At 42.3% G+C, this 278,891-nt stretch overlaps 21 protein-coding genes and 1 non-coding gene across 36 annotated transcripts in view; 9 read left to right on the forward strand and 13 right to left on the reverse strand.

Moving 5' to 3' along the window:
* Nucleotides 1–686: 686 nt before the first annotated feature.
* On the forward strand, nt 687–4,623 carry actb2 (actin, beta 2). 2 transcript variants are annotated; one of them, XM_055035116.1, is made up of 6 exons: nt 687–820; nt 2,191–2,320; nt 2,440–2,679; nt 3,044–3,482; nt 3,567–3,748; nt 3,838–4,623. In XM_055035116.1, the coding sequence occupies exons 2-6, from the start codon at nt 2,198–2,200 to the stop codon at nt 3,979–3,981; spliced, it is 1,128 nt and encodes a 375-aa protein (XP_054891091.1). In that variant the 5' UTR covers nt 687–820; nt 2,191–2,197; the 3' UTR covers nt 3,982–4,623. The 2 variants fall into 2 exon arrangements, with proteins under 2 accessions (XP_054891091.1, XP_054891092.1); XM_055035117.1 differs by lacking the exons at nt 687–820; nt 2,191–2,320; nt 2,440–2,679 and adding an exon at nt 2,790–2,824.
* An 8,175-nt stretch (nt 4,624–12,798) lies between these two features.
* On the forward strand, nt 12,799–71,503 carry tnrc18 (trinucleotide repeat containing 18). Of its 5 annotated transcripts, none has more exons than XM_055035104.1 (30): nt 12,799–12,847; nt 14,647–15,015; nt 32,061–32,201; nt 35,105–35,209; nt 35,360–37,021; nt 41,555–41,642; nt 42,571–42,800; nt 44,104–44,250; nt 45,231–45,418; nt 45,528–45,924; nt 46,976–47,866; nt 48,764–48,909; nt 48,995–49,128; nt 49,227–49,340; nt 49,420–49,603; nt 49,677–49,983; nt 50,568–50,780; nt 53,967–54,164; nt 54,632–55,080; nt 56,275–56,403; nt 56,913–57,054; nt 57,140–57,257; nt 58,132–58,207; nt 58,340–58,448; nt 58,596–58,712; nt 59,405–59,548; nt 61,580–63,300; nt 63,384–63,620; nt 63,736–63,810; nt 66,395–71,503. In XM_055035104.1, the coding sequence occupies exons 2-30, from the start codon at nt 14,808–14,810 to the stop codon at nt 66,599–66,601; spliced, it is 8,877 nt and encodes a 2,958-aa protein (XP_054891079.1). In that variant the 5' UTR covers nt 12,799–12,847; nt 14,647–14,807; the 3' UTR covers nt 66,602–71,503. The 5 variants fall into 5 exon arrangements, with proteins under 5 accessions (XP_054891079.1, XP_054891081.1, XP_054891082.1 ...); XM_055035106.1 differs by having other exon boundaries at nt 49,423–49,603; XM_055035107.1 differs by having other exon boundaries at nt 45,234–45,418.
* A 5,004-nt stretch (nt 71,504–76,507) lies between these two features.
* On the reverse strand, nt 76,508–109,722 carry slc29a4a (solute carrier family 29 member 4a). Of its 2 annotated transcripts, none has more exons than XM_055035700.1 (11): nt 109,688–109,722; nt 95,264–95,643; nt 90,562–90,693; nt 90,354–90,467; nt 89,184–89,312; nt 87,541–87,615; nt 87,201–87,469; nt 84,694–84,814; nt 84,289–84,476; nt 83,050–83,290; nt 76,508–81,604 (listed from the first exon to the last, which is right to left on the reverse strand). In XM_055035700.1, exons 1-11 carry the CDS (start codon nt 109,696–109,698, stop codon nt 81,468–81,470), a joined length of 1,797 nt encoding a protein of 598 aa, XP_054891675.1. In that variant the 5' UTR covers nt 109,699–109,722; the 3' UTR covers nt 76,508–81,467. The 2 variants fall into 2 exon arrangements, with proteins under 2 accessions (XP_054891675.1, XP_054891676.1); XM_055035701.1 differs by lacking the exon at nt 109,688–109,722 and adding an exon at nt 97,398–97,847.
* atp5mf (ATP synthase membrane subunit f) lies at nt 109,187–111,155 on the forward strand. The gene is made up of 4 exons (XM_055035703.1): nt 109,187–109,265; nt 109,717–109,824; nt 110,799–110,915; nt 111,003–111,155. The coding sequence occupies exons 1-4, from the start codon at nt 109,250–109,252 to the stop codon at nt 111,029–111,031; spliced, it is 270 nt and encodes an 89-aa protein (XP_054891678.1). The 5' UTR covers nt 109,187–109,249; the 3' UTR covers nt 111,032–111,155.
* Nucleotides 111,156–111,205: 50 nt separating this feature from the next.
* Nucleotides 111,206–115,004, reverse strand: cpsf4 (cleavage and polyadenylation specific factor 4). The gene is made up of 8 exons (XM_055035702.1): nt 114,582–115,004; nt 114,405–114,455; nt 113,685–113,837; nt 113,514–113,609; nt 112,983–113,076; nt 112,750–112,822; nt 112,418–112,573; nt 111,206–111,845 (listed from the first exon to the last, which is right to left on the reverse strand). The coding sequence occupies exons 1-8, from the start codon at nt 114,682–114,684 to the stop codon at nt 111,777–111,779; spliced, it is 795 nt and encodes a 264-aa protein (XP_054891677.1). The 5' UTR covers nt 114,685–115,004; the 3' UTR covers nt 111,206–111,776.
* Nucleotides 115,005–115,979: 975 nt separating this feature from the next.
* Nucleotides 115,980–119,732, reverse strand: LOC129363819 (serine hydroxymethyltransferase, cytosolic-like). The gene is made up of 11 exons (XM_055036122.1): nt 119,640–119,732; nt 119,409–119,558; nt 119,204–119,315; nt 118,967–119,127; nt 118,519–118,600; nt 118,128–118,340; nt 117,899–118,012; nt 117,693–117,815; nt 117,116–117,232; nt 116,431–116,541; nt 115,980–116,352 (listed from the first exon to the last, which is right to left on the reverse strand). Exons 1-11 carry the CDS (start codon nt 119,730–119,732, stop codon nt 116,180–116,182), a joined length of 1,449 nt encoding a protein of 482 aa, XP_054892097.1. The 3' UTR covers nt 115,980–116,179.
* Nucleotides 119,733–122,665: 2,933 nt separating this feature from the next.
* LOC129363818 (serine hydroxymethyltransferase, cytosolic-like) lies at nt 122,666–129,400 on the reverse strand. Its single transcript, XM_055036121.1, has 12 exons — nt 129,298–129,400; nt 127,907–128,045; nt 126,876–127,021; nt 126,685–126,800; nt 125,714–125,874; nt 125,197–125,278; nt 124,826–125,038; nt 124,612–124,725; nt 124,267–124,389; nt 124,068–124,184; nt 123,284–123,394; nt 122,666–123,170 (listed from the first exon to the last, which is right to left on the reverse strand). The coding sequence occupies exons 2-12, from the start codon at nt 127,997–127,999 to the stop codon at nt 122,998–123,000; spliced, it is 1,449 nt and encodes a 482-aa protein (XP_054892096.1). The 5' UTR covers nt 128,000–128,045; nt 129,298–129,400; the 3' UTR covers nt 122,666–122,997.
* Nucleotides 129,401–130,739: 1,339 nt separating this feature from the next.
* On the reverse strand, nt 130,740–134,549 carry pdap1b (pdgfa associated protein 1b). Its single transcript, XM_055035787.1, has 6 exons — nt 134,413–134,549; nt 134,026–134,117; nt 133,115–133,219; nt 132,446–132,567; nt 132,035–132,186; nt 130,740–131,164 (listed from the first exon to the last, which is right to left on the reverse strand). The coding sequence occupies exons 1-6, from the start codon at nt 134,423–134,425 to the stop codon at nt 131,109–131,111; spliced, it is 540 nt and encodes a 179-aa protein (XP_054891762.1). The 5' UTR covers nt 134,426–134,549; the 3' UTR covers nt 130,740–131,108.
* Nucleotides 134,550–134,942: 393 nt separating this feature from the next.
* On the forward strand, nt 134,943–137,436 carry bud31 (BUD31 homolog). The gene is made up of 4 exons (XM_055035831.1): nt 134,943–135,142; nt 136,040–136,162; nt 136,668–136,834; nt 136,913–137,436. Exons 1-4 carry the CDS (start codon nt 135,049–135,051, stop codon nt 136,961–136,963), a joined length of 435 nt encoding a protein of 144 aa, XP_054891806.1. The 5' UTR covers nt 134,943–135,048; the 3' UTR covers nt 136,964–137,436.
* A 2,836-nt stretch (nt 137,437–140,272) lies between these two features.
* Nucleotides 140,273–151,073, reverse strand: smcr8a (Smith-Magenis syndrome chromosome region, candidate 8a). Its single transcript, XM_055036180.1, has 3 exons — nt 149,978–151,073; nt 146,228–147,985; nt 140,273–143,711 (listed from the first exon to the last, which is right to left on the reverse strand). Exons 1-3 carry the CDS (start codon nt 150,628–150,630, stop codon nt 143,249–143,251), a joined length of 2,874 nt encoding a protein of 957 aa, XP_054892155.1. The 5' UTR covers nt 150,631–151,073; the 3' UTR covers nt 140,273–143,248.
* Nucleotides 151,074–153,391: 2,318 nt separating this feature from the next.
* top3a (DNA topoisomerase III alpha) lies at nt 153,392–170,092 on the forward strand. Its single transcript, XM_055035780.1, has 19 exons — nt 153,392–153,911; nt 154,078–154,137; nt 154,214–154,287; nt 154,369–154,444; nt 155,384–155,492; nt 155,654–155,797; nt 155,914–156,084; nt 156,175–156,275; nt 160,094–160,168; nt 160,270–160,352; nt 160,519–160,729; nt 161,719–161,904; nt 162,006–162,135; nt 162,953–163,066; nt 163,151–163,316; nt 163,414–163,560; nt 164,095–164,217; nt 166,850–167,538; nt 169,040–170,092. The coding sequence occupies exons 1-19, from the start codon at nt 153,687–153,689 to the stop codon at nt 169,210–169,212; spliced, it is 3,057 nt and encodes a 1,018-aa protein (XP_054891755.1). The 5' UTR covers nt 153,392–153,686; the 3' UTR covers nt 169,213–170,092.
* Nucleotides 170,093–174,619: 4,527 nt separating this feature from the next.
* On the forward strand, nt 174,620–179,448 carry cbx7a (chromobox homolog 7a). Its single transcript, XM_055035781.1, has 6 exons — nt 174,620–174,900; nt 176,495–176,538; nt 176,658–176,723; nt 176,835–176,901; nt 177,408–177,708; nt 177,892–179,448. Exons 1-6 carry the CDS (start codon nt 174,832–174,834, stop codon nt 178,419–178,421), a joined length of 1,077 nt encoding a protein of 358 aa, XP_054891756.1. The 5' UTR covers nt 174,620–174,831; the 3' UTR covers nt 178,422–179,448.
* Nucleotides 179,449–184,068: 4,620 nt separating this feature from the next.
* Nucleotides 184,069–213,176, reverse strand: ep300b (E1A binding protein p300 b). Of its 3 annotated transcripts, none has more exons than XM_055035028.1 (30): nt 211,030–213,176; nt 207,917–208,506; nt 206,864–207,043; nt 204,687–204,984; nt 204,139–204,252; nt 203,764–204,024; nt 203,010–203,112; nt 202,765–202,893; nt 202,534–202,651; nt 202,263–202,428; nt 201,236–201,313; nt 200,979–201,064; nt 200,702–200,854; nt 199,994–200,476; nt 199,662–199,919; nt 199,366–199,567; nt 198,313–198,464; nt 195,420–195,659; nt 194,729–194,817; nt 193,521–193,601; nt 191,776–191,832; nt 191,592–191,669; nt 191,218–191,285; nt 190,941–191,091; nt 190,083–190,343; nt 189,831–189,996; nt 189,053–189,220; nt 188,803–188,964; nt 188,383–188,664; nt 184,069–187,391 (listed from the first exon to the last, which is right to left on the reverse strand). In XM_055035028.1, exons 1-30 carry the CDS (start codon nt 211,121–211,123, stop codon nt 184,245–184,247), a joined length of 8,415 nt encoding a protein of 2,804 aa, XP_054891003.1. In that variant the 5' UTR covers nt 211,124–213,176; the 3' UTR covers nt 184,069–184,244. The 3 variants fall into 3 exon arrangements, with proteins under 3 accessions (XP_054891003.1, XP_054891004.1, XP_054891002.1); XM_055035029.1 differs by having other exon boundaries at nt 198,346–198,464; nt 199,994–200,479; XM_055035027.1 differs by having other exon boundaries at nt 199,994–200,479.
* Nucleotides 213,177–215,945: 2,769 nt separating this feature from the next.
* On the reverse strand, nt 215,946–222,008 carry xpnpep3 (X-prolyl aminopeptidase 3, mitochondrial). The gene is made up of 12 exons (XM_055035030.1): nt 221,871–222,008; nt 221,672–221,789; nt 220,647–220,763; nt 220,350–220,537; nt 220,046–220,265; nt 219,165–219,349; nt 219,006–219,068; nt 218,651–218,764; nt 218,342–218,427; nt 217,926–218,109; nt 217,144–217,264; nt 215,946–216,860 (listed from the first exon to the last, which is right to left on the reverse strand). The coding sequence occupies exons 2-12, from the start codon at nt 221,778–221,780 to the stop codon at nt 216,694–216,696; spliced, it is 1,554 nt and encodes a 517-aa protein (XP_054891005.1). The 5' UTR covers nt 221,781–221,789; nt 221,871–222,008; the 3' UTR covers nt 215,946–216,693.
* Nucleotides 222,009–222,555: 547 nt separating this feature from the next.
* On the forward strand, nt 222,556–229,807 carry st13 (ST13 Hsp70 interacting protein). The gene is made up of 13 exons (XM_055036075.1): nt 222,556–222,704; nt 223,079–223,230; nt 224,350–224,398; nt 224,507–224,597; nt 225,408–225,481; nt 225,577–225,643; nt 225,743–225,827; nt 225,916–226,026; nt 227,685–227,787; nt 228,227–228,343; nt 228,420–228,459; nt 228,589–228,680; nt 229,572–229,807. Exons 2-13 carry the CDS (start codon nt 223,121–223,123, stop codon nt 229,704–229,706), a joined length of 1,074 nt encoding a protein of 357 aa, XP_054892050.1. The 5' UTR covers nt 222,556–222,704; nt 223,079–223,120; the 3' UTR covers nt 229,707–229,807.
* A 1,429-nt stretch (nt 229,808–231,236) lies between these two features.
* Nucleotides 231,237–232,896, reverse strand: rbx1 (ring-box 1, E3 ubiquitin protein ligase). The gene is made up of 5 exons (XM_055036076.1): nt 232,769–232,896; nt 231,902–231,980; nt 231,739–231,809; nt 231,502–231,587; nt 231,237–231,392 (listed from the first exon to the last, which is right to left on the reverse strand). Exons 1-5 carry the CDS (start codon nt 232,844–232,846, stop codon nt 231,380–231,382), a joined length of 327 nt encoding a protein of 108 aa, XP_054892051.1. The 5' UTR covers nt 232,847–232,896; the 3' UTR covers nt 231,237–231,379.
* A 151-nt stretch (nt 232,897–233,047) lies between these two features.
* Nucleotides 233,048–233,119, reverse strand: trnaq-cug (transfer RNA glutamine (anticodon CUG)). The gene has a single exon. It is a non-coding gene; the product is annotated as a tRNA-Gln (tRNA).
* Nucleotides 233,120–233,323: 204 nt separating this feature from the next.
* Nucleotides 233,324–241,400, reverse strand: chadla (chondroadherin-like a). The gene is made up of 11 exons (XM_055036111.1): nt 241,335–241,400; nt 240,680–240,855; nt 239,772–239,966; nt 239,527–239,682; nt 239,297–239,442; nt 238,018–238,256; nt 236,808–237,064; nt 235,604–235,940; nt 235,169–235,521; nt 234,454–234,620; nt 233,324–234,106 (listed from the first exon to the last, which is right to left on the reverse strand). The coding sequence occupies exons 2-11, from the start codon at nt 240,836–240,838 to the stop codon at nt 233,896–233,898; spliced, it is 2,220 nt and encodes a 739-aa protein (XP_054892086.1). The 5' UTR covers nt 240,839–240,855; nt 241,335–241,400; the 3' UTR covers nt 233,324–233,895.
* A 369-nt stretch (nt 241,401–241,769) lies between these two features.
* On the reverse strand, nt 241,770–250,314 carry rangap1a (RAN GTPase activating protein 1a). Of its 5 annotated transcripts, none has more exons than XM_055036107.1 (16): nt 250,192–250,314; nt 249,419–249,540; nt 248,669–248,796; nt 248,079–248,138; nt 247,780–247,959; nt 247,546–247,680; nt 247,204–247,362; nt 246,730–246,843; nt 245,976–246,075; nt 245,787–245,871; nt 245,500–245,647; nt 245,240–245,356; nt 244,072–244,177; nt 243,463–243,551; nt 243,215–243,336; nt 241,770–242,374 (listed from the first exon to the last, which is right to left on the reverse strand). In XM_055036107.1, exons 2-16 carry the CDS (start codon nt 249,528–249,530, stop codon nt 242,296–242,298), a joined length of 1,734 nt encoding a protein of 577 aa, XP_054892082.1. In that variant the 5' UTR covers nt 249,531–249,540; nt 250,192–250,314; the 3' UTR covers nt 241,770–242,295. The 5 variants fall into 5 exon arrangements, with proteins under 5 accessions (XP_054892082.1, XP_054892080.1, XP_054892085.1 ...); XM_055036105.1 differs by having other exon boundaries at nt 241,770–242,377; XM_055036110.1 differs by having other exon boundaries at nt 243,173–243,336.
* Nucleotides 250,315–252,668: 2,354 nt separating this feature from the next.
* zc3h7ba (zinc finger CCCH-type containing 7Ba) lies at nt 252,669–264,199 on the forward strand. 2 transcript variants are annotated; one of them, XM_055036095.1, is made up of 22 exons: nt 252,669–252,919; nt 253,033–253,125; nt 253,253–253,289; nt 255,017–255,214; nt 256,177–256,335; nt 256,418–256,486; nt 257,068–257,125; nt 257,223–257,386; nt 258,151–258,709; nt 258,880–258,941; nt 259,027–259,117; nt 259,208–259,369; nt 259,447–259,661; nt 259,767–259,867; nt 259,955–260,136; nt 260,489–260,574; nt 261,437–261,597; nt 261,916–262,021; nt 262,669–262,777; nt 262,938–263,074; nt 263,161–263,330; nt 263,450–264,199. In XM_055036095.1, exons 2-22 carry the CDS (start codon nt 253,067–253,069, stop codon nt 263,634–263,636), a joined length of 3,072 nt encoding a protein of 1,023 aa, XP_054892070.1. In that variant the 5' UTR covers nt 252,669–252,919; nt 253,033–253,066; the 3' UTR covers nt 263,637–264,199. The 2 variants fall into 2 exon arrangements, with proteins under 2 accessions (XP_054892070.1, XP_054892071.1); XM_055036096.1 differs by having other exon boundaries at nt 259,471–259,661.
* Nucleotides 264,200–265,381: 1,182 nt separating this feature from the next.
* On the forward strand, nt 265,382–275,868 carry tefb (TEF transcription factor, PAR bZIP family member b). Of its 2 annotated transcripts, none has more exons than XM_055035815.1 (4): nt 265,382–265,681; nt 270,028–270,597; nt 271,381–271,592; nt 272,334–275,868. In XM_055035815.1, exons 1-4 carry the CDS (start codon nt 265,576–265,578, stop codon nt 272,547–272,549), a joined length of 1,104 nt encoding a protein of 367 aa, XP_054891790.1. In that variant the 5' UTR covers nt 265,382–265,575; the 3' UTR covers nt 272,550–275,868. The 2 variants fall into 2 exon arrangements, with proteins under 2 accessions (XP_054891790.1, XP_054891789.1); XM_055035814.1 differs by lacking the exon at nt 265,382–265,681 and adding an exon at nt 267,753–268,481.
* A 1,343-nt stretch (nt 275,869–277,211) lies between these two features.
* Nucleotides 277,212–278,891, reverse strand: part of LOC129363829 (protein Tob2) — an 8,214-nt gene continuing 6,534 nt past the window's right edge. Inside the window, exon 2 of the mRNA XM_055036139.1 lies at nt 277,212–278,891. This exon is cut by the window's right edge and continues 3,066 nt beyond it. The gene's annotated coding sequence lies outside the window, so the exon portion shown is untranslated.

Genomic DNA, 278,891 nt, shown 5'->3' on the forward strand with positions numbered 1-278,891 from the left:
GTGGCGTTTGCACAGCAGAGGGATCCTTAAAGTGAACTATCAACCCACTCCAGAAATGATTGATTCGCAAATTTAAAGGGTGTCACCAAAAACAGAGTGGTCATTCCCCATTGAGCCCATCTTACCCTGTGTCTGCAGTGTGACCTGTGTGTTTGACCTAATATTGTATGGTTTGGGACCCACAGAGCACATAAATTATACAGCAGAATCAGCATCAAATCCAGTTAAAGATGTATTTATATGAGATTATTCAATAAATAAAGTGAATTCATTACTTGAAGAGAAATGGGAGTGAGACATGGTTTCAGATGCAAGTCTTAGGCCTTTGCTGCCTTTATGGGGAGGAGCCCTTTCATGCTTTGCTCCATTGTCACTGAAATACTTGTCTGACTGCTACGAACAGGTGCATGAATCACTTATTTGACTTATATCCAGCTCTACACATGCATATAAATGTGTATAGAACATTACAACACGGGATTAGACCTTCTAGGCCTCACCACAGCAATCCCTTCCCTTTTATTTTCTCCAATCCTTTGCTACTATCGCCTCCCTCTCCTCTCAAATCGCGAGCGCAGCCCTCCGCGCACAGGCAAAAGCGCGCACGCGACGTGCCTCAATGCATGACGCTCGGCCAATCAGGAGCGCCATTCCGAAAGTTTACCTTTTATGGCGAGAGCCGGACAGCTGGTGTGGTATAAATAGCGAGCGCCCACAGCTAACGGATTCACTCTCGGCGCCGTCACACTCACAGCTTGTGCGGGATATCATTTGCCTGAAACCGGTTCCCTTAAAGCGAAAAGCCCCCCCACACCCAAAGGTAAGTCGACAGAAGTTGAATTTTGACATTGTTCTAATTTTTAGAAGGCTTTAAAATGTAAACATTGCGGATAATTTTGTGTAATTGAGTGGGATTTGTTAAAAAAATTTTTCGGTAATATGTGATACTGACCACGAGGTTCTTTGTCTAGTCTCTCAAAACTGTCTGCAATTATACAACTAGCAATATATAAACCACTTTTGACTGCCTTTGTTGCTGAACCTCGGACATGGAGGCTTTTATGGCTAGAAAACGAGGAAAATTGGTGCTTCGCGGATGCTTTAATTGTAACCGGCTTATGGCTTCTAATGACTCCTGAGATTGTATTACTGCTTATGGTGGGCTTTGTGTAGGTGGTCATCATGTGCTGTAGTTAATGGCAGCATAAAATGTATTTCTGTGGTGGTTAAACACTTCTGATCTGGGCTTGTCTGGATCAGGGCTGCTCCCTTTGTGCGCCTGATCTAGCGGGGTGTGACCTACTTTAGCATAAGAGCTTAGCCACATCATGCTAACACGCCCTTCAGACTTGAATCATTAACGGCCGCTTCTCGGGCTGCATTAAATACAACTTGATGAATTCTTTTTTTAAAAATTAAATAATTTTACGACTTTCAGTCAATTCTTGAAGGTTTTAAGTCGACACGCTGGTCCAAATTCAAAATGAAAGGTATCAGTTGAGCGACGAGTTAAACCGTTAAAATTGTTGCTTTGACAGTTAAAGATGAAGGGAAGGAAATGGCGAATGACTAATCACTCTGAGCTAGTAAAGGTGTGGCTTTCAGGAAATGGTGCGCTAGCCGTGCCCTTGTGGCGAATTAAGTCAGAAGTTTATTATGCAACCGGTTTTTTTTTCCCAGTCATCATAAAATCCCCTTGCGGCATTTTATTTTATTTTTGTGTTTAAACTTGCTCATGGCTGAGCCAGACCTTGGCTGAATAGTCTGTCCGAACTATGACGCAGTGATATTGAAGCAAATGTTTCTGGACCGGGGTGGGGGGTATTGAGCCATAATGGGTGGGGGGGAAGCGGATTGAAGTGTAACTTTAGTGAATCGGAGGGAGTGGTCTCACTGAGCCGGGTCTCGTAATGTCGACTTTTTTCTTTTTTTTTTTTCTTGCCGTATTCTGGCCGTGTGCCACACTGCCAGTAGCCGCAAAGCGGCTCAAAACCGAACCATGTCCTTATATGGTAACAACAGAATGCAGCAGCACTTCCTTTTGTCTGACTGGTCGGAATGTGGGTGGGGAGCGCCACCTAGTGGTCGCCTTGGCGCACTGCAGTCAGGAACAGGAAGTGAGACTTTGTGACTGCAGACCAACTGGCTCAGAGTGGCTGAATTGACAGTTTGTTTGCTGCTCTTTTACAGTTCAGCCATGGAAGATGAAATTGCCGCACTGGTTGTTGACAACGGATCCGGTATGTGCAAAGCCGGATTCGCCGGAGACGACGCCCCTCGTGCTGTCTTCCCATCCATCGTTGGTCGCCCAAGGCATCAGGTTAGTGATGAACACTGTAGAACATCTAGGTTTCAGTTATCACCAAATATAACGAGTTTAAGAAATTGTATTCTGTAAAGTATACAATTTAATATAAATTTAAAATTGCTGTTTTTCAGGGCGTGATGGTTGGTATGGGCCAGAAGGACAGCTATGTAGGTGATGAAGCCCAGAGCAAGAGAGGTATTCTGACCCTGAAGTACCCCATCGAGCACGGTATTGTGACCAACTGGGACGACATGGAGAAGATCTGGCATCACACCTTCTACAACGAGCTGAGAGTTGCCCCTGAGGAGCACCCTGTCCTGCTCACAGAGGCCCCTCTGAACCCCAAAGCCAACAGGGAGAAGATGACCCAGGTACATGGTTGCTTTCACCCCCCCACCTCCCCCAGTTGAACTTAAAGTTGCCTAATACCTCTTAAGGTTCCTTCTCTATTCTCACTTCCTCCTCCTTCCTCCTCCTCTAGGATCTCTCTCCTATAAGATGATCTATCATCAGCAGGTCTCCTGTGTGCTTTTATTTGCACTTGTGAATAAGATTTAGCAGAGCTGGTGGCTCAGTACTTTAAGTCTGATATGCACAAGTGTGAAGGAATGTATTTTTGGCACTTTTTCTACTAACTTCAATCTGAAGCTCTCTAGTGCATGTAATGAGTGCAGTGTCCACAAAGTCCTGAGGGGTCATGTGAGTGTGCTAACAGGTTTGTTTCTGTCCTTGCAGATCATGTTTGAGACCTTCAACACCCCCGCCATGTACGTTGCCATCCAGGCCGTGCTGTCCCTGTACGCTTCTGGTCGTACCACTGGTATCGTCATGGACTCCGGTGATGGTGTGACCCACACAGTGCCCATCTATGAGGGTTACGCCCTGCCCCATGCCATCTTGCGTCTGGACTTGGCTGGCCGCGACCTCACAGACTACCTCATGAAGATCCTGACAGAGCGTGGCTACTCCTTCACCACCACAGCTGAGAGGGAAATCGTGCGTGACATCAAGGAGAAGCTGTGCTATGTCGCCCTGGACTTCGAGCAGGAGATGGGTACCGCTGCCTCTTCTTCATCCCTGGAGAAGAGCTACGAACTCCCTGACGGACAGGTCATCACCATCGGCAATGAGAGGTTCCGTTGCCCAGAGGCCCTCTTCCAGCCTTCCTTCCTTGGTATGTTTTCCAACTTTAAACCATCTTCTGATTGAAGAGCAAATTTGTTTTGCACCACTTGCTAACTGGCAACTCTGCTCACAGGTATGGAGTCCTGCGGAATCCACGAGACCACCTACAACAGCATCATGAAGTGCGACGTCGACATCCGTAAGGACCTGTACGCAAACACCGTGCTGTCTGGTGGTACCACCATGTACCCTGGCATTGCTGACAGGATGCAGAAGGAGATCACAGCCCTGGCCCCATCCACCATGAAGATCAAGGTGAGTTGTTTCCACAGGTTCTGACTGTCTTCTGCCACAATGCAGTAGGAATTTGGTGTCTTAATACCTGCCACCTTGTGTTCCTGCAGATCATTGCCCCACCAGAGCGTAAATACTCTGTCTGGATCGGAGGCTCCATCCTGGCCTCCCTGTCCACCTTCCAGCAGATGTGGATCAGCAAGCAGGAGTACGATGAGTCTGGCCCCTCCATCGTCCACCGCAAATGCTTCTAAACAGACTGTTCCTCCTCCCCGTTCCCCAAACACCCAACAACTTCAGCTCTGTGCAGAACAACCACATTTCTCATACACACTCAGGCGCAGAGCCTAGACGACAACTCATTGGCATGGCTTCAGTTATTTTTGGCGCTTGACTCAGGATTTAAAAAAAACTGGAACGATGAAGGAGACGGTAATGTTTAGGTTTTTTGGCTAGGTTTGAAGGAAACCCCTAAGGTTCTGCAGTTGTCTCTGGGGAGCTTAAGAAAAAAAATGTACATTTTGTCATTCCAAATGTTTAAATGCGTTGTTCAGACACATGATTCCAAATGTTAACTGCATTGTTCAGACACGTATTTGCCTCTGTGAAGGCTGCCCAGTGGTTGGCGCATATTTAAACATGGTTGTTAGTATCGCTTGTATGTAAATTTATGTCTGGGTTTTTGTACTTTTCAGCCTTAAAATGATTTTGGTCCTGTTTAATTTTTTTTGTTATGCAAAACCCAATTGTGACCTTCTTCCCCATTGGAGGTTTCATCCCTGGGGTGGTGGGGTAAGGGGTCTCAAAGTGACGGTAACATGGGGTGCCAGACCAGTGGGGCCAACCTGTACACTGACTAAACAATCCCAATAAAGTGCACATGTGTTCCAACATAATGTCTGAATGTCTTCTTCTGGGTCTGTAGTTCTGACTTCACCTTTTTACTTTAGTCTCAAGTTGGTCAAATTGACTTGCTAGCATATCTGCCATAATGAAGTTACTGTATCCAGTATGCTAAAGAAATCTCTTCACAGAAGTGCTTCTATCAATCTTGAACTAAATTGGAGGTAAAGTGTATACTGAGGAAAAAGCTGCACTATTGTGCAAAAAATGCCTTGTGAAGCAACTGGAATGTAGCAAATTATTTCCATTGCATAAAAACTTTCAAACTAAAGTGGCTCTTGTGAGGTTTTACTAAAATATAAATTTTTCAGGGCTTAATTTGGTCAGCCATTAAACTGAATATTAGAAAATAAAACTTGAACCAAGCAATCAATGTCTGCACTAAACCTGTGATCAATCAGTTTCATCACCTCATACCTCTGCTCCAAATCCTCCCGACCTAGCTGTAATGAGCAAGTTTGGCCACTAGATGGCAGCAAGTCTAGATTTTTTTATGGAGCTCTGCTTTCTAAGACTTTGTGCGCGAATTAAAGTCCAGTAACTAGATACAAACGCGAACTCGCTGCTCCCATTCACACATCTGAAACACATCCACTTAAAACCGCACAGATGAAAGACTTGCTCTGCGCATACATATCCTGTTTCCGTGGGCGACATCAAATCATGCGCTTCCCCTGTTCGGTTTGTCCCAGTTGGCTGAGTATAGGACACGGAAGTTATTTAAATGCGCACCGTCGTACACAGAAGCGTGGCTAATGTCTAAGATTTATCCCCTCCTCTTCCCTCCGCCCCACCACAGCTCCACTGTTTCTGCTGAGGCTGCTTCCCTCTGATATCCTTTTACTGCAACGCCAGCAAAACACCGACCGCTGCCCCGCAATGCCTGCTGGGGGCTAGGGAGTGCGTGCGCGGGTTGGTGTAAATTAGCCCAGCTTTGCTCCATTTTCCCTCTCTGTTGTCGTGCGCAGGTGCGAGCAGTGCAGGTGTGCTGTGCTTCTCTATTAAAGCGGCCATGTTGGACTAAAAAGCTGCAAAAACAATCTGCGACCCCTTGCATTCCTCTCTTTCCTGACAATCCCAGCATGTAGTTCCGTCGTTTCCCCGACAGATGGCGGTATTGATCCATTTTATCTGCAGGAAAAGTGGGTGAAAGGCACATAGAGGGCTGACAAAAGGAGGCCAAAGGAGAGCAATACATCACACTTAAAATGCCGCAGATCTTGTTTTCTAATCCACATCCAGCAGAGGGTGACACTCAACACTCAGAGTGGGTGACTTCAACTACACCGAGCTGCAAAAGTATTCACACCCACAGAACATTTTCACATTTCCAAGTTTGGGATCCCTCAGGGCGACATTGGGGAACATTAGTCATCAAGACCAGTGCAGATAGCGCAGAGTTCAGCAGTGAAGTTGTGGGGAAGTTTAAAGGAGGGTCTAATAACAAAACAATATTTATCCTTGAAATCTTCCAATTCACATCTGGAAAACGAGAGAGTTTGCGGCAACTGCAAACCTACCAAGACGTGGCTCTCCACCAAAACTGACACAAAATGAGAACTTTAATCAGAGAAACGGATAAGAGGCTAATGGTGACTCTGGAGGAGATCCAGATGGGAGAACCTGTCAAGACGATGACCACCGATTGAACAAATGGCCACAACTCTGGACCACAACTCTGGAACAAAGATCTTAAAGACGGCCATAGAAAGTCCAATTTGAAGATTTTCCGTTCATGTAAATCTTTAAATATTTGAAAGTGCAAGAGAAACAGCATTCAGCTCCTATGCTCCGCAAACCCAGAACAAACCTCCAGAAAACTGCAAAACAGTCGAAACACTGACCTCCTTTAAATCAAGGCCTATTTAGAGCTGTCACTTTTCCATAGCAACCGGAACATTGGCCCACATATTGGATGTGTATTTTGCTTGATGATGGTATTTGACAAAATCTAACATTCATTATTTTAATTCATTATTTACTTACATTGAGATTACACAAAATCCCAGTGACATTAACTGAGCTTTGTGGTATAGTTCAAGGCCTTTAAATACCTTTACAGGTCACTGTCTCATTTTGACGGAGCGGCAGCGGTTCACATTTGCCTTAAAGCCATTAAATGCTGCCCGCGTGTCCGTTTTGTTTTCCCACAGATCCCGGCTGGGACCAGGTTTTTCCAGGGAACGAGCGCCGGGGTCGGCTGCGGCACATCCATAAAAAATCCTCTTGCGGGGTTTCATGGCTCCGACTCGTCCCAGCTGAACTGTTACCCAGCAGGATGCCTCCGTTGCATCACCGCTCCTGTCTGCTTGTGTTGAGTCTCGACGGCTTTTCTCGGGAAAAAGAAACAGGCTGCATGAGTCAGGAGCAACACACACACACAAAAAAAAAATAGAAAAGAAAAGAAAAGAAAGAAGCACATCCTGTGCACTGCAAGGTCTGTCGAACCCGCACCAGTCAACAGCACCTCCCCTCCACCTGCCCACACACCAACTAAGGATGTGTTTTTTTTTTCATGACATAGAGAGCTGCATGGCAAAACTTGCGTCAGCTTTTGTAAACGCATCTTCAGCCGGCGGTGCTGGAGGCCTGCAGGCGGTGACTAATTTATTGGCATCGCTGGGAAAGGTCAAAATAAATTTGACTTTTATGGCGGTGGCGTGATCACAGAAAAATGTAGGAAGCTCTCTGAACATTTAATTTGGGAGCATTTATTCATTTGTAAATATAGTAATGTATTTACTGGTAACCGCTGAGCAGGGGAATATCCAAAGAGGTTATGTGACAACATCTCTGGAGAGTAGCTTCCCTTCCTTTTGAGCTTTTTGTCCTTGTTTGTCACTGTTCCAGATGTTTTGAATTATTGCTCTAATTATACTCTGCGTGCAGTCTTTGCTGCAATTTTCTTACTTATGGAGGCCAACACGCGCCTAACTCACTTGAGCTGTAAGTTCTCTTGTCTGTATGATTTTTGAGGAGTGGCAAAGAGAAATTTGCCGCTTTTAAGGTCAGATCAGCTCTATTAAAAAGTGAAATAGTTGTTTACAGAAAGATGGAGGGGGGGGGGAATAATTCTGCAAACTGGGGGATAATTCTTACTACTGTATGTCAAAAATGCATTTAAAACTTTTCACACCTTTTAACCAGGCATGCATGAGCATTTCTCAGTTGTTTTTTTTTTTTCTTTTCTCTTTTTAGCTAATAACCGATAGAACCTACAAGTCTGAAACCACAAGTGACAACATGCTGTGGTCAGAGTTTGGGGGGAGTGAAGAGAAGATTTTCTCAGCAGTCTTGTCATCTGAATGCTCTGCGTGCGGTTGCATGCCTATCTGACGCCAGCTGCTTGTCCTCCAGCAGAAAGCTTCCCCCCCTCTTCTCACAAGCGGTCCATCATGAAAACACTGTCTGATGATTGGCAGGTATGCCGTGTCTCTATGTGTGTGTGTGTGCGTGCGTGAGTGTGTGTGCGTCTGTGTGTGTGTGTGCGTGTGTGTGTGTACATTGGGGGAAGGGTTGGTGAGTCACATGGTATCGGCTGCAATGCTCAGGGGTTTTTTAAATGCGTATTTGCTTTCTTTAGGCATTTGAAAACATGACAGTGTAGTTGTTTGTTGTTGTTTTTTTTAGCACAAATATGCATTGATGTTGGTGCAGCTGCATGAGATGTGGCTTGGCGAATAATTTCTCCCTGAGGGCAGGCAGGCGCTCTGCACTCATACTTTGAATCTCAAAAACGCCCTGGAGAGGATGCGTGATTTTGGTCAGGTGAATGTTTTCATTTCGCTCTTATTTTACTAGATTCAATTAATCGGGAATTAGATCCGGGCTGTCCTACGAAGATTTCTCTGACTTTTGCGCAGCCGCAGTTTACAGAGAAATGAAGGGTGGAAAAGTGCTTATTGCCCAAAGGTATTAGTCAGGGGAAGGATGCGAAACAATTTGATATTGTTATACAAGTATTCAAAGCACGTGGAAACCAACGCGACAGCTGGAAATTTCTCCAAGACTGATGGAAAGTTTGGACGGGAAAGGCGTTCAGCACCCATGGAACTGTTTTCTACAGCTGACAATAATCTCCCGTATCCTCTAAAAAGTTTAGACTAATGGGATTCTGACTGCCAAAACCAAATCACATCCCCAGTTCTCCAGGTGTTGGGACAAAATTCACCCAAACAGTGGCCTGTTGTTCTGATGGGTGTTCACCTAAAGGAATGTATAATTCAGCAGCTTTCAGGCGCTAACTGGTTTGTTTTAGTATCTGATCACGGAGTTAAACTGTTAACTACATAAAAAAAAACATTTGGTTGGATATAAACCATGATGTCACTGAGTTTATCCTGCACTTTTATTGTATGAGTATTGAGTGATAAAACGCAGCTTTTGTACTTTGCACCCTAAGCAACATGGTGAAATTACACTTCAAAAGCTCAAATGAAATGACTTTATAGGCAATGATTTCTGCAGACCTGTGTGTTCCGATGGGCTGATAAGCAGTTTTTTTTTTGCAATTATTATGAGATCATCTTACTGACAGATGCAAATCAAATCAGTTTATTGTCATCCAAATAGCATAAACAGAACAAGGGAGCGCTTTGCTGGAATATTTCACGTATCAGTGGAGAGAATTATTATTAAAAAGATAAGCAAAAAGACAACAGAGGCTTAAAACAACTAACGTTTAAATTCTCTGAATGCCTTTTCTGAAAAAAAAAACTTCAATAATTATGAGACTCTAAGAATTTAAAGCAAATACGTATATAAATATTTCTGAACACAATAAATGTGTAGGCTATCTAACAGACGTATCTCAATAAAACAGAACATTAAAAATCATAACATTAAAAACATGAAACTCAAACAAAGATTTATATTATACACAGTGACATGTTTGCATGTATTCTTGGGATTTATTTAGGTAGTTTACAGCTAATGTAAACCCGAATTTCAATTTATTAGAAGATGACAATAATAATAATAACAATAACTACACTTTAATACGGAAATACAGCCTATTGAATAGCTTTGTTTCAGAATCCTCCCAAGATTCCACAAGTTCTGCGCCAGAGTTTTTCCATCCACTCAACTTTCCCTCAACATTTCTTCAGCTTCAGCAGTCTGCTGACCGTCACGTGCACAATATGACAATTTCTGCAATAAAACAATTTCTTTGATCACACCTATGTATTTTGATGAAAACCCGAATTTGAAAAGCTGAAGTGTAATTTAAATATTCCACCTCGCGCCTAATAGCTGAAAGTTCGCCTTTCCTCGCTGTCCTCTGTCGAGGTTTTCCTGCTGCAGCTCTTCGCTGAGTTGTGAATGAGAAGTTTACCAAAAGTGTTGCAAAGGCCGCTGGTTTAAATCTACAGCCACCCACCTCAAAGTCAAAGTGGACGCCGCCATATTTCACATGAAAAAAAGAAAACAACAACAGAAAGAGGATGAAACCCGCCTCCCTCTCTCGCGTGGGGTGAAAAGAGAGCAACAATGGGGCGCTAATTTGAAGGCATTGTTTGAATTCCCAGTCGGAGCGACTCGGAGAACAAAGGCCGGCCCGCACCGCCCCTCCGGCCGGACCGGGACGTCGCTCTGATCTCGGCCTGGTGATTCCCTCCCCGGGTCCCGGCCGGGGCGACGGGGGAAGGGTCAGCGGGGCGAGCGGCGACGGTTGTCGGTGCTCCTCTGCCGCGAGAAAGCGGCTGTGAAGGCTGCGTCCTGCGCGGCGTCTCCGTCCGGCGACTCTCTCTGCTGCGCGCCGGAGCCGCCTCCCGGCGGGTCGCCTTGAAACCGGCCGCGCTGGAGGACGAGGAGTAGGAGGAGGAAGAGGGGCGGGCAGAAGAGAGGTACGGGCAACTTGAAACCGCTTCATTTTTTCTCTCTCTCTCTCTCTCAACCTCATCAACATTTTGTAAGAAAGTAACGCAGCGTGGTTAAGCTCAAAGGAAACTCATGGATAACAAAATCTTCCCTGGCCGCGCGCTCAACAGTGAGGTCATGTTGGGGGGAATTTTAGCAGCGCGAGCCCGACACCCACGGCTACCTGCCCCCCTCTCCCTCCACCCAACCCCTTTCTGCCCCACCAAGAATTTTAATATAACACTACTAAATGAGAAGCACTTTTACTCCCCTTCTTATGCAAATGTCCGTGTGTTTGTTCCCGCTCGAGCCTTGTGTCACCTCCACCCTGCGGGGCTTTTCGCATTTACATACCCCAAAAGTGGGGCTTTCTTCCACGACTTCATATCACCATGATTCCCACAATAAGTCGTCTCGTTGACTTCTTTTCTGATTATTATTATTATTATTTTTTGGGTATAAGGTTAAAGACCGAGCATCACAGTAAACAACTTCGAAAGAAAGGGTAAAACAGTAGTTTCTGCTAATTCACCCCATGCAGCCACCTCTGTTCTCGCCACCAAACCACAACTGTGGTTTCATTGGAGATCTGTCAACATGGGATCACTTCCGGGTTTTTTTATATCTGTAAACAAACTATTTTTATGCATGTTAAATGTAAAAAAAGAAAAGAAAAGGAAAAGATAATTGAGAAAATAGTAAGAAACTAACCCAACATGCTAACCTGTCAAGTATTATTCATTTGGTTGCCCTGATGTTTGGTTCTGGGTTCGAATCCTGGCTGTTGGTCTCTGCGTGAGCACTTTGCTTGTTTTCCACTTACACAATCCAAAACCATCACTGTGAGGTTGATGACTCTCTTTAAAGCACCTTTGAGTATGAATATATGCGTGCACAGTTGTTTGTCCTCTATGGTTACCCAGTGACCACTTCAGATAGTCAAGTATAGACAAGGTCTGGATGGTTGTTTCACTGTGTTTTGGTTCTGTTCCCATTTTAGACCCATCTCATAAAATACAGCAGAAACAGAACAATGGTGAGTGCCAATTGTCTGTAATGTCCCAGATGACTATATTTTGTACCGTCCATCCATGCATCCATTTTCTGTTCCCCCTTGTCCCTAATGGGGTCAGGAGGTTCTGGTGCCCATCTCCGGGTGAGATGGGCACCAGAACCCGACTTACCGACCTCAAAGGTTGGTAAGTCGGGAAACCCAATGATGTAGAACATCAAATAAAGGTACAAAATGAAGGAGTGGAATAAAAAGCGACCTCTTATACCATGAAATAAAAAAACTTGGATGAAAAATAAATGGTATGAATTTTACAATTGTCTAAATTGTGTGTGAGCAGATTGCCCTGTTGTCAAAAATGCTACGTTTGAAAGGATTTCAGAGTTTAATTTAAACAAACGGTTCTGCTTTTGGTCTGGACCAACTCTGTAATGCAGGTAATCAATGATTTCAAATTCCTTGATTGCAGCGAAATAGCTGTTTAGATTAGCACTGAACTTTAGCATCACACACCTATGAACTGTGCACACTCCATTTTTCTTTCTTCTTCTTCTTTTTTTTTTTTTTTTTTACAGAAAGATCACTTTGTTTGTTTTGGAGCCTTGGTGCCACCCCACGAAGCAAGGGCACCCTGGGTGAAGAGCCCCACATCCTGTATCATAAACCATCACTGTTGGTAGATGGGGGCAGGACTTTTTTTCTTTTCTTTTTTTTTTGTATAGGTGTGGTCATCAGTATTGAATGTTAAAAGTGTTTACGAGAAAACGCTGGAAAGGCTAAAGATAAACCTCCATGTCCGATTCCCTCCTCAAAGGAAATGGAAAAAGCAAAGAAAGTCGTTCATTACTCGGGTTAATCATTAATTATTCACTATCTCCTCCTGATGAGAACTGAGGTCCACTGTAAGGCCTCCATAGCCAAACACACCTCCCTCCCCTCGGAAAACTAGACCCTCTCCTTGTTTTGATCGCTCAGTCTTGAAGGGAGCGGGGACCTTGAAACTGCTCTGCCTCCTTGCTCCATAATTGGTTTTGTAGTGCTGGCGAGCGGCCAGAGTGCATTTTTTCTGTGTGTTTTTTTTTCTGTCAATGCACCAGGGACATTGGTTGACAGGCCGCTCGGCCAATCAGAGAGCGGCTTATTGAAACGTACACGGTCTGCGTGGTGGTGAAGGAGGTGGGCGGGGCTTGTCAAACAATGCTGCGTTTCATTGCGGAGGACGACGCGTCAGGGGCTTTCTCTCTCTCTCTCTCTCTCCTCCCGAGTGATCCCCCCAGTTTACCTTCGGACCAGCCTGTAATGGACTACTCCAGTTTTTCCAGCAGCCTGGATGAATTTTGAGAAAGGTTTGCATTTTACTAAGCTTCTCTTCCGCGACATTTCTCTCCGCAGAAGTAAGCGCTGGGAGTGTTGTTATTTTTTTATTATTATAATTTTTTCGGCTTTTCTTTTTCCAGCGGAAAAAAAAAATAACCCAAACAAACCCAACAACACAAACAAACCCAAAAAACAAAACCGGGTGTCGGTGTTTTAACACCGAATTGAGCTCGTTGAGAAAAAGAGGCGAGCAAAAGGGCGCGGAGGTTTTCGCGTTTCTTTCTGCGCGCGACACGTTTGCGTTCCTCCGTCGCTTTCAAGACGTTTCCTCCGAGAAAAAGTTTCTCCGCGTCTTTAATGGGAGCGAGAAAAGTTTGAAACGTGGCTGAAACGCCGAGGTTCCTCCGCCCGCCCGCCGCCGCCGCCGCGGCCACCGCCGCCGTCGTGCCGCAGGGGCTCAAACCCCCCAAGTTGGAAACACTGTAACTCATTTTCAGAGGCATTAAAGGCAACACTTGTTTAGTGTGTTTTCATAAGGACCAAAAAAAAGGGGCTATTGTTGTCTTTTTTCTTTCTTTTTCTCCTTCCGAGCGAGGCTCGCTTCTGATCCCGCCCGCCTGGATATCACGAGTCGCTGGTGTAACGCGTTTCCCTGCAGCCCTGGACGGTGAATTTAGGTTTGTTTTGACATAGATTTTTAATTCTAACTCTTCCAGTTAGTTTCTTTTTTTCTTCTTCTCCCCCCTCCTCCTGCTCACGTTAGTGATTAAAACGACGACACCATTCTAGCACACAGTTTGGATTGACGTCGCAGCTTCTTGCGAACTAACTTTTTTTTATATATAGAATCAAGACATTAAAAAAATACTATTATTATAGACTAACGCAAATTTTCGGAAATATTGTCCAATCATAATTCTGTTTTATTTATATGATTAAAAAAAAACATTCCACTCATTCTCATGCCTCATCAGCGCCTCCAGACTGTAAATAAATCAACAAAGTGCTACTAATGTGAAGATTCGGTCACATTTCAGGTGGCAGATGTTCAGTTCGGTTCGGTTTCCGTCCAGCGCCCAGGACCGCCGGTACTAAATTTACATGCGTGGGCAACAAAACACCGCTAACCCCCTTGCTGTTTAATGATGCATGCGCTTTTTTTCTTCCCCCCCAACCTTATTTATTTTTAAACCGTTTGAAATTTATATTTGATGCGCCCTTTAGTATTTATGGACAGACTATTGGTTTACATCCCCCCACCGCCACCACCACCTCCCAGCCCCTCTGCAAGACAGCCGTGAAGGCGGCCGGACAGTCGGATGCATGTGAACTAGATCATTTGTTTCAAAAAACTAAAATAAGAGAGGGGAGCGTTTTGCGTTTCCGTAGCGGGATCCGGTGGCGTTGGTCGCGGCGAGCGCGGAGCAGCTGGCCGCTCCTGCAGCGCTTCCAGGGGCGGCTCGCATGGCTCGGCGTGCGGCGGGGGTTGGAGGAGCCGGAGGAGGAGGAGGAGGTGATGTTCAGGCATTGAAACATTAAATTATACACGTTAAGTTTGACTCCCGTCTTAATCCGCGGCTCGTCCACAACCGCGGGCAGCTCGCTCGGTCCGCGCTCGAGCGCGGCTTTTGTCGCGAAGGTAGTTTTTGGAGTGTTTTTCGAAACTGCGTCATTGCTGGGTATGGGCCGCCTTGTCGCTGGAAAAGAGAGAAATCCCGAAACTAAAGCACAGGGGTTTTTTTGGTCTGCTGTGGGATTCTGCATCGAGTGATGTTTATCTTGTCGTGTTTTTTTTTTGTTTTTGTTTTTTTTTATTTTATGTATGTAGGTCAGCAGTATGGCTGAGAAGGAGTCCGAATCGCCTGGGAAACTAAAGACACTATTATAGCCAGAATTGGCTTTTATTATTATTATTTTTTTTAATTTTCCGGGACCTATCCGAACGGACGCCTTTTTGTTTTTCCGCAACAACTTTCCTCTCTGTGGATAATGGATGGCAGAGATTTCGGTCCTCCTCGATCCGTCCACGTCCCCCCGCCGCTGTTGGCGGGGCTCGCCATGGAGCCTCACCGACTCGGAGCAGCCGCGGCGGCCGGGAGGATCCCTCCCTCGCCCGGCCACCTGGGCGCGAGCCACCCGCCGCCTCTCCACTCCGGGAAATTTCTCCCATCGGCCATTAACCTGCATTCACACCACAGTAAGTGCTCAGTTTTTGTTTTGTTTTGGGGTTTTTTCTCCACACGGAGAAGATCGACTTGCAGACTGCGCAACAACAAGCAGAAAATCTGCACAGTTTTTGCGGCGAGAGCATAAATGTGGATTTCGATGCACCGAGGCAAGTTTTAGATGTAAACATGTGAAGGATCGTCAGCCTCTGCCAGCGGGAAATTACTTGGCAGTTTTCAGCACGAGCAAAAGGCGTCCGTCATTCTTTCGGGCACAGATAGGTGTGTGTGTGTGTGTGTGTGTGTGTGTGTGTGTGTGTGTGTGTGTGTGTGTGTGTGTGTGTGTGTGTGTGTGTGTGTTTGTGTTTTGTGTGTGTGTGTGTGTGTGTGTGTGTGTGTGTGTGTGTGTGTGTGTGTGTGTGTGTGTTTTTATTTATTTGCTCGGGTTGTTGCAGCGCCGTGCGGGTTCAGGTGCCGATGGGCCGCTGGTTGCATGCGGATCATTCCGCTGTTGGTGCCGGGAGAGCAAGCGCAGCCTGCGCCCGCTGTGATCCGTGGAGAGTGGGAATGGTGGAAGTTGTGTGACCTTATAGAGAGGGATGACAGAGCGCTGTTTACCCTGGGGACTGAAATGGCTTGAGTGTTTGTGTGAGGGAAGAACGACGGTGGTTCCGTATTTGGAGTAAAAAGCCTCCGGTGATGGACCGTTTGTCACATGGCTACTGTTTCTTGTTTCTGTGCATCATTTTTTCCTCCCCTGTTGGACATCTCTCTCTCCTTTTCTCTCTCTCTCTGCTGCTCTAAACTCCCAGGGGGATATGTGAGCAAAAATAGAGAAGCAGAGATCCAGGGACTGCCATCATGCAGGTGTATGTGTGTACATCAAATACAGTTGATGTATAGCTGGTGATTTTCCTCTTATTTTCGTCGCTGTATTCGTCTCACAAGCTTTAAAAAAGAAAAAAGGCATGGAAAGGCAGTGCATGTTTGCACACAGTATTGTGTTGCATAGTGGAAGTGAGCTGGCTGTCCTGTAACTGTATACATGTTGGGCAAATGGAAAGGACATTCAATGGAAAATGAAAATCCTGACTCAGTTACTTGCAGCTGGGTTTTTTTTTTTACTGCAGAGATCAGGCCAAAGTTTCACCTGCCAGGATTTTTAAGCCATGGCAGCTGATCGACGTCAACATGAGCTTTGATTTTGTGAAGTAACAGGGAGGAATTAGCTTTTTTCTTTTTCTTTTTTTTTTCTTTATTACTTTAATGTGTCATAGCTTTTAAGAAAACAAACATTTCCCCCAAATCTGAATTGGCCAGTCAGGCTTTAAACAAAGCCAGAGTTTCGGTTTGATTCCTGCTTCTCTTGTTTCCACAGCTTAAATATCGTTTAATGGGGTCCCAGAGGAACCGCTAGCATAGCGCTTTGTGCTGTGCACTGCTGGTCAACTGGCTGAAAGACAGATTTAGCTGTTTGGAAATATTTCAAACACATTCATCTATCTAGGAATGAAGATGGGTACAATGTTTGTGGATAACCTGGTTTTGTTAATAGTCAAATTGTTTTAGCAGCAGTAGGAGAAATTATAGCTTTTCTACTTTTAAATAGCAACAAGTACTTCGGTGTGCAACCTGGGCTTAAAGTTCATCATGATGTTTTGTGGTACTAATGAAAAAAATGATAACTATTTTTATGTTTAGTTGCAGGGTTTTTTTTTTTGGCAAACATCGCCCCACAAACAAACGCTTTGGAAACATTCCCATTTGTAATACGGTATTAAGTGTGATTTGTGTCTCTAAGCTGCACACGGTAACTGCATTTAATCATATTTTCAAATTTGCTGATATTCATCGATATTCTCATTTAACGAACAGTGGAGAAAAATAGTAAAACAAAGAGTCTGGACAGGTACCGACAGAATTCATCCTGAAAGACGACGAATTTGAGATTTATCGCGATAAATGATGCAGAATTAGACCTCCATATTGTGGTATTTTTACTCAAGGTTATACCCTGAGAATCCAACACCAACCCATCCCCTTCTGTCCCCTTGACGTTCTGTAGCTTCTGCAGAACGTTATAGCAGTTTCTCTTTTCTAATGCAATGAAACGACCCCAAACTAAAACCAGCCTGGAATCACATGGTGACGTCAGTGGGTGCAAAACCACATGCTTTTCTCACAAGTCCTGATATATTTATTAGTGGTCTTAAAGTTCAAGAGTTTTGAATGTATGACAAGTCGTTTGCGCTATTCAACGACAGACATCGTGAACCCCGACCTCGGATGTTTCCTTCCAGATATGGACGACTTTGGAGCGAGAGTCAAGAGGGTCGGGGGGTGTTCTGGTAAAGTCAGGGCTCGAATGGCACGGCTCTGATGAAGCATTAATTTGACATGCCGACAAAGCCCACACGCTCTATACGCACACACACACACACACACACACACACACACACACACACACGCAAACAAGAAAAGGTGTCAGAGATGAAATCAGCTCTCAGTGAGGGGTGTTGCGATGATTGATGGACGCATTGTTGCAGGGAGAAGTACCAGAGCGGGGGTTTTCTTGCAAGCTTTAGATGAGTGGGATTTTTTTCCCTTTTTTGCTGCCCTTGAAGCCAACATGTGCCTGAACGACACAAAGCGGCGTGTCTAGTTAAAAACTCTTTCGGTTCGGATGACGCGACGTTCTCCTTTTTCCTCTCCTGTGGCTCCGAAACGAGCTGAAAACTGCTTGTGGTGTGTGTGCAGACTGTGCTTTTGCAGAACGAGCTCGATGCGCAGCCCAGGGCGGTGCACGGGCGGGGGCGGACCGGGGGGGACCGGGGGCGGACCGGGGGGGTCTGATTGATGGAATTGATCCAGCCCGGATTGGTAGTGGAAGCACTTGTTTTTAACTGGGATATATTTTTGTTCTGTCCACACGGTGACCTTCTCACTCGCCCCCCACAAGCAGACCGCTGTACGACACGGGTCATTTAGCTTTATAGCGCTGCTCTCTGTCAAATCCCCACACATTATAATAACTAAAAAAAGAGATAGAAATCTCTTTTTGGTTTGCAATCACACTATGCAGGCTTATTACATAATAATTAGCCAGTAAAAGCAAAATGAGCTGCTGTTCCTCAGATCCTCTGCAATGGGAGCAGTCGAGGGATTTCTCTTGCTGTTCTCGTTTACACGCCTTTCACAGAAGTCAGTGTGACTCTTTTTTTCTCTCTCTTTTCCAAATTTAGAGCCCAGATCGCGATGAGAGTGTTTACATCTTCCATTTCATCCCGCTCCCGAGAAGTTTCTCGTTTAACCAAAAGCGAGAATGTTTTCTACGTTTTCTCTGATGACATAATTGATCCCAGCTACACATTGAAACGCTTGGCTCAGCTGAATGTTAGTTTTCAGCGAATCCTACTCATGATGTCATTCATAAATCATTTTGGAGGAAAACTGGGGGGAAAAAACAAACTCTGAACATGTAAGAAAACAACAGATCAACTTGTACCAATAAGAACACAATCTAGTTATTGATCTGGCCTATTTTTCTTTAAACTATTTAAATAAGGGGACAAAAACATCATTGCAGTTAAAGTTTTGTTCACTGCTAATGTGATCAACACAAACAGGTTACTGTGTAAAACCAGAAACTCATTTTGAGTGGCTTGTTTCTGTTTTAGGTCGGACTGATTTGGTTTTGTGCAACACAAACAGATGGAGGAGATGAAAATGAGACCATCACTCAAACCACATCAATAATAATAAACTGTAATCTTTTGTCGTTATGGAAACCAGAGGTGGCAAAACGGAGTAATAAAATATCTGATCTGCTGGATTAGAAACTCATGGATTTTACTTTTAAGATTTTGCTACGTTCACACCCGAGTTCATCTTTTCTGCGCACGTGTGACCCGGATCAGTTCTTTAAAATGGGTTTTTCTCATTTTTGTGCATTTGCACAGGTCAGACCCTGGCCAGATCCACACGTTGTCCTGAATGGGATTCATATCTGAGTCTTTCTCATGCAACCTCCGTCTGACTGGTCGTCGAACTCTTGGCTCATTTCTGTGACAGACTCGCGGTTCTGCAAAAGAGGAGGCGGAAAGCGCCGAGATCAATAGCAAAAATGGATGAAAGAAGCGCGGCAGCAGTCTGCTCTGAGTGCCCAACCACTTGTTAATCGATCCGTATGTGTTGACAAAATGGAGCGTCCATATTTAATCCTGCAATCACATGTAGCTTCATGTCAGCTTTTGCTTGTGCTACTTCTCTGCAAAAAGTTTATTCCTCCTGCTCTGAGCAGTCTTAATAATTATTTGTGTGAAGAGAAGCATCACTTCATTTCATGTGACGGAAGTTATTACTTAACAAGGTTTTACAAATATCTCCGACAAAATCATTTAGGCAACTAACCACTGATCAATTGCACAACAGTTCACACAGAGCTCTGTCGAAATGGTTCGACCAGGACCTGGCCATCGAATGAAGTGTGTCGTATCCTCAATGTATCCCCTGTCAAATCGAACCTTTTTTAAATCTAAAATTTTTATGAGGGAATGAAGTTGAGAGCTGAAACGAATCAGACCTTGCAGTGACAAATCCAGCCTTCCTGGTTTCTGCTGGAAGTCTTGCTCTCTCTCGCTCTTATTCAGCCTGAATGAACCACATTCAGACGTCAAAAATGTAACAAGTCAAGCCTTGCTTGGGCTAAAACCCCAGTTACTGTTCTGAGTCAAAGAAGGGGGACTTATGAAGACTTTTGAACAAATTCCTGTTTTTGCACAGCCGATTCCGTTTTTTGTACTGAACTTGATCAAGAGAAGCTTGTGTTTACGAACATGAAATGACTTTAATTGGTCCTTCTTCTACCAGCGTTTCTGTCTCCAGATTGAGGCCATCTGTCCTGTTCCTCTTGTTATCGTCCCTCTAGAGACATTAAGACACGACAAAATGTAAATGTGAGGAGAGGAGCCTGGAGATGGTTTTATTTCTCTGACCAGTGAAGCAGCGCAGCAGAGTGCTTCACAGCAGCAGGAATTTATCCTCCTGGGTGTTCAGATTAAATATTTAGGTTAAAACTTTTTCACCGGTTATGTGAGTGTGAGAACATTTCTTTTCAGATCTCTTCAGTCTGAAGCAGTGCTACTTCACTATTTCTTGTCTGTAGCTTCAAGAGAAACTTGGGGTGCATTCACACCAGCTCTGTTTAGTCCACTTTACTTGAAATCTAGTTTCAACTAGTTGTCGAAGAAAGTTTTTTTTTTGGGAGGTGTGAATGCGCAATAGAAAACTCTTACGCTGCCCTAAAGATGCGAACTTGGGTCCGACTAAAAATCTAGGTCTTGGTTTGGTTGAAATGAACTCTGCTGTAGTTTAAGTGCATATAAAATGCCAAGAGGACTAGAGACCACACCAAAACCAGGAAGTGTACTATATCGCAGGGCATTCTGGGTAAATACAACCTAAACCAGCGGGGGAAACGGTATAAATGGAAATCCTACTACTACTAATAAAATCTGACGCTACTCCATTTCCGTTTACTCTTTCTGAAGAAGGATGTTGTGCTCATGTCTTCTTCAGATGTTTTTTACGTTGCTTCCTGCTGTGGTTCCTAGTGGAGCGCCTCCACAGGCGAGGCGGGGAACAGGGCTTCAAAGGGTTTGTGTCGTTGGACACAGAAAACACCGTTAGTGATTGTTGGGCAGAAATCATGTGGCTCACCTCCAGATGTTCAGTTTGGTCTCTGCAGAGTCCCTTTCAGTGGGTGTGTTTTCAGAGAGAGAGACAGAGAGTGGGTCTAAGACGCATGTGGCTGCGGTGCTGCTTTCACAGGGGAATGAAAGCAGCTGGAGATTAATGTGGAAGGGGAATTAAATGGGCACAGTGTCTAAGGTGGAAGTCTGTGTTTTCATCTTCTTCGAAGGTTACGAGCTGAGCTTGCTGCTTGTGTGTCCGTGAGTGTAAAGTGTGTGTGCGTGTGCGTGTGTGTGTGTGTGTGTGCGTCTGTGTGTGTAGGGACATGTGATTCTGCTTAGTGCGGTTACGGCCGGGGGGGGGGTTTCCCCTGGGACTCTAGAAAGAAAGCAGGAGATTTATCTTGGCCGCAAAGCATTCATACAGTTAGGTAAATGTGGTAACCCTTCTGCTGGTCTCTCAATCTATTTCCCTACGACTCCCCCCACCACACACACTCACACTCACTCACTCACACACACACAGAAAGAGGGAGAGAAAGGGCACATGCCTGTTGTAATTCATGGAGTTCACGGGGCAGACGACTGATTTCTGTACCAGTTTGTCTTCCCCAGTGCTCGCTTAGTGTTTCTGTTTGAATTAATGTGATGACCGTGTTTGCTTATATGTATTCAAAGCACAGACCTCTTGAGTGTGTGTGTGTGTCGGAGGATGTGGCTCGGACACAGCTTCGCTCAGATTAATTGAATCCTTCAGGAGAAAAACCAGCCTCCTTAAGAGAAAGCACAAGGCAGTGCTGCCCCGCTACAATAAACCTGTCACACACGGACAAACTACACTCTTTTCTCTGTCTCACACACACACACACACTGTCAAACACACACCTGTCAAACATAAGAGTGATTGGATGGTGTGTGTGTGAGAGAGAAAACAAGCAAGCCATGGCATGTTGAAATACCCAAAGCATTAGCTAAGTCATTCACTGGGCCAGACCCCTCCCTTTTAAAGCAAACAACAGCCTCAAACACACAAAGGTCACACACAGCGCTGTCTGTCTGTTTGGCTACATGACTCCACTTCATAAGCCAAATAAAGCTCGGGTAAATGCGTGGTGACTTTAAAGAAACACCCAGTCGCTGCTGAACGCACGTTCCACAGCCGAGCCGATGAAATGGACCGGAGCTTTAGGAGACGGAGGAAAGTTTGGCAACACGACAAAACAGATCAAATTCATACCGATGCTTTAGTTTAAGTGTCATGTTTACTTTGAGGTTTTGTTATTGTGCGTGTTGTTGTTTTTTTTGCTGACGCTAGGAACAAATCAGTTACTGATATTAAGGTACTCAAAGTTGTCTTGTGATACTTTTGTGGTATCATTATGATAACGATAAAAGTGACGATTAGAACCGTTTATTACTTTTTGTTTAGGTTTGACGGTGACTGCATGACACAACAAATACAGCCCCACTAACAGATACTGCTCTTGAAAAACATTCCCATTTGTAATGGTCTTCTTTAAGACACCATTACACTTGAACTGCATTTAATCACATTTTAAAATTTATTTAGATTTTGAAGAAGTAGCAAAAACAAAGAGGTAAAACTGTACAATCTTGGCAACACAGACTGTTTTTATTTTTTCCTTAAACATCGTTAGTTGAAATTATCGTGACGATAAATCAGAATTCTTATATTTATCGCAATAAACGGTAAACAATGCAATAAATACCCGGCCATAGGTTGAAGTCGGGTTTTAAAAAGTTGTGTCAACTTGATCTTAAAGAGATCTGATCTCTGTTTTTGCAAACCAGCTCGTTCTGATTTTACATAATTTCAGTTTCTCTTTAGAGACCACAGCACCGGAACTGACCTAAAAATCACAATATTTGTTGAAGCACAAAATGCACTTCTGTGAAAATATCACTGCATATCATAAAGTCCTATAAACACAAAAGCTGCTCTAAAAATACAGTTTCTTCCACACACCCATTAGGTTAAGTATTGCTATAATTTGTCTAAGCTTATAATTGTGCTTAATAATACGTAGGTTTTTCATTTTTATTTTTTATTTTTCTCTCATAGAATAAAAGTAGGGAAAGTAGTTCAAACAGCGAAAGTAACATTTTCAACCATAATAGTTTTGTTGCTGCGACAATAAATTGCAGTATTTGTCGCAGTAAAACTTTTTCCAGATCATAATAAACCAATAATAGTCTGTCCAAATGATGATGTTAAAAGATGTTAAGTATGTATTCAAAGTATCTTCGTGTCATGAGCGTTCATTATTTACATTGTCGTATGTAAAACAGCTGACATTTTAAACCGTCTTGAAGTTATTAGCATCATCCTTGGTGTATATTCGTTAGCGATGGAGGTGGAGATTTCCAACATTTTTCCAAACCATCATGTCTGTTACTGACCGGGACCAAAAGCTCAGATCGAAACAAAACCAAACAAAAAATCCTTCTTCTTACCTGCTGCACGACTTGCTCTCTCTCACTTTGTGGCAGCCTGAATGAACTGTAGATATTTTGAATGAAACTATCAAGATGTTACTGTTACAGAAAGGACATCTTCAAAAAATCTAAAATGATATTTTATCGTACACGTCTGTGTGAAATTGTCGTATTTTGACTCAGGAAAGGCAGATGCCTGGTTTTTACAAATTCTTTGAAGTTTACTGACACGTCGCTTTTTGCCTCGAAGCATCAGCCCGTCCCGAGAACATCGGCGGGGAACCGTACGTCGGCGTTCTGTCCGGCTGGATTTTGGGCGGTTCAGTCCCATTTCCCCGGTTGCGCTGCATCGCTGTCACACACTCGTGCCTCGCTGAGCCAGTGATAATGTTATTAGTAACACCCATGCTTTTTCCTCCATTTCCCATTCATCGCCTTCCTGTAATTGATTATTTCCAGAGCAGAGCTTGAAGCGCTGCAGAGTATCTGTGCCTGTGGTCCTGTGAAATGTAAACATGTTTTATTGCTAAAATAAAATGGGGCTGAAACAATTTATCGCGATTAATTGATTAGTGAAATAATTGTCAACTAACTTAGTAATCGATTAAAAGTTATCTGGCGTATACAGGCTCAAAAAATGGCGGTTTTGCTGAAAGACCAACGAACTCAGAGACGTAATTATGTCAAAACTGTGCAAAAAAAAATATATATATACAGATTTTAGATTTAATTTAAAAAGCCTTCTTGGTCTGTGAATATGTTCAACAAAATAATTAGCTGTAGCCCTGAATTAAAAGAACAATCTTCGCAGACGAGCTATTGCTTTTTTATGGCCAAAAATATCTTCCTCTTTCCTCCTGTGCTGCTACACACTTTCGTAAACCTTCCACTTGTATCTACCTTCTCCTTCATGCTTTCACACATACAGCACTCCTTTTGTAATCTGCGTTTTTTTTTTTTAAGTATATGTTGCAACACATAACAGTTAGTATTTGGTAGGCAATGTGTGGTGTGGCATAATTCCTGGAAATGCTATTTTTATCACATAACAACAACATGGACACTTGGAAAATGCAAATGAATGCCTTGTGTGTTAGCACAATAAGGTTTATGTTTTGAACATATGAAGCTCTGAAGTGAGTCAGAGGGGAAGGGTGGAGGGAGTTATGAAGCGTGTTTTCCAGAGAGTAGCAGCAGTAGCAGAAAGTCCATTCTTTTAGTATTTATGCTGCTCTGACTCCCTGTTTTCACTTCATCTCTTTAAATCTCGTGAAATGTCCCGTTTTCACCTCTTCCATCCAGAAGGATTTGTTCCATTTCCACAAGCCTTTGGCCTTTCGCTGTGGATAAATCCTCCTGGGTTGTGCTCTGAGTTGCCACAGATGTTACAGTTGAACCGAGTAATATTTATATTTTATAACAGAAACATTCAGAAGCATTAGATTTCATAACTTGTTGAATCCCAGCTTACCCGCTCTTCTTCTCTGCCCAATATCAAGAACACATGCTACTACACTCTTGATTTAAATTGCGACTAATTGCTTCTCCAGTGACTCCTTTTCTTTTCTTCCCTTTTTGTCATTTCCACGACACAACAGCGTTGCGGTTTCAAGCTTGATGCGAGTTCCGGCTGCATTTAAATGCATCCGAGTTACTGATTGAATTATTTGAACGTCGCCAGCTGCGTCCCCACGAGGAGAGGAGACGGAAAACAAGAAGAGAGGAAACCGTTTCCAGTGTGGGTGTTTGGCTGAGGGATGTAGCCTGCAGCTCAGGTGTCCAGGCTTCAGAGTCGTTTTGGTTTCATCTAGACGAGCATCGAAATGTTGTTGCAGTGAGCCTGACTGGATGATCCGGTTGACCTTTGTTGTAGGTCAGTGGTGTTAAACGGTGACTCATTGGTTTTGGCTCCAGGTTTTGGTCTGAAGTGTTACCTCCACCACTAACAGTGCAGCTGAATCATTCCTTGCATATCGAGTCGGAATATATTGAAATGAAATATCCTTCTAGATTTGGACAATGCTGCTTAAAAATAAAACCAGGGATGCACCGATCCACTTTTTTCACTTCCGATACCCGAAGTTTAGCATCTGCTGTTACAAAGCTGTTATAGAAAAGACTGGCAATGTTTCTTTTTTTTTTTATAAACAGACATGAATGTACTGAATTGCACATTAATTTGATAAATCTGCACCAGTTCAGCTCACTTAAATACACTAATAGTTTAGTCAAGCATGTAAAAACAATAACTTTAATTTGTTCAGTGCAGTTAGGAGTGAAACGGCTAATGTGAAATAAATAATAACAAAACAACAGGCTGACTGTCTTGGTCAAATGTACAAATAAACTGCAACAAACTTTCTATCAAATAGTTTAGAAATTAGTGCAATTAGGAATTCTAAATATAGTGTGAAATGAATAATAAATTATGTCTCAGAGCACAAAGCACAGAATTGGATTGACTAGATCTGCCCTTATGGATCGGGCACATCGTCATCGATACCTAAGATAGAATTTGTTCGATATCGATACAGATATTGATAATGGATCGTGCGTCTCTACTCCTCATATACAGAGTCGGAGTGTTTTAAAATAAACGACTGGTATTCATGGAGGTTTGGACCACAAAAACTACAAATAGCTGAAATCCCTGAATATGTGAAACTTCCTCTAAATTAATTACTGAATTAATATGCATTAATACGCGCAATGGAAAGTACAGTCGTCCTTTGCTCCTCTTTTGCAACCAATCAACGCCAAGAAAGATGAATGGCTCTCCTGGATTGGCTACTTTGCAAACGCCAAAGTGTAAAGTAGCATTGTTCCTATATTCCAGCTTCCCAAGCTTTCAAATGTTTGACTTACTCGCTACAAAAAAAATCTGCAACTATGCCGGTTTTTCGTGACTAATTTGGAGTCGCGTTCCTCTGAAAAGTCCCCAGACGGGTGAGTCTGCAGAAACCAAACCGTGGGGAGACTCTCAAACTGGCTCGGACCAAACCTCTCCCGTCAGTCTGAGCCCCGAGAGATTTCCGAGAGAATAAAGAGTCTCTGGGTGTGCAAGGCCGGTCGAGACGTGAGTCATAAAACTTCCAGATGTAACATCCAAAAAAAAAAAAAAAAGCTTCTGCAAGGTTTCTGAATCAGGAGTGCTAACGCTACATTTTTCCCAATCTTGTATTTCTAAAACAGTTTTCCTCCAGTTTGAAACTATATACACTGGCTTTGTTATTTGTAGGCCTACTGCATTAAAAACTCCCACTCAATCCAATGACGTTTGCGGTTGCAGCACGACCAAATGAAGGAAAGCTCCATCTTGCCGTTTTGTTTTAAGAGGAAATATCTAAAATAATTAGCCTTCATCCTGAACTTCTAACCACAGGAACGAAAACAGATTTTTGGCCGAAACTCAAAACACAAATAGGGGGGGGGAAATCCTACCAGTTTACCCAGTGTGTCCCTGGCGGTCGTGATGAACGGCTATCGGTTTCCTGGTTAGTTGCACCAGAGATGGATAGAACAGCAGACTTTTTACGGTTGTTTGCCGGGAATAAAACCCAGAGATCAATAGAGATCCCCTCTCAGCTAACCCCGCTCCAAATACCACTGATGGATAACAGATGGGTTCACAGAGTGTGTGTAGGTGTTTGTGGTGTGTGTGTGTGTGTGTGTGTGTGTGTGTGTGTGTGTGTGTGTGTGTGTGTGTGGTAGACTTTCATCCCAGAGCTTTTTCTCTCACATTTTGTTTGCTTCTGGACGTTTCCCAGCGTTGTCGTTTCTTTTTTGGATCGCGTTTCGGTACATCTCGTATTGATTTGGTGATCGAGGATCTCTGCTTTGGGGCTTTTTTTTCCGGATCTTTACATTCTTTCCTCCATGTGGGCGTGCTCGCTAGGGCTTCGTATCCGTCTCAATCAGATTTGTCTTCCATCCTTTCCTCTGATGCTGACATGTTCTTTCTTTATTTCTTCCTTATTTGCTTTCAACGAGGATCTGAAAATGGACTCTGGAGTCAGAGAGCGCATCCCTTGGCAACTCGCTTGTCCCGGTGTGGTAAACTAGCTGTCGTTTGAACCGAGAGCCAAATGCACTGTGAGTGTGTGTGGCGAGGCAGTGGGAGGGGAAGGAAGGAAAAGGGAGAGAGAAGAGAAATGAAAGAGTCATTCCAAAACATTTCCCTCTCAGCTTACATTTGGATGTTGTTCCTGGAACAAGCAGGGTAAATGTTTGCCTCGTTCCGCCCCTTCCCTCCTTTTCCCTCCCTCACACTGTTCAGTAAGGGAAAAATGGAGATTTTTGAAAATGTTTCCCTGTAGGAAGTTGTGTATGTGCCTGCGTGCGGCGCTCATATCGGAGGAGAAAACAGCCTCCAGGTAGCTGAGATTGATCCACGCTCTGGTGAGGCATCTGCTCCTCCAACGTGTTTTGTTGAAGAGAAAGCTGCCGACATTAATGCAACTTTTAACATGTGGAGGTTGTAAATTAATTCTGTTCAGCTTCCTCGGAGGGATGTTTATGAGTACAACTCCCTAAACATACCAGGTAGCAATTAGAAAGTGAGAATAATTAGAATAACATCAATTTCACTCGATGCCAGCCCCATGTGGAAGGAGAGCGTTTCTGATATTACTAACACAGACCTTGATGTATTTGATTTGGATTTTATGTGATGAATTAAATAAGAATTATATATATATATATATATATATATATATATATATATATATATATATATATATATATATTTTTTTTTTTTTTTTCTTTTGACACCCTTCAATGAAATATTGGGCAACTTTTAGGCTTCAGTACCCAAATAAACCAGGTATTTGTGAAAAGAAAATGATGAGTTTGCAATATTTTTTTCTTTCCTGAAGCATATTCGAGGAACCAAGTTTATTTTTTTATTTTTATGGAAAAATAAAGACAAGGTTTCCCCCAGAAAACTTAAGCCCGGTTGTTGGGTGCTAAGGCAGTCGCTCATCCAAAGGCCTGTCGTGTTTTTGAGTTAAAAACCTGGTGGGGGCTCTAGTAAAGCCTGGTGGCCCGCCAGGCTTATACAACACTGGATGAAACGCTGAAAGATATTGGTTATCCAGGAGATAAATGTAAAAAATAAAAATAAAAAATCGACCTATGTGCAGAAATTCTGTCTAAAAGATCTAAAAAAAAAAAAAACTGTATCCTAAACACCATTTAATTTAATATCTATTATTCCTAAAATCAATCAAATCGGATCCTGATTTTTTAACTTTTTTTTAAATTATAGATCTGTTTGGTTTGAGTTACTGTGAGAAAAAACTCGCAGATTAACACTCTTTATAAAACCTAAAAGGTTCGTTTCGCCTCTTTTCGTAGTTCAGAGTTGGAAACCGGGTCTGATTTAGTCGGTACAGTAAAAGCTCCTCTTCATGTTGGACCATCTACAAACAGAATAAAGGTAGATAAAACTCCCTCTAAAGATATAATCCAGGCCTGACTAATTTTAGTGTCAGTTTCGTCAGAAGAGCAGATGCAACTCGCAGAAAAATGACCTGGTGCCCCCTGCCTGCTTGTTCAGATCTTAGCATCATCCTGGTACTTTATTTTACAGAAACTTACAGATGATTAAACACAACTAGATACTAGTACCTAGAAAATCTATTAGGAATTGAATGTTTAAAATACAAGGCGTGTGAACCCTGAATTATGCACACATTTGTGTTGTTCTATCAAAATAATAGAAATAAATCAACATAATTTCTGGTTGGAGTGTTTGGATGAAACTCAAAAATCCTTGATTTCTGCCAAAGCAAATATGAAATGTTATCATATTTGTCAGATGTTGACGCTGTTGTCAGCCCTGCAATGAATCTGAAGTTGCCTTATGACAGCCTCATGACAGTCTGATGACTGCCATGACTGCCATGCTAACAGCACAATTTTCAGGCACCAGAGTCAATATTTTACAGCAACAACACCTTCATTTGTTCGCAGGCACTGATAATCCACCTCGTTTGTTTTTGCCTCTCCTCTTTAATTGTCTGTCTGGCTGAATGGTCAGAAAACCTTTGGTTCTCTCTGCACTGTTTATCAGGTTTGCTTTTCTGGGATTTGGGGTCAGAGTTCAGGTGTTGACTGAGCTTTGGGGATGTCAAATAACTTGTTAAAAAGAAAGAAAGGAAAGAAAATCAATGCCTCTACCAAAAAAAAGGAACAAATTAAGTGGAGTGCGGCTAATCATACAAGATTCCTCTACAAAGCATTGATTTATGACTTTAATAATTCTTGGCATATTTAAAAAACTCAGCTTCCTCGTTGTGTTGCCAGCATGTTGTGAGCCGGGCTGAATGGCGAGCAACGAGTCACGCTGGCATTCAGAACACGAATGTCTTGTAATCACCTCTTTGTCGCGGCTCTTGATGTTTCCGGCAGAACCTGCTTCCCCGGCTTTAGATTGAAATTACCTTAAACAAAATTAGCTCCACAGAGAGAACAGTGGGCTGATAACATCGCCGGGCGCTGACTGTTCCGTTAAATTCAACCTCAGCTGCTGCCGGTGACCTGATTGTCAAATTTATGAACCGCTTGAGTCACTCTGAATGGATCTGTTGTGTTGTTGGATTCAGTCAGATTTATAATGTTGTAGTATTAGGAGAATGGGAAAGTAATTCTATGAGAACTTCAAAATGTACAATGAAAATTAAAATGAGTAATTAGTAGCAGGGCATTGAAACAATCGATCAACTGACCAACTCTGTTTCCAAAAATCAAGGAATAAGGTGCTCACATCTGATCTTGATAACTTTTTCCTCATAAAAACAACTTTAATCCTCAAAACTTTGAGTTGTTCCTCTGGTAAAATTTTATTCTGCTGATATTGTTGCTTCATTCTTGTAATTAAACAATTAAAAGTAAATTGTAGTCTGGCTCTAATAAACCATTGTACAATCCACAGAAGGGATTTTTGAAAAAATAGCCACTTTTTGACAATATTTTCTGTCATCTGTAAATTCTTTAGAAATGAAAGCAAGGAAGTCTGGTATGAAAAAATACTGTATATATATTTTATTTTCAGGCCTTTATATCCTGTAGTTTTCATTCGTAAAATAATTTTTCTTTGGAGGATAAGGGCACCAAAACTCGTTCCAGCCCAGGGGCCCGCATCCTTGTAAATACGCCCCTGTACGTTCACATAACTGGACTCGAAGGGCCACCGATCCACACACACACACACACACACACACACACACACACACACACACACACACACACACACATACACATGGTGAGAGAGCGCTGTTTGCACATGTGGGATCATTCACCAAGCCACTGCAACCACAAAACACAATGTTGCCCTTAAACACATGGAGCACAAACCCACGCACACACACACATACACACACACACACACACACACACACACACACACACACACACACACACACATTCATGCAAACACGGTGAGACCTTAATAAATCTCTATGTAATAAGCCAGGTGTGGAAGGTTCCACCTACGCAGTGTGTTCAGAGCAGAGAATAAAGGCTGAGTGCATTACTGCTGTATATATGTGTGTGTGTGCGTGTGTGTGTGTGTGTATACAGCTCTGTGATTAATTGGAAAGCTGCATTTGGTATTGATTTGAAATACAAAGTGTGTGTGTGTGAGAGAGAGAGAGAGTGCACAGGCGCTGACAGACTGCACCTTTAATGTACTGATTTAGATGCAGGGGGAACTCGGCATGTCTCTGAGATTCCCACCGGAGTCATACAGACACACACACACACACACACACACACACACACACACACACACACACACACACACACACACACACACACACACACACACACACACACACACACACACATTCGGTCCCTTTCCCCGCCACCCCCTACACACATGGTTAGGTTTATCAGAGTAATGGCAGTGCAGTAATGGGCGAGGACGAGGAGGATGATGGTCATGCTGGTGGTGATGGTGGGGGTTGGCTAAACCATGAAACTCCTCAGAGGACCAAAGCAGGCAGTAATGCTTCAGAGGTTGTGTGTTCTAGGTGAGATTGCAAACACAGAAAGGGCAGAGTCAAATAAAAACAATCGATAGCCCTATCATGTTCAGATATGGGATTTGATGACGTGGCGTACTTTGATCAGACCGCACGTGATTTCTAGAGCCTTTAATGGCCGCTGCAGCTCCAACCGTCTCTGATTAGGACCGGGCGGTGTTGCCTTTCCTCTGCTCACATGTCCCAGAATGCTGTGCGGTTCTGGATCGGAGTTCAGTGAATTTATTGAACACTATCGAACAAGGTATCTGTTGATAATACGGCGGCTTATTCTGGCCATTGTAGACAGAAAAAGAAGAGGAGGAATGAACCTCCTGCAATAAAATCTGAGACGATTTCCATCTGGAAAGCAAGGACATTTCTGAATTTGAAAAAATAAAAAAATCTTGACTTTGAAATTCTCAAAAATTTTAGACGTCTCAAAACTTTTTTGCCGGAAATGTTCTTCTCCTTTCTACAGTAGTCCTAATACGCCTCCGTATGATATTGATCATGTATCTATAGCTATGTACATTATTGCCGATTTATTGATCAGCCCAATCGCTGAGTGATTTCCATCCATCTTTCCATGAGGAAGAAAAGCATCCAACTGGCATGACGCAGCCAGGTGGATGTCGTGGTTTTCAGCCTGCAGCCATGCGAACCGTCCCCGTCTTCCTCGGCCAGCCTGTCTGTGGTCTGTGTTGTTGAGATGGAGCGAATGGTGGTTTAGTAATAATGTGATTACAGCATAGAAACATCGGCGCGTATTGATTGAGCTCCATAAACCCGGACATAAAAGCACAAGAGTTAAAATCCATTCATGTGTTTTTTTGTTGTTTTTTTTTTTAACTTGGGTTCTGATGGTTTTTCTGGGTGACTGAGAGTCTCTGTGCTTTCTCGCAGGTGAGGCCTTCCGGACAGCCTCCAGTCCCTTCCTGTCAGGTTACTCAGGTCCCTCCTCGTTGACCTCTGACCCCGCGTACAGGTCGGCCAATCCCAGCAGTCTGCAGATGGCTCAGCTCTGGGCGTCGCACGCTCACGAAGGTAAATAACCCGACGAAACTCCGGCTTTTCTGTCCACTCGCTGCCCACAATTCAAAGACACGAGCGTTGCCACAGTTTCAGGACATTTTTTTTTTTTTTTGCTGGAGCTCAATCCCCAGAAGGCCCGTTCTTCTTCTGCTCCCACCAGCAGGGTCCCGTTCCATTTCTGTGTCACGGCCGGCGGCTCCACTCTCAGCTCCGTCCTAAATGCGTCTCTCTCCCCCTGTCCTCCACCAGTCCTTCGCTTTCTTTTGCCCGTCCTCTGTTACTGTAATCTATCTTTTCTCCCTCGTCCTGCTCGGCGCGTCTCAGTCCGCCTCTCTCCAGCGCTGCTGCCCCACTTTTCCGTGACATCTTTCTCCATGCTCTCTTTCTTCCCAAGTGCCTTTGTCCAGGACCGCTCGGCGAGTGATTAAATCTTGCGTCTCTCTCCGTTCCCTTGTGTGTTTTTGTGACTCCTTATCGCGTCGCATCTGGGTAGAAGGTCAGATAGGAGGAAAGGCATCTGACACCGCATGCTGCTGGCGAAGAGCGAGAAGGACAAACGGATTCCAGTTAAGATTTCCTTTAAAACTGATTGCATCACCTCAGAGGCACAAAAAGCCATTCAGCGATTCAGATTGGAACCTATGCGATTAGATTTTTTTTTTATAGACTTTTTTTTTTTTTTCTTGAGCTATTTTCTCTAATCCAAGGACTTGCCAAGGGTAGATGAACAGGCTAGAGATTACATCGGTGATTGTAACTCACTAGTCGACCTTAAGCTTCCTGCAGTAACAGTAATAACTCTGACCTCCATAAAGGAAGCTTGTATTTTTATGGGGTTTTTTAATGTCCTGCCCTGCTACACCTTTTACGACAAAAACAAACAGTCACAGATCGAGGTGTGAGATGCATAAATGAATTGGTACCATGCCAGGATATTTCATAACTACATTTTTAAAAAAACAAAAACAAAGTTTGTTTATGTTACAGTGCAAAAACTTTTTGTCATGATGCAAGAACCAGTTATGAATTGAGCATCACATGTCGCATTTTGCCAAATCCCATCTTCAAAATCACCAAGCAAATATACATCAAATAAGTTGATCCACTTACTGCTGATCAAATCCAACTCGGTATCTTGAAGTTTGTTCCAGATTTGATTCTCCAAACCAGGTTTGGTTTTAAAACTCTTCTTCCACAGGATGGTGAACGCTGCAACCGAGAGGCTGTTTGACTTTATATTCTGACAAAGGAGGAGGAGATATCACATGAATGCCTGGACTTGGACACTTGATCTAAGCTTATCTCTAATTGATGCTTTGGTATCTGCAGCTGAAGGAACTCGGTTCTGCCCACAGGCTACAAAGCTCACTTCCTTTGATATGAAAGACATCCGTCTCAGGTTGAGAGAGATTCCTAATACCTGATGTCTGACTGTAAGAACAGCTAATGTTTTTAAAAGCTGCAGACATTTCCAGCTAGGGATGCTACGCCGGAGCTGCAAGTCTTAGCTGCTGGAGTTCGTGTGCAGCTGTTATCTGAGGTGAAGGGAAGCTTTACGAGAAACTCCTCCTGCATACCATCGCTCTTAAACCACCGGGCCTTTTTCAGCCCCTTTCTTCTGTCCCATAACAATCCCAGCTCTCTTCTCCATTGAGTTTTCCATGTAGGAGGACAGGTTTGTTTCGTTTTTATTTCCAGTGCTTTGTGCGAGAGTATTAACAGTTTATAAACGGAGAACGCCACACCCTTATGTCTTATTTTTCTTTCACGTTTGTGTCACGTTAACGAAGCATTCTCGCTGTTATTTCGCTGACCCATTTTTAACATTAACTTTGATCTTTTATTAGTTCCTTCCCTTTGTATTGTTAGTCATTGTTTTTGATTTATATATATGCCATGGGGGAGGGTTTGGAAGTTTCCAAGGCGGGGATCTAAATTAAGATCTGGTCTCTGAGAGCAGCAGCTGCCCAGTGGGCAGACTTTGGCTCAACACCCTGAAGTGACCCAGGACCAGATGACCACACCACCAGCTGTCTTAGAATATTAAACCAGATTATTTGGAAAATTCATTTCATATCTCTGTCATGTCCAAATTCCTAATTTTTCTCCAGTCCGAATTCCTCACTTTATTATACAAAATAAGGTGTTTTATTTTGTATAACAATCCCGGAGACTGGGCTTTGCACCATTATAGATCTGTTTTGCTTTTTCCTAAAAATATTTTCATTGAAATCTTTTTATGATTATTATTTTAACAATAATAATAATGCTACAATTCTAAAAAAAATCACTCTCTACTGAGCTGGATTTCTCTTGGAGGTTGGAAACCAATAGTAATAGATCATCAGCATAACGTTTGACATTTCAGAATGTTGTGAAATTTTACACAACTTCTAATGGATATCAGGATGAGAGTGATAAATATGGCTAATGACATCGAACTGAAGGAAGCCATCCTTTCCTATGTTTAAGATTTAAGGTTTGAGATTATTAGTTTTAAGGGGAGAAGAAATAAGAGCATTTGGTAGAGTCCTCTCTGGTTTCTAACAGCTCCCACACTTTAACACTTAAGTAATTTGAAAGTGAACCTGCAAATTTCATCATTGTGTTTATTACTCGGTCATGAAATTATTCTTCACTCCGTTTGGCTCTTAAAATGTGAATCTGGGGAGACAAAACGATGAAATTACCTAAAATGCACACCTGATTATTTCCTTCTATCAAGCATTAGAGAAAGTGAGGCAGAAATCTTCAAAAAAAAATTTGTCACAAATTGCCAAAATTTCAGAAAAACAAGATTTTACATCTTAACTCTTTTTTTTTTGTACTTGAGAAAAGCCAAAATAATCACATTTTGAAGCAGTTACTGGTGATGTTTGTATAATATGCAGCGTTTCTCTTTTTGTTCCCGCCAGGCTACCCTCCGCTCCCAAGCAGCCTTTACTCCAGTCCCTACTTGTCTCTGGGTCGCCTGGAGACGTCCTCGCTCTCCCAACATCCTCTCTATGATCCTCACAAAGGTCAGTAACCCCTAACCACCGCAATCATGGAGACAATCACACCCAAAATTGTTTGTCTTCATGATGTGATTACTTTTGCCGTCCTCTGTTGGCGTTTTTCCTGCAGTGCTCAATCTCTGAAATAACTTGTGCTAACAAAACTTTGTCCAGATGGATACTTCCTGACGTCCTCACTGAGCCAATCACCTCTGCACCCTACATCTGTGTCCTCGGCCGCCCCTTCCAGCTCCACGCCTCCCCAGAGGACGTCCCGGGACGGGGTTAGGGACAGGACGTATCGGACAGAGAGGGACAAGGAGAGGGAGCGACAGCGCGAAGAGCTGCGTCTGCACAGCGTGGTGGATCTGACGCAGGAGACGCGAGGCGAGGACGATAGCAAGGCGAGCAGAGATCGGGACCGAGACAAGGACCATGAGACGGACAGAGAGAGGGACGGTTGGTCCTTCCATCCTCACCAGCAAAAGTTACACTCCTCCCACCCTTTGGCGGTGGAGACCCGATCCAGACTGTCGCCTCCACAGCCCTCTTTCCCTCTCAGTGAGGGCCGGTTCCTCGGTTCGGAGAAAGACCGAAGGGGTCGGGAAGAGGAGGGCACTTCTCGACCCCACCACAGCCAGAACTCCAACTCCAACAACTCCACCTCTCCTTCCGAGCGGCAGCGGAGGAACGAGTCCGTGGCCACGGCGGCCGGGACCCTGCACGTCTCCTACGTCCTCCCCCCTCCGTTACAGCACCCCGGCGCCGGTCTTCCCCACCTCCCCTCATCCAGAGATCAGAAAGTCAGCGCGCCCACGTATGTGCCTTCTGTGGAGGTTTATGACGAGCGGGTAGGGCCCATCCAGATCGCCTCTCAGGCCCGGGACAAACACAGAGACAGGGACCGGGACAGGGACCGGGACAGAGACAGGGACAGAGAAAGAGACAGGGACTGGGAGAGCTACAGGTTTCATGAGAAAAGCCTCATGGAGCATCCTCGGCTCTCCCAGTCAAGCGAAACAAACAATCAAAGAGAGGAAGGTTCTGTCATTTGCTCCAACGGTTCAATCAGTAAACGAAGCCAGGACGCATCTTTCTCCTCAGGGCGATCCCGCTTCAGTCCAGAAACCAGGGACCTATCCAAACACTCGCTCAGAGTCGGCATCGGGTCGGAGTCTAAGTGGAACGCCATGACCCCGTCGCCCAACTACGCCACCAATCACATGGCTGCTTTGGCGGCCCAGCACGGACATAATCTCTCGTCTCCCTACAGCCAGCCGTCGCAGACGCAGAAGTCCAGTTCCCCTCACTCGTCGCATCGACCCAACAGCTCGCAGTCCGCCCACAGTCACTCGCCACAAACGCACGGACATGGGCGTGCGGCTGAGGACGCCAGCCAGAGGCGCTACCTGGACCAGTCGGGGCTTTTTCGGCCCGCGGCATCCGCCAGCGGAGAACACCCGGACTCGGCGGAGGTTTCGGCCATGCAGAGTTTGATTAAATACAGCGGGAACTTTGCCGCCGAGGGGCCCACATCTTCCAGGCACATCATTGACGGGAGGGGGCCTTTCGGCGGTCTGGGGAACATCGGGACGGTACCCGAGAGGGAGAAGGATCGGGACAAGGAACGAGCGCTGAGGGTCCCTCAACTGAAGAGGGAACAGGAGCGGCCGGACAGCGCCCGCTCCTTCGGCAGAGAGGGGGAAGGCGAAGTGCGACACCCTCCTGTCGGGATCGCCGTTGCTGTGGCACGGCAGAGAGACAGCGGGAGCTCCAGCAAGCAAACCAGCGCAGGCTCCGACACACAGAGACCCCTGCTGCAAACAGCTATCAAAGGTAACGCCTTTCATTCAGCTGGAACCAGTTAGATGTTGGTGCTTTAAACTCTCTGCTGCTTCCTTTATTTATTGCAGGCTGGTCACAAAAGTAGTCCTAGAGTCCTAGAGTGAAATCGAAGTCTTCGCTGGCTTCTGCTTTCCACTCCTGTGTGGTTCGCGTCAGAATCTTGCTCTGCATGGTGTAGATCCCCATCGCTACCTGAACCGGGTTCAGATGATTCCTCACTTCACTTTTGGAGAATAATGGAAGATTCATTTCCTTATTGTAGAAAAGTCATGTTTCCTTTGCAGCTGTTTGATTTTTTTATTTTTTATTTAGGCATTCAGGTGTTGCACTGTGACCTATGTTGAAACCAAATGGAGATGAATCGATCTCAGTCATGTGACCTGCTTTGACTGTCCTGTTCATACACATTTTACCTGATTCTGCTTTCTCTAACATATCAACATCAATCGATGTACCTGAAGAGCTTTAATATAAGAACAGAACTCAGTATTGCTTCTTGTTTCCTTCCAGTTTCTTATATTCAGGACTCGAGGCGATGTCACACCAGGTGTGTCCGGGAGCAGTTGTTGTTAAACAGGGTTTCACTATTTTAAGGCAAAAACTAAATAATGTCATGGACATTTTAAGCTTTACTCTTTAGTTTCTAGACTTTTCTTTAGTTAGGGATGCACAGTATATCAACACTTATATCAGTATCAGCTGATATTTTTTTTACATATCTGTATTAGTCCAATAAATAAAACTGGGCCATTATTAATAAGTGATGCTTGTTTCCAGCTTGTTGCTGGAGGGGAAAGGGACAAGAATTGTCTTGTGGTATTTATTTGGACATGTGGAAGTGATGCAAAGGATTGTGGGTAGCTTACCTGAAGCAGAGAAGCAATGTCATCGATGTGATCTTAAGATGTCAATCTTGGCCCAAATGATCACATCTGTGCCTTCCCAGCTGCAATGCATTCAGTCTTCCTGTTATCTTTAGGAAGCAGGAAGTGCAGCTCTCTCTCGCTCTCCCGCAGCCTAAATGAACAGCTTCTTAAACCTTTGATTACCTTTTATTGCGACAGGTTGTGTGTGGAGATGTTTTTGGGAGTTTCTGAATCAGCTGGTGTCCCTGAAAATCGCCCCGGTTCTGGTCACTCGTTCATTTCTCTGCTCGTCTCCTCAGCCGCTTGTGAGTCTGTCGGCCCTCCTGCTGTAAAACAAGCTATTCTTGGACTCCAAGGTCACTCGGCTATAAGGTTCCTGCTCTGTGTCTTGTCTTTGTCCTGGTTTCGGCCTCCGCTCAGAGTGCCATTGAGCTCCTTCTGTCCTCCTGCTATTCAGCGCCTCTCCCTCTGTCTTCTGCTCTTTTCTTTCGGCTTGCGTCTCCACCCTTCCCTCCCTTCCAAAGAGGCTTTTGTAGAGGTGCTCACTCCTCTTCCCACCTCAGGCCCCCTTCACGTTCTCCGCTGTTTTCTTTGGCTTCCTCTCTTCCCCCCTCGGCATTAAACCTGTCACTCCTGTGTGCAGTGGAAAGCTACAAGCAGGCTCTGAATTACAATAAGACCCTGGTTGTGTTGCTAAGCAATGGATCAATCTTAAGTAACTGAGTGTGTGAGTAACTATAAATGTTTGCTGGTATTTATTGTCATGCTCGGCTTCCTGTTGAGGAAAACATCATAGGCTCTCTGGTGGGGAAAGAAAAAGTACAAATTGTGATTTTTTTTGGTTCCAGCAGAACAATTTGTTCTGCATAAAATTATGGATTTCATCAGTGTGTTAGCATCTCTGCCTACTCATTCATGCAGGAAAACTAGTCTATATTATACATATTATATCCTAGCAAATGTTACATCCAGTCAATATTACAGTGATATTACTTTTTTTTATTTAACCATGCTGAGAGTTATGTGACAATTTGTGCAGCTTTAATGTTAAGTAGTAAATTCAGTGATGACCAAGATATTTATGATGATATTTATCCAATAATCTGATGGTGATGTTTTCCTGATGGCAGAAGTCTAGTTCTGTACTGTAGTGTTTAGTTTTCCTCCAGTTTCCATTGCAAATATCTCACATACTTTTGAAATAAGACAAATAACATAAAAAGTACATTTTTAGCTAAACCCAAGAGCTTGTTTACAGTCAATAATTCATAAATATTGATAAAAATAAAATGTGCTAGTTCCACCGGCAGATTATTTTGATCACAAGACATTTTTCCCATGTTACAAGTTAAATAATCTGCCAGTGGAACCAGAACATTTTTATCAATATTTATGACTTATTGACTTTAAACAAGCTCCTGATTCTTGCTGAAAAGTTACTTGTAAGCTTGTTTTGCTATATGATGCGTTTTTGCTGTGCAGGTTCTTGCATTTAAGTGAGCTGTAGATGCAAAAGACAAGTAAAAGAATCAATGGAGGTGAGGATGGAGAAAAATGAATTAAAAGGTTTGAAGATCAGGATCTAACATCACAGATGGCCGAAATTCCCAGCGTTTCCTCCATCCCTGCAGCCGGGCCTTATCTGGACTCTTGGGAAATGTGTCGCTAAATCCCTATACATAAACATCAGGGTGCATCATCAAAATGCCCGTATGTCATGCATGCAGTCATCAGGCCAGCAGCAGGTGTTGCATGTGTTGTTTTAAAATCCCTGTTAAAGATTAAATCATGCTGCGTAATTCACTCGACTTCAAATGTTTCACTTTTGAGATTTTGTCGACACATTTCCAGGTTCTGAATGGAATCTGTTTGGTAACACAAACCCTAAGTTAAGAAAACTCTGGTATATATCAGAACCAATCAGGTTCTGATTTGCTATCAGATTTCTGACTAGATTTAGTAGTATTTTAAATCTTTCTCTCAGGAATAAAACAGGTTTTTTTTCTGTTTTATGTGAAAAGTAGTCGTGCTGCTGATTAGACTCACAAACCTGTAATCATTTATCCACCGATATGCAGGTTGGTTGATCACCTGGGGTTAAGTGCCTTGCTCAGGGGCGACACGTTGAAGGTGAAATTGACAACTTTAGGATTTTAATACTACAACTTCATGCACTGATCCACATCTGGACCTGATTATATAAAGTGACTCTAAACTTGTTCTTCCATCTTTAAGTTCACTTTTAATTCCTTCTTTTCTTCCTTTGCAATTTCTCTCATTCTTCACTGTGTCCTTCGCTCTTCATCCCTTGTGTCTTTTATTCCTTCCTTCCTTTGGTCCTTTCTTTTCCTACTTCTGTCTTCCACTCTTCATTCCTTCCCCCATTGATCCTTCACGTCAAATGTGTTTAATTTGATCCTGTCTCTCTTCTTTCCTTCATTCTTTGTACTTCATCTTCTCTCCTTTATTTTCTTTCCTCCCATGACTCCATCCGTTAATTTATTTTCTTTTTTATCACTTCTATCTTTGCTAAATGTTTTCTTTTTTCCTTGTGTCCTCACTACTTTTCTTCCTTCGTAATTCCTCTTTCCATTGTTTCTTTTCTTTTTTTATGGTGTTTTCCCTTTCTTCCTTAATCCCTCTGGTCATTTATTCCTTTCTTACTTATCTCCTTTTTCTTTACTGGAATCCTGTTCTTTTTTTACTTTCTTTCCTTCATTTTCTCTTCCATTCCTTTCATCCTTCTTTGTGTCCTTTCTCTCCTTCCTTGCAATGCTGTTTCCTTTCCTTTCTTACATCCATCTAATCTTTTTTTCCTTCCTTCCAGTTTTTTTTTTTTTTTTGACAGCTGATATTTAAAGTCTTGGCATCATCGACATTCTGTAAATTTATGATGTTTTTTTTTTTTTTTAAATTATATTTATTTATTGGGCTCCTAGATGGAAGGAGCATCACTCAATCCTGTCCAGCATGTGGGACATGCTGGCTCGCTGTAGCCTTGGTAACCGAAGCCTTTCCTCCAGAGCATATAGGAGGTTGTTAAAGTAGTCTGTCCCTTTGGAGGCTTCACACACACACACACACACACACGGAGCAGAGCTGAAGGGTCCAGCAGCACATGTATTAAGCCCCTCTGCTGCCCGGGGACCTCCAGTCTGATGAGATGGAGGGGCTTCAGGAGGCTTCAGGGGGGGATTCGGCTTGGAGAGCCTCATGTTTATTTTGCACAGCCTGGTTGAGCTGCTGTCAGTTTTTCCCCCTTCTGACAGTCAGAGGCTTTTGGGCCCCTCAGAGTGTTAATGCAGTAATGAGGCAGTGGTGGCATGCTCACACTTCTCCTGTGGCTGTTCGTTCACTATCAATCGATGAGAGCGCACCGGAGGAGCCGAAACTGTCACTCCGGACTTTTTTTGTTGCTGTTGTCGTGTGCGTGCGTCTTCTCAGCGCTCACGCGCCCGGTGACGCGTTTTCAGCTCCTCGTCTTGTTTTGACAGGCGGTGTCGCGCACCCTATTATCTAGCTGGTGTTACCTTGTCCTCGCCACCGCTCCCTTCTCTGCCTCTCCCTCTCTCTGTCACACGCGTTTCCATATCCGCTTTTTTTCTTGTCGTGATTTAATTGTACGCACGTTGTGGTAAAACGAGGCTTCTGTGTGCAGACGAGGATCGAGGGGAAGAGCGCTCTCGCCACCACGATGACCGACTGCTGGCCGGCCGGCTGGAGCGAGAGCAAGAGAAAGTCATCAGGTGAGGGAGCGCAGCTCTTGGTTTTTGTTATTCACTCCAACACAAATTCTGCTGTGTTTACAGTCCGTTTTAGGACTGTAAACACAGTCCTAAAACATCTTAAATAAAGATTTAAGATGTGAAGAGTTCTTCCCTGAGCGTCTGTATTGCAGTCCAGTTACAGCTGCAGATTTTTGAGAATTTTTTCTTTTATTCTTTGCGACTGCAAAAATGTGTGAATCTTAATTTTCTGAGTTTTACTGAAGTTTTTCAGTTGGATTTGGGTTTGTACTTTGACTAGACCAACTCACAATAAGCCACTTTCAGCCTCCCATAATGGCTCTTAGTCACTGTGGCTGAAAGTGCAAAAGAACCAGGTGTTGTTTCTAAGTTTAGTTAGCTACATACAGTAACAAATTTTGATGACAAATAATAGCTAAGAAATTGTAGCTATTATATTCTCAATTTGAGACCATTTTATTTATTGATAGTGACATAACAATATATGTTCATCCGGTCCCATTAAACTTTAATTTTGTAAAGAAAAAAAAAACCCAGGACGACGAACAGGACGACGTTTTGAATGTCCAGAATAAAACAGAGATAAAAACCTCACACAATCAAAATGGATGATGAAGACTCTGTAAGCAAGATTACTCTTTATAAATCCCCAGACTGGGGATGCGATTCATCAGTTAATAGTGATTTATTGATGCTGCCACCACCGTGCTTCATCATGGAGTGTTTGTTAATTTTTGCCACCAATTGCATTTTGCATCTACAACATGTCCGGGTTAGGTCTGTATTCTGCTGCAAACCTCTTTGTGTTGCCGTCACAGGAAGAAAAGTGGTTATATTGTTCCACAATATGCAGACTATAAAGCAGCTTCAGCTCTTTGCTGCAGCCACTAACGAGCGTCCCGCATCTTGTCCTTGATCCTCCACTCAGAGAGTCCAAGAATCACCCTGAGTTCCCTCAGATGGGCCCTGGCCCGCTGTCTGGCGGCCTGACACCTAGCATGATGACGCCCAGCCTCATGACCCCCAACCTCATGGTCACAGGAGGGGCTGCTCTCGCAGGGGCAGGGCGGTGGCCTCCCGACCCCTCGACCCTGACCTCTCACCCCTGGATGCCCCGGCCTGGAGCCCCTCCAGTCTGGCTCTCCGGCTCTCCATACGGTATGTGGTGCAATTTGCTAACTGTTGCAACATTTTCCAAACCTTCAGAAGTCTTGTGGCTCCTTTGCATGAAATCAAAATGTGCGTTGAGCTTTAATCCGATTTTGATTTAATGTAGATGTCATGTGGGTCGTTATGCAGCCTTGAAAAGTATGAAAACATGTTGAATTTTCATCCCCATCATTCATGTTAAAGTGAGATGTTTTCCAGATTTTGGAAAAGCTGCACAGTTTGGTGGCAAAGTTGAATTAAAGGACTAAATTCGGATAAAACCGCACATTTTCATACATCTTATAAAATGACACATTTATTTTTTTCACTGTCTGAAGTTAAATCATTCTAAGCTTTTTCTGTTTCAGGCCAGTTAAAATGTGCAAAATCATTTGTTTGCTAAATTCTGAAAAACGCAGCAAGAACATTTTTTAGAGATTTTATGTTCAACTTTTGTTGCATATTGTGTTTAAGCAGGTAGGTCATTAACTCGACATGGTTTGTTTGGATTGTTTCAAGGTAGTGGATGTTTATTATTCCGAATGGCTTAATCTTTTTAATTGAAATAAAGGTTGAGTTGTATTATGTTAAACGACTTTATAAAATTTTTTTCTCTCTGTTAAATGAATAGATGTTTTGTTCTCAAACCAATCAGGTGTATAAAGTGTGTGAGACATTTCAAAACCTAAACATTTGTCATATTTCAATTAACATTATTAATAATAAATGACGTCACATAACGGTGAATTAAAACTTTAAGTTCGCTTGCGTTGTTTTCCTCCCCAAATTTTGAAAATGTGCCTTAAAAATGCTTGAAAAGTGTTTTTTAAATCTTCCTGTGGGAGAAACCTGCGAACCCCAAGCGTGTCATCACGGTCCAAAACATGCTCTCCATGCTCACAACATGGCTGCCTCTGATTGGTCCAGGGGAAGAGGGGGGGGCATCGTCCTGCGGTCAGGCGGTCTGTCCATCAGCAGGCGCTGTGGGTGTGTTTTTGGGGGGGTTTGTTGCCTCAGACATTCCTGATCTTTTCTGGACATTCCAGACTCGATGCTCCTCCGCTCGTCATCCTGAAATAACAGCACCAGGACGCACAGCCACTTACTTATGTAAGCGTTCGTACACCATCTGATAACACTAAACAGAGAGACACATGCTCGCCCAGAGCTCCCTCATGGGGGGTTTCTGTCTAGACGCAGAGGGCTAAAAACAACAAGATGTGTCTCGGTGTGGAGAAGGAAAAAAAATAAATACACGGTCAGTTCTTTAAATTCAGATGGTTTTGTTTCTTCTTCTTCTTCTGTCATTCAGGCCTGGGTCCCTCCCCGCTCCACCAGACCCTCCCCCCAGGCTACCCGCCCGCTCTGCCGGGCTCCATGCCTCCTCCTTACCAGTTTGCCAGGGACCCGCAGTCTGGCCAGCTAATCGTCATCCCTACTGAACACCTGCCGCATTACGGTACGAAAGCTGCCGGCCGAATCCGAGAGCGTTCCGACATGCGAGGTCGGAGGAAAGCGCAGGATTGCACAACATGCTGGCAGCTTCTCACATGACAGGAGAGCGCCGAGACGCGCAGGAAACAAGAAGGTTTTTCCTCCTGGAGCAAAACAAAACGAATTTCCCATAAAAGACTGTTAGATTTCCCACATGTTCATACTTCTACCATGCAAATGTGTAAACATTGAACTCGTTCTGGAAATGTTTGGCTTCACATATTGATCAGTTTTACACTTTTGACGAAGTTAAGATTTTTCTGAAAAAGTTCAAATCGTTCAAACATCTTGTGGTCTTTTCAAGGAGAACTTGTAGTTCTGGTAAAGAACGCGGGCTTGATTTTAGGATTTCCAAGGGCTTCGTATGGATAGGAAAAACATTTATTTCCAGGCTTTATTTAATATTCCGTCATCTAAATGTTATTTTCTCCTCTCTTCTTTATGGAGAAGTTCATTCCTCCGTGTATTTATTATCCCTTTACCCTCCTTTCTCTCTTGTGGCCAAACTGCCTCCTATCCTTGCTCTTCTTTCCATTTCATGTCCATCTTTCCTTACTCTCCTTCTGCCTTCCTTTTATCTTTCTGTTTTTGCTACAACGTATTCCTCCACAGGTTTATCACTCTTAAACCAGTCTTTTCCAACAAAAAATGGGCAAATTTATCTTCTTTATCTATTTAGTTTTTTGAATGTGTCTTGATTTGAGCTGAACAAAAAAACTCGACATGGTTCTCTCTAGAGAGAGAATTCAAATCAGAGCAGGTTCTCCAGGAAGTACCAAGTAGATCACTGCATTTTCTTAATTTCTACTCTTATTCAACAAACACTTCAGTTGAGCTCCGCCATCAGATTGTCTTTCCCACTTAGCTTGCAGCACTCATGCAAATGTCTCAAAAGTTGACAGAAAACGGGTTTCTCAAAGTCTGCCGTGTTCCTCCGTGGCACAGCAGGAGGCGACGTGCTGGAGCGCGGAGCCCCGGTGTGGTCGAGCGTGTACGGGCCGAGCAGTTCGCTGCAGCACGCGGCGCAGCTGCAGCTGCTCTCCCAGCAGCAGATGCTGCGGCAGCAGGAGCTGTTCATGATCCAGCAGCACACGGCGCAGGTTCTGGAGCTGCAGAGGAACGCGCAGATCGTCGTAAGTGCAGCGTGTGTCTGCTTGCGGGACTTCACTTTGCACGCCAAAGTGAAGTCCGTGACGCCACATGCACACACACGTCAGAAGTATCTCCTCTGCTCCGTCACAGGAGCGCCTGAAGGCCAGTGAGCATCGGCCGGAGATCGAAGACAAAGTCGACAAGCGGAACACCGACCCGAAAACCCGAGCCTCCTCCATATCCTCACCGTCGCCCTCACCTGTGCTGCATCCTCGCAAGCCCCCTCCTCCCTCACGATCTCCGACGCCGTCCACGTCCTCCCTCACCCCTCTGCCTCCCACCCCCACCCCGGTGACCACCCTGAAGTCAGAGGGAGGACACAGAGTCCTGTCTCACGCACCGAAGCTCCTGCCTCACCCGACGTCTCCACGCTCGGCCTCTCCGCCCCCGTCCTCGCCGCGGCGGCCCAAACAGGAGGAGGGGGAGGCGGGAGCGAGGGGGCAGAGGAAAAAGTCGGCCTCTACACCCTTTGAAGGCATCTACTCTGGTAAGCACCTGCACCGCTGAAAAATGGCTGCCAAATATTAGGGATGACGTTGTTGGATGACGTTGACTCTTGAGGGACAATTTAGAGAAAAAGAGAAATCTTCTTGTGAAACTAGCTCCTGTTTTTATTTTTATTATATAATTTAAGGCAAATTTCTTGATTGCTTTTTTTGTAGTTTTGCTCAGTTTACCAAAACAGGTCTCTCTAGTAAATTAGATTTTGGATCTCAGTGAGAAAACTTGTACAAAGATCACGTAAATGCAATGAAAGTGTAAATGCCACAGTTTAAGATTTAACTAGTTTGGGTCAAACAGTTGAAACCCGGACACACCTCAGTGAATAACATCTAAACTCTGGTTAATTATTGCTCTGAATATGTTGTTTTTTCAGCAAATAGCCTTTTGAGTCTGTGTACTCCAGTTAACGATTAATCGATTGCTAAATTAGTTGGCAATTATTCAATAAGTGATTTGTCATGATTAATCCGATTAATCATGTCAGCCATAACCCAAACTGTTGACAGAACAGGCTAAAATGAAAGATCTGACATATTGATGTTAGGAGGATTTATTTAGTTGAAGAGACAAACTTTGACACAAATAATCAAAGATACGCTAAAGGAATGCTACGTTGTCTAATTTCAGACAATAAAATGTTTATTTTCTTATCCAACAAAGGAATTGAATTGTTTGCTTGAATCATTTTATGAAATTCTAAAATTATATATAGAAAAAGTTGAAATCGTTAATTGTAAAAATTAATTAATCGCCAAAAATAATCAATTAATTGTCAAAACAAATGATTGAAATGATTAGCTTCAGTCCTAATCTGAGCCTGCGTGTATAATTTTGACAATAAAGGGGATTTGAAATAATCTACAATAAATGTCAAGAACGGGCTCGTTCATCTGCTTTTTTCTAAAACTCTATAGAAAAATGAATTCAGAAAAATATGTACTGTATCTTTAAATCCTTCGGACCAGAACCAAAATGTGAAGAGTTCTCAGGTCTGTTTACGCTGATGATTCGACTGTGTTTTGCCTCTGTTACAGATCTGCCTCCAGCTTATGCTTACCAATCCATCACTGCGCCGTTCGGATCCTTCCCGCCTTATCACGTCCCGGCATCGGTAGCCGAAAACCCGGAGGCACATCGATCCTGCTCTCCCGCCGCCGCTGATCCTTTAGCTTCGTCTCACCACCATTCCAGGCTTTTGGATGCGGAGATCAAGCCCCAGCCCCCGAAGGCGGGGTCTTTCCTCAAACGGGAGCCCTGCGAGGAGCCGGATGTGAGCCGCACCGCCGACCGGGCCGCCGAGGATGACGAGGTGGACAGGAAAGCCCCAAACACTCCCAGTCCTCCGATTCCGCCGGGTGAAAACCAGCGAGAAGTGGGAAAGGAAGGGAAGAACGACGGCGAGGTGAAAACGGAAACGTCGTCCAACGCCTGTCAGGCGGTGAAGGCCCTGCCCTCCCCTCCTGCAGCAGACGAGCCCAAACCAGAACTTATCCACGAAGCAGAGCTGACACCATACCACCAGTCCAACTCAGCAGAGTCAGACAATCAAGAAGCTCCTCAGATGTGTGTGTCGTCAGACCAGACGGCCGTGTGTGAACAGGTTCCACCCGACGACACGTCCGACTCCCTCCCTCCCTGCCTGGAGGTAAGTACCTGTGAGCCTCCCGTCCTCGGCTCCCCGCTCCCGCTGCTCATCAGCTCAGAGGACCCCATGGGGGGCATGCTGGCCCTGCTGACGGCCAGCGAGTTGGCTCAAGCCCGGCCCAGAACCCCACCCACCCTGACGCTCGAAGGCCAGGTGGAGGACCCCACTTTTGCTTCGGCCTTCAGCAGCGCCGCCGCTCTGGAGATGGTGGCTCTGGAAGGCATGGCCCTCCTCAGCCAGATAGCTCAAAACGAAGCGGAGCTTGTTTTCCACACACAAGGTAAGCGGTCGCTATCGACACACCAATCATTTCACTAGAAATCAGATGATTTCACTTTATTGGCTGCTCAAATATTTAAAAAACTGCTTTGTTTTTGCAATGAGACCGAATGAACTTACTGTTGTTGAAATTGGAAGCTGTAGTTTTATTTTAAATATGTTATTTCACTAATAAAACAGATTAACAGACAAATTTAAACCATTTGAGCCCACAATTTATTAAACTTGCTGGAAAGACTAACATAAAGTCAAAATATTTACAGGGTGTCTTTAAACGCTTTAAATTCATGTATAAAAATAAGGCCTTGAAATGCATTAAATTCATTAGAATACATGTAAATTGGCCTTAAATACATTTAAGAGCCTTAAATACATTTATTTAAGGTCACAAGTCTTAAGTTTTTATGTGGCTCAACATTTTAATCTCATTTATTCTCTGTAGCTTATTTTTTGTTAGACTTTCCTCAGGCAAAATCTCGAGTAACATGCAGGCGTCTTCGTTACATTCTGGGACTCGATGCGTTTGTTGCTGCTAACATAAACTTGCGAGCTAGCTAGCTTCTTTGAGTTTATAATTTGTAAGTGTGAAGTTTCACACTTACAAAACTTTCATGCCCAGTTTATCATTCTGGGCATGAAAGTTTGGCAATGTTGTTTAAAAAATGCAATTTTCTTTTGTACATTTTGTCATGATTCAGGTCTTAAATTTCATCCATAATGGATTTCAAAAGTTTTACATTTTGTTTGGTGAAACCCGTGGATTCTGGTTTAAATTTTGTATTCGGACATGTTGTAAATCGTGCAGGAAGAAACCTGATTGGTGCATCTCAACGTCATTCAGTTAAAGTTCTTCTTCTCTTCCTCTAATATTCCAACGTTGTGTGTTTTTCCCTCCCAGATCTCACATTAGACAGTCTGGACTGTCTTCTTGAAGCGAGCAGACACGTTTTACTGGAGGCAATAGAAAAGCAGTCCCACATCGATCTGCCAAGAACTCTGGACCCCGACAAGAAGTACAGCTGGAGGCAGAGGAAGGAAGAGCCGGTGAGACGAAGGATCAGGAATGCATGTCGGTCAACGAAGCCTCGGCGGCGGGACCCTCATGTTTGCCTCTTGTGTTTCGGTGCAGCTGTACAGCAAGATGGCGGTGGACATGTTGGACGCCGTGGAGGTGGAATACCGCGTCCGCCTGGCCGAGTTGCAGAAGACGTACAAGGAGAAGCAAAGGGAGATGAGCAAACTACAGCGGCGCAGGGACAAGAGGTCAGCGCTCACACTAAGAGAACCTCAAGATGAATTAATCACGGTGCTTGACACCCTGCGCTGTAACTTGGATCTAACTTTCTTCTGCTCAACGTCAGAGAGAGGCAGCAGCAGGAGGACGAGAGGAGGAGTCTGACCAGGCGCGGCAGAGGAAGACCCAGGAAAAGGAAACATCTGCCCACACCTACCAAACAGGACAGCAGGCCTGGAAAGTGAGGCCATTCGCTTTTTTTAGTTTTCACTCAGTTAAATCATTTTTCCTGCGTGCCTGAAAGTGTATCTGTCTGCCAGCAGGGTGGGTCGAACAGTGCAATACTCTGAGGACTCTGAAGCCGGGGAAGGACAGAGAAAGAGGTTCCGGCTGTCCAGAGACGACGAGGACACAGAAACCGGAACTGGAGGAGAGAAGAGGAAGAAGAAAAAGAAGAAGAAGAGCTGGAACGACCAGGAGCCGTCCAGTGCTCACGTTCTAGAGGTAGGTCACCCGAGATTCAGCAGAGTCTGCGGAGCGTTGCTCTGGTTAGTGACCGGTCTGGTGGCGTTTGTAGGCCATGAAAGCGAAGCGTGGTCACCTGTGTGAGCAGGAGCAGCTGGCCTCAGACCTCGACAGGGCGCTGTCGCTCTCGCAGCTCGGCTCCCTCGGCGGCCCTCGCAAGCTCACCTCCAGGTCGGACAAGTCAAAGGACCGATGCTCCGAAAGCGGCCTGAAGGAGCGAGGCGCTCACTCCTCCGTCAAAGCCGGGACGCTCAAGATGGCCGCCAAAGCTTCGGCTGCCGAGACCGTCCGAAAGGTGAAAGGTCAGAAGAAGTCCATGTTTTCTCCGGTGAGATCGGAGATCAGCAGCTGCTCCAACAGTGAGTATCCAGAGAGGAAGCGTAATCGGTTGATTGACAAAATGTCTTCTCCAGAGAGGCCTGCGTCTCATACCGCTTGAATGGGATTACAAGGGCAGAAGAAAGAAAACTGTTTTACAAATATTTCACCTTATATTAAAGTCATGGGCTCATTTTGGATGTTATTTAATTTTTTTATGAATATTTATCAATTGAAAATACACTCATATTTGAAAATTATCTTTTTGGAACCAAATATAGACATTGTAAGCTGACCGTCCATCAAAAAATGTGTAATCCTACCTATTAATGTTTTGAAATGTTTAATTTTTTTTCCAGAGTAGGGCACCAGACTGGCTCCAGCTCAGAGGCCCTTATTATTCTAGATCCAACCCTGTCAACACAGAATGTAAAAAACAATCAAAAAAATTTAGACTTGATGAGGTTAATATCTAATTTCAATCAACTCTTACTGAGCGTTTTGTAAGTCAGTCCCTGTAAAGTCCAAGCGATGTGTTTTGGATCCAGCAGCGTTTACGTGTGACTTTATTTATTTTGCACCTTCTCGTCCTCACGGATCAGTAACCTCACTCTCTCTGCACCAGATTCAGACTCGGAGGAGCTTGTCTCTTTTCGAGGGGGCTGGCTTCCCCACTCGGGGACGCGTCCCCACAACGGCTCGTCCAGAAAGAGGCGCTCGGCGGCGTCGCCGACCTCCCTGCTGCCCAGCCAGAAATCGTCGAGGAAGAAACACAAGCACTTATCCCTGCTGCTGGAGGAGGCGGGCCTCAGCTCCTCCGACGACTCCTTTGACCAAGGTTACTGACCAAATCTTACAGCTTCACTGCCCAGTCAGGCAGTTGTGTGTCTGTGAGGCTGAGCTAGCTCCTGTCAGACTGTGTTAGCTTCACCATCCCTACCTCTCTTACTGCTGGCTTTTTTTCTGCAAAAGTCAGCTTTTTTTTCTGTTCTTAGTTTTGTTTTTTTCTGAAGAGTTTACCTATTTCTATGGAGATTTTTTATTGCCTTAAGTGTTTTCTTTTGTAGCATTTGTACAAATCATGTGAATTGTGAGATCCTTCCCCACCTCCTTCCTACAAAACTTGTATCGCAAGTTTGGTATTTCTAAGCTTCATTAAAGGTGTTGATTTGATTGGTACAGATTGCAAAGTGCTGTGGTCCTTGTGTCCGCTTCATCTTGTTGTGTCTGTTTCTGTCAGCCTGTCCAGCTGCCACTGCACCTCACACATCCGTTAGAAGGCTCCGATTGTCAAATATCCCTTCGCTTCTCCCAGATACATTTGGAGAACATGTCAGGAAGTTGAGCGTAGCGCTAGCTTAAGTCCTGGGTTTATTTTTTATCACCAAATGACAGGCAGACTAGTGATACTTTCTGCTAAATGTTTCCAGCTGATGTTGAGATTTGAGGGATATTTGGACAATCGAGCTCCTCCTGTGTGTCTACTAAACCTTCAAATAACCCTTTTCCCTGCTCTCTCTCAGACACCTTGCTCTGTCCTCTTACTGCCCCCTCTCATCCTTGACCCTCCCCCACTTTATTTCCCTTCCCATGATGCTTTGAGTGTCTCTCAGCCTGTTCCATGTGCTTGTGCTGCCGCCGCTGCGACTTTACAGAGGCTTGGCCAGGACTAGCGCGGCCTTGAGCCGACACTACCTCGCTACGGCGACCCTACGCTGTGGCTAAGGGTTTGCTTTCAAAGCTAGTCTACTAAGGCTAGGCCGCGCTCCCGTCGCTGCCCCGCCCTGCCTGAGGCCACACCCCTGTCGCCTGCTCTGTAAGTAGGAAGTGCCCCTCCCTCCATTTTGTTTTTCATTTAATTTTATTTATTGAACACTAACATGAAACGTGAGGAAATTGAGCTACATTCACAGAACATTAACTTTTATCTTGTTTTTTTTTTTTTTTTGTTGATTTATTTGAAGCTCTCCAAAGCTAGCCATGGTTACTTACCCACACTTCCCCAACGCTGATTCTTGTTGGTTTAAAGGAAGGGGCGTTTCGGGGACGGAGGACGGTAACCATGGTGACTCCAATCACAAAGGAGCATATTGCCAAAGGGGCCTCACAGGGCTGTCCTCTCAGTGCCTGCTTGTTGCGAACGCCTGTCTGCTGCCGTTAACACACCGTGGATTCACAGCACAGCAAAATTAGGCTATTTCCTTGAAAATAATGTGGTTACAAAAAAAAAAAAAAAAAACTTAAATTCATACTGCTTGACTTTTTATTTACATTTTGTCCTGTTTTTTGTCCTGTTGCAACCACAAAATTCAACTTATTGATATGTAAATTTATAGAGCAATACAAAGTAGCTCCTAATGGACTGAAGTTTAATTTCAACACACAAAAAAAGTGAGTGTCTGAAAACCAACACTACAAATCAATCTGATCAATCAGTGATGCATGGTGGGGGAAGCATCATGCAGTGGGAAACTTTCTTAGCGAAGCTAAGAAAGATGTAAAAAATTGTAATAAGACTTTTTATTCTCAAAATATTTCCTTTATTCTCATATTAGTACAACTTTCTTCTCATAATACTATTTTATTCTGGTGATACTATCACTATGTTCTCATCATATTTTATCAGTGTAACTTTATTTTACGTTTTTGTACCATGGCCCTAATATGTTGCAATGCAAAATGGAAACTTTTTCTCTCATTTAAAAATCAGAATCTAAAAATTGCTTACAATTTAACTCCCACTTTTGGGTCTTTTATGTTGTAAAGCTACAATTCACTGCAGCTACCAGAGTCTGACATTTGTACCCCTTTTTCTTTGCGTAATCGCTCAGCCCCTCAGTCAAATTGGATGGATCTGTGTTTAACTCTTGAACTACATTTTCAATTACACTCAGGTCTGGACTTTGACTGCTCCAATCCTAACATGCTTTGATCTTGATTTTTCCAGTATGACTCTGGTTCTATGTTTATGGTTATTGTCCTGCTTGATAGCGTAACCTTGCATCTTCCCACCAATACTAACTAGTCCCTGCTGAGTAAAGCATCCCCACTGCATGATACTATCACCACCATGCCTCACCAAGGCGTTGATGTGCGCTGTTGCACAAAATCTTACATGTAGGCCAAAATGTTCTGTTTTGGTTTTATGTGACCAGATAAATTAGCACATGACAAACTAAATTCATTCAACAATGGTTTCATTATGACTATGATTTGACAGTCCATATCTAACAAATACTGCACATATTTAGATTGAGATTTTTAAAGCTTGGGACACAATGTCACTTAAAATCTCAATAAAGTAATTTGATGTTGTAACGGGGGGAAAAAGGTGCATTCAGGGAGTAAGAGTAGATTTCAAATCTTGTTCAGTTTTCCCAGCCTACTGTGTGATAATAATGTAACATTAAGCCTTCATGTACTGTGCATCCACCCTCACTGTTAACACTAACCCCTGAGGAGAAGCTCCTCCTGCTCATCTGCTGCTCTGGACCTAACCGCTAACTTCCAGCAACACACAGCCTAACCAGCAGAATGCCACAGTGTGTGTCCGTCTCTGCCTCTCTCTGTGCTCTGCCGGGTCTGTCGGACTTTAGAAACGAAGGGTTTTTATTTTTCCTCCTTCACCCTCTCGCTTCATTAATACAAAATCTCCAAGGCCCGGCTTTCAACTCACCTCCCAGTCTCTGCAGATGTGTGTCTGGTTGTGTTGCTCACACCTCATGCATGGTTTCTCAAAGCTCTGCTGCTCCGTGTTTCTGTGCAGCTTTGCAGCGTGAAGGGAGGCTGCAGTGGGTTTGGACCTTGTATCTTCACCTCCAGGAGTGTGTGTGTGTGTGTGTACGGGTGTGTGTGTGACTGCATAGATGCACTGTTTTTGAGATCCCACTTAGTTTAGTTTTGTATTTTTATGTTCTCTGCGTTTCGTAGTGTTTAGAAACAACACAAAGTGAGAGATGAATCCCAGACGGATGCTGCCAGCCGTCTCCATGCCTGCGCTCACGGCTTTCTCTCTCCCACACAGAGACCTCAGAGGATGAAGAAGAGGATGAGTCCAATTCGGACGATGATGACGGCGACGAGGATGATGATGATGGTGGCTGTGAGGAGAGCGGACTGGGTCTGCTGGCCAGGTTTGCGGCCAGCGCCCTCCCTGTCAGCCCGCCGCCGTTGAGCCTCCTCCATGACGGGAAACACTGCAGCAGCAGGCAGAGCACGCTGGGTAAACCCAAACACACGCAAACCATCTGCGTTCTGACTCGGATAAGTTCTAGATCATCGTTTCTAATTGGATGATTTCTTTCAAACTTTTTGTGCCGTTAAAAATTTAAAACTTCTATGCATTTTGGAGGGGATTTTATGTAGCAGACCGATGGCTCCTAAAACCTTTGACCTAAAAAAATAAAAAAATATTATAGCTTAAGTAGTTTTACAAGACTTTTTTTTTAATGCAGTACATGCACAAATAATGGAATAAGGTTTTTACTTCCAAACTGTGTCCTTTATTGAGATAATTTTTTATTAAAAATGTTATGTTAAAGTGAAGAAAATATATTCAATCCCTATATGTAAGAGTAGGGATGCACCAATATGAACATTTGGGCCAATCTTGATATCCGATATTAATATCGCCGTTAAGGCAGGTAACCAATATTTACTGATTTCTTTGCATCACATTTTCTCTGTCAGGTTCACCCGAGTGCGAGTGGTCCGACTCCGGCTCGGACCTGAGGCAGAGGAAGTTCCCCTCCCTCCTGCACGGGCGGCGCTCCGCCCCCGAGCTCCCACTCCTGCCGCCGGCGACCCGCCGAGGCGACCAGCCCAGCCCCACCAAGCGAGACGAAGCGCTGCCGGTGAAGCGAAACCCTCTGACGAAAGCCCGCCCCTCACCTCGATCTCCACGGAGATTCAGCTTCGACCTCTCCGCCGGCGTCGGGGGCTTCAGCGAGGACGAGGGCTGGAACCGGCGGCGCAGCGAGCGGATCTTCCTCCACGACGCCAGTCAGATGTCCATGTCGACGTCTTCCTCCACTAGTCAGAGCTCCTCGTCCTCCGCCTCCGCTCCGCCTCTCACCCCGAAGCCGTCCTCCAAACCGAAAACCCCTCCAGCGGTCCGAGAGGGAAAAGACGTGATAAAAGTACGTCAATTGTTTCTCAACAACTATAAATTGGTGCAGAAAAGCTACTATGGCTGTTTTTAGTCCAGGGGAATCAGTTCAATTTGGGAACAAAATGTAATTTCCAGCTGGTGCAATTCATCTTTACAAAGCCCTGTGTCAAACTATTAGAAAATCCTCTTCTGTGCCTCTGGTGGCGCTGCACCCAGAACAACTGAAGTAAGCGGCACAAAAACCTCTGAAGAAGAGCGCAGCTTCCTTTTTAGCAAAATGTAAACAACACAATGGAGTAGCGTCAGATTTTAGAGGTTGAAGGATTTCTCTTTTGTCTTTGGTAAAAGATCACAAGCTGTTTCTCCTGCTTGGGCTAGACTCCATCATTCTTTTTTTACCCAGAATGCTCTGCATTATAGTCACCATCCACATATTCATTCGAACCGCAGGAGAGTTTGCTTCAACTGAGATCCAGGTGTTTAGGCAGACCAGAGGTCACTTTTTTGACACACATCAGGGTTGGAATGCATGGCATTCTGGGTAAATACAACCCAGCGTGTGTCCAGCACCGGTGCGAGAAATGTACTCTTTTCTCGACGTCAAAAGTGAAGTCCTACCACCGCTAAAATCTGACGCTACTCCAATTTTGTTTACATTTTGTGAAGAAGGAAGTTACGCTTGTGTCTTCTTCAGAGGGTTTCATGTTGTTTCCTTTAGTGGTTCTGGCTGCAGCGCCGCCACAGGCGAGGAGGGAAACAGGTTTTTAAAGCGTTTGGATCGTTTGACCCGGTGCAGTGAGAAAGCAAACGGCAGCAGCTGAAAACTTAGCAAACGTTGCAACTTTGTTCCCCAATCGAAGCGAGTCAACCCGACTGTCGGTTGTGAAAACACCTCGCTGAATAAAACAAGTCCTCTTCTCCTTCATCTTCCTCGTCTTTTTCCGATGCTCCTTCCCTCCAGCCTCGAACTCTGCATCCTTTTCTTCTCTCTTGACATTTTTCTGAGTGAGTGTGTCGGAGTGCCAGCAGGGTTTCTCTGTGCTTCAGCTCTCTCCTGCTGTCTGTGTCGTGTTGTTGACGAGAGAGAGGACAACTGCAGGCAGCCGGGGAACTTTGCACCCTCAGTCTATGTGTTAAGATGGAAATCTGTCCAAAAGACACCGGCGGCTGTTTTTCATTCATGCACTTTCCACATTTCTTTACGTTTCCTCTCTTCAAACAGAAAAAGAAGCAGAAGGATCCTTCTGTGGCGGTCAGCCCGTCCACTTTGTGCAGTCCGGTCTCGGATGGGCCAGCACCTCTAAGCCCTGCACATAAAAGCCAATCTAAAGTCAAAACCAAAGCAAGAGAGGTCAGTAAGGGGGGGAATTTGTTGCTACACTGCAAAAAAATAAATCTTGCCAAGTTTAGTTTCTACTGCAAATATCTTGGTACACTTGAAAAACTAACTTAGCAGAAACGTTTCAGCAAGATGTAGATTTTTTTTAAGTCAATACTTTTGTAATATTGGTGAAAAACTGCTGGCCACTCGTAGTTTATTTCACTTATAGCTAGTAGTTTGTTTTTTTTATCAATCAAGAATTATTTATTTAAAACAAGACCCTATTTCTTGATGAAATGTTACTAATAAGCTAGTTTTGTTTATTCAAATGTACTAAGATATTTTCTCTGGAAACTGAGCCAGAAATACCTGGTAAGATTTTCTGTTTTTGCAGTGCATTCAGATCGTAATTTGCAGCACAAAATATCTTGCTGCTTGATTTCGGCTATTTTGTCCTGAGCTGAAACGGTTGCTTTTCTTGAGTGTCGCCTGTGAGTGTTTCTAAATGCGAAAAACGAATCACCGGGGTCTCCTCGTAGCCGTCCAGGGGCGCCGTGAGCCGGCTGATGGAGAGCATGGCGGCGGACGAAGACTTCGAGCCGAACCAGGACAGCAGCTTCAGTGAAGACGAGCTCCTCCCGCCACGAAACAGCAGCGTCTCCGAGAGGTCGTCCACACCCGGTCGGCGTCCGCGCAAACACACACCGTCCGCCGCGGGACCGAGAGGAGAAGCGCTCTAACGGCTGCTTTGTGTTGTCGTGCTCAGCTCCAGTGCAGTGCGTGTTGGATAAGGACTCCCTGGTGGACGGACTCAGAGTTCTGATCCCGATGGACGACCAGCTTCTCTACGCGGGACACGTCAACACCGTACACTCCCCTGACATGTGAGCACAGCTGAAGGCTCTCCACCTACAGATAAAGCTGAGCATTCGCCACCTGGCGTACCTGTTGATCCTTTCTGCTCTCTATCCCATTAAAGTTGGTGATTATAGTTTTTTTTTTGTGGATATTTTGTGAAAAATTTTGGGGGAGTCGACACTAAAAGTACAGATAAAAATCTCACTAGGGTTGTTTGTTTGCCGTTTCACCTGCAAGTCAGTAATTTCAACTTCTCCCAACGCATTCTCCTTAAGTCTTGAATTTGACTAGCCCATTCTAAATCATTATATCCCCACAGCATAATGCTGCCACTACCATGTTTCACCAGGGGAATGAAGTGTTTAATTTGATGGACTCCATTAATTATGTGACTGCTCCAATACACACTTGCATTTATTTAAAGGTGCAAGAGCTGACCCAAAAAAAAAATGCACACCGCACTTTTCAGATTTCATAAAAATCTCAAAATCTTTCACTTTTTAAAATTATGCACAACTTTATGTTGGCCTGTCACTTAAAATGACAATAAAATTCTGTTTATTTTTGGTTGTGACGTGCCAGTCGAGTAAATATTTTTACAAAGCACCAAATACCCTTTATAACTTAACTTGTATCAGGATTTTTCTTCTATTTAATTTTCTTTTAGATAGCTTTAGATTCACTTCTTACGGTGGAAGCTTCTGCCTTTCACCACTTTTCAGACCAAGTTGAAGTAACAAGGAGGCAGTTAAACAAAATCAACACCCTTCCCTACCTGGTACCCATCGGGGCAGTCAGAACCGAGATGGAGACTCAAAATCAAATTAAATAATTAAAATCCACAGTCACCCCAACTCCTCTGATACCTTTCCTTCTTTTTTCCTCTTCTCCTGTCTGCAGATACAGCGTGGTGGTGGAGGGGGAGCGAGGCAACCGACCACACATCTACTGCTTGGAGCAGCTGCTGCAGGAAGCTGTGAGTAAACCGCGGCTCTCTCACGTATCGCTGTCCGTCTGCTCCTCCACGCCGCTTTGAGGAGGTGGAGACACGAAAAGTGTTGAACGAGTGAGGAAAAAAAGTCAGTGTTGAAATCTCATGCATTTCCAGATAATCGACGTAAAGCCTCCGTCCGTGCGTTACCTCCCAGAGGGCACCCGGATCGCCGCCTACTGGAGCCAGCAGTACCGCTGCCTTTACCCAGGAACCGTCGTGAACGGTGCGACTGCGGCACACCCAGCATCTCCTCTACATGCAATAGCTGATGCTCCTTCATTAAACATGGCGGCAGCGATTGCTGTTTAGAAGATGCTCTAACTGGTTTTTTTTTGTTTTCTTTCTTTTTATCATCGTTCCTCCCAAACAGGAAGCTCAGACATCGACGAGAACGACGATCTGATCACAGTTGAGTTTGACGACGGCGACACCGGACGCATCCCGCTCTCCCACATCAGGCTGCTGCCGCCGGACTACAAGATCCACTGTGAGCAAACGCACAAACAGCCTCTTCCTCATCAAGGGAAGCATCAGCAGGAATCACGTATATGCTCACACTAACTTGCCTCCCGCAGCATTTTTGCTCTCAGATGTTGATTTTACTTTCATTTCCCAGTAGATATCACTTAATGCCCAGATATTCTGATCTTTCTGCTTGTGTCCGTGTGCGTTTTTCTCAAAGCCGTAGCCTTCCTGAGATTTTCAAATGAATAAAAGAAGGGAAATGGGATAATACTGGAACATTTGGGTACATCTCTGTTGTTGGTTTCTGCGCGTCAGGCTGAATCACTGACCTCCATTTTCAAAGCAACTTACTTCCAGCATGTTTTCATGATAGAACAAAATTTCTCAAAACAGCCAAACATTTCGATTCAGAAGATTGAAACACGAGCTGTTCACTGCAAAAACACAAACTCTTACCAAGACGTTTTTCCCAATGTGTAAGTGAAGCTAAAATCAATCTCCTGTTTCTTGCTGAAAAGTAATTTCAAAGTTAGGTGTACTTACATACTTGCACTCGAAACCAGACCAAAAATACTTGGTATGATTTATTATTATTTTTTGTTTCTTCTTGTTAACAGTTAAAGTTTGTGTTTAAATATAGGAAGGGCACCGTTTGTATTTGTGGAGTCGGGAGGAAAAATACATACTTCTTTGTTTTACGTTGTCCTTTCACAGGCGCAGAGCCGTCCCCGGCGCTGCTTGTGGCCGGCCCGTCCAAAAGGAGAGTGCGCAAATGCAGCAAGGAGGCGGGAGCAAAGCCAGAGGAGACCATGCCCAGGATCAAAGGGAAACCGGGTCGCAAGCCAAAACCCAAACCAGGTAAAACCTGCTCTGTGATGTCACATGTAGCGCAGACAGCGAGGCCACCAGCGAAGTAAATGGTCACTACAAAACAATGTTTAGCATTACTATTTCTTAATAGGAGGGAGAGAAGACGGGCTTAAAAACACCGATGTTTGACTTGACTGTTGTCAGCTTTCCTGGTGTTTCCTCAGAAATTTGGTTGGTGGCCGTACTGTAACTCATTCTCATCAAGCACATTGACAACACTCTTCAGTGTGGATGTTGTTACTGGCTAAAGAAAATCAGTGAGGCATTTTTAAAAAATGACGTTGGCGGAAACCCATAGAAAGAAAGGCTGCTTCGAGTGTTAATCCAATCATTTTCTTTTTCTTTTAAAATGGCAAAATCCTTTTACTTTGTTAGTGTGGCGAAACAATTCAAAAACGTAAGAAGAGATGACGTATATCTGCATTAACATCATCAAATGTTTGTCACTTTTTAACATATCCGTGTTGATCCCAGGAGTAAAACTGGGCCAAAATTAACAATGATGTCCAGCCATTTGTTCACACACTGAGGTCAGTAGAGGAACTCCACGAAACAAGAACCAGACGTCTTATTTTGGATTGTAGACCACCCACCAGAGCGCCTTATTTACCCATTCACAACTCTGTTATTTTGTGTATATAAAGCAAAACAATAGAAAACTTGACTGTCAATTTGAGCCATTTGTTGGTGGCTGGAGCCAATGTGAGTCGTGAGTGTCCGACGTCCCATATTTCAGCCCGTCTGTTTGTCGCCTTTGATTTCACTTCGTTCTCGCTTTGTTGTTGTTGTGAGGCTCAAAGTCTAAACCAGGAGCTGTAATCTGCGACACATTGCCTGTGCAAATTTGCTGACCCTGGCTGTTGTTTGGCCGGGTAAGCACTTCTGCAAAGTAATGTTTTCTTTTCAGAGATGGTTTCTTGCTGATTTGTCCTCCCTGACCTGTTGGGGAAAGAAGAAGGAGAAAGAAAGAAAAAAAAAAAAACAACCCATGATGCCACAGAATGAAAATGTCAGCACATCCAAGAGACAGCGCTGTTCAGCTTTTTCACATTTTAATACATGACAACCACAAATAGCAATATTATTTCTATGTATTTATGGATTAGAGCAACAAGGATTAGCTTGTAATAGTGAAGTGGCAATATTACAGATTAAAAACCTGCTGCGTTTTCCTTCCACTTCTCAAATAAACATGACAACAAGCATATATATCTGCAGAACACTATAAAATAAATGACGTAGTTTTACGTCTAAGAAAAGAAAAATTAAATTTGTTCCTCCTAATAAAGTCATTAGGAGGAACAAAGTAATAATGCAAGAAAAAAAATTGTACAAGTCATATTATGAGAATAAAGTAAGTCATCACAACGGTACAAGGAAAAGTCACAGTAATATGAGAAGTCATAATATTGCAAGAAAATATTTATACGAGAATGAAGTCCGAATATTATGAAAAAAGTGGGTAAAAAATTAATACAAGGACATCACCGTATTATGAGAATTAAATCATAAAATACGAGAAAAAAAACTCATACTACCCAAAAAGTTGTAATAATACGAGAACAAACTTGAAATGATATGAGAATAAAGTCATGTTACCAGGCAAAAATTATAATAATACGAGAAAAATATTGTATGACAGTGCAATCAAAAAATGAGAATTAAGTCACAATAATAGCAGAATGAAGAAGTAATTAAATGACGACTCCTAAACGAAAAATAATAAAAGACTAAAATGAGGAACGTTGAGCATCTTGTGAAGTTATACTTTGGTATCAGTTGCAAATGGGACATACTTAATCTCTAAACACATGAACATCAAATTATCAGTTCCTGTAATTTTACAACTTTCTACCGGTATTTTTGTGTCTTTATCCTGATAATATTATAACTTTAACTCTCGAAACTTAAAAAACAAAAAAAAGAAGAATCTCATTATCTGGCACTAATAGTCTGTCATAAAAATCTGTGTTCTGCTGTAAGAAAATCAAAAATCCCTGTTTCCTTTCCACTCCTCAGACGCCTCCATAAATCAAGAAGTTCGGGAGAAAGCTGATCCTCTACCCTCCTCCACCCAGTCCGCCGAGAGACCTCCAGCTCCAGCAAAACCGGCCCAGGACAGAACCTCCTCTGTCCAGAAAAGTGCCCAGGAAAAGCCTCGCCCTGCGTCCCGACCGACCATGGCCAACCCAGCCAAACCCGACCGAAAGAACTCCGGTGCTTCCTCCGCCAGCAGCCCCACTCTCCCCAGTCCGGTGCCCCGGAAGAGTGGCTCGGTCCAGTCTCCCGTTTCCAAGCCGTCCCGGGTTCTCCCCTCTTCTCTTTATCCCTCCACGTATGGGAAGGTTCTGACGGTGGATCTGTACAGTGAGCCCAATTTGACCTCTTACACCAACCAGCGGCGAGACAGAGAGAGCAGCAGCTCCATCAGCCCCACCGCCAGCCGGCCTGTGCCGAGGCATCCGATCACCGTTTCCTCCTCTGCAACCAAACCCGCCGCTACGTCCACACCCAGACCCGCCTCCGTCTCCTCGTCCAAAGTGAAATCGGATCATCAGAGCAGATCCGGCTCCGGACTGATCCCCAGCCCCATCTCCAGGCTGCCGACCGGCAAACCCAGTTCATCACTGACCCCCAGACCGACGACGGCGTCACTGACACCAACTGGAACGCCCAAATCCAAACTGAAGATCCCATCGTCTTCAGACCAGATGTCCTCCAGGCCCGTGTCCAGGCCAAAGCCCATCCCTGCACAGAGGAAGTCCTTGTCCGCAGAGCCCCTCGTCAAGCTGGACCACGAAGGCGTCACTTCCCCAAAAACCAAAAAGACCAAGGCTTTGATGTTACTAGAGGGACGCGACATCAGGCGTGACCATGCCCCTATCGCCACTTCCTCGGCCAACCAGAAGCTACTGAAGGCAAAGATAAGAGGCCCGGAGAGGGCGACCAGTCTGCCTGAGAGGGAGTCTGCCTACAAGACCTCAATCCGGACTAAGGACCAGCTGGAGAGTCGGGGGAGTGGAGGAAGAGGACAGGAGGTGGACGCTAGAGAAGAGAAGGCTAAAAAAGAGGAACGAAAGGAGATGAAGAGGGAGGAGAGGAAGATGAAGGAGGAGTCTCAGAGTAGCAGCAGCTCCGAGTCAGAGGAAGAAGGGGAAAATGGGAAGGTGAAGAAGAAGAAGAAATGCACCTCTAGCTGCTCGTCCTCTTCTTCATCCTGCTCTGGCTCCTCCTCCTCATCTTCCTCTTCGTCGTCCTCTTCGTCCTCGTCATCAACTGATGACTCGTCCTGCAGCTCGGATGAGGAGAGGACCCCTACGCCGCCGCCCGGACCCCTTCAGAAAACTCCCACCCAGGACAAACCTAAAGCCAACATTAAAGAGGAGGAAGAGGAAGAGGTGAAAAAAGAGGTGGAAATCAAAATGGAGGAGGAAGAGTTATCTCCTCACTCAGACTCTCCCTCCCCGTCGAGTCCTCCAGTCTCAGCCGCTCCGGCTCCCAGTAAACCATCAAAGCCTGCCACAGGGAAGGGCTCCGGACAGAGGGGCCGTCCGCCGAAACCGAAGCCAGGAGGGGGAGAGGGAAAGGCGGGGAGGCCCAAGAGGAGAGAGGGGGTCCACCTGCCCACGACGAAGGAGCTGGCTAAACGCCAGAGGCTGCCCAGTGTGGAAAACAGACCCAAGATCTCTGCTTTCCTCCCGGCCAGACAGCTCTGGAAGTGGTTCGGGAAACCCACTCAGGTGAGAAACTTTGAGAAATGATGAAATAAAAAAAATAAAAAACCCAAAGTCACATTTTTTTCCCTCCTGCTGTCGTTCTCCAGAGACGCGGCATGAAGGGGAAAGCCAAGAAGCTCTTCTACAAGGCCATCATGCGTGGCCGAGAGATGATCCGCATCGGGGACTGCGCCGTGTTCCTTTCCGCCGGCCGGCCCAACTTGCCCTTCATCGGCCGCATCCAGAGCATGTGGGAGTCCTGGGGCAGCAACATGGTGGTCCGGGTCAACTGGTTCTACCATCCTGAGGAGACGAACCCTGGCAAGAAACTCACCGATAAGAAGGTCAGACCTTATAAGAAGGAGCTACAGTATGTTTTGTCAAACCAGTGGTGTTATTGGTCAGATTTATTGAGAAGGGCTTCGGTTTTTAAAGCACATGACGTTGTTTTCATCGTAGAACTGGGATCTGATGTGCGGTCAGTCTTTACCAGCGGCTCTGCACTCTTCCATCCAGAGAAAAGACTTTATGGAGGTGAGAGGAAAACAAACCCAACTGTCTTGCTATTGTATCCCACATACAATTATTGTTGAAGAAGGCAAAGGAGGAACTAAACGTGTGACAGATACGCAACACAACCCTGGTGGAAATAGTAAGGCTGCGGCATTAAAAATGACTGCAAAATGTAAATTCTAGCGTTCTTTTTTTTTTTTAACATTGAGCGTCAAAAATGTTAATGACTCGTGTTTCAGCTGCTCTCTGAGCATTTCTCTCTCTGGTGAAGTGGATATGTGAGCACACTGACAACACAGAGGCAAACAGGAACCACCAGCAGCCAATACAGTCTCTCTTTCATTGCAGCCATTATTGTGAAGTGTGGAAAACGGTTAAATGTTCAGAAAAAAACACAGACCTGTTGCCAGACGTGTGTTTTGAAATGGTCCGTGACTGTTGATCGTCGCTTGCTCCGACGACAAGAAGGTGATTTAAAATCAGAGAGCGGACCAAGAAACTGCCAACAAAAGAAGAGTTCAATAAAAAGGTATTTAAATGCAGTGGCTGCGGCTCGAACTCACGGTTAGGTTCAGATCAAGACAAATAATCAACTGGTTGTAAATTTAAATATTCTATAAAAGTTTGTCCTGCTCTGTGTTTGTTGGCGAAATGTGTCTGTACTCGGCAGACGCATTGGTTTGTGTTTGGCTATTTAGGTTTTCCATTTGTTACTGCGCAGCCAGACATTTTTTTCCTTCAGTCTTCAGTTTTGATACTTTGACATTTTTCTTTATCGACCTCCGTGTTTTCCTCCGCCAGCCTCTACCTTTTGTTTGTGGTTGTCCTGAAGGCTCGACGCGTCTCACTGCGTTCTACCTCTGCCTTCAAGCAGCTTTCGTAATCCTTTTTCATTGTTTGAGTTGACAGCTTTCTTGTCAAGACTGTTCCCCATCCATCAGCCAACAGCAGCAGCAGCACACTAAGGGCAGCGAGACCTGCATGTTCTTTTCGATGTCACCATTTGTTCATGTGATTCACCGTTGATGGGTTTTTCCTCCTTGTTCTTCTTCGTCTGTAGACAAATATGGTTTGCTACAACAGTGACATTTGTTTTCAGACAAAGATTCTCAAAGGCAGAGCATTAATTGGTCAAAATGAGGAGCTTGTGCTGAATATTTCCCCTTGTAGAAGAGCAAACAGCTGACTCTGCAAAACTGATTGGATTAAACTACTAGTGCTGAAATTATGACCTAATCGTTTTAATCATGTTTTCCTTGAAACGTAAACATGTGGAAGCCTGTAAATAAATGTGGCATAATCTCACATTTTAGTAACCAGTAAAGCACATATTGCCCTCATTAGCAAAGCAAATTTAATTGTCTTTTTAATAGATTCTTCATTTTATTTGTACAGAGTTGATCAAGGTTTCTGTGAATTAATAATCTCCTCGTCGCTCTTCTAAATAAGAAAGACTGGACAAGCCTTTTAATTCAAAAACAAAAAATACACCTGAAGTTCTTAGTTGTGAAGTTAAGGTCATAGTTTTAAAACAGCTGCAAGTGACGCATCAAAGACATAAACCTGTGAAACTTTCTCACCTCCACAGAGATCTACAGAAAGGAGACGAGGCGTTTTGGAAAGAAAAACTCCAATTTAATTTAGTTGTGTTTATGCAGCATCAATTCACAAAAAAAAACGTCGTTTTGAGGCTCTTTAAAACAATTCAGTTCAGCCACACGCACAATCCAATTGATCCTACAGGGGCTGAACAATAAATCAATAATATTGCAATAGACACATGATCAGTGCCAATAAATACAACATCTGACAGAATGTTCAATAATTTCACTGGACCCCAGTACAAAACCGCACAGCATTCTGGGAGATGTAGGCAGAGGAGAGGATTTACCTCTCCTGGTTGTTGCCGTCAACCGAGTCGCTGCTGGGCAACTCTTTGGTTACCTAGCAACACCCTTCTTGATTGACTTGTGGTTACCTAGCAACACCCTTCTTGATTGACTTGTGGTTACCTAGCAACAGCTTTCTCGGTAACTTGCTGCGCAGCAGTGAAACGTTTTGCTGCTCCGCCTCATAACTCTTAAAAATAAACAACCTGGACAGGCTTCTCCACCAGGTTTGTTGAATTTCAGATATTACAACAACAAAAAAAATACTAATCAATAATTATTGATTTTGGCTGATGTAACCCACACCGTTATACATTTTTCTGCCGAATCGTCCGGCCCCTCGATCCTGGTTATTAAGCCAGACAGAAAGTTTAATTATTTAAAGTTTGGGCTTGTTTCACTTCCAAATTGTAAAATTGTTACTTTTTAAGACATTTTTATCAAAATCTGGTGCACTCTACAAGTAAACTGATAATGATCAAATAAAAAAAAATCTATACACAAAAGTTCATTTGTTTAAAAATGAATTAAGCTAAAGGATGATTTTTTTTTTTTTTTGGTCGGTGATTATAGTGCTGCCATAACAGCTAACTTTATTTGAAAGCCTTTTGGAAAATCTTTCCTATTGTCTGCACTGTTCTGCACGAGACCAACGGCAAAATATTTTACCCTGACGTGGAAATGGCTGCTCGTTAAAACCCGTGTCTGTGTCGCAGCGCGCCCTGTACCAGTCGTCTCACAGCGACGAGAACGACGTGCAGACCATCAGCCACAAGTGTTTGGTGGTGAGCGTGGAGGAGTACGAGCAGATGATCCACACTCGCCGCTACGCCGACAGCGAGGACCTCTACTACCTGGCCGGCACCTACGAACCCACGACCGGAATGATCTTCAACACGGACGGCGTTCCGGTCATCTGCTAGACGAGCTACTGAAAACCAAATCACGACGCGACCTCACGGGGAGTTCGGCCCAATCTGCGGTCTGATCACTGATGTTAATGTTTTGTTTTGTTTTGCTTTTCTGAATTGGAACCGTGACTCCATGGACTGAACCGCTCCCGCACCACGACACACTTCAGCAAAGAGAGACTGTCGAGGACAGCTCTGACCACGGAGATGGGAAACACTACAGACAGTATTAAGAAATGGACCGGTTTCCTGAAGCATTTGCACACACAGACGTCGTCATCCCACTCTGTTCATGGGGGACAAAGGCATGAATACTTCCTATTGCGTGTAAATATCTCCCCTGCAGAAACAGACGCATACTGTACGTGCGCTCACAGGTGTAAATACTTCCCCTCATGTAAGAGACGCAGGTAGCTAGAGAAAAATCTAGGTGTTTTATTTTCATGTGATAGATTTATGTCAGAGTACTTTTTTTCTGAAGAGGTAAACAGTAAAGAAGCTTTAACGAACTGTGAATGATGAAACAGGAGGGGGGGCGCCTGCCTGTTCGCCCTGTATGGGTGGTGGGGTAAAGCTGGTGTGATGTTGTGATTATGATGTTCCCGTGGTGATGTTACAGTCCTGTTACAGTCATTTAAATGTGTGTACAGAACAGCAGGAGCAACAGACGCAAAGAAAGAAATGCACAGAGAGATGAGCGGTAGACTCCTACCATCGCAATCCAACAGAAAGCACTTAGAAACACTTAAATGTCTCTTTTCCTGATATTTATCCCCCCGAAAACCCCCCCCGCCGTCCTCCTGACAATCGGAACTCAGGGCGAAGCGTCCCTGCGCTGTTGAAATTTGACTCCCTCGTCAACTCAGGCTACGGAGAGGAAGAGATGCGTCTTTGAAAGCACTTCTCTTTTTTTTCTTCTTTTTTTTCTTTCTGGAGGGGGTTTGGGGAAGTTCTCAGTACAAATCCACACTGAAACACACTATGAAAGGAAACCAGCTGCATTCTGAGGATCTTCTGTCATTTTACGCCCACATTCAGCATCGCGTTTCTGCACTGCTGTAAATTAGTAGGCATGGGTTGGTGTCAGACTCTCCTTGTTTCACCTTGAGTAGATATAAAAAAAAAAACAGAACAAGGTTTCACTTTATTTAGCAAAATATTGTAAAACACAATATAATCGATTTTGTTTAAAGCAGAAAAAAGCAATTTATTGCTTCTGTTTCTAAAATAGTATAACCTGAGTGAAGTCGGCCTCCCCACCTACTTCAAATCAGACAAAATTGGTGTCATTAGTAAAATATATAGCATAATATATGAATTATAATTTTCTCTAACATTCATTGCTTTGATTTAAAAAAATAACCCAAAATATAGAATGAGAAATGTCTTAAATTTAGCTTTTTAAATATTATGGCATGACATTTAGTTATTTGTAGAGTAGCACAAGATTAAGAAGCTGATATTAGCTGTTTGATAGGTTGGACTGTTTGGGTTGCTAGCCTGCAATCTGCTGCTTTACAGCGGCAGCTTGCCAAACGTAGCATGACTTACAACCTTCCTGTAAGCTCCTCAGCCCTTGAAAGTTTTTCTTTTCGTATATTTTTCACCACAAAACAGAGAAACGTAGTCGTATTCAATGAAGTTTGTAACTCCATCGTTACATGACACATTTGATAAATAAACTAGAATTAGACTTTCAACTATTTATTTCTGATAAGACCATTTTCTACCGACAGCCGATAAAAAAATCTTAAGATTAGAATATTAAATCAAACCAATGAAAAGCATTTTAATACAGAAATGGGAGTAGTGAAAAGTACTTTTTATAACCGCTTGAAGGTTATTTTCAAAATGCAGTTTTAACCTGAAAAACGAGCCTCATCGTAACGCCTGTTCTAATTTATTGAATACCTGAATCTCAGAAAATATGTTCATTTTATTTCTCTTTGCAAATTATTCAAAATGTTTGTTAGGATAATGAACTGAAATGAAATCACATTTAAATCTAAATATTTGTTGCAAAACAAATGTAATATTTTGTATTTTAACATGAAAATCTAAAAACGTAGCCCTTTTTTTTTAAGTTCTTACTTATCATGAAGTGACCAAAACCAATATGGCTTCTTGCTGATGGTAACCGGCCAATGCCTACAAGATGCAGGTGAATGGAGGAAAAAGGGACGACCTCCTGATCTCAATCTGTGTGTGGGAACATTGGGATCAGGAATCCCAGTCAGTGGGAATATTTGTCTTTAATGGTTATAAACACTGCAGTCAGTCCAAGACTCATCAAGGTCATGGCGCTGATTTTCACCGTGCAGCTGTCGAAACCGATTCGATCAGCGTAATTCAATTTTAAACACTCATTTTCCACAGCCAGGCTTCCTTCATTCCCTGATTTTGTCTGCAACCTTCAAGTGTCCTATGTTCGGTGTTTTCTTTTCTTGCTTTCTTCGTCTTTCTTTCTTCATTTTTTACGATTCGGCGTCTGCTGTTTTGTGGGAAAGCTCCTTCGCCATCTCCGATCGCACGCTCCCCTCCAAACAATCACCATTTCCACATGAGTGCACTTTGAATAAGGAGACTCTGAGTCTTGTATTGTGTCTTCCTCGAGTATTTACTCCCACCGGTTCACCCCTCTCTTTACCCAGGTAAACAAAAGAAGTGCAGCACATTCTAGTTACTGGTTCTTTTAGCTGCCTGTGTTTTATTTCTCTACGTGCCTCATTAAAGTGTTTTTTTTTTTCCTCCTGTTTTTTTTTTTTTTTTCAGTAAGACTGTTGAATGTCATGCTCAGGATTGTGAGTGCTGGACGCCGCCTTACTTTCCCAGGCCTTATAACAATGTTTTGCCAAACAGTTTTTTTTGTTTTGTTTTTTGTCTCCCTTCATGGTCCACAATGTCTTCAGGTCCAGAGGAATAGTTCATTTTATCCCAGTCTTTTTTTGCCTTCTTTTTCTAAAGACTGTCAGATGTGTCCGTAAAATATGTGGTATTTTACTGTATATAGCTGCATTCCTCCCTCTTTTCCCGGTAAATCACGGTATGATCAACTTTAGTGAAAGTACAACGGTTGAAAAAAACCAATATAAAAATGTAACAGCATAATGTTTTAACCCGTTTATTTGTAACATAAGTGAGAATTGGTTCCAGTTAGCAAGAGAAAAGTGTACCCGTTTCCTTTGCGGCCAGCTGACCGGCAGTGCATAGATTGTTCTCCTTTAGTTTCCACATAACGACTAAATGTATTTTTAGTGACTGGAAATATTTCCAAGCTGGCAAAGATGCGTTGCAGCCTTATTTCAGCCAGCTGACTGGCAGTGTCCAGTGGCGTCACTCCCAGTCACACCAGCACTTTTCTTCTAATACAAAAAATGGCCAGAAAACGTTAACGGAGTTGAGCCGTAACTTTTTAAACACTTTTGTAAAGCTACCTTGTTACCGTGAATCGACCCATGCCTACTCTTTGCTTTTATCTCTGCCCTGCAGCAGAGTTTGAAGACTGTCTTGTTGATATTCAATAGGTGTTAATATTTTCTACTCTTATCTGGAGACCTTCTGGTTTGTCCTCTACATCGGTCTGTTTTTGCTTGCCGTCGCCGGCTGGAGAATGTTTAGAAGAAGAACCTGTGTGCCATTACGGCATCTTTCTGTCAAATGAAGCAATTCAGTGAGCATTGGTGGATAATTCAGACACGACAGCCTCTCCCAGAAAAGTTTTTTTTTTTTCTTAAAATGTGCTGCTAATCTATTCGTATTTAAAATAATTTCAACCAGGTACAGAGTGACTCTATTTGCTGTTTTTTTTTTTTCTTACTTGCTAAGAAATGATCTGCTAAAGCCCCCCGTTTTCCTGATTATGCTGCTCTTATGTCCGTTTGAGCGACGGGCGGTGCGGCTGGATCGCGGCGTGGCATCAGAGTATTGCGGTTCCACAGGTCGTGCCGCCGTTTGCAGATGTTTAAAGTGCCCGTTCATGAATGTTTGTTTACCCCTGGAGCTGCTAAAGCACTTTTCTCTGTATGTCTTGTGTGTGTGTGTGAAAGGAGGCTGATAAGACATCACAGTCTTGTCTCTTGATAACACACACCTACACACCCCCGAAAGCCCCTTCTACAGGTGTGTGTTTCTGCCTTCCAATATTACTTTTTGCCCCCTTATCTCCATCCAAAGCCCAGTCTCCGGCCTAAACAGGGTCCGACACTTACACACTTTTACTCTCCACTACGCTTTATTTTGTTTTGTTTATTGTGTTTTAAGAGCCTGATTTTTGTATATGTTGTCGTTATTTTGTTTTAGTAATTTTTAAAAATCTAATAATTATTTTTGCTGTGCTTTTTTTTTTTTTTTTTTTTTAAACATTTGTTTTGTTGTTCATTTCCCGCCTTCTTGCTTCCCCTATCTGAACAATCATCCACGCCTCTCAAGCAATACTGCTGTCGGGCACCGGGAGCTAGCTGCTAGAGAAAGAGAGAGAGAAAGAGAGAGAAAGAAATGGAAGAGCGAGCAAACAATAGTATATGAGAGAGAGAGAGGGAGAGAGAGAGGTGGACTGGAGGCTGGTTCTTCGTCTGCTGTTCCTTCAGTATCGTTATTGTCCTGTTACAGAGAAAAGATTATTTTGAGAATATACACAAAGAAAAAAAACATCTAAGTTTTGTAAATGATCCTTCGCTGTCGAGGGAAGAAAACTATCAGAATATACTTTGTCTAATCTTGTAAAAATGAAAATGAATACATTTTAAAGAAATCTGAAGCTACATATATTCTGTCACCCTATACTAAATGTGTAAGGAACTGTTTTTGTTTTCCTTTTGTTTTTTTACAGACAGCAACCACGTTTATCAGTGTTTCTTTGAAATTGTTTTAGTAAGTAAATATTTTATAGTTAATCAATAAACAGATGGAACTGTATGTATTTTTGTCTTCTCTGTGAGTTGTCATTTTCTGTTCATATATTTATTTTTGTCAATGTGTAATCTGAAACGGTTCCACTTTAGCCAATTTATCCTCGGTTGTCTTAATCAAGCAACACGTTGGTGTTGTTTCCAATATCTTGAACATATTTTAGATATTTTGTTTAAATTTTACCAAAAGAAAATAATCTGCAGGATAATTAGACATATAGGATACTAATCTAATTAGGCCACACAGCCCCATTACACAGATGTACATCACTTGCTATGATTAAATTCATTAAACATTCAAGTCAAGTTAGAAAATGTTTCTAAAATGTATGATATGGTCAAAAAACTTTCTTGCTTACTGTAGTTATTGTGCACATGTATAATATTGTGAACTAGTTCTCTTCTGATTCACGCTTGCTTCTGGTAGTCAAATTAAAGAAAACCTAGTACAAAAAAAAAATCAAACAGGCATTAAATTTCTTGATAAATTATCAAAGCCAACCTTTTCTATGTGAAACACTTTAATTGCTACTAAGATTTTTGATTAAAAGCATACTTTTGAAGTTGGAATTTAAGGCTTAAGGAATGTTTTCATTTATTAATCTTGGACTCTTAAAATTCTGACTTCAGTGAATATAGCGTTTCGTAGGGAAGAATGCTGCAGTTAAATACCCAAATATGAAAAATGGGATGCTGCAAAATTCTTCATGAGAAACGATGTCTTTCTTTCTGAGATGAAAAGGTAGACTAATTTGTGTAATACTGAGTATTTGAACTATTGAGCTCAGAGCCACAACAATGTGCTCCAAAAACAGGACATGCATTAAGGTCTTAAAGGTTAATCATGTAAAATTGATACAGATCTTCTTTAAAAATTAGAAACAACAGGCAAAAATAGCCTAATGTCCAAATTAGAAATATTTTTGGGAACCCTGAATTACCCGATTTCCAGCAGTTCCACCAGAAAAGCAGCTCTCCTTTTTTTGTCCCGTTTCATGGACTGCTCCTTTAATCTGTAGTGGTCTCCATCAAACCTCCATTTTGGCAGTCCAATAATGAAGCTGCGGGCTGTGATAAAATGGAGGGAAGTTCAGCCCACTTTGCAGAGCTGCACAACTCGCTGTGAGAGACCTGTTTTTCACCTCTGACTGTTCTGAGCGTTCCCAAGAGTGTTTGTCTTTGGATGTTTTGTGTGATTGTATGTAATTAAATCTGTGCTGACATGAACTGAAGATGTGCTCCTGCAGTAGTCAGGGGTTTGGACACCTCTCAGTTTTCTTGAAAGGCTCGCCATCAGCATAACATCTGAGTCTGCTGGGAGCCTGCTCCGACACACACATTCTGCCTGCATCATGCCTGAGCATCGTTCCACACATCCTCCTGAGGGTGTGTCAGCCTGCCATGCTCTGATTGGACGACATCGCATGAGCAGAAGCGCTCTATTGGCTGAGACTGCAGAACATCCTACACACATTTGGAGAAAGCGTGTGTTTGTGGGAGCATACATGTGTATTTGAGTATGTTTTCTGAATTCCTTCAGATGTGCGTGTTTGTGCACGTAATCAGTTTCCTGAGAGACAGGTATCTCAAGTTGGAGGCCATTTAAATGCATACAGAGCAGTCTGAAAGGCACATTGTTCACAGTTTCAGAGCTGTATTTATCCTTCAGTTCTTTTCTGTCAGAAAAAACACACTTTCCTTCTCTCTGCTTCTTTCATTCTCCTTTCCTCTTAAATTTCTAATTGTGGACACTTCCTGGGGGATCAAGTAACGCTCAGCTAAACTCAGAGGTCCATGCATTGTGTGAGAAAGATCCAAGTTTTTAGCATATGTATGTGAGAACAAAAACAAACCAAAAAACTCAATGTTTTTATTCTGTGCATGAGGTCTGAATTTTGCGCGTTTTTGTGCATAAAATGATTGTCCGGTTACAACTCAGTCATATAGACCTGTCTAATCAGAGCAGAGAGAACCGTGTTACTTTCTGCTTCGCAGCAAAACAGTGAAGATTCATAAATTTGATACTGATACTCTGTGCCCTATTGGGCTGTGATAAATGCACAATTTTCTTTGAGTAGTTTATGGGTTTTGGAATGAAAGCTATAGAATTCCTTTTTGATGTGTGAGAGCATGGTGTGTTACTTTTGGCTCAGTGTACTCTTGTTTACTCTTCATACAGATCATTTCACCATCCAGGGCCGAAACAGAATTACCAACATTTTCTTAAAGGAGTTATTATCCTAAAGATCACATACAGACACTTAGTGCTCATTCAGTCATCTGGAAGAAACTTGCATATATATATATATATATATATATATATATATATATATATATATATATATATATATGTGTGTGTGTGTGTGTGGTGTGTGTTTGTGTGTGCGTATGGGCGTGTGTGTGTGTGTGTGTGTGTGTGTGTGTGTGTGTGTGTGTGTGTGTGTGTGTGTGTGTGTGTGTGTGTGTGTGTGTGTGTGTGTGTTAAAGTCAGTTTCTTTGACTTCAATATGTACTTTACACCTCCCTCTGTGTCACACTTCCTGCTGTGGTCAGGTACTGAAAACATGTATTCTTATCTTTTCCTGCCCTGCGATCTGTCCTTCTCAGCCAACACTGCATCTTTTCGAAGAATTTGAAATTGAAATGACTGCTAAGCCATACAAATATTAGTTCAGACTGTGATCCTTGATGGAAGCATGCATGCTAGAGTGGATGAGGTGGTGCATATCAATTAGTTTTCTATTATTCATGCTGACAACGTAATGAATGAAACATCACAGTCTTTGTATTTCAGGGATCTCTCTCTTTCTCACACACACACACACACACACACACACACACACACACACACACACACACACACACACACACACACACACTCAAGTTTGTATTTCTAAATATATTAGATCTTTGTATTGACTTCCAATCATGTTTACTTTTGTTTAGCATTAAAAAGTATACACTGGTCACCATAGGCTCCATCGGTCCTCAGCAGGTTGGAAATCATACTAGAAGAGGTCCCAAAAGATTACAGAAACAAGCATACACACACACACACACACACACACACACACACACACACAAAGCTGCTGTTGTGGATATTTAGGCCAGAGAAACAGTGAGTGAAATCCCATTGTGGCTGTGAGGACGTAGTGATGCCCGCTGAATACCTGACAGCTGAATTCAGACGAAGACCACAGGCCCCCTGCTAATTACGGAGTGAGAGCTTAATTTATTCTGAGAATAATGAGGACGGGCTCTGAGACCTCTGCTGACTGTGTCCTCTAACTGTCCAGGCACCAAAACCCACATAAGAGATGAGCTCCTAAAAGCGTTAGCACACTGGCTCGCTCCCATTTGTTATTATGCCCATATTTGCAGCAACAGCAGGTGCTTCATGGGCATTTACCCCCTGGGTTTTGCCTAAGAGTCTGTGTATTTTGTCAGGCTGATGTATTTTGCTGCTGAGTGCAGATAAAAGTAACTGTGAGCATAAAAGGATCTGAGATGATGCAGTGATGTAATTACAACTATTTTGTGAAGATCATAGTTATATTTACTTACACTCCACAAAAAAGCCAAGTAACCTTTTTTCCGCCAATGTCTTTCATTGAACCAGATTAAACTTTTCCTGTTTTAGGTCAGCAATGATGACCAAAATCAAGAATGATGATCAGTACAAAGGGCTCAGTTCTTAAAAACATCACTTCCAGCAGTCTTCCACTTCCTTATTTAATCTGCACCACAGAAACTGGGAAGTGATGTGAAAGTGCAATTTGTTGCTTATTCACATCAATAAAAATTATTGTGAAGGAACAGATTTTCATGGGAGGATGATGCTGATGAGATCTCTCAGCCCAGTTTGATCTTTCTAACATAGGCTGTTATAGAACAGAAAGATTAACTTCATGTTTATAATTAAGCTCAAACACACTGCAGGATAAGTTACAATCAAAGCTGTTTCATTGTCAGATCCAGACATTTCAGTCTCTTCACATTGCGTTTCCTTCCTACATTTTCCATCTTGTTTTTCTTCTCCCTATTCCTTCTTCATACCTAGACTGTGTGGAGCAGGACTAATGATCAGATACTCCATCGTCTTTTCTATCTTTGCCTGCAGCATCATCCAAAATTAGCACATGTGCACACAAACACACGCACCGACCCAACCCTCATACACGCCTGCGCACTGAGACATTCATAATTACACACACTAACATAGTCATAGAGTAGCAGCACTGCAAAATTTGGAGCAGATGTCAAAGTAGATGTAATTTATCTTTCCAGGCAAGGAATGGGGACTTTTGTGTTTTTGTCTTTCATTTTGCTTTCATCATAAATAAAAGCTTTTGGAACGAGAATTTCATTTGATTGAACTTCTTTTATTCTGCCTCTCACAAAGTGCTTGAAATATGTTGTTCTATTCAAGCACTTTTTGTTTTCAGAACTGCAGCGCCCTCTGCTGTAGAGAATAGGAAAAGGCAGATTTCATTCCTTACATTCAGAACTAAAAGCGTTAAAAGCCAATAGTTATTTATAAAACTAGTATTTATATATGTGATGGCAAAATTAACTTGTAGCTTAACTCTAAAATTATATTCATTTTATTCAAAAAAATCAATTAATTTCAGGATCAATAAAAAAATATTTCATTAGGCATTAAAGTCACATTTAATTGTTTATTAGTTGCTTAATGTTGCATTCAATACAGACAATCATATAATTATTACTGTAACCTGAACCCATCTATATCTGTCTGTATGAACTGTAGACCTTGTCACCGACTAAATCCACAAGAAACAACGAGGACTATGGAAGACTTAATAAAAACTGAAACTTACCCTTCAAACATGCATTACATGCAAATGGTTTCACCATTAAATCATTAGTTATTGATAAATTTAATAATTTAAAGCAGGATTTTTATGTAAGACATCCATTTTCAGCAGACATATTCCCTGTCCCAATAATTTTCTTTTGGCAGCTGAATTAACACCCATTCACAGAAGCAGACAGTTGTAAACAGGTTTTATTAGGCGTCACTGATGGTACAATCTTAAGCATAAACACTTTTTTTTGGGACAATCCAGAATCATTCAACCAGCATAACATAAAACAGCTCATGTTTAGTTTCTTGTACAATGACTCAAGAAAAAAACAACAACAATGTTTTTCTTGAGAGGGGCACTAAATAATAGAAAACATGAGCTGAACACATAAAATGTTTATCCACATTCATTTAATTTTCTGTAACCAAACAATTGTTAGTTTGTGAATGTTTTTGTTTACAATAAAACTGCTCTTTAGACATACGTCATGCAAATATGGCACTAGGAAACCGGTCAAATTGTTACTTGGCACATTCTTCTTTATTCTTTACAGAGAATTGGTCAAATTCTTAAATTATTCTTTGTCACAAATGTTATCTCTCAAATATCTTACAGTCCATTTTTGTACATTATTTACAACACATGTGTGCTACCCTTTTTCACACAATTTCTCACAGTGTGCAGTCACATGTTCTGTTGAAACCGCCTGTTGCAGGTGAGAAAATGAAACTCATGGATGGGATTAAAGGCCAAGTATCATCAATATGTTTTACAGCCAGGAAACCTAAAAATCTTAAAAGTATAAAAAAATAAAGCATATTTATCCCATTATTTTTCAAAACACACAAGTACTTTTAACATACGCTTAACGCAAGACAGAGCATTTGGAGCTACGCCCCTTAAAATGGAAAAGAACTGACATATGATGCGCCTGATGGAACAGCGGAGCAATGTGCAAAAAATAGATTGTATTCTTGACAAAAAAAAATCTAATTGAAAAACATTAACATTTTATGTGGCTTCTTAATGGCACCACAGAAATGATTGAATGAGCACCCTCACCTTCCCCAGAGAGCCATTAAAGCTTGGCTTTAAAATAAGAAATAATCTAAACTTGAAGGATGAGAACACGTTGCAGAAACCGCTCTGATAGATTCTACAGAAAGACTAGTGAGATGTTGTTTGTGAGCATAAAGTTTCTCATGTCAAAAAAATACATTGTATTCTGGTGGGTTTTGCTTTTTTCTCCCCTTACAGAATATCTGCTGATGTCAAATAATGGTAAAATCAATGACTTTGATGTCAATATTTATTCTTAACATTCACACATATCAGTTTAGTTAGCTGCTGCTATGATGGATATCAGAGTATATCTTAGTGTTTTGACTTTGTCCCATTCATCACATGTACAGTATTAGCTGTACAAGTAGGTTTAACAGCCAGAGATTTTTTGGTGTTAGAAAATTGTAGATAGACTTAGCTTGAGTTTGAGTCCTCAGGATGCCATTTTGATAACTACATCATCATACTGCATTTAAACCATCACGGTAATGTGGAGATTGGTTATGTGTGAGGCTGTCAAGTTCCATCATTATATTCTGTGAACTAAATAATCTCTGATAGCTTGCTAACATAAGGTCAGAATTAGAACAATGTTTATCTGAAACCTGGCAGAATTTCAGTTATTTTATTTGATATTTTGTCTCAAATGGTTATTTGCCATTTTGGTAAATTAAATGAAAGGAAAACTTAAAATTTTAAAGCTCAATTTTAAATATCCGGGTAGGATGCCAGTTTGCTAGGTTTTCAAGCTAAAGCTTTCGAGTTCACACTGACAAAACTACCATATCAATCTAAGAAATTGAAGATTTGGTAATAACTTTCTTCTTTGGTGACCATTGTGCTCATGTGGAACAACCTCACATTTCAGCCACTTTTGGTACAATGCGGTCAGAGGATTTGTAATTCAGACTGGATGTCCAGTTTCAGTTTGTATGTGTCATTCATTTTTAAATTAATGTTGTCCATTCAATAACGACAAGCATTTCAAATATGGCCAATTTTTTTAAAAAGAAGATAATCGCTGCTGACCGGCACCGTTAAAATTGATCATGTTGCACTATATTCATAAAATTCTCAATTTCCTTCTTGGTTTACAAACAGAAATATGATTTTATCCATCTCCAAGCAAGACATCTCTCATTCAAAGTCCCAGAACTGTTGCTTTAAATCAGCTTAAGGTCTTTGTATACATTTACAAGAAAAAGGGATTTTTCCTCACTCTCAATTCTCATTTTTCTCATGCGCTAAACAGACTTTTCATGTCCTTTACCAACACATCTCACAAAGTAAAGACACCTTCAAACTTGCAGTCCAGAAAGGTCTAGGGAAATATGATGCTCTCTTAATAGCAGAACACACCCACACACACACACACACACACACACACACACACACACACACACACACACACACACACACACACACACACACACACACACACACACAGAGTAATGAGGTTATCTCCCAAATGACTACAAACATTTCCTCTAACAGCTCAGTTATTAGTGTAGGTAACACAGTGCACCTGAAGCCTGAACACACTCAGATCCTAAAAATCAATTCTAAATTCAAATTTACATTTGATGAAACAAAAACTATATTCTGTATTGAGAGCATTTCATGTTGTATAGTAAGAGCTTTAAATTCAGGCAAACGTTTGGCACCACCTGATTTTTTTTCCCACACTGTTTGTTTCCCCTCATTTTTATGCTGATAACCACAGATCACTTTCAGAGTCTAAGAGGTCTCAAACATGAGCTCAGAAAGACATTAGCAGATTTATATACATAGATATTTATAATATAAATACCAGGTCAATATAAATCACTGGTCAATCTATCGACCAAATTGCTATAATTTCCTTTTGTGTTGTATTTATATTCTTTGTTTTGTATTTAATTTGTATTTTTTTGTATTTTGTGTATGCTTACTGTGTGCCACATTTTTGCCTGTGAGCTGCTGGTAACTATAATTTCCTGAGGGAGTCTTCCCAAGGGATCAATAAAGTCAAGTCTAAGTCTAAGTCTAAGTCTCTAAGATTTATGTATCCGTCAGTTAGGAGAGAACAAAATGTTTATTTTAATAAATCAGACCTGCAGCTTGTTAAAAGAAATGATTAAAAGCAGAAATACAAAAGGTAAACATTGTAAACATTTGAACCAAAAATGTTCCAGCTTACTGATCTAAATGTTTCAATGTGGCACCAAAGAATAAGTGAAATCATCTGTAAAAATTGGAATGGATTGATTTTTTTTGCAGGGTGTAAATGATAACGCACGTGGTGCTGGCCACATCCATTACATCCCCACAAAAACAAACGTAAAAGCCCTAAAACCCATATTACTTTTAATGCAGGAGCATTAAAGTGAGATTCACTGTGAACATTTTTAAAAGACATGAAAACATTTATTTATGTTTAAATCATTGGCCCCTCTGCTATTCATATTCTGTCCCATAAAACTGTTCAATACATTCACATATTTACGTGCAGCACAAACATGGAAACGTACTAATAGCATTTAATCATTATAATTAATAGAAAACAAACAGTGAACCTTTGAGACTATTTCTCTTCTTTAACTTCCTTCTCTCGGGGTTCTGGTGCCAAAACAACCAGATCAGAGATTGGATCAAGTCCTGATCCGATATCATCCAGCCACTAACCTACTGAATAAATGTAGGTTTATTCAGTAGGTAAAAACCTACATTTTACCTACTGAAAAAGGGTAAAAAAGGGTGAATTTTTCTATAATTTCAGCTAATTACAGTCAGGTTATGTTACTGCTGTTGGGTTCATTTCAAGGCTTCTTACACACAAAGGAATACATGTTTTTGTCCTGCACCTTCTTCAGCCTGTTGCTACTGAGAGTCGTCCATCTTGCTCAGCTACAATAACAGCTACATAAAAGAATCCGACTGCTGGCATGCTAGTATATACTCATGTACAGACTTTCTGTCTCTTTTATGCTTTAAAATATTCTTTAATTCTGAAATACACTTAATATTCAGCTTTATTGAGGTAAACCAGTGTAAAAGAAGCACATTAACATAAATTAGTTAAAAACATTAATATTTTTGGGCAACATACTGACAACTTACATAAAAGACGTGCACTGAATAGAACCAGGGAGGTTTAGCTGTTAGATATAACTATGATGACTGAAAGAGTCGTCGGTAGAAATATTCTCTGATTTATGCTGATATAAACCGCATAGTAATGTTGACATCTCAGATCATTGATATTACTATAAAACAGGGGAAAATTATACTTTAAGGTCAGTCTGGTAGAGGTAAATACGCAGCAAAAACACATAATTTTACCAGACAAATAGTAAATAAGTTAAATAGGAGCTTGTTTTAAGTCAATAATTCCTTAAAATTGTTGAAAAATTATGAGTTATAAGTGAAATGATCTGCCAGTGGAACAAGCCATTTGAACTAATAATAAGGGAAAAATGTATTGTTCCACTGGCAGATTATTTCACTTATAATCTGCCAATGGAACAACAATCCTAAATATGTTTCAGCAATATTAATGAATTATTGACTTAAAACAAGATCTTATCTTGCTGAAAAGTTACCTGTAACATCGTTCTGTCTTATTTATATTTGCAATAGAAACTAGACAAAAAAATGTGTTAAGATTTTGTGTTTTTGCATTTATTTCACCATTAATATGTCTTCAGGTGCTGAAAGGGTTATTCCGATGACCCCCGAATGACCTCCATGACTCCCTCGACCTTCCTCTGAACTCTGAGCAGCTCTGGGACATCATCAGATACGACCAGTGTAACTCGTTCGACACAAACGGCGCTCCGCTCCTCGCAGCGAAACACCACTCGCCTTCACACCTTACAAATGTCAGACGATCAGTTCGCTCTCATGCAGGCAGTAATTTCACTGAGCGATTCTCAAAGGTCAGGCACGTCGACCCCAGGGGGCGCAGCTCCAACTCCGCTCTTCTTCTTAGAAACTTCACCACACAGGATGAAAATGTTGCTACAACTTTAAATGCTTGCGTCTGCTGCACATGGGTAGATATATAATTATGTGTGTGCGTGTTGCGGTCTATGTGGACATTCAGTACCCTGTCGCATTGAGAGGCGCGTGCGTGGGGAGGCGCGCTCCGGCCGCCGTCGGGGTGAAGCTGTACGTTGCGTACGCCACAGAGGAGCCCACCATCAGACCCGTCATGTAGGAAACAGTCATTGTGTTTCCTGCAGGCAGAAGCAGAAGCGCAGAACAGGAAATTACTGGAGAGCCAGCAGACAGGAGAGGAAACCAGGCTACATGCAAGCCGGACCGGGTCAGATTTACAAGGACGTGAGCTCCTTGGTGCCCTGTCCACTTCAGAAAAACTCTTCTACTCATGCAAATTACAATTAACAAGTCGAGCATTGTTGGCTTACTCTCATTTCATCACTGGCTTCATGTTGTTCCTCCTAAAAAATATACTGACTTCATAATTTCAACTGTTTCATAATTCAACTATGTTCATAAAAATACCTCAATTTTGATACTTAGGTATTCGTTAAGGGACTATACGTTTTATATAAAGTACAATGCAAAACACATAATCATTAAATAAAGTATTTGGTGAGCACCAAAAAAATTAAGCAATAAAATATAAATAGCCAGCATAACATGTTGAGGGCAACAAAAGGAGCTAGAGAGAGAGAAACTAAAAATAAAAAACAAAATACTAAAACTATGATGCTCCAGGTCAAACATCCAGTTTTGTTTTACTTAAAGACTGAGCATCCTAAGAAAACATTTATTCAGTGAAATCATTTTGTAATTAAGACTTTCAGATGTGAAGTTAGAACGCACAAAAGGTTTTTAAAGGTTATCATTGGAGAAACGCAGAAGGAGGATTGTAAAGAAATTCAACACAAAACGTGTTAAGCGTTCATGGGTTCATATCAGAGGAATCTTGTTAACGATTGCACCGGCTGACCTCGGCCCAGTCGCTGCTCGGTATTCGTGGATTTTTCTGTGGAATATAACTTCAAGTTATTCACTGAATTTTGTTCAGCAGACCTTATCTAAAATATATATTTTTTAAAGCGAGGTTTGGAAAGCTGAAATGTCTAGTCATAATGCTAGCTGAAACGTTCAGGCTGCCGTTTGCAAAGCAGCCAATTCAGGAGTGGCATTTATTCTGATTGGCACTGATTGGCTGAATCCCCAAGAGCCGCAATAAGGAAGACTTTTGGTATTAGCTTCTGTGGTAGCGCCACAATGCACATTGATTTTAGGCATCTTGTACTTGGAGAACTTGGAAACTTAAACACAGCACGTCTGCCAGAAATGTCAATCTTTTTGGGCCTGTGTTGCTTTAGCTTATTTTTAGATTCAGAATACATTTGGAGCTGCAGTAGGCAAAAAAATCAGACACAGCTTCACTGAAACGAAAATGTGACGCGCTTCACAGACTATTTACTTTCTTTTTACCGTTACGGAACAAAAAATATAAAAACACTCACAAAGAGTTCACTCTAAACACAAGCTCAGTGTTTTCTTTAATCCGATCTTGAAGATTTGTGTTTAACATTGCTTCAGAGCATCGCAAGATGACATGCGTCACTCAAGAAACAGAGAGAAATCTTTGATCTTCTCTGACCAAATGAACACCAAAAGGACAGCCCACTCGTCTGCTCACCTGCCAGCTCCCTCTGCTCAGGCGGTACTTTCCCAGCCGCCTGGATCATCGGCACGGACCCAAAGTAGCCGTTGGTGACTCCCATGAGGAGGGAGAAGAGACACGGCCAGGCAGGGTGGGACAGCATGGGCGCGCTCACCGGGTACACACACATCACGAACAGCGGGATGAAGACCACCCTCAGGCAGGAGAAGAAGAGCAGGCGGCCCCCGGACCAATCGTAGGGCAGCGCCGCCAGGATCTGAGAGAGGAAGAGAGAGGAGGAACATTTAAGGAAGGCTGCGGGAACATTTGGTGAAAGGACAAACTAATCTGAATGAACCGAGAGACATGAAAATTTGTTCTGATCACTAAATCTAACTATTCCCAAGTCATTTTAGAAGTTGCTGGGTTTTTTTTTTTTTAACAATTTGCTAAAATGTTCTGGAATAAATCTGATACTGTCAGGAAATCTGTTTATTTCTCTACAAATGGGGCCACGGTTGTCAGGAAAATGCATTTTTGACCTGTGAGCATAGTTGGTTTTTGCAGATGGATTATTTTTCATCTTGCAGGGCAACATTTTTTACAATTAATAACATCTTCAAAAAACACCAGATGCAAAAACGTATTTCCAGTCATCAATGAGGTTTTTGCGATCTTAACTACGATTATTGATCTGTAAATATTGCAGCCCAAGTAACAACAAATAAAACAATCGAAACTATTAACCTGTCACATACTAATGCAAGTTTCCAAGAGTTTTTTTTAATGTTTTTTTGTATCAACAATGATTTCCAGATCGGTCTTCTACAAGTGAAACAACTATTTTGTTTTCAATAAAATTGTAATTTTCTAGAGTATTATTGAGCAGATCAAATTAAAAAGGCACAAAGTTACTTCTGTAGGTGTTATAAAAGATTCTGCGGCCTCACATGCTTTCACCTTAAGGATTTTTGGCACTTATGGCAAAAAGTTTGAATCCCTCCATCTTATGGTGATGGCAAGAAGGCAAGAAGAAAAATCCCAAAATAAATGACAGCTGAAATCCAATGAAGATTTTTGCCACCGTGTATTGAGAAGACCATTAGCCATTTTCAACATTCAATTTTTTAATATAACACTTCCCAAATATTCTCTCCTCTTATATTACATTATTATCTTTTAAGAGACTTCTGTCTCATTTCCTTCGCAGAGTTAAAGTCAGTCTACTAAGTCTGTGAGGGGAATTAGTTTCATAAAGCTAAGAAGTCTGCTGACCTTCCCGACAAAGTCGGACATGTTGAATGTGGCCATGATGAGGATGGGCAGCCATTCCCCCAAGGCTTTGTTCCTGATCTCTGACTCCAGGCCGGGGAACAGGCACAGGGTGATGCTGTAGGTCACAGCTATAGACAGCATGTAGGCCCAGATGACACGCGACACCATGTAGCGATGCAGAATCATGTCTGGCGGGGGAACACACACACACACACACACACACACACACACACACACACACACACACACACACACACACACACACACACACACACACACACACATTTAATCCACTAAGTAATTTTAAAAAACCTAATGAGTCAAGATTCTCTTGTGACGCTTTGCAGAAATCCAACCGCAGGTCAGGGGTTAATTGAAAAGTGAGAAGATTAAATCAGGAAGTACCTCGGACGCCGGGCCAGCTCTTCCTGATCTTGGCTTTCGGGGCGTCGAATCTCACGTAAGTCCCGCCCACAAAATCCTCATGGCCTTCCTCTGCGGAGGACGGCGCCGTTCCTCCGTTTCCCTGTGGAGACGAAAGGCGACGCTTTCATCCGAACCCTCAGAAAACATTGAAATCATTCAAAACAAACAAACAAACAAAAAAAACTGCTGCTCACTTCTGTAACTAGACACTAGATGTAGCCAGATCACTGGACTAAAACCATTCCCTGAGAGTCAGTGAAGCTTTGATTTATTTATTTATTTATCCAGTCTTTTAATTAGTAATGGCTTTTTGGAAGCATGAAATCAGCTTTTTATGGCAGCGACTATTAGAGAAGACAGCTGTGAGTGCAAGTTGATCTAATGATGTCGGAAAGTCTTCAGACTGGACTGCAAATTAGCAGCGACACACACACACACACACACACACACACAGATACAGGCTTCTTTCTCTGGTTTCCTAAATTACACACACAGACGGATCCATTAGCTGATTAAAAAGCCATGCACGCCAAAAAGCACTGGTACTCCTGATTGTCCCATAATGCACAGCCCATCGTTTCCCTCGTCAACAGTTTCAGGACACTGAAACGCAGCCCGATCACACACACACAAACACACACACTACAGTGTGACACCAGGGGTTTTTATTAGATGCCTGACACAGGCTCACTGGCATGCAGGGATTAAAACACAGAAATCTGGTTCTGCTTTAAACATCTCTACAAAATGAATTCAGCTTCTCCTCCTTCATTTTTTCCTTTTTTTACCCCCATTTTATCATCTCGACTGCTCTTCTGCTCTCTTGCCCTCTCGCCTCACCTTATCTTCCTCCTTTTCCTCTGCAGTCACTTTCAGAAAGATAAGTCTTTTCCGTCTTTTATTCTAATCAACATGGATCCTTTATCCAGAACGCCTAAGCCTCTTTTCCCTTCATCCCTGTTTTCCCTCATCAACCCACGTCACGTTCTGTCCTTCATATCGCATCCTAATAACACAGCTCTCTCTCTCTTTTTGGCTCAAAGGTTTGTCTTTTTGAATGGCAGCCAAAAAACAGCAGCCCATGAATAACTCTGCATTATTAAACCGGGTCTGATAGGAAAAGTCTCCCCTCAGATACCAACAAGGACGCAGCAGCATAGTTCAAGTTCCTCCTGAAATAGTTCACTGCTGTGATATTTGTGCAGGGTTTTATTATCAAAATGACAACACTGGTGAGAGCGTCTGCAGCTCCACGCAGAATTTAAACTCCGAAGTGTCCGTTTGAACATATTCACAAACTTCAAAGTGTTCAGCTGGGATTTGGTGTGAGAGCTTAACATGAATAACTGCATCAGGGTGACAAAATAAGGAAAGTTATTTAAAAAAAACAAATGACAAAAAATCATCTGAAAAGTGTGGAGTGTCTCTGCACAGAGGGGCGTAAGAATAACTGTGATTGTAGTTACAATGAGTTCCTATTTATTATTATATATTTTTTGGTCCTAAATTAAAGAGTTACATTTAGAATCAGACATGTTTATTCATCTGGATTTTTTTTTAAACATAATTTAAGATTTCTGAAACTTTTATGGTGAAAGCATAAAGTGCATTTTCAAAGTTTTCAGGTCGTTAGCGCCACTTCAGATTGAGACAAGCTGGAACACAGCAGGCAGGTCAGACGCTGCTAGTCTGGAAACAGGAGTCTAACTTTAGAAAAGCTCAACAAACACTGTTCCACCTGTCTTATGAATGCCTACACTATCATATGGGTGCAAATATGAGGCATTCCTGTAAACCTAAACTGAGGCTTTATCAGGAAAACAATAAGCAATAAGCTTGACTACTCAGAGTCAAGGTGAAAGCCATTGATCAAAGACAGAAGTGTGAAGCAAACAACAAACATGTGGAAGAAGGATCATGTTGCATTTTGGTAAGATGAGACCAAAATGCAACTTTATGATCTCCATGCAAAGTGATATGTAAAACCCGTGGAAAACTTCAGGTCAGGGTGTAGTGTCACCTTCCAGCAGAACTGTTGTAAAGGTACAGCCAGAGCTACGATGGAATGATTCGGCATAATTATGCGTTAGAACAGACCAGTCAAAGTCCAGATCTAAATCCAGTTGGGAATCTTCAACAGGACGTGAAAATGTGTATTTTCAGACCATCTCCAGCCAGTCTGGCTGCTTTATTTGAGGAAAGAAGAATAGAAATCCAGCTCTGGATGTTCAGAGCTGGTAGTGTTTTAACTGGTCTTCACACGAAAGGCTGAGTGAGAATCTGCAACACACTGCTCAAACCAATGTTTGTTCAAAATTTTGTCAAAGCCTTTCATTATTTTCCCTCCACTTCAAAATAATTCCTGTTATGTGTTGATGTATCTAAAAAAAATCCTAATAAAATTCAAATGAGTGGATGAAATGGATTTAAGTTCAAACAAAACATTTTTACGGCGCTCTTGTCGGGAAGCAGCTAGGAAAACGTACAAATATCACTTCCTCTGCGGTGACGTCGTGATGGACCCTGTATCCAGTTCCGGCGTCCCGCGGGTCGTGACATTTGACTTGACCTTTGCCCTGGGCGTGGCCGGTGTAGTAGCGGACGAACCGCGAGCGTCGGACGACGAGGTGCAGCAGAAAGCACAGCATCTCCATGCTGATGGAGATCAGGAAGAAGATCAGGGTGTTCTTCTTCTCGTCAGGGATCAGCAGCTTGGTGAAGATGCGAGACAGCGAGATGATCACTCCGGCTGTGCCTGAAACGTTTGGCCACGGTCAGAGAACGTGAGCGTGTGGACGTATTAAATCTCTTTGTGAGCGCACTTACTTTCCCCAGTCATCACCCCTTGAGTGTACCTCTTGGGCAGCATCCCCATGTAACCATAGAAACTGGACTGCTGCACTGGGAGAGCGAGAGGGAAGCGGTTATCAGTGCAAACGAAGACCGAACGCTGCGACAACACAGTTTACGGAGTCAGTCTTCTTCCTGGACCTCTGTAGACGTCTTTAGAGAATATTTCCAGGAATTAGACTGTGACCAGATCAATAGAACTGACTGTGTTAGTCAGAAAAACAACAAAATCTAAGCTTCTAGTTTTGTGTTGATGTTTCCAAAGACTCATCTAGCAGAACTTATCTTCGTCATCCTCTGACATAAATATCCATATAATTACATTCTGTCCAATTTTAGACATTTACATCTGTTAGTTCAGTGTGATTACTTAACGACAGCTGAAAGGTAATGAAAAAGAATTAGAAAGAGTGAAACTTTGTCTAGCTGCCAATCTCTTCATGTTCTCTCTCTTTGTGAACAATCTGGGCAGTCTTTTATTGCATAGTATGGACTATTGCTTCTTGCGTTTCTCTCCAAATGAAGCTACTAACGAGCTGCTACAGCCATTTAAACTAGGGGTGCACCGATTGCAGTTTTCTGGCCGGTCGCCTATTACCGATCTTGTAAAAAGCATAACTTACCAAATCTGATTTTGGCCGGTACCAGCTTTTTGTCTGAAAAGTTGCTCAATATATCAAGAAAGTTGCTGAATTGGCAACAATGGGATAACTGTTGTTATCTGTAAATGTGCAAACATGACCTGGTCGGTCAGTTTGTTGGTCAAATTTCTCTCACGAGAGAAAAGAAAAGCACAGTGGTTGATTTTTAGGCCTTTGCCCAGGTTGATGACATTGGTGGATGAAATCGGCTTCACATGTAAAAATTGGCAGATCACCGATTTCCCAAAATTAACAACATCAGCACCGATAAATTGACTGGCCGATAAATTGGTGCACCCCTAATTAAAACGTAATTTTTCTTCAACACAAACATCAGTCCTTCTTGTTTCATTTTTCTTTCTGTTGTTGTACATCTGGTCTTCTCTTGACCCCTGAGTCGACTGCGACTGCTGCTTGTTAACTCTGAGCTGTTTTCTGTTCCTGCTTGTTAAAAAGGAGTTGTTAATTTCCACTGTGGTCACATGCATGCTCAGGAGGATTATGTTGCACAGTCAATGTCTTAATACATGCTTAAACTGAACACGTTTTACCAGCTAGAAGGACAAATGGATCTTGACTGAACTGTGATATACCTACAATTAATTGTACACACAGATTTTAACTTAAACTAGATCTAAATATGGGTGTTTTACTTCCAGAATCTGTTTCTCTCAGTCAGTCTTGCTTTCTGCTCTCCCATGCTCTAGGATATAGTCTGCCAACTAGCAGAACTGTATTGTTTGTCCTTGCTTCCCTCAGTGTTTACGTTACAACGTTGCCTTTCAATCCCTGTCGGATTTTCCTGTTTGCTCTTTTTGTTTGCTTCCTCGTGACTCGCTTGGTTTTAGTGCCTTCGTTGCAAATACTTGTTTTTCCATCCTTACATTTGTCTCAGTGAAACTGCATTAAATTTGTACCATCTGTGCTTTTCAGTGAGGTAAATTTAGCAAGCTGTTAGAAACGTTAGAAATAGCTTACCTGTGCATCCGAAGGCCACCACTCCCACTGACAACAGGTTGATGACGTAAGCCTGCTTGGTGGTGAATTTTTCCAACCAGACATCAAACAAGCTGACAAAGATGAGCGGCCCCAACGCCAAGATGTATCCTGCAGAGTTACAGTGGTAATTTAAACTCATCTGGTCTATGACGGGCAGATATACACATATATATGACAAGGCCATCTTGAGGAGCATCATCGCCTTCGCTAGATGTAAAGTCTAATCGCAGGCCTACGAATTGATTAACCACACAGAAAAGCTTCTGAGCAGACGAAACATTTCAAAAGTTATTCCCCCAAGGGTGCAGGCAGAGCTATTTTAAGGTACAGAGAGTGCAGCGGTGAACGCTCGCGCTCACACAGTGAAAAACAGCAGACACCAGAATCTTCCTCAGAGATATTTCTTTTAAAGAACTTTACTCTTTTCATTCCCACTATAAGGATGGTTTTTCTTTCATTTCTGCTACTGAGGAGCCGATACTTAACTCCAAAATCACCGTCCATAAATGTAACCTATGCACATCATAAATATGGAATTGTTTTAAAGACATTTTAATTATTATTTTTGCATAATTTTAAAAATTTTAAGGGAGTTGTATTTGAGAAAGCACTTTGCTAGTTAGGATTTTAAATGCTTTGAAAGATAACACACATTATTATATTAAAGCAGTTAAAGCTGGGGCTGCACAATAATTCAATAACAACACATGTCGCCATCGACACATGATCAATATCAACAGAATATTCAATATTCAGCACATAGCATGTTCACTGAACTCTGAGCGAGAACCGCACAGCATTCTGGGAGACGTAGGCAGAGGAAAGACCGTTCAACCTAAACGGCACAGCGAGCTAAACAAGGTTGGTGGCATCAACTAACCCACTCACTCTCCGGTCACCGAGCAACAACCTGCTTGAGTAACTTGCATAGCAGCAGTGTCATGTTTCTGCACAGTGTCTGGTAACTAATTGCAAATAAACAACAACAGTATGGAGTGAAAATTGTGGATAAAACAGAAAAGATCACCAGTTTGGGAGCATTTCACATATTTAAAACAAAAAAAACTAATTAATAATCATTGACATCTACTGATATGAAACACTTATGTCGTGATAAGTTCTTCAGTCCTGAATAAAGTTTGGACTTACCCACAGTAATCCTGGTGTGCATGCTGAGCCTCTCCACCAGCACATTGTTGAGGATCACAGCCAGCAGAGCGACCACTATGTACGTCAGACTCATGTCAAACACTATGGACGTCCCTGAAACACACGAGGAAGGTGGAGCTCCTGAGGGTGGGGCTGCAGAGGGCTTGTTTGTGCATATTTGCATGCACTGCCTCATGCACATTGATACCTTGAAACTTGTGATGCAGGTAGTCGACGTCGGTGATGAAGCTGTTGTATGGCAGCAGGAAACCCACTCCAGCCAGCAGCATCGCAAAGTAGATGCCATGGTAACGGTCATCGGGGATCGGCTGCTCAAAGTCTGACGAGGGAAAACAGGAATCCGGGGTTAGAAAATGAAGGCTACTCTCTCCATGGTGCTGAAAATTTAGGTTTTTGTTGAAAAGACGTTGAACTGACAAATCTTCTTTAGCTAGAGACCAGACCACCTCTGGATGTTCTTTTGCTGTGTGGATATTTAAGTCTTGGAAATGTTCTTGGATTTGTTCAATTTGCATTAAAGAGATCATTTGATTATCTTTGTTAATGTTAACAGTAACAACAAAATATATTTACATGCCTTAAAACCAAAGAGTCTGGTTCTGAGTCTGAAAAAGTAACTAAATGACCGAACGGTCAGCGTTTACAAAGTTTGAAAGATGTAAGATGTAAAAAAAACACTAGCTCTTTCACTTATAACTTGGGGAAATGTCTTATTATAAGTGAAATAGCTAGTACTTTTCATCAATATTCAAGAATTATTGACGTAAAACTGTCCGAAAAGTTACTTGTTATTTTTGTCTAAGTTCAAGTGTATGAACACATTTTCACTAGTATTAGTATTTAGTGTTATAATATTAGTACTAGATTAAAAAGGATTTTGTGTTTTTGCAGTCAAACTATTACATTATCATGTACAAAAAAAAGAGCTACCAAATCACTTTGTACTATGTGTAATGTTATTACATAATGCAGTAGACAGTATTACAAAATGTCTTCGAGGATTTTAATACATTTTTATTATGTAATGCATAATGCAGTTTTGAGATGCTTTATTTATCGCATTTTGGAGCCCAATTATTTCACATTGTTACACAATGCAGGATTACAGGATTTCCTTGTGCAAAGATGTCAGTCAGGAACCGGGTTGAAAAAAAATCCACATATAAACAATGGCACAGTGAAGCCATCATTTCCAGAAAAAATATATGGGACAAACATTTCTCCAAGAACAATGAAAAGACAGAAAGTTATCAGAGTATTTGCTTAGAGGAAGCCCTGAAGGAGCTGCAAGGATTTCTGCCAAGCACTGGTTGCCTCATAGGAGGACATGTTGTGGATTTAGTAAGATCAAAGTTTAGCTTTTTGGTTATGGAAGCAAAAATGCACACTACCACCATTCCCACACAGTGAAGCACAGTGGTGACAGTATCATGATCTGGGGTCATTTCTCCTCAGATAAAACCTTTTTTTTCTTTGGTTGTTTGTTGGCACAGTTGGGAAATGAAATAAAGCAGATTTTATGTCCCATAAGCTTGTTACCAACAAAACCGAGTTTAAGAAAGAGCACTTTTTATTTTGTTTGTTTTCTAACAGACACAGAAAAAATGAGATATTATGAGGTGAAAAAGGCTTATATAATGATTTATTACAGCCATTATATCAGGGGTGGGCACACTACTGAGAGCCACTGCAAATTAGGACTGGAGCCAATGAAGGCAACAGTCAGAGGAGCTAATGAGGATAAAGGATGCTGCTGCAGCAGGCGGAGCAACTGTTGCACGGGAAATCTGTGCTTATTGATAAGAGATGAATTGGGGGTGGAGTTGGGGGCGTTGCTGATCGGGAACCAGCTGCCCCAGTGGGTTAATTTGAAGACTGTTTTGCAGCAGAATCGGTTTCATGGATAAAGTGTGAGGAGCAGATCTTTATGGAAGTGCTCATAATCCTTCTCTAATCCTGTAAGCTCACTTTAACCAGCTTTGAATGATTTGGAAGGGAGTAGATTGAACAACAGGCTGCGGAGGGAAAGTAGTTCTCAGTTTTAAAGCGATGACTCTGGGATCAGGTAAGAGCCATTGAGCTGCTGATGGAGGATAACTTACTCTCGGATCCACAATATTTGACATCTTTTATGCCTGAATTTATTTTGTAGACAACTTCTTTGTATTTTGAGCAGAAACTGTTACAATCTTAAAATATAACCAGCCTTTCCATTGTTTTTCAGTGCAAATATGTCATTTTGACAGCTAACATAGCCTTAGGAGTTGCATCTCTCCAGAACAGAAATGCCATTACACCATACATAAGTAATGAAGGCCCATCTGGAACTGTAACTCACAACTCTGAAATGTTGTATAGTGAAAAACCAGGAATCTATTGAAAGTGTTGCAGCTTTTTGGCAATGTGGAAAAAGAGAAGAGCGAGCTGCATTTCCCGGAAAATCCTCTGCGGAAAACAAGAGATTCATGAAAACGCACTTCTCCTCACCCACTAAAAACCGTCTCAGGTCAAAACTTTTTCCTCCCAGATTCTGAGAAATGACACCAGAACGCAGTTAAAGACAACAAACAAGTCAGCAGCCGGACCTTTGAGGCAACTGCAATGTTGTTTGAGAGCAGACAAGTTCCCAGGATATACTTACATTTTCTTTTCTTGCTTTGTCTGCCCATTAAATCTATCTATTGAGGTCCTCAGATTACATTTTTATAGCCAATCTGTCCAAACATCTCCCCTGCATGGTGCTTAGAGGCAGTTTCAAGTAGGTTTTTTTTTCCAAGTGTAGGAGCTAAATGAATGACAGATTGCTCTGTATATTGGTATTTTTCTTCCCTTCCATCTACGACACGAGCAAGATTAACGGGCGGTTTCTTTTTACATCCAATCGTTTTGTTGCGTGAAAAACACTTGTAGTTTGAAGGACGTGACTATTTATAAAACATTTGAAAACCTATGTTTTTGTAGCGCGAGTAAAACTATGATGGATTACAAGTAGAAGAGTGAGACTTTTAGCTGCTTCCCTTCACTTAGATGTTTTTCCAACAACGGCTCATATAAAGTGCCCTGACGACATGGTTCTTGGGAGAAATGCGAAAACAACCACACACAGGATGCAGAATTATGCCCATTTGCTAAAGTGATCCGAGGGTTTTTAATGTTTCTGTTTACAACGATTTATTGAGCTGCAGAACAAGACTGCAAAAATGTCAGCGCAACGTTTATCTTAAGTTTGATGGTTTAGATTCTCAATGGCTACTAAACACAGACAGATTTTACCACTCCTCACTCTTACACCTACTGCCAATAAAAACTGTCCAGAACCAATTATTCCTGAAAGAAACACACCGACTTAAACACTGGCTGGTTTAAACTCTCAGTCCTCCACAGTGACGCTCACTTCGTCACCTTTGAAACATCCCCAGTCGCAATTAATCATAAAAACTGATGCGCTCGTGTTTAAAGTCTGACAGCTCTATTAAATTTTGAATTGGTGCCTTGCCAATTAGCTGTTCCATCAAGCTTTCTGGGACTTTTTAACTGGAGAGCCATGCATGTAGGAGGCCGTTTGGCATCAGATTGTCGAAATGGTGCTAAAATTAATGTGCTCACTGAACATTTCCTCCACTTTAGTGTAGAATAAAAATTAGGATGGAAAGTTTTTAAAGCTCCTACTTTGGCACAGTCAGTCAAACTTAGAACATCTTGTTATGATCAGGTTTTTTATTTGATTTATTTTTTTGTAACTTGTTTTATAATTTGGATAAAATTTACTTTATTTAAAGAAACAAAAAAGCCATCAAGATACATATGCATCTGGTGACAAGAAGGGATAAGGAGGTTATTCCAACTATGCCCATTTGTACTTTTCTAGGTTTTTCTCTTTATAATTTCATCAAATCTCTTTTTAAAAGTGCTGCAGATAAATTTTTGCATCACATTTGCAAGCAAAACCTGCTCCCAAAAAAACCATGGCAGCAGACTAAACCCCATACAACTCAAATGCAGATCATATTCGTCAAAATTCATCAAAAGTTGTTAGTCCACCTGATTCCAAGCTTATTAGCTTGATTCTTTAGCCTCTTGTGATGTCATCAAACCAAACCTGAATTAACGATATTTTACCTAAGTGTGTTTTTTCTTGAAACCAGGGAAATCCTTTAAACACTATCCAACCAGTGTTATTATTAGCCAGTCTAAAATTTTGTAGTGAAGAAATTCATTTACCAGAGAATATGTGCATATTTTTAATCTAGTCATTGCATATTTTTTCTGTTTTCAAAGCTGTCTTGTACAGACACAGGAAACAAAAAGCAGATCCACCCACCGCCCTCGTTATGTGTGCCCTTGTTCACTCATGATCTAATTAGCATGGCCTTTGTACAACCTGTGTAACCGGGCAACAAAGCAATTATGTGTTAACAGGACTGCCCTGCTTGTTTTACACAAAACATGGTGCTCTCCGAGATGTTCTCCTTCACCGCTACCTGGACCTGCTGACTTATTTCAGACAAGAATGAGGGAAATAAACCTTTCAAAAACTAACTTCCTGATGCAATTTCATGCAACGAGGAGGAAATGATGTGTTATTACAGCAAGGGAATACCTACAGCTCAAATATGGGAGCCCCAGTGGATGTGTTTTCATTTCGGTACCGGATCAATGGGGATGTAATCTCCAAGAAATGGTCATAATTAAAGCCGTCGAGTCCACGATTTACAGCAGTGCCTTCAGCAGAGAGTTACACGCTGTTCTTTCTCATTTCTAATATCCTGCACCTCCAACTCCTGATATACTACTACATTAAATCCACTCTGTTCCTCTGCTGTCTTTTTATAAATAGCACAGAACACACACACACTTAGAGAGCGAGAAAGAGAGAGAGAAGTGCTCACCAGGCTCAGACAGAGCCAGCACTCCTCGCTCTGGGGCATCCTTACTGATCTCCTCCTCCTCCAGCTGGTACGAATCGAAGCTGTAGCTCTGCACCACGCCGCTCTCCCTGCCCTCCCTCCAGCCTTCCCTCCCCGCGTCCCTCCACCCGGCGATCCCTCGATCCCTCCACCCGTCCCAGTCGTCGGGGGTCTGGGCCGGCGCGGGCCTGTGGCGCTCCGCTCCCGCCGAGCCCGGCTCTGGCCTTGAAGAATGCATGGAGACGCGACGAGCTGCAGAAGACTCCTTCGGTACCGAGCGGGCTACACGAGCATGGTGCGGACACGATCCCCAGCGACACGCCCCTGGAAGAGACGCAGGAGGCCTTTGGATGATGGAGGATCTGCAGGGAGAAGAAGCAACAGGAGGATCAAAAGAAGAAAACAAGGAGGGATGAGGAGGCAGGCCGGAACAAATGATCTGTCAGAGCTTTGCTGAAAATAACTCGAGTGATTCATTAAAAACAGTTTTCTTCTGTGTGTGTTGACGTGTGAGCGGCATGCTCAATGAGAACGTGACAATGGATGGGTGGCAGGAAGACTGGGGAGGTGAGAGGGGAAATGAAACACAGTAAACGAAAGAGAAGAAATAAACAAATGATTTAGTTAATCTCAGCTTAACCGAGGGACGCACCGATCCACCTTTTCACTTCCGATACCGATAGATATCTGAGGTTCAGTATTGAGCTGAATTGACTTAAAATGTTTCTTCTTAACAGCAAACATAAATGTAATAAATCACAAATGTGTTTGATAACTCTGCACCAGTACAGCACAATTAAATACACCAATATTTTGTGTTAGAAAATATTGGAGATGTTAAAACATCTCTAATTTGTTCAGTCGGTGCATTTAGGAGTCAAACAGTCAATGCAAAATCAATAATAAAGAAACTGAAACTGACAAAAACAACAGGTTGACTACCAAACTAAAAAACAAACCTTCTTTCAAATTGTTCAGGAAGTAAGATATCTTTTAAAAAAAGTGATGACTGGCGGTCCTTTAAGTATTGCATTTGTATTTTTATTACAAAATGCAGAATGATCAATATAATATTATCTAAGGTCAGCGCCGCCAGCTACTCTTGCTTTCCTGAGATCATTTTTGGGTAACAGGTAAATAGTGTGGAAATCACAGGTAATTGTCATGGTAGCCCCCTGCGGTGTGCCCCCCTGAGCAGAGAGCCGCATTTAAAACCTCCCTGACAGCAGGTGAAGCCTCAACGGGACATTTTGAAGGATAATCTTAAGCTAAACCAACCGCCTTCCTTACATTGCAAAGAATAAACGCTGAAGCTCACAAACAGGTGAGCTTGCAGAGCCTAAGTCCTGTCACATCGCCACCTGCCGGCTCACCTCGCATGCCCCGCAGGTGTGATTCCACTTCCGCTTCACACCGTGAAACAAGTGTGATTCATTTGTGCCGAATCCTATTTTAAACCTCAAAGGAAAAAATAAAATAAAACGTGGGATGACGTCAGTAGGTGAGGATCTCCGTAAACGCGGCTGAACGCACGGCGCGGTGAGAGAGCTGCTGCGTGATGCGTGACAAAACAAAAGCCCAGCCAAGTGAGCCCCGGCGTGTCAAAGCCACGAGCCGCACAATTACCACGTCCGGACTGAGGGCGGCGCTCGCGACCCCATCAAAAGCCTCCAGCCTGCGTCCGTAATTGAATTGCAGCGAGTCGATGCTATTTATGCTGCAGCCTCTCATGGACGTAAACAGGGGGGGTGATAATGTGATTCTACATAAACTGGGATGTGCTTTGACATCAAATGTGTGGACTTTCACAAGGAGCTCGAGCGTTTTTCTCGTGGGTCAAAAAAAAAAGACAGATCGAATTTACAATTAACCAAAAAGGTGAGAGAAACATAACACTGGACCATATATATCACCCAGCGGATAAAATGAAGTTCTTCCTGTAATACTGTTAATTTAAAAAAAAAAACATAAAAATCATAGCAACTACACAGTCCGGGTCGCTTTTATGAGCCTGTCTCTGTATTAGCACCGCGTTGTTTTTTCTCTCTCGCGCACAGAAAACAAAAACACCAACAACAGGTTATTGTCATTAGCGGCTCCCCCTCCATTAACCTACCGCGTCTCCCCTTCCTGCTGCTTGCCCCGGCTCTCAGCAGCGGCTTTTCCACCGACAGAGGAGCTGGAGGTGGAGCTGGACCTGGACCTGGACTCTGCTCAGCTCAGCCCGTCTCCATCCGAGAAGAAGAAGAAGAAGAAAGGAGAGTCCCGGTGCCTTCCCGCACGCGCTCCTAACGCACCATCCAGCGGGAGAGGAGAAAGAAAGGAAGCGCGGATGGATGGGAGGATGAGGAGGAGGAGGGAGGGAAAGGAAGAGGAGGAAGAGGAAGGTGGGGGGTGAGTCTCCTCTGGCTGTTCGTGTTCTTGTCATCTTTAGGAGCGTGCTGTCGAAGTCGGAGATGAATTCGTCCTAATTCGTGTTTAACAAGTTGTTTCACTTGTGATCCGGTTGATTTGGGCTTTGAGATTCTCGCGACGTCCCTGCAGACTGGAGCCGTCCATTTACACACACTGGCGCGTCGGTGGAGGCGGGTTGTTGTCATTAACTTAATTCAAAACCTGAAGTTTACATGAATTACTTTCACACAGATTGCGTTCATTCTGTTTGATTTGGGTTGTTTTTGTTGTTGTTGTTGTTTTTTATAGCTAATCGGCTCCTAGTTTTGGGGTGACCAAAGATTCAGGATGTTATTGTTTTGTTTGGTTTGTCATGAAGGCATGCTATGTGAAACGTCACACCTTAATTTTAAATATAAAACTCATAATTATCCCAAAGAAGTGAGGAGTTTTAACATTGCTACATTTTTATAAATGTAAACAATAATCACATTTGACATTTCTGAAGTCATAGTCCATGTTTTTAGTCGTCGCACACAGGAAGTTTTAAATTTGCATGAGTAATATTATCTTATCGTTTTCTCTTTTTATTTTATTTTATTTTTTGTATTTTTTTGGGATAGGAAACCAAAACTGGTTCCAGCCCAGGGCCACGGATCTTTCTAATCCAGCCCTGCATAAAGTTGATGAAAACCACAATTCGGTTTCCTGAAACGCTGAAACTTCACATTACCCACATGATCACAAGTCACAAAGAGAAAACCAAGCTGGTTCTTCACCCAGTGCTTTATAGCACGTAGTACATAGTAATGGAAAGTTGAGTGGAAGGAAACACTTGGTAGAAAAAGGTGTGCAGCTGGAGTTTGTGACAACACATACAGACATTCATTATGAATGAGTCTTACTCAGGTCAGACTCATACAGAGTCTGACCTGAGTTAAGAGAGAAGTAACTGGGCCAGGTTGTGATATGGGTCAAAACCTTCTTTTCACGTTGACAAAAATGTCCATCAAGTTTCCAAAATCCGAAAGAAGAGAGAAGAAATAGATTTCAAGTTGTTTTGGTTTCAATGTGAAGCTTCTGCTCTCCTGGATTTCTTTCTTTTTTCATTTTGGGGAGGATCTCAGAGGGATATTGACATGTTGCTTAAGTTTTCTTTGTGCTCCACTGACTTAAAAACCTTTAAATAAAGTATTGCAATTAAATCCATTAAAGCCTCTCTGTTTGATGCAGTAACTCATGCAAAAGGAGCCCCAACCTTCTGTCAAGTTCATTACATGGACATTTCTTTCAGTAAGCTGAAAGAAATCAGCTCTGTTGTGCCTATAAGATGAATTATACAAAAGAGGAAAAGCTTTTGCCTTTGCTTGATTTGTTGGATATCTCACAGCAGACCGGATAGTGAACATGGTGCGGACTGCATCATAGCATAATTGATGGTACATGGGTCTGTGCAGTTGAGGTTGAATACTGGCGTGTTGAAAATTTCACGCCATCATCTCGGTCAATTAAAAGAAAAAGTTCTTCAAATCAATCAAATTTTATGTGTATAGCACATTTCAGCAGCAAGGCATTTCAAAGTGCTTTACATCATAACAAACACAAAAACACAAACTCATGCAACATAGAATAAACAATACATGGAGTCAAGTTCCATCATTACATTTTTAATTGATTATGTTTCAAATACAACTCTAAACGGTGCGTTTTTATTTGAGATTTAAAGGAAGTCAGTGTTTCAGCTGTTTTACAGTGTTTTGGAAGTTTGTTCCAAATTTTTGGTGCATAGATGCTGAATGCATCTTAATCAATCTAAATTAGTTGTCGTGTTGTAGGATTTCGCCTCGCTTTCTTGTCTGGCCATTTCATCGGTTTTCTGTCTCTATTTTCTTTTCTTTTTTTCTTGTTTTAGTTATGAGTTTCAAGAGCTTGTGCTGCCAGACTCACCAACACAATGCTGGCACTGTCACCGCCGTGTGACTGACAGTTTTATCAGTTCAGTTCAATATGCTAATGCTTTGTTGCTGGCAGTCCTTCCATCATATTTCCCACCCACCGCTGTTGCCACAGAGGAGCCAAGCCTGACGGGAATTAGCTAAATGGCCGCTTGGCTGTCTCGTCAGGTGGACGTGTGCCGTCTGCAAAGCGCAGCAGATCCTGGGAGCTGCTGCTGCACCCGTGCATAACGACAAGCTCTGGAGAAACGGAGCAGGTTTAGTCAAAGTGCTGACTGCGCTCTTCTGCGAAATGACCCGGGCTGCAGCTGAACTTTTAAAAAAAGATTGTTTGTGTGGGTTTTTGCTAGTGGAGGATTCTGTTTATAGTTCTTCACTCTTGTCACATGCTATGCTTTGCAAAGTGGAGTGAACTCGAATCATAAAGAGATTTTGCAGGCTATGAATGAATTGAAAGTTGTGCAAAGATATTTATTGAATTCTAGCAGAGTGCAGTTAGTTTGTTCTTCAAACAGCTTCAAAGTTTGAAATGCTGCCTAAAAAGTACAACTTATATATAACGGGATTATTATTCAGTTGCATATTTATTTCAAGGCAGTTTGACAAACAGTAGAAAGTTTGCAGGACCAACAGCACGACAAACGCAGCTGGGTTTACTAGACGCAGAAACGACGACTGGTCAGATTCTAGGAAGATTTATTTCAGAAGCTAAAAAGTCTCATAAATCTCCAAATGTGTTTCAAATATTCTGTGTTTGGTATTACTCAACTGAACCCATAGTCAGGTTTTAGTAACCTGAGTATTTCAGTTTCTGAACTAAAGATTATCAAAGATTCACATATCAATTAGAAAAACATCTTCATAGTCCATTCATTTGGCCTTGAACGAAAGCGTTTGATGAGTTAAAGGCTTCATATAAGTGTTAAAAAAAAACACGTTTTTTTTCTTCTGCTGCCCTTTTGTGGAGTGACTCCCTGGGTAGTGAGCCACATCACCCATCTCAACCTTCACTGGTCCAAACAACAAAAGAGATTGTAGAGTAAATTGTAGACTCTACATTTCCAGGCAATGTATCATTTTTTTTTTTGTACCTCAATACTCAATAATTTATAATAATACACTTGCAGGATGTTCAAATAGCTTATTCCATATTAGACTTTCTGCAAAGTTTTACAAGTTCAATAAGCGCAACAAACAACACAAGGCATCCATCACAGCATCGACTATAGCAACAAACTGCTGTCTTTTTCAAGAGATCATAAGTTATTATATGACGATCACATATTTTCAGATTCCAGGCTTAGTGTTGCAGAAGTGATCAACTTTTCGCCTCATATAAGGACTGATGATTGAACAACTGGATGATTTAAAACCTTAAAACTTGAAGGTTTAAAATGTGGGACCTCAGCAACAAATGCCTAAAATACAGTAATTAATATATATGCATATATATTCCAAACAAATAAAAATGTTGCAGGTCCTCTGTGGACACATTTAATCTGCTGAAGTTGCAGTAAAGCTGACGTTACGGACGCTGCCTCACACTGGACTTCCCTGATTTAGAAATCCTGAATGATCATTTATTTATTGCTCATCGTGAATTCGCGCAAAACCAAATGTGCTCACAGAGGGCCCAGTGCACCGTTCCAGTACTTCTGCATTATTGATGCGAATATCGCGCCCCGACAGAAAATGTATCTGATATGTTGCCTCCTGAAGCTCGGGGATCTGAACCGTCTTTTACTTCGTTTATTTATTTGCAGGGAGTAACATGAGAGGCTTGCTGGCATGGTAATGAATGGACAGCCGCTGGCGATTTCATAAACCTCATCTGCTTTACTGGCTGGACTCTGTGGTAAGCGGAGGAGCTGAATAAGTAATGCTAAGATGGATTTTATGTAAGGGGAGGATGGAGCTGAGCTGTCACCCGCTGCGTCCTGCGGTAGAAGACGTTCAGCTGTGGCGCGGGTCGGCCATCTTGGTTGCTCTGGGCAGGAAGTGCCGACGTTTAATGGAGACCGTGCAGGTGAGGAGTGACCTTACACACACTTTGGAATCACGTGTTTGTTTCAAAAAGGTTTTTACAAATAAAAATTTGGAAATGTGGCGTGCAGCTGCGTTTGAGCGGAGGAAAGTTACTCAGAAAAACACACAACATGTGCTGGAACAAAGAAAGAACGAAAGACCCGACAAAACTTTGAGAACATTGGGATTTAGAAGAATCCTTGAAGAAAACTTGTTGAAGGCAAAAGATCCAGGACCTCGACAAGACAAGTACTCTATGACTTGTCTGTCAAAGAGTATTCATGCGTCAGAATGGCCCAGTCAAAGTCCAATCCTCTGTGCTGTTGAGAATCTATGGATCCCTCCATGCCTAAATGACCAAAACTTGAAAGAGAAATGCCTCTAAATATCTGCAGCGGTACCAGCAGCGAAAGGTCGTCCTACCATGAACTCAGGGTGTTGAATAGGAATGGAAGCGACGCTTTCTGATTTCTATTTGTAAAAAAGAAATGTGTATTATTTTGACTAAGATGCGTCTGCCCGTTTCAGTGGAGATTTGTCCACCACAGAGGGATTTTCAAAGTGTGGGACGCGTCCCCCACGGAGGGCGCCAGAGCTCTGGAGGGAGGGACGCGACACGAGGAAGAACAATAAATAAAACAGGGAAAGCGCTTTATAAAGAGGGAAGAATAATCAGGATTATTAAAAGTTGGGATTTTCATGAACTGGATCTGAAGGTTTTTTGGGGGGTTTTGCACAGGAGGTTAAATGAACTGTAGTCACATCGGTGAAACATGCATGAATGTTTTAGCGAAACAGCAATGTCTGTCAAAACCCTTAAAACCCCGTAACGGTGCAGCAGGTGTTTGCTTCAGATGCTACTCAAGAAGCCAATTCTTAAATCACTGTTTTAAACAATCTCTAAATTACAAAACCGGCTTTGTCTTCTCCTCTCTTTCTCCCTCTTGACCCGCCGCCCGTCTGCATCTGCGCAGTGACGAAGCCCCCAGCTATTCTGCTCCTTATTGAATAGTGATGGTTTGCCGGTGTGGCTGTTTGCCCCCAGGGCGGTTTGTCTAGAAAAGAGTGAGTTCCTGCCAATTTTCGCCGGCAGATGTGCATCGTGTGCAGCAGAGTGTGTCCTATAAATATTTTTCTCAGCCGCTCTCTGCGATGAATGCGTAAAAAGGTCAGGCTTCGCTGCGCCTGCTTCCCTCGAATGGACTTATCTGTACATTTTTTTTCTTTCTTTTCCTTTTTGCAACACCCTGCGGCTGCAGCACTGATCAGCAGCCGGTATTTACTCTGCTCTTTCATGACAATGGCTGGCTCACAGCTGTATGCAAATATACGTATATCCCTCCATCCCTCTTTTGAGTCTGGTTTGAGAAAAAAAAAAAAAAAAAGATGCTGAGCCTGAACTGTGTCTATATTTAGCTGCCGGTTCAATCAATGACGCCAGAGCCACAGCGCCATGACTCTGCATGCTGATAGTACTACAACTCCCCTCTGGAGAGGGAGATGGGTTAGGAAAGGAAGACTAAATTAGAGCAATAAAGAGAGGAAAAGAGAGGATGGGACAAATGCAGGCTTAATCCTGTAGCAGGGATGCAGCAGGAAACAGAGAGAGAGAAATAGGGAACTGGATGGGGGAAGGAGAGGCAGAGATGAAAGGAAAGAGGCAGGTGTAAACACAGAGGCAGAGGAGGCAGGGGGGATGGAGGGACGGAGACAGAGAGGGAGAGAAGGCTGAAAAAGGAGAAGTGAAACTTGAGAAGGAGGAGAGTTCAAACCAGCTGAGATCAGCCGGAGATGAGAAAGCATCTGCAGGTGGCAGGTGGAGTTTGTGCCAAACTGGATTGAAGCGCAAGAGCTTGTTCTGGGTGGAAAAGCAGCAGTCTGGGTTTCATTTGAAGAAATATGAAATATGGAGGAGGCAGGAGAGATTCCTTAAAAGTACTTCAGCGAAGGAAAGGAGGAGAGAAAAAAAAAAAAAAACTCCAGCAGGCTGTCAGCGGAAATGCGGAGCAACGTTGTGGACTTGTCGGAGCCGGGCTCTGATTTCCTGCTTGCCGTTGTCAAGTTTAATTCTGCGTTTCTTTGCAAACTGTGACCCTGACTGGGATTTTTTTTTTCCTCCCAACTTCAAAAAGCGCATTGTTGTACATTCTCATTGGTTCCAAACTTCGAGGCAAAATAGAAGTGAGAAGTGAGACCTGATTCAGAGCCTCTGAACACCGGCTCAGGGTAAAAACCCACTTTAGACGCTCACTTTGAAAAGTCGGGTTTCAAGTTAAACTGACAAACAGCTTTTGAAATAGTGATGCGAGTTTTTAGCTTGAACTAAAAACAACAAATGAAATTTCAGCCATGTAGAAATAACGACAATCACATTTGTTTCGGCCACAAATGTATTCTGGACATATTTTAACAACAATGACAAAGCAAGCATATTTACATATTTACTTTCATAGTGTATGAGATTTTTATTTTTTATTTTTGAGCCCTTCTGCCGAGAAGATATAAATGTTAAATAAATGATTACTCACTCCTTTCTGTGACTCTTATCAGATTAAATCCGCCCCCCCAAAAAAAATGTATAAAAATCTGTATTTGCAATGTGAAGAAGTTCAGAGGGTGTCAAAGCATTTGTGCAGCTTTGATGTGGATCCACAAAATGTAGGTGTGAAGGCAAGTGGAGGCACCAAGGGGAGAAATGAGACTTACCCAAAGCCTTCAGAAACACTGAGGTAAATAGGATGGAGTGGGAGACATGCAGAGAGAAAGTAAAAACACTAAATGCTCCACAAACAAACTCTTCACATGACAAGATGCTGCTTTATCCTTCATTTACATTTAATATTCAGTATTTGACTGTCGGGCGGGTCAGACAGGTGGGAATCAGTCCATCAAAGTGAGGAAGTTACTGTCATTGTCATTTAGATTGTGGGTAAAATAAAACATCAAATCAGTATTTTGTTGTGGGTCTTTTCTGATAGGAGTGAAGAAGACACACAGTTTGGTAACCATAAACACACTTGGAAAATGCAAAGCAGAAAGATCTGTTCTGCTGCATGTGCCCGACTGAACAAACGCATCGGTTCAAATTATATCTGAATATTTTCTGATCGCTGAGAAACGACGACAATAACAATAATGAAACCAACGCAGCGAACACAGGGATACTTGTACACACACACACACACACACACACACCCACACACACACACACACACACACACACACACACACACACACACACACACACACACACAGCCACTCGGAGAGACCATAAAAGCTGAAGAATGCCCTGAGCTTTTGGAAGAGACTCACTGTAAATACACACTGTTGTTTTGTTTGGCTCTGATCTGTTCTGGGCTGCGAGGAAAAGACTGAAGTTATTATTTATGTCTGAAACACAGAAACAGCTGCAATGAATGATTGGATGAATGAATGGATGGATGGATGGATGGATGGATGGATGGATGGATGGATGGATGGATGGATGGATGGATGGATGGATGGATGGATGGATGGATGGATGGATGGATGGATGGATGGATGTTTCCACACCACCAGGCCTTGCTGGTTTTGAACCAACAAACTTGACTTGAACGGCTCAAAAAGTCCTATAAATTCACACACTTTCCTCATTTGAAGCTCAGGTTTGCTGCTTCACTCGTTTCCATATTCGGCCATAGTTTTTCCTGTGTTTACACAGAAAACTTTCCTCTCGCAGAAAGTATGGCACAGAGGACATAAGAACCAGCTTCTGCTTCATTTAACGAGAAATAAACGAAGAGGGCAGAGGACGTTCGGTGAGAGCGGCTAAGTCCTAGAAGTTGTGTGTTTGAGTCACGACGCAGAGTTTCTGTCAGGGCAGGAAACGGGGGTTATCAGTGCTCTGATACTGGCTTTCCTCCGGGACTCTCTGCAGACTGCTGAGCTCCTGTATCTGTTTTATTGATCCTCATGTCTCTGACAATATGAGGACAATCCTCCGGTGTCCAGCCGAGAAACCGTCCCTCCTGCCCGGTCCGGTCTGCTTGAAGCCTGTCGTTCTGCCAGACAGAAGGACAAACCCCAGGATGGGAAGGACGGTGACGTGAAAAGGACATTTTCGTGGCCACAATCCGTAAATGAAGAGAACAAAAAGGCTGTTGAAAAGGGGAATAGACAAAGGACGAATACAGATTAGAGAGCAGTGTGCAGATATGGTCTCTATTCACTCCTCTTTTCTCTCATTTGTCCTTAATCAGTGTCCATCACTTTGTCTCCCCTGCCAGCGTCTTTCATCCCCGTCCTTTCTTTTCACCCTCTCCATCCCCGCACACACCCTTCCACCCGCCTCTCCCTCCGTCCCTCTCCATCAGCTTCAAAGAGCCGTCTCAGTGGCAGACCTCGAGGGCGTCTGCCTCTTGAGATGGAAAGAAAGAAGGAGAAGCCTTTTTTCTTTTCTTTTCCTGTTTTTTTTTTTTTTTCCTGAGTGTGTTAGTTTTGCAGCTCAGCCTCCTCTGCAGTCCAGTGGAGCGTTATGGGAGCGCTGCGGCAAGTAAAACCAATAAACCTGCAGGTGAACTCGCTCCTGTACTGGACGAGGTCGTGTCACTGAGTCTCTGCTGACCTTTCTGGACATTTTATTAGAGTCTGTGCTGCGGGGCGGATCGGGTCGGAGTTTGCAGCTGGCCCGATTCTTCTCTGCGTTTGTGTCGGTTTAGGGTGGGTGAGCTTGATTGACAGCGCTAAGACCCTCCTCTTGCCTCTGATTGGCTGCTTCTAAATCTTTATGTAGCCACATTTTGTAAATACGGCATCTCCTCTTCTCCTATAATATTTCATAAGAGGCACATGCAGAAGGAGGGATCTAAAAATCCCAGCCTAGGAAAGAAAACGCCACGTTTATGTTTGTAATGAGAGGAGAAGACAAGGCGGCGTGAAGACAGTGGCGTCTAATGGTCATCATGGAGACTGAGTTACTCCAAAACCCCACGTGTTGCTGTGATTTCATTTATTCATTTATTTATTTAGTATCCTGTTGATTGTGCACCAACAGAAACCAGGGTCATTTTCAGAGTCACATCATAAGTCTACCCCTGGGAAACAGGAACTTGTGATGCACAAATTAAAGGTTCCTCAAAGGTCAACTTAAAAAAATATTGTATAAGTGAGAAAATTTTTTTTTTTTTTAAATACAATTAAAACTGTGTGCATTTTAGGAGTGACAACAATTGCTTTAATAAATTGTGATTTAAAAAAAAAACAATTGATATGTTAAAAGAAAAGTTTTTTGAGAGTGAGATTCTGCTGCCAGAGGTGCCAACATATTTGTCTGGATCTTTACGTGTATAAAATCCATGTTTGCTTTTGTTTTGTTTTGGGATTTTTTTTTGATGAAGACAAATTTGAAATGCAAAATTAATAAAATAACGCTTTTAGAATCTTTATTTACAATTGAAACAGAGCATCGTTAATTTGTGGGGTTTTTTTTCTTTTCTTGGCTCCTTTTCTGTGTTTATCAGGAAACTTGGTCTCATCCATTGGATGGACGTCGTTAAAGGGAAGCAGGAAAAAACTGTCTAATAAAACAGAGAGGTTAGTGGTGATTCTTGGATGAGGGCCCGTTTCAGACTCACTCACTCACACACACACACCTACTCACTGTGTGTGTGTGTGGTGGACTGAGGTTATTGATTAGCGGTTGCATTGAGCTGGGACAGGAGCTCTACATTACCTCTGCTGCTCTCTCTTTCTCTCTCTCTCTCTCTCACACACACACACACACACACACACACACACACACACACACACACACACACACACACACACACACACACGCAAACAGGCCCTACTCTGCACAGCTATATCTTGGGGAACATTTTGTATCAGTGCTGCAGGCTGTTGAGCTCAACGTTAATTGATTTTTTATTTATTTATTTATTTTTGCCACAAGAAAAATGATTCCTCTGACTGAGCCTCAGGAGACACCAACATTGTAAATCCTTCAGGTCGTTATTTTAAAAAGTACTTATTATCAAACCTGCTGTTATTTAAGGGGAGAGGTGTTCCTTCAGTAAGGGAGATAAAAAAAATGGAACAAGGCACTAAACTGTGTTTTGTTGCCTGTTTAGGCTTCTTTATGTCCCATATAAATCCTGTAAGTCCCAGTTTCCGTTTGCAGCAAATTTGTGAATGCAATTTTGTTTTGAAAAACAATGAAAGCCCTTGATTCAAACTCTTTGGAAAGTGTTTAGCATTTTCAATGAAGCACAAAAGATATACAAACAAAATGTGTAGCAAAATGCAAAACAAAATGAATCACTTGTCCTTCAAAACACATTACGCACGAATCTCTTTCACAAAAAAGATATGCTACCATAACAAGAGACCTCACAAAAAAATGCTCATCACATGGTTTTGATGTGAAACAAAAGACAAGTATGCGGAAAAGCAGCTTATGGCCAATGTTGGGTGGAGGACGTGAGATACTGTGAATTTCTCTTCCCAATAAACTCAGAGACTTTTTAGAAGGCTAGGAATCATGGAAATACCACGCTAAAAACAAACGGGTCGTCACTGAGAGTTTAGACAAGATAATGATATTTTCACTGAGGCTCCACCTGATTTCTCAGTCTTTAAACATTTACAAAACATATAAATTTACATGATGTAAAAAATCTCATTCAGATCCACAAGGCCGTCCTCAGGACATGGACAGGTCACGAACATTATTTTTAATGGCAGGGCAGCTTTAAAAGATGATAATAATAATAATAATAATAATAATAATAATAATAATAATAATAATAATAATAATAATAATAATAATAATAATAATAATAATAATAGGATATAAACAAAAAAATCAGAAGACGAATCTGTTAAAAACACTGATTAATAGGAATAAATGATTCAAGTCTCTTCTGCTGCCATCCGGTGGACACGTTAAAAATTGCAACAACGATCTGTTTTATATTTTAACATTTGGTTCTTTACCAGTGACTCTTTTTCCACGTCATGAGCCCTAAGCAGTTTTTCTGTTGGCGAGCCATGTATTGTGCTTCCAATAATAATAATAATAATAATAATAATAATAATAATAATAATAATAGTTCTGAGATGCTGATGTGGTGCGGTTAATTTATTTCTGGCAAATTTCAAAAACACATTTTGACCCAGCTTGTGTAAGACTGCTTCCGTGGACTTGTGAGGAAACGGCAAAATTTGTTGACAATCTAGCCAATGTGCGGTACTTTTATCTTTATAATGTATATCTTTTTATTTATTTGATTAAACCTCTTTGTCTCAGACGGCTTTGTCGTTTGATTTATTGTTCACTTGTGTTTGCTTTGCCTGAAAATAAAAATCATTTTAATCAATGAATATATGTATTTTATTCAGCTATTGTATCTTAAGATATATTTTGTTGTTTATCATCTTTTCAGCAGCCTCCCGATATTTATTTTTACTTTATGACAGTATTCTGCGGTCAAAAATACATAAGTTATTGTTCGCAGCAGCTTACGGGGAACTCAACTTATGACTCCATGTCCCACAATGCATTTCCTTCCTTTTATTCCCATCATTCCCCGCTGCAACCCTTCCTGCACCGGTCAAGATGGCGGACAAACCAGGTAGTTTTGCGTGTCCTCTGCTGTACTAACCGTTATTTCATATACTTTATACGCTTTGTTGTGTGTATACAGCCACTGTTTCCGCTGCTGTTTTGATTAATTTCTCGTTTCGGTGGTGATTTATTGCCGAAACACTCAGTCCGCGAGTGTTTCGGACCGAAGGCCGCGCTGAATCCTTTGACTCACGTCAAGGACTTTGCTCGTCAGCTGCAGCTACATTGAAAATGTCAACTTCTATCAACCGATAGCCTTCATAGTCACGAAACACACAAAATATATATTTTCCTTTGGGATGACGCGCTTTTAACCGCGGGTTTGTTGTACATAAAGGCCTTTTAAGGTTAGCTAAACGAATCGAAGCTAAAGTTTTGGATGTGGTTTTATGAAAATTTAAATAGTTGGAGTGTCCCGCGGTTCCTTACTGTGTTGTCATGTCCGCCCTGCTGCTCAGTTCCAGTTGTCGAGAAGCGCCTGATGGATGTGAAGCTGACAGAGTTGCCAAGATGGCTCGCAGGTCGAAGCTGGACCCCAAGCGGACTCGTCAGAGGGGTCCACGGAGGTGAGCCGGCCAGGAGCAGACTCCGTATCACTCACTCATCTGCAAGAATCCGCCTCCCATTTTCATCAAAAAAGGAAATGTTTAGGAAATTACTGACTGTTTGCATGATACCAGTTCTTATCTGGTCTAGGGGGTCATAAGCAACGGTGCGGTGATTTTGCATTCATATTTTTTAACTTTACCACTGGTCGTCTTAAAAAACACATTTATGTTAATTGTGCCCCAAATTCTTCACTTTTTACTCTGATAAAGATGTGCAACACACTGAATCGCATGCAGCCTTGTAATACCAGTATTTGCAATATAACAGTTGCAAAAAGCTGCTCAGATTAAACATTTGGCACATTTCAAATGTCACGCATGTACATTTTGCATGTAGACACTGTAAAGCAAGGTTTCCCCCAGGAAACTTGCAAAGCCGGCGGTTACGGCACTGTGGCACTCATTCGTCCAGCGGCCCATCGTGTTTTTCAGTTAAAAGGTTTCGAATTGAACATATGACTCTATAGTTATGTTATTGAAAGATTAACACCTGACACCAACAATAAAGTCTTAAAAAGTGCAAACATTTTAAAAATACTTCAATAAATAAGCGACGCTTAGCCTGGAGGGGGCACTAGTAAAGCCTGGTGGCCCGCCAGGCTTACAAAACACTGCGGGAAGCCTCATTAATGCATGCAGGCTCTTACAAACTTTCACTGCACCAGGATGTATATATGGTTTTAGTGACTGACCTGATTGTAGTTTAGAAAAATGATGAAAATTGTCTGGGAAATGTGAGTTAATCATAACAGATTTTTGTTACAATATTCATAAATAATATTCGTTTTCCTAGTAATTCATCCAATTGGCCAAATGTGTTTTTGAACAGTTTGAATGTTTGGCCTCTGCCTACCAAATATTGCAGTCAATGGTTAATGTTATCAGCCCAATTCTTTTTTTTTAAGAGTTAACTTTCAACTGTCCTTTTCCAGGCTATGAGAGGTACTACAACAAGTACATCAATGTGAAGAAGGGAGGCATTGGTGGCATCTCCATGTTTCTGTTTGGATACGTGATCCTCAGCTACGTGTGGCAGTACGATCACATCAGTAAGAAAGATGCAACTTGTACGTTTCTCATACATCAACACGGCAATATTTACTGCTAATATTTTGCTTTCGTTCGTTTTCCAAAAGAGCACGACCGCTGGAGGAAGTACCACTGAGCGCCTCCAGCAGCCATCACGCCGTCAGGGGTCGAACCAGCATCTCCCCTCGCTCGTTATATGCTCAACTATATTGTGTTAGTAAAATGTGACTGTTGTGACCAATAAAAAGTATATAAACACGCGAGAGCGTCGTTTCCTGTGCAGCAAAACCTCGAGGTTTGACAAAAAAAAAAAAAAAACAGCATTTATTTGGTACAGACATTAAATCCAGACTGCATTAGTTGGCTGTGAACAAAAGCTGATCCGTACCGCCGAGGCTCGGTCCGAGGCCGCCTCTGACGTCCGCGGAAGAGGCGGCCTGGTTCCTGCTGCCGCCTATGTCTGCAGTCAGACATTAGGGCAGCAGAATGCTGGTGCAGTCACATGGCCTGAGACGTACAGTAATAAAGTGATGGTAATACGCTCGTATAGATGCTGTTAACAGGACATCTTCATTTAATTTCTCCATTTTACAAAGTTGTTTGTCCAGTTTAAAAAAAAAAAATGAATGTTATACATCAGCCCTTTTCTCTTCTGCAACATAAATCTTGTTTTGTGTCCTGAACTCATTCGTTGGTGTCTTTTTCCATGTGGCAGTAAACGGGAGTAGTTTAGTTTTGCGTTCGTTCTGCCCGTTTCTCCGTGTTCCCGGGTCCGTCTCTGGGTGGAGAAGCCGGAGGTCTCGGAGGCGCCCTGCCTTCAGCCGCTGTGACGTCCGGGCCGCCTGGTGTCCATGTTGGATTTAAACCCTGGAGGCTGAAGGCTACTGTCCGCTCAGGAAGGCAAGGTGACCCTTATTACATTTGTTGGCGTAGTGGCCCTTCTCTCCACACTGCCGACAGACAAAACAAAAGGTTCGGTGATTAAATCAGGGCTGCGACTAACCAAAAATTTCAGTAATGAATCATTTTGACGTTTAGAAAAAACGGGCAAATTCTGCAGATTTTCCATTTAACCACTTGAGCCTTTTAGAAATATGTTAAGGATACAAATAACTCAATTATGTTTTAGTTTTTTTGGGAAAAGAAAAATACTGCCAAAAAATTCAGTAACAGCATTCATTTAGTTTATTTATTTATTTTGTTTTTTTAATCCATTACAATTGCTTGTTTTGTTCTTGTTTCCTGTCCTTTGAGATCTAACAATGTAAAGGGCATAATGAATGAAATATATTATTAATTGACCAATTAATATAAGTTTTTGCAAAACTTGAACCAGGTGAAGCTAAAACTATGTCACTTAGGACATCTAGGACATTTCTACACGAACAAAGCTTTAACATTCAAATTTTATTACAAAACCCAAAAGGTTCATCCCAGTCCCTGAATCAGTTTTTCACACAAGACACGAGAAGTTATCCTAGTTACACTTTTTGCCACAGGGAGATTCAATGCGACGCCTCACCTTGTAGCAGGTGACCTGGTCCAGAGGCCGAGGCCCTCTGTTGACAGACATGTGGTTCTGCTGAACTCCAGAGTTGATGTTGTTCTGCGGCCGCTGGATGGGACTGGTGTTGGTCAGCTGGATGAGAGAGAGCGATGAGCGGTTGACAGACGCAGCCTGCAACGAGAAACAAACTCTGGCAAATCAACAACAGCGGCAGCGAGCGAACGGGCTGAAGCAAGAGTCAGACGGATTTAGTCAGGTATCTGCAATTTAAAGCTAGATATTAGCCCAGCTGTTTTATGGCAGGCTTTCTAACAAGCGAGTGCATATTCACGTATGCGTCACGTTACCTTGGTCTGAATTTGTGCTTGTTGTGGCAGCGGAGGCTGTTCGGACGTTCCCATTGGCAGCTCAAACCGAGGACTGTTAGAAAAAATATTCATATTACCTTTTAAATCTATGAAACAGGTCAGATTTGAAAATATGTATATAAAAAAAAACACTTTAAAATGAAATTTAATCTTTATTTAAAAGGAATAAAAGATGTGACAGATGTCAAACTGTAACACAGTGGTGGACTTACTGCATAAATTTACAGGCTTTCCCTTCAGGACAGAAGCCCACCAGGTAGTTTACACAGATCACCCGCCGTGTGTGTCTGTGTCTGCAGTCGGGACCTGAGGCAGAAAAGAGTTGCACAAAATTAATGGAGAAATCTCTAAAATAATGTCAAGATTTCTGGGCACTCTGCAAACATCTTCATGTCTCATGAGTATTTACACATTTAGTCGGGATGCAGCCACAAACTCAAACTAGTTTTCCAAGTCTTACCACAAGACTCTCAACGGGATTTAGATCTGAACTCTGTTTTAATTTAAACCAGTCCTCTGTAGGTGGCGGCTCTCCCACCCTAACTAATAGTTGTCCTGCCAACAAACTACCACACAGGAGCTGGGAATCTCTCCAGCTTTTGTTTCATGGCTCTTTCCTAATTGTGTGAGCTTTTGGGTTGGTCTATCACTCGTAATCACAATAAAACCCACTGAGGCGTGAGAAAATGGATGGAAGGATGGGAAAAGCACCAAAAGTTCTCCAAGGGACAACTGGACCTCACCGTGTTTACAGAATCCTCGGTCGTACCACGGACAGTCTTTGATCTTTGACTCTGGATCAATATGCAGGAAGGGACACTCCTTGTTGCTGCACTCTCCTGAGGGTGGAAATGCACTCATTGGCATCAGACAGTTGGTGACCCGACAAATTTGAAACGCAAGCGCAAACCAACCGAATTTCGAGTAGAAGTAGCACTCGGGCATCTTGGTCATGTCGTACTCGTGGAGAAACTCGCACTGGTCTCCCTTCTTGCACAGGCCTCTGAGCCAGTGTTTACACACCACCGTCTTCTCTCCGCTGATGTGACGGAACGGACACATCCCGCCTGCAAAATGCAACCCGAGGGATTACAGCTCATCACGCAGAAAAAAAATATGATTCCAACCCCAACTATTGTACTGATAAGTCTATAGTGTCATGCTTATATCGATAAAATTATTTGCCTTTTTTTCCCTCCTACAGGCATATTTACAAAACTCAATTTTTAATATATCTGTGCAACTTTACTGTTGCTCAGCTTTTACTGTCAGTAAATGTTAAGCCTGTCTTTTTGATGTTTAAATTTGATGTACATTTTAAATGAACCAAATCCGTTGCACATTCCGTTGGATCCCCAGGTGCCTTGAGAGGTTGGGGGGGAGAAGAGGGGGCGGCATCACCTTCCCATGTAAACCATAATGTGTTTATGTTGAAATTTTGCCCTCACTGCACAGTATTTTTACTCCATATTCAGATGTTTTTTCCCCATATTTTATAAATGATCCAAGAAGGATTTACAATCCAGAACACTTAACAGAACAGCTGTTAAGATGTCAGAGCTGCTGAGGTTAGATTCGTGAACAGAGGACTCTAATGGTGGCCGAGCTGCGAGCGCAACACCCGGTTCCCTTACCTTTCATGCAAGCTCCCCTCATGAAGAACTCACACACAGCTGAGCCGGACTCTGAAAGCAGACACAGATCATCACACGGAGAACATGTGCGTCCAACTTGGGAGTTCAGCGTCTGCTAGCTCCTCCAGTGGTTCATACACACAAGCGGCTAGCAGCGGTTAGCACGGGGGCACTTACTATCCATGCCGGGGAAAGGAAGAGGCTGCGCGCCGAGCTGCTGCTCCACAGCAAACTCCAGGTCAAACTTGATGTGGTCCACGTTGGCCAGTAACTCCTGCATGTCTGCGTCCGTTTGCAGCTTTTTCAAACTCAAACAACTGTACGGTTAGTTTTCCGTTAAGCTAGCCCGCAACCGAACCCTGCTAGCTAGTAGCTGACCAGTCTCTGGCAGCTAAAAAGGGGTTAGCTAGGCTGACCGACGAGCGAGCAACCACCGCGAACCATCGACGTTGTTTTGGGTTGTGGCTTCTGCGCGTCAAAAACGGCCTGGAAACATGAACATGGCTCGTAGCTGTTAGTGTTTTTGTTATCGGACGGCTTCTCGCTCCGTGTGAGGAGGCGCGCGCACCGGACGCAGGCAGCACAAATCGATGCGCGAGTCGTTACTGTCGACCGCAGAGCGTCTCGCTCACGAGACGTTTTCATTTCTGGCATCGATGTTTTCAGAAAGTCCTTTAAGACAGGGAAAACAATAAAAATATAATGTTACAGAAGTTGCCACAATTTTCAATGTTCACCCAAGCTAAAATTCTTTGATAATTATGTAAATACAAAGGCTGTTTGCATACTTCTCTTAACCTTTTCCGTTAGCTTAAGATCTTCCTATTATAGAAAATCACCAGCCACATGAATAAGCTGCAATTATGATCAGTTTGCTCAAATTAAAGTATTATGACTTGAAGTTAACAGAATAAGTAAAATGATTTAAAATTTTTATTTCACAATTCAAATTTCTTTAAATCTAACACAGCATAAGCATCTTCATACGCTTTCATATTTAAAAAACTTAACACTTGCTTGTTTTTGTCTATATTTTTATTTAAAGATTGCAACAACATTGGTTTATTTGTGAAATTCTTTTGCATTATTTACATCCAGAATTGTCTCTCTCTCTTTTTAAACTATTACATTGCATTATTTCCCATAATAGCATGTCAACACTTCATCACTGTGAAAACAATTCAGAAGTGACATTATATTAGTGATTTACTCAGTTGCACCGTCTTCATAGCCGCAGTGTCAAAACGTTTTGCTACAACATTTAAGCTTGTCTCTATGCCAAATAAATAAAACAGCTCCACATAAAATTTTGTATCCAACCCCGTCCAACTGATTGTGGTTTATTGCTTGAGTGAGTCGACTATTATATAGTATGAGAGAAACCTGTAATCGTGTTACCCAGTTCACCGACTGTAGACTAGCAGATTATGAAAAAAATGCAATTGACATAATTAGTAAAGAAGAAAAAAAAAAGACACCTTGGTGACTAGAAAACATCCCATAACAGATGGAAACTTTTGGTACCTGAAATAAAAATCAGTCATAAAATGAATCTGGTACAAATCAACATGTAAATACAACTGGTGAATGGGAATATTCGTCAATCAGCTCCCAATTTGGTTGTGGATTCTCTCACTGCTTCCTCCCCAACATGATTTCATATTCACAACAACCGAAACTTCACCTGTACAAAACAACAAAGGGAAAAAATGGCCACCAAATGTTTAAAGACATAATCGAGTGTCTGGATTTGAGCAGCGACTCTGCTTGAGTGCCTACAGCTCAGGGAGGCCCGGCATGGGGAACCGCCCGGCGAAGGCCTCCACCTCCGCCCTGACCTCTGACACCCGCTGCTGGAACTTCCCTCCCTGAGCCAACGCCTGGACGAACTCCTTCAGGGAGGCCTGGGGATGCAGACTTCTCTGCACTTCCAAGGTCAGCTCAATACCTGCAGGGAGAAAGTACGGTGAGCCTTATACTTAAATATTGTATAAAAAAACCTCTCCTTTTTACTACTCAATTTCACCTCTGTGAATAAAATGAGCCACTTTTTTGAAGTCTTCCTCTACCAAACCTCTGGAGGACAGAGCTGGAGAGCCAAACCTCAGACCGCTTGGAAGCAAAGCACCAGTCACTCCTACAGAGGAAAAAATAAGAAGAGAAAAATCACTTTTATATTTTATGTATGCAATTATCTTTTTAGTGCAGTTTTCAAACATCATTTTGTACAGACCAATTTAAAGATTTTGTTGAGTTTTTTTTTTTTTGGAAAACTGCTTTTTTGATTACATTAACAGAATGTAAATGACTTAGCAGTCCCTGCTTTTCCTGCTGCCCTCTTACAGAATTTAAATATTAACTATTTCTGTACTAGTTTGTCTCTTTTTTTTCTTCTTTTGCTATATATATATATATATATATATATATATATATATATATATATATATATATATATATATATATATATATATATATATTTTTTTTTTTTTTTTTTTTTTTTTTTTTTTTGCTTATATTTTTTCTGCATTGTGTTTTTTCCCTCTCTCTCTCTCTTTGGAAACGCTATATATAAATATACACAGACTGAAAAAGTGGTTTTCCGCGATAGGTTTATTAATCTCTCCAAATTGCCTTTGCGTATCAATAGGTGAGTGCAGAGGTGGTTGCTCTCGTGTTATTTATAGAATAATATATAATCGTTTACGGAATACCAAGACAGGTGTTCTTGTTGCAAGAAATCGCGCAGGCTTGCAAGACCTTCTCAGCTCGTACTCCATCCATTTCTTTATTGCGCAAGTCCATCAGGATTAGGTGATTGTCAGAACCGCCTGTACAGGGAGCAACAAACAGCAGCAAAAGGTCCAGATCCATGCATAAAACCCCGCTATACAAACTCCCTTTTACTTCAATTACTTGCAATAATAGAAAATGTATTGTCTTGACCAAAAGACTCCAGTCCTTGTAGTGCTACTTTTCTGCACCTATTAGATGCATTTGTTCTTTAACAGAACTGATTCAAATGAATCACTTGCTATCAGGCCTTTGTGGAGATGAAGAACATGATAATGGAGGAATTTAGCCATTTTATTAATGTTCATATTGGAGAAGGGAAGCATCTACACAGGATGCAGGGTGGTAGCTCTCCAGGACTGGACAAGGACATCCCTGATCTAAACAAAGACATGAAAGTAAATAGAATTGGTTGGAAGCGTCTCCCATTGCTGTAAAAATAAAAAATAATTTCTGCCTGGATGTTTCTAATTGGCCCAATACGTGTGCGACGCCTACCGGTGACGATCGTGTATCCGAGGTCCATGAGGGAACTGGACAGGGCTTTGCAGTTAGCGAGAACCTGCAGCTGGTAAGCCTTGAACTCTGGAGTCAAGGCTTGTTTCAGAGCCACGGCAACACCTGCCGGGGACGGACATCAACTCACTGACGGCGCTGCTGCTGCTGCTGCCATTAAAGCCAAATGATATTGATAAAAATTGTACCAGCAATCGCATTGTTGTGTGGCCCTCCCTGCAGCCCTGGAAACACAGCCTGGTTGATCAAAAACTCCAAGTTGTACAGCGTCTTTTTGCCGTTGGTGTCCACACTCTGTTCTCCTGGAGAAAAGGGAGAGTCCATCAGAGAAACAGAAAAAAAACCTTTAAAGCAGAGAGGTATCAGCGTTAAATCGCTTGCTATAAGTTGTTTTCAAGTGTTTTGGGTCTTTCCTGCCTTTCCGATAAAAGATGAGTCCACCACGGCAACCTCGCAAACTTTTGTGAGTGGTCGTCGTGACGATGTCACAGTGATCAAAGGGCGAGGGCACGACCCCGGCTGCCACCAGCCCGCCGATGTGAGCCATGTCCCCCATCAGATAGGCGCCGTTCTCCTGGGCGATCTGCTTCAAGCGGGCGTAGTCAAGATTACGGGAATAGCAGGTTGTTCCTTGAAAAGTGGAACCAAAAAAGGTGAAGAAGTGAAGTAAGACAGAAGACACACACACACACTCACTCTGTGTGTGTGTGTGTGTGTGTGTGTGTGTGTGTGTGTGTGTGTGTGTGTGTGTGTGTGTGTGTGTGTGTGTGTGTGTGTGTGTGTGTGTGTGTGTGTGTGTGTAAATTACCTGCAATGATGAGCTTGGGGTGAAACAGCCGTGCGGTTTCTTGGAGTTTATCATAATCAATGTAGCCGGTTTCTGGATTCACCTAGCAGCAATTGCAGCACCCGACAGGTTAAGACACATAAATCGTCTGTCTTACGTTTGCATTTTGAATTTTTAAGAAACTATAGCAATATGGCATCAGAACAGATTGTTGTTAATTGCTATGTTGCTACATTTATGAACACATCCTAATTTAATTTATGGCCACACGTTAAGTTAACCTATGAGGAAATTTGATCTCATTTAACTGCTGCAAGACCTGCAAATTATCACAACTTTTAAGGAATCTGAGGATTGTGGCTTGTACTCTGTCCAAGTACATATCACACAATCGATTGAACTGTGAGAAACCTTCTCCTATTTAATTGTCTAATTGTTAAGAAAAAAAAAATAAGGTCTGAACTCAAACCTTGTACGGCATAGTTTCAAAGAAGATGGACGTTGCAGATATTTTCTTCCCACCGGTCATGAAGCCGTGCGACAGGTGACCCCCGTCGGGAAGGTCGAGGCCCATGATCCGACCATGTGGCTCCACGACGGCCGTGTAGACCGCAAAGTTAGCAGGGGACCCTGTGAGCGAAGTGAAACAGACACGTGTGACGACGGTAGAGCAAATCTTAGAAGCGGGTCGATCAGGATTTCATACCCGAGTATGGCCGCACGTTCACTCCCCATTTCTCGGAGTCCAAACCGAAGACCTCCAGTGCCCTCCTCTGACAGAGTGTCTCCAGTTCGTCATTGTACTCCAGCCCTTTGTAGTAGAAGCTAAGCAGATGCAGTACTCCTATATTTATTGCATGATAAAATCAAATCTACCGTAACGTGAGCCTCTAACAGCATGAACAGGAAATGTACCTCTGACCAGGAAACCCTTTAGAGTACTTGTTGGTCAAACAGGAGCCAAGGGCCTCCAGGACGGCTCTGCTGGTGAAGTTCTCAGACGCTATCAGCTCCAGACCGTTCATCTGCTTGTGCTTCTCCTTTTTTATGATAGAAAACACCTAAAAAAAAAAAAAACAGTCCAATATCTATCTAATTCATAGAGATACAGACCGTCCATTCAAAATCCCGTGAAGACGAACTTCTGAGTCGTTGATCTCCAGAGGCTCCACCATCATTTCCTGGTGTGATTGCCACCTGTCTTTATTCACAGGGTTGCCGTTTGGTCGATGCATAGCTGCTGCTTTTCTGCTTAAACGGTAGAAATATAAACAATAAGTAACATTCTTATCCCTGTGATCAACAAAATACATGAAAATCTGACAGACCCTCAAGTAGTTTTAAGATAATTAGATCCTTTCTGTTGTCAGAAAACTTTTATATTGATCCAAATGTTTATTTCTTTAATATTTCTTGTTGTATTTCCTTTGCAACTACTTAGGAAACCTTAATAGGTTCATACAGCTTCATCAGTTTTATGGTTTTTTTGTAACAAACCACAATCTGGTGGCTTAAACGTTTTAGTAAAGCTGAACTGGTTTTCTTTTTTTTTATTCGTTTTGTAGTTTATTATTTTGCTATAAACTAAAGTCATACCTTTATTGTTTATGGGAGTCATTAATGGCAATAAATCATGAAGTCCACAGTTGTTGTTTGGCTCACCAATGATTCAGCACTTTGCCGTGCACCTGCTCGTCGTGTAGTTGACAGGTAGCAATTTACAAATTAGTCCGCTCAAAAAGCTCACCAGAGGAAAACAAAACAAGACACAAGAAAAAAACAACCAGAGATCTTAAATTACAGCCGTCAGTTTTTGTCCGCTAACTCAGGACAAATGTGACTCATCACAAATGTGAGCAGCAGAGGAGCAAAAATGAGACAAAGAGCCACAAAAACAAATGAAATTAAATTGACCAAAGCCCTCACTCCAATAACTTGTAATGTATCAAAACTGAAACTTGTTTGGTTTTTTGGGGGGGTTATCATTTCTACTTGCTTGTGCAAACGTCAGCTCTGAGAAGCTAATGTATTTCATGGACAGACGTCACGAATCCTTCTGACCAAAACGATGGAGACGCCTTTTGATTTCATTGTTTTAGGTTTAATTGATGCAAAAAGAAAAAACAAACACACCAGCATGTGTTGTGGTTTCTGTTTCTGCTCTGTATGAAGGCAAGCTGTGACCTCACTGCGATAATTATAAACAATTATTATAAAATAATTTATATTTTAGCAAATTCTTTTTTTTTTTTTTAAATATCCTCTTACCCCCTGATGAGACTCTTTCTCTGCCGACGGTGCAGTTGGACACAGAATGCCAACAAAAAGATGATGCCCTTGAACACACCGCTCCTTTCTTTCCTGTCTGTCTTGTCTGTCGTGTGAATTCAAAAGAAGTAAATCTCTTCCAGGTGCCAGGCGATTACTTATCCAGGCCTACCTGTGCTGTGGGAGTGTCTGACATGTAACCAGGTGATGCTGTGGGATCTCCTTGGATCTTCAGGGTGGGGCGGGTATCGAGCATTGTTTATTTCCTCGTGTCCATCTCACTAAACTCTGCTTAATCTGCCTGAAACTGTACCGTTTTGCTTACTGTCAAGCTCACAAGAGGAATAATTGACATTTTCTGCAAAACAAAGGAAAGCAATCTGTTCATAAATTAGTCCTAAACAATCTCAGGATGCGATCAGGAAGCATAAAGGAATCAAATTCACATCCAGTCACAAAGAAGCACTATATTTTGTGATGTTTTGCAGCATCTTTTGTACTTAATGGACTTTTTCACATTTTGTCACCGCCACAAACTAAAATGGATTTTGTGTCACTGACAAAACGAATAATAACTGTGGAAAAGTGGACGAAAATTATGTCGTTGAAATTTTAAAGCATAAATGTGGTTTAATCAAACATTCCTGTTGAGCAATGTGTAAAGAAAAAAAGCAATTCTTGTGGATTAATTAAGGGTGAGAAAAAGAAAAGAAACTGGCAGTTTTTTTTCTTCTTTTTAATCAAATAGAAAAACCAAACATATTCATCTCTAAATATTTCATAGTTGCTAAATTCACCATCTGGAATTAAAATGATAATTTTTTTACCGTCATTGTACAAGAAAGCACAATAAAATAAGTAAAAAAAAACAATAAAAATAAAAATCAGCTCTCCAAAGGAATGCGAAAACAGAAGAAAAAGTCAAAACAACAGAAACAACTGAGAATACAGAAACATCGCTCCTGACATCGGTTGATATTGCACTAAGCAAATGACGATTGATCAGGATTTAGATGAATTTTTGGGGGGTTCTGGGCGACAATAACTCGGGTAGAAACATTGTTTTTAGTCTGTTTGTTCTTGTCTTTATTGCCACTTATTTCAGGCCAAGTTATCCTGTGAGCACAGCGAATATTTCTAAACGTTGTCAATATAGAACAGATTTTTTGGCAATGTCTGGTTTGTTCTTTTATCACCCTTAATTATCTCATGAGAAACACTTATTGATGATTCATAAAGTGTTTACAAATAGCAGCGTTTTTAATCAAATACCGGCATATACATATATATACACATATATGTATATATACATATATATACCCATATAAAATTCCCTTCTCACCCACCGCGGGTGGTTCTTATCCTCTGAGCTCGGGTCCTCTACCAGAGGCCTGGGAGCTTGAGGGTTCTGCGCAGTATCTTGGCTGTGCCAAGGACTGCACATTTCTGGACTGAGATGTCTGATGTTGTTCCTGGGATCTGTTGTAGCCACTGCTCCAGTTTGGGGGTTACTGCCCGAGGGCCCCGATGACCACAGGCACCACTGTGGTCTTCACCTTCCAGGCCCTCTCCAGTTCTTCCCTGAGGCCCTGGTATTTCTCCAGTTTCTCGTGCTCCTTTTTCCTGATGTTGCAATCACTTGGTATTGCTACATCTACCACAACGGCTTTCCTCTGATGTTTGTCCACTACGATGATGTCTGGTTGGTTCGCCATATATATATATATATATATATATATATATATATATAATATATATATATATATATATATATATATATATATATATATATATTGTTTGACTCATTACATTTAACCCATTCTCTTGATAGAAATTTGCTTTATTTTTAAAGTCAGAGCAAATGACATTTAAAATTAAAAAAACAGACATAAACTGTCACTCTTCTTTAATTAATTGTAATTTAACTTAATTGAATGCAGCACTATTGACCTATTTCTTAAGTCATACAATAAAATCATATACACCTAAATGAGTAAAAAATGGATCCATATCAGTGATTCAAGCTGGAACAGTTTGACAAACACCAGATGGAAAGTCTTGACAACACTAACGTCGTCAGGACAATCACATTTAGAACAGCGGAGCTTCGTAACAACGGCAAATGAAAAGGTAAAATGTTTCTCCCCCGTCGAGAAAAGGGAACGGCTGGAGTCGTGGGAACATGTTGAAGTCATCTTGATCGGAGCAGGAAGGAGAGGGAAGCTTTCCGCTCTACAGCTCAGGGAGGCCTGGGATGGGGAACCGCCCGGCGAAGGCCTCCACCTCCGCCCTGACCTCTGACACCCGCTGCTGGAACTTCTCTCCCTGAGCCAACGCCTGGACGAACTCCTTCAGGGTGGCCTTGGGGTCCAGACTTCTCTGCACTTCCAAGGTCAGCTCAATAGCTGCAGGGAGAGACCGCCCCAAATAGCTTACTTTTTAAAATATTTGTTATGGCGGACATCTCTTGTCTCTTGGTGATTAAAATAATGAAAGAAACCTTTGTAGTTCACATTACCTCTATGAATGAAGTGGGCCACCTTCTTGAAGTCGTCCTCTACCATTCCTCTGGAGGTCAGAGCCGGAGAGCCAAACCTCAGACCGCTCGGACGCAGAGCGCTCTTATCGCCTACGAAGAACACGTAGGTCAGATGATTACCAAATGACCCCGAGAAACAGAATTAAATTAATTTAACCAATTTAAAGGGTCAAAATTATGTGTTTTCATTTCCGTTTGTAGCACTATGTCAACTTCAGAAGCTATAAAAATGCTGTATGTCAACTATGACTTAAAAGAAATTTGACTTTGTAATTTAACGCATTGAAATTGGGCCTCTGTCTCTTTAAAAACTCCTGCTGTTTCTAAAGTTGGTCTTCAGAAAGTCATCACAATGTGGCTCCTCTATAAACCCTTTAACAAGGTTTTTTGTTTAATTTTTTTTATTAACCAGCGTTTCATTGAGAAGTAGTCTGTAAAATGACCTCAGCTGATGCACAGCTCAACCAGGTGTTTGCTGATTGCTGCTGGCTAGTCTGAAGGAGCAGAGTGGTGGAGTCATGGAAACTTGGAAAAGGCAGCTCTGAGGAGGAGCTGCACCTCGAAGGCAGAGTCAGGTTGACCAGGGTGTTTTGCACAGCCAAAAGGTTGCCACAGGACACCAGAGGATTTTTTTTTCAAACATTAATAAAGAATCAAGGCAACACTCGGGTATGTTTTTGATGGGGGAATAACATGATAACATGAAAACAATTTGGCTAAATATTACCCCTTTAACTAATCCACCAGTTTAAACCTCTCTGACCTGGACAGGTGTTCTTGTTGCAGGCGACGGCGCAGGCCTCCAAGACCTTCTCAGCTCGTCCGCCGTCCGTTCCTTTGTTGCGAAGGTCCAGCAGGATCAAGTGGTTGTCAGAACCGCCTGTGCAGGACGCGGCAAAGACAAACTTCCCACTGGCATCACATTGATCCGCCACAGTAAAATCGTCGCGTGCGTCGCCTACCGGTGACGATCTTGTAGCCGAGGTCCATGAGGGAACTGGACAGGGCTTTGCAGTTAGCGAGAACCTGCAGCTGGTAAGCCTTGAACTCTGGAGTCAAGGCTTGTTTCAGAGCCACGGCAACACCTGCCGGGGACGGACATCAACTCAGTGACAAAGTTAACGTTTATTGTGAACTCCCGTTATTATGCCATTATTAATATATATGATAAAATAACATTACTACCAGGTGTCAGAGTAACGTCTGTGACAATTTATCATCCAGTAAAATCTATTACTCTGACAGGCCTAGCTGCAGATGTCAAAATGAAAGCTTCATAAAAGTAGTCGTAATAATAATAATAGTACCTGCTATAGCATGGTTGTGTGGTCCTCCCTGCAGTCCTGGAAACACAGCCTGGTTGATCAAAGACTCCAAGTTGTACAGCGTCTCTTTACCTTTGGCGTCCACACTCCGGACTCCTGGTGGACGGACCGAGGAGTTGATCAGAGAAACTTTGAGGACAGGACGGAGGGAAATGCAAAGGGCTGTCACGTATGCGGGTTTTGTGAAAGGCTCTACCTTTCCGGTAGAAGATGAGGCCGGCACGGCAGCCGCGGAGAGTTTTGTGAGTGGTCGTGGTGACGATGTCACAGTGATCAAAGGGCGAGGGCACGACCCCGGCTGCCACCAGCCCACTGATGTGAGCCATGTCCCCCATCAGATAGGCGCCGTTCTCGCTGGCGATCTGCTTCAAGCGGGCGTAGTCAAGGTTACGGGAATAGCAGCTTGTTCCTAAAATAAGCAGAAATGTAATTTTTTAAATATATTTGTATACTACATTTACAGAAGATGATGTGTAAATGTCTTCTGGAATTTCTCTCAGAGAGCAAACCAAACTTCCCCCATTATAATAATTATTATTAATTATTATTGTTACTACATTAATGAACCTGCAATGATGAGCTTTGGGTGGAACAGTCGGGCGTTTTCCTGCAGTTTGTCATAATCAATGTAGCCGGTTTCTGGGTTCACCTGAAAACGACCACAAAAAAAAAACAAACACATAAACTAAAAGATACACATTTCTTGAATAGGAACATTAACTAATTCAACCTACAATTATATATATATATATATATATATATATATATATATATAGAGAGAGAGAGAGAGAGAGAGAGAGAGAGAGAGCTATATACGGCAAGTCCAAGTAGGCAGACAATTTATATTTATGTAAGTAATTCAAAAGAAAATAAAAAATAAATTCAACGCATCACAACAACGCAATTAAAACAAATTATGTCACTAAACAGCATAAGTTTAAAATAAGTGTTCTCCATATTTATTACAGATAATTCCCTATTAATCCCTGGGATTGTTCTCATCCAATCTGACTAAATAAACACACCATCGCTCATCACTTTGGGAAACTGGATTCCCAACTGAACGCATGCAGAGAAAAGGCACCTTATAGGGCATGGATTCAAAGAAGATGGACGTTGCAGAGATTTTCTTCTTCTCGGTCATGAAGCCGTGAGTGAGGTGGCCGCCGTCGGGAAGGTCCAGGCCCATGATCCGGCCGTGCGGTTCCACCACAGCGGTGTAGACCGCAAAGTTGGCCGGGGAACCTTGTGGAGAAAAAGGAGAAATACTTTGTTTACTTCCCTTAATAAATATTTAAATGTTCTCAGGAACTGAATTTTAGGTTTTCTGCATGTCATGATGATCAAAAGCAACAGAAATAAACAAACACGTAAAAAATATTATTCTATGTGGTTCCGGTATAGTTTCCCTTCCTGAGCTGAATAAATTAACGTTTGGATGATTCTCTATGTTCTTGAGACGTATGTTAGCTAGTTGGTGCTCTGAGCTACAATTGCAGTGAAAATATTGTTCATGTTTACATTATTAACACATTTTTCAGTAATATTGAGGAATGAAAAAAAACAACAAAAAAAACCAAATCATAGTTTAAACGACCCATGCAGTAGAAAGTATCCACACCACTGGATGTTTCACGCTTTTTGTTGCTTTTGCAAATCAATCATAATCGACAAAATTTGCCTATTTCGACAAAAAAATACAAATAAAAAAATGACTCAACATTTGTGTGATTGCTTATTTCATGTTGAGTATTACTGAGTTATATGGCGCTCAATTTGGGCAAAAAAGTTTGTTAAAAAAACCAAAACAAAACAAACTGAAAATGAAAAAGCTGAATTTGAGTCTGAACAAAAAGATTAGAACTACTTTTCAAATTTAAAGTTTTTTTTTCTGCTCTTATTTTATTATTACTATGGAACAAACTTTATGGACTCAATTTAGCTCCGTAGGTTGTTTTGAAAAAGCAGTAAAGCAGGTGAATCCTCCAAGTGGCCGAATGCTTTTTAAAAGCTCTGCACATACTGTTTACATCTGTTAAGGTGCAGATTCATCACCTGAATAAGGCTGTGCATTAACTCCCCACTTCTCAGAGTTCAGACCAAAGGCCTCCAGCGCCCTCTTCTGGCAAAGCCTTTCCAGCTCATCGATATGTTCAGTTCCACCATAGTACCTGAAGTGACGAATCATGCTCATAGGTACCATAAATAGCATCGTTTAGCAAACCCATTTGGATCAGGGCTAGTACCTCTGGCCAGGGTAACCCTCAGAGTACTTGTTGTTCATGCAGGAACCGAGGGCTTCAAGAACCGCTCTGCTGGCGAAGTTCTCCGAAGCGATCAGCTCCAGTCCATAGGTCTGCCTGTGCTTCTCCTTCTTTATGATGGAGAACACCTGAAACGCAAGAAACGCAAAACTGTTAACCACATACTTGCTGCGTGAACTGCAACAACACTTAATTCAGGGCCGGCCCAAGCCTTTTTGAGGCCCCAATTAGCTTTTTTGGGGGGGTTTCCCCAGAAGAGAAAGAAAAACTTAAATCTGAAAAGTAGCTTTGAATTTTTGCATTCAGCTTCATGTTCTTTTTTTCAGTTTCAGTTTTAGAATTTTTTTAAGCAAACTATTTTTTTTGCGCAAATTTATCTCCATATAAATCATGAGCAGCAAAATTTGGCTTTTTTAAAATTTAAAACAACAAAGAAAATCTTTAATGTCAAAGTGAAAACACATTTTTATACTCCCAAATAAATAAAAATACTCAACATAAATCAAGTGATAGCATGAATATTGTGACAATTTTTTTGTCAAAAAAGGCACTTTTTATTGATCATGATTGATCGCCCCCCGAACTGCAGATGATTTAGCATGATTTAACAGACCTACTATAATTAGCATCTTTTGTAATTAGCACATATTAGACCAGTTCTATTATGACTATTGAGTCTAACCTTTTAACCAAGCAAAACAAAATACAATTATTTGGGTTTTGAAATGCATAGTGATATTTAAATGTACCACTTCATTTTAACTATCTTTGTCCTTCCTGTTGATGGCTGTTGCCATCAACAGGAAGAGATCAATCATTATTATCTATCAAAACAAAGCAGAAATTGTGTTTCCATGTATAATAGCATTTAGTTAACATCCAATGTTATTTAAAATATATCTATATTTTTCTGGAGACCCCCTGTTGGCATGGAGGGCCCTATGCAGCTGCTTAGCTCACATATGCCTTAGGCAGGCCCTGCCTAATTAATTAGTATTTGCACGAGCTCAAACCTCTGAGTCGCTGACGGACAGAGGCTCCAGCATCATCTTGTTGTGGGAGTCCCATGTTTCTTTGCCCACGCTGTGACCGTTTGTTAGAGACATGGTTGGGATTTTGTTCTTTTCTTTGTTGGACTTGCAACGTGGAAATCTAAAAAGAAGAGATAAGTAAAAAAAACACAACATAAAGCATCCATAAAAGCAGATACAAGCGCAGATAATAAAAGTGAGGGTTACGAGGAGTCAATTTTCCTGTCTTGCAAAATCTCGTTTCATCTTCTTTATATTACGACCATAAACATCCATGTGTCTTCATGGGATTCTTAGTGATAAAAAGTGTTGTAGCCATACTTTAAGCTCAGTCAGGTTGGACAGTGAGGTATCTGTGAGCATCAATATTTGGGTTTTGTAGAAGATTTTCAGTTGGATTTAGGTCTAGACTTTGACTAGGCCATTTCTATGATTCCATAAACCATTCCATTGTATCTCTGGATGCGTCGAGTCGAACCTCCTGCCCACTCTCAAGTCTCTTGCACTTTCTAACCAGTTTTCTGCCAAGTTTTTGCCCCGTATTTAGCAAAAATCCTCCCCACAGCATGATACTGCCGTCATCACATTTCACTTTAAAATTGTCGGATACCGTTTTGTGATCCGATCTCTGTTATCATCGAGCTTTTTTCTTATTACTTAGTCCGCATGATGTTCAGAACGACAGCTTGTTTTCACTTTGATATCGAGTCACAAACTTCAGTTACCAAGATCACATTTTTCCAGATTTTTATCAAAGTCCCAGTGACAGAATTATAACCATCTTGTAACCACACGCTTCTTTCACATACGATCCGGATAAAGCCCTGGCTTTGGGGCCATCACTGCAACACAAAGCTACAAAGAGAGAGAGAGAGAGAGAGAGAGAGAGAGAGAGAGAGAGAGAGAGAGAGAGAGAGAGAGAGAGAGAGAGAGAGAGAGAGAGAGTGCGTGTGTGTGTGTGTGTGTGTGTGTGGCAAAAATCCAGATCCAGGGGCTCATCAGTTGACCTTTGAACTGTTCGACATTGGAGGATCTGTCAAAACAATATCGGTGAGGCAACCGTGGAAACAAAAGTTTCTTCTTAAAGCTTAAGTCTTTGCACATGACAGTCGCCGCGTGTTGAAGCTGCTGAACAGTGAGCGCAGGGCTTAAATTATGATTTCATTCTGACTGACTATAACATACACTCTGTGTGATTAAAAGCACAAACACTCGTCTGTGTTGTTTTTTTTGGGGTGGGGGGGTTGACAGGGTGGATCCAGCAGCTGCCAGCTAACAGCCATATGTCACTGCAGCAGCAACTAAACATCAGCAGAAACATTACAATCTAAACTGCAGCGTTTCTTGTTACTTTAAAAATATGACGCACTCACCCGATGATGATGATGGTGGTGGCGGTGAAGAAGAAGGTGCAGCAGAGCCGAACTGTGATCAGTTTTTGCGGATCTGGCACTACAGGAAGCCTCCACACGGAGAGCAAAGTCCGCGAAACTTCCAGCCAATCGGATCACGTCCTCTTTTTTTTTTTTTCTTCTTCCGCTTACGTAACGACGCGCGATCCTTTACCGCCGCACGTCAGCTCTCGCCGGCTGCGGTCTGTTTTAGAGGAGAGCGTTTCGTTTTGGGAATTTTAAAGACGCTGTCAGGTGGTGTTGTAAAATATTTATGTGTTGTTTTTTTGTTTTGTTTTTTTTAATCAACGCGTGTGCTCTAACAACACAAGGAGAGCAGCAGCTGTTTGACAAACTACGAGTTTTATAGAGCTCAATGAAGGGGAAAAAAAATTCCTATTTTGCTCTTTGTGGATTTACGTAGGTGACGTCACAAGAGGCAGATAAATGACTCTTGGCATATTCTGGAGCCCCCCACTCCAATTTGCACTTTTTAATGTTGACAGCTCTTATTGACATCCTTCCTGTGATCTTAAATGCAGTCTAGATATAGTTCTGAAACCCTACAGTAAAAAATAAAAAACTGAAATCAAAGTGCTTCACAAAACATATAGGAAAAGCGCATCAAAACACAAATGAAAGTATATTTGAAGAATTTGGTGACCAAAAGAGACTACTCAAAATAACTCCTGTTCCATTGCATAATGTAAAATTGAAGTTTGTTTATGGGAGAATAATGCTTTATGTTAATAGTGAAACATTGCATACTCTTCAGGGAGACATATCAAAGCATATGGAAAATTTAGTGGAAGGGAAAAGTCCAGCAGAAACAGGAAACGCTGTAGGATGTACAATGGAGAGCACTGTGAAGGAAAATCTTTGTAAGAGTTTTGAGAGAGATTCTCAATGTGTGAATAGCAACTGGAGCCGGAGCACACAGATTTCTGAAGTACATTCGCTAGACCTGTCGCATCGCTAATCTCGAGCTTCTTCTGAACCTGAGACGATGGTCTGTCTTGGCGGAACAAAAGCTGATTTTCATTCACCAGGATTTTTCAAAAAAAATCTCTGAAACATCTATGGGAAAATTTTGAGTATATTTTAGGGTAAAATTGGTACATTTTACCCCAAAAATATACCCAAATGTTCCTATAGATAAGAGCCACTTTTATCAATTTAAAAACAAAACTCAGCATATAGATTTTTATGTGCAGTCCTTCGTAGTTTATATTGTTCCAAACTAAAAGCTCATGATATCGACTCATCCTATTTTCCAACACGGACTCTTGCACCTCAGGCTGGGAAAGACGGTTTGAAACCAGATCAGGGCTGATTCCAGTCCGACGCTGGGACCAACACAGTGTTCTCTCATGAATAGACACGTTTTTACTGGTTTCATATAATCCATCTTCAATTTGTTTTAATGAGTCAGTTATATACAATGTAAGATCCCAAGAAAAAAAAAAAAAAAAAAAAAAGACAGTGGCAAAGCTCACTTAGCAAAGTTGGAATTGTACAATGATAAGTATACCGTGATTAACATTGAGGGGTTCATTCCAAGTGCACGTGAAGATCAATGTATTCTCATTTGTAGCTTTTATCCCCAGGAGGGACTCCGAGCCGTCACTCCATGCCAAATACACCCGGTGCCCTCCTCCCCGTCTCCTCCATCATTTCTCCAACTGTTCATATTGATAGTGTCGTCAAATACTCTTCGATGATCTTCCGTTAAAAATAGTCAAATGTATATTGCGCCAGTCCTTGAATGAGTGAAAGAGCCTCTGATAAGAACATCATTTCAGAGAGAGGGAGTTGACCCCTCTGGCCGCTGCCGCCGCTGCTTCCTTTGCTGTAGGAGAAAAGGGTAAAGATAGATAATGAGATGTAGAGGTTCGGACATTTACACAGTGGCAGTGTAGAAAGCTGTAAGTGTGGCTCTTTTTAGATAGCCGGCTATCAATTTTGGCTTCCAAACGACTTAATTTATTTATCATCTTCTGCTGCCTCACATTTTAAATTAAGTTGGCAAATTTTAAATTTTAACAAATCCTTTTGTTAAAATGTATTTGTTCTGTTATGAAAGCAAGTATTCTTATTTTTGTGTAAAAATGGTAATAAAACTTTTTTTTCACACAAAAACAAGTGAACAGAACCCTGCAAACACTTTGTTTTCCCATGATTGCGTAATCCCACATGGTTACATGTGATTGGCTGTTATTGCACCAATCAAAACAAAGCTCTGCCAAAAGGAGGACAGAGCCACTGAGAGTGAGAGATGAGCAGCCAAAGGAAGAGAACGTGGAGAGCAGGTTTTCCCCAGATCTCTTGTTGAGATCTGGGGAAAACGTTGCTGAGGTGACGTGCATGGTACAAATCAGTTCTGAACAAATGCATCAATAGTAACTGTAATAAAATGGAGTCCACATCCTCTGTTGGATCTTGGGAAAGCATTCTTACCAGGGTTGCGCCAGTCAATCAGCCCCGATTTCCTAAATTTTGGATTATCACGATTGGCCGATATTTACATGCGAAACCGATTCTATCTACGGCCATAAAGGTCTGAATATCAGCCACTCAGTCCCAGAGGTTTAGCTAATTTACTCATTGGACACCAAAAAACTTTTCATTAACATTTGAGCGCACTACCTCGTGCAGATAAAACATTATTTCACAAGTATTGTTTAATATTTTTCAATACCATAATAAAAAATAGGCTTACCTTTTTTCTCCTCTTCTTTCTTTTTTGCTGCCTCCTCTCTTTGTTTCCTGATGATGGCGAGGCGGGCGAGGTCTGCTTTGGCCTGGTCCGTCTTCCCGGCCAGGTGCATCTTCATGTACCGCTCCTTCGCTTTCTGCTTCTCAATCTCTTCTCTATTTATGAGAAAATCAGACACTCGATATTTATGAATGGAATTATATAACTTTGGCACTTAAATGTTTCTTTTTTTGGGCATCTTTTTTGCATTGAACACCAAATCACAAACTGCGGAAGGAAGAACTTGCGGCATTTTTGTGGGGATACTTGTCAAAATATGCTAAGAACGTGGTTTACTAAGTCCATGACTGGAAATATACCATTGTGGATGTTATGTAAAAATCCTTTTTGATGACAGGGAAAGAAATCACAAACCTCTCTCTCCTCGATAATTGCCGTGGTTCGTCCAGTTCAATCTGTGTCACTTTCTTAGACTTCTGAGCCACTCTGTTGGGATTCTCGATTTCTATCAATCCCTCCACTCCGGCACGCTTTCTCTACAGAAATAAATGAGTTAAAGGGAAAGTGATTAAGAATACAATTAAGATGTAAATATTTGAAAAACATAAGGAATTAAGATCTTAAGAAAATTTTAATTATAAAGTAGTCCTGAACTGAAGATTAAATGATTTCATGACTTCACCTCAGTTCCCAGAATATCTCTAGTTTTTAGCCTCTCTGACCCCCAACATGTCATATTAAAAAGTAAAAACCTAACTTCTGTTTTTTATTTGCGTTAAGCTTCATAAAATTGTTCCACGAATACTCATCGATATTCTAAAGACGCTGCTAAGGGCTGCAGACACAAATGTAGAGGTATATGTCGCCACCATGTGGTAAGAAACAGATATTTCACATGTACTTTTTGAAGCAAAGCTACTCTAAGGTGGTGCCCTGAGGAACTCCATAAGTTATCTTTGGTAAAGCAGTTGCAGAAATGCCTTGAACCAAACCCGAATACTGCATACAGTACGATTCGCTGATACTTTAAACTGTGTGTGGATGTTTTAACAGAGCAATGGTGGAAGGGGGACAATGTAATACCAGGGAATCGTCGTCGTCGCTGTCCTCCGAGTCAGATCCCGGTAGCTTCTCTTCTGCTGTGTCTTTAGGAGATGCTCCTTCTTCCCCTTCCTCCTCTTGTTCATGCTGTGACATGAAAACAACATAAAGCAGAGGTGGTATACATTCATTAGCATGTTACAAAAAGAACCAGGTTAAGAACACAAGACGCCACTCAAAAAGCCCCACACTGGTGATCATGATCCTACCAATATCAGGTTGTTTTTTTAAGCAGTTATGTCACCCACAGCTGTTGATTATTTAATTAGGGTAAAAAGAAATGCCACTAAATCAAGTTTTTTCTGTTGTTATTAGCAATAAAAACGTAGATGTGAATACGTCCCTGGGGGAAGTTTGCAGGATTCTCGTGGGCCTCTCTGTGTCACTTTTAAACTCCGCGAGGTCTGACTCATCTGTCTACAACGTTCCTCACAAATGTAGCAGACAACTGTCAGTTATATTTCTAAACAGTAAAGACTCAAATAGAGGAAATATTAAACTTTTATAGATATAAAAGGTTAATTAGGAACACATTCTTTGTCCTTTACAGTTACTCTCATGACTGCAATATGGCTTGTCTTTTTCTTTTACAATTCAATTTGATCATTTCGACGTTAATAATATGCTAAATATTCAGTTTTTTCATGTTTGAATAGATGAAATAAGGATTCTTTCTTTTTGTCATGCTGCAAATGATAGATTATACCCATACTTGGCTCCTTAATGTGTCTTAAATCCTTGTTTGAAAGTAATACTAAATTAAACGTGCTTGTTTTAAAAAGGTATTTAGAAACAACTGATGACAGTTTACTGCAAGGGAGGGAATGTGTGATTAGAAATACAGAGCTCGCTGTGTGAGTAAGTAATAATCTGGTGTGCCCTCTTGAACCCACCTTTTTCCTCTCCTTTTCTGCTTTCATCTGAGCATCTATCTCTTCGGGGCTTGTGTACGTGCGCATGCGACCTTTGTGGCCACCTTTTTTGCCTGAAACAAAACGAAACATTACATCATTCGTCTCACACACAGCTTGAATACACCGTGCACAACTGAAGAGCCGAACAGTGAACAGACGACTAACATAAGACAAAGATACCCTTAAAACATCTTTTAATAGCTATGTTCCGTTTGAAGCTAAAATTAAAAAAACAGTTAAACGGGACACCGGTGGGTGTAGTGAAACAGCGCGTCGCTGGTATCGTTTTCCCTTCTCGACGACCACAAAAAGGTGAACAAAAACAGGTTTTAAAAGCAACGTAACACGTGTAGGCACTGTTCTTACCTCCTTTTGGCATTTTTGTAAAACTACGTAGTTGTCACAACTTATCTACGAGGAAAATACTAACAAAAAACATAGATGTTAAGGCAACAGCATAAACTGACAGCTGGCTAAACTAAGAGGCGAAAAGCTGAAGCAACTCTTTGGGGCTGAACCATCTGCCTGACGGAAAATATTTACTTCAAGAACTTTGTAAAGACCCGGAAGGCAATTTTAATTTCCGTAAAACAAACTTAAAGGCCGCACATAATTTTAATATGAATAAAATTAAATATATTTTCGGTGTAAAAATAAATATGATGACTTGCGTATTTTACTGTACGGCAATTTACAGGAGCGCTAAAGTGATGCAATAGGCCAGAAAATAAATCAGACCTCAAGTTTATATCATCCACAGAAGTATCCACAGACAAAACGCGGGCTTAAATAAACTCTGAAATGTTATCGATAAAAGATTATATTAAAATTGTTAAACTCCAGGCATAGGGAAATGTGTTATTTTTAACTCAGAGATGTCGTCATCAGTCCCCGAGATGACGTAAAAATTGCGCGCCTGACACGGGCTGGGAGTCGGGACAGTGCAGATCGAAAACACCAGAAGCTTCTGTTTTGCTGTAGTTTTTGGTCAAAACAGCCAAAATGCCCAAAGTGAAGAGGAGCAGAAAGCCACCTCCAGATGGATGGGAGCTCATTGAGCCCACTTTGGATGAGCTGGATCAGAAAATGAGAGAGGGTAGGTCCGTTTTCATACGGATGTTTAACGAGCGAAACAGCAACAGAGTAGGACACAGGAAGCCATTGAGATAAAGCGGAATGTAACGTCTTTACATTAATGTATGCTTTTCATGTTTCCTCCCATCCAATGCTTTAGTAGTTTGCCTTGGGTATTCAAATGAAGACAGTCTTGCATTATATTTGGAAAGAACTGCCAACATGAGCGTCTAACATTAAAGCTGCCAATACGATCTGTCTCTAAAATTTGTCTACTCTCCTTAGATGTACTTTTGGCAACTGTAGAACATCACTTCATAGTGGGTTGTTATTATTATTATTATTATTATTATTATTATTATTATAAATAAAATATTTGATAAAAAAATACAAATCTGCCCTCCAAAACACAAGGTAGAGTATGCCTCTAGTGACGTCACATAAGGCATAACGTCTCTGACCAGACATCTAATAAGAATAAGAACAAACCATTTCAGTTTAAATGCCCTTTATATCTCCAATTGAAATCTCAAAGGACACATTTCCATGTTGAATTATCTGTTTAGTACATCCGTCTGTATTTGTTTCTTTCTCTTTTTACCATGTTTTTCTATTAAGTTAAATCTCATAGTATTCTCTATGTAAATACTGTGTGGATTTCAGGGAGGTTTTCCCAACAGTAAAACACTGGGAAGTGGTTTGTGAAGGGAACCAAGTCAAATAGGTGTGATAAGATTTTGTTTTCAAAGATCTAAAGAAATAATTTTTAAAAATGGGTTTTTTTTAAATCAAGCAAGTTCCAATATTTACCCTTTTGTTCCTCAATTACTTTGCTGTACTTTTGGTTAATATGCAGGATCTGGAAAATGTATCCTAATATTTTCATACTTATTTTCTTCATCTGCTCTCGGTGTCCCAGCTGAAACAGACCCTCATGAGGGAAAGCGGAAGGTGGAGTCCCTTTGGCCGATCTTCAGGCTGCACCATCAGCGCAGTCGGTACATCTACGATCTCTTCTACAAAAGAAAAGCCATCAGCAGAGGTACAGAGATGGCTAACACTATAATCTCATTGCTGTTTCTCTCTCCTTTCTTATCTGCTTTAGTGAGTTTAAGTGTGTCTGTAAACTTTAAAATTATAACTTCAAGTCAGAGATCCTCTGCAATTTCTAACTATTTGAAATTGATGTTTTCCAGGTCTGGTTGGCTTAGCTGCTGTAATTTCCAGTGTTTTTCATACTGTTACCTATTCAATTTCCCATTAATCCGTGCACATGTCAGTTTCAATTATTCATCCATCCATTTGTGTTTATTGATCAATCTGTCCAACCTTTCATCTACCCACTTGTTATCCCTTGGATTATCCATCCAGTTTATCCATCCATTAGATTTTCCATCCATGCACAAATCTGCTTATCCACAAATTTATTCATTCATATTTGAAGCCTGACTCAATGTTTTGGTTCATCTGTCATCTGCATATGAACCAGAATGACTCAGTTTATCCAGTATGTCTTATAATTTTTGCTATTGTTTGCTTTGTGGCAGAGTTATACGACTACTGCATAAAGGAAGGATATGCAGACAAGAACCTGATAGCCAAGTGGAAGAAGCAAGGCTATGAGAACCTGTGCTGCCTGCGCTGCATCCAAACCCGAGACACCAACTTTGGAACCAACTGCATCTGCAGAGTCCCCAAGAGCAAGCTGGAAGTCGTAAGTGTGACAAAGTCACTGTACTGTGTGCGCTAGAGCGCGGTCCGGTCCGATGTTAAGATGGTTTGTGTTCTGCAGGGAAGGATCATCGAGTGCACTCACTGTGGATGCAGAGGATGCTCCGGCTGAGCGGAGCGGAGTACGTTTGCCTCGAGGACTCGTCCGGTTTTCATAACACGAGCATGGAGTAATTTTTAATTTCATTTTCTTATCACTGTTATTTCATCTACGTCAGAAACGCATCATTACCTTCACAGTCAGCTGCCCTTACGTGGGATCAATGTTCTGTGTTTAAATGCAGCGAGTCGACGGGAGAACACGGAGACCGGGGGCCCATTTTTTGTTTGTCTTTTTTTTTTTATTATCACTTTTTCCTGGTTGTGCTTTTTATTCTTGAAAGTTGTGGACTGTTTCTGAGTCAGACCTGTCATTCCAGATAGCCATGCTCGCTGTGAAGGTCGATTCTAACGCGTTGATTTTCATTTAATGTAGATTGAAGTACGTTTTTTTGGGGATTTTTTTTTCCACTGTTATTTTTGGATGGAAATCCTGATGTCTGTCATTATTATAGTATGATTTCTAAATAAAACATTTCAACCATTTCCTGCTGTTTTGTGCTTTTTGTTGACATTTTATCACAATTACAAATGCACTATCATCTATTTTAGCTGTTATTTAAGCCTATTAAAAGAATCAGAAGTGAGAAACGCAGAGCATTTAAAGAAGGCAGAGTTTCAAAATTCATTAATTGAAATTAATTTGGTGTTTCATAAATATATATATAGGTGTTTGGTGTTAATGCTGTAGTTTATTAGGCCACAAGAAAAACAAACAAGGGTCGTTCGGTTCAGGTCGGGTTTTCCCGCTTCCTTACTAAATTTTATGTGTAAAGACATCAAAACCTATATGTGTGTATATCAACTAATTACTATGTGTAACTTCACTCAAAGACTCGGACTTGACTTTGACTTTCACACCATTAATTTGACTTGAAGCTGTTTACCTGAAAGGACTTGATATTTCACTCAAAATTTAAAACACATTATTTATAAAGTACCCCATTAATTCATCTCACTCATTCTGTATTAACAGGCGCAGACTGTCTCTGTACTTCCACACTCTGTATGTTTGTGTGCGTAAAACGAGAGATGGAAAATCGCTCAGAGCAGAAATTTGTGAGTAATTTCTTCAGGATACATCAATCGTGAAATATCCAACTAAAACCAGTGAAACAAGCAAAACCTTCAAGACCAGGATCTCGGACGGAGATGCAACAACGTCCAGCTGTTCGGTATTTGAAGTTGCACAAAGAGGTAGGCGGTAGTTTTCCTGTCTTGATTTGACTTGGACTTGAGGACAAAAACTTGAGACTTGCAAAACAGTGACTTGGTCCCACCTCTGGTCACAGCCCAATAATTCATGTGTTTATTAGCGTATAACTGGAATAAAACCAGTCAAAATGTCCCAGTCGCGACTCGAGAAACATGAAACTATAAATGTAGTTCTTCATCTAAGCTAGAGGAGGCAGCATTTGCTTTAAAACATGAACCTTTCCCAACAGGCACTGTGAAGTTTGTTAAAAAACATTTATCTCTTTTCTTATGAAAAATGTAGAAACAATTATATTGTACAAACTAAATGCACAATATGTGAATGCAATGTACTAGCCTGAGTTCTACATAAAAAGTATCTGTCAATAATTTCAGATTTATTTTAGGTTACAAGAAAGGAGGCCCTTTTGCTTGGTTGATTTTAAAACATTTATTTGTTCAAATTAATAAACGTTTAAATGTTTTTGAATTAAACTTACTGGTGCCATCTGCTACCAAACTAAAAAGAAAAATTTAAAAAAGTGGTTATTAAGAGATAAATAGCTTCTGCTAAGTTTTCAGTTTTAAGACAAATTTTGCTCTCTTTGTTTTTTGATTAGTGAAAATTTCACTTTATCATCTCATCATCAACAGTCTGGTGGGGGGGGAAATCTATGCTATTGAGTCTGTTCAAATAAATATTTTTTGCTATATAAATTATTGACCCGGTGGAACTAAATACAAACAAAGATGAAATATTTCAAGTTTTGTTTGCTAAAAATCATTGAAGAACCAAATATTATTTTTTCTTTCCTCTTCTCAGGTCTGCACTGTGTGTTGAAATGCCTCAGTGACGTCACAGGCCACATCGGGGCCAGGAGATAAGTTCACACATTTATTATTAATGGGCTGCCAGTTTCACACTACATGACCCATCATTTACCACAACAGCTACTTACAGAGTAACTGAGGGTTTGTGGGCAGGGGCGTGTCTAGATTTTTTTTTCCTGATTAGAACAATCTGTGAGATTCTGTCAAAATTTTCAAGCATTTTTCAAATTTTGTTTTTGTTATTTTAGTATTTTACTAGGGGGGAAAAAACTTTATATTTGATAAAACGTGGAAAAAGTTGGCTCTAAATCACTGAATATCAAATCAAATTCGACTATTTGTATAAGGTGAAATTACAACAATGTGAAAGATATTAAATATTAACCTGACGGTAATTTGATAGTTTAATAGGTAGTTTTATTTGATGCATTCTGGCACAACCAGTTCTTTGAGGATTTTTATCATCTAGATGTCCTTGATTCAAAGAACTGCTGAATTAAAAGAGGAGTAATAATCTGAAAGTGGACCAAAAGTGGAAACACTTAAAACCATCTGTATCCTGAATAAACTCTGAAGCTCTCAGAAAGCCTGGAGAAAAGCTGACAAAAAATAAAAGTTTGGTTTCTAGTCAGCTTAAAGGGACAGAAAAGTGACTTCTGTTCTTCGTGTGGTGGCGACATTTAGTTTAAAATGGCTTTGAAACACAGTCTGACTTCGAACCATTTACATGATCAATATAAAACCTGCAAGGAAGTTGAGATGTAGTGGATCAACTCCTCCTCTTAGCATCACTGATCGATTAAAAACCAAACAAGCATCTCCTCCATAAATCAGAGTGGAAGTTTTTTAGCCATTAACTGCTGAGGCAAACTGTAGTTTACATTGCAAGATGCTGCGCACCGAGTCGCCCACACGCCTCCTTAGAGCAGCGGCACGCTGAGGACGGATCATATTGTTGCAGACTTGTTTTCACATCGAAACACCTTTACATCCGCTGCTCCTGCAGGGCAATTAGAAGTGTTTCACAGAGGATGAGCATGTATTATTCATGGCACCTCAGATGCTCGCACATCCGTCATCACTGAGGAGAAAGTCACACACACTCATACAGACGAGGCTGTTGGTTTTACTGGAGGGGAGGTTTCATCTGAACACACACACACACACACACACACACACACACACACACACACACACACACACACACACACACACACACACACACACACACACACACACACACACCAAGCAGCAGCAGGTAAAAAAAAAACCAAAACAAAACAAAGGCAAACAGAAAGACATTCACATCGTGCTTTATTCAAATTCAAATTTCTCGCAGGGCCGAACCTGCAGTTTGATGAGATACAAAAACCAGACATAATACGGCAACATAAGGACACAGCGGCATGGCTTCTCAGATTACATTCAGGGTGTGTGTGTGTGTTTATTTCTTTTTTTATTTTTTTTTTTTTTGTTCTTTGTATTTTTTTTCTTTGCATGACTAGGACAAAAACCCAATACATCAGGTACATCTCTTCATCACATGCTGCACCAAGATCCACTTAAGTAGTAGTTACAAGCCTTGCTTGCAGTGACCTTTAAACTTTAAACTCTGACCATGCAGTCATGTAGTTACCATCCCACAGAATCACAGACGGCACAAAACACAAAGATAAGCCACTTTTAAAAGTTCAATCCTAAACTGGGAACGTTTATCCTGCAGTAGGCCACCAGCAGATGCATTAATCAATTGGCCAGAGATTAGAATTGACTGACAGCAGGGCTCAGTGATCAGCAGATCAAACACACTAAAAATAATACTAAAACCTCACCTCACTAAGTTTAATAAAACAAATTTAAAATTCAGAAATTATTAGCATTATGGAAATAACATGACTCAATAAATTAGAATATCCTCGAAAATTTTAATTGATCCAATTCAAGGAGGATGTAAAATGGAGCAAAAAAATTCAAATTTCAAACTTTTCTCCCCTGTTCAATGACCTGATGACTGTAGTTTGTAGCTGATGATTTAAACTATATTTTATACATCGCATAAAATATATTTTATTGCCGAAATGTCACATTTCACAGTTATGGATAGAGCATAACTGTGAATATTAATGGAAAGTTGACTGGAAGGAACAACTGACTAACCAGAAACATGTGCAAAAGCAACAGGGAAAAGCTCATGTGGAAAAATCTGCTGCAGATGTCAAAGTGAAAACAGCCAGCGCAATGATGCAGTAATTCACGCAGAAGGAGCAACACCTAAATTAGTGCTTTTAAAAAGAACATATTTTAAAGTCGGTTGATCATTTGTATGTACAAAATAACTATATTTTAAGATAAGTTGTATTTGGGTTTTTTTAAAGCCATAATCATCAAAATAAAAAAAGCCATAAAAAGCTGAGAAAAATGACTGTTTTACATTTTTAATTAAATTGGTGAGTGGTTCGTTTATTAAGATCCACCAATTTGAATTTAATCAGGTTAAAAATGGGTTACTCCTTCATTTTCTGGCAGATTTCAAATCAAATAACCTGCAGCACATATATTCTCCCTCTTTAACAAAAGAAATTTTAAAAAAAATAAAAAATTGAAAAATTTACAAATATCATTGCTGATTTGAAAGAAAACCAAAACTCAGCATCAGCCAGTAAAAGCCTAATCGGTCCATCTGTAGTTAATAAAGTCGAGCAGGTGTCCTGAATTAAACGTCTGTTGGCACAAGAAATAAAAGTTTATTGTTAAAAGCATTAAAAGGGTAATTGCTTTCATTGGAACAAAACTGAAATATTATCAATACAGTGATCACTCTGACACTAGACTATGATGCCGACAACGCGTCACTCTCACACAACTTTAAGACAACAGTGAAATTCAATACATTTAGATTAAATAGCTTTAAAATGCTCCTGTTTAATAGTCATGAAAATGCACCCCAGTGGCTGGTCCAAACTATTTGATCAATAACGTTTCTCCCGACCGACAGGACTCAGTTCTCCACCACCTCGGACATCCTAACCCTGAAATCAAAAGCTGAAATTTAAGTGGGAACGGTCGTACAGCGCGTTGCTGTTTGCAACAAAACGGACGCTTGTCCGTTTCTGAAGGAATGTGGGCCGTGAAAAGAAAAACAAAATGCTGGCGAGTGGAGGTGAAATCATAGATTAAGGGACAGATGGATGTTTCCAAAGAGAGGGGCGAGCTTCTCAAACAGTGTTTGTTCTCGGCCAACAGAAAATGTCAGCGTACGCGGCGCTGAAAAACATGTTTACATGTAGTGCCGAGGGTATAAGAGCTGTCAACACATATGCGGCGCCGTTTGTGAAAGTTGCACGGTAAAAAATTAACAGCTTTTTTTTTCCTTTTACTTAGCTTGTCGTAAATAAAACATTGGGTGCTCATTTTTCAAAGACATATTTGCACCGTGTTATTCATATATTTAAAAATGTCAAGAGTCCCACATCAAATATTTAAGTTGGAGCCAAACTAAACATTTAACTATCAAATTAATATCTAGTTAGGAAGCCTGCAATATAGCAAATATTTAGGTTGCTAAGTAAATATTTAACTATTGCTAGATATTTAGTTTAGAAAATAAATATTTAGTTTGAAGCTAAATATGTAGCTTCAGAGCCTATTACTTAATTTGGCACTATATAATTAGCTAAATAAATATTTAATTTTGAGCTAAATATTTAGTTTTCAAACCAAGAATTTGGCACCACAGCTAAATATTCAACTTGAAAGCTAAAGATTTAGTTTGTGCATTACATATTCAGTTTCAACCTGACATTTATAAACGTGGGAAATTCATGGTGGAAACATTGACTTTGAAAAACTAACACCCACATTTTCTTTCACATCTCTGACAGGCTGAACAGGCCATACAATTGCTCTTAATTGTTTTTCCGACATGTAACTTTGCAGCGGGTGGCCCATAAAGACATAGGCAGTCAAACTAGACGCTACAGTTCTTTGCCAGTTTTGTTTTTGCTTCAAAGTGTGTTCATCGGCTGCAATGTGTAAGTGTGGAGAAGAGTCGGCAGAGACATTCAGCTCTGGTTTCTCTGCCACCAGAGGAAGGTGTGAAGTCACAGAGATGCACAGTGAGGCAGACAGAGATCAACATGGAGAAAAACAAATCAGTGCAGAGATCTTGACCTTATTTAGATCACTCCTGGTCCGAATGAACCCAAAGTATCAGCGCTGATTTCCGCTGCGAGGTGTTGGGAGGGATCCAGCTCCCCGCCTTCCCTTCGCGGAATCAGATTTTATATAAAACACTGGCGGCGTAGTTAAAACTAAAACACGGTACGGCTGCGCAGCAGTCGCTGTTAGCGGGCCGCAGGTACCGCTGCGCGATGAGCCGGCTGAGGTAGAGCAGGATCTGGCCGTCCTCCTCGTCCAGGCCCAGCTGCTCCTGCAGGAAGCCCCGCCGCCGGGCCTCCACCGCCTCGGGCCCCTCCGTGGGGCTGACCGGCAGGTGGAGGTGGTGCGTGAAGGTGAGCAGGAATGCCCTGGCCGCCAGGCGGCAGAGCTCGCTCTGCAGGTGGAGGAAGTAGGTGGAGCCGCGGCGGATGTAGGTGCGGTGGTCGGCCATGTTGGCGAGGAGCTGGCCGCGGTACTGAGGGCAGCGCAGGGTCTTCATGTCGACGTCCAGGATGGAGATGTAGCGGCTGTAGCGGGACAGGGAGTATAGGGTGCTGGAGCCGGCGGGAGAAGCAACCCTGAGGGAGGAAACGACAATCACATCTACAGTTTAACCCAGCATTTAATCACCATGGGAGTAAAAGTCATACATTTAGAGCTGATGGTGATTTTTGTTCTCGAACGGATGGATCCTTTAACAAGTTGCTCTTAGACTGCACCCATTTTTCTGACATCATTTATTAATCTTATTTGCCAAATTGGCAACATTAACATCATTGCTCACCTGACCACAATAAAAACTTTGAATCAAGCTATTAAAGCCTAGAGTTTAATGACATTCATGCCTAGCACTGGTGCAAAAAGTGGGGTTTACACTATATGTGACCCATAAGGGGCGCCAAAATAATGGCAGAATAATTATTTCTACTCAACATTTTCTGAATTTAACCTTCTGCATTCACCTCAGAAAGTACTTAGCTGTGTAAATAAATATAAACTTCAAGTTCTATGTGCAAATTTAAATTTAACCTCTGAAAAGTGTGCTCTTTTATTCATTTTAATTTGTAGTAGCAATTGTATTATGTGGTCATAATGTATTTTTTTCTCTTCTTTTTTTTTTGAAACTACATAATATGCATCGCATAATGCAAAATGCACATGAAGAATTAAGTGCATTTCCCAGCAGAGATTATATATAAAGAATGTAAACATGCAACAATAAAAAAAGAAGAAAGGCATGTGATGATCTGTCACATCGTGTCACCTTTTGGTGAATTTTACGTCCCATTTGGTTTCTGAAGGTTATCCTTGAATTCTTTTCACATTACTTTACCAAAACTGGCTTTTGTTTTTTACAACACACTGTGTATGTTAAAGCTTATAAACAATTAGAATTCTGATTCAATTTCTTACAGAAATCAAAATTAAATGGATACAACAAACTTTAAACACTCTTCTTCTGTTCAAAAAGTCAAGGTTCTGTTTGCAGAAAGAGTGGAAAAGAAACGTTCATGCACAGATGCGCATGAAAAGCCGCAGGGCCGTCAGAGTGAGTCACCGAGCGCTGAGTCAGTGCAGATGAGTAAGTGTGGCGTAAGGTGCGATTGAAGTGAGGTGATGACGTCATCGGCTTCAGATTTAACACTTGCAGAAACTCTGCAAAGCCCTCAGAAACTCAAGGTCTCTTTCACGTAAATCGAGACTGCTTTGGTTTCATGTTCCGCAGCAAATGTTGCCAGAAAACGATTTCATGTCCATTGAATATTTTCACATTTTCTCACATATTTCCACAGACCTCAGTGTATTCGGGTGGATTTGCCTGTGATAAAGTGAGGCAAATTGAGCTTTTTAGACAAATCTTTGCAAGACAAGTCAAGCTCAGATTCAAAATTGAGTTTAGGTTGGATTTTGACGAGGCCATTCCAGCACTTCGATCTACTTTTTTCTACAATTTGAATTGCAGAATTGCTGATCTGGCGATTGCACCGTCGTGCAAGAAGGCGAACGCCTTTTTTAAATTTTTTATCCTCTTCGTCCCTGCTGGAGAATTCGATTCCCGGCAGCATGACGCTGTCCTTATGATATAGTGCACAGTGCATGTGTTTGCCAAACTTTCCCACAAACAGCATTAGCTTCTTGGCACAGGCCCCTTTGAAAACCAACAGACGATGCTACAAAATGTGGAAACAAAGTTTAGAATTTGTTCTAAAAGTTTGAACAAATTCTTTGTTGTTGCTTTCCTTTTATTTACCTTTCATTAATTACTATATTTGTTTAGCACAATGCCGTCTCAGACCTTCTGGTTTTAGTTGGCCATGAGTTGTTAGGGGTTTTTGTTAGCGGCGACCTTCACAGCAGGGATCCGTTTCATGGTCGCTATGCCAGCGTGAGGAGCAGAGCAGCTGGATAAATCCGACGAGCAACCAATCAGAAAGACGAGCATGGCAAGAAGCATTTCAATAAGTTATTTCAACTTTTTTTTTGTAATGATTGAAAAGCAGATTTGATTATCATGCTTTAAAAAATGAATGTATTAGATTTTTTTATTTTTTTTCCATGCAGCTTTTTGAGGCCTGCCCAGCGCCCCCTGGTGGAATCCATTTTGAAAAACATTCTTATAGTGGAAGTGGTGTTTAAAGTGAAATGCAGTATTTTTCCACCACATGTAGTGTTTTGCACGCAGGCGTTTTCTTCTGCATGTTTGCTGTGTGGTTTGTTGGAGGAAACTGGATTTTTTTTTCAGTAAGGAATTTCTTCTTGCCACTCTTCCATGACCAAATTAAAAATAGGGGGTAGCTTAACTATAGATTGGTTGACTTCTGCAGGCTATTTGTTGTGGTGGGTCCTTTGGGAAGTATCATAATAAAATGCTCTGGATACAAATTCATGCCCTATTTATGACTTATTAGCAAACAATATGAAAACCATGCATTCACTGTACAGTTATATTCCATTTTATTTTATATCAAGTTGAAAAGTGACAAAATGTTTAAAAGTTCCTTGTTTATAAATATTTTACCAGGCACTGAACATCTTAAACACTAAAAATCAGTAAAAGGGTTAAGATGTAATCGGATTCTGCAGTGATTCTTACCTTTGCAGCCCAATAAGTTTCCACCTGTGAAGGTCAATGAGGGTGAAGGGACAGGACAGCCAGGGCTGGACCCTCTCTCCACTCTTGCCAGGGTTGGGTACGAAGAGCGCCAGAGCAGACACGAGGCGGCGGACTCTCCCCTCGTCCGCCCCGAGCACCACCAGCGTCCTGCCGCTCAGCAGACACCACAGGGCTTGCATTGCAAAGGAGTACTGGCGCACGAACCTCAAAGCGCCTTGCCCGGCTTTTTTCCTCTGACGGAGAGTCACTGACCCCCCGTAGCCGAGCGGCGAGGCGGCCCGGTCGGAGCCCGTGGAAGCACTCATGGTACAGTCTGACCCGTCCTCCATGGAGCTACGTGAAGCTGCATCTCCAAAGACGCCCACGGGAAGCTCCAGCCCTGCTGCTGAGCATGGGGAACCCACTGTGTACTCATCCTGGATGGGGTGAAGGGCGTGGGGCTCCTGGTTGACCACCAGAACCTTATAGGGGCTCAGGGTCGAGTTTGGACTCAGGCAAGGCACAGTGTCAGGGTCAGCTGCCTCATAGAGGAAACCCTCTTGGGCCATACAGCACGCTGTATCCATGGGAGCCAGCAGCTCTGAGTGCATTCCCACGTCACACTCATCGTCCTTTCTGGCCTCCAGTTCGGACACGACTTCCAGCAAAGACACAGGGGTCTGGTCTTGTCTGGTATCACAGTCATCCTCCCCGGCAGTGGTCTCCATGTCCTCGCTACTGCTTTCCCTCTCTGGGTAGGTGTTTTGGTCAGGTTCTGGTGTCAAGTCAGAGTCCGGATCAGGACCTTCTGTATTTATACTTGCAAGACTCTCTTGCTTCTCAGTTTGATCTGTTCCACTTTTATCGCTGCTGAAGCTTTCTTTGGTCCCTTCTGAGCTCCCCTGTGTCTCCAAGGTCTGGTCTGAGGGAGAGGACTCCAGATGGCTGCCCAGAAGTCCAAGCTCCTGAGTAGTGGCGGCTTCACAAGCCAGGCCTAGCGGATCTTGCGGTCTTAATCCATCAAGCTCAAGAGCCTCTGGCCCCAGGACAATATGAGGTGGATTTAAGTGCATGTAGTTGTCTATGGCGTGATTCACAGCGCAGAATGGTCTCAGTGTGTCGGCTTCATCCTGAACGTCATCAATGAGGTCTGCCTCAAACAGGAAGTTGACAATTTTCTGCTTCCTGCGCAGTGCCTTGTCCAAGCGGCGAGTGTAGAGGTAACACAGGTCGCCGCGGAAACTCCTCTCCGTCTCCTTCAGAAGCTCAACGGTGGCCTCGTAGAAATTGTCCTCACACAGTTCTTGCAAGGTCTTCAGGCGTTTGGCGAAACACTTTGCAGACTTTGCTTTGATCAGCTGTGGCGTGTACGATGGCCTGCGCTTATTACCGTCATCCTCATCTTCATCCGCCTCTTCTTCCCCTCCGTTATCATCAGATTCAATCTCGTCGCCTTCTCCTTTGGAGACTCTGTGGATGAACCCGAGGGGATTCGCCAGCTTGGCGTATTTGTCCAACAGCTCTTCGCACTCTCTCAAGCACTCGGTCATGCACTTCTGGCACGAGACGGCGTGCGGATCCCGTCGTGGTCGCTGATGGTAGGCACTGATCTGCTTCAGCAGGTCTCTGTGCTCGTAAATGCTCTTCTCCACGTTCGCCAGCTCATTGGCCTTTTCTACAGCATGGGCAGAGTAAACGCACTGAGGCCCCGCCTCTCTCTGCAGGCCCTCTTCCCGCTGCAGCACAGAGTGGGTGTACCTGAAACAAAACAGATGCAGTGATAGGCATGGAATGGCACGGTTCTAAAAATACCAGTGGTAGTCTGCTGACTGATTGTTGGTCATACCTACAAGAAGGTATAATCAACCTTCAGTAAATCGGTTATACCTTTTGACATAACATCTTATCCTACAAACTAACGATCGGGCTTTGGTGTACACAGGATGGTGCCAAGCTCCTGTGGCTATAACCCCATATCATCATCCTGGTATCCCTGTGTTTGACATTGATTTTTTATTTGTTTATAATTTGTATTTTATACTTCTATAAAGGTTTACAAGTATGTAAAGTTGTGTGTATATCTATGTGTGTTGGGATGCATCTGTGTCTACTGTTACTCTCTGTGAACTGTGAGCTTCGGTAAGCAAGGACAAATTCTTTGTATGTGTGAACGTACTTGACAAACAAAGCTTGATTCTGACAGTATGAGTTTGGGTTTTCCCCATTTAACATGGGCCATTATGATCCGACCGGTCTGCTTTGGTTGTGTTTGCGTCTGTTTGGCGGACCCTACCCCAACCCTAACTCTAACCCCTAACCAGAAAGTTTTGTGGTTTGTTTAAAAATGAAACTTTGGACATCTAAGCAGTGGTGTAGTTGATTTTTTAACAGTATTTCTGCAGCCCTTCTATACCCGCCATACTAACTCATACTTATCATCCTGATGTGAACTCTGATAGTTCATAACTGAGTAAAGTAAAGTACATATAAACAGTCCGTCTCATATCTACAAGCTTAGAGAGTTATCTTAGAGACGAGATTTGCTTATCTTACTTGATGATTTAATTGCTATAATTTCCTTTTGTGTTGTATTTATATTCTTTGTTTTGTATTTAATTTGTATTTTTTTGTATTTTGTGTATGCTTACTGTGTGCCACATTTTTGCCTGTGAGCTGCTGGTAACTATAATTTCCTGAGGGAGTCTTCCCAAGGGATCAATAAAGTCAAGTCTAAGTCTCTAAGTCTAATTATATATATTTTTTTTTTTTACAATTTCTTTAATTACCTAACTTCAACCTCTGACCCTGGGAGCAGATATGTGGCATTCTGGAATGTTTTCCACATGGGAATAATCTTCCAGGGATCAATGATGATGGACTCCATTGTTTGGAAATGACCTAACAACCTTTTCCAGATTATTCTGCCAAGTAACTTTTCTCCATTGTGCCGATGCACCTCTCAAGATTAAAAACTTGTAGGCCGGCAATGAAAGGCAGCTGAAACCTGTGCTCATCATGGAGACGCTTGTGAATATTCAGCTATTGCGAGTATGCCTCTAGAAATAAATTATTAAACATGTAAAACACGTATAGCAGGAAAAGTGTTGTTGTAAAACCCAGTTAAGAGCTTTGAAAACCAAAAGAACAATATAAGGGTACTGAAACTTGGCGGACAAGAAGATAATCTAATTAATTTTTTTACCTTTGTCGACTTTAGTTGGCCATATCTTCGATTTACACTAAGATTATGGCGTTGGGAATTGGTGATGTTTCCATAATATTCTCAGAATAATGATGAACTAAGAGGCAGTCTAGTAGATATACATTTTCTAATTTGTTTCAAACCTATTTGAACGTTTTAGACAAGTCCTGAATTTCAGATGTTGGTACAAAAAAACTACAGCTTTTTCAGAAAGCACATTTAAACATCTCCAGAAAACCAAAGACTCAAGAGATGGATTTATGTCATAAGATGTGTCAGAAAGTGGAATTATTTCTCTTTGCAAGCCGTGAGATTTATTATAAAAATCTGACATGGTGATAAATGGTGCAAATGTTAGAATTTCAGGTAAGATGGCTTTAGCTCGCAGAGGTCACTGCTGCAAAGTTTCAGGAGAATCTGAGGTGGTTGAGCAACCTACTACCCCTAATCTCATCACTGGCTGCTCTGAACCTTTGACCTCATCCACAGGTCTAATTTAGACTTTCGAACCAGACGTTTACAAGTAAAATTTGAAATAAAGCTCTTACTCCAGGTCCTGGAGCTTCCGCTGGAGTTCCTTGGCGAATGCCCTTCTGTTCCCGGCCTTCAGACACTCCGAGGCCTGCGAGAAGCGGAGGGACAGCTCCTGAAACTGGAGCATGATTTTCTTCTCGTCCGCTGCTACATACGCCATGCAGAACGGCCGCACGAAGCCTCTCGCCTCCAGGTCGTACAGGGTGAAGTGATGGACGTACGCGAACGCTCCCTCCTTCGAGTCTCCCAGGACGACCCTGGAGTCCTCCACAAAGCTGAGCCTCGGGTAGCCGCTGCCGGGCGGATGCCCCACGAAGGAGGCCTGGTAGTCCACGGACATGATCCGCAGGGAGAAGTAGTTGAGGTCGAAGGTGCCGCAGACTTTGGGGTCACCTGGGATGGTGAGGAGAGGCTGGGGACCCACCTGCTCTGAGAACTCAGAGATGAGGATGAAGTCTTTGGTGAATTTGGCGTAGGAGGTTTTGGCCCAGGGGTTGGAGTCGGCCAGCGGGTGGAGGGGTACGGAGAACTCCTCCGGGAGACCCAGAGGGTCTTGACTAGTCTGCCCGTATTCATCCTCTTTAGTGAAAGCTACCACATCTGGGGAGCCTATCATAGTGTTACCACTGAGGGAGGCATGAGAAGCAGCAGAAGCACAAACAGTCATAGAAAAGCTGTGTGTGGACAGCAGGGAGAGAGTCCATTCAGACTGGCCATCATCACACTGTAGTAAAACCTTCAATAGGGCGCAGCTGCTCCACTGAACCCATTCCGATCTCCAAATTAACTCAACATCCGCAAGAAGAGATGAATTAAAAACACAAATGAACAACTCGACAATCAAACAAACACACCATCCAGCGCCTTGGCTGACAAAAAGCCCTCCTCGGGAATCACAGCGTCCGTGTTGCCTGCAGAGCCTTCATGCTACAGCCGCCTGGGAGAGGAGCGGCCGTCCTCCTCCTCCTCCTCTTCCTGTGGGGCCGCCGTCCCTCCTGGCGTCCGGATCAAAGTCCGGCGCGTGCATCAAACGGCATGGTTCGCGGAGAGGGAAAAAAAAGAAGAAGAAACGCTACATCTGCTGTTCGCATCCAGAGACAGCCGCCATGATTACCCAGCTGGACGCTGACTGGTCACGTGACCGAAGCCCCGCCCATCGAGGGAAAACTAACTCCGCCTAAAAGGGAAATGTTGATTTGTTGTTTTGTTTTGTTTTTAATTCGACGAAAATTCAGAAATGTTCATTTATAAAATGATATTAAAATATACGGGTTTTTTTGTTTATTTATTTATTTATTCGTTTTTATTGCATTTTATTAGCAAAAAATAAATAATTGACACCCCCATTAATTATTAACAGAAATATATTTGTTAGTTTCAAAGCAATTCAATTCCTCTTGTATTTGATATCCAACTTTTGTTTTCAATATATTTTTTAAAGGTATTCTTTGGTGGTGAGCTGAAAAGTATTTGAGTCTGGAGGAAAATTCAAGCAAAACCTATGGCTGGAGTTCCGCAAAAAACATTATTACTTACAGTTTAAAATTAAAAGATGACTTTAAGCTTAAATGTGTCTGACGTGTTGTTATTCTGGACTTCAAACTGGGGAAAGCGTTCAAGTACAAGTAAGGACTTTAAAACTGTGGCAGTTTGTCTGAGTAAAGCTCAGAAAATTATATTGACTCTCTTTCCTTATTTTCTGGATTACAAAGTGACTTTTTTTTTTTTTTTAATGTGTTGCCTTGCAGAAAAAATATCCGGAGTGGTTCGTAGGTCAGCAGTGAGTTGCTGAACAGAGTCAGCCTGAACAATCAAATAACAACAGGTTAAAAATAAATCAGGTTTTGATTACTTTCTCATTTTTCTGCGCAGGATTACACAGAAAATGAGAAGTGAAAGGCAAACGGGATACCATGTGATCTGCAAGAAATGAAGCGTGTTGGCTTGTGAAAACATGGATGTTCTCACACTTCAAAAATAACCTTTATCAAATATCAAGGAGTAGAAACTCACACACAAAGAGCACCCAGTTTAGAACGTGACTTTGTGACCAGTCTGGAGGTTCCTGCACTTCACAATATTTACCTCACCTGCTTAATGTCAACAGAAATAATCTTTCGATAGAAAACAAATCTATTTCCACTTTGTTTTGCACAAAAGAAAAAGAACTAAGAGCTAAGAGACCGTGCTGTAAGTGAGACAACAGTGTGAAAATGAAAATAAATGTGGTTGAGCTAACCATAAAAACACACAACATCATTTTTTTTAATAAAAAGGGCATTTCCTCTTGACAGGCAGAAGTTAAAAAACAATAATGATTGAGTATTTTAGAAGATAGAAGTGGCAAAACCAGAACTTGTCCAGTACAAATAACACAACATACAGCTTCAAATATGCAATGCAAATCTGCTCACTTATCATGTTACTCTATTCCTAAAAGTGTGCATTGAATGGAGGATTGAAATCCTGAGCATAGTATTATGAAAAAATTAACATGGAAATCAGTTTTAAAAATTCAACACCTACACATGCGTACAAAAGACACATGACAAAAGACAACTGGATACCCTCTGTGTGCCATGTGTTCCATCAAAGGTCAAATATGTTTTATTGCAATGCGCTGCAGATTTTAATACATCGCTTTCCACGAAAAAACAATAATAACCCAATATATAGTGCAGCAGCAGAAAATGAAAAGGCAAATCTTGTTTGTCATCCCGTTTCATACACGGTGGCCGCTGCATAAGACAACTCAAAGTGCTCAGTTCTCGTGTCAAAGTGTTGATGTTTTACTTACAAACCAAATCTCACTCCAACGTGCCACACCACTCACTGCCACCTACTGTCCAAACATTGTAAATGCGCGACGTGTTCATGACAAAACAGTTTTGTCATTATCGTTTGACTAAAACGGAAGTTTATTTTTCTATGTAGTTAGTGTGTTTTTTACACTAACGTTATGGAGTTAGTTTAATGCCTTTTTTTACACACTCGCGTCTTGGCTAAAATAATAATAATAATAATAATAATAATAATAATAATAATAATAATAATAATAATAATAATAATAATAATAATAATAATAACTTTTTCCTCAACACATTTAACACGGATGAGGAACTAATTAATTATTATTATTATTACTATTATAAGTATAATTTTAGAAAACTACATTAGTGTAAGGGGATTCTTTCTATACCTTGCAGCTGTACAATTAAATTGTACATATCGATACACATTTCAACATTCAATGTTCTTTCTTCATGGCTAGATATTATTAAAAACACAGGGGAAAGTTCGTGAGTTTATTGTATCATACAATGAAAGGGGGGTGATTAATTTCCCTCATTTCAACGTTTTACGACACTGCAGCCTTCACGACACCTGTACGATCTCCTTTACAGTAATTTTGACTTCTCGGGCGCGGATTTTGTAAACAAAGTTAAACCGTGTCACTTTGACTAGGCTCGAAACGGTTCATTATATCAACAAGTCTACAAACTTTCTCTTTATTTTATTTTTCTTATCGACTTACCATAAATAAAAAGTCAATTTTTGTAGCTGGGGAAAACTTTTTAGCCGTCCGAGAAGCTTTCTGAGAGCCGCCACGATGCTTTCAGCCACCCCTGCTAGCTAAGATGCTAACCGATCGGAAGAGCGGCAGGACCGGGGAGGCTGAGTCCGGGGCCAGCCGCTGCTGCTTCATGTGACAGCGGGCCAGGCATGCTGATAGCGCACATCCTCGGCAGACCCACGCTTCGATCGGGACTACTGCGGGCGAGGACGGGCTTTTCCTGGGCGACACGGAGCCGCCGGTGCTCGGACGCAGCGCAGGGGGCAGACATGATTCGCAGCAGGGCTCAGATCAAGCGAGTCCTCTGCGTGGCAGAGAAGAACGACGCAGCCAGAGGCATCTCTGAGATCTTGTCTGGCGGCAGAGCCAGGAGGGTGAGTCACCGCTGATCAGAGCTTCACTGTTACTGAAGCTTGTAGGTGTCACTGCTATCTGACATAACCTCAGAGCAAGTAAAAGAAAGCTCCCATTATCTTCATTGTTTTGTGATGACAACACTGTCGTTGTCAGCACCGCTCATTATGCGTTTCTCTTTTGCAGAGAGAAGGATTTTCGAAGTTCAATAAAATATATGAGTTTGAATGTAGTCTTTTTGGGCAGGTAAGCAACCCCCACATGCATTTGAATGTCTGATTGTGATTCCCTCTGATTTCTCTGGTTGTTGTCCTCATCTCAGAATGTGACTGTGACAATGACCTCAGTATCAGGCCATCTGCTGGGTCTGGAGTTCAAAGCGCCTTTCCAGAAATGGTAAGTGGAAATGAATATATGCCTACGGTGACCTGGACGTAGGGTTTTAACACTTGAATTTTTTGTCGTTTCTCTTCCAAGGCTCAGCTGCAGTCCCGTGTTGCTGTTTGATGCAGAGGTAGAGAAGATTTGCCCGGACAACATGGTTCAAATCAAGGTGAGGCTGGAACTGAGAGGAAACACAAAACACTAAAGCGTGTCACTTTAATTTCTTTAAATAGCCAATGTCTATTTTTGTTTATTTAAATTCGTCTTGTAAGGAAAGAAAAAGCAAAGGGCTAGAGGTGGGCATTACATTGATTTGATCGATTCATCACATATTCTGTTTTTGATTATTTAAATTTTGGAAAATATGTTTTTTTTTTCCGCTGATGCTTTTCTTGGGTGTCCAAGGTTATGTTAACCCAACTGCCATCTTGATTCTGTTTCTTTCGACTACAAGTTCAGGTCAACCCACAGAAGTAAAAGCCATTTTATGATATTTTCTGTCATTTACAGAATTTTAAAAAAGTGAGGAAGAAATGTATTAACATCCAAAATCAAATTTGGTTTTAAAAAAATTTGATTTTATTTTCAAGCCAGATCACTTAGCGTTAAAAGAAGCCTTGTTTCATCCAGCTGCCAGCTGAGCCACAGTGCACAGCAACACTGGAGGAAAAATCCTGAACTTTACACATCTGTACATACAGCAAAAACTGTGATAATTTGTTTTTTAAAGTCTTGGCACAAGATACTGTTAGTCGCCTGTAGAGGGCGCTGATAAAAAGCTGGACTTTAATGAAGAACATGTGACCATACCATAACTTTAGAGAAATGGGATTCATACTCAGAGAAACCGACTCTCTTTATTCTACAGTTTATCAAATAAAACTTTATTAACCACTAATATGAAGAGCGGAACTAAAACTAGCTTAAAATATTTGTATTTCAGTCCTACATCTCATGTCAGTGGTTAATATTCATACCTTATAAATCGCAGAAAGTCACCTGGAATGTTTTCATTTGGTTATTAAAGTTTCTTAAGTTGTGAATTGACATAACATAACTTGATTATATAATTTCAAAAGGTCAAATTTTTGTGTTTAATTCTTGGTAGCGGACTCTGGAGAGGGAAGCGAGGCAGTGCCAGGCTCTGGTCATCTGGACTGACTGTGACCGGGAGGGAGAAAACATTGGCTTCGAAATCATTGACGTTTGCAAAGCAGGTTCATACTTATCCACATACTACTTTTGCACATTATTCCTCTGTCTGCTAATATCTAAAAAAAAAAATATATATATATATATATATATATATATATATATATATATATATATATATATATATATATATATATATATATATATATACATTTATTTTCTCCAGTGAAACCCAATTTGCAAATCTTTCGAGCGAAGTTTTCGGAGATCACTCCCAACTCGATTCGAAGAGCGTGTGAGACGCTGACGGAGCCCGACTCCAACATCAGCGACGCTGTCGATGTCCGGCAGGAGCTGGATCTGCGGATAGGTGAGGCGGTGACCGCTCCGTCAAGCAGGAAAATATGCAAGCGACTGGAACTCATTGTTCACTATAAGTTGGCTGATGACATTCCACTCGTCCCTCTGTCTTCTGATCGTCGTCAGGCGCGTCCTTTACCCGGTTCCAGACGCTTCGCCTGCAGAAGATCTTCCCCGAGTCCCTGGCCAATCAGCTGATCTCATACGGCAGCTGTCAGTTTCCCACCCTGGGATTTGTGGTGGAGCGCTTCAAAGCCATTCAGGCTTTTATACCCGAGACTTTCTACAAGATCAAAGGTAAGAATTCATGTGCTGGAAATAAAAGTTGATTGATTACGCTTGGATTAAACCTATAAAACCTGTCCTGTATGTCTGTCTTTGTCTCAGTGCTCCATGAGGTGGAAGAGGACAGAGTTGAGTTCAGCTGGAAGAGAAACCGTCTCTTCCATCACACAGCTTGTCTGGTGCTGTACCAGATCTGCATGGAGGTATGAGTCTGTTTTTAAGAGCATAAGCACAGTATTGATTATACCATTGATAACCCTGTAACTTCTGCACATTGAGTCTTATTAACTCTCTAACGTCATTTAATATTTTGGATTTCAGTTGATAGACCAGCTCAATGGAGCACTTACTGACAACTTTTACAAATAAAAGTCTGAAAAATGTGGCATGCATGTGTATTGAGCTCTTGAGGGTCAATATTTGGGTTATTTCTCCTGCGGTTTTACACATTTGGAGTCAGGATTTTTTTTATTAAATTTTTTTCATATTTATTCTCAAATATGGAAGGAAAGACGTGAAATTTGGAAAATGTACAAAAATTGGAAAAAAACTATGTAAAATCTGATATTCAAGGAAAAAAAATTATTAATAAATATCAAATAAATGAGAAAGAAAATTATGAAATGAAAATGAAACTTAATAAAACATTGAGATTAGAAATCAAAAAATTAATAATTAAATAGTTGTAATGTTAAATTGATGCTGCTGAAAATGACAAATTTATGTTGCACTGTATAATCAAATAAGTTTGGAAAGTCCTGATTTTTCATTTTTTTATGAAAGGATTATTTGGCACATTAAACACCTTAACAAGGAATTTATTTATTTCTAGATATATTGATAATTTTGGCAGAATTTGTCCTCCATATGATTGACAATAGTTGCAAAATGGTCAGCCTCAACAGACAATGTGCTCAGTGAATGTTTCAGACAACAGGGAACGGAGGTTGAGGTGCCAGAGATACCATCATGGGAGGACAAGCCCCTACATGGGATGTACCACCAGCAAATAACCCAAGTGGCTGATATCAGTAAATCCTACCAATGGATGGAAAAAGCTGGACTCAAGGACAGCACAGAGGCCCTCATCAGGCCCTAAACACCAGAGCAATAGAGGCCCAGATCTACCACACCAGACAAACCCAAGGTGTAGGTTGCCAAGGAGGCCCCTGAGACAGTCCAGCACATCACAGCAGGGTGCAAGATACTGGCAGGGAAAGCGTACATGGAACGACATAACCAAGTGGCAGGCATAGTGTACAGAAACATCTGTGCAGAATATGGACTGGAAACCTGAATATGGACTGGAAAGGTGGTGGAGAACGCCAGAGCTAAGATCCTGTGGGACTTCCAGATCCAGACAGACAAAATGGTAATGGCGAACCAACCAGACATTGTCGTAGTGGATAAACATCAGAGGAAAGCCGTTGTGGTAGATGTAGCAATACCAAGTGATTGCAACATCAGGAAAAAGGAGCACGAGAAACTGGAGAAATACCAGGGCCTCAGGGAAGAACTGGAGAGGGCCTGGAAGGTGAAGACCACAGTGGTGCCTGTGGTCATCGGGGCCCTCGGGGCAGTAACCCCCAAACTGGAGCATTTTTTTTTTTTTTAATATTGCAATATCATTGACCATATTGCACTTCTTGTACCGAAGCGTCTTTAGCTTTTTGCTAGTTTGCTCAGCAGCTTCACCAGAACAACAATCCGAAAACACGGTAACGCATCTTAAACAGAACGGGGCGAATAACTTACAACACAATGGACGTATCCCACCAATAATCATATGTTATCACACTGTAATTAAAGCTGGTAGCAAAGCCATATTCGGTATCGCCCCAGTGCACCTTGTAGATTCAAAGTCTCCTGTTTTTTTTGTTTGCTTGTTTTTCTGATTTCTGTACTCAGACTGTGTGATGTTGGATCGTCGTTCTGATCTTCTGTTTGTTGATCCAGCTTTGGCGCGCTTGAGCTCTAAATCCCGAGTGGTTTCACCCACTGACGACAGAACAGAAGAGGTGTCGTCTGAACGTGGGAGCGTCATCAAGAGAAACACTTATTCTTTCCCTGCGACGCTGATGAGCCCTGTAATTATCATTCAGCTAGCTTTTCGCTCTTTTTTTTATTTTTTTCTTTCCCACAGAGCAAGCTGTGAGTGTCGGGAGACAGAAGCGGGTCAGAGCTCACTCCATCACAGGCTGGCTATTATTCCTTTACCTGTTTGCTCAAGGTTGGGCGGCTGTTACATTTCTCAGCAATAAGGCTCCAAATGACTGCAGACTTTAATGCATGCTGCAGTAAATCAGCCAAGAATCTGGAGTTTAATGTTTTTAATACAAAACAACATTTACATTTCTTTTTTTCTTTTTTTTTTTTTTTTGTTAAGGCTGGTACCAAACACTGTTTACCTTGCACTGAAAACAGTGGAGAGCAGTGGTTCTTATTTATATCCAGTATCAAAGATGAGGATATGTTTATTTGACGTTTCCAGATGCCAGTCAGCTGCTCCCAGCTGTAAAAACAAGACCACATTGCCATGGCTACACATCACAACAACCGTCCGAAAGTAATAAAAAATAAAAAAAAGTGACATCGACACTTTTTTTTTTTTTACACACCTTCCAGATGGAGAGGTGTGTAAACATGCGACGCCTCAACCAGAATCTGATTAACAACGTTACAGAAAGAACCAATCAGAAGTGACGTTGCAGAGAAACTGCAACACGCCGACGCCGTTCTTGAATTTCAGAAATTCAGAAATGCAGTGAGCATGAGAGTGCAGGGGGCTGAATACAGGTGTACGCCACACTTTTCAGATTAGAATATTGAAAACTATTTATCGTTTTCGGATCCTTTGCACTTCACGATCATTCAGTGTGAATCCTGTCAAACTCTTTTGAGCCACTAACGCTGGATGATTCATTCTTTTAGTCTCCCACCTTCATTTAGATATTCTCTTTTCAAAACAATTGTTCTTTTTTTTTATTATTACTACAATATGTGGTTTTCTGGAAATGATTGCTTTTATTTTGCTATAACAGAAACTTGCTGGTGATACCAGAGCCTGCAGTGTGTGTGTGTGTGTGTGTGTGTGTGTGTGTGTGTGTGTGTGTGTGTGTGTGTGTGTGTGTGTGTGTGTGTGTGTGTGTGTGTGTGTGTGTGTGCTCTCTGATGTACCTTAACAATGACCGACCGCTTTGATGTCTTTCTGTCTGGTTTCGGTGCTCACCAAAGCACAGAGCCTGCCTTTGTCAACACGTTCAGTGACATCCACATAAACACAGACTGTGGGAGAACCACGGTTCTGGTTCTGTTTGACCTCAGCACAGCACTTAATACTGTTGACCATGACATGTTACTGAAGAGACTGGACAGCTGGGTTGGTACAGTACTTTATTGGTTCGACTTCTTTGAGTCAGTAGATAATATTTCATCGACTCGCACTTTAGTCTCACGCGGGGTTCCCCAAGTTTCAATCCTGGGACCCCCTATTATTTAATATCTATAAATAGTCTGGCTCAGGTTATAACATAAGTTTTGTTACCATAGCTACATGGATGATCCACAGCTCTACATGATGATGTCACTCTGAACCTATCCAATCACTGAACAGATGCTTAGAACAGATAAATGTGCCAAAACTTTCTCCAGCTGATTAGAAACAGAATTGAAGTTTTTATCTTTGGACCTGAAGAGGAGCGATCCAGAGTCAACGCACAGCTGCAGTTTTTAGCCTTCAAATCAAGTTGAAAAAATCCCATTTCTCCCAGTCGATGAACAATGACTGGGACCTTATTAATCGCAGTTCCAACTTTTCATTGGTTTCCTTTATTGCACCACTGCTGTATAATGTCCTTGCATTTGTTTTCATCTTATAAATCACTCTGAACATTCCTGCTGCTGAAACGCACCAGGTGTAAACACGCCGCGGTGCCTTTAGAAAATGTTTTGTTGACTCATGCGAATAAATACGGTTCAAAAGTAACATGTGAACAGAGAATATATTATCATTTATTCCCAGGATCCCATAGCAACAGTCACCTCAGTAACAAGCAAACCCAAGAGCAAATGGAGACCACTGCCTTTGGACACTGTGGTAAGATAATAAAAGCAAACAGCAACACATGTGATGTAAGCCGCAGCATGAAAAAATCATTTTCTTGTTTGCAAAGTCTTCTGTGTTGATCTGACGTGCAGGAACTGGAGAAACTGGCGTCTAGGAAGCTCAGAATAAATGCCAAAGAGACGATGAAGATTGCTGAAAAGCTTTATACTCAAGGGTGGGTAAAGCATTAAGTTCACCTTAGTCCTCCATCTTTCCCTGCCTCTCAGAGTCTTTCCCGTTTATAAACACACAGGAACCATTTGGTGTTTTGCAAAGCGTCGTTCCTCTGTGCAAATACGACATGACGCTGCATTTTTATTTTTTTTAAATTTTCTATTCAGGTTAATCAGCTATCCTCGCACAGAAACCAACATATTTCCTGCAAACCTTCCCCTGGCGCCCCTGGTGGAGCAGCAGGCGCAGAGTCCGGAGTGGGGGACATTTGCCCAGCGGGTTCTGGACCAGCCTGGGGGCCCCAACCCACGGCAGGGCAAAAACTCTGACCAGGCCCACCCTCCCATACACCCCACCAAGTACACCAACACGCTGCAGGTGGGTTGGTTCACGTCGTTTTTGTTTTCATTCTTTACTTTTTTTGTTTTTAGATGGGGGGATTTTTTTTTTGCAAAATCAAGTGAAATGTTGCATAAGATTCTCCTGGTAGAAGTAACCTTGTGGCATTTATGCAAACATTTAAGATGGCTGCTCCTAATGAACCAGGTTCTGGTTCTGCTGAAAGTTTGTTCTGGTTAAAGCTGAGTTTTTCCTCTCCACTGTCGCTACACGCATGCTCAGTAAGAGAGAAGCTTTTTAAACAATTTACATAACTTGAGCTTGTCTGCATTGTTTGACAACTAGGATCAATTGGAATGATTGAATTGAATCAACTATATTTAATCAATAAACGTCTTTCAGTCGACATTTGATGTCAGTTTATTTATACTCATGATCGTATAAATAAACTGAAATGAATTTAAACACAATTTCTAGGCTTAAAACGTTTGGAAAGGTATGAAAATGTCTTTTCACAATGTTAGTGTAAAAATTAAACTGGTTACATAAATAGGTTTTATAACTAGACTTTCATATCATTTTAATTTTTCCGGTTGAAGTGATTCCAACACAAAATGTGTTTATATGTATTTATATTTTATCTTTTGAGTTACCAGGTGACATTACAGATTGAACATTTACAAAAGCTTTAAGCAAATCCAAAATCACACACTGTCCTTTGAAGAGTCTATCTATTTAAGAATCATTGGATTTTTCAGTCCATATTGAACAGTAATCATGTTTCAAAATGTTACATTAGAGCAGATCTGAATTAGCTCTGATGCTAAACGAATTTGGGAAAAAAATAACGAAACAGCCCTTTACTTCTCTTCTGAGTTTGGAGCCAGATTAAATGCTGTTTGGGGGATTTTGTGGAACACACAGATGTTGAAACCCGACATGGTAAAAGTTTTGCCAGAAGGTCGTAGAAACTGATGGAAACATGTCGAACATGCGTGGAAATCTCGAATGCGTGTCTCGTTTTCCAGGGCAACGAAGCACGTGTATACGAGTTCATCGTGCGGCACTTCCTGGCCTGCGTTTCCCAGGACGCTTTGGGGCAGGAGACGGTGGTGGAAATAGAAATTGCTCAAGAGAAGTTCTCCACGTCTGGACTCATGATTATTGCGAGGAATTACCTGGACGTCTACCCGTACGAGAGGTGGAGCACAAAGGTGGGTTTGCTTTTTATTTTTGTGTTGAACGTACCGATAGCTTCTGCTCTTAGTGATTAATTAAGAAAATTGCGTTGTGTTTTTTGTTTATTTTTTTCCAGCTGATACCAGTTTATGAGCAGGGCTCCCAGTTCCAGCCGTCCGCTATTGAGATGGTGGACGGACAGACGAGTCCGCCTCAGCTGCTGACCGAAGCCGACCTCATATCCCTGATGGAGAAGCACGGCATCGGTAAATCTGTCTAAAATGAAAAAAAAAAATGTCATCAGCTTTTATGAGGCCTCGCTAAACTTTGAAGAACAAAAGCAGTAATACTTTCTATAGATCAGTTACTTTCTGGCAACAGTGAGACGGATGCCTTCTCTTATGAAGAAGGCTTCCGTCTTCTCGGACAGGAAACGCCGAGGCATTGGGCCAGCGATACTTCCCACGGAAAGGAAAAAACAAAATGTTACGCTATTATTACATCTGTATAATAGTTTTTAGAAATTAAATAAAAAAAACAACTACATGGAGCGAGTCAGAATGCATGTAATTTTAGGTGAAACACATGATTAACTGTAGTACAATAAGTTCAGGTCACATCCAAGAACGTCTACATTATTTGCAGTTTGCTAAAATATAGTTTTATTTGTCCTCTTAAAATTTGTGCTATCTTTAAATGTAACATCAGTTGGCATTTAATCCCAGAGTTAATCCTGACTGAGAACGCTGGGAATATAAATCTGTCAAAGTTTGTTTACTTTGACTTGGGGAAGAAAATTGTAGGGAGTTAAAAGCAGCAATAACTATTTGTTATGACTTTTATATTATGGTAATATAACATGTTTTCAAATGTTTATATTATGGTAACATAAAAGTGATAGCTAAACAGAAGCGCTGGTACCGGGTGATCTTTTTTACTGAAAATAAAACCAGCACAGCCAGGAAACTAACACAGAGTGCAGGGCCAGGGTTACTTTCTATGGATATAAAAAAAAACAAGGCATATATCATGTTTGTTTAAAATGGAGTGTGTGAGTTTCTGCACTACATGTGTGTATTCCAGGCACGGACGCGACCCACGCAGATCACATCGAGACCATCAAGAGTCGCATGTACGTCGGTCTGACTGCGGACCAGAGGTTTCTCCCCGGGGAGCTCGGCATGGGACTAGTGGAAGGTAACTTCGCCTGCGTCTCCGCAATCTGCCGCGCGAACCGCGCCGTCGTTAACGTGCCGTCGCCCGTGTCGATTGTGCGTCCAGGTTACAACTCCATGGGCTACGAGATGTCGAAACCCAACCTGCGCGCCGAGCTGGAGGCCGACCTCAAGCTGGTGTCGGAGGGCAGGAAGGACAAGCGGAGCGTTCTGCAGCACCACATCCAGAAATACAAATCTGTGTTCATAGAGTCCGTGAGGAAGGCAAAGAAGTTAGTCGCACTTTAAGTCACACGACGACGGAGCGGATCGGCGCGCTTCCTTCACTGTGTCCGAGCAACATGTCGCTGCTTTTTCTCGCCGCTTCAGGTTAGACGAGGCTCTGTCGCCGTACCTGGGCGCAGCTCTGGAGCTGCCGGACGCGGAGCAGCTGGACATGGAGGTCCCGCTGCCGGTCAGGAAGTGTCCTAACTGTGGGCGGGACATGGTGCTGAAGAAGAAGAGGGAGGGAAACAGGTGAGAGCACAGAGAGACTAACTCTGAATAACCTAGTAACAAACCTTCGTCTAGTTCATAGTTCCACATAAACTTACATGTTTGAATTTTAATCTTAGTCCAGAAGCAATGTTTTTGTGTTTTTGACAATTTTCCACATTACAGTTACAAATTTCAGTGTTTTTTGGGGGATTTAATGTGACAGACCAACACAAAGCAGCACATAATTGTGAAACAGAAGGAAAATAATTTTCCAATATTTGTGTTTGAAGCTCCTTTTGGCTGCAGGTAGAGCTGGGTGTCTTGTTGGGGAGCGTCCCTAACAGCTTTATGCATCTAGGAAACAACATTTTTGCTGCTTCTTTTCTGCCAAATAGATCCAACTCGGTCCTGATGTGATTGATAGCATAACTTGTCCATAAAACACAATGAAGTAACATGGGAAAACGTGAAAAAGTTCAAGCCCCATGTGGCGATCCCACTGCTGGATTAATTATCTGTAAAGCGTTGAATGAGTGATAATAATCGGCCTGTTCCCTGTGTGTGTATCTGCAGTAAGTTTCTGACCTGTGTGGGCTTCCCGGCCTGTAAGACGGCCGTCTGGTTCCCGGACGCGGTGCTGGAGGTCAGCAGGGACGACGGTGTTTGTCCCACTTGTCAACCGAGCCCCATTCACCTGTGAGTACCGACACCGCGCTTCACTGCGACTCTTTAGCTCAAGTGCTAAAGAGTTACACCGTAAAAAGTGGCAGCACTGATTCGCAGTTTTTTTGGTTTTTTTTTCGGGGTTTTTTTTACCTCCTAACAAAGCTGTTGCCCACAACGAGCCTCATTGAGTAGCTTTGAAGACTGAATCTAATAAACACAGAAACACAATGTTCTCATCGCTCTTAAGATTCAGAAAGGTGTTTTTTGATGATTGAATCTGTCACCTGATTAAGTGAAAGTCCAAAGCATTGAGGGGTTTTTCGTCGAATGTTGTTTTTCCAACACGCCAGGGGAAGTGTGGCACCATTTTTGTGTCAACTGGGGGACATCCTTGTCTTTCCTGTTGGGCTGCTGTGGTTAAAAACATCGTAAAGGCACGAGGTGCTGCTAAATTAAGGGGAATCTGTTCTGACACATTAAATCTGACACCCAGGGAAATCCAGCTTTTTTTGTTACTCAAAACAAACAACATTTATGAGCCGATGACAGTTTTCAAATGTTTGCACCAATTAATTGATGAGACAGTAGAAGCAGCTCAGACAGTTATCACTGCTTTTCGTTGCTGTTCTGGGTTCGTTTGTGACCTCATAGATGAGTAACTGTGGTCGGCTGGCCATTCACATAAAGGTTGTTTCATGTTTTCTTCGCAGATAACGACTCTCATTGTTATTCACTTGATTCCCAAACCATTAGAAACTTCTCTTGTCTCCCCTTTCTGTATGGATTGAGTTCATTTCTTCCTCATCTGCTCTTAATGCAGCGTAAGGTTTCCCCCAAAATACTTGCTAACCCTGGTGGTTGGGTGTTAGGGCAGTCATGCATACAGCGGCTCGTCGTGTTTTTGAGTTAAACAATATTTAAAATTGACATGAAATCCGCACTCCATCTCACTCCTTGGATGTTTCGGAGGAAACACAAGTCATCAATCTCCTCTCAGCACGATTCAACCCCTCAGGAACTGCACTGATGTCCTGTGGAAACAAAACCTGTCAGCAGTGACCTCTGCTACCTTGAGTTCCCTCCGAACCATGACAACAACAACAACAACAAGGACGATGACTCGGTGAAACTCTGGAGCCATCTGCGGCCTCTCAGCTGCAAGAACCGCGACTAAACTCTTGTTTACAAGCAGGCGTTAACCCCCAGAGCACCGGCCTCGGCTCGGTCCAAATATAGGGCCCGCTCGCTCCAAAGTGCTCTGCACCAGCTCCGGTTACCATAGCAACCGGGCTTCACGGAGCTCAACGTTGAGCTTCGCCGCTTGTTCTCAAAGCCGTGTCGTTTTCTCCAGTCGCTTTTCGGATGACTTCTGCCCGTCCTCAACCGGGTCAGAGCGCGGATCCGTTCCTCCCGCCGCGCGTCGCGTCGTGAGTCTCTGACCGGCCGCAGCCGGTACCGGCCGAGAGTACCGACGGGTCCAGGTCCGTTTTAGGGTCATTTGTGAATGTTTGTAGCCCGGCGCATCGATCAGCCGCCTTGCTGCAGTTCAAGCCTCCATCGCTTTGACCCAACAAACAAGCATTAAGTATAAATCATGTTTGTGTGCGTAGTAACATGGGTTTTGCTGGTTTTTCTGTGTTTCATTTGAATGAATTGTTTCTGCTTAAACTTAGAGGACAACATCATCACCTTCCTGTTTGCACCACCGTTCCTCTCGACTCTGGAATAAGACTCCTAAATAATTGAACGCTTGCGAAACGGACTGCAGCAAAAATAATATTCAGGAGCAAAATCGAAACTGAAACGTGATTAATAGCGCTGGCACAAAAAAAAAAACATTTCAAATGTCACTATATTCCAATATTTTCTTCTCTTAATCTTTTAGTAGTATTTATTTTTTTGCTTTAAATATGTGGGAAGAAAAAAGATTGATTTAAACAAAAACAAAAAAAAAACACAAATCCCAGAAACAGAACAAGAGAAAACCTCATGTTAATACAGACTTTTTGAAAAGAAGGACTTTGAGTTTATCTTTGGTAAATCAGATTCATCACCTGCATCAAACTGCATCAGTATGCTTGGTTCTGATAGTATTTATTAATTATTAATAGTTTATTAATTTAAGGCATCTTGTAAGAGGCTCTGTTTAAATGTGTCAAGGAGGGTCTTGAGAAGAAAGTGCATGTTTGTCCTCTTGATGATAGTTTACTCTTTTTCTTTTGTCCTAAATATGTACAAATATTTATATAGCTAAGCTGTTTATTGTAGGCATTAGTAGCGCATTGTACAACTAGTTGCAGCAGGATACAAGACTTTCTGAAAAGTGTGGTGTGCATTTGTGTTTAGCCCCCTTCTACTCTGATACGTCTTGATACAATCCAGTTTAAAGCGGAGTTAGGGCATAAAAATATGTCAGAAGCTTTGACCCTCTGAGTACGGCTGAAATGATTCGTCACACTTTTCTGATTATTATTTGTAAAAAAAAATAATATTAGTTTGCAAACCGTGTGTTTTTGAATATGTTGTGTATTTAGCACAATATATTAAGTTGCGTTTAGTGATTTGTTGAAGCGGTTTGCACTTCAGGGCCGCCAACGGTACCTCTTCTCTTGTTCCCTCTCTGGGCTCGGTTCCCTGAATTTTTGTTTCCCGACTTTTTCAGGCTGAAGTTTAAGTTCCGCAGAGGCAGCGTTCCTCCCATGATGCCTCTGGAATTTGTTGGCTGCATCGGTGGCTGCGACGAGACGCTCAGAGAGGTTTTGGACCTCAAGTACCTCAGAGGAGGAGGAGGAAGCAGAGCACTGGGGGATGCTACAGGATGGCGTGGAGGAGGAGGAGGAGATGATCCGCCGCCGAGGCCGCCACCGCCCAGACCCTCCATGCCTCCTGTTCCCGCCTGGACGCCCCAGGCCAGACCGCCACCAGGCAGCAGCGGCGTCCGCGTAGAACCCTGTAGTGACGTGATCGTCTGCAACTGCGGCCAGGACGCGCTCCTCCTGACGGTGCGCAAAGACGGCCCCAATCAAGGCCGCCAGTTCTACAAGTGCAGCTCCGGGGCCTGCAACTTCTTCCTGTGGGCGGATCAGCCGAGCCAGCAGGGGGCGCCGCCGCAGAGCAGAGGGCCCCCGCTGTCGGTGCAGAGGTCTCCTCAGGCTCCCAGGGCCTCGCTGGGGTTCGGGAACACGTCCGGCGGCGCGGGGCAGACCGTGTGCAACTGCAACGACAACGCCGTGACCCGCACGGTGCAGAAGGACGGCCCCAACAAGGGCCGCATGTTCCACACCTGCGGGAAGCCGAGAGACCAGCAGTGCGGCTTCTTCCAGTGGGCCGACGAGAACGTCCCTCCACCAGGCGAGGCTCACACACAGTTCTACTTTCAGTATTAGTGATCGGCTTTATAAATCTACAGCTTTTTTCCCAATGTGTCCTAAGATTAAACTGATCTTTATCTAAGTAGTATCTACTGTCAAAGTGAGACAGCTCATGTAGAAAATTTCCCTAAAAGTTTCAGCTTGTTAAAAGTGAAACTGAAGCTAGTCCTGCATCAGATATAAACACACACACACACACACACACACACAAACACACAAACAGAAAACCAAAGTCGATGGCTGTGTAGCATTTCAGACAGCAGCTAATTTGTTGAGCCCAAAGCGTTTTGTCTCACACTACAGTCTGGGCTCTTATAAAAGCCATGAGACTAAACATGCTTACAATAAACAGTGCCTTACAAAGACATTATTTACACCATGAATGCTTTTTATGTTTCGCAACAAAACACGGGTCTATTTACTGGGATTTGAAGTCATGCATCAACACAAAATAGAGCACAGTCGCAGGTCTGTCAAATGAACAAGTTTTGCTGGACGATAAATTGTCCCAGAAGTTATGGCAAAAAAAAAACAATAACGTTTTTTTTGTTTCTGTTTTGTTTATTTGTTGTGGATATTTTCAGATCCAGTGTCAAATGTTCATCAGAATTTAAAGTTTATTAATCTTTGAGAATGTGTTCTTGCGTTATTGTCACTTGAAAATTGTCTCAACAATATTATCGTTCAGTGAAATTTGTTATTGTGACATGTGACTAAATAATACGTCCGATAGACTTTGCTGAATTTTACTGAACTCCGACCCAGAGCCGCACAGCATTCTGGGGGATGCAGGCAGAGGAGGATACGGTAGCTGTTGAGTAACTTGCACAGCAGCAGTTTCATGATGACACAATGACGTAAAAATAAAAGGTTATTTCTACTGAGAAATGAACAACAGTGGTGGAGAAAGTAAGTGTAACAGTTTGGGAGGACAATGTGGGAAAACATGAAACGTCACGCCACCAGTTTGGCAGTATTTCAGATAATTAAAACAAAAAAGCTACTCGATAATTATCGATATCGCCTGGCGTGAAACTCTTATATTGAGATATTTCAGCCGTATCGTCCAGCTCTAAGTGATGCAAGTCATTTCTGATGATCGTTTAGCTGGAAGACATTTTAAATATCCAAAATGAGTAAATAAAACAACAGGAACAACAAATAAAATGTCTCTATAAACAAAATAGTTATTCAAACAAAAGTAGTTTGTTGAGGACAATGCATCAGGCTGAGGACCTTTGTTATCCAGGTAGAAAAAGAGAGAGATGCAATTTTAATTTGTCATGCGATTAATTGATTTATTGCTTATTGCAACAGGCTTGCATAATTGTGGAGTGGAGAAAAGAATTTGCATTGTTTGAATATTTTTTACCACATAATCAGCCTCTAAAGCATAACTGGATGGATTACAATAGGTCATAATTAACATTTTTTGTCAAGAAGCAAAGTCAAACTTCTCCACGTCTCCTTCCACGTCTCAGGGGGATTCGGTGGAGGATTTAACGCATCTGTCGGCGGCAGAGAGGGAGGGAAGAAGGCGAGGAGGGCGGCGGGCGACGCCGGCGCTGGCAGACCTCCGGCTGCGAGGAAGCCACGGACCTGCGGCATCTGCCACATGCCGGGACACACCCGCCTCACCTGCCCTCAGCGGTGACCGACCGGATCCGGAGCGCCGTGACGTCGCCAAGACGCGGCCGGCTTTGCTTTGCGGCGGACAATGACGAGCGCGTTCATCGAGTGCCTCTTCGCAGCAGATAGATGTCGGCCCGGTTTCGCAGCTCGTCCCGTAAAGGGAAAACAGGTTCGACTGCAGGACCGACGGCTGTAAACAGACTTGAGGGAGCAGAGTTACGCCTCTGAACAACAGCATGAAAGAGAAACTAAAGCTCTCTGTTTGTTCTGCTCTGATCCCATCTCCGCTCTGAGGACAGCTCAAGGTTTCATGTGTCATACGTAACTCTTTTTTCTTTTTTTTACCCCTGGGGGGAAAGACAGAGGAGGGGAGGGGGCGACCGTATGAGGGCATTGATCAGAACCAAAATTAGATGCAAGTTGAATTCTTTCGAGAAGGGGAATTTAAGCCCGTTTCGCTAAAGTCAGACTGTTAAGTCGAGGCTCTTTTACTGCCGGAGGGAAACATCCAGAGAGAGGCCCGGCGCCGCGCTGGACTACTTTTAAAAACTTGTAGGTGTTTGTTACCACGGCAACTCGGAATATGCTCAACAAGTTAATTGTTGGTTTTTCTCCGCTGGCCTTGGATCGGATCAGTCCTTCCCCACATCCAGCCACGGAGAAGAGTCTCTAACAAAACTGTCTGAAGGTGCAATTATTAGATATAGTTTATTTAAGATGCTGAGTTTTACTTGCAATAATTTAAAGAGGAGACGTATTTCACTGTCGTGTTATTTTTGCTGATGCGTGGAGCGTTTATTAAAACACAAAGGAACACAAAGCTCTGCATGTTTTTATTGTTTTTTTTATGTTAAACCTGGTTGATGATAATAAACATTTCTGGCTGGGGCTTCGCTTTTTGGAGGAGCTGGGTTTTGTTTTGAGTCTGCGGTGCTTTGCCTTTCGCTTTTGGTTTTTGCTGTTCGGTCAGTGAAACTTTGGGGGGAGGGAAAGCCCGGGATTTTCTGTCAGCACTTGGGCAAACTTCTTGACCCCGATTCGGTACCTGAGTTCACGTTTTTGGACTTCCCTGCAAAAAAAAAAAAAAAAACACAAAAAAAAGTAATTACTCTCACTGAAACCAGATACTTGACATGCAAAAATATGTATGTTTTTTCTCTCTCTATTTATTTAAAAATGCTCAGTGCCATTTTTAATTAGAATTGTTAAAAAAAATGACATATATATTATTTATTATTCTTGAGGGATGCCTGCATCTCATCCCACCAGACATCAAATAGTGATGATAATTGTAAATCTACCAGTCAGACATCAACTTTTCCACACGCGCAGCCGCACTAAACATACAACAAAAACTCAAACGAGAGTGGCCCAGTCAAAGTCCAGACCCCATTGTAGCAGTGGCAAAGTTTGAACGTTGATGCTAAAAGACGGTTTTGTTGTTGTTTTGCTTTTTGTTTCGATCTTATTGTCGGTTTTGGATGCCGCGATAACCGCCATGGTTGAATACCGTCACATAAAACCTACAACTAAACTAAACTAAAACTGTCCGCGGATTTAAGTGGAGCTGCAAATTTCCCAGAAACGATCCCCTCCCCTCACTTAATCGGAGATCCACTTTCCGTGGAAACCCCGCGGGAATCAGAGCGGGGGACAAAACAAATGAAAAAGAAAGGAAAAGAAAGGGAAGGGATGTTAAAAAAAAGAAAAGATTCCCGACAGAGAGAGGCTGCAATGTTTTACAGCTCTCTGCAGTTGTGCTGCTTTTCCAGAGAATCTGCAGCGATGCCTTTCCTGGCACGTTTGATGACTCACGCGTGACTCATAACGTGGGCTGGGAGTCCGTGTTGTTTTTTTTTTTTTTTTTTTCCTTTTTTTCCCTTCCGCTCCTACAACTCCGCGATCACCGGAGTATCCAGGCAGATAGCGAGTCACGTGGGTCGTGTTGTTGCTCTTCCCACTTACGGGAAGCAAAAGGCGCTGCGTCCCTGCAGGGTGAGGACGGACAAGGAAAAAACAAAAACAAAACAAACACATCAGGGTGCAGCGACATTCCCGCAAGTCCCAATAGGAATTTTCTGGAATCATTTCCTCTCCTTTTTTCCCCTCTTTGACGTCACCGAACCGGTTTTTATCGTTTAAGACGCTGAATATCGTGATTTTGAAGATGCTGGAGCTCGTTCCCTCACGATGAAGTCGATACTTTTATTTATTTATTTTTTAAATAACTTAGAATCAAAACTGCTTGTGCACTCATCATATTCAGATAAATGTTCCTGCTAATTGCTTTTTTGGTTTCCTGGTGGAAATCTGAGCACTCTTCATATCGTAAATGGTGGTTTTCATTTGAATTTCCAGATTTTCTTTCACATTTTATTCTTTAATGAATCTCGGGCCCAGACCTTTCCTGATGACGTATTTATTCCCAAACCAGCGCTGATGAACGTCTGGGAACGTTGTCTCCCGTCATGTTTCTGTGAACTCGCTGGTTGTGCTTTGCCTTTCTCGTGCAAACCAACCTGTGCAGCTCAAAAGGCCCTCAGCATGATGCTGTCACCTCTGTGCTTGGAGGCTTGTTGTGGTGTTAGAGCCTCACCAGGTTCTCCAAATACGCTCCAATCTTTTTACGACAGTCGGCCTTAAAACAGGGTTAGTTAATTTAAAGCAGGCGTAATTGCATCTGGTGGTTCCTGGACTCTGATATTATTAAGAGGTAATGTGATTGAAAATTGCCAGCTTGGTGTTCAAAATCGGACTGCGCGCTCACACCGAAATGGGCTTTGAAATTAATAAAGCAAGTTAATATTAAGCTTCTGGACTGTATAGCTACTTAGCGACCAGTTTTCATGAGTTCTGCCTTTCTGAAGAGCAGGGAGGTCAAATAACCAGCTAAAATTAAGCCAGAAGGTTTTCTTGGGATTAAAAAAAAAAAAATGCTGAGATTGCCTGAAACTTGCTAAAGGAAATTAAAACACACAGATTCAGGTGTTTGTCAGATGTGGTCTCGGTTTTCTCTCTTTCTGAGGCAGGCTTCATCGGCGCTGACTTCTGTTATCTCTGTGCTTCGTTCTCGACTCGAGAAAAGCACCTCTCCTCTCCTCCCTTTCTTTTCTCCTTTTTTTCCATCTCTGCGTCCAATTGCATTTGAAATGAACCCAAAGCGACGTCTAGCAATGTTTCATACACACCAAATCTGTTGGGCCTCTCCCATTGAGTGCCACACTGCCTACCGGGAGATGTTTAAAAAAATGAAAACGTAAAAAATGAACGCAGTTGTCTCAAGGCGGCATGTTGATATTTGGACTCTTGAGTTTCTAATTGCCAACTTCGGCTGCAAAGACATGAGTAAAGTTCCTCTTGATCCCTGCGGTGTGTTTCCAGAATGACTGGTGATGTCATGGTGAGGTCAGCAGGCTTGTCTTTAGGTTGCAAACTGTGGTGCAAGAGCTTTATTTTATTTTTTTTACCATGAGGAAGGCAACCAGAAGCTGCCAGTTTGAAGACAATTATTAGTATCTCTCGTTTGTTTCCCTGGAAGCATCAGCTGTTCAGATGGAAACGTCTTGACTGAGCCGCTGCAGATCCGATTTAGGGGGCGGGGTCAGAGGTCAATAAAGCTGTTTTCATCCCTCAGCTGTTGCGGCGGCTCTTCCTGCTGCGTCACCCTCCTCTTTCTGCAGTCTCCATAACAACAGTTACCATGACATCCGGTGCCCGTAAGTGATGCGAGTTTTCCAGGTGCAGAGGAGACCGTGAGCCATCGGCAGCGAGTGCGAACCGCGTGCATGTCCGCGAGTGACGGGGAGGTTTTCACGTGAAACGAGCCACAAAAACCCCCCAGCGGGAGTCAACAGGGAGCCTCACTCCGGCTCTTACTTTACATGATTCTACCCAGGAAACCGGATGAGTTACAATCAGGTATCAAGTTGAAAAAGCAGGACCAACCCTGAATTCCAGTTTTCCTATCTCTCGGTGGGACATATTTGAGCCTTTTGGTCAGTTTTTGGTTGTTGTTTCTTTACCCGTTTTTGTTCCATATTTGGATCAAACATGCTTGCGTGAGGCCGGCATTTCCACTGAAGAAGAAGAAGAAGAAGAAGTGAGGCAGTGCTGTCATTTCCATTGCAGATTCTGATCTTTGCCGGCTTCACTTGCGTTACATAAAAATACATGAGCTCTCACTGTTTGGCTGACGAGTTCAGCGAGTTCGCTGTTTTAACTGCGCTGCTTCACGTTGCTCACCGATCGGTCTTTGAAGCCGGACGGATACGATCTGTTTCTTTTGTGTTTTTGAAGGATTAGGACGCATAAATAATCCTGCTTATTTATGGCGCTCAAAGTGAAATTGACTCTTCTTACCATGAAGCCCAAAATAGGCCTCGGTACGGATGCTATACAGTGTATGAAGACATTGTTTCTCTTGATCTTCACATTTGCCACACGGCAGGTTAACACGTGGTAAAGTTGTGTGAAGCAAATATTGGTTATTCTGTTTAAACACCTAGTAATGACCCATTTTCCATTTTTCAAGGTTCCCAGAGCTGCTGGAAGTGAAACAGGCCCACAGCATTACACATCCTCCTCTGTGCTTGTCACTGGATGTGGGGTGCTTTTTCACATATTCTTTTGTTTATTAGATGGGTTTATAATCCCAGTAGTTTTGGGAAAACTCAAAATCTCTGATGGTGGCGTCATTTTTAAAGCAGTCAGCATATTTATAGGGCTGAACTGTTACCCCTCATAACCCCTCTCTGTAGTCGTCATCATATTTATACTCCGCAAAAATGACTAAACGGTCATAAAACAGCTTAAGCTAAAAAAAAAAGGGAAAAAAAAGTAAAGAATAAATTAAGAAATGCTCGAGTTACTTTTATGTCAATTCTTTTGTTTGCGGCAAAAATAATTTAACATTTACAAAAACAGATTTTTTTCATATTAAAGAATAACTTAATTAAAAGATTTAGGTGTCTGGTTATATGGGCTCAGCAAAAAATATTTAATCATTTGAAACTATTTTACACATTTTTACTGTGAAAAGAAGTTATGTTTAGTTTGATCAGGGCCTACATATCTGGGAGGAAAGAAATGCATAAAGGTTTTTGTTGTTTTTTCATTATTATTATTATCTTTAAGTGAAACTACATTTAAAATTAAGCCTTAAAATTAAAATATTTTGTCTTTAGAATATCTCTTTTTTTTAATCCCTCGGTAACCTTGCCTGTGCGACCCTCCTCCTCCTCTTCTTCCTCCTCCTCCTCTTCCTCGCTCCTCTTCCTCTGTCCCTCCTCTGCACTCTGCTCCAATTTCCCGCGCGCTCCCGCCTCCTCCGCGGGCACGCTCATTGGGGGCTTGGCCCTCTACGCAACAGAAAAGGGGGCGCGCCCGCGTTAAAGCGGCGCGCTGTCCAGCGTCGATGTGTCGCAGATTTTAAAAAGTGAGGCAGGAGAGGAGAGCGGCTGGAGTTTCGTAGCGAGGAGAGGCGCAGGAGCTCAGCTGCAGAAAAAAACAACAACAACACGACAACAACTCGGAGGGAGAAACACTTCGCGCTCTGTTATTTCATCGTTATTATTATTATTATCATCCTCCTTCCCCTCCGCCTAAACTACTTTTATTTCCGCGCGTCGGGAAGTAAACAAGCATGGAGCTGTCATCTATCGGAGAGCAAGTGTTCGCTGTCGAGTCCATCACCAAGAAGAGAATCAGGAAGGTAGGAAACATTCCTGCGTGGAAACAGAGTAACACAATTATCCTGCTGCTTTATGCTAATGCCTCTCAGCGGACTCACCGCTGTCCTCGCGCCGTCAGCGGCAGCAGCTGGAGAAAACACTCACAACTACATCGTCATTTTAATGCAACTGCGCCAAAGTTTCCTCCGAGTGGCGTCCTGTGCGGCGGCTGAGCTGCTGCGGCATGGCCGTGTTTTGGGGGGGAGGGAGCCTACGCAGTTGTAGTAAAATGGGAAAAAAAAAAAAAAAATGGGGGGGGGTGTGTGTGTGTATGTTTTGAGCAGCCGACAGCGAGCAGGCTGCTGCGCAGTTTATATTAGTCGCGCGGCGCGGCGCGGCGCGCGGGCTGAAAACGCTGTAACATCACAGGGCGCCGCGTGACGCTGGTCGTATTCAGTTACGACGGAGATGCTGCTGTGAATCCGCACTGACTGGTATTAACCCCGCCGCGCTACAGGTGCTCTCCGCTCGTCTTAACGCTCACAACGTAAGACACAAGAAAAGTAACATAAAGCGAGCCGCTTGAAAGTTTTACGACAGTGTGAAACAGGACCGCGCGTCCGTCGCTCTCCCTCGCGCGCGCTGCCTTTGCTCGCCTTTCATCTCAACTTATTTATTCTGACCATTTCATTTCGAGCGAGGCTCCGCTGTCAGCGTTGCGCAACATCGCTTGTTTACATGTTCCCGCGTGGCCCCACCTATCCGAGCCACCGGTGTAATGTTCTAGAAAGCGCCCGCTGCGCTCGTGGAGCGAGCACGTCATCGCGACGCGAGCGCCACTGGCTGCTGTTCGGAGGCCACGCAGCTCCGCCGTGGATGACGTCAGCCCCCGAGAAAAAACGTGGAAAACGAGAGAAACTTCACGAACCTTCCCTCCCTCCGCGTTGCTCCACGATTCAGTTGAAAACGAATCGGATAAACATTGGATAATAAAAATATAGAAAGTAATCCATTGAAATTGCAGGTGTAGTTAAAAAAAAACGCGTTGCTGCAGTTATTTCAGCATGTTTTTTTTTGTTTTGTTTTTATGATCGCTGTCCAATGCAAAAAGTGGTCATATTTATTTTGTCGTGATTAAAATGACATTGGAAACAAATTCTTCTAATAAATCAGGAATAAAAATTATTTAAATCTATCTGATCATAGACGATTATACGTGAATTTTACTGAGGAAATAAATATAAATTTTACAAATGAGCAAAAATGTAATTGTTTCATCATCACTTCATGATTTTATTTTATTTATTTATTTATTTTTTTTGTTATCACAGAGAGCTTCATTCTCTGTAATGTGCGCCTCTTAACCAATCAGGTTTCATTGCATTATTACTGTGTGGCACAGAAGTTATAGGGAAAGTCATGACATGCCTTCAACATTTGATCCACATTTTTTCACAAGGGCTTCACATATTAGTATGTAATTACACATTCAATTGTTTGTGGATCCCAGTTGTCTTGAACATGTTTCAATAGATTCCTCAGTCCACAGTTTAAAGGGACAGCTGCCTTATTGTCAGGGACGCATTTCACTCACTGCTGTCCCTCCCCTCACTTCCTGACTTCTTCTCTCTTCAGGGAAACGTGGAGTATCTACTGAAATGGCAGGGATGGCCTCCAGAGTGAGTAAGCCTTGAGTCATCCACAGACCTCACCACTTCCAGTTATCCTTAAGAGCTTTTTCAGAGCTCGCTCGGATCACTGACGAACAGACGGTCGTTAAATGTCTCCCTGTCTGCAGGTACAGCACTTGGGAGCCGGAGGACAACATTTTGGACCCGCTCTTGGTCCTGGCTTACGAAGAGAAGTGAGTAACGCCGGAAGCATTTTAGGTTTCTCTTCATGTGCTCTCGCTCGGTTCTCGTTTTCTTTCTTCCCTCTGACCTCGCCCTCCCGTCTGCATCTCCTCTTCTTGCAGTCAGGAGAAGCTCAGGTCTCTGAGCTTTCGGAAGAAAGGCCTCAGGCCCAGGAAGCTGGTGCTGCGGGTAACGACACTCGTCTTTCTTCGGCCTCAGACATTTGTTGGCTCTTCTTTCATGAGCGCAAGCAGCAGCTCGGTGTTTAAAGCAAGTTCAAACTTTAAACAAGTGAAGCGTTGAATGGTGGAGCCTATCAGGCTGTTTCATCCTTCATAGATAAAACAAGTTTTTAAGAGGCTGCCGAGCCAAATATATTTTATTTATTTATTTATTTATTCGTATTCAGGCGTAGTCAGACTTTTCCAAACAAGTATACTTTATTACTTTATTATTTCAGTATTTGCTTAAATATTCACAATGCAACAATACAAATGAAAGAATAGCTGAAGTCCAATCAACCAATCACCAACAATTAATCGCAATCGTCGGATTGATTGTCTGAGTTCCTTCCTGAGAGCTCTCTAAACTCACTGATTGTTGGTTAACGAAATGACGACAGATCGGCAAAAAATATTCCCATGAGAGATCTGTGCGCCAGCGATCATCGCTGACCGTTGGCTGATCTTCCTCAGAACATTTTCGGCATGGACCTCCGGAGCGCCCACAAGGACGACGAGAAGCCGCCGCCGCGCCTGCGCCTGTCCCTCACCAGGTCCATGAGCACGGACGTGGAGCAGGCGTGCCGGCGCCGCGTCCGGAGGAGGAACAGGCAGCGAGTGACCAAAGCCTTCCCCAAGCTCTCGTCCAGCAAGCCGATCCATGAGCAGAAGATGAAAGTGGAGCCGGTGGAGAAGGACTGGGGCGGCACCAGTGAGGAGGACAAGCCCGGGTGTGAGAGCGCCACTGAGGAGAGATGTGAAGACAGCTTGTACGGTCAGTGGTCCAATGAGTTGACCGATTGATGTGGCAACATGAATGTTGTGGTTTATTACTATTGTAATTCTTTAATCTGTAATTCCCCCCTTTGGGGACAATGAAGTTGCTCTAATCTGATCCAACATTCATCTGAAGTGAGTCTGTGTGTGTAGCCGATGGTTTTCCTGCTTTCTCCCGCAGGTCAGTCAGAGTGCAGCTCTCCTCCGTTCTTAGAGGAGCAAGACATGGACATAGAGGTGGAGGAAAAGGCTGCCAGCCCAGACATGTGGACAGACGAAGCGGACGTAGAGATCTTTGAAACCAGCCAGAGAGACACAAATTCACACGACAAATCTGAGGACAACACCTCGGCGCCTGAGGCCAAACCAGAAGTCGTGGTTTCCCCAAGCGGCAGGTCAGACTGGGTGGAGGAGGAAGGCGCGGAAGCCTTCTCGGAGAGTCCAACCGTGGAGAAAAAGCACGCGACCTCAGTGATAGTGAGGGTCCCGGGATGCGGCAAGACGACGGGCGACTCCGTCCCCTCCGACTCCGAGCCGAAGGCAGACGAAGCGAGGAGCGACAACCGGAGCGTGATTGTGACGCCGTCGGGCCGCCCGAAGGCTTCCTTGGAAGCGCCCGGGAAAGTGATCGTGACGAACGTGACTGTAAACTGCCTGACGGTGACTTTCAAAGAGGCGAGCTGCAGCGAGGGCTTCTTCAACGGCTGCTGAACGGCGAGAGGGGAACACGGAGAGAGGGATCAGCATAATCATAGTTAGACCTGGCGCTCATGGTGAAGTAAATACCGCAAGCAAATAGTGTCTGTAAGGTCATTCCACATGATTTTATGAGTTCAGTAAGACATCATTGCCTTGGAATAAAAGTGAGTGGTGATTTTATTATTATAGTGGCTCATTTATTAGGTGTGACAGGAAACGGTGCACTGCAGGCCAGCCGATTTGTCGGTGGCAGAGGTCATTCTTGCAGCAGCTTGGTTCACCCTCCTGCAGGAAAGTGCGTCCGAAAACAACCGTTTACAGAACAACTCTGATGCAGCTACCGTTCCAGTTGTCCTCAGTGCTTTCCAGCAGGACGCAGGTTCCCACCGCAACCTGCTTCCAGTCGACTTTTTTTAAAAGAAGAAAAAGTAAAACGATGTTTTGTTGTTGTTTCTTTTCTTTTTGTAAATGTCGCTCACTATCTCTCGCACAGAGCTACCCGCATGGCCCCGTCAGTCTGTGCCACACGCGCATCGCGGCTCTCTGCCGCGCTTTCGTCGGAGGGGTTTGTTTCCGTAACAAAAGAGAGATCCAAACGCAGACGGCGCCGCGCGTCCGAGGAGGGGGAGGGGGGTGGAATGGACGAACGACAAGGAAACGCGCGGCCGCGTTTGCTGTCTTTTCGTCCCTTGACTTTCCAAGTATGAAAATGCTGCCTGGGTCTATTTTTGTATTACCAATTGATAGTCCGCTCCTTTCACCGGCTTTTGTGCTCATCAAAAGAGGAGGCGTCGATCCAAGACGCCGCTTCTGAGTAGGTAATGTGCAAACGGAGGCAAATGTACTTTCGAGTCAAACTGTAGCGAGCTCTTATTTATTGCATGTCACTTGTATAAACTGCACTAATTTATGTCTCTTGATGTGTCTGAATCTGTCCCTCTCTAACAAAGATGGATTATCAAACATGTCTTCTCTATGTCACAAAAAAAAAAAAAGATTTCTATTGGACTGCATTTTCAATAAATGTGTATGAAAATAACGTGTCTGGGTGGATGATTTATCGCGGACGGGTTTGGGGAAAGTCCAACTTCAAAGCCCTCACTGTGACAGCATAGAGGCTCGAAATCTAAACTTGGAACGAAAAGCCCATTTTCTCTAAACTAAGAAGCTCTGTGTTTTGTTCTAACGGTGGAAACCCAGTTGGCTTTTTGTCAAGTTCTGCTCAAACAGCTCTAAACATCCCAGTGAACCTGCCAGGAAAGGAGAAGAGTTTCTTTTAGGAATCGCTATTGCTAACAACCACCACCAGAGGGCAGAGTGCTCTAATGCAGAGCGGCTGCTTGCCTTCAGATCCCCAGATGTGATTCATAACTGCATGGTGGGGGAGTATGCTGCTGCTGCTGCTGCAGCTGCTGCTGCTTTTGTTGCTGGAGCAGAGGATCCACAAGGCGAACGGATCGGAGACGTAAAAATATCAACAGAAGTGTGAGGAATCTGGTTGCAATTCGGAAGTGGATGAGAAAAATAAACTAAGAGAATAATAAGCTGTTTTACCCAGCCTTTACTCTTTCTTCCACTGGCTAAAAGTTGTGTTTCTACTTTGAGTGCTTGTTTTTCCCCCCTTGATTATTATTTTTCTTGTTTCCTTTGTCCATTCCCTCTTTTTTTCTTGTTGTTCGTTTACCCATAATTCCTTCTGGGGTCTGTTTCTTGTCCTTGTGTCATTATGTTCTTCCTCTTTGTATCCTTATTGCATGCAATTATACCTTTTTGCCATTCTCTCTAACAAACTGATACAAGATAAGATCATTTTATTTGTCTCCCATTGGAGAAATTCATCTTGGAAGCACTGGCAAAACTGCAATGCAACAATCACAACAGATATTAGCTGGTTAATTAGTCAGGCTATCTGCAACGTAGCCAACCTGCAAGCAGCTGCTCCACAAACCTGCTGCTCATATTTCAACAAGCTATGCAACATAATATTGAGTTATTTCTCGGGACCTGAACTATTCCCAAACGGCATATATGTCTCAGGATTTTTGTGTTGTATGAAGGATTAGCTTAACCTGGAGGCTAAAGCTAATCATAGCTGGGGTAAGAACAAAGCTGACTTTTACCATAAAACAATCAAGCAATTAAAAAAAAATAGAAACTGCCCTCTGTTTGCATTGTTTTATTAAAAATGAGATCCAGTAATATGTAAAACTGACCCTTTTTTAGCACTAAAACATGTCATAATGTTATTCCCTCACAAAAAAAAAAAAACATCTTTAGAGGATTGCCATGATTCTTTCATGTATGTTTGAGAAATCATTTCATCTCCCCCGGGCGACCATCAGCTGGGAAACGCCTGGCTGAAACTGAGAACCGCCTTCAAAGAGCTCCGGGTTCTGAGCTCACAGAGCTCCTGCAGCCTAGCCAGCAGCAATTAGCACAGCTATAATGAGCACATCAGCTGAGCTCACCATACGAGCTGCTTCTCAGTGCAACGCTGCTAAAAATGTTGCTGAACGGTGAATGGAAAAGAGTCATGTGATGGCTTTCTGAAGGCGGAGTTTCAGCTAAAGTTTTTAGAGACAAGGCGTTAAATTACTAGCTCAAATTTCTTTTAAGTCATATTTACTATGACTATCTATAAATATATATATTTTTTCCATTTCTACGATGTAATCTCTCATATCTGAAGCTAACTCACTTGTTAGTTGAGAACTTTGTGTTCAGCCAGCGCAGAACAGAAACCAGAGGCAGCAGTGATTCTGTTGACCTTCAGGAGAGTTTATGGCTCTGTGGTCACTCCAAGTTTTCGTGTCGCCCACTCTGGGGTGAAACGGAGCTTTCTTCAGGCATACTTTTTGTCATTGTTAAATTGCCTAATTTTCTGTGTCGTTAATTGTAATTTTCTCTCCTCTGAGGGGAGAAGTTAGTTAAAACTTGGGACGCAAACACGTCACAACCCACGTCGGAACGGAAAGGGCTGACCTGGGCTCTTCCTGGCCCGAACAGAAGGCATGTGGTTTCATCTGCAACGTGCAAAAGAACATTGACTCAAAAACCTACAGGACAGTGCACACTCTGTTCTGTTGAAGTTGAGTTCACCTCTCCAAATACTTGACTTCAGGCTTTCCAATCGGACTGCTTCTCCAGGTACTTGTGAAAGGGTGTGTCAATCCAAGTTTCTACTGGCCCAGACATCAAAGAAGACGACAGGAAGTAGCAAGAGGATGCTGGGGTTTTGTTGTTGTGTTTTTCCGGACAATGTCTACGTGGAGCCGTGTCATTCCAACATGTTGGATTGTTTACTCTTCCATAAAATCGACATCTAGTTTCCCCAAAGCGCCGCTCCCCAGTATGAGTCCTGTTGCTCCAACGCCCGACCTCTCCTCTGATGGCTGACATGAATTTGTGTCACGCAAGAGTTCACGTTTAAAAGCCAAGATTTTTTATTTTTATTTTTTATGTCTTATCCTGAACAAGCTTAGGGTGTTAATTTCTCATTAAAGGGAAACGGCGATTGCAAAATCGACACGAGCGAAATATTGAAGCCTTTGTAATGGAAACAGAGCAAGCAGAGAGCGATCCAGATTGCTGGATGTGGCAGTGGAAACGTGTTCTCTGCAGTCATGAAACAATCATGACGGTCAGGCGATCCAATAAACAAGTTGGGGTTTGGCAGTTCCCAGAAAATTGGCACTTGCCTGACAAGTGGAGCGTTTGGTGCTCAGGAAATTACATTACATGGCTGTTTTTCAGGCGTTTGGGCCCGGTTCCTTAGCTCCAGTGAAATGAGATCTTTGACTGCAGGAGGACATCAAGATGTTTCAGATGATTGTGGGGAACATTTTAGGGAAGTTCTCTTTTCCGACATGAAGGCAGAAAATAAGAACCAAAGAGACACGGATAACTGAAGTCCTGACGTGACCCCAGCAGAAAACCTTCTGGAATTGGAGCGCGCAGACCTTCCTGCCATCATCAGTGTTTGACCTCAAAAACGCACTGTCAAAACCGTTGAATTTAAAGCAGTGGCAGGCCGCAAAAATACGTACGTAGTAAAATTAAAGCTGTATATCTTTAACCCTGTATGTCCTAAATTTAAAATCTCTGCCTGGATAGTTTTTTTCTTATTTTAATTGTACGCAGTTCTTTAAATGTATTTACCGTCAATTAAAAGAGCGCAGATCAATTTCTCTTCACTATAGTAATAACTCGATATTGGCTGGAAACTTGGAATTTTTGAGAAACGGTACCGCAAATTTGGGGCGCTCCTGGATCCAAATGACAAAAAAAATAAATAAAAAAAGAAGAGCTTCAGACTGTTCTTATTGAAAGAAAAAGGTAATTCCAAAATTTCTTGTGTTTTCTGTATTTTGTTGACCAAATTTTCACAGTTCGTGACATGTGGGAATGGGCCGAACAAAATCACATCAAGGACCACAAGTGGCCCAGGCGCCACACTTTGGACCCCCCAAACATAAACAAAATAGACTGTGATATTACATTAAAAATAAAAAAAAAATCACATTCCATTATACGTTGTAATATTTCACTGCTAAAAAAGCCAAACGAGCAAAGATATTAGATATTTATGAACGTGATTCGACGTCCTATAAGCTTTAGGTAATAAACGTGCAGGACAGAGCTGTATTGCTAATTTTCATTTTATTATAAAAAAAAACAAAACAAAAAAAAAAACAGTATTTGAGTCCACAGTTTGTTTCCTTTGTACAGTAAAAAATATTAAATTAACTCCCAAAGTTCTGAGCAGAAAGACAAAGAGGATATAAGGAGGGAGCTCGACCTCCATCAGAGGATTTCAAAAGTCCAGAGGAAGCAGCAAAGGGGAAGAGGAAGAAAGAGACTAACCGCCTGCCGGCTTTCGCCTCGTTTCTGTGCAACACAGTTCATTTGGATCATCATCATCCTCTGTTTACTTAACAGTAGAATCCTAAAAAAAAGAGAGAAACAAAAAAAGAAGGAGGAGAAGAAGCCACCCTTCCCATTTGTATACATCCCAGCCCACATATGTAAAACGTTACAGGCACAAAGGTATGCATCCCCCCCTCCCCAAGCCTCCGCAGCTCCGTCTGAAGTCTTTAAAAGGAAGGAGTGGGCACACATTCGAGGGAGAGGGCTCTGCACTTCTGCGAAGGAAAACAAAAAAAAGAAAATATTCAAAGAAAAAAAAAAACGTTTCTTCCAGCGCGACATCCCGGTCCCGGACGCTTGACGTCGTTCCCATCTGGAACAGCTAAAGCGAAACAAGAGGCTATTCCGACATCGACGACCCAAAAAAAAAAAAAAAAACACTAAAAAAAAAAAAACAAGACGCGTACGGGAAGTGAAGCGGTCTCAGGACGTCCGCACCTCTGATGAAACCGAATAAATAAAACAAACCCAAACGATACAACAACAAAAAAAGCTTTGTTTTGACTCTGCAGAAAAACAAAAACAAACCGAAAGTCGCAAAACGAAACAAGATACTTGCATTAAAATAACTTCTTCTTTAACCTTTACCCTCCTTTTAAAATTGTAAAAACATATAAAAAGAAAAAAAGGCAAGTACTTTAGTCTACAAAGGAATCGACCCCCCTGCACCCAGCTTTGTCCTCGAGTTGGCAAAAATATATATTAACAGCAATAAGTTACAATTCATTCTAACTCATTTAACAACTGCTCCATTTATTGTTCATCTCCCATAGGAAGTTCAGTTCAATGCATCTTTATTGAAAACATTTTAAATAACTTTTTAATAATAGTAAAAAAAATAAAAAGGCTAAGGAATAATAATAATACTGTCCTTGGTGAGTGCAGTTTGAGCAAAGATCCGCTGAGCCTCTACATGTGGTCTAAGGAGTTGTGGTTCATGTTCTGGCCCATCGGGTCGGGACCGCCGGCGCCGGCCGGCCCGTGCAGACCGGCCATGCCGCTCAGCTGGGAGAGCATGGCGCTCTGGTCGGAGCCAAACTGCTCCATGGCGTTCTGCTGCTGGCTTGTCTGCTGCTGCTGCTGCTGCTGCTGCGGCGGCGGGGGGACCACCATCCCGGGGTGGTGCTGGTTCAGGTGGCCCGGGTGCGGCGAACCGGTCTGCACCTGCGGCGAGATGTGATGCGGCGATGGCTGAGGCTGCATGCGCGGAGACGGGCTGGAGTGAGGCGGCTGGGACTGCGGCCGCGGCGAGGGCTGCGGCGAGCGCACCTGGTTGGCGAGCGACGTCTGCAGCGCCGGGCCCTGCAGGTGATGGTGCGGCGACGGCGCCATCTGCTGCGGTGGCTGCTGGGGGCTCATGGGGTTGCTGTGTTGGGCGGGCGAGCTGCCGGGGCCGAGGTGCTGCTGCTGCTGCTGCTGCTGCAGCAGCCTCTGCGGCAGAGTTTGTTGGAAAAGCGTCTGGGAAGACGGAGGGGTGGGCCCCCCCTGAGGAGGCTGCGGGCCTTGAGGCGGTTGCTGAGCAACACCTCCGCCTCCTGGACCCGCGTCGCCGCTTTGGAGGGCAGCCATGCTGTTCTGCTGCTGCTGTAGCAGCAGCCTCTGCTGCAGGGCGGACCCCGGGTAACCCTGCGCCTGCTGCCCCTGTGGGCCTCCGGGGGGCCCCTGGCCCATGAATCCCTGCCCCTGGGGGGGCTGCGGCTGCTGGAACTGACCATGATTCATCCCCATCTGCTGCTGCTGCATCTGCTGCTGCATGTGCTGCTGCTGTTGCATCTGCTGTTGCATCTGCTGCTGCTGCTGTTGTTGCATCTGCTGCTGCTGCTGCTGCTGCTGCTGCATCTGCTGCTGCTGTTGTTGTTGCATCTGCTGCTGCTGCTGCTGTTGCATCTGCTGCTGCTGTTGTTGTTGTATTTGCTGCTGCTGCTGCTGTTGTATCTGCTGCTGCTGTTGTATCTGCTGCTGCTGCTGTTGCATCTGCTGCAGCTGCTGCCGCCTCATAAGCAACTCTCGCACCTGGAGATTGTTGATGTTTCCCATCTGCGATCCCTGACCTTGTATACCTCGCCCCACTCCTTGCTGCTGCTGCTGCAAACTGCTCAGCATCGGCCTTTGTTGCTGCTGATGCTGCAGCTGTTGCTGCTGCAGCTGTTGCTGCTGCAGCTGCTGCAGCTGAGACATAGATGCCATGTTGATGTTGGCTCCTCCCTGGCCCCCCATGTGCAGCCCTGGCTGGCCACTCGCAGCGTTCATGTTCACCTGTGGGTTGACTCCAGGCATGGCGTGTCCCACCGGCCCCCCAGCGGGGCCCGGCCCCCCTCCTGGGACGCAGTCCGCTCCGCCAGGTCCGCCCTTGTATTTTGTGGCTCGTTGCTTGATGAAAGCAGCCATGAGCTGCGGGTTGGAACGCAGGATGTTGAGGACCTGCTGCTGCTGCAGCGGAGAGCTGGGGGAGCGCAGGGTGCGGAGCAGCTCCTGCAGAGCCGCTTGGGGGATGTTCCCCCCAGCTGACCCTTGCTGCTGCTGCGCTATGTTCATCATGGCAGCATGCCCCTGAGCTGGTTGATGCGATGGCTGCTGCTGCTGTTGTTGCTGCTGCTGCTGCGCTGCCATCATGGCCTGATGGCTCATCTGGTTCATCATCGCCTGCCGTTGCTGGGGTGGAATCCCCGGTCCGGTCCACTGCTGCTGCGGCTGCTGTTGCTGCGGCTGCTGCGGGTTCTGCAGCGGCGCGCCCATCCTCTGTGGTGGCAGGTTACCCTGCGGCGGCGGTTGCTGCTGCATGTGCATCATCCCCTGCATCGCACCCTGCTGCTGATCCACGTGGGGTCTTACAGCCGTTTGGTTTTGCGGCTGCATCCCCTGCGGTCCGACCATCCCTATGGGACCGCTGTGCCCCATGGCCATCTGCTGCGGCTGACCCGGCTGGTGGTGTGGGTGAGACGGCATCATGCCCGTTGCCGCGGCTACTGCCGCGGCTTGCCTCTGCAGGCCCAGCCTCCTTTGGGCATCGGCCACCTGTTGGATCTTCAGGGCTATCTCCACGGCTGCTGGCGGGGGGCCGGACGGGGGCGGCTGGCCAGGAGGCTGCTGCCCCACCGCGTTGCCGGCCATCACAGCCCCACCGGGTTGCTGAGGCGGCGTCGACGAGCCAATCAATGGTTTCCCCTGGGACTGATGGATGGGGGAGGAGCCTGGAGGTCTGCCGGAGTACGGCGGGTGCGGTTTGCCCCCCGGGACACTTTGCTGCGGCATCTGAGTAAGCATCTGTTGCTGCTGCTGCTGCTGCTGTTGCTGCTGCTGCTGCTGCTGCTGCTGCTGGGGAGAGTTCATCATCCCTCCCGCTGCAGCTGCTCCGCCACTCATCTGCTGGAACTGGTTCAGCAGATGTTGGCTCGGCATCGCTCCTTGCTGCTGCTGCTGGTGCATCCCGTTTCCAGGACCCATGCCCTGCGCCGGGACCGGAGGCATGTTCTGAGTTGGGGTGTGAGGGGTCGGCGGCTGGGTGCCGACCGACGTGGGCGTACTTGGCGCCGTGGCATTGTTGGCTCCTGGCGACGGCAGCCCCACCATGAGTCCCCCGGGTAGCGCCCCCGCAGGCTGGCCCACCCGCTGCATGGTGGCCATCCTCCTCCTCAACATCTGCGCCTGCTGCAGCCGGTGCTGCAGCTGCTGCTGCCGGAGCTTCTGCTTGATGTTCAGGCAGAATGGGACGGGGCATTTGTTCTCCTGGCAGTGCTTGGCATGGTAGCAGCACAGCGCGATCAGCTGCTTGCAGATGGGGCAGCCGCCGTTGGTCTTGCGCTTGCAGCCCTTGGTGTGCTGCACGACACGCTTCATCTTCTGACAGGACGGGAGGGAGCAGTTGGCGTTGCGGCACTGGCACGCGTGGACCAGCGACTGGATGCAGCGCTGGATGCTGAGGCGGCGGGAGTCGCCCGGATTCTGAGTGGCCGCCGCCGCCTGGTTGCTGCTGTCGTCGTCCAGGCCGAGCCCAAGTTTGTCCATCTTGTGCTCGTGGCCTTTAGTGTTGTAGCAGGTGATGCACAAGTCATAGTCCTGAAGGGAAAAAAAAAAGGTAAAATGAATTCGTGTCTGTGACATTTTCAGCTCGTACATGTGGATGTGCAGAGACGGGCAAATTGTAGGGTGAGACGCAAAAGAATGAGCTTGGAAGGATATATTAGCAGCTAGTTAGCGGTTTGCTTCAAAAGACTCTCAGAATGTAATGAAGACGTCTGAATGTGACTCTTTGCCTGAAAATGAAAAGTCCTGTGAGAAAAACAAGATGAAATAGTTCTCTCATGATAAAACTTTAAGACCTGTGCTTAACATATTCAAGGCCAGAACATTTTAAGGCCTTCATTTCGCTAAATGAATTTGCGGGGTTAGTGCGAGTCTCACCAGCTCAAACTAACCACTTTTTAAAGACCAGTGCCGTGGAGCAGTTTAATTTTAAATTTAAGGCCCGTTTCAAAACGGACATGGACCGAAGAAACAGCCGTAATCCCTGCAGTGACGAGCTCAGAATGAATGCAGCATTGTACGAGTTGGAAATAGAAACGATCCAGTGGCGAAGACGAATGTCGTCCAGCCAACTGGCAATAAAGTTGCTCTTAAACCATAACTAACTCAAAAAAGCAAGCTAGCTCACTAGAAAAGTTTGTTTCCTTCTCACTGAAGGAAACAAACCAATGGTTCCTGCTGCTATGGCTACATACCTCAAATATATTAAAGCTATTTATTAGCTATGTAGCTGATACACCTTTTGCCAGCTAGCAAGGGTATATTAGCAGCTATTTACCATTAGTAGACACAGGAAGCAATAAAAAATGACTCAAGTGTTTTGCTGACAGAAAAGTTAAACTAGAAAAATAGACTACATAGAATATACAAGATTAAATGATATATCACCACACAACGCAAGACCTGTGATTATTTAGGGCCAATTTAACTCTTTCAAACAAATTTAAGTTAATTTAAGGCCTTAATTTTAGACACATCCTGTGTACATTTTGTAATTTCCTAGCGGAAACATGGACAGTCTTACCTCACAAACGGTGCAGTGGAAGCGGGTCTCCACGTGATGTTTGCACTCGTTGCAGGTGTACACGAAGCGGTCCTGGCTCTGGTTGTGGAGCTCCACCAGCATGCACATGGAGCTCCACATGGACCTCCTCAGGGAACTGAACTCCAAGTGCTTGTCGCGGGCCAGGGTCAGGAAGGCGTCGCGACCGTCCATCAGGTCGCAGGCCATGAGGGGGTCGGGGTCGGTGATGGGGGGCAGCGAGTTGGCGGTGGGGCCGGCGATCAGGCGGATGACGAAGAAAACCTGCCAAAACGAAACGGAGAACATTTCCTCCCTCACTTTTTCAGTGTTTCACACTTTGACTTTATTGTGTTTAAATCAATTTCAGAAGAACACACTAAAGTTTATGGGTGCAATAAAGAAAAAAAAAAAAAGACTTACCTCTTTGTGTTTCTCCATGGTGGCGTAGAGTTTCTGGGAAAGGTCGTTGGAAACGCTGGGCATCCCCGGCTTCTTCTTGTTGGCTCGGCTCAGGCTGCTCTTGTTCTTGTTCGCCTTTTTATTGTTCTTCTTTTTGGCGTTCTTGCTGTCTCCTTTCGTGGCCTGTGAGCGTTTAAACGAAAACGGAGTCAATAGCTGTTCGGGCGACGGCGGCAAGACGAGACCGCGGCGGATTCCTGTCCCAACTCACGTCGGTGCTCTCGTTGGAGGTGCTGCTCTCCTCCCTCTTCCTCTCCTCCTCTTCCTGCTCCAGCTCTTTGATGCTCTCCTCCAGCACGTTGGGCCAGAAGTCGCCCTCGAAGTACGGCAGCTCCTTGGCACTCGTCAGGCGATCTTCTGTCGCCTGCTTGAAAATGTCCTAAGAGTTTCCCCCCCGAAAAAAATGGTTGGAATGAGATCCTTGCTGCACACAACATACTTCAATGATACTAGTTACATTTAATTTCCTTTTTGGATAAATGAAGAACTTTTGCTTTTCATTTGAATTGAATTCAGAAAGTTGTTGCATTTATTTATCTCACAGAAGTTTTAATTTCACCCGTAGGTCCTTCCTTATTATAGAGTTGTCTATATATTTTTTTTAGATGTTTGTTGCTGTGCGGCTGTAAACGAGTGAATTTTTATTCATATTTCACAAATATAAACTCAAATGAATTTTACTGGGATTCCATGTCTTCCCGCATGCGTTCTTCCTTTAGTTCATCTTCCCGCTTCTTTGGTCTTTGTAGAAGAAAAGTATCGCCACAGCATGATGCAGCCACCACCGAGGTGTTCATCGTAAACGGTACCTTCGGGATGTTATTTTCACACTTCTGTGACACTGTGGTCACATATTAACAAGAAAATGTAACTTCTGAGGTTGTGATATGACAAAATGTCAAAAAAAATGAAAGAACTTGAAGTGGTAGAAAAACTTTTACAAAATTTGGTTTCTTTAAAAAAAACAAAAAACAAAGTAGAGGCGTCACCTTGTAGTCGTGGACGATTCGCTCAGCGACAGCCTTGTCCAGCATCTTCTTGTACCACTCCTGCAGGCGTTTTGGCTTCGGGATCTTCTGGTCCGGCGGGTGACAGTGGAAGATGTAGTCGTCTCCCTCGCTAGGAGGACACGCCCAGATGTGTCCCGTCGTATACCTGAGATCGCAAAACATTTTTGTGTTTATAGTGTCCACACATTAAAACCCGCCTTCTACGTTTCTCACAAGCGCTCCTCGTCTTACCCCAGTCTCTTGACGTACTCCAGGTAGCCCAGCAGGATCTCGTGGTAGACGGCGGTCCTCAGGTGTCGCGGTTTGAAAAAGTGCACGCTGTCCAGGTACGAGATGTACACCCGTCTCTGGTTGGGCGGCGGGCAGTCGGAGCCGTACTCTTGGACGTGCATGCCGAAGAAACACACGTCGGCTCCGTCGATGTCCTCAAACGCGAACAGGGCCTTCATCCTGTATGGGAACGACTCGGCCATCTCGCCGTTGTCCACGAACCTGCAACAAAATGGCCGACAAAGTCAAGAAAAGATCAAAACAACTATATAAATATATATATGTTTCTTCCTTTAGTTCATCTTCCCATAGCGCGACATACATCATTTGGTGTGACCTTCATAATTTTGACAAATAAACACCTTTGTCAGTAGAAACTGAGGTAAATTTCAAGTGAACACAAAGAAGTTATCAGCGAGGGTCTTATTGACATAATTAATAAATCTTGTACGATTAAGGAGCTTTGTTGTTTTTTGTGTGATTAATTAGAAAAAAATGATCAATTGTGCCACATTTTTACAAAAACAAATATATATTGGCAGATATAATAAAACATTTTTATTTAAAACAAAACAGTTTTCATGTCACACCACAGCACAATTTCTAGCACAGTGGAAAAAGTAAATATAATTTCAAAATAAAATCTAAATGAAAGTAAACTTTTGAAAAGTTAAGAGTCGTACAAGCACAAAAAATAAAACTTTCATAGACCGATATACACAATTTCGGAAAAAGGGAACCAAAAACATTTTGCTTGCTTATTTGTCAAACTCACACATAACCCAAGCTTAAGAAGAATGAAACCTGCCGAGCGCTCACCTGGACTTCATGCCCGGCTTGACCTCGACCACCTTGTCCGAGACGTGGACCACCCGGACGGTGACCTCTCCGGACTCGGGGTGGCTCTGCCGTTTGAGGTAGTCGTTCACCCGCGTCTCCAGGTAGTTCCCCAGCTTCGTCTGAGGAAGTCCTGCGACAAAACAAACCAGTGGCACAAAACAAACAAAAAAAAACTCCCCTCATTAAGAGTCCAGAGTGTGCGGCGGGCGACGTACGTCGCCGAAAGCAGAACGTTCGCTTGTACAGCTTCACTTACGTTTGGCTGCATATTTGTTCTCCTTTCGCGCTTTATTGGCCTTTTTCAGACAGTTGTCGCATACGAAGCTGCAAACGGAGGAGAAATACAAAAAAATAAATAAAAATCATGGTAATAAATAAATCAGCTCTTAACACTGAAAAGTTGCTCCCATGCTTATGTGACACAAACAGGAAGGGGAGTTTAACTTTAAGGAATTATAGCTCTTTAATATTTCAAAACCTTTTCCCCCACCCCAACTATTTCTAAAGGACTTCTGAAGAACCAAGACACACTCTGAGCAACAGACTGTGTGTGTGTGTGTGTGTGTGTGTGTGTGTGGTGTGTGTGTGTGTGTGTGTGTGTGTGTGTGTTGCTCATGATGGCCTCCTTACCCTGACGGCCATATGGTTTCATTATGCAGAACGCAGATCTGGTGCATTTTACGACCGCAGTCGATACATTCCACGAGTCTGAGCAGAGACAAAACGAGAGTCAGGAAATGTATATTGAGACGCTCCGCTGGACGTTCACACTGTGCAGAGTCAAATAACCAGGAGGAGGAGGAGGAGCACTTACAGCTCAGGGTCGAGCGTGTCGTTCTTCTTTTTCTGGAACTGGTCTTTGTTGATGGACCTGTGGGGGGGAAAGAAGGGGAATAGATTTGATTCTCTGAAGATTGAGTAAAAAATTTTTTTTACAGCTACATTTATTTTTCCAAGTCTGAGATTCTGATTGTTGCAGAAAACAAAACTAACAATCTTTAGTCCAGCACATTTCACAAAAGAATTAAATAATTTTGTGAAGCGGAGACTGTATTAAATCCACATATTTTAGGAGAAAAATATGATAAAACAATTCATTTATGTGCATCACTTGAATGATCAAATAATGTCTTTTAAGTTGGGCTGATTTTCTTCAGTGCAGTCCAGTTAAGATGAATAACAATATTACCTTTCTATATTATCAATATAGATAATAAATTGAGAAAGTCATACATACAGAAACATTCAAATAACTAAAAGTGACTTGTTTTATTATAAATGTGATGCCCATAGCAACTGATTTGGTCACAATGCAATAACAAGGCCTTTAAATACTTTAAACATCACTGCAAGTAACTCATTTAAATTCTTTTAAAACCACTTTAGTTGCAAATGTTTTCTTTGCTTTTTTTTTTCTTCCAGCCCCCACGACTCATTAAACCCCTCTGCTCATCTGTGTTTCATTTGCATATCAATGCTCAAAAAAAAAAAAAAAAGGTTAGTACTTCACGCTTGGGTATGTTTTATTATATATATTCATTCAATATACGACAAGCTTTCATTTGTATCTTCTGTCCGTTTCGCTGTCAACCGATGCATCTCTGCAGTTATTTAGAGATGGAAAAACGTTTGCTGACCCGAACCTGGAATTTTTCAGGCAGAGTGATCAGAGGTCAGCGAAGTTTGAAAGTCTGATCTTATTTTTTGTGAAAATCAAAATTTCAGCAAGAAAGAGGACAAAAAGTGACAAGGAGACGCTGAACTGTTCTATATTATCCTATTAGCGTTTAGACTTCTGGGTCTTGGAACATGTTGGGTTTGTTTAAAGCCTTCTGTGGTTGAATAAGGTGGTAAAGTATCTATGAGAGCCTCAAAATATGATAAACTTGAGTACAAACACCACAAGTTCAAGTATTTACACAATCCATGCAGATATCTGCTCCGGTGCTACTGTACAGAAAAATGTAAATGTTGCATTTAACATAAAACCTTCTTTGTAAATATATTCTAAAAAATAAAGAAAAGAAAAAAAAGAAAAAAACTCCTATTGAGGAACTTCTCCCCATCAAATTACTTAAAAAAAATATAATGAACAGATTAGAATAGTATTTTTTCTAGCTGGAGGTTTTGCAACAAATGATAAGAATGATGCTGCATTTTAGGCATTTAAATAATATTTTTTATGTCACAAAATGAATTGATTTGATTATTTGGATATTTTAATATATTTCTAATATTGTGTAAAAATGCGCGGGTGGCTAAATTAAAAATTTGCAGGATGTTGCCAATATCCGATTAATCATCAGAAAAAAATCGATAGCTGCAATGATCGTTAGCTGGACCCCTACATTTCTATTTATCAAAGACGACAGACTGTGAGTCCTACAGTAGAGTCAAATAGGACTTTGAAAAATCTGCTCACACGGTAAAAACATACCGACAGCTCTGTTCTGCTAGCCTATTACAACTTGTATGCAATCAAATCTGCCAACGCAGTCAGTCGGTTTTAGTTGGGTCAGCTGCTGCGCTTTGTGTGTTTAAGAGTGTGGCGGTACTCACGTCTGAGGCTGGGAGGGGTCGTCCCCCAGGGAAACGCTGTCGCCTTGGATTTCGTTGAAACACTTCTCACAGAAGTGGTACCTGTCAGCAAGAAGCCCATATTTTGGTGAACTACACCGTTCGTCATCAGCACAGCCAATCACAGAGAAGGAGCGAAGAAGCAGCCGCCAATCAGGGCAGGGCGGGGCGGGGCAGGGCAGGCCGGGGGAGCGCGCACACACAGGTGGAGGCAAGGAGGGCAAGGTGGGTCGTCGCCAGGTAGGTAGAGGCCAATCGTGATGTGCAGTTTTTGTGTGGGCGGGCGGGTTTTGAGATTGCGCATTAATTTTGGAGTGGATGATTGGTCACACCAAAAGCAGGCCAATGCAGACAGCACAAGCGTAAAAGAAAAGAAAGACAAAAAAAACAGGAAGGAGGGGGGAGAGGATGGAGATTGGGGAGAGGTCAAAATTAATTATATAAAAAAAATTTTAAAAAAAGAAAGAAAGGAAAATAAGATGTTACAGGTTGGACATAAAGACAAATGGAGAGACAGAGGGGAAGGGGCGAACGGGAGGTGGAAAAAAAAAAAAACAACCAACAGAGGACAGAGAGCCAAGGCAAAGCAAAGATTAGCATCAGACATTCAGTGGTAAACAACAACAACAACAACATTACAGCAACATGAGAGCACTGGGAGCCGTGGGGCAGCAGAGCAGCGAGGATACAAGGCTCCAAATATGAAAAGGTGAATGAGGAAAAAGATAAAGCAACAGCAAACCATCATCCTTTATTCTCATTCAAAAAGTGGGCGCCCTTTCTTCTGGTGGAGAAACCAAACGCGCCCGGCTCCCAGGCAGAAAACACACGAGCCCTCGGGGTGTTGCGGTCTTAGCCAGCGGCAACAACGGCGCCGCTAATAATAAACCGGCGAAGAAGGGAGCCCACTTTATGAACAACGTAATGAAAATAATAATAAAAAAACTAAACAAAACAGTGAACTATGAAGATGGTGATGGTGCCACGGTAAATATTTGAAGCCACAACAAATCAATCTCTCCTGTGATTGCACCGACTGATGCTTCGCTGCAGGAAACTTATTTAACGTGGGAAAACAAAAAGCGACGGACTAGATGATCCCAGCAGCTTCATTTTTTTTTCTCTCAATAACAAGTAAATAAAATCCAATAAATGTTCTGAAAGCAGGTTTATCCTGAAAAGGGTCTCACCTGTTCTGGTAACTAAAATAAGAAGCATCGCGTTGGATGGTGCATAATTGTTTTCCGTAGCAGCAAAGAGTTTGGGGAGAAAACTCGTACTGGAAAAGCGAAGAGACAAAGAAAACAAAAAGGGAAGTGTTAGAAAAACAAAAATCGACATTAATAAATAAGGTAAAACAATTCACACCTCTCCATCTCATCAGCTTCAAGTTCAGAAACGTCCAATGTTTAAACTTACTGAAATATATGCCATCAACGGGCTTCAAAGAGCCATGAAATAACATTAAATGTCCCCATTATTCTACCAACTCATTCACAAATGATGCTGGGATCACAAGTTCTCCTTCCTGTTATTCTGGTCAGCAACAGAACATTTTTCTATAGAAGTTAAATGACTTTAGACGTCAACAAAATTAAAAAAGTTAAAATAATGTTATGATAATGTGGTTTATCAGAAGAATTGCCACATTAGTAGCTTGTAAAAATGCATCTGGCAAATAAAGCTACTTTCAGTTCCTGCTGATGTTTTTATTGCAGTCCATAACAAGAACAATATCAGTAGATTAAACATAGACCATTGCGTCTCATTCTCTTTATTACAGCATTTTTAGAACACCATCCTTTCCAATCTACCAGTAAAAGAATCCCTTTGTTTTCCTGAACCCACCCACCAGATAATGGAAATACAAATCTGATTTACCTTCCTCCCACAGCAGTAGCCCAGCCCCTGCATAACAGGGTCGATCTCTGACTCAAACACCTCGGCCAGCTTGGAGCAGTATTTGTAGACCCGCGACGTCTTTCGGTTGTACAGCCAGGCGTTGTTGAACATCAGCCAGATGTCCTCGATGTACTGCCACGGCTCCTCGTACTGCCCCGTGTCCAACTTGCGCTTAATGGTCGAGAGGTCCATGGGGTTCTTGACGATGTCAAAGTAGTCCTGGATTGGGATGGTCGCCCACGTTAGAGGTCAGGTTGAAGAGTTGAGGAAAAATAAAAAGGAAGGAGGGGGAAAAGGAAGAAGATGGGGAAAGAGGAGCCAGATGGTTGAATCGTAGTTGGGAGACGGAGGAGGAGCAGCGTCATCGTCAACGTCCGGGGTGGAGGCATTGCAGGCAGCCGACAGGACCAGAGTAGGGAGAGAAGAGGGTGCAGGGGGACAATGTTGTTGAGCGCTGCAAAGAAGAAGGTTCATGTGCAAACAGAGAGACATGACAACTTCTGCCCTCCAGCTCTCTGCTTTGCACCCAACACTTCCAATCTAACTACCCGTCCCGCCCCGTCAGCCGGAAGACCAGTCAACTGCTGGTAAAATCTAAACAAAGACACGAGTAGATTTTACCAGCACGTCATAGGTCAAATCGCTACCAATTGCCGCTGATTTGGAAACACGGCTGAACAAAACCTCCATGATAAGCAACTGACCAGGGTGCAAAGCCATGAAAAAAGAAGAGCAACAGGCAGGACAGAGCTACGCTTTTAGCTACAATGCCAGCAGCATGAGTGGTGATGAGGTGACAGCGCTGAGGACAACAGTGTTGAGGTGAAGCAAACGCATCGGCGGCTGGAGGGTTCGCCGAGCCGTTTCCCAGTTCGCTTCTCCTGAAAACGCAGCACCGTTCGACAGAGAAGCGAAGAGGAGAGCGAGCAGGAGAATAGGCATTTTAAGCGCTCCAACAACGAAGAGAGAGAGAAAGAAAACAGACCAATAGGTGTGAGTTTGAAAGAGCAGGGTCCATCTCAGTGTCACTATGGCAACAAGAGGTATGAAAAGACCCTCGTAGCTGAATGGAGCCACTCACACAAACAAACAAGTGATGCACATTAGCAGGACAGCCTGCAGAGCCACACTCCAGTTGTTTGGCAGAAAAATAGACGAAATGAATCGAGAGATTTCTAGATATTTTCAAAACATTTTGCACGGAAATATTCATACAACCACAAACTTCAGTGAATTTCATTGGGATTTTATGTGATGGACTAACACACAGCGGTGCAGAACTGGTAAGTGGACCCGAACCGATGCATTGTTTTCACAATTAAGCAGGAACCGCAACGTGTTTCTTCCCAAGACACTACATTCCAGAGAGGAGAGAACAGGCAATTAAAGTGATGATAAACATTATTTCCGCTAACGCTAAATCGCTACACCAACATGATATTTAGAGCAAAATCTCTACATCAACATCATATTTCGTGGAAGCTAATGCTAAACATACTGTTTAGCAAAAGCTAATGCTAAAGCATTATATCAGCATGGTATTTAGTGGATGCTAAAGCTAAAACTCTATACCAACACAATATTTAGCAGAGGCTACTGCTAAGCTGCTATACCAACATTGCATTTAGTGAAAGTTAATGCAATTTAGCATTAGCTTCCAGTAAATACTTACATGGCATCTACCAACAAAATATTCGCTTTATATACAAAATGTTTTGTTGGTAAAATACCTGCCGATATGGTATTTAGTGGAAGCACATGCTACTGCGCTACAGCAACATGGTATTTATAAGGAGCTAATGCTAAAAAAACAACTGTCTTTTATATTATATATGTAATTTAAAGACTACAACCAGTTTGATTTTGACATTATTATTTACATGTTCCATAATATCCTTGCCTGACCTCACCGTGCAGGTCAAAGGTCATGATTTAGGGGTATGCTTGCAGTCATCCTGTACTGCTTGTGAAGATAGTCAATGATTAGTTGTTAGTTTGACACACATGCAAAGCTTACAATACTGTTTCACATCTTAAGCTAAAACTTGGCTGCTGTGCGCCTTGGTCTGAATTGTACTTAGATTAAATCATAGCCATGTAAGGGTATTAATACAAATAAAACTGAAAACGATGTATGTTTTCTTCCCACAATTAAACCCTGCCAACAAAATTCACTGACGTTTGCAGTTATGATGCTACAAAATGTGAAAAATGTCAAAGGAAATTAATGCTATCGCAAGACGTTGTAAACGTTGCATCACTTGACGTCGGAGGACTTGGGAGACGTGGTCTTGCTGATCTGCGGCTTTGGTCTATTTTAGACTCCCCTCCCCCAGCGCCTCCAACCTGAACACTGTTAAACCGCTGCTGGTGAGGAAATGCGTTAGAAAGCTAGCAATGGTTTATGAGGATGAAATAGATTAATTATTTAAAAAAAAAAGAAAAAAGGTGCATAAATAAAAGCATCTGGCTCATGAACCACAATTTTTAAAAAATGAATTCCACTTTATGTTCATTCAAATAAAGTGTGCAGCGATCTTGGAATCAATGAAAGACAAAACTGTAATGTTCTTGTCATGCAATAATAGTTCATAAGAGCCACTGCTTTGATTTACAATCTGAATACAACAACCACACACACACACACACACACACACAAGCCTAAATATCATTTTGTACGGTTTCAGCATGCAATTAAAAAAAATTAAAAGCAAAACAAAAAGCAGCAACAAAAAGACAAAAAAATATGATTGTAAAAACTATAGTAACTGTGGGGGAGGAAAAAAAATGTACATAAAAAAATTAAAATAAATAAAAAATAGGTATGCTAGGATGGAGTTGAAGCAAAATGGCAGCCAGTGCAGTCCCTTACCAGGTTAGTTTTGTTACTAGTTCGAATACGTACGGGTATTCCCAGTAACGGGGGGTCCACCGGCTGGCGGAAGGGAAGGGACTCAGGGTCCTGGCGGTATAATGCCTCCAAGGTCGGCATCAAGGCCTGGCGCAGCTCCTCTGGCTTAAAGACTGGAGGGGAAGGAAGACAGATATCAGAACCACTTGAACTGAAATCTCTGCAGGTCAAAGTGCTCCCGGGTCAACCGGTGGGGAAAATACAAACCGAATCTTTTATTCACACCCTCAACACATACAGAATAGAAAATACAGAACCAGGGCTACAACATAAATATGTGTAAAAAAAAAAAAAATCAATACATTTTTAAATGCTTCCATCTTATTAAGCAGATTTATTTTGTTGGGGGGAAAAACTCCCACTTTAGAAAACAACTATTGGTACCTGTAACAATGTCTTTGAAATAAACGTGATAAAATTCACAATGTACATCAAAAAATGCTTCAGATAATTTAAAGATCATTTTTAAGTCAGATTACCATGATTGAGTCTCAGAAACATAAACTCAGACGGGTTGAGTGTGAAACGATAGATGAACGATAACTGAAAATCACCTTGCTACCTCTCAGCGTTTCTACACTCAACTCAAAATTTAATACTTTTTATGACTCCCATGAATTAAATTTAAGGCCTGTACCACGACAGAAATGTAGAAAGAAAAATTGTATATTTTATATAGTAGTGCTAAGCTTTTTTTCACCCAGAATGCACGGAGCAACAGATGTGAGCCACTGGCGAAGACGAATGTCGTCCAACTAACCCAAGACAGTCCCAAAAAGCAAAAAAAGGGTAGCTAGCAAGGATTCATTAGCAGCTATTTAGCAGAACAATATAAAAATATTTAAAGTTTGGACACCAACATTGGCTAAGCCAACAATCAATATCATAACGTTATTGAGACGTTATGATAACCTGCTTAAACATTTAGATTTGGGACTGAATGAGGAAAACTTCAAAATGTCTAGTTAGTGTTTTCTAAATGAATTAACCTCATCGCTTTGACATTCTGCTTACTTTTCTTCTTGCTCTGACTGCTGGCTGAGGAGCTGTTGGTGGCTGGTGACCCTGATCCCTGCTCTTCCTCTTTGGGCTCCTTCTTCACCTCCGGCTTCTTGTCTTCGCTCGATGCTGCCGCCGCCACCGCCGACCCAGAAGACGTTGACGTGTCCATGGGCTCAGCTTTACACCCGTCTCCTCGCAGCTTCTCGTCCTCAATCTGCGAGGACGATTAGGAGTTTTAGTGTGGGAATTTTCCCCATCGTTGATATCCAACATTTATCATGCATAGAGATGAGTTTGGACAATCTTACCTCTGGTCTCTCTTCTTTCTTCACCTCAGACTGAGCCTTGGACATCTTCCCCTTGCCGTTTCCCTCAGTGTCGCCCCCTACATCATCTTCTTCCTCTTCCTCCTCCTCTTCTTCCTTTTCCACCTTTACTTTCATGTTGTCCTGGCTCTGAGCGAGGCTCTCTGCGGGAGCGAGCTGGGAATTGTGGGCGGAGCTGCTTGTAATTGACGCCGGGGACGAAACTTGTCCTTCAGCTGTCAGGGAAGTCTTAGGAGAGGGCTGAGAAGAAGGGAACAGTTTAAGGATCACAAGTGCAGCTTTTTCTATTCAATATTATTTGGAAGTGAACTCACTGGGGTGTGCGGCAGCGGTGGCACATGATCGTTCTGGGTCGGCACCGAGGGAATCTGAGCTGCCGGGGGCTCTGGAGATGCAACACCCCCAACTGTTTGCTGTGGAAACTGGCTGGGTTTTTCCGATGGAGCGGGATGCAGCATTTGCGACGTTTGTTGCTGCTGATGTTGTTGGGAGTGTTGTGGGGTGGCCACTTGCGGTGTGTTTGGGGTTTGTGGCTGAGGTGTCTGAGAGCGGGGCAGCGTAGGTGGCGTCTGATGCGGCTGGGGCGTCAGGCTGCGCGCCGGCGACGGGGAGTTTGTGCGGACGGGCGGGCAGTGAGGGAATGGGGAGGGCTGGGTGGAGGGTGGGTGGAGGTTGGGCAGCGGCCCGGGACCGTTGCCGTTCGAGGGACCAAAAGGTCCCCCGGAGCACGGGACCGAGGAGGCGGACTGCCCCACAGGGCTGCTGGCGGGGATGGATGGAGGCGTCGACATCTGGTTCTGCTGAAGTGGGTCAGACACAAAATGGATATTTTTGTATTAAAGGGAAAGTACTGTGTGTTTTCTACACATATAGTGACATTTTCTAGCACTATCAAGTAGCTATGCCACCTCCAGCTGCTATATTTTACATGACACTGCTCCTTTAAAACTTTCCCATAAAGAAGTCAATAAAACAGGAAAACTTTCGAAGTTTAGGAGACGAACTCCAAGTGTGACTCTTACAGAAGGCACCGCAGCCTGCGCTCCAGGCTGGTTCATCCCAACAGGACCAGAACCGAGACCGGGACTGGAGCCAGGAAACTGGCCTGGGGGAAGGTACTGGGTGTGAGGCTGTGGGGCATTGGGCTGACCCATACGTGTTGCTCCCATTCCCATCTGGAAACAAAAACAAACAACAACAAGCAATGCATCAATTTCTTAATTTCCTTCAAGCAACACAAAGCAATTTGGTTTCAATCCCCAAAAAAGATATGCGACATCGTAAGACACATCGGCTAACCTGGTTCATTTGAGGGTTGTGAGGAAGAGGAGGTGTTGACCTCTGACCCATATTCTGCATCCCCATCTGAGGAAACTGAGTCATTCCTAAAAGCATCAAAAAGGAATTAGAATAATTATTAAAATGGCATCATGTTATGATTGTACATGATCAGGATCTTCACCTAAAATAAGTAGAAACCATTTACTTTTGATGACACCAAGTCGATGCAAGTTACTGCGAGTTATGATTCAAGTTTTCGGGGTAAACGGACATACCTGGTGGGTTCTGCATCCTGCTGACCATCTGATTTGGACCAGCAGGTCTGATCATGGACGGGTCGGGATGAGGACCATCTGAAAGGAGGACAAAGTTCCAGAATAATCCATCACAAAAAATGTTTTCACTTCCGAACAGAAAACTCACAGGTGAGCGACCATGTAAGCATTTCTGACAGGGATGTTTTTTAAAAACACAATAAATCGTGTTTTACTGCAGTAGAAAAAAAACACACATTTTGAATTAAATTTTTTTTTTTAAAAACTCAACATAAATAGTTTGTATGTTTTCGGAAAGGAAAGAAAAAAATTATATGTGATCCTATGGAATATAAATTCATAGATTGCTGATTAGAAGAGAAAGTCTAATTAAATTAATCAATGAAACACAATATAATTTAGTTTTTAATACAATTAGGGAAACAGTAATAATGCCACCAGTTCAAAACACTTACATGTCCACTTTGTCATTTTACAAAGTGGACATTTTTTGTATCGTTTATCATTTACTGTGAAAAAACTTCTGATGATAATTTTGATTTTTTATTATCTTGATAAATTCTGCTTGGTTTTGTTTGAAAACACTCATAAATTGTCCATCATCGAGATTGTAAGCTTTACTATTTTCTTCCTTTTGTTCAACGATCAATAAATTTGGAAAATATGATTAAATGCAGTTGATATAAGTCTTTATCTATATAGACATCTTTATGTGACTGGTGTCCTAAAGAAGCAAAGAGGAATGTTTTCCAAGAGCAGGATTTGTGCTAGTGGGGCTATAAATGCAGTGACACACAGCCTAAAAAAAGATGTAACAAATAGTTCTTATTATTATTATTATCAAAACAGAACCACAATATATCATAATAAAACTTTAAGTCCATATCGCCCGCCCCTAACCTGAACGTTTTTCCCCACACTAAATAAAATTTCTCTAATAACTGTGTGAAATTATTTCAAGGTTTTAACTCATTTTTACCAAGAGTCCCAACACGACAGCCCGATAACTCGGGTATTCTTTACTTACTGGGAGGCTGTCCGGGTGGGCCTGGGGGCCCCGGGGGCTGGCCAGACGTAGGAAGGCAAGGCTGGCCGGGCATCATGCCCTGCTTTTGGAGCCGCGTCCTCCTCTTTTCCTCCAGCTCCTTCTGGATCTTGTAGATCTTCTCCGCCAGAAGGTGGTAGTACTCCGCCTGGACGCAGCACAGCAGGAGGGTGGGAGGAAATTACGCAACACTAACAGCAAACATCCCATGCTCGCGGCGCGTTTCTCTGTCCTCTGCGCGAGGGACGCCTACCCTGCTGTTCGCCGACTCGTACATGTCTCCCTCTACTTTCCGGGCGTAGGCCACCAAGTTCTCCATCCGCCTGTCCTTCAGCGCCGCGGGGTCAGGAGTGGGGAAGATGGCTTGCACTCTGTTCGCACGGAAACACGTTTGAGAACGGGGGATTTCTCCAAGCAGATGACCGCGATCTGGATCTATTTGACGCATTTTCCATGTGCTTAGCTGAAGGACAGTCCGACTCACAGCTTGTGGACGAGGTGGTTGCGGAGGTCTTGCGTGATGTCTTCATGCCAAGACTTCCTCATCCCTGCAGCGGAAGGGGGCATGGCCGTGGGCATGGAGCCCAGGTTCCCGACGCCATCGTTCATCAAACTGGGGTTGGGAGAGAACGAGACAACACCTCAACGTTTTCAGCCCTCGCTGATTTAAAATTTGCCAAAAATGACAACCGCATCGATGCGAAGACAGAAAGCCGAAGCCGCTCTTGCCTTTGCGCGTTCATGCTGTGCAGCATGGCATCTGGCAGCAGCGCGGACTGCTGGTTCGGAGGCTGCACCCCGACGGCACCGTTCACTCCGATGGAGTTACCACCTGGTCGTGAAAGGCAAAGCAGTTTATTAGGTCAGTTTTATTGGACTCTCATGCAACGTAGTTCATAAGTAATAACCGGGATGAGATCGATATGTTGGACTCCAGCCGCCACCAGGTCAATACTTTGCAGAACAAGCCTTTGGCTGCACTTGGTGCCTCAAGTCTAATCGAGACGCCTCGACTACATCCGGGGTTTCTGCACGTTTCACCGAGTCAATCTTAAGGCGTTTCAAGAGCGCCTTAAGTGAATGAAAGACCAGTGTTGTGACAGAAATGTACGGGAAAAAAAAAAAAAAATTGGCAACAAACCTTTCATCTTTTCAAGATGGGCATAAAAAAAGCTAACCACCCACCATTTTATGGCCCTAGAAATGATTCTGTTCTCTCCATACCAGATGGCAAGACTGGTAAAAAATTGGCCAACAAGTTGAAAAATAAAATAAAATTAGTAGTATAAAGTCAGAATATTCTGACTTTATACTCAAAATATGACCATTTTAGGAACATCGTGCCTTGATTTTTGCAATATTATGGCTATTCTCAAAATATTAAAACTATCCCCCATTTCAATAGTTTCGATTTTGACCCGTGGAGCTAAACGGTTTGGACACCCCGGATCTAAACGTTGTGAGAATTAGGAACAGAACCGACCCAGTGGATTCGAAGTCCTCATTCCCGGCTGTCCGTGAAGGACTTGGTTCGGCATGGCAGCCTGTGGCGGCTGCTGCTGTTGCTGCTGTTGTTGCTGCTGCGGCATCTGGTTGCCCTGGTACGTCAGGCCTAATGCGGCGTAGGCTCTCTCTATGGCGCTCGGGTCGATCTGGTTGGTAGGGTTCAGGCCCGGAGAGCTCGACTGCCCGCCTGGCCCCGCTCCGCCTAAAGAGTTCACTAAGCTGACACTGTTGAGCAGAGCTGCAGCGACATGAGGGAGAGAGAGAGGAGGGGGAAAAAATGAATATCGGTGATTTTAAACTTGGTTCATCATTACTCGACAGCAGCCAGCAGAGTGAGACGAGAAACACTCACACTGCTGGTTCCTCTTGTCTCCAGCGTTTTTCAGCGGAAGGCACACGGGACAGTCGTGTCTCGTGCAGTTCTTCCAATGCGAGATGATCTGTCTGGACGAGGCACAGTGTGCAACTGAGGGAGAAGACAAATACAGATGTTTAGGCGAAACGAGCCGAAGTGTAAAAGAGAGCGAGCCGAGGAGATGTGTAAAATGTGACAGAATGAGACCTCGTTCACAAGAAAACGAGGCAAAAAGGGAAAAAATGAGTCAAAACGAAGACAGAAGGCAGAAACTAAGAAAGATCTTGTGTGAGTCACTCAATGCTATAAAACTGCGTCCAGATGGAGGCTCAGCGAGAGCGGGAGAAAAAGACAAATGATGGAGGAACCGCCAGCTGAGGAGCGAATAACTCAACCTAGATACGAGGGAAAAACCGGGAACAATCCAGAAAGTGACAGAAAACAGTGAAAGCAGACCTGGTGCATATCTTGCAATGTCCAATTTAAAAATAAATAAATAAATAAATAAATAAAATATAGGACTTGATATTATTTAGCCGACTCACCCTGGCAGGACTTGCCAGCCTGGCAATGAGTCATGTGGTTGAGCACGTTCTTCATGGTGCGGCAGTGGGGCAGGTTGCATTGCCGCACCTCCCCGTTGGCCTGCTCCCGCCGCTGGCACTTGTGCGCGTGGAGCAACAGAACGAGCTGCTGCTGGATGAGCTTCCGCTTCTCGGGGTCAGCGGTGGGGGGCGTGGCGCCCGGTCCCACCCCGACGGCATTCAGCCCAACCTGGGGCCCACCGACCGACATCGACACACCGCCAGCTGCACCAGGCTGCGGCTGCTGCTGCTGAGCGGTCTACAACAGAGAAATAGATGAGTCTTAAACAGGGAGGTTTGTTTCTTGTTGAGCCTCACGCCACATATATTTGAGCTTCCCCCCCCCCTATCCTCATTACTAAACATAGTTAAACATATACCTATTTTTTAGCCGTGGAAACATCAGACACTTGGCTGAAAGCTGGTAAAAAACATAAAACATTTGAATTGAGCAGGAAGCATTTTTGTTCATGCACCACGGCTGCGGCAGGACAGAAGTCAGTAACCAGGAGCCTTCGTCAAAAAGACATTGTATGGAGCTCAGGTAGTGCCCGAAAAAAGAAAAAAAAAAAAAAGAAAAGTATATTTTGGTGGAATCCTGTTTTCAGTCTAATGAGCCTAAATTTATCGTCATTTTTCTTTTCCTACATTTTATAAACAATTTTATTAGAGTCAAATTAAAAAAATATTCTTATAATTGGATAAAAGTGAATGTGGGTACTTTAAAAAAATTAATAAAAAACAAGTAATTTTATGTGTGTAAAACTAATTAAAAACATAGGAAATCCCCAGTTTTTTCTCGTAAAAACCTCTATAAACTTTCTCTAGATTGCCTCAGCTACGTCAATCCAAAAGCCTGTAGCCTTTAAATGGTTTGTACACTGTTGAACGCACATAAAGAATCCTAATCATGTAATGTCCCATCCTCATTTTCTCTGAAACTATAGCAGCTGCTGTGACACTTTCAAAATGTTGGCTTTATTTTGACACCAAGATTATTGAAATAGAGGTTGTAATTGGTGGGAAAAGCTCAATTAAACTGGAGTTAATTTAAACATACTTCAGAAATCTTCTAGTGCTTAATGCCAAAACACACATTTGGAAGTCTGAGTCTAATAACCCAAAACACAATCCTGTCATTTTGCCTGGTATTGACTAATTAGTAGAAACAAAAGAAACAAAAAACAGGAAACTCTTTTTTTCCTTTTGTTTTGGTAAGTCTTTGATTTGCCCTAAATTTATTACAACTCACAAGTGAAGAGCCCACTAATTCTTATGTACTTTGGCTTTTTTTTTTTGCCAGAACTTTAAAAATGTAGGTAAATGAATGAAAAAGCTAGTAATGAACTGTTTGTCAATGAATGCATCGCCAAAACAAGGGAAGCAAACCGACACATAGATCATCTTGTTTTAACTTTATGTGCTGTTGGGAACAGTCTGCATCGAGCGCTAACGGTTTTAGTTGGATATGCCGCCATTCTCCTCTATGTTTACTCCAAACAGGAGGTGGATCATAGTCATGTGACTTTCTGGGGGTTTACTTAAGAGATGTGGCAACGGCAAGCCCTGCTAACGGCTTAATCGAATTTAAAGTAAGGAGTATCTGCGTCGGTCGCTGTTGGAAACCCCTTTTTTGTCTCAGAACAAAAACAACCGCAAAAAGAGAGGACAACGCAATTTATGCTTTTATTCCTTAAACAAGGCTGTTGTTTGTGAGCATAAAGTTAATCAGCTCAAAAAAAAAATAAAAAAATAAAAAAAAAAATAAAAACACTTCCTGCTGCGGTTTTATTAGTTCTGACTCAATTTCACACGCAAAAAAAATGATATTGTGACCCGAAAATCACCGGTGAGAGCTGATAAAAGTGATATTGACTAATTTCTAGGGCTGGAATGATTAATCGGATTTAATAATAATAAATCGATTAATTAATCATTAACTAATTTAAGAATTAATCAGTAGCTGGAGTATACAGAGTGAATAAAGGCCATTTGGCTGAAAGAACAAAATTGACCCAAAACTGAAAAAAAAAAAAAGTTTACTTTATTGTAATAATATAATATAATATTGCTAATATATTATATTAGCAATATAATAACTTGTATCTGTGAGAGAATACAAGTAAAACAAATCCTACCATCCCCGGAATGCCTTGACCAGGAGGCGTCTTCTTGTCCATGTTGAACTGGGCGGCCATGCCACTGGGTAGGCCTGCTTTATTCTGGAGTTGTGGGCCCAGCCCCTCTCCAGGCAGCCCCTGGCCGGCAGAATGGCTGTATGGGCCACCGTAGGACCCCGTGTTGGGCATCAAATTCATCTGGAGACGGATGGAGAAACACACAGGAAACAGCATGAGGATGCTGAGGATGAGTGTTGGTTTCTTGATACGCTTTGCTTTTTAAAATCCCAAATACGTCTTGGGGAAAACGCTGAGAAACCCCAAAAATATTTTATGTCTTATTTACAGCTAGGTGCAGGGAAAAGGCTCCTTCTAGCTACTTAAGGTTAACAGAGATGCTTCTGTACTTGTTTGGGAGAAAAATCACAACTGTAATGTGGTGTTCTGACTAGCAGGGAGGTTAACCATCAATACCACAGAGCTAACTCTGCAGCAGCTGCGAGTCCCGACACATAACCGCACTCTTCCCTGCACCTGCTGTAGAAAAGCTCATCCTCAGAGTTTCAGCGCAAACTCCAGCTTCTTATCTACCCATTTAACTCTGTTGGCAAAAACTTCCCTGCCTATTTTAGCTGCGAACGTACATGATCTATGCTGACGAGTCAATCGCTTCGAATTTTAACACAAGCCACAAACATTTTATGAGCTTTTTACGATATTTGTAACATTGAGAGCATATTTAGTTTTCTTATCGAGGAGATAAAGCAGTGGTGCCCATAAGGGGAGAGCAATGGGGGGGCGTGGCCCCGATTGAAAATGATGCCTCCTCCTCCGGAGAATCATGTTCAGGTCACACAGCAATTTCCTTCAATCGATACATGAAAATAAAACAAATTTGTTAAAATATTTATACATTATACATATAGAACTTATTTTTAAAAAGTTTTATATTTTAAAAACTGAATATTCATTTCAAGTGGCGCCGTCAAATACATCAAACGATTAACTAAATATGTACATACCTAATTTCCATCTAAATTCCTAAACTGTAAGGTTTGGTTTAGTACCTACCTGTTTTAGTGCACCAGGCTGATGTGGTCTCATCCCCGCTTGACCCCCAGCTCCCAGGCTTGGACCCCCCTGCTGCTGCTGCTGCTGTAAGGTCTCTGCCAAAATATTACTATTGCTACCCATTCCTGTGTTGCCAGGATAACCCATTCTGGGCGAGCCATTCACAACCTGCCCCCCTATAAGGCCTTGGTGTTGGTGCTGTTGCTGTCCAGCGGTGCCCTTTTGGACACCCATCATGGCCGTCGCCCTGGTCGGCACCATGCCAACCTGCTGCATTTGTCCGGGTTGCGGCTGCTGCTGTTGGCCCTGGTGGTGCATGCCTTGAGGTCCACTGACTCCCCCCATCATCGCCGGGGAAGCCGCAGGGGGGGCACTGTTGGAAGTGGGGGCCCCTGGCTGCGTTTGTGCCCCACCGCGCAGCAGTTCAGATAGCTGTTTGTGTTTGGAGGCCGCATCCTGAACCCCTCCGCCGAGGCCCCCGAGGCTGGCGTGGAACTGGCTGGCGTCTCCTCCGTTCGTCAGCCCCGGGTCCGAGGAACTGATGAGCTCGTCTGGCAGGTCATGCTCCAGGTCAAAGAATGAACCAAAATCTAGGTTAAAGAAAAATTAAATAAATAAATCAAGAGTGGTCGATTACTTTTTAAAACGTTCCAAGCTTTATGTAAACACCACACAAAGCTTAAAAAGTTAGCGTCAAGCAAAGATATTCAGCCTCGTACTTTTTAGGCAGCGTCATGTTACAATCACAAATTTCAGTGTTTTAATCAGGATTTTACAATCAAATATAGTTTTCCAATTACCTGAATTTTCTGTTTTCGAAGAATAAATTTTTGAAATAAATTTTTTGGACTCCTTAGGTTTTCATAGTTCAGAGTGATGTTAATCCAGAGCCACCATTTTGTTTGACGTGTTTTACAGCACATTTCACAGCTAATTTTTTTTTCTTTCTACTTTGAATTCTGGTCAACTTAAATTGGAAAAAATATATATTTGAGCTATGTCGCTGAGTCTTATTATGAAGTAAAAGGAAAAAAATTCAAGTGAATTTGTATTCAGCACTCCTGAGCCATATTAGGATCACATTTGGCAACAGCTATTGCTGTAAGTCTACTGACCTTTCACACCAGGTGACAGAAAAATTTGACCACTCTTCTTTGCAAAACACCTCAAATTACCATCAGACTGGACAAAGAACAGCTGTGAATATTATTAAACATCTCATCTTAGACTAATCAATTCTGATACATTAAAATAATTTCATCAAAACAATTTCATAACCCCGGCTGTAAATTTCAGCTCACTGTCCTGCTGAGAGGACATTTTTGCTTCCAAATTGGTCATGTAAAACTCTGTGATATTTAGTTGGTGGACAAAGATGTTTAGTCTAATCTGGAATTATGGTTTTCTTTTAACAACGGCTTTCTTCCTTCCAATCATCCAAAAAAAAGAAGAAAAAAAGCCAGATTTGTAGAACGCAGAGATTTTGCCAGCAGATTCTCCCACGGGGACAGTGGAAGTCTGCGTCTCACTACTGCGTTCAGTCACTACAGGTTTCTTGAATACTGTCCTGTGATGCTCATGTCTTGGTAGATTTGCAGTTGTACAAAAGTCTTCAAACCGTTCACTGGTTTCTCTTATAAACTATCTGCTCTTCTCCGAAACGTACAACTCTTCATTAATGTTATCAGGCAACCTGCTCAGGTCATCATATGACAGAAGACCCCAATAAATACATTGGAGTTCATGAGAGTATTTGACGTTAAACGGACAAGCTTCTCCCATCCCAACATTTTTCTCCCAGGCATCAGCTTGTGGTTTGGTGGATTGCCATACATGGAGAGCAAACGCAGTGGGGACAAGGTGAGAAGCCGCAAAAGGTAAACACTACTGCACCCAGGTGGTTCTGCAGTTCTGAGGTTGGAGAGCATGGGAAGTTGTGTGATTGGAGCAGGAAGAACATTAACATTAAATAAAGGATAAACAGAGTAGAGGTGGATGCAAGAAAATAAGAATCGGGTTTGAAATTCTGGGTTGGAAAAAGTATGACAATGAGGATTTACGTTATAGTGCTTTTAGTAATAAATTCACTTGCTTTAATTGTTATTTCAGGGTGAAATGCGTTCAGTTGGCTACAATTTATTGTTGCAAAAGTGAAGCAGTCCTGCCATGCAGACAATGGAGGATGAATAATTAGCTCCGCTACAGCATATTTGGATGAATTCATTAAAAGCCAGCGGATAAAATCTGAGAATTTTCAAAGAAAACGCTCGAAGAAACACGTCCGATTTGGATTCTCTGTTAAACTGGATCGAAGTGTTTACATGGGCAGCGCTGCAACTTCAGCTGGTCAACGCCGCTTCGCCCAACTTAATCAAGTGTTGAACAATAGCTAGCTTGACAATAGTTGTGTTAAAAACATTAGCATTCTCGTCATCTATACACGTTTTTCGAAATAAAAAAAATATTTACGTCCGCTATAGGTTCGGGGACTGATTTAATTACAAAAACAATGAAAAAATAATGTTTAAACGAACGAGCTATTTTCCATCACGGAGCTCAGCTGAGTTGCTCTCCGGTGGGGGTGTATTTTTTTTTTAGCTAGTTAGCTAGCTAACTCGGTTTCAGTTACGAGCTCTAAAAGCTAGTTTCAAAACGTTTATTTGCCGTTATAAAAAAAATCAACACCTCTGAAACTCGACCTTCGTCGCGTATTCCCCCGTATGTGTTCACTTTAATAACTTTTAAAGTGGCAAAGCAAGTTTAGGCGAAGTGGGGTGTCTTCGACTCGTCCATTGTTTGGAGGAGGATCTTTTTAGTTGCGGCTAGTTAGCCTGTTGAGGCTAACGTATCAAAACACAAGTGCTGGAAAGTTGCTCCTGCTTCGGGACTGGAAAAGCTTTAAACCAAAGCAACCACGGCACTCAGATTTACACTTTCCCCACCTAACTATTTTTGTTCTTTTACAATATCTATGCCCAGAAAAGTCATTTTAGCAAGCAAGATACGAAGTGTGCAACTCTGTAACAACTCCGGGCTCGGAGCGAGCAAGTCTACAAGCACCAATCTCTAAGCTAGTTCACGCCGGAGAAAAAAAAGCAGCAGATAATATTTACCATTTCCATCACTGGTGGACACAGACAGAGCCGGAGAAGCCAGCTTGGGCCTCTTGGCTGAAGGCGGGCCAGACTCCAGGACATTATCGGCCATATTTTTTTGACGAATTAAAAAACAAAACAAACAAAAAAAAAAAAAAAAAAAAAAGAGAGAGAGAGAGGCTTGTATATCCACTCAGGGCTTATGTATTCCCTTTATTTCCGCCTTCTTCCTCCCTCCCGTTAAGAAATGTCTCTGATCGTTCCCCCACCGCTCGGGGGGGACGGTAGGGGAAGAGGGACGGCGATGTTCAGCTCTCTCTCTCGGTCCTCCCTCCTGAGTTTGTAAGTACCTCTCTGGCAGATATCGGCCCCCCACCACCACCACCACCACTCTCCTCTCCCCTCGTCGGGAGATTCGTGTTCCTCTTCGCGGACTTCAACGAGAGGCGGTGGGAAGGTGGAGTCGACGGACGACTGACAACCTCATGACATGAAATCCGTCCTCCGAGCTCCAGTCAACTTCCATAATTTTACTGATCAACGACACTCTCTCTTCTTCCTCTTTAGATCTTAAAAAGGCTGCCGGGGGAGATGATGGCACAAAAAAAAATCAAGTTTCCAAAGAGAGAAAGAAAGAGAGAGAGGAGGAGAAAACAACAACAACTTCAGATTGCTGCTGTTTCGTGCAACACCTTAGAGAACCTGCAGGGATTTTTGACTTATTGCTGTCTGTATCACAGAGTCCTCTCAATTTTCCACGTTAAAAACAAAAAAAACGACGAAAAAAAAGGCAACAAGCAGCAGTATGAATGCAAGAGTTGACGATGCTCGGTTGGCTTATCAGTGATTTAACAGACACATCCATCCACTCGGATCCAAAAATAATGATGATAAAAAGTCCGAAAAGCATGTAAACCTCTATTTCCACGCGTGGCTTTTTCCTCTCTGTTGTGCACGTGCATGCTGACTCGTGTGTGTGCGCGCGCTCGGCGTCGGGACGATACAAAAAGGCACTGGAGAGGAGACCGAGATCGCAAATCCGCTCGATGCAACCCCATCCGTCGGTTTGTCTGCTGCAAAACGGACCCTTTAAAAATTGCGGGACTCCTGCTGCCGCTTTCAGCGCAGCTTTCCTCCCGGACCCAACGCGACGACAGCGCTAATTGCCAATAAGCGGGGCAGTCGGATTGATCTAATTAAGTTTGATTCTCTCTCTCTCTCTCTCTCTCTGAGTGTGTGCGCGTTTTGTTTTTGTTTTTTTGTATCCAGAATAGGATCAAACGGGCTTACTTATCTTGCAGATGTTCCTGCTCGCGATTTCAGATGAAGGATAAAAATGCTACCGATAATTGTCACTTTTTTTCTTCTTTTTTTGCAATGCATGGACAGAAAAAGAGAGAGAGAGAGAGAGAGAGAGAGAGAGAGAGAGAGAGAGAGAGAGAGAGAGAGGGAGAGAGAGAGAAAGGAGAAATGTAACTTATAAATAAAAACAAAAAAAATCTATAGGGCTATTTCGGAAGCGGAATGTTTCAGATCGACACGATAATTGCAAGAAATCCTCCTAAAAAAAATAAATCCTCTCATTGACTCTTTGTGATGGTGAAAGCCCCCCTCCTCCTCCGTGCTGGTCCTGGCAATTTCACCCCCTTCTCTCCTCTCCTCTTCTAAACCCGTCTTTCTTTCCACCTCTCCCTCCTGCCCGGCAGCAATTTATTTACGTAATTGTCTCTGCGGACTCGCTCCTTCCTCCGCCGCGGACACATGGTGATTTTTCATGGTGCTTGTTCTCCTCTTCTCGCAGGTTTTCTCCTCGCCGCTGTGCGCGAGCCCTCTTCCGCCTCTCCTCTTCCTCCTCCTCCTCCTCCTCCCCGTCGCCGCTCCGCTAAAACACCCCCTTCCTCGAGCTTTTCGGAGTGTTTCCGTCTCACGCATGCATCGATGTATATATATGTATGTATATATATATATATATATATGTATAGCTACATGACACCCGGGCGGCTTTCCCTCCACTGAAGTCTCGCCTCCTCTCCTCGCGCGCTTCCTCTTCCACCGGACGGTGATTCGGTGACCGTCTCTTCTTCCCCCCCCTTTCGCGGTTCCCGGAGCGGCTGCCGTCGGCGGCCGGGGTCGCTCCTTTTTTCTATCGGTGAGCCTCCTGTTTCTGACGGTCTGTCCGCCAAACAAAATGGCGGCTTGTTGTTTCTACTCCTCTGATACGGGGGGAGGGTTAGAGGTACGGCAACATTAGGCGTGAAGAGGAGGAGGAGGGACGGAGGAAAAGGAACAAGAGGAGAGGTTTGTCTTCGGGAGTGCTCGGGAGTGTCCGGAAACCTGTCCCAGCATGTCGGCGGCAGCCGTCGAGTTTCGGTCTGCAGGGGACGGTGGTGTCCCACTTTTACCTTTCAACGCATCTCTACTATGTTACCTGAATAAATATGTATTTTAAAAATTATTCCACATTTACTCAGAGTATTTATTTTATTTACTTTTTTTTTTCATTTGACATACTGTCTGTGAAAACAACAATATCCTTTATCTCCCTGAGCTGCTACTGGCATCTGATGCCTGCTCCAACCAAAATCAACCAATCGGAGCCAGGACGTAGCGCTGTCAATCACCTCGTGTACTGGCTGCTAAATGGGCTAATGGCAGAGAAACTTGCTATTACTTGCTGTAATCAGTGGCCATGCTAAAGAGACTAAACATTCACAACAAGCTATACTAGCTGCATAGCTTGTTCTGGAGGGTGAGCGTTGCCCCACAAGAAGACTTAAAGGCTCTGATTGGTCATTTCTGGGTTGGCACTGGGAAGGCAGAGGAGCCTTGTTAGTTTCAACAAATATGTGGAAAAAAATTTTTTTACGTAAAAGTTACATCATTCAGCTTTATTGACCCTCAAATAAACAAAATTAGTATGATTGCTAATCACTCAGCTCTTAGATTTAGGTGACAACAGGAGGAATAAAAACATTTGGGATGCACTTCTGTGATCATTAAATTGTTGATGCCGCTCTCAAATGTTTCCACATTTCGTTAAGGTTTCGCCATAAACCTCAGCAGATCGCAATGCCCTCTTTTATCTTCTGCTCTGAAAAGTCAAAACAAAATCCAAGTCCAACAAACTGCCTTCAGAGTTCAGCTATAACAAATAGAGTCCATCTGTGTGCAATTGAATCTCAGTATAAATACTTCTGTGAAGACCTCAGAGGCTTATTAGAGAACATTAGTGAACAAACTGCATTATAAAGACAGAGGAACACAGCTTGGAAATTTAATTCAGTTTAATTCAATTCAAAAATATTGTATTGACCCCAAAGGGAAATTAAATGCTGGTATTATCCATATTAATTCAATATTCTTCAAAGAGTTATTGCAGATGGTGATGGCTGTGGGCAGGAAAGATCTCCTCTAGCAGTCGGTATAACAGAAACTTGAAGAAGCCTCTGACCGAAGACATCCTGGTTTCTGTGGCAGCCTCCTGGAGAGGGAGCTCAGGGTTGTCCATCAGTCTCTAAAATCCTTCTCTATCCACTGACACTTTTGTCCAGCAAAAACTGGCATATTTGGTAACTCTGAAGGATTCCATACTTTGACTAGACCATTGCCAAACCTTCATTTTATGGGTTTTGAGCCACTCAAATGTGGACCCTGCCGGTGTGCTTTGAATCGTTGTCCAAGTGTCTGATTCAATTGTGCTGTAGCGCGTCCAGGTTCACCACTGTGCCACGTTTTCCTTGTGGATAAAAACGTCTCTGTGGTTCATTGGTGTCTGTGAAGTAAAAATTGTGTTGTTATTTTTTTAAAGAATTTTCTTTTAATTCTTTAGTCATTTAACACCAGTATTGTTCAGTCTGTTAAAACGTGTAGGTCAAGGAGTCTCTGAAGAATCAGTTACGATAGGTTTCCTTTTGACTTCTCCTTGGAAAAGTTCCAGTCGGTTGTCAGTGACTAAAATAAGCCGCCAGTGTTTGTTAACAGAGAACAACAGATAGTTTAGGTAAATACAGTAAGATGGAGTAAGCCCTAAGGTCTAACAAATTTCTCCATTGAATGTTAGAAGCTCAGAGTAAGTACAAGGTCTTACAATGTTTTTGGTATGGAAAATTGTTCCATTAGCATCCTGGTTTTTGGAAACTCCCATATTTCGAAGAAGAAGATATTTGTCAACCAAATAATTAACTGACCTTTCAGTAAGGAGAGATGCATCCTTGTGGCTATTGACTGTGCATTAAACCTGTTGAACTGGCTCTGGGCCAGGGAGTGACCACATTGCATAGAGTCCTATATATTGTAAGAGCTTGCAGCTCCAAGTCAGAACCCATTGCAGATACAGCTGTTGTGTTGTGGTTGCTGTGTGTTCTCTGTTTGCAAACCACTGAAATAAAGATTTTTGCTCTTTGCCATTTGCCAGAGTCTCAAGCCTGATCTGTTCCACACAGATTAGATTTTTTTTCCCACATGTCCACAAAGCTCCCATGTGTCACGCTGTTTCCTTCTCCAGAGTGACAACAGTGACTTTCTCTGCTGTTCTTGATTATCTTTAGACGATGTACTGCCTATATATTTAATTGCCGACTTCTTTTTTTTATTCTACATTCTTAGCAGCAATACAGCCGATGTTTTGCTATTTAAATTAAGCAAAAACAATGTAGTTAATCGTGAATTAACGGGAAGTAAAGTATATTTTCGAGTAGGGCAAGCCTGGTTTAGATGAATATGAATACGAACTTGTTTTCTTTGCATTATTTGAGGTCTGAAAGCATCGCACCGTTTTCGTTATTTTGACCATTTCTCATTTTCTACTAATACAAAATTTTTGCCCGGAATTTCAGAGACATGTTGTTTATGAAATAAAAGAACAAAGTTAATTTTACTCAAACATGTACCTACGACAGGTAAAGTCAGAGAAACTGATCATTTTAAGGTGGCTCTCAAATGTTTTTTTCATTTTATTTATATTTTATGAAACTGAAAAACAAAGTCCTTTATTCTAAAAGAGAAAACTGTTGTTTTTTTTAAAGCAAAAGACAAACATGCATTCATAACAACTCGGTCCAACTTTCAGTACAACTCTTTCAAGATCCAGCTCAGTCTCAATGCTGAACACATCACTCTTCATTCATAACAGATTAAATATGATCGTTTTTGGGGGGGTTTTAATCCATCTGCTTGTATGTCCATTTGGTGGTGTTAGTCTTTATCATTCGGCTTGAGTTTGACTGATAATTTTGTGGACATAAACACCTGTCCTAGAAAAACAAACGATAAGAAGAAAATAAATGAAATCAAATTGGGTTTCTAATTGAGCTACTATTATTTATGTGGAAACTATATGCAAGCTCAGAGCATGATCAGGATTGTTCTTACTGCATCGCTACACCACTGAACGGTTAACAATGTAGGCTTTAACGCCACACAATCTTCCACTTTCGCCTCTTCAAGCCTCCTTAACGATCACTGAAGGCACAAATGTGCTTGATTGCGTTTTAAAGGTAAGTTTCTCGCCTCTAACACCACATTTCTAAACTTCTGCAGCCCTGATTACACTACAGTTAATGCCGTCCAGGGTTTAGCCGTCACGTTCCGAGGTCCTGAGCTTCTCGAGGCGCCTGAACGCTGCATGAACCGTCCGCGATCTGTAACAATTGGGTCGCTTTCCGTTTCTCCCCCGTCCCCGGCCTAACCCATTCCACAGGCCTTCTCTACATCGGCCACAGTCTTCGGAGCGCCACTGGACAAAATCAGAGGTCCTCCCTTTTCCCGGATCACCACGTCGTCCTCGATCCTGACTCCGAGGCCGCGGAAATGCTCCGGCGCCTGGTCGTTGTCTTCACAGATGTACAGCCCTGTGGCGAGGAAAACGATTAGGAAAGGTCTTTTTTTTTTATGTCACACGCACAGAGGTTTAAATATTTTGGGTCTTTTGACCCATCACAAAATTAAATGCATCCATTTTTCATTTCATGTCAAATGTTCATTTTTTCATAGGGACCGAAACAAAAAATTGCAATGATCCTAGTTTTCATTGGTCCGCCAGAATAAGAGCCCAGTTCAAGAATTCGATGAAGTTTGTGCCTGTAAAGTCGCAAAAAGAAACTAGAAGCTTCGAGTCGCGTTAATACGGTTTACCTGGTTCTATAGTGATGACCATTCCGGGCTGGAGAGGCTGCGAGCGGGACAAGTCGGGGGTGTCGTGGACGTCCATGCCCAGATAATGGCCAACATGGTGGGGGCAGAACCTCCTCGCAGCCTGGGTTCAAGACAAAGTCAAGATTTCTACTCTATGTAAAAATAAACAAATAAAGGAATAACACCACCAAAGGAATTGTTGGACCCAAATGGGATTAATTTGTGTTTAAGATTTTTTTAAAAAAGATACTCAGATTATCCTATTGATCGCCTTTTGCCATCCAGTTATTTTTGAGTTGATGTTGCATCATTTGCTACAAATTATTAAAGGAATGCTGGGTTATTCCATTTTAGGCAAGAAAATATGTATTTTCTTATTTAAAAAAAATATTGAATTTCTTCTTTATTTAAGTCATTTAATGTATTTCAAATAATTCAAAATGAAAAATCTTCAGAATTTGACTATTTTAATCCGATTAATCAATTAGTCACCAGTATGGTCGATAGCACATAAAAGTCGTGTCATAGTTCACCCCAGCAGATTTTTTGCAGTACCTGACAGTTTAATGGATTAACAGTTTTATGCAGAAGTAGGTTTCCCACGAACCACATCTGGCAGGCGCAGCTTCTTGATCTGTGAGGTTCGATTCCCACAGACTTGAGCACGAACATGGTCAAATGCTAATGTTCCAAATCCAGTTTGTTCAGTATTAATTAGATCTGAAACTGCTCTAAATGCCGTCCCTGACCAGTCGGATCGGATACTCTCCCTGGTGTCTTACCTGTAGCGCGTCAGCGTCACTGGTGCCGGGCCTCAGGATCCCCAGGCGCCGCAGCTGGCGTCCCAGCAGAGCCAGCATGGTGCTGTAGATGTGGTCCAGACTGACGCCGGGGGAGCAGAGGGACAAACAGGAGCGCTGCACCTCCAGGACGGCCTCGTACAGCTCGGCCTGGGCGGCGCTGAATCTGGCAGGGAGGATAGCGAGTCGGTCACTCCTCTGGGAACAAAACTTCAAAACACTCGCTTAGTTCAAAGTACCAAACTGGAGACATCAACGCCACGTTGACGTCTCTAACCCTAGCCCTAATATTTATCAACATTTGGTGGATTTTTACCTCTGCGCCTCCCATTTTAGAGATATATTGCCAAACTATTTTGACTCTTTGATTCTTCTTTAGGCTAATCGGTCGAACTTACTGCCCGTTCACCGGCCACGTCCGGGTGATGTCACTGACGTAGCCAAAGTACTCGCAGCCTCCGTCGAGAAGAACCATTTCACCGTCCTGATGAAAGACACAGGCAGGAAACAGAGTCTAAATTTACAGCTGCGTTTGACAATTAAAACAGGTATTTATAGACATTACAAGAGAGGAAACTGTTTTGGGCCTGTTAGCATTACCCAAATCATTTATATTTGCTATACTAGTCCTCTTTTAGCCACAGCTCTACTATTTAAAACAAGCATAATTTCCTAAAGACTTCGCTGCAGCTCCAAGTAGCAATTACCTTGACGATCTGGTTGTTGTCTATGTAGTGCAGAGTGTTCGCTCGATTCCCTCCGGCAACCACAGGGGGGTAAGCCAGGAAGTTGGCACCGTGGATCCGGTTCTCAAAATCAAACTGGAAAAAAAAAATAGAAGAAGAAGAAAGTCTATGTGAGGTTTACACCAAGGTGAAAATGTGTTAATCCCCTTTACGCTTCAGTGTTTTCGATTCTTACTTTTTTTTTTTTTTGGATAAGTGAGGCCATCTTAAAGCGACAATATGATTGTTAATCGTAATAACATCCGGGACAATTTATCGTCCGGCATAATTTACTATCGTGACGGGAAACAAACAGAGGTCTAAATCTAAAACCTGCCTTAGCGAACAGGACCGACTCGTCGACATCTCCTTGCGACAACGCCATCGTCCTCCTAAAAGCCTGAAGGAAAACGACGTTAATTGGTCTTTTAGCCAAAGAAAATCGGAGAAAACAAGACGGACAAACAAAAACGCTGCAATGACACCACTGACACACCTGCGCTGTGATCCGACCCGCCTCTTGCATGAGCGACACCTCTGCGGGGCTCTTGATGGCCCGGAGAGAGTGAACGAGGGGTCTGAGCGAACGCGGGGCAGGACCTGCCTCTAGCATAGGCAGAACATGAGTCCTGTGGAGCCGAGAGTGGGCGGGCTGAGAGGTGTCATACCAGAGCTGGGTGCCTGAAGGAGATAAGAGACAAAAAAATAAATAAATTTTAAAAATTAAGGTTAAAATTTTAAAAGGGTCAGTATTATGTGTTTTCCCAGCCACATAATTGTATTTTATAGCACAATCAACTAACTATGTTAACTTAAGTAGTTAATAAAATGCTATATGACAAAGATGACTTGAAATAAATTTGACTTTATTATTTAAAGTGTTGAAATTGTGCCCCTGTGTCTTTAACAGTATTTTTATAAGCTGAGAAGTAGCTTGTTTAACGAGCTCAGCAAACGCGCAGCTCCACCAGGTGTCCACCAGGTGTCCACCAGGTGTCCACCAGGTGTCCGCCTTTGAGGACAAAGCTCCCGGGAGGAGCTTTGTCCTCAAAGGCGGGGCTTTGTCCTCAAACCCCGGCTTTTTGCTCCAACTTGCCAGTTCGGGCTAAACGTTGGTGGAAACTCGAGGGACAGAATCAAAGCAACACTCCAGGAATGTTTTTGATGAGGGAATAATATTATAACATGATATAAAGCACAAAAAACTAAATTTTATATTTTACATTTCTTTTCCTTTCACAAAGATAAGAAATTACAAATTCAGCCTATTCGAGTGTGGCAGGCTAAATAGAGCTAGGATGTACAATTGAAAGGTTACTGTAGCTTTAAGAAAGGCGTGAAGTCTTTTAGAGCTACTCTGGACTTATATTCACTCACCTTTAAGGCTCTTTAAAACTAGACCCAGCTCCTCTGTACAGTGAACTCTTTCTATGCCTGTCAAAGCGGCTGCCCCGTCCCGTCCCGCCCGCGGACCGTCCCACAGTTCCCTCCCCGGATCTCTGCGGGGGACAAATAAGATGGCCTGGTCCGGTCGAGCCCTCCCGTAAAGGACCAAGGCACTGTCGGGTTCCAAGAAGCCGGTGAGGTAGAGGAAATCCTGAGAAACACGAGGCAGACAGCTGTGGAGCAGACGGGACTCACCGGATCGGTGCTGTCATCAGAAGGTGAAGGAATGGCAAACCTGGTTCTGGTGGAAGGGGTAAGGGATGTCGTTGGTCATGTAGCTTATCGGGTGGGACAAAACGACGGCCACGTGGTTCCCAGAGGAGGCAGAAGGTCCCAGCTTGTCCGCGTGGGCCTCTATAAGGAGGGCCAGCTTCTGCCTGCGCAGCTCGAACTCCGTCTGGGTTAAGCCTGGGGTCACTTCACCTGAGGAGCAGAGAGAGCAGAAAGCCCAACTGCGTCAAGCATCTCTGGTTGACACGTCTAACTATCCGAAGGCCAAGAGCAGCCACATTCAAGGATAAAAGGCACTCGCCCTGTTTGACGAGGTGAGGGTGAGTGAAAGGACTGGGCTGGCCGAGGTACCGAGGCGGGACAGCCTTTGGTTTCAGATCTCCAGGTTTCACGGAAATATGGCGGCACCATGCACAACCTGCAGACAACACAACGCAAATCCACAACGTATAGCGGCAAAAATCCTCCCAGTTTTCTGGTAACTAACCATTATTTCAGAAATGGATTATTCTACTCTGACGATTGATTGATTAATCGGATAAAAAGAAACGTTCCATTCTGGAAATTTTTCAATGGACCACTTAGGCTTTTTAAAAAATATATATATATATATATATATATGTATACAATTTCTGGAATACATGAAAATATGTAATAATTGAATTTATTTCTTTAAATAATAAAGTCAACATTTTGTTTCCTAAAATGCAACAACACAGCATTCCTTTAATGTACGCATGATCATTCGAGGCAAAGGATGCATCTGCAGCAAAAAAAAAAAAAAAACTACTTTCAATATTCTGATAAACCCATTAATAACTGGATAACAAAAAGGTGCTTCATTGGAATTTGTTTCTACAGGATTTAAACCAGGCCAAGCTAAAACTGCCACCTGAGGAGCTCTTAGTTTAACATATTTACACATAAATTGTTTTTATTATTATTATTTTCAATGCAACATGTGTTTTTATTTTCATAATGTTTCGGCTCAATTATGACAGCAGCAGCAGACTCCTTTGTGGAGTCTGCTGCCTCAGTTAACGATTAATCGACAGCTAAATGAACTATTTCACGATTAATACGATTAATCGTCCGGCTCTGCGTTAGACTATTACAAAAATCGCGAGGCAACTTTTCACAAGGCTCACATGGAGGCTTATGAAACATTAAAACTGGAGGTCAGAGATGTGGTTATGCTGAAGTTATGCCTAACTTTGGCTTATTCACATCTTCCATCCCTCTATATACACAAATCTGATGTTCCTGAGTTAGAGTTGCTCTTGCCGTCAGATTAGTGAGATAGTGATAAGTGATGTGATGAGCCACCTCCAGCGCGGGTCCGCCGCGGCAGCAGCCTGACGGCTGACCTCGTGAAGCTGCAGGCGGGGGACAACATTCCCAAAGCTGCTGCTGCTGCTGCTGGAGGACACAGCATGACAGTGTCCTGCCGAGGACAGAAGGGAGTCAAAAACTAGAAATTATATCTGAACGCACAACGGCAGCATGTGGGATTTAACTGACTTACCGTCAAAAACTCATGGAAAGCAGCAGCTGTGCAGCGGGTGACAGTAGGCTGAGCTAGCTCGTTGCTACATTAGCCACATTCGTTCTCGTTTGTGGAATTGCTGCCCTGAGTTTGGTTTGTCAGGCTGGGAGAACGCCTGTCCCTAAAGCCATTTTGTTGAATCGTATTTTGAAATAATAATAAAAATAATTCACACCTCCCCCCCCCCCCCCTCCCCCCAATAAAGGACTTAAGGACCATTACGTTCGGTGATGCGGGCATTTGTGTCGCTTTCTCTGCAACTATCATTAGATGCCATTTTTGCCCCGTTTCTTGCTTTAGGTTAAATCGTGACCTTTGACCTACTGGTGTCATCCATTGTCAAACTTTTTAAGAGACGTGCTCTGATCTGAGATCCTCCAGAATAAGCTGTAAATGGTGCTGGGAAGAGGAAGGTCACCCATGTGACCTGATTTTGGAGAAGTGAAAAACTTGCTTCTTATTTATTTATTTATTTATTTATACTTACTACTCTCCCTCTTTATTTATTTATTTAGTTTTTTTTATGCATCACACGTTTCTTATGACGTAACTAATTTCAATCCTGTCATGTTTATCAACGCCAGCCTGTGAAATCTGCCTGACAAACTCTGACGAGGGGAAAATTTTACCCATTGGTTCCGGTCTGCCCGACTTCTCGCCTGAACGAAACACCGGAGCGACGCCACCTCCAGCGAAGCAGACTGTTGGTGGCGATAAGACAAAAAAAAAAAAAAACAACAACAACAACAAAAAACAACGACCGCAACCTTCTTCTGCAGCGCTTCTTCTCTTCTCCAAGCATTGTTCAGACAGGTGTGTTCACTTCTATTTTCTCGAAAGCGTCCAAATGCTGACTTTCATTCAGCGACGCCGCATATCGCAGCGCTGTGTTCATGCGTCAAAAGGGGTCAGCGTCCCGCACTGATCCACATTTCCAGAAAGTTCTCGCTTTCAGCGACTGTCGTATTTATTTAAGTCGTTCTAAATTGTTTTATTCTGGAACCTCCTTCGTGCCTGTTCTTGTGGTTTGACTGAATTTGAATAAACAAGCCAGGGCTCGAAGCTCGCATTCACGACGTGCCAGCATGCTAGCACCGCCTAGCTTATCACAGAGGGTATTAACAGCTCAGCGCATAAACAAAGCCCCGCTAGGCTGAGTTGTCCGCTGCTTTTCTTTCTGCCTCCAGGCCGCGCGCAGCGCTCCGTCTGCCGGACCTTGACGCGCCAGCATGGACCCACGGAAAGTGAAAGAGCTGAAGGGCTTCGTGCAGATGTGCGAGTCCAACCCGGGGATCCTGCACCTTCCGGAGATGGGCTTCTTCCGCACCTGGCTGCAGAGGTCAGGAGCTCTGAGGCACAGCCGCCGATCGAGACGACCAAGCAGGGATTTACTGCTTATGACATCAACACACCGGATGCAATTATTTTCAGTTTTAGTCATCGGTGATATTTGAAGTCTTTTAACATTCTGCGGGCTGACCACGTGCTCTGACCCGCCCACCATCCAGTTTAAACCAGTAGCCATTTGTGTGTCTTCGTGTTGTGATGGATGTGTTGCAAATATGGAGGACCGATCCTGCCAAAATTGACGAGGAACAAATTGGGGAAGGAATGGGAAAAATGTTGACTGTAAATTCAAAAACCGAGGAAGAAAACTTTAAATAAATACACCTGGAAATAAATAGCAATACTCCAAAAACACAGAGGGCTAATGTTCAACATTCTGTTGCAAAATGAAGTCCCAAACCTCAACAATCATTAGGATTGGTATCCAAATAGTGTCCAAAAATGAATATTAACCATTCTGTGGGAGACTAATACATTCAAAGCGTCAGAATTGGTGCTGGCGATAAAGCATTTTTATGTACATTTTAATAACTTGAACCAAAATTTAACCAATATTTTTATTTACAGGTGGGAGTCTGTAACATTACAGTGCCTTGTAAAAGTTGTCATTCCCCTTTCACTTAAAACTATTTAGTCTAATTTCAGATCCGAGTGATAGACCAACACAAATCTGTGCTTAAACAAAGGTAGTTTAGCATTGATGGGCTTAAATCTTAAAAGTGTGGAGTTATAAGGGTAAAAAGCATTTTTCAACTGATTAAGGAGATAGATTTACATATTTATAACAATAAGATGTATAAGTCTTCTGAGCAATGCCTGTGTCATTTCCTGTGAAGAAAAACCCCCAAAAGAAATTCCCCAAAATCAAAATTATGGGGAATTTTGATTTTAACCATATGCCTTAATCTAAACCAAGGCGAGTTTCGGATCCACACCTGATTCAAATCGCCTAAATTAAAGGCTAAACCCAATAAAATGCAATAAAGTTTGTGGTAAAGAGATACGGGTGGGATTCTGTTGCACGCTTTAAGAAACGACTGTTTAACGATTGAAAAACAAAGCCGGTGTTCGCGTTGATGCTTTATTAACGCCTCACAATTTTACCCCACAGCATGGGCGCCAACATCCCTCCTCCGGCTAAGAAGCAGGACTCCTGCCAGGTGATGTGCGGATTATCTTTTCTTGCCAAATGTCTTTTTGTTTCTTTTCATTGAAACGTCCGTGGAAAGACAGAGGAGAACTATTGATTGGCGTTGTGTGACGTTTAGGGTGGCTGTCCGTGTGGGCCGTCCCCCTCCGCAGCTCCGCCTCCAGAGCCTGAGTTCCCTGTGGATTCTGAGAGCGAGGAGAGTGAAATAGGTACAGAAGAGATTCACATCTGAGCTGCTTTGTTTACAGCTTCACCGTTCCGTCTGCGGTCAGGTTCCTCCAGGGCAAAAATAGCAAATCAAGTCACCTGAATGCAACACAGGAAACGTAAACCGTACTTTAAAACGGTCATAAACTGACAGGTTGGAGCGTTGTTTCCTGTTGTTGAAGCATCTTTCTTTGACACGTCTAATGGTCGACACCACATGAGTCAAACTCGAGGCCCGGGGGCCAAATCTGGCCCGGCATAGCTTTTTATGTGGCCCTCAAGACTCCAGAGGAATTGCATAAGTAGAAGTTGTGTGCTTAAATGTTGTTACATTAATCAAATCCAACCGTTTTTATCGGTTTACTGCCAAAATTACATGTATCAATAACTCCAGTTTTACTGGAAATTAACTCATAAACAATAAATCGACTCTTTTTTTGTGCTTGTGCATAACGGAGTATATTGAAAATTTTCCAAAAAATTGGTAGAAAACATTTTTTTTAAGAGATGCCAACTCCCTCCTGCAGTATATTTCACTTCTACACTTGCAAATATTGCAACATTTCTTGCAAATATTTCTAAATCGGCACCAGAAACGTTTAGATTTTCAATGCAAAGAATCACAAAAAATAAATAAATAAAAAAATAGACCTCTGTTCATTCAGGTACAATGCAGTTAGCAACGTTTTATTAACAGGCTAGGAAACCAAGAATTTCCTTCTGTAAGGACAAAACTCAGATATCTGTGGAATCAGGGGTCCTGGACTCTACTTCAGTGGAAACAAAAAGACACATTTCTCCTTTTATTTTAGAAATCGACAATGAAGGAGTGATTGAGCCGGACGCAGATGATCCGCAGGACATGGGAGAGCTCGACAACATCGAGGTGACACATTCCTCAGACCGAGTGAACACGTCTGAAACCCAAACTTCCTTCTGTTACGAGTTTGCTAGGGATAAATAATTTGGACTCGTCTGCAGGTCACAGAGGAGATGATGGACCAAGCCAACGAGAAGAAGATCGAAGCGATCAACGCCCTCGGAGAAGGTCGGCTCCGCTCCGATCCGCCAAGTGACCAGAATGAAAATGATCCGCGGCACTGAAAGAGATCTTCGATCAATAACCCGCTCCTGCTTTTGATTCCAGGCGACCTTCAGAAGGCTTTGGATCTGTTCACAGAGGCCATCAAGCTGAGCCCTCGGGTGGCCATTCTTTACGCCAAGCGGGCGAGGTGAGCGACCCGGCGGGGCGGACGTTGATCCACAACTCGCCTGTAAAGCGTTCTAAACCCGTTCTAAATGTGTCCGCCTGTGTGTCAGCGTGTACATCAAAATGCAGAAACCCAACGCCGCCATCAGAGACTGCAACAGAGCCATCAGCATCAACCCAGACTCTGCACAGCCGTACAAGTGGAGGGGCAAAGCTCACAGGTACCAGAGAGGCGCCGCCGCCGTCTGTTTGGCCAAGAGGCAGCATTCAGTGTTTTCTATGACATCACCAAACCCTCAGTGTAAACGCATGCAACCCTACTCAACTGGTTCTTCAAACATTTCTGTTTGATTGTATTTTGTAACATTAAGCCCGAGTGTGAAACACGCAAACGTGTTTTTACTGGAATGTTTTTGTTGGGGTTTTTTTATCTGCTATGGTTCCTGTAAAGACCTTAGAAGTTTAGGATTTTCTTTTTATCATTTTCTAGGTTTTGATGTGTGAAACATGGCAAGAAAAGCCTGGCAAAATTGTAGAAAATTTTCTATTTCTACTCTTTTGTTAGCAGTTTTCAAATAATACTTCTAAAATGCAGTTTATTAAATATATATATTTCAAATGACATCCGATTTGATTTTAATATCTAACCCATGCAGACTTGGTTAGTCTTACCTTTCTTAAATATATATATTTTTCTTTTTACGTGGAGTATTAAAGGTAATAGATTTTCTTTGAAGGATCTGCATTTAGTGTGAGATACTCCAGTTCTCTTTTGACAAAAAGGTGGGATTTGCCAACTGTTGTTGTGGCCGACTGGTCTACGTAAAACAAGCTGATAAAAATCCGGTTAAAACACAAAGGGAAGACTATCAGAAATATTTTAGAGAACTTTCTGGCCACCGCTACGACATTTAGTTATGGATGCTAAACTTTCCCCGGTCAGAATTTTCGACTTCATCTGACATTTTTGTTGTTTTTCAACGAGGAAATTAACAAATTTTGACATCAAAGTAAAATGAATGTGTTGTAGAAAGCAGAACTACAGAGTGTAAATGTTCTTCTTTACTATTACGTTGATGCATTAATAGTAAAGACCCAAGTTATGGATATGGATATTCGACCCAAGTTATGGATATTAATAACTACGATAAAAATTAGCGTGGTTTGCAAAAAACCTCATCATCGAACGCCATTTTCTTTTCATACGTGGAACCTACAGCTGAGACATGACTGCTTGTGAAGGGATAGTTGTCAAAAAGTAGCACAAAAGAAGAAAAAAAAGCTTTTTAAAAATCTAGAAGAAAATCTAGAAATGCTTGAAATGCAAAATGTGCAGAAATCCTGCGATTTTGTTACTTAACAAACCTCAGCGTATTTAATGAGACTAATGCATCAACGTAATAGTAAAGAAGAACATTTACACTCTGTAGTTCTGCTTTTCTACAACACATTCATTTTACTTTGATGTCAAAAATTTGTTAATTTCCTCGTTGAAAAACAACAAAAAATGTCAGATGAAGTCGAAAATTCTGACCGGGGAAAGTTTAGCATCCATAACTAAATGTTGTAGCGGTGGCCAGAAAGTTCTCTAAAATATTTCTGATAGTCTTTCCTTTGTGTTTTAACCGGATTTTTATCAGCTTGTTTTACGTAGACCAGTCGGCCACAACAACAGTTGGCAAATCCCACCTTTTTTCCCATCGTCCTCCCCAACTTCTGAGACAAAATCAGACACAGAAAGGTCTGTTCTAGTCCGAATGCCAGTTTGTGACAAAGGGTTTCTCATTTTGCTGCATTTGCTACCTTCTGTGTGATTTTGCTGTGTGTGTGTGTGTGTGTGTGTGTGTGTGTGTGTGTGTGTGTGCGTGCGCGCGCGCAGGCTGCTTGGTCACTGGGAGGAGGCAGCCAAAGACTTGGCCACAGCCTGCAAGCTGGACTACGACGAGGACGCGAGCGCGCTGCTAAAGGAAGTGCAGCCAAAGGTACCGAAGCAGGGAAGAATAGTGACAGGGCGACTGTGCGTCCTTAAAAAGTCTTAAATTCATTTACAAAACCGTAGGTTGCTCTTGAATACGTCGATCACAGGTCTTAAATTTTGACAGGACTGTTTACTCGTGTTCTATGTGGCTTTTTTTGGGACTTTTCTGTCAGGCAAATGTTTTGAGTCACATGCAGGCATCTTCATTGCATTCTGCGACTCAAAGCTGTGGAGCTTTGAGTCATGTTAGCTAACATGCTAGTTAGCTAACATGTTAGCTAGTACATGGATGTACGATGCTGCATCCATTCTGTCACAAGACGGGTCTTAAATTTAATCCATTATGGTCTTAAAACGTCTTGTATTTGAGTTGGTGAAGCCTGCATAAACCCCGCATAGCTTCATTTTAAATTTTTTTTTACTTTTTAAACTTTGGTCGTCAGGCTAATAAAATCATGGAGCACAGACGCAAATATGAGCGGAAGAGGGAAGAGAAGGAGATCAAGGAGAAACAAGAGCGCATAAAGAAAGCCCGAGAGGAGCATGCGCGTGCACAGAGGGTGAGTCTGAGGGATATTTAAGCTGTTGAATACAATCTGGTCAAGATGGCTGACCTTCTGCACTTCATCACTGCAGGAAGAGGAAGCCCGGCAGTTTGGAGGAGGATTCTTCCCAGGTGAGAGTGGAAGCACGATGTGGCTGCATGTAATCATCCTGCACGTTGTTTGGTGTTATTAATCAGCCGTTTCCTGTTGGAAAACCTGAAGTTCTGCTCCTGATTGTTCGTGGGTTTGTTCCTGCACAGGAGCTGCTGGCTTCCCGGGCGGAGCACCCCCTGGTGGTATGCCCGGTCTGGGCGAGCTCTTCAAGGATCCTGAGCTGCTCAACGCCATGAAGGCAAGTCGAATCAGCACCAATTCGTCGTGTCAACTCACGCGCCGCTCAGCTTCTAAACATGGAGTTTCAGAGTATTTAAAACAAACACAAAAAAAAAAGACAGTAATCATGACCATAAAGGCTCTGAAGGAACTTTATCTTGTGAATCTCTCTCGAACTCCTTAATTGGGTTTACTGTTGTGAACCTTTTTCCCATCAAAACGTTGTTTATATTTCCACTTTCGGACATCTGTTAAGCTAGCAGTGTTCCCCAGGATTGTGAAGGTTGCGACCAAGTAGGTATCAGTATCGGTGACGGTGATACTATCGTGCTAATCTCGATAATTTAGCGTCAGATTGCTTCTTAGGTTTTTTTGGTTTGTTTAATTCTAGTTTTTGTACCTTGGAGGTGTTTCGATTTGCTTTCAAATATTTTTTTTTATATCATTTGTCATGTTGGCATATAATTAAAAGTATTTTGTAGACACACAAAAAAAAAAACTTTCCCCAAACTGTGGTTTGAACCAAAATAATTCAGGAAAAAACTGACATTTTGATACTATTTATTTAAACGTATTGGTATCGGCGTTACTAATCCTGGCGATACTCAATATCGGATCAGTGCCAAAATATTCAGTATCGTACACCTTTTATTGAAATTTTCTTTTTAAGGTTAAATATCTTTTTCTTAGGATTTCAATATTAGGTTTTTGTGACCTGTTAGCCATAATTATCCCAAAAAATTTAGAAATTTCACTTGTTTTTGTTGAATTACTGGAAAAAGAACATTTTTATGGTATGTAAATTTATTAAGATGTGTATTAAAGATATGGATCTTTGTGTAGAGAAACCTGTGATTTTTGAGATATTTGTGCCTCTTTAATCGTGCCGGTGTCTGTCGTTTGAATCCAGGACCCTGAGGTCATGGCCGCATTCCAGGATGTGGCGCAGAACCCGGCCAACATCTCCAAGTATCAAAACAACCCCAAAATCATGGCCCTGGTCACCAAGCTGAGTGCCAAGTTCGGAGCCTCCCCACAGCCGTAGAGGGCGGCCGGCGGGAACGAGACCAAAAGGTGAAGCGATCCAGAGAGCGCAGCTTGTCAACAATTATTCACTGTGTTTAGTTCAAAGTGAGGAGCTGATTATGTGTAAATTGGTGCAATGTTCCACAAAAAGAAAAAAGCAACAAAAAAGAAAACATTCAGTAACTTTTTACAGCGTTCTCAATCAGCCTGTTAGCACCTGACTACATCTGAACTAGCCGACAACACCAGAAACCCGGTCTGACGTTTCGGTCACCTCAGATGTGTCTCCGCCTGGACTTTGTTTAACCCGCAGGTTGACCTTTTCTTAACCTCTATCTGGAACAGCTGCACTGAAAGCCTCTGCGTTACAACTCTTTAGCCTTTCTACAAACATTTAATACGTTGTAAAGCTTTCCCTCTGGTTTTCTTTCTGAACACAGCCGGAAACTCTCACACAGGCTTTGGTGTGTTGTCTTTTTTTTTTTTTTTGTTATCAGAACTGTTAATACTAAAGAAAGTAATAATGTTCATGTTTGACTTTGTGGGGGGGAAATCACAATAAAATCTCTTGATGCAAAAATCTGCTTTCTGTTTTTTTTATATAGCCTGTCCTTCATTTGGCTGGGAGTTTGAGCTACCGCCTTTATGAAATGGAAAACTTTATTGCATCTAAACAAATTAAATTCAATTCAGTAGGAGTTAAGTATTTTATGTAGAAATGTCAACCTTAGGAGTATTTTCCACTTAATTTCTATAGATATAATATTGCCTTTAGATCAAATTCTGCACCCCATATTGGTCCTTCCACAGTTGATTAACTGTGAAAATGGAGAAGCAGACTGCCTTTATATATTTTTATACATTACTGAACAAATTAAATTTTAGCAGATTTCCATGGCATATTCACATTGTTTTTCCACCACAAATGACAATCAAATATCAGTAATATATTTTTCACAATTAACTATCCGGTATTAAAAAAAGTATCCAGCCTCTTGTCTTAAAACTCACAAATAGAAATGAAAAGGTGCTTTTTGAAAACCACATGTACTACAGAAGATAGAGTCTTTGTTTTCCAAATGTTTACATGAAATTAGCTGCTGTAAATGTATTTTATTCAGTTGGATGAGGGTAAAAAAAAAAAGGCTCATTGGATTGGACTGGTTGCATTTGACAAACATCACATCTACTAGCTTCTCCTTTGTTTATATTGTGCATAGCACTTCAACCACATTCTTACATTCTTGATTTTTTTTTTCTTTTTTAACGAAAACAAATCCTGATATCGACCTACCAAAATAAGATTTTTTTTTTTCATATAGTGGAAATACTGTTAAAATATTTCCAGAACTAATAGTCACTGTAATGATTTACAAATCTCAAATTATAACCAGTGATGATACTAGTTAGGAGGTCACTTAAGATCCTTCTGAATAGTCTGGCTTCCCGCCACATGATTACTGACTGTCCTGTAACACAACTAACAACCATACAATCTTATTTCAGTTCATAATAATTCAAGCGGTCTCCATTGAAAAGTCATCCAGGGTCTGTGATAACATTGCTCTTTATTTAGGAGCTGGCAACAATCCAAAAACAAATCTGTGGAAAACAACATCTAGTCTGATAAGCAGGGAGGAGTACAAAGGCGGAGAGACCAACGCTTGCCGAACCGGGCCGACGGTCCGGTGGCTAGTGTCCGTATCTGCGGGAAAAAAAAAGGCAGAGTCAGGCGAAGAGACGTCAGTACAGAGATTCGCATCGACAGAAATACTCACAGTGAGGCTCGGAATCAGAAAACCGGTCATACTCACTTCTGGAACTCCCACTCTCTGTTGTCCAGAGGACACACCTGCCTGGTTTTCAGCCAGCGGGAAATACAGTGAAAATGAAAGGCATGCTGGGGGGGATGGGAAAAAACAGTAAGTCAAGATAAAAGCCAGAATGGAAGTAACTTGATGACAGGAATTAACTTTTCAAGATTCTCCTCCATTTCGAATGAACACAGTGCTTTCTCGAAATACGTCTCTCATGTAGATTTGCAAACTCACATTGCAGACGCCCCAGGCTACGGTACACTCTTCCGATGTCGCAGACGCCTGGTTGGCCTGACACTCTATACCTGAAGGAGGACAGGAAGTGACGTCAGACTGCACTGCAACCAGACAAAGCTTATTGACAGAGATGTCCGACGTCAGAACCAAACAAACTCACAGAGATCCATGATGTGGTTCCTACAGATGGCACAGTTATCCACCACTATGTCCCAGGCCCACAGCGCAACAGCGTTCCACTGGAGATGAACAAAACGGGAAGAATTATCCAGATGCCCTAAGGCACAAAACACTATGACCAGCAACAGATGGCGTCTGTTAATGAGTGGATATATCAGGGAGCTGGGAGAAAATGTATTCCTCACAATTAATTAAGGCTGGAATTTCTTCCAATACAAGACAGTATGATTAAAAGCTTACAATACATCAACTCTGACTTCAGTAACAACGCAAACCTGTTTGATTGCACTGGGTCTTAAGAATGAAAGTGGAGATTTGAATCTGACTTCTCTGTTTAGGACGATGACGACACAGACATGCTAACCCATCCAACACTAAACTAAATAAACTGACAGATTTGTCATAAAATAAGCTATGAAGATGACATTGATAATGCGTAATAAACGTTAAGATGTGGCAAACATACAAAAAAAATATAACAGCGCAACCAATTGAATTTCTTTACAGTTTGAGAAATATTGACAGTTGAAGCTAGCTGACTAAGCTAATTTAGCATGCAGGGGCAGCACTACTTTATCTTTAGTCAAGGGCGGTTTATCTGCTTTAGCTAAATATGAATAGTAGCGCAGAGATACTAAAGATAAGTGGTCGAATTTAACAAGTAGTACGTAGTATGACGCATTTTAATCCACAATGTGCTACGCTAGCAGTTTCGTAGCTAATGCTAGCTGTATTTAAGAGAGCTCAGGCAGCTCGTAGGACTGAGCTGTAGCTGACGGCATTCTGCCACAGCTGACGACGTGACGCATTTGTTCAATTTGACCACGGCTGCTTTGAACAGAGATACCTTTTTGACTTCGAAGCGCTTCTTGCTAGCTCCACTGTTGGTACCGCTTGGTGTGTCAACATCCATCGCTGCTGCCATCTTGGATAATCCGGGAACGCTTAGTTCGTTCACCCAGTCGGAAATGACGACAGTTAGCTTCTTTCGAACTGAAGTGAATTATTTTCCCACAATTTGGGTTAAGTGACTGAGACGTATTGTAAAAAAAAAGTAATAATATTAATAAAATGCAAAAAAAAAAAAAAAAAGAATCCCACGAAGATTTGGGTGAAAGTAAAAGTTAGGTTCCACCGAGATTTGAACTCGGATCGCTGGATTCAGAGTCCAGAGTGCTAACCATTACACCATGGAACCCCACGCGATGCACGGCAGCGTGACCTGCCGATATCATCATAGAAAAGGTGAGCCGACAACGTTGTGATATTGTTTTATAAACCCTCCAGTCCTCTTTTTCTCTCTAAAGTAATAACTATTGTAAGCATTCATTCCAGTGCTCCAAACAACAAAACAAAAAAACTCACAATGTTCTTAAATCCTATGCAGTTGAACAAAATTTTTTATTCTCCTTTATGTGTGTTTGATGGATGATCTTACAAGAGGCACAAGACAGAGTAAGCCCTGAACATTAGTAAAAATCAGTAAACATTAGGCCCCCATCTTTGAGGAAAGGAAGGGAGTCATTGATGAAAGAGAACCAGACTCAACATTCAAAGTGTAAAAATAGGTGGAAAGAGTCCAGAATATTACTCAAATACAAGTTACCAAGTGTAAAAATTTTACTCAGATAAAAATTTTACTCAGGTAAAAGCAAAAAAATCCTCAATACAATTTTAATTTAAGAAAAATGTACTCTTTTTATTAATCAGCAGAAGGAATTTATAAATTTATTAATCACAGATGGATGACAAGAAATAAATATTCATAGAGGATTTTGACCTCTATCCAACCATTTAACTGCATGTGTTTCCATTTGAGTGAAACAAAGGTTACTTTATGGTTAAATACTAAAGTGACTACTTTAACTTGATTCTACAATACACTAATAGACTAAAATAAAAAAAAAACTAACACAAACTCAATTTCCTCCACTTGCTTTGTTCATCTTCTTGTTTTTTTGACCTACTTATGTTTCACTGGGTGCTTCGAGCTTTTCTGGCCTTTGTCTTCGCTCTGGCGGATTGAAGTCCGGCAGCTGCGCGTCCTGCAGGATCCATCTCGGTCGGAGAAGCTGTGCTTTCTGGACAGGTTGCGAACACATTGGTGTCCATAACCTTCTGACCTTTAAGCTCTAGAGGGTGACGACATGTTGCCAAAACGTCCGACTTCACTCTCTCCATCCACCTGAGCGAACAAAACACAGAAATTCAGACGTCAGAAAACACTTCAGTTGGAGTTGTAATTGGCACTAATGTCACATTTGGGATCAATGTCCTGCTGGAACATCCAGGTACATCTGTGGACGACTGACCAAACTCTGGCCACACTAAATTGGATATAATCATCTTCTGTTTGGTTTTGGTCTTTTTTTTCTTCTTCTTCTTCTTAACAACCCATTGTGTAAAGCTTCAGTATCAGACAGCCTTCTTCAGACCTCAACCTGATTGAAAATGCTTGGGTTTTAAAAGCTGAATTAACCATCTCACTGTTTTGATTTTCACAGGAACCGGCTCTCTGGTAAATGCATTGACCTTCGCAGGGGCAGCAGGTCACGGTCACAGACCAGAGGGTTGTCCCGCAGGTCGATCATCTCGAGGCCGCTGAGCGGGCTCAGGTCCGGAAGCGTCTTCAGCTGGTTTCCTCTCACGGTCAGAACTTTCAGATGTGGACCCAGGCCCAGCAGAGCCTCTTTCGACATCTAACCACAGACACAAGATTTATTTAAACCCAGACTTGGCGATTAATCAATAACCGTATATATCACAACAAATATGTGATCAATATCAATAGATAGAATGCCTGATAGAATTTTAAATGTTTTCTCTGAACTCCACTGGACTTCTCACATCAACTAATTCACTCGCTCTTTTGTTACCTAGCAACTCAGTCATTCTTTGGTTACCTAGCAACAGCCAGGTGAGTAACCTGCGCAGCAGCAGTTTCAGGTTTTGTCACTGTGCCTCATAGATGCTTAAAAACAAAAAAAAAACAACACAGTGGAGTGAAAACTGTGTATAAAACATCACCACTTTAGCAGTATTTCAGATACTTAAAATAATTGTAAAATAAACAACTATGGTAATCAATAATTATTGATGCTGGCTGAAATGAAACACTAATATTTTGATACAATTTTCAGCCCTCAGTTAAACCAGCAATTTTTGACATCAAACAATCACAGCAATTTCAGACAATTTCTGAAGAAAAAACAAACACACAAATGTCGGCGTCCATCATGATCTTTACCTCCTCCAGCCCCATCTGATTCATGTAAAGCCTCTGAAGACGGTGTGACGTCTCCTGGAAGGTCTCGGGTCCGAGCCACCGGACCGGGTTTTGAGACAGGCTCAGCTCCACCAGGTTCGGCGTGTCGGTCAGAGCGTCGGACGGCACCCGGGTCAGCCGGTTTGCATCCAGGTGGAGCGTTTCGATGTTAGCGGAGTTCAGGGCGCCTTTGGCGATTCCGCCAATGGCGTTGCCCCTCAAATAGAGCTTCATGAGAGACGGAGCAGCTGAGGCCAGTAAACCAGCAGGCTCCAGCCTCGAGATGGCGTTTCGCTCCAGGTGCAAGACGGACAAATTTGGTACGAGTGACAGAGCTGCAGGGGGAAAAAGCAAACGTCAACTTTACTTTGGTTCTTCACATGGATACAATTGTAACTTTAGGAACTTTAATCCGACCTGCTCCGGGGAATTGTGTCAGCCGGTTCCCCTCCAGGTGAAGATAGACGAGCTGTGGGAGTCCCGCCAAAGCTTTGGGCTCCAAAGACGTGAGGTCGTTGTCAGACAGGTACAAATACACCAGGTTCCTCATTGGACGGAAGGCCCCAGCTTCGATTTCGTGGATTTTGCAGAAGTCCAGGTGCAGAGACGCAACGTGACCAGCGCCCAGGAAGCTTCGGGCGGGGATGAAATGGAAGTGGTTGCCACGAAGATTGAGCAGCTGCGTCCTGAGCGGGAAGCCCCGGGGGACTTTGTTAAGACCGCGGCTCTCACATGAGGCGTGGTGGGCTTCAGTCTGGGGGTGGGGAGGGAAATCAGAAAGAAAGAAAGAAAGCTGCTGCACATCTTAAATCGTAGGTCTCTATTTGATGCACTTCCACCGCATGTTTTCTGCCTGAGTTTATCTTCCTGTTACAGGAAAACTTTTCCCGCCTACTGTCTTCGGATGCTTGCCAAGAACGCTTATTGGACCCCACAATATTCCCAGGTTAACATCTGACTCTAAAAGCGACCTGCATTTCCTTGAACAGGTTCGGTTAGTTTCTGTGGGCTTTACAAAACATGTTTGGTACATTTTGTTTTTGCCCAAAATCATTCTTAGGTAATGAGATTTCAGTCCTGCTTATTTTGACATCCCCAACCCAATGTTTACCCTCACAGGTGAAAAACAGATGCACAACTAACGAGTCTGCGGTGAGTGGTTCATGGATGGTAAATCAACAACTAAACACTTGTCACTTCCAGCGGCCATTGTACAGCGCATGCAGCGGTGAAACCAGCTGACCAGACATGCTGGAGGTCTTGGGTTGCTAGTTGATGGGCTGGGCTCTGCTGGTGTTGCTAGGTAAGGACGTGACTTAGCAATTGCAAGGTTCTTCAAACGGTTTGTTTTCTTGGTACCACAAAATACCAACTTATTACCAAAACAAAAAAACAAAACAAAAAAAAAAATGGCTGGGTGCTGCTTTTTAAGAGCAGCTGAAACCCCAAAACATGCAAAATGTGAACAAATTGTTATTATCTCAATATTCTGTCAACCCAGCAGAGCATCAGTCCAAAGAGACTCAGATTCTTTCATTGAAAAGAAGCTAAGAAGATTTAAGAAGTCTACATAGCCAGGGCTTTATAATAAATCTACAACTTTTGTTAAAATAAAACATACGTCGCATTCACAGTCAAGTGGACACTTGGCTGTCTGCTTGGGCTTGGCAGTGGCTGTGATGTTTCCATCGCTCTCCCCCTCTTGCTCCTCCAGGGCCTCAGCTCCGCCGCGGCAGCGCAGATCCATGGAGGTCACAGCCTGCAGCGGCTCATCAGAGAGGTGGGCTGGTCCTGCACAGGCTCCCAGCAGCTCCACTCCTCCGGCGGTCGCCCATTCCTTCAGCCGCCTCACGCGGCAGTTGCAGTGGATCGGGTTGCCTTGAAGAGAAAGGGAAGATAGTCCCTTTTGCAGTTGGGACTAAATGCATTTTGCGTTTTAAATGTCATGCCTTCAGAGCGTCCTAAATGCAGGACATTTCCTAAAAACACTGCAAAAAAAAAAAAATCTTCAAACTGGTGCTGAGGTTCAGCTTTTAGAAGGACGACAAGCTCAAATATTCAGCCAGAGCAGAAATGGAAAGGTTAACTTTCCATTTATACTGGTGGAAAAAATGCACTATCTTACAATGGAGTAGTAGGGCCAAATTAAGAAAATAAAAAAATAAAATAACAAAAACAAGTCTTATGACTACAAATTCTCGCAGTCACGCAAGACTACAAGAATAATAATAATACTAGAAAAAAGTTGTGGCATCAGAATAATTCAAATTCAGTTCAAAAACACTTTAAATAATGTGCTTATTACAAGTTTATTCTGGTGATACCAGGACTTTGTTCTTGTAATTTTATTTTAAAATGTTTTTTTTTTTTTTTAGTTTGGCCCTGATACTCAAAGAAAATAAAAAATACAATTACAAGAATAAAGTCGTTGAGAACACAGCTGAGATAATGCGAGGATAAAGTCATAATGTTACAAGAATAAAGTCGCAATATTAGTCATAATGTTACAACTTTATTCTTGTATTAATTTTGGCTCTATATTCTCATACGGCTTTATTCTCATAGCATTATGACTTCATTCTTGTACTTTATTCTCATACAAGTTTATTCTGTTAATTCTATTGTTTTATTCATGCAATTTATTTATTTATTTTCCAGTTTGTCCCAAATACTCCATGGCCTTTAGATGGGGTAATAGTGACTCTGCTGCATGACAAAATTACATTTTCTTATTTGACACTTTGTAAGGGCGTTGAGGAAAACTTTGCGTTTTGGCCGGTCTTCATGTCGAAGCCTTTTTCTTCCTCCCCTGTGTGAGTGTAGAGTGGTACCGGTCAGGTTGAGGACGCTCAGTTTTGCTGGGCCTGAGAGCGGCTCCAGGCATCGAAGCTGATTGTGGCCGAGGTCAACGTGGACCAGGAGGCCGGCCTGGGAAAACGCCTGGTCCGACAGATCCTGAAGGGACGAGTGGTCCAGGTAGAGGTGTGTCAGCTTCCCCATCCAGACGGATTCTTCCTCCAGGTAGGTCATGGGGTTATAGCTCAACTCCAGCCGTTTGACTTCAGGGAGCCTTAAGAAGGACGAACAAATCTGGTGTCAGTCGGTCGCAAAATCTAAACTAAAAAAGTTCACTTTAAAATACTTTAAAAACGTCAAAAGCAGATCGACAGAAGCCTCTTGTTTACCAATATTTAATTGGTTTCCCAAAGAGATCAAACTTCATTTGAATTTTTGTCATTAAAATGAAGAAGAACAAACACCATCGATGTTCTGAAGCCGTCACAGAGCAGATGGATTTATGCTGATTTATTTACAGGTAACGTCACAGTTAAGGGGGCAAAATACAAACACAAAGCCCTCTTTATTTGTAAAAGAAAGTGATGTGATGGTGATGTGAATCATTTTCCTTCCACATAGCAATTAAGTCATTAAATGGTAATAAAATCAAGTAAACATTAAAGAGGGATTGAATGTAAAATTTTGGTTATGTAGTTTTAAAGGGGCAGTATTGTGTTTTCCGGGCAACCTTAAGTTGTTGTAAAAATGCTGTAAGTATCAAATATACCTTTAAAGAAAGATGACTTTGTAATTTACCGCCTTGAAATTGGGTCTGTGCCTCTTTAAGAAACTCCTACACTTTCGGAAACCCCGCCTCCAGGAGGTCGTCACAGCATAGCTCCTCCATTAACCTGCGTTTCACTGAGAAGCAGCTCATATAACGAACTCAGCTGATCCACAGTTCCACCAGGCGGTTGCTAATTGCTGCTGGCTAGTCTGAAGGAGCCGAGTGGGGGAATCATAGTGGAGGCCCGCTCTTTGAGGCGGAAACTGGGAAGCTTATAAAATGGATGATCAGCTGTGCCTCGAGGGCGGGGCTAGGTCCTCCCAGGTGTTTTGCACAGCTGAATGGTTGGCATGGGGATTAAAGGGTTTCTCAAACAGGCATGAAAGAATCAAGGCAACACTCGTTGCCTTGATTGGTGACTGATTAACATTGTAACATGATGTGAAGCTCAAAAGGTAGACTTCACACAAAGACGCCCCTTCAGATCCCAGCTTATTGAAACACAGTGTTGTGTTTGCGTATGAAAACACACCACTTTGTGTCACCTTGTCATTGTCTGTGTGGGGAAGAACTGCAGCTCGTTGTGATCCAGGCTGAGGCGTCTGAGCGTGAACAGCCCCGCAAACGCTTCGGCCGCCAGGTTGTTCAGGGAGTTGAAGCTGAGACGAAGCCACTTCGTGTTCTGCAAGCCCTGAAAGAAAAGTCCAGTTACGGTGGAATCACGTCCCCAAACGGCAACAGCGATCGCCCTGATGAGTTTTTCCTCTCCTGGCACCTGGAAGGCCATGTCGGGGATGTAAACCAGGTGGTTGTGGGCGAGGGTCAGCGTGTTGAGAAAGCCGAGCTGCGCGAAGGCTCCAGGCCGGATCTCCTCGATAAGGTTGTGGTCCAGGCGCAGCTCCTTCAAGGCCGAGAGGCCGTCAAAGGATTCCTGCGAGACGGACAGAGATGGTTCTTTAGTTCCACCTCATCAGAAACGACCAAGAGGGAACCATGCGGTTCCTTCCCCTCTGACCTCACCTGATAAAGGATGTCAATTTTGTTGTAGGCCAGGTTCAGGTAGACCACTCGACCGAGACCGCGAAACGCGCCCTCCTTCACCATCACGACGCCGCACCGCTGGAGACTGAGGTGGGTGAGGTGCGGCGTGTGAAGAAAAGCACCTCTGGGTAACATCTGGAGGTTGTTCCTCTTCAGATCCAGTTTGAGTGTCGGCTGGAAGCACGATGAGTCATTTTGTTCTGAGGCTGAGCTCACCAGACTTCCTCTACAAATCAAATTCCAAGCTAAAGTTGTCAAAGTAAATATTTAACCTGCGAAAAACTACCAAAAAAACGTCCACAGGTGGATTCATGGATCGACTAGCAGGTGAATGCTAAAGGTTTGTGTGGATGTTGGGCAAACTAATTGATAGAAAAGAGGTAAAGAGGCGTCAGAGACAGTAAACTTTTCATGACTGAACAGGAAGGATATTTAACAAACGGCTTAAACCAGTACAATCAGGGCCGGATTTACAAGGGTTTGTGCCCCTGGGCTGGAAACCATTTTGGTGCCCCATCTACAGTACATTAATAGGTAGTTCTGTACATAAACTGATGCAGGTAGGTTTAATACATCCCTTGGCCAGGAGCTCCATGTTGCTCCCCCCGAAAAACATTACAACAACTTCATAATTTTGAAATATTTGAGCATTTTCTTTGTTCATGCAACCCCAAAAGATTACAATAACTCCTTACATATGGGGTTAAGGCTGCAAAACATGCATTCATAGAAGAAAATTAATTTTAAAAAATAATAGAAAGTCTGTGTGCCCCCCCCTAAAAATTGGCACCCTGGGCTAGTGCCCCAATTTACCAAATCAATCACTCTCGTTCTGAGTTTTAAAGAAAAGCAGACAGCAGACTGTAAACACAGTTGAAGTTCCTCACCTCACCTACTCCCAGGGGAATCTCCGTTAAGTTTTTGCCGACACAGGCCACTGTCCGTTTGGCATCATCACAGCGGCATGGTTTGGGACATTTTCCCGCATTGATGGTTGAGCTCAGAGTTAAAATGGTCAGGAAAACTGCAGGACGGAAGAGCCCCATCTGCACCGGCCGAGTACCTAAGAATGATGATTCCAAAGCAGCAGATTTGTCTGGAAATCACTTCCATGGCATGGTGGTGAAAACAGGCAAAATCTGCATTAAGCTTAAATCGCGATTATAGAGAAACCATATCTCTGTCCATAAGAGATATGGAAAAAGCAAGAGTCATTTCAAGGTAGCTTAACATTTTGAATGGAGTAGTTAGACTGTGGTAAGCTGTCAAACCAGGAGCTGAACGTTTTAGTTGGATTTTGTGGCATTCCATGGAATTTCAGTGCAATTCAGTTTAAATGTTTCCAAAAAAGTACAGTAACCAAAATTACCTAGTCATAGCACAATTCACCAGAATAAATTGAACATTCTGATATTTGCATTGTTGAAATTAGCTGGTTTCCAGAAATAGTTAAGAATGGAAAAAAAACAGGAGCATGGAAGAACAAGCTTAAGAATTATGAATGTATTCTCACTTGCTCAAAGTGCGTGAAAAAGTACTTACAGGAAAGTTTCGATGGTGCAGAGTAAATTGAAGTAGAGCTATAACACAACAGCAACCACACAGTACTGCTTGAGAATATATATGAACATCTAGTGATCTTCTACAGGGGATTTACTTGCATTCCATGCCTGGTGATGTGGAATCCAGACCATTATCCCTGCAGTTCAAACAAGGCTTTGGTAAATTCCTTTGGGGTGACCTCTGACCTCTTACACCCGTCCGAAAATGTGCAAAGGACTGGCTTCCCATTTCCAGCCAAGATATCAGGAAATCAAAGACAAGAAAGAAGCACAATCAGTTTCAATTTGCTTCATTCACCTTCATATTGGTTTGAAAAGTGTCTCTTTATGGGGATGAAAAAATAAACAGTCAGTAGAGAGATTTTCTTTTTTTTTTTTTTTTTATGAATGTTTTAGAAACAAAAGACTCAAGACATCCAACAAATGGTTTATTTTTGCAAAACAAATGTAAAAACATAGAACCCTGGGCTACAAAATACAGTGAAGATATCGGTTTTTAAATGCACTTTGATTGGTTTAATTTGCCACCCGTCGCTCTTCGATATCTTAACATTTTCTTGCCCCACATTCGTGTCATCAGTAAACGCTATCTGAGAGAATATGAAATTTATCTATTAAAGATAAAGCAGAGAGCAGCTCTAGATTCAGACTGATCTCGGTCAGAGCTCCTCCCGATTGATCTGATCCGATCGGGTTACCCGTCTTTGTTGTAAGATATGTTCCGGGTTGCAGAAGTCGTTGATGAGATTCAGAACGGATTCGTTTCCAGTCCCAACGCATTCAAGTCAAGTCCAAAACGAGAGGGTTAACGCAAAGTGACGTTTCAGATGAACTGCAGCTGTGACGTAGATTATTGTGCCAGAGCGGAGATGCAGCCGTCTGGGTTCTTGTGTGCGGGTTTTTAAGGGTCCATCAGTGAGTAAGTGTTCAGTCGGTGAGCCTCAGCTCTGAGATCGAACTCTCTGCAGTGTAGATTGGAGGCCGTTTCTGGCGTTTCCACATGACTCCAGGGATTTGTTGCTGCTGCGGATGGAAGCACAGAATTGTATAAAGCAATAATTTAAACATCTCAAGAGCCCATTTTTATAAAGTAGCTCCTCCTCCGGTGGATCGCAGACGTATTTATGTATTATTTCAAGGTGCTGCACGTGTTAACGGGGCGGTATTATGTGTTTTCCAGGCACATAGTGCCATTTTATAGCACAATCAAGTAACTGTTATAATTCTGAAGTGTTTTATATAGAATAGGTCTTAAAAAATTTTGACTTAGTGCCTCTGTCTTTAAAAGCTCCTGCTCTTTCTGAAAGCCCTCCTTCAGGAAGTTATCACAATATAGCTCTTCTATTAACTCTTTAGCAACGTTTTTACCAGCTTTGCACTGAGAAGCAGCTCCTATAATGAGCTCAGCTGATGCACAGCTCCACCAGGTGTTTGCTAATTGCTGCTGGCTAGTCTGAAGGAGCTGAGTGCAGGGGAAGCTCAGAAGCTTGGAAACTGCAGCTCCAAGGAGGAGCTCTGTTCTAAAAGGCGGGGCTAGGTCCATCCAGTCGTTTTGCACAGCTGAATGGTTTTCACAGGAGGTTAAAGGATTTCTCAAACATGGCTAGAAGAATCAAAGCAAAACTTCAGGTTTGTTTTTGATGATTGAATAACATTACATGATAAAGAATAAAAAAAGAAGTCAATTTTACATTACATTGTCTCTTTAATATGTTCCATTATAAGTGTGTCTTAATCCCCATCCTGGTGCATAAACTCATAGCCACTTGTGTGTCCACCACCCCTGAAGATGGGGACAGTAATCGTTGCATTTTGTACCTGGAAGCCGCATGCTGATTGGCTCATTCACCACGCCCTTACCGGGACATGAATGCCTCGAGCACAGCCACGTTCTCTTTGGGGAAGTATTCCTGCCGAACGACGTGCTCCAGGGCGTGGAGGTGGCCCGGGACGACGACCACGGGCTTGATCTTGTCCTCGCTCTGAGTGACGCAGAGCAGAGGACACGACGGCAGGCGGATTAATTCGGCACAGATGGCGACGCAGATGTGAAGCGTCGAATTTGGAGAAAACAAAACCAGATGTGTTGACTTTGTCTTACAGCTTACCTTAATAAGTCCTAGGAGCACTAACAAATTGGATACGAAGTTGTAGCCTTCAAAGGAGGGAGTGCTGAAAGCTTTACTCAGGAGGGCATCTGGGAAGAGGGGGCGACAAATATAGGGATTTCTTCAATTAAAACTAAACAAAAAAAACACACCTCAAATCAGAAACCATGAGCAAAAAACCAAATTGGGTTGTTTTAAATCCTCTTTTGTATTCAGCTCCATCAAGTGTGGAAAAAGTCAATCACAAAAGAAAAATGTGAAAACACAAATCATCCTGACAATCTGTTTCTAGAAGAAGGTGAAAATCTTTTGAGAATAAAATAGTATCACATGTGATCCAACACAATGCACAAGTCTTAGTCAAGTTTTAGTGACGATTGTTTTTGCACTAGAGCTCTCAGTCACACAAAAATGTGAATAAGAATATGACCTGAATATTTAGGAAAGCAAATGTGAGGTTTTGTTCTTCTTCGGTGTAAATGTGTATTAAAAATGAGGGCATTAAAAACATAAAGTTTACAGATTAACAGGTTAATGATTCACAAGGTCACAAAATAAAGAAAACGAGAGCAGAAACCAGTCACCCCAAATAAAAGTCGTGCATCTTACCGATTGTGTCCAGCACTGCATTCTTGACGTCGTTGTTCTCCTCTTTATACACCGAGGTGATCTTCAGGAAGGCTTCAGCTGTTTTTCTTGCATCCGTCACATCCACCTGGACAGGGAAACAACTAAAAGTGATTTTGAGACACCAATCTGTAGCACTTTTTGTGCAGTCTGGTCTCTTTATTTTGTTTGGAAAGGTAAGAAATATAGCAGCTTTATTGCTTTGTTTAATCCAGTGTAAGGACGGCAGGTCAAACTAAACCCAACTTTGGCCTGAAAAATAGTGAAATAGTTCTTTTTAACCTTTGAATGAGTCCATATGGATTTTTTTAATACTTAAAATCGTGGTGTAATGTGCCAAAAAACATCTAAGGAATGCAATAGAAATATCAATGCAAAAACAAAAAAATGTTCTATTTCCTGCCTTAAAAAGCTAAACCCAAGAAGAAAAAAAAAAGGTCTAATTTGACTCCAGACTTTTCCAAACTGCACGGAAACCCTGAAACAAAGAACCTGCTTCACCGACACCAAGGAGCGTTAAAAACTTCTGCTTGTGTTGCATTATTTCTAAAGCTGCTCTCACACCGTTTCCTATCATGTGATGTGTGCTGATGTACTGAAAAACAAGAGTTCTGTCTGTCTAAGCGAAGGAAACGAAATGAACTTCGAAAACATTAAGTTCTGTTTTGTCTCCATTTGTGTCGCTTTTTTCCAGCTCCGAATAGTGTGTTTGAGCGCCTCCGAGTGGTCACGATTGGCCTCATCGAACAGAAAGCAGATCAGGTGTCATCAGTTCAATAGTCCAGCATGCCCAGGTGAGTGAAGCGTTTTTAAAGTGTTACATGCGATTAAGTAATCTTACTGCTGTTGCGCTGATTCTGCTGCACTGGTTCACATGTGAGCTAGTTGATGTGAAGGGGATATTCTTCAGCGGCATCAAGTTTTAAAATAAGCAATATGGATATAAAAAGATAAGGATGGTTGTGTGCAAGCAAGTGCTTCAGCAATTAAAATTTAAGACCTTTTAAGACTATTATAAATGAAATTTAAGACCTATCTCTAAGACATTTAAGACATTTTGAGGCTTTAGTTTTAAATTATTACTTGATTAGAGACTTTATAAGGATGTGCCAGCACCTTGTGTCATACGTATATTTCTGCGTTTGCTCACCTGCTGCTGGACTAGCAACGCTCTCTTGGAGCCAAGTTTCAGCAGTTTGTCAGGAGACGGGAAGCTGAGGAAAGAAGAGACATCTGGTGGTCGCGGTGCTGACAGAGGAGTGGATTGCTTTGGATGAGGGGGCAAAGAGAAGAAAGTAGAACTTAGGCCAGTGACGCTGGTCATTTTATCATTTCTAGTGCATTTATTGTGATTTCTGATCATTTCCTGTGGCCGACATTTCTGGATATTGAAGTTTAGTCGCAACTAACCTCGTTGTTGATGCTGCTGCTGTTCTCCTCCTCTTCTTCCTCCTCCTCCTCTTCAATTTCCTCCTCATCTACATCGTCCTCGTCATCATCCTCATCGTTATCTTCTTCATCCTCGTCCTCATCGTCATCAGGCTCACCCTCGTCGTCACTGAGAAACGATCCAAAGATCCAAATATTAGGCAGTTAAGAAGCCAGATACAGCAAGTATGACTGGCTCTTTGTATGGAATAGGGATCAACATGAACAAAAGATTAATTGACATATTGATTACTCATAAAGGCAATCACCTGAGTGATCCTAACAGGTTGATCATGTTCGCGCCTTCCATGCCGTCTTTCACGGCTTTGCAGCCGTCCTCTCCCAGGTAGTTCCCTGAAAAATGGTTTAAACAATTACTAAACGTTCTTTTCTTAAAATAGCTTAAAGTATCAAAAACCAGGCAGAAAGATTTGAGCTGCTGCTTTTCAGATCTGTACCGTTCAGGTCCAGCTTCTCCAGCTGGTCCTTGTTCTTCACAGCCTCGACCACCGCCAGAGCTGCGTCCGCCGTGATCTCACCGTACGACATATTGAGCTCCTGTCAAACAGATGGCTTCATCTTTTAACACAAACAAATGATTGTTTGTGTTAAAAGCAAAAATTATTGCACAAACGACTGAGTTTGTTTTGAAGAGAGAAATGCACGTACTGTCGCGTCGGTTCTGGACAACTCGAGAAGCTTTTATCTAATTTAAACAACTCTTTTCTTCCAGTTTTCAGACTTTCTGCTGGAAAAATTATGTTTCTTTTTTGCTTATGTTTTGACTATATTCCAGCAATTAAGCAAAACTTTTTGTAGCCTGGCCCAGATATTCTGTTGTACATCTCAAAGAAGGAATAATTGAAATAAAAGCCACATTTAATCATATTTTAGATCATGTGTAATTTCTTTTTTTAAGACAGCAAGAGAAGAAAAAAAATACAAAATAAAAAAATCTGAGATTTTTATGCCATGTCACCCAATGCTAACTCATCATTTTACAAAATAAGAAAAAATTAACAATCAAAAGGAAAAAGTAGTCAAGGTAAAATAATTGCCTGTAAAATTTAATTTAAATCAGAGGTGATCAAATCCCACAGCTTAGGCTGCAATCCTTCATACCGACACAAACCGAGAAAAACAAACTGTTGGTGCAATCCAGAACAGATTATGTAACCTAAATTGTGACAGTCTTGTATACCAATCACTCACCTTGAGGACGGGTAAGCCCTCTGACACACTTTCTGCAATAGCTTTAGCGCCTTCAGGCCGCACTAAACAGTCCCCAAAGTTGATCACCTGGATGCTGTGGAGATGTTTCAGAGCCTGTGAGAACAGACAGAATATCCATTATATCAATACAGGTAGAACTGATTCAGTTGCACCAATAACAATAATCTGAATGAGAATTTTATTACATAATTATGGCCGATAAATGAGTAAAGATATCAACGTTCCTCAGTGTTGCAGGGTTCAATGTACGACTCCAACTGCAGGTATGATAGCACTTGGGGGTTAGAGGGAATCTATTTTGGCAGTCACTACAATGGAATAACTTCCCATTACTTTAGGAAGGTGACTTTATGAAAATAAATTCAGTTTTTGCACAAAACATTAAAAAAGATTTCTGATAGAGACAAAAATACTTAAAATATACTGCTACTATTATATCTTGTGTCTCTGTACCTGCGCCATGGCAACAGCCCCCTTTTCAGTGAAGGTGTTGTCGTTGAGGTTGAGGATCCGGAGCCCTGGGTTGTGCTGCATGGCGGAGGCCAGAGCCGTCACACCCGGGTGGTTGATTCCATTCTGGGGCATGTGAACCTCCTCCAGGCTGCCCATCAGCTTAGAAAACAAACAAAAACACAATAGGAAACAATACGTATTGTTACAATTTATGACCAAAACAAAGTGGCTGTTTTGTCACACCCTATCCAAATGACAAGCATTTATGTTTTATAACTCACTAGTATATTCAATATTATCTGACTAAAGTTCTCCTTGTGAATGCTACAGTTTGATCGTCACCTGGAAAGCTTGAGCGAGGGCGGTGGCTCCGTCGTTCTCCAAGCGGTTCCTCCCTGCGACAAACACCTTCAGGCTCAGGGGTTCGTTTTTCTCACTGGATTGTTTATGACACTGGGTCAACGAAGCAGCCAAGATCTGAAGAGTTCAAAACACAACTTGGTACACAATAGTAGAAGAATTGAAGAAGGATTAATGAACAAAAGTCTTTTGCCTCATAGTCCGTTGTTGATTTACCTTTCCGCCTCCGATGCCCATGCCGCAGTTGTTGAGCCGCAGCTCCTGTAACGTGAAGCAGCTGGTGCTCTTGAGCAGCTTCTCGATGCCCTTCACACCATCTGGCCCAAACGCGTTGTCGCTGAGGTCTAAAACCGTCAGTCGGGCCCCTGCTAGCATCAGGGCATCACCCAGGGAGTTCTGTAACACAAAAACACAAAACCTGACTGTAGAATGAGATGGCGCACTAAAACAACCCAGCTAAAGAGTGTGTGTCACGTAAACACAGATTTATAAAGGTGTCATTGATAGTGTTTTACCAAGGCAGGCGGGATCTCGGAGCGCAGGCGACCAGTAAACATGTCACTCCAGTAACAGCGCTGATTGTGAGAAAACACATGTAAGCAATGTTACTTTTTTGAAAAACATAAGAGGTAGTCTTCCAAAGTTACTTATCAAACTATAGAGGAGGTACCTGAGACATAGATACAATATCTACAGATACACTGGTCAGTTCTAATTCTAATTTTTCATTTCAAAACAGAAAAAATGTAGAACAAAAAAAAACATGCATTTCATTTTCTTAGATTGAGGTATTAGCTTTGAATTAAAGACAAACATGGAGGAACTGAACAATTGGTCCCATTTCAGAATCAAACCATCTCCTTAATTTCAATCTGATTTGGCTTAAACTCAACATAGAGCGTCAAGCTGCATGCTATTGGTTAATGCATTTATAGACGAAAAACTGTTATTAAGTATTGCTAGTTTTTATCGCCAGTTGTGGTTTCTGGTTGACATATTTACAATTATAACGACACCAAAAAAAATGTGGGTCAAGACAAAGATGGAGTTGGTTTACAATATTTGGACCAAACTACACTGATGACAAAAGTATCAAACTCAGAACCTTGAAGTCGCTCTTTGTCTCAAGCGCTTTGGCAATGGCTTGCGCTGCCTCGACGCCAACAGTGTTTCCCTCCATCCTGAGAGCCTGCAAACCCTCAAACTCCTCGATGTCCTTCACGATCTCCTCCGCTGTGAAACGGATAAGCAGTGTCAGGTTTAGAAGTAGCAACGGTAAGAACTAGAGCTTTAGGGTTTCCCACAGTGTATTATAAGGCTAGCGGGCCTCCAGGCTTTACTTGTGTCCCCGCCAGGCTAAGCATTGCTTATTTAAAATTGTTAAAAAATGTTTGCATTTTCTAAGACTTTATAGCTGGTTTTCAGACATTAATCCTCCAATCTTCCAATAACACATGATTATAAAGTGATATGTTAAAATTTCCTGTCAACTTTTCAAAAAAATTTCATTCAAGAACACGACGGGCCGCTGGATGAATGGTTGCTGAGCTCCCCAACTACCAGGCTTAGCAAGTTTTCAGGGGTAAAACCCCGAGAGCTGCACAATCCAACTATCGTCGCAATATTTTGATTGCCAACAACTACTAGGATGAGACTTTTGCCTTTAATCTTCACATCTGACATCTGTTTTAATTGAGCCGGAAACGTCCAAATTACTGAATAGGAGCAATTAAGACACCAGAGTAAAACAAACATAAATAACTTGAAGTTAGAATAATGTTTTAAATGCAATACTACCAATAAAATGAGGATTTGCCTCACTGAGTGTGTACAATGGTCTGCTGACGTCACGTACCTGACTGGGCATCATCCAGCTTCCTGCCCTGGCCTTTGTAGCTCAACTCTCCATCCTCGACCCCAGTCTTGGCCAGAGAGTCGGCCAACTCTGCAACAATGTCTGTCGCCATGGAGAGATGCCTGAGGACCAAAGGCATTGTTCACTTTTTTTTTTATCCGTCTCAAGTTAAACTCTAATGTATTCACCCTTACACTGAAGAGAAAAGGATAAGAATGTATCGATACGTTTACCTTAGCTTCCACAATAACTTATTTTTTAAGCGACACCATAATATTCCCTTTAAGACAGAATAAAGACAACTTTTCGGCCTCGGTTTTGCGTTTATTATCTTGTAAGGTTGTTTTAAAGGTGACCTGTCCAACTTCAAACAACCGGCTTGTAGAATAAACCTGCGGCTGCTAACTCTCTGCTAACACTGACAGGGACCGAACTGCTTCGTGTCCGTTGACCCGACAACTGCCGACTCAGCAACACGTTACCTGCTCGTTGCATAAGTCAAAAACCCCAAGCGACGGATTTACGTAGAACCAGAATGAACGTATACTTTACTCTAGAGTCGTTGGTTTACAACGTGGAGAACTTAAGTTTGCTAGCTAGCACTGGTGCGTTTCGCACGAGAACGGTATGTCTGTGACTCGGCCTTTTCATGTAGCAACATAACGTTCGTTGCCGTTGGTTTACGGCTTAAGCTTAATCTCCCCAAAGCTTTATGTAACAAATTAGGATATTTCAATAAAAAAAAGAAAAAAAAAGAAAAGGGACGAACTTACGTCGCCGTTACACACTCCCTTTACGATTGAATCCTGACCAGCTACACACTCCCGCTCGTTTAACCAAAGCATCGCCACACCAAACCGCTTGACGACCGCCGGACGAGGAATCACGGGACTTGTAGTTCCATTGGGACTACAAACGTAAGTCGTCGATTATTTCTGGAAAGAGTTACAGCAGTTTATTCAAACATACACGAAGATGAATGGGAATGCAATATCACTGTACATTTCCAGCAGGAGGAAAATATATAATATAGATAATGAAAAAAATATTATTAAAATATATACATAAAAAGGTTGCTTTGAATAATTATTTAAGGTCTACAGACCTTTCAAAGATAGATTTACTGCTGATAAAGTTATTGCCTTAATTACTGCATTTAACTATGTTGTACTGCTCAGTTTATGCATTTCAACAGTTAAAAAGTTGCAATGATGATCAATAAAGTAAGTATTGCCTGGAACTAATCTTTTTAGTATCTGTCTGTTATTAAAGCTGTGTGTGAAGAGAAATTGTGCTTCCTGGTGGAAATGAAATAACTTTCACAAGTGGAAGAGTCAAAATGGTGTCGACGTAACATCTCCAAGTTTTCGTATTTATTTCTACGTTTCTAAACAACAATATGTAAAGGAATTCAAATGGATGGTTAATCTGAGGTTAGGATTCAATTACATCAAATAATTTGTGCTGTAATACTAAGTTATTATACATGAACCAGTCAATATAGATGTAGAATCAAAGCAAAGATTGGTAAAGTTTTTATTAAAAACGTATAAAAACATAAGAAAGAATCAGAGACAGGCAACATTCATGGAGTCAGGGAGTAAATTTAATGTATCTTAATAAAAATTAATTGAGTCAAACATTTAATTATATCTCAATCCTAACATATGTCTGGATTGGGATATTTTACATGGATTTTTTTTCAATTCAGCAAATATATATTTATCTTATTAGCCATTTACATGTTTAATTTCAGGACTACGCCGGTAGATTTCTAATTCAAAATCTATGGTATGTTTGGTATTTGGAGAGCTGAGAAACTGCAGTATTTAGGCTAGTCAAATGCTGTCCAAGGTCAATGTTGTACATTCCTCTCTGTACAATCTGCTGGCCTCTCAAGCCAAGTCAAGTTGATTTGCACAACGCATTTTAGCAACAAGTTCCAAGTGCTTCACCTGATAAAAACCTAACACATTAACCAATTATATTGAGAGCAGCAAATCATAGGATGCCTATTCCACCACAGGGAGTTCCACAGGGAGTCATTACCACCTCAGGCAATCCAACTACAAGCTTCTCTGTTTAACCACAAGTTAATTAATCTCCGTGCAATTCTGATCAGAACCGATTCACAACAACATCTCATATTAAGGCAATCAGACTCAGCTGACGCATAATTATACAGTCTATTTAATCCGTAAAGAGAAGGTGGGGTCTTCCTTCAGTCTCCTCTTGATGCTGGTGTGGTGTTGTTGCAGGAAAAAGACTCTACATGCTACAGACTATGGTTAAACAGCAAAGTTGTATTACAATACTGCAGCCTAAGTCAGCACCCCTGATCTCTGAACTACGTCCCTTTTATACACATATTCCCCAAAGTCAACACATGCATATTTTTCACATTCACGTCTTCTTTTGGGTCTTGGCGCCGTATTGTCTGCTTATGCATTTGGAAATCAGAGATTAGACTTGATTTTCAGACTTAATGTGTTTTGACCCTTGACCTGATGTTCTCCTGTGTGGTCAAACACTGCAAGAATTCAAAAGTCAACTATACATTCCATTTTAATCCTGGTTATAAAACAACGTAGTCAAGCTCAGCCGATTAAACACTTTGGTAAAAAGTTCTTAAATGAAACCCTGTGGAAAAGAAAATGACCTTTTAAGCGAAGGGCATCATCTGGAGCGAGAGAAGTTTTTGTCTTCAGTAGCTCAGCTTTTGGACAAGGTCCATTTTACAACCACAACAAACTGAACTAATGCAATGTATATGCATAAAGCTTGATTACAGGATTACAAAGTATACATTTATTGAACATAGTGTTGTTTCAGTTTTTTTTAAATTTGTTTTTTAAGTTTCTAACCACATTACATCAATAGGCGTAATTACCATTCAGTATTTCAAAACCAACCACAGTCATTTCTTTCCAGATGATTCAAATACGCAGTTATTACTTTAAAAATTGTTCCTAAAATAATAGCCTAAATATTTTCTATCATCATTTATTTTGCTAAAAGTGATTTTAGGCTTTTTTTTTTTTTTTTTTTTTTTTTGAACGATGGAAAGAAAATCAAAAGTTACTTTTCTTCTCGGTTTTGTGTAGAAGCCCGTTAAAAACAAAAGTGTTGCTTTCGGGGACATCGGGTAAAATCGTAACTTTCTCCGATTTTTTTTTAAGAGCGGTTATCACGTGACGTCACAAGCCGAGTCGACGGGCTCGCTGTGGTCACGTGACAGCTCTCACGCGCGTGTGGCTGGTAGCTGAGAATCGAAACTTACCGGAGACCGCGGAGAGAGAGAGAGAGAGAGAGAGAGAGAAAGAGAAAGAGAAAGAGAGAGAGAGGTTCGGTCGGACTCGGAGGCTCGTCCTTCCTGCCTTCTCGGCCTCGTAGCGCATTAGCTCAAATTCACAGCCGCTGCTCGCCGTTCCTGCCTCTTCCTGCCACCATGAACTGCCTTTAAACTTTGCTTGGGCTCAGTGAACTTCCCCACTTTATCGGGTAGGTGTGTCTTGCGGAAGTTGGCATTCATAACAGTGACGTTTTGGTGGGGGGGGGAAAAAGTAACAGTATAAACAAATGTAGACTCAGAGTACGCCACCCTCCCTGACTAGCTGGGGGTTCTCTGTTTCTGTGGAGTGGACCACCATGGAGTCAACCCGAGAGAAACGAAAGGAAGAGATAAGCAGGGCTCTGGCTTTCATACAGTGAGTACATTGTTTTTATATGTCGGTACAAGGGCGCTGTTACGGAAAACGAAACTAGCCTTGACATGCATCCTTGTCAGATAAGATGTTTAAGCGCTTCTGATTGAGTTTGTGTCTTGTGTTTTAGGTCTCCTTTGGCTTATCCAGATCCTGCAGGGTACCAGGTAGTGACTGTAGTCATTTAATCTAACGCGCGTGTGTGTGTTTTTACTGTTGTTTTCACATGTTGTTGCTGACATACATCCTTCTCAGTGCTGATGGTGTTACACAGTGTCTTGCAAAAGTGTCAAGAACTACCAGAAGTTTATGACATTTTGTTTGGATCGCAAACACTGATCACAGAGTTGCACTAACTTGTGAGGTAGGAGGAAATGGACTGTCGGTTGTGTTCAGTCCCTTTTGATCTGGTGTGAGGTCTTCCTGTCAGTCTCCTCTTAGTGACTGTGGTTGAGCAGCAAATGCTTTACGACAAGACGGCAGCCTCAGTCAGTTGTCAATTGTAATAAAATCCCCGTTTGTAGGGTTCTGGTCAACATACTTTCTCAACTCAAAGTTTGTGTTATCGCATGCCTGGCTTCTGTATGTCTGCTAATGCATCTGAAGTCCACATAAGAAACCTGTCTCTTTTTCTCGGCCGGTCCTCTTGCACATTACCAAAAGTCCTTACTACACTGGTGCATTCACATAAGATCAAGGGCAAGAAATTGGCTTTAGCAGTGAGCGAAGGTGTAATTGCTCACAAAACAGCTGTTCTGCGAAGGCCTTAGAGGGGCAATATTGTGTTAAATTGACTTTTTTTTAGCCTTCCGTCATGTTATAATGTTATTCCCTTATCAATTTCAAGGCATTAAATTAGAAATACATTTATTTTTTTAAAGTCACATTTGATATCGTTTTAAATCAACTGAAGGTAACAGAGTTACTTGATTATGCTATGAAATGGCACTATAGGACTGGAAAGCACATCATGTTTTTAGTTTACAGTGAATATGGGGAGATGTCAAGCATCTAGACATACACTAAACTTTTCAGAGTTTCCCCCAGTGTATTATAAACCTGGCAAGCCACCAGGCTTTATTTGCACTCCCACCAGGATAAACATGGCTTCTTTATTTATTTTAGGTATTTTAAATGTTTAAAAATATTTAGTTTAGATATTATCCATCTCTTCCATAATTACTTAGTGATATTTTCAAATATCTTGTCAATTTTAAACATCTTTTATCTCAATGAACATGGTGGGATGCCCAGGCGCCCCTACCACCAGGGTCAGCAAGATTTCTGGGGGAAACCCTGCCGTACATTTGGCACAATACAGTCAGGAAGCAATTCAGAAACCTGTGATATTCAATGGTTTGGTTCTGCACTGCTGCAGATGGTGCAAGTCACCGGCAGGTCTGTGAATGCACCGTTCAATTTGGGGTTTACACAAGTTTAGGAGAAGCGCATGCTGCAGTCCAGAGGACTTTTTTTTGTGAAATATCTGACTTATTTGAGTAATGCAATGCCAGTCCAGAGTCTGTGCTGCCACACTTTAGCCTTGGATTGAAACCCATTCGCGTTACAAGTGGGCCCGGCTGCAGGCCCGGTCGCTCAAGCATTAGCTTCATTGCATAAACACAGAAAAGCAACTAAAAAAAGCACCAAACCTTTGTTGTGCTGAAATCACATTGAGGAACTGGTTTCCTTAGTTCCCAGCTGCTCAATATGTATTGTTAAGGTGGTGATTCAAAACAGACTCTATCATCAAATAAATCAACACATACAAAAAAATCAACACATGTTGTTCTGTAATATTTAAAATTCCTCCAAATGGATGACACGTATCGTGTGCCAGGACTCGGTAAATAAAGGGGCTTTTGTGCATCTTTTCCTCGTCTTTCTCCCTCAGGACTTTTTGACCCGCTTGGTGTGCAACCTGCTGGAAGAGGGCAACGCCTTCTTCCGAGACCAGCAGTGGGAGGAGGCCGTCAGACAGTTCACCGAGGCCTTGAACATCTCGACCTACGCTGAAGGAGATGGGATCCAGATTCCTCACGCTCTGCTGGAGAGCCTGTATGTCAACCGAGCCGCCGCCTACCACAGCATGGTGAGGCTCTTTGCTTTTGTGACGAATGAAGAAAGATGCTGCTGTTTTTTAAATATTAGCAGATGTATTAAAAGGATTAAAAACCACGACGATTACAAGAGTACTATCCTGCAGCCTCAGGTTTTGCTAAATATAACGCCATAAGCGTGGTGCACATAATAAGGGCCGAATCAGTTACTTGAATGACTTCTAAGTAATTAAATAATTGTCAACTAATTTATCAGTCAATACGTGTAGCATATTTCAGCAATAAGGCAGTTCAAAGTGCTTTACATCATAAAAACAAAAATAAAGTAATAAAAACAAAAATAAAGTCAAAAAAACCACATGCCAAATTTATCGTTAACTGGAGTATAAAGACTCTAAAAAAATTACATGCTCAAAGCAGTAATTACTTCTATTAATTCATTTTTTAAATTTTAAATATTCTTTTTTCATTGAAGGTAAAATGAAAAAAAAAACTTTGTCAGTAAATTTGTTCTACCCAGAACTCCTGAAGTGACATAGTTTCAGTATCACATTATTTAAATTCTGTAGAAATAATCTCCTGTTGGGCACATTAGGCTGTATTATCTCATTGAAAAATGTAAACAAATTATTTTACATCTTTTTATGTATTTCTGATATTTGAAAAAAAAAAAAAGACTTAAAAGGTTAAATGTTAAAACCAGTGCAGTCGACGGTTCTTTCTGCTGTTATTCTTATCTAGACTGTTCTTCCTCCCCTTCTTCTTTTATTTAGTGCCAGCCTGATGAATGTCTGCTAAGAAATGTTTCTAAATCACGTGGATGTTTTTGATTGGTATTTACAAGGTCACAGAACCTCTGCATTCAGAGGGAACAACACTCAACAGCTCCACCGTGCTGAAAACATGTTCTTTCTAACAAAATGGTAATCAAATGTTCCTTTTCCGTTGCTCTGCTATCGTGAAACGTCACCTCGCCTTCTCTTGCCTTAACAAGGGGAAGTATCATGAAGGCGTGGCGGACTCGGACTGCGCTCTGGGGGTGTGCGACGGCAGCCGCAGGGCGCTCTACAGGAAGGCGCTGTGCCTGAAGGAGCTGGGGAAGCACAAGGAGGCGTACGACTGCACCACCGTCTGCCTGCTCAGCAATCCTCAGGTACGGTTAGGTTCAACGCTTCCAGACGTGTAAAAGAGTCGGGTGAAAGGGTCAAAAGACTCACTCGTTTAACTCCCAACAGGACAAACAGGTGATCGAGCTGTCGCAGGAGCTGGCCTCACAGCTGGGGATGAAAATTAGAAAACCTTATGTGAGTTCAAAGTTGAGCAAGTGAGGTGATGTTTACCTTGTGAAGCAAAAGAAAAACAAACATTTTTTTTTTAGCTTTGGTGTTGAGTTATTGAGCTTCATTTAAAAAAAAAAAAAAATCACAGTGAAACTAATCCAAAGTTTAGTTTGATAGGTTGGTATGAATTCTATCTTGTGCAAAAAGAAAATAAGTAATAAATAATAAATATGATAAATAATATTTAAAATATAAATTAATATTTTTTGTCAATAATAAATAAATGAGAAAATAAGTAATAAAATAAATAAGCAAATAATATCTAAAAATTTAATAATTTGGAAAATAAGGACTGCTTTTCTGAGTTTCTTGCTAAAGCGTTATGAACTAATATTTGAGAATGAAAACCCTTTAATTCTGTGGCTATAAAATATTTTTATTGGTCCTTATTGGATTTCAGTCCAGTCTATGTTTAAGACTCTGCTGCAAATTTTCCTTTTATTCTTATAGCAGTTTATGCTGTTAGGCTGCATTAGGTTATTCTTACATTTAAAGTCACTCCAGATTGTACTTTATATATTTTTTCCCCCCTTTCTCTTTTCTAGACCCCTCCCAGTAATGTTATTCGAAATGGTGTGAATCCTCCAAGTGCCGATGCAGCAGGTCGGAAATCTTCACTTTCAAGTCTGCTCTCTAATTAGCGCAAAATCAGCCAAAGGTTTGAAATTCTTGTGAGATGAACTTTCTTCTTGCTTCACAGTCAACTTATGCAGCATTCCTAAGCCTGCCATCCCCTCCACACCTCCTGGCTCCAGTCGTCCTGCAGTCGCTCTCCAGGTGAAAGCTGTGGAGGACTTGGAGGTGATGGGCGACGACTTGGACAGTCTGCTCGACAGCTTCCCTATTGGCCAGGTTCTGTCTGAGGTATAGGGAGCTGGGGGTTTTTTCTCTTTTTTTGAAGATTAGTAAACTTTATGTAGGAAAAAGTAGTTATTACCGGGGGTCCACACATCCTTCAGCGGTTTGGAGGAGTGTGGCAAATGTCCTGTCAGACCGTCAGTTCCCATAACGACACAAGGCTTCTGGACCTGATCCCGGGTGTGCTGACTGTTAAGAGTAAAAGATGTGTGGGGTCCAACTGAGAACATGGGTAGGTTAAACTTGTATGTCTAAATTTAAGACCTTAAAATGTCTTACATTCATGAAAAAAAATTATTAGCTTTAAATATATTAATCACAAGTCTTAAATTTTGTTGTGGCAGGACTATTTAATAAATAAAAAATATTTATTTTTTCTCAATGGATTTTTTTTGCCAGGAAAAAAGTTTTAGTCACACGCAAAATCTTTATTGCATACTGTGACTCTAGATGGTTATGCTACTGGCAACTAGCTGCTAGTCTACCCTTGCTAGTTAGCTAGTTTTATTGCCTCTTTAATGGGCACAAAGCAAGATTCATAGTTTTTGCCATGTTTGATTGTAATGCAACAAGTTCCAACAAGAAATCCCCTGTATTTGTAGTTGTTTTTGCGTTAAAGTTTATTCATGGTGGCATTAAAAATGTCTCAAAAAGCCTTAATTTTGACTTCCTGAAACCGGCAGAAACCCTGTATTGCTACTTTAAACTTAACCAGTTGCTCTAAATAATCATTTTAGCTGTTGCTTCTCTTATCTCCAAATCTTTCTCAGGCTCTGCCGTTCTCGGACCCGAGCCATGCCGCCACTTCCACCCCCTTCCTTCCGGCCCCGACGCCCCAGCTGCCCCCGGCCTTTTTCAGCTCATCCATCAGCCAGCTCAACTCCTTGGACTCGTTCACAAACGGCGATCACGGCACAACTGCTGCAGCTTTGGATATCCTGGATGACCTCTACACTGCTGGGAATGGATACGGAGCAGACGCCTCCACACGAGATAACCTGGATGGGCTTGATTCTCTGGACGTCCTTGACGACATTTTGGACTTGACGCCGAATGCTGCTGCTGCTGCTAAGGAGCCTAAAACGGAGCTTGGTGAGGGAAGAAAGTCTCTAGATGAAGTGTGGAATGAAGCGGACACTGAGAGGTCCGTCGCCGATATGAAACCCCAGAATGGTCACGACCCTAAAGCCACCGCTAACGCCACGAAGCAGCTCGACTCTCTAGACGCCTTGGACTCCTTCCCCGCTGTGGAAGGTGTTGGGCCTGCTCTACCCGGGGTTTCTGTTGGTGGAACAAGCCTGGACTCCCTCTCTGACTTCAGCTCAAACGGTGATTAAAGTTGATCTGTAACTCATTGGTTAACCAGAACGGTAGGGCTGGGTGCTACGGACATGCAGAAAGCTTCATTTTAAGAAGCGTGTGGATGCGAGGATGGGGGGAAAAGTTACATTTTGAATGTTTCTTCGCTCTGTAATTTGTGCTCTGGTATTACTCCCCAGGTTTCTCCGAGTCTGTCAGATCTGCAGCTTCCGTAACAAAATCTCCAAATAAACTCAACAAAGTAAGACTGGGTTCACAACTGGTTGGCTGCTGTTTTATTTTTGGTATTGTTTTTTAACATTAATAGGAATCCTTTTCACTCGCAGGTGAAGGATACCCATAATGGGACTGTCTCTAACCCACTGTCCTCCACCCATGACTTCCTGCCGGCTTGCGCCCTCTGTTTTCCTCGTGGAGGTCTGTTACACGTTTTGTCTTCATCGGATTTGATCCTGTTGGATGTCTACAGATAGGCTTTTAATGTGTGGGTGTATTTTCTTTCCCTAGGTAAAAGTGTGTACAGTTTTGTTCACAAGCCAGACCTGGTCCACAACTGTAAGAGAGACATTTTGTTATGCAGACGAAAAGCTGACTCTTCCTCACAGTGGACGAGAGTGAGACAGCTTCCTGCCAGGTCTTCATTCTATGGACCTTTTGTTCTTTGTCGAGGTAAGACAACGTCAAAGAGATGATGTTTGCAGTATCCAAGCATGAAGATTTATGTTTTGGGTTTTTTTTGTATTTAGAGCTAATGAAGTCTGGGGATGCAGGTGTGTGCAAGTATGGAGAAAATTGCACCTTTGCCTACAACCAGCTGGAGATCGACGTTTGGACAGAGGAAAGAAAGGGGCGGCTGGACAGGCTCTCCCTGCTTGGAGCATCAGCGGTCCAACTGGACCCGGTGAGCAGCATCATCAACCTTCTGCAGGAACACATGGGCATGTTTATCTTCCTCTGCCAGGTTAGTGCGCGCCCGCTGTCATATCCGAAAGGTTTAAAACTGAAGACACGAGGGTTGACTTTTAGTTTTCAAGTATTTTTTATTTTTTTTGTCATGCCTCCTTAGGAATGCTACGACAGTAAACCTAGAATCATCAGTAAGCGCTCCTGCGTCAGTCAAACCATCTGCTCCAACTTGGATGATTGTCACAACTTTGATGCTAATAAGTGAGTCTGCGCCAATCCCGAGCCCTCAAAGCTTCTTACATTCCAGGTTCACACGACCTCCAACGTCTCCCCTCTGCCTCCCGCCAGGTGCGTGGCCTTTGTGGTGAGGACCCACAACATTAACTACAGCAAAGTCCGACCTTTCAGCGTCGTGCGCCACTTGGATTTGTGCCGGCAGGCCATCCGATACGGCTGCCAGCGGGAGGACAATTGTGTGTTTGCTCACTCCGTCATAGAACTGAAAACCTGGAGGGTTCAGCGCCATACAGGTGCAGTCATGTCACAATAACAGACGCACGAGTTGAACTGTGTCGCACAGGTTGAGTGATCCAGGAAGTTACGTTCTCAGAAGAGTGAAATTTTGAGGTACATTCAGGCTAACAGTTTCTCCCCCTTGGCTGCACGATGTTCCAAATCCTATTTGTCTGTACCTGAAAATAACCTTTGGGATACATTTCAAAACATTTTTAAAGTGACATTTGGTTCAAAACTTCCTGCATTGCTGTTCTAAAGACTTGATAAACATTATTTTAAAGCAGAATGTGTAGTAGATTGCCACTTTGTAAATACTCAATGACCAAATAGTGAGAAGTTTTTATTCAAATGTGTGTTAATTTACAGGAATCAGTCTGGATGAGATTGTGAAAGTGTCCATGAGGTTTTGTGACAAGCAGGAACAAAACTCAAGAAAGGAGAAAGACAGAAGGGTAAGGAAGGAGATTGGTTTAATTGACAGTCCACCAGTTTATCTATAGGCTTTTTATTTATTTGAAATTAGTTTCGATCTTGTTTTCATTCAGTAGAAAAGGTATTGACCCATTACGATTTCTTTTTTTTTTGTCAGTGTGAATGTGTCAAATAAATGTTAATATCCGAGATAACCTGAAGAAAAACAAAGAGCAGTATTAAAATGATCAGCCAATCCGGAGCTCCGTTTAAAAGTAAACATCCTTTAAACCTTGAAATCGACAACAAGCATCTTGTTTTTGCAGTAATTAGAAAAGCAGAAGGTGCGTGAAAACGTGAGTCTTTTTACAGATTTTTGAGCAGGTATAGTTTTAAGCGCTCACCATTTCATCCTTTACCATATTGATCAAACTGTCGCCAAAATGTACTGTTTAAATTTGTCTTGGGATTTCATGCAGTCTTTTAGTCATATTGGTCAGTTTGAGTCTGTGTTTGACATTTTATCCAGGTTGAGCTCGTTCATACTTCTAAATCAGGAAGCCAGCAACGTTTGGTTATTGTTGCTTTTCTGTTAACAGCAAAAACACACAAATATTTTTTTTTATTTCTATTTTATGGCATTAGAACATGTTAACAAAGAAGGTTTTACAGTACTATGTCTGAGTACAGGTGAAGTTTATTGCTGAAAATGTCACTGTTTGTAATATGGTGTTCATTAACATCCAACTTTCCATGTTGAAATTCTGATTTATGTTTATGTTTTTCTGACTTTTCCCAGGTTAAATGACTTGTGTCCTTTTTCATTTTTTGCCTTTATATACAAAAACAGATTTTACGATGTCATGAAATAACATTAGCCTCTATTAATTCTCCTGTCTCCAGCTGTCTTCTGGTGGAGGTGGAGGCAAATTAAAAGGATCAAGCAATGCTGGAGCAAGTCTTAACATGAAGATGAAGTTTGCATGTTCACAGTGCTGGCGGGACGGCCTGATCAGTGAACCGGACAAAGGCCTCAAATACTGTTCAGCTAAAGCCAGACACGCGTGAGGAAATACGACAGTCAACACATATTCAGTAGATTTATTTCATTTAACTGGTCTATAACTGGTCTTGTTCTTATTCAGGCATGAATCTTCAGCACACTGTAGACAGAACCATGCATTCTTGACAGTAGTTATAATAAATAAATATAATATGTAGTAGTACAATACTCTCATTAGAAAAAGACTTTAGCGGCAAAACCATTTACAATTTTTCAAACCATGAAAGACTGATTCAGTTAATTAAAAATGTTTTTTCATCTGATCTGCTCTATAAAAGATCTTTGGGTGCCTCCGGGTTTGTGCCCTTTTCATTTCCAGGTGGATCAAAGAGAGACGAGTGCTGCTGGTCAGGTCTTCAGAGCGGAGTAAATGGGTTCTTGTCCGACCACTGCCACACGCCAAGAACTTCCCTCTGTACTATGATGTAGGTCTGCTAATTCTGAATATAGGAGGCTTTATGCAAGCGCGCATCCCGGACGAGCCCCCACATTTTTGTTGTATGACTCATTTAGCCCAGAGGTTTAACATCATGTCCAGCGTCTTGAACTGCTACTTCAATATTTCCACATAATGTTGTTTCCTTTTGTTCCTACCAATTTATGATAAATTCCTCCTGCAGTAAAACAAATTCAGGTTTCCTTCCCCGAACCTTCACAGTTGGTATGATATTCTTGGAATATCATACCAATTTTTGCAATTTTTCTCTTTTTCCTCAAGTGTAGCAGTCACTATAATTTTCAAGAAAACGCAGTACGAACTTCAAGTAGCATCTTTACAATAAGTTTTGCTTTTGTTTTGGGATCAGCTATTGACATTGTCAGCCACTGTAGAGTTGGACCTCTTGGCTGCTTCTCTGTTTTAATACAAATGAGGAAGAAAAACGTCCTTGTGTGATACTTCTTTCTGTTCACAATTAGGCCCTATTTTGTGCTGGTCTATCGCATAAAATGCAACCAAAACACAAATGGCTTCCTGATTTTTACGTGACGAAATGTGAGAAAGGCGAATTGCTATGAATTGGTACTTTTGCAATTCTGCGTGCATTTATTTGTTTTTTTTTTCTTCTGTCAGATGTGTGCACAGGTTCTGGAGAAGAGAAAGTGCAACTACACTGGAAACTGCACCTTTGCTCACAGCCAGGAGGAGAAGGAGATGTGGATGTACATGAAAAATAACGAGTGTGAGTGATTTCAACTGCCCTCCACTGCAGTAGCTATGAAATAATAAAACAATCACACAAATCCTGTCTGGTGTTTGAATGATTTGGAGTCACATTTTAGATGCTTTTGTTTTATTTTGGAATATTATTGCTTGTTTTATTTAACCGTTTGTGTTTGCAGTGTATGACATGGAACAAGTTTACAACATGTGGCTGGCTTTAGCTGCTCAAAACCGCCAGTCAGACGGATCCGTGTGCAATCAGTCTAACCAGGAGGAGAAATTCATCGCAATGCCAACCGACTATGCAGAACAAATGGTTGGTGAACGGTCCATTTGCTCGTTCACTGGCATTGCAACGAGAAGGAGGTTTTAAACATGCATCCTTCTTCTCACTGTTTTTAGGATGGCTTCCACTGCCGGCTGTGTGGTAAGCACAGTAACAGCGAGCGGCAGTGGCAGCAGCACATTTCTACGGAGAAGCACAAAGACCGAGTGTTCAGCTGTGAGGGTGAAGACGAGGCCCTGACGTGGAGCTACCGCTTCCCTGGAGCGTGTTTCAAAATCTGCCCCAAGTAAGATCGGCGTCCGGCCATCCAGTCCTCCTCCACTTCAGACGTTTCCTCAGGTTGGGAAACGGCTTAACCCAATCGAGGACCGTTCGCAAATTGAGCGTAATCTTTGTGATTTCCAGAATCGCAGACGGCGGCGGCTGTCCTGACGGGGTAAGCTGCGACTACGCTCACGGTTCGGAGGAGCTGCAGGAGTGGATCGAGAGACGGGATTTTCTCAGACAAAAGTTAGCCAAAGCCAGGGAAGACATGCTCATCATGCCGGACGAGCTTGACTTTGGGAAGTACAACTTTCTGCTTCAGGATTGAGAATAATGGGACTTCACAGGCCGGTTTTGGACCCGGAAACTTATCAGTGTGATTATTTCACGCCTTGTTGAACTGAAACCAAAGGGACAACAATCAGGATTTCCAGCTAGCCAAATCTACCATTTAATCTGTGGAAGTATTTGCCTTTCAACAAATAAGTCACCATTTAAACTTAATTTTGTTTATGTTTTTAAGTATCTAGCAACAAATGTTCTGCTCATTTTGGCATAATGTCAGCATTGTTGTTAAGTTAAACATCCTTTGAATGTACTGGATAGACTGTGAAATGTGTCGCTGCCATGAAAGAATCAGTTCTATATTTTTTTTCTAAGGTTCAAATTCAACCATGCTTCCTATTTTTGTTTTTACTCTCTCCCTCCATTTGGCTTTTTTCATAAGCAGTTCGTCCTTTCATCCTTTTACATTTTGTCAAAGTTAGCAAAATGTTGGACAAACGTAAAACCCTTACATACTTAAAATCAATGACTTTGATTTGGTTATTTTCAAACAAGCTATGTGACATTTGGTTTTTTTAATTTTTCTCTCAGAATAATAAATGAACAAGAAAACCTGCTGTCAACAACTTTCCTCATTTTAGCTTCTGATGTGAAAAACCCATGCATAATCTGACATCTTCATTTATAATTTAATTTTGCAGAAATTTTCCTTTTTTCTCTATTTTTTTTATAAGGAACAGTTGGATGTTTTCTTAATATGCTGAGGATACCAGGAATACAGTGCTAAGCATAATAAATTCAACCCTGCTTGCAGTAACACACTTTTACCAAAAAGCCAATATAAGTAAAAGATTTACAAACTTTACATGTAGAAAAATATCCCATTTGTAGCTAAATTCTTGGTGGCTTTATTTGATCCAGTTAGCAACCCCAAGCATTTTATAGTCCTACTTTTTAGTTTTGTTGAAACTTTTCTTTTGTCTTCTGACTCTTTGAAACCCTGGGGTACTCTTTGAAACCCTGGGGTATAAATAAGATGCGTAAGTTAAATCCCATGTTTTTTTAGTTGCTCGGATGCTGTTTGTTTTTTTGTTTTTTTCGTGTCTCCACACAGAGTAAGCAGGATGCTAATACTGAGATCTAATTTAAAACATACTGAAATTTCAGTATGTTCAATAGTTTACTTTTGAAGTAAGTGTTAAGTGAAGTTTAATAAAATTCTATTTTGAGCATATATTTTAAAATACACACAAAATATCTTTAAAAGCATGTTTCATTGCTACACATGAGAAAATATTATTATTAAATATTATTCACTTAAAGCATACTTTTATTTAACATTAAATAAAATATATTTTAAATCTTAAAAATGTATTTTGGTACAATTATGTTTTAAGTTTGTTTGAAGTTATAATGTCAAAATTAGTACAAGCATGATTTTAGTATACTTTGTATATATTTATATTAAAATGTACTTACACAAATGTACGCACTTGCTGCCCGGCGCGCGCTCCCCGACATCCCGGAAGCAGATTGTGTCGCGTTAACCTCTTGACACGACGCTGTTGCACTGCCTGCATCGGCCACTAGGTGTCAGTGCTCGCCCCTAAAGAAGTCCTGCTGTTGGACCGCACGTGCAGACGTGCGTGGTGTACAGAACGCAGCAAAGTCCTCTTGTTGTTGTTGCTCTGAGGACCCGCCTCCCGCGTCCTGATTGGCTCTCCGGCTCAACTGAAAGGCCGCCCTGCCCAACCCAAGGAGGTCGGGGGACGTGGCTTCCGCTGCTCATTAAATCCATAATAGTTGGAGACATGCGGGCGTCCCTGTGTCGCGGAGAAGTTAGTGAAAAGTGACAGGAGTGACTTGCAAAGAGCGCACGTACTGGGTTCGCTTCGTATTTTGAGGATCCTCTTCTGACTGGGAGCAGTTTTTGTTGTTTGTTTTTCTTCCCGTCGACAAGAGCAAGTGCGTCACGGTTCATCATGTCAGCAACTAGTGAAATCCTCTTTGGAGAGAGAAGCGAGATTACTGATCTCCTAAAAGCCCTGGCTGACCACCCCGTCACTTTCCCAGCTTTTGATGACATCGGTGAGTTGTTTTTTTTTTTAAATGCTATTTATTAATTATTTAATTCAGAAAAAGTTTGTTTTTTTCCTTAGGGGCTACTTTAAACGTTTCAATGCGTTTAAGTGGAGGTGTAGTCCTACTGTAGGGTTCTGTAAAGCCTAACTTTAATGTCAGACTAGTACTATTTACATCACTTGTAAAGGGTTGCACTATGAATCTCCATATAACCAGATATTCATTATTAATTTTAAACAATCATGGGGCCATCTGATGGTGACTTTGTGACAGTTTAAATATTTTTTCTGTTGTTGTTTTGTGTAATTTGAAAGCGATGCACTTTGCGCTCAGAGTACTTTAAAAAAAAATTATGACAGAGAGTTATACAGTGTGCTGGGAAATTCATTAGTTCACAATGCAACAGTCGCAGGTGAGTTTCAGGTGTGGCTCACTTAGAAGTGTGCAAATGTGTCCTCTCCTCATGAACAGCCGTGACATCACCAGGTTGCAATCTTTGAGCATGTGGTGACAACACGGCCACCTTGAAGCTGATGCAGTAAAACAGAAGCGGCCTTCGCTCAGGCTTCACTCTGCGTTCGAGCTCTGCTCAAACTTAACTTTTCAAAGTCACACCCTTCTGAACATCACGGCGGTTTGCTCTGCAACTTTCAGATTTGTTTAATCTGTAGCCCCCTCACAAAAAACAAAAAACAAAGTCTTTTGCAGACATCACAGTTTACCAGTTAGTTTGAAGTAAAAAAAAAAAAAAACACAAACAAACATTGTTGTCTCTTCAAGCAACTTAAAAGTGTATGTTGTCTTTTGCTTGGTTACTGAGACTTTACCTATGTGTACAAATTGTTCCTCCCATTAATTGATGTCTCAGAGGATTACAAAACGCATGAATGACTAGCACCATTTTTTTTTTTTTAGATCCAGTGAAACGCATTGCAACAGTTGTCAAAGTGATTCCGAATGGTTTTTAAAAGTGCGCAGTGCAGGGCCGTTTCAGCACTGGATAGCTCCCCGTGTTGTGCAGTCCTCTGCAGACGGTTCTCTTAACCCCTCACTCCGGCAGATTGCCACATCATCTGCACAGAGAAAATTATACGTTTTAGAAGTGGAACCAGGAGAAATGGCACAGGAGTGCAAGTGATGCTTCTGAAGGGTTCGTGGGGGGGAAATGCTGCTGGGAATCCATTGAATCATTGGCCTGAAATAGGCCAAATCTTCCCCACCATCACATCTTCATTATTCTTGTCCTTAACATGTTAATACGGATTTCATTACTAGGATTGCAATGATCAAGTTGCTTTTTCCTCACATTTCTTGACAGTAGTACTATCCTTAACATTTCTATACCTGATAAAAATATGAAACGGTTTCCCACAATTTTTAACGGCTTCTAGCATTTTATTCTTCTGCATTTATGAAGAAATACAAGTAGGAGATGTTGATGTTAGTCAATTAACTCGACTGCATTCTGTTGTTTGGCAACTGCAGTTTTGCAACAGCACTCAGTTCGTGAGAGATGCATATATAGTTTCAGCACCATTACTGTTTCTCTGAAGTAAGAAAAAAGGCCGTAAAGATTTGTTTAAGCCGGCTGACTAGCAGTGTGCAGCCTGGGAGGACTGTCTGTCGCATGGCGCGCAGGCCGCGTTGCTCTGCGTGGCATTCATGAACCGGCTGCTGCCTGGGAGATTTTCTGACCTCCTTTCGGCCTGGACCAGCAGCTTGTTTACCGGGCAGCTATTATTAATGGCGTAAACAGATACAGGCAGCGGATGCGGGTTGGCGGTCAGTTTGAGAGAACACGTGACGAGCAGCAAGGCGCGTGACAACGTGAGCGCGGAGTCGAGTAACAACTCTGCGAACGTAAATTTAAAAACAAAACGCAGAAAGTTAGCGGCGAATGATGTCTGTCGTGCTCTTCCGGTGTCCTCGCGCTTGTCTGTCCTGTTTTTGATCCGTGAGCACGCGCGTTCTCGCTGCGGTTCCCCAGTTGTCGCACACACGTGCAAAGGCTCTGAGGCCACGCCCCTCGACAGCTTGCGCTTTCACGTGAGGGAAGGCGAGGGCGGGCCGCACGTGTTTGTCCACGAGTGTCCCGTTCTGGCGAGGAAAGTCACAGCAGAGAGCCTGTGGCTGCAACGCCGTACATAAACAACTTTAATTAATTAATTTATTTACCCCCCTCATTATCTCTGGGGTTTCGTCCTGTCTACTGAGTTTTTATTGGTATTTTTGCTTTTTAGCGCTATTTTTTTATTGACAAAATATGTTCATACATCTACATATTCGTACATCTTGTGTTGGTGACACATTATCGTTCAGCTTTTATTACCTATAAGACGGAGCAGCTACTGCAACAGAAAGGAGACGCTGTTCCATATTCATGTCCAAAAGCAGCCGCAGCCAATCAGCTGCTACTATTCCCCCTCAGTGGGCGGGACTCGCGCTCATGAATATCCAATGAGCGCGCTCGCAGGGTACGCAGAACGAGACGGTTGTTGAAGTCTATTAGACGCGTCTTATTATTGATAAAGAAGGTCCGCCATTAGCCGCGGTCGAAGGAAACATTCGCGTGGGGAAGCTTGGAGCGCGTTGTTTGTTTGTTTTTTACCGACGTGGTTCTGGACCCAGCGTCAGTTGCCAACTCAGCCTCCGTAACGCCCGGAGTCTCGGGACGGAACAATGCCTGGCAAAGCCGAGGTGGCGGTGGCGCTGCCAGCCGCAGCGGCTCCTCAGAAGTCCTACCCTTTCGTTTTGAAGAAGATCATGGACATCCCACCTCCTAACATCCTGGAGGAAGGAGACGACGGTAAGCGCTGTCAGAGGTTTACAGTAACCAGGTCACACACTTACACACACACGCACACACACCTTGTGCTACTTAGGGATGCTTATGTGTGCGTTGTTAGTAGTATATGGGTGTCGGTGGTGGAGTGGTCTGTGTGCCATGTGTTGCTCAAAGCCTGTTTGATCTGAGGCTGGGGTTGGGGAGGAGGGAGGAGGAACTGGTGGTGTGGGGGTGGAGGGGTAAAAAGAACAAAAAGTTCCCAGTTCTCCGGGCCGCTCTGGAGCCAGTAAAACCACTCTGTGAGGACGCGTCCAGACGCAGGAGCGGCTGGGCTGCGTCCAACTCGTACTTTGAATGTTTTGTTTCTTTTTCTTAGCTCGGATTGTGTCGCTTTGTGTCCGGGGCTGTTTATGCGGAAGATGCGCGAGCTGACTTCCGTGACGTCACTGGCAAACTATTTGATTGGGAGCCTTCTTTATTTACACGGGTTTTTTTTTTTCACTGCGTGTCACACCACCCACTTCCTGTTCGTGTCGAACTAACGTCTCTGCTGTGTGCGCACGCTTGGTAACAGAAATTACATGTTTATTAAAGCCGACAGTCCGACCTTTCTGCTGAACACACTAGTTTGTCACCAATAACACAAACTGCCATGTTTCTTTTACTGATTGGCTTTGAAGCGTGTCCTACAAAGATAAGATTTAGCTTCCTGAGCGCAGGTCGCCCAAGTGTCTAGTGACGTCACACCAGGCAGTGATCAGATTTCTTGTGTAGTTTTAAAGTTTTGCTCGTCCTTTTAATCCAAGCCATCCCTTTACTGCAGTTTTCTTGTTCTGCATTCTATACAATTCCAGCAAGAGACGATGTGTGTGTTTTGTTTTTCTTCTTCTTCTTTAATTTGGGAATCATAGAACGCATGATCAAGGTTTTGTGATGTGAAGCATGACAGATGGGACTGGACCAACTTCATAATCAAATATTTTCAACGTTCCTGCTGACAGAAATGGTTTGAAACGGTCCAGTCGAATCATTCGATTAAGCACTGATGTCCAAAACGAGGAGCTGTGTAAAATGTACTGATTCTCCTCACTGACATTCAATGTAATGACAGTCTTTAATAAATAACATATCCATTATAATCACAATAAAAGCATTTAAATTGATGTAATGACTGTGAGGTTTACAGTGAGCCTTTCTGAGATTTAAAGTGATCTTTTGAAAAAGAGACATGTAGCTTTTATTATTATTTTTTTTAATTTCTGCAAAATTGCCGCAGGGCTCACCACTTCTGCTAGAAATATTCCAAAATCTGTCAATACTTGTCACTTTTTCCTCATTATGAAAACTAATTCTTTGTGACTGTTGTGATTTTTGTCAATCGAAATACACAGAGGACAGAAATGGTGGCTTTCCTTTCATGAAAAAAGTTTAGTATTTCATCAAATATTGCGGTTGTTAGGTTTGTTGTCTTTTGTTGTTAGTTTTCCATTTGTCAGAGAAAGGGGGGGAACAAAAAATCTCCTCTGGCTTAACAACTTTGTTTTTTTTTCTTTTGCTCTATATGCAGAATTAGAGAAGGAGAAGCAGTGCTCCTCAGAGGATGTGGATGGAGGAGGCGGTGTGGCCTCCGGTGCCGGTGGAGGCTCTAGAGGAGCGGGAGGTGGAGGAGGCGGTGGCAGCGGAGGAGGCGGCGCGGGGGCGTCGGCCTCCCTGACCCCGGCCATCTGGGAGAAGACCATTCCTTACGACGGCGAGACGTTCCACTTGGAGTACATGGACCTGGACGAGTTTCTCCTGGAGAACGGGATCCCGGTGAGTCTGGAGGAAGAGGAGCTGCAGAGGACTCTGGCCTCCGCGGAAACCAAAGCCAAACCTGCTCCCAAAGCCGTCGCTATGACCCCCGCTGCACCAGTCGCTGCACCGGCGACCGCCGCCGAAGTCCCTGACCCGGCACCACCCGCCGCGGCTCCCTCCGACAGCCCTTCGGATGCAGAGGAAACCGTGACGGTTACGACGTTACAGCCCGCCAAAATGGAAGTAGAAGAAGAAGAAGAAGAGGAGGAAGAGGAGGAGGAAGGGCAAGAAGAGGAAGCTTTGACTAAGGAAGCTCCAGCAGAAGTGAAAGGGAAGAAAACAGGCAAGTGATGGAATCCTTCATTTCTTCATGACTGTTTGGACTGTTTGGATTCTTCTACAGATCCTGAATTAGACTGAGCAGGAAATTACAGTTTAGTTCCATAAAAAGTGAAAACTGAAAGCTGGAACGTTTCCAGAGCTCATTGTCGTCTGACATCGCCTTGTAGGTTTCACTTTGATGCACCGCGTCTCTTTGCATACGTAAATACAGTCAAATCAGCAGCCAGTCAGTCCACAGCGTTCAAACTTCCACCAACTAAGGTGGTTATTACTCTAAGCTCTGAATTTAAAATGATCTACAAAAGGAGATATTAAAAATTAGACATAAATAACAAACGACGGCTGGTTGAATGACTTGTCCTTTTCTAACATGGCAAAGTACTAAAACATAGTGACGATGTAGTTTTACATACAGCTGAACTATTCATTCCTGTATTTTTTTCCGTCATTACGTTTTGTCATGTTACAAATCAATTTCAATGTTTTTTATAATAATTTTACACGACACAGAAAAACAAAATGGCTGCTGTGTGAAGCGCGGAGATTTAGTTGAACAAATGCCGCAGTTTTCAAATTTTTAGTTTTAAGACATTTTATTAACCATTCATCATTCTATTTCCACTTTAGGTATGTTATTTAGTGTATATCAAATCTTGATATACTTGATAATCTTATTGTGGAAGACAATGAATAATTTAATCCTCTGTTGATTTTACATAAACATCGATATGTTTGACATCATTTGATCAAAATCCTGATTCAGTGTTTCCCTCTGAACCCATAGATGGTAAAGAACGAAACACGCCCTCCCCCATCGACCCAGATGCCATCGAGGTGGACATCAATTTCCAGCCGGACCCCACAGACCTGGTCCTGTCCAGTGTTCCTGGGGGAGAACTGTTCAACCCCCGCAAGCACAAGTTCTCCGACGAGGAGCTGAAGCCTCAGCCCATGATCAAGAAAGCAAAGAAAGTGTTTGTTCCTGACGAGCAAAAGGTAGGCGAGATACAAATATGGATTCCCTAAATCTAAAAACAGGCTGTCGTCTTTATGGGCCAAAGTTCAGTAGAATTTAATAAGTTGTTTTTTTTCTTACTTGTTTGCCTGGAAATGGAACAACTTTTGAGTTATTGTTGTTTAATAGGAACAATTCCCTTCAGTCTCGTTTAATTGCTATAATTAGTTCAATTTACTTCAATTCAGTTTGTAGAATAAAAATTTTATGATGGCAAATTAGGTATATATATATAAATTTACCAGAAAAAAATATTAATCTAAAAAATATTTCTTGTAAACACTGAAAACTTTCGGAAATATTATAAAATTGCAAAACAAATTATAATTTTTTGGAAAATTTTCCAGATTAATCTAAAAAATTTCCAACTTTTCAAACTCAGGAAAAAAAGAATAATCTCAGAAATTTAAGAATGAAAAAAATACAAATAAAAACAGATAATTTTTAGATTAATCTCAGAACTTTTCTAAAAAAAACTTAGAAAATCTGAAAATTTTAGAACATTTCAAAAAAAAAAAAATCTAGCAAATTTCTGACTACTCAGACTCAGAAATTTTATTATTTTTTTTCCCCCTGAAAGCTTCTGAGAGTCTTCTCTTTTTGCTATCCTACAGTTCAGATTCAATTACATACATACAGTGCGAATCCTGTCATACAATTATAATTGGTAAAATCCCAGTAGCGTCAAGTCGTTAACTTATGTCTTTCACTCATTCCGCCAGGATGAGAAATACTGGTCCAGGAGGAAGAAGAACAACCTGGCAGCAAAGCGTTCCCGTGATGCGCGGCGGCTGAAAGAGAACCAGATCACGGTGCGGGCCTCCTTCCTGGAGCGGGAAAACGCCGCGCTGAGGCAACAGGTTGCGGAGCTGCGGAAGGACTGTGGTCGCTGCAAGAACATCGTGGCCCGCTACGAGGCCAAGTATGGCCCTCTGTAAAACACCAAAACAAGTAAGAAAAAAAAATAGAAAAGAAACGGCGACGAGGAAAAGAAGAACAAAATAAAAAGAAATCCAGAATCCAACGAGACAGAAGCAGAACTCCCTTCCCCGCAGATTCCCAACATGAGACACAAACCTAAATTTCCAATGTTGTCTTCTTCACCGACCTCCGGTCGAGCGCCAGCTGACGCCATGATGCTGGAGGTTTGGACACACGCTGTCAGGTGATGGGGGAGCGGTGGTCGCAGGAAGGCCTGTGGAGAGCGCCTGGCTCCTACACTGAAAGAAGCGGTCGAATGTGGGTGTGGAAAAAGTCATAAAGTGTAGAAAAAGAGGAAAGCGGCAGAATCTCTCTCTGTCTCTCACACATACAGTTTGGTTTTATCACCATACACTGCTTCTTGGAGGACCAAGTTTTGGACAGGCTCAATCGGGCTAATTAAACGAGCCGGAGTTAGCTTAATATCGGTACTGCTAGCAGGGCAGGCTGCTATCGGCGGGCTTCAGTCCCAGTTCTTCCCCGTGTACACGTCGTGTTTTTGTGTGTTCTTACTGTGTGTAACCCATCATTGCACCTTTCCCTTAAAAAACACACACACACTCTCACACACACATTAGCTGTGCGAGAACAGGTAGCCGTTAGCCGGCTAGCTAACTTTAAAACCGCAGGAGGGGAAAAAACAGTAGCTTCCTCATAGAGGATTATAAGAGGATGTTGAAGTATAATAAATTCTGAGTTGTATAAAAAATTAAGACTTTATATATGAAGAAAGAAAAGTCGATTTTTATGTCAGCCAGACGGTCTAAGTTTGACGAACTCAGAGGCCCTCATTCGTGGAGGGGTATGTTAAAACGTAGAGATGTTTATTTTACTGCACACTGCAAGTAGAAGGCGCTAGAGTCACTGTCTACTCACCAAAGGTGTCGTGACACGGGATTGATTTCTTTTCCTGTCTTTTTTTTCCTAAACATGTAGCCAGGGCCCAGAGCCCGGTGCTTGTAAATAATATATATTATGATTTTTTTTTCCTAAGAAAGGGACTATGAATGGTCTCTTTGTTAAACCAACAATATCCTAATGTTTGCCAAATAACGAGTGCTCTATTCTCTCTGATGGTAATGACACTTTTGGTAATTGTGGTGTACAAAACCTGTTTTTTCATTCTTTAAGAAACAGCTATACTATGAAAACCAATGACAGAGCAGGGAATTCAATGGATAAACTGTGTTTTTGGATGTTTTTCAAACAGATTTTTAAATGTCTTTTGTTATTTCCTCCAGGATCTGCTTTACCTCATTCAGCACATCCTAACAGGGCCAGTCCAAGGTTTTAGTAGAACTTGACACAAGGCCCCATTTGCAATTAAGTCTCACAAGTGTAATTAGAAGACATAGAGACTGAAATGTACATGAATGTGAGCACATATTTTGAAAATGTCTTAAAATTCAATTTAAAAAATCTTATCAAATTTTAAAAATCAAACGTTATAATAAAATGGAAATTATTAAATTAGCAGCAATAAATTGCCTCTAGCATGAGCATTAAACTAAATTTCCCCTTGTGTGAAGACATAACACATTTTGTACATTTTTTAAAATAAAACAACTTGAAGGTAATTTTGAAAATGTAAAGCTATAGTAAACAAGTCATTAGTTTTAAATTGTGACTCCAACCTAGCTATCGAACTAAATGCACATATTTTTTTAAAAATAAAAACATGATTGAAATTTATTTGAAAATTAAAAACATAGAAAGTCCTCTTAAGCTTAAAACTCTGACTACTGCTCATGTAAAAGTTAAAATTTCTCACAAACATGACCGTAAACATTGGCTTCTGACGTCTATCAGCTGGAATTAGTGGGATTGTGAAAGGGCTCTTGGGGGCCCCCTGCTGGCCTGGGGGCCCGAAGCAGTGACTTAGCATGGCCACTTTATTTCCCATTCTGATTGGATACATTTTTAGCAGAGCTAAAGTTGGCTCGGTTAAAGTAAAAGGTACATAAGTTCTTAGTTCTTAATGGCGCAAACTTTGGTTGAATTCCTTTTTGCTAAAATGGCCGAACCTGTTTCTAATTCAGCATCACAGACTGTTAGGGGTTTCTACATTTTGTAATCGGCTGGTTTGGGCTCCTTCTCACCGTAACTCTCGGAAAGATAATTAATGTGGCAATAATACTCTGTTATGTAATGCCTGTTTAATTTTAAGTGACGATGTTATGTGTATAACGTGCTATGACGTACTAAATAGAAATGTCCCCACGTCGTTGTGCTTCCAGTTTTTGGTCCTCTTTCCTCAAGGATCCTAATGCATGAAATCCAGTAAAGCTTGTCTTTATTTTCTCTTGTAAGTGTCACACCAAGTGTACTTATGTCTGTAAAACCATCACTAAATATAGGATGTGTTTTTGGATACCTAAGATACTTATTCTGTAAAAAATAAAAATAAAAAAAAGATGTCCCCTGCTTATGATGGGCACAACAGCGCCATCTGTCTCAGCTGAAAGCGGTATCTTTTTCTAACTATTATAAGGGTTGAGTTCGATTTACTGCAAATTTAATTATGTCAACATTATACACTGGATCAGTCGGTGCTTTCTGTGTTTTCATAAAGGGTAATTACGTTTTTGGTGGTGTGGTATAAAAGACATTTTTAGGGCAGCGTGCGTTTGCCTTTATGTCTTGAACAGTGCAAAAATTTTATATTTTTTTCCAACTTAATGGAAAACAGATTTCTCCCCCCAAAAATGTGCTGAAATGGCATTTTTAGTATAAAATAAAAATATGCTACGCACAGCATGCCGCTGTCTCTTTCGTTCTGATGTGAAGCACCTTAAAAATAATTTATGATATAAGAAATGAAATTAAGACAAGTTAAAGATACTCGACTGGCAGCTTGTATTATTTTTTTAGGAAAGAAAAATGGCAGCAGTCAATTATTGCTACCCATTGATCCTCCGTCTTTAACCAAATCTTTTATTGTTTTGTGATCAAGATCTTGAACTTTTTCAAGATGTTCCAAAAAGAGGACACAGTAATGCTATTAGTTGAAAATCTGGAGCTCAGTTAAATTTCTCAAATATGAACAAGTTGCACCCTGTAACCAGGTTGGATTGCAAATCTGAATAGGTTCAATATTATTGTGATAGAGCTCCTGGAAAAAGAAATAGTCAAATCTTCCATGTTTTTTTTTTTTTGGGTTTTCTTCTCTTTTTTATATAAACATGTTTTTGTAATCCCACTATCGGCTACATGCAGCTGTCATAATATGTAACTGTACCTTGTTATATGCATATAAAATAAAGTGGAATTTAATGACGTGTGGCTACGGTTGTGATTTCAGCTACGACGGAGCCGGCCCAAGGCACAAGCGTCCTGTGAGGACGTTTAATTAAACCAGTGACAACTCAGATTGCATCAATTTATGCTACCTCCTTATAAATGTTTTACCATCCAGTTTTCTTAGTGAAAAAAGCAAATTTACTGATTTGACAAACAGTTTAAGGAATTACTTGTTGACTCACCACCTGGTAAAGTGTGACAATTGTTTAGTCAAAAAAAAAAAAAAAAAAAAATCAGACAATATAATTTAATAGATTTTTATAAGGTGAACTCTGAGTAAAAACGACTGATTTAATTATGCTTATATGGTGCAGTTTTTAGAGTGAAAATATTTGGCAATTAAACCAGGGAGTTCCCATTGGGTAGAATATTGATAAATTACAATTCAACTCTACTTTTAATAATAATTTCTAGTTGATCACTTTTAAATAAGCAAAATGTAACATAACACACAAAACTACACACACTTTTTGTTTAGTTAACAGGCTACATTTTTGTAAACATTAATTTAGTGTCATTGACTCTTAAAAAAAAAAAAGAGAGAACACATCATCTTCAGTGGAATAGTGTCAACTACCAGGCTGGAGGGGCGCTGGGCTCGAGGGCCCTGTTCAACTTTGAGCCGCCCCTGCTACCGAGAAACAACAAAGAACCTGCTCTGGGGTTCCTTCCCGAAACTCCCTTTCTGCGACGCGCAGTCATCCCGAGCGCACACATCCGACGCGCAGCCACGTTTATCCTTTCCGTCCACGTCGTCCCTTGTGTCGGCGCTCATCGGTATTCCAGAGGAGCAGGAGATGTTGCGTAATGATCACATCGGCGCACACGGCGGGAGCCGCGTTGCGTAACAGCAGCAGCCTCAAAGACGAGCGGGATGGGCGTGTTGTGTGTGGGAGAACAGAACTGAAGGTAAGCCAGATGGATAAGGAGAGGAGGGAGGGGTGAAAAAAAAAAAAAAAAAACATGTCTCGCATGTTGATGTTTCCACAAATACATTTTGGTCTACAGCGCTTCCCTCAGATCAACGAGCCCAGCATTTTTTAATTTATTTATTTTTTATATTTTTTGGGTAGACTGACAAGCTGATGAAATGTAAAGTAATATCTGCTGGGACGAGTCCAGCTGATGTGGGCGGTGATTGGTGAGGTTTCTCACCGTCCAAGAATCCTCAGTTATTTTATTATTTTTCTGCTTTGAATTATTGATCAAAGGCTGGCTTGAATTTGTTGACTGCCATAAGAAGACTCATTACTGCTTCAATCAGTCATGCAGGAAGAGGAAGAAGAAGAAGAAAGACAAGGACGCGTTGGTTTCCATGCTTTTTTTTTTTCTCCTTTGCCAGTCTTGTTTTTTTTCTATTTATTATAAACTTAAAAAAAGAATCTGATACAATAAGAAACTGCAGTAGTAACCCCCCCATCTCCCAGAGGGGCGGCACAGAAAACAGGTCATTGCATTTCCGGTAGTGAAAGGTTCATTGGACATCTACAGGGTGTACAGGTCAGATACAAAATAGGGAAAAAAATAATAATAATAAAATACAGGGAGGAAACAGAGCACTATTTATATATATATATTATTTAAACTCTTAATCTATTAACTTTTACATGTTAAAGTTTACATAGAAAATAAAATTCTTTTTTTTCATTATAATTTTTTTTATCACAATTAAATAGTCCCAGGTGCAAAATAAACTGCACGCAGTGGGACAAGCAAAGGACATCAGAATACAAAAATAATAAAAATAAAATAAACTTCTTCTCCATCTTCATCAATCATCCACCCTGCTTTCAGGACAGCCTGCGTTTTAAACCCCCCGTCCAAAGCAGGTCTTGCCACATCAAAACTCAGAAGTGAAGAGAAATCCGGAACGGTTCTCGGTTTTTCTTTCAGACACGCGTAGCTCTGTGCAGTTTCTCGTTTCCGCAGGCCACTGAAACCAGGGTGGGCAATTGCATCTGGACCACAGTCACTTCATACCTTGTTTTCTCCCACCTCAAATGTCTCACAACTGAATGCTACAGAGCTGGAAGCAAATTCCTGGGGGGTTTGCTTTCTAGGGTGCAGAGAGGTAGAAACCCCTCCCCCCTTGAATCTTGAAGGGCGGTGGAAGAATTACAGGATGAGCGTCAGCGTAAGGAAAGACTGAGGGCAATATGGCTTTCGTTCAAGAACCCGAAAAGGTTCCTGTGAGGAATGATGATGAAAATTTTTTTAAAAAGGGGGGCTTTTCTAATTAAAATAAATCATGCTCAAGCAAAGAATTTAGTCACAATAAGCTGACTACAGCAACTTCAATGTCATTTTCGGGTGAATTTTGCAAGAGATCAACAAACATATTGATACCCAACAGTTCTTCAGTTTGGTCTTTTCTTAAAAAGATACAAATCTGAAAAGTGTGTCACAAAAGCACCCCACAAATACATTGAAGCTTGAAATGCAACAATGTAGAAAAGCAAAAAAAAAAAAAAAAAAAAAAAAAAAAAAACCCTGTATGTCAGAGTGCACAGATGGACAAAACAAGGTTAATGAAGGTACATATATATAAATAAAAACAAGGGGACAAAAAAAAAATTTTAAGTGTGATGATTTTTGGTTTACTCGTAAAATAGTACTATTTGTCCCAGGAGGGCACAGAGTGATATCGGCAATCTTTTTCCTGCACAGTCCTCACTGTAAACGTTCACTTCCCAAAACCCAAAAACTCAAGAAGAGAATACATTTACCCGTCTTTTACGAGACAAATGCTGTACAAGGTACAATACACATTCAATACTTTATTCTGTACATCTTTATTTTGTCTCAGTTTGCATATATTCATGATACGTTTCCCAAAAAAAAAAAAAAAAAAAAAAAAAAAAAAAAATTGGAGGAATGGGGAAGGGATAACTTCAGGACGTACAAAAGTAAAGAATTTGAAGATGAGAACTTTATATACACACTATCCTGGAGTCACAGTCCCCAACCAAGACAAATGCAAGATAATACCAAAAACTAAC

The sequence above is a fragment of the Poeciliopsis prolifica genome, unplaced genomic scaffold, assembly GCF_027474105.1.
Source record: "Poeciliopsis prolifica strain line A6 unplaced genomic scaffold, Auburn_PproV2 SCAFFOLD010, whole genome shotgun sequence".
NCBI classification, from domain to species: Eukaryota; Metazoa; Chordata; class Actinopteri; order Cyprinodontiformes; family Poeciliidae; genus Poeciliopsis; species Poeciliopsis prolifica.

Excerpts from the sequence above, each read along its gene's own strand:
- actb2 (XM_055035116.1), top strand. The coding sequence starts at position 2,198 with ATGGAAGATGAAATTGCCGCACTGGTTGTTGACAACGGATCCGGTATG. Across the intron at positions 2,680-3,043 it reads ACAGGGAGAAGATGACCCAG|ATCATGTTTGAGACCTTCAA; the intron begins GTACATGGTTGC and ends CTGTCCTTGCAG. Across the intron at positions 3,483-3,566 it reads CTTCCAGCCTTCCTTCCTTG|GTATGGAGTCCTGCGGAATC; the intron begins GTATGTTTTCCA and ends CTCTGCTCACAG.
- tnrc18 (XM_055035104.1), top strand. The coding sequence starts at position 14,808 with ATGGATGGCAGAGATTTCGGTCCTCCTCGATCCGTCCACGTCCCCCCG. Across the intron at positions 48,910-48,994 it reads GGCAGAGGAAGGAAGAGCCG|CTGTACAGCAAGATGGCGGT; the intron begins GTGAGACGAAGG and ends GTTTCGGTGCAG. Across the intron at positions 63,621-63,735 it reads AGAAACTCACCGATAAGAAG|AACTGGGATCTGATGTGCGG; the intron begins GTCAGACCTTAT and ends TTTTCATCGTAG.
- atp5mf (XM_055035703.1), top strand. Across the intron at positions 109,825-110,798 it reads CGTCAGAGGGGTCCACGGAG|GCTATGAGAGGTACTACAAC; the intron begins GTGAGCCGGCCA and ends GTCCTTTTCCAG. Across the intron at positions 110,916-111,002 it reads GTGGCAGTACGATCACATCA|AGCACGACCGCTGGAGGAAG; the intron begins GTAAGAAAGATG and ends GTTTTCCAAAAG.
- slc29a4a (XM_055035700.1), bottom strand. Across the intron at positions 84,477-84,693 it reads GAGCTGGCCCGGCGTCCGAG|ACATGATTCTGCATCGCTAC; the intron begins GTACTTCCTGAT and ends TTCCCCCGCCAG. Across the intron at positions 81,605-83,049 it reads TGAGCAGAGGGAGCTGGCAG|GAAACACAATGACTGTTTCC; the intron begins GTGAGCAGACGA and ends TTCTGCCTGCAG.
- cpsf4 (XM_055035702.1), bottom strand. The coding sequence starts at position 114,684 with ATGCAGGAGTTACTGGCCAACGTGGACCACATCAAGTTTGACCTGGAG. Across the intron at positions 114,456-114,581 it reads TCCTTTCCCCGGCATGGATA|AGTCCGGCTCAGCTGTGTGT; the intron begins GTAAGTGCCCCC and ends GTCTGCTTTCAG. Across the intron at positions 112,574-112,749 it reads AAGCACAAATTCAGACCAAG|GCTGCGTCTGTCAACCGCTC; the intron begins GTAACGTGACGC and ends TTCTCGTTGCAG.
- LOC129363819 (XM_055036122.1), bottom strand. The coding sequence starts at position 119,732 with ATGCATCGACCAAACGGCAACCCTGTGAATAAAGACAGGTGGCAATCA. Across the intron at positions 119,559-119,639 it reads TGGAGATCAACGACTCAGAA|GTGTTTTCTATCATAAAAAA; the intron begins GTTCGTCTTCAC and ends TTTTTTTTTTAG. Across the intron at positions 118,013-118,127 it reads ACTCATCTTTTATCGGAAAG|GAGAACAGAGTGTGGACACC; the intron begins GCAGGAAAGACC and ends CCTTTTCTCCAG.
- LOC129363818 (XM_055036121.1), bottom strand. The coding sequence starts at position 127,999 with ATGTCTCTAACAAACGGTCACAGCGTGGGCAAAGAAACATGGGACTCC. Across the intron at positions 124,726-124,825 it reads CCTCATCTTCTACCGGAAAG|GAGTCCGGAGTGTGGACGCC; the intron begins GTAGAGCCTTTC and ends TCCGTCCACCAG. Across the intron at positions 123,171-123,283 it reads GGCCCACTTCATTCATAGAG|CTATTGAGCTGACCTTGGAA; the intron begins GTAATGTGAACT and ends CTCTCCCTGCAG.
- pdap1b (XM_055035787.1), bottom strand. Across the intron at positions 132,187-132,445 it reads CAATTATCGAGGAGAGAGAG|AGAAGAGATTGAGAAGCAGA; the intron begins GTTTGTGATTTC and ends TCTCATAAATAG. Across the intron at positions 131,165-132,034 it reads GAAAGAAGAGGAGAAAAAAG|CAAAGGAAGCAGCGGCGGCA; the intron begins GTAAGCCTATTT and ends TTTCTCCTACAG.
- bud31 (XM_055035831.1), top strand. The coding sequence starts at position 135,049 with ATGCCCAAAGTGAAGAGGAGCAGAAAGCCACCTCCAGATGGATGGGAG. Across the intron at positions 136,163-136,667 it reads AAGAAAAGCCATCAGCAGAG|AGTTATACGACTACTGCATA; the intron begins GTACAGAGATGG and ends GCTTTGTGGCAG. Across the intron at positions 136,835-136,912 it reads CCAAGAGCAAGCTGGAAGTC|GGAAGGATCATCGAGTGCAC; the intron begins GTAAGTGTGACA and ends TGTGTTCTGCAG.
- smcr8a (XM_055036180.1), bottom strand. The coding sequence starts at position 150,630 with ATGACTGTTTGTGCTTCTGCTGCTTCTCATGCCTCCCTCAGTGGTAAC. Across the intron at positions 147,986-149,977 it reads CGGAAGCTCCAGGACCTGGA|GTACACCCACTCTGTGCTGC; the intron begins GTAAGAGCTTTA and ends GTTTTGTTTCAG. Across the intron at positions 143,712-146,227 it reads AAACTTATTGGGCTGCAAAG|GGTTGCTTCTCCCGCCGGCT; the intron begins GTAAGAATCACT and ends TTCCTCCCTCAG.
- top3a (XM_055035780.1), top strand. The coding sequence starts at position 153,687 with ATGCTGATAGCGCACATCCTCGGCAGACCCACGCTTCGATCGGGACTA. Across the intron at positions 153,912-154,077 it reads CTGGCGGCAGAGCCAGGAGG|AGAGAAGGATTTTCGAAGTT; the intron begins GTGAGTCACCGC and ends TCTCTTTTGCAG. Across the intron at positions 163,317-163,413 it reads TCCGTGAGGAAGGCAAAGAA|GTTAGACGAGGCTCTGTCGC; the intron begins GTTAGTCGCACT and ends TCGCCGCTTCAG.
- cbx7a (XM_055035781.1), top strand. The coding sequence starts at position 174,832 with ATGGAGCTGTCATCTATCGGAGAGCAAGTGTTCGCTGTCGAGTCCATC. Across the intron at positions 176,539-176,657 it reads TGGCAGGGATGGCCTCCAGA|GTACAGCACTTGGGAGCCGG; the intron begins GTGAGTAAGCCT and ends CCCTGTCTGCAG. Across the intron at positions 177,709-177,891 it reads ATGTGAAGACAGCTTGTACG|GTCAGTCAGAGTGCAGCTCT; the intron begins GTCAGTGGTCCA and ends TTTCTCCCGCAG.
- ep300b (XM_055035027.1), bottom strand. The coding sequence starts at position 211,123 with ATGGCCGATAATGTCCTGGAGTCTGGCCCGCCTTCAGCCAAGAGGCCC. Across the intron at positions 204,025-204,138 it reads AGACAAGAGGAACCAGCAGT|CTCTGCTCAACAGTGTCAGC; the intron begins GTGAGTGTTTCT and ends ATGTCGCTGCAG. Across the intron at positions 201,314-202,262 it reads CCCACCCGGACAGCCTCCCA|ATGGTCCTCATCCCGACCCG; the intron begins GTAAGTAAAGAA and ends TCCTCCTTTCAG.
- xpnpep3 (XM_055035030.1), bottom strand. The coding sequence starts at position 221,780 with ATGCTGTGTCCTCCAGCAGCAGCAGCAGCAGCTTTGGGAATGTTGTCC. Across the intron at positions 218,110-218,341 it reads ACGTGGCCGGTGAACGGGCA|ATTCAGCGCCGCCCAGGCCG; the intron begins GTAAGTTCGACC and ends CCTCCCTGCCAG. Across the intron at positions 216,861-217,143 it reads GGTCATCACTATAGAACCAG|GGCTGTACATCTGTGAAGAC; the intron begins GTAAACCGTATT and ends TCCTCGCCACAG.
- st13 (XM_055036075.1), top strand. The coding sequence starts at position 223,121 with ATGGACCCACGGAAAGTGAAAGAGCTGAAGGGCTTCGTGCAGATGTGC. Across the intron at positions 224,399-224,506 it reads AGAAGCAGGACTCCTGCCAG|GGTGGCTGTCCGTGTGGGCC; the intron begins GTGATGTGCGGA and ends TGTGACGTTTAG. Across the intron at positions 228,681-229,571 it reads AGCTGCTCAACGCCATGAAG|GACCCTGAGGTCATGGCCGC; the intron begins GCAAGTCGAATC and ends GTTTGAATCCAG.
- rbx1 (XM_055036076.1), bottom strand. The coding sequence starts at position 232,846 with ATGGCAGCAGCGATGGATGTTGACACACCAAGCGGTACCAACAGTGGA. Across the intron at positions 231,810-231,901 it reads GAACCACATCATGGATCTCT|GTATAGAGTGTCAGGCCAAC; the intron begins GTGAGTTTGTTT and ends GTCCTCCTTCAG. Across the intron at positions 231,588-231,738 it reads TAGCCTGGGGCGTCTGCAAT|CATGCCTTTCATTTTCACTG; the intron begins GTGAGTTTGCAA and ends CATCCCCCCCAG.
- chadla (XM_055036111.1), bottom strand. The coding sequence starts at position 240,838 with ATGGGGCTCTTCCGTCCTGCAGTTTTCCTGACCATTTTAACTCTGAGC. Across the intron at positions 239,683-239,771 it reads AAATTGACATCCTTTATCAG|GAATCCTTTGACGGCCTCTC; the intron begins GTGAGGTCAGAG and ends TCCGTCTCGCAG. Across the intron at positions 235,522-235,603 it reads GACACAATTCCCCGGAGCAG|CTCTGTCACTCGTACCAAAT; the intron begins GTCGGATTAAAG and ends TTCCCCCTGCAG.
- rangap1a (XM_055036105.1), bottom strand. The coding sequence starts at position 249,530 with ATGGCGACAGACATTGTTGCAGAGTTGGCCGACTCTCTGGCCAAGACT. Across the intron at positions 246,844-247,203 it reads GGGCTGTTGCCATGGCGCAG|GCTCTGAAACATCTCCACAG; the intron begins GTACAGAGACAC and ends CTGTTCTCACAG. Across the intron at positions 246,076-246,729 it reads AGGGCTTACCCGTCCTCAAG|GAGCTCAATATGTCGTACGG; the intron begins GTGAGTGATTGG and ends TCTGTTTGACAG.
- zc3h7ba (XM_055036095.1), top strand. The coding sequence starts at position 253,067 with ATGGAGTCAACCCGAGAGAAACGAAAGGAAGAGATAAGCAGGGCTCTG. Across the intron at positions 253,290-255,016 it reads CAGATCCTGCAGGGTACCAG|GACTTTTTGACCCGCTTGGT; the intron begins GTAGTGACTGTA and ends TTTCTCCCTCAG. Across the intron at positions 258,710-258,879 it reads CTCTGACTTCAGCTCAAACG|GTTTCTCCGAGTCTGTCAGA; the intron begins GTGATTAAAGTT and ends ATTACTCCCCAG.
- tefb (XM_055035814.1), top strand. The coding sequence starts at position 268,355 with ATGCCTGGCAAAGCCGAGGTGGCGGTGGCGCTGCCAGCCGCAGCGGCT. Across the intron at positions 270,598-271,380 it reads AGTGAAAGGGAAGAAAACAG|ATGGTAAAGAACGAAACACG; the intron begins GCAAGTGATGGA and ends CTGAACCCATAG. Across the intron at positions 271,593-272,333 it reads TTGTTCCTGACGAGCAAAAG|GATGAGAAATACTGGTCCAG; the intron begins GTAGGCGAGATA and ends TCATTCCGCCAG.